Source organism: Erythrolamprus reginae, chromosome 5 (assembly GCF_031021105.1).
Source record: "Erythrolamprus reginae isolate rEryReg1 chromosome 5, rEryReg1.hap1, whole genome shotgun sequence".
In the NCBI taxonomy this organism is placed as follows: Eukaryota; Metazoa; Chordata; class Lepidosauria; order Squamata; family Dipsadidae; genus Erythrolamprus; species Erythrolamprus reginae.
In genome coordinates this window covers 97,014,768-97,303,125 of record NC_091954.1, presented here as the reverse complement: position 1 = coordinate 97,303,125, position 288,358 = coordinate 97,014,768, and the positions used below count along the sequence as shown (strand labels likewise).

The 288,358-nt window shown below is 37.5% G+C and overlaps 2 protein-coding genes across 3 annotated transcripts in view; both read left to right on the top strand.

Annotated features, from left to right (window-relative positions):
- The window catches only part of SLITRK3 (SLIT and NTRK like family member 3), a 5,404-nt gene extending 3,931 nt beyond the window's left edge, over positions 1-1,473 (top strand). Inside the window, exon 2 of the mRNA XM_070754137.1 lies at positions 1,084-1,473. Within this exon, the coding sequence (XP_070610238.1) occupies positions 1,084-1,094 (11 nt within the window). The 3' untranslated portion in view covers positions 1,095-1,473. The remainder of the gene's footprint in view (positions 1-1,083) is intronic.
- Positions 1,474-92,795: 91,322 nt separating this feature from the next.
- On the top strand, positions 92,796-235,478 carry SI (sucrase-isomaltase). 2 transcript variants are annotated; one of them, XM_070753562.1, is made up of 49 exons: positions 92,796-92,875; positions 117,845-117,889; positions 120,050-120,167; positions 124,575-124,648; positions 138,554-138,674; positions 139,896-140,005; positions 142,772-142,926; positions 144,802-144,973; positions 146,824-146,923; positions 148,129-148,241; positions 149,688-149,813; positions 155,269-155,400; positions 158,621-158,740; positions 160,479-160,592; positions 162,499-162,583; positions 163,366-163,483; positions 164,176-164,347; positions 165,482-165,598; positions 165,685-165,839; positions 167,690-167,774; positions 169,711-169,767; positions 170,517-170,641; positions 174,341-174,429; positions 178,323-178,372; positions 179,729-179,899; positions 182,843-182,992; positions 185,945-186,151; positions 186,973-187,127; positions 190,448-190,616; positions 193,099-193,195; positions 194,687-194,799; positions 194,909-195,034; positions 196,996-197,124; positions 197,802-197,909; positions 199,198-199,260; positions 202,110-202,244; positions 203,342-203,426; positions 204,074-204,212; positions 217,019-217,152; positions 219,254-219,288; positions 219,378-219,494; positions 222,801-222,949; positions 225,494-225,578; positions 225,686-225,742; positions 226,037-226,161; positions 227,638-227,726; positions 229,390-229,439; positions 232,795-232,968; positions 234,812-235,478. In XM_070753562.1, exons 3-49 carry the CDS (start codon positions 120,050-120,052, stop codon positions 234,872-234,874), a joined length of 5,433 nt encoding a protein of 1,810 aa, XP_070609663.1. In that variant the 5' UTR covers positions 92,796-92,875; positions 117,845-117,889; the 3' UTR covers positions 234,875-235,478. The 2 variants fall into 2 exon arrangements, with proteins under 2 accessions (XP_070609663.1, XP_070609664.1); XM_070753563.1 differs by lacking the exons at positions 92,796-92,875; positions 117,845-117,889 and adding an exon at positions 118,475-118,591.
- The last annotated feature ends 52,880 nt before the right edge of the window (positions 235,479-288,358 follow it).

Below are 288,358 nucleotides of genomic sequence, written 5' to 3'. Positions count from 1 at the left end.
ACACTTCTAATTAAGATTCCAACATAATAAGTGTACAGGTGGGGGGAAAATAAAACTCACTGGATACCAATCACAGATATTTCTTAGAAGAAACACACTTAATGTTCTTTCTTTTTTCTCTTCCTTGCTCTCACACACCTTCTCTCACAGACACAAATACAAATGTGCATATATTTATTCTGTACTTTCAAGTAAATATCAATTGTAAAGGTAATGTTTAATCATTGTACAGTGATGCGTCTGGTATAGCTTTCCTAATAAAACATTTTGAAAAAAAATAGATATATATTAGAAGATAAAAAAGCTTGAATTTTAAAAACTTGAGCTATACCCTGTTCATACCCTTGCTTCCCGTTAAGTCCATGTTGTTTTATTAATACCAGTACAATCTATTGTGATGTTTATAGAATATAACAAAAATAACAACCTCTGCAATTTTTCTATCAAAATGCTATTTTGGATTTTTAAAATCTGATTTTTTTCCAATCTCTTTCTTTCTCTTCCCCTACCCCTTCTTCTCCTTCTTGTTTTCCTCCATTTCAATTTGTTATGCTTTTATCGGAATGAGTTTCTTCCTACGTAATAATATGCAATAGATTTATTTAATTATTTGAAATTATTGGTACCATTATTTATGTTCCCCTGCAAGGAAAAGTCATTTCAGTTGCTTCCAAACCCCCTGAAGTTTAAATTTTTAAAATATATTGAATATATTATTTTTAGGACGGGAGGCATAAATTTCAGCATTTTTTTTTAAACTGCGTGGGCATGTTGCTTTTTCTATAACAGTTGAGAAAATTAGGCCTAGTAACTCTCTTTAAGCTACAAGCTCCCATATGTTTTAATGAAATCATAGTTTGGGCTGAGATAATGAAGTGGTTTGTTGAGTTTGCTATGGATTTTTAAAAATATATCTCTTCTCTTTTACTTTAGAATTGCTATATTGCCAAATTAACTTTGTAGAGCCTTTTTTCCCCTCCCCAAATTATTTTGGCTAGTATGAAAAGAAGCAAAAAAAAAAAAGTTTGCTTGTTTCATTTATTTCCTTTCCAAGGCATCTAGCTGGTATCTTGTTTCTTGTAGAACTGAGTTGACACTGAAAAAAATCCGAAGGAAAAGATTTCCTTGGTGGAGAAAAAAATATTATCCATCCCGTATGGCCAGTAGATGGCACCCGAGTTCCAGAAATGACACCCGGAGACCAGGAGGCTACTATTGAATGGTGCACACAGCCTATCCACATTTGGAATCCCGAATCTGCCCTTAATAGAAAATCATCACGTTGAATGTAATTGAGCAGACGTCACTAATGCCTTACATGAAGATATTAAAAAAAAATCAAACTAAAGGGAGACTGTGGAAAGTACCTCCTTTAGTATGTACCAATATGGTGGTGGTACTCTGTTTCTGACAATTTCAAGCAATGGTTTTTATATTTATATAACAGACACACAGACACACACTCATGAAGAAAGGGGAAATGTATTTAAAAATAAAATAAGTCATAAAATCAATTTATTTGTCTTACTAAAATGTTATCCAGGGAAATTAAAGTGTCTCTATTGTAAAATGCGGTGGGGTGGGATGGGATGGGGAAATATTATCTGCCTTTCATAGGTTTGATTTGTTTGTTCTAATTTAGTTAAGGGATCAGTGCATAAATTGTCATCTTGGGTGTGAAATATATGTTGCTTCAGATGGTCACTAATCAGTCGGGTTGCATTCCTTTAACAAATAACACTAAAATAAACTGCAATAGGAAACTCACTGTATCCCCTGTTCTAAAGCCAGATCAAAATCAAAGCTCTGGAAATTGAAGATTTTACTCTTGAATTTTGCCTTTATATTCACCTACCCGAGGGTAATATGAAGCGTATCCCACTTAAGGATAATAGAAATTAAATTTAGGCTTTTCCACCTAGACAGCGGGATTGAGAACAGTACAATGCTATATTTATTTACTGAATCTTATTGGCAATAATTGATCCTTGATCTACAATTAGCAAGGCCGTAACAAAAGTCCAGTTTTTGAAGTGTGATATCTTGTTGCTATTAAATCATGGGCATATTGAATCAAAGTAAACTTGTGTACAAAGCTCAAGTCATAAAATGTATAATTTAGTTAACTGTGGTTTTGGTTCATTATGCTTTAGGTCCAGGAGCATTTATGACATTGGTCCATATATGTTCTGAATTGCAGAAGCTTTCTAGAATTTACTCAGGCCTATGATCGGCTTTTCCCTCTCTTTTTTTAATTACTGGGGGTTTTCATGTATAAAGTAGATAGAGTCCCCCCTACACTACATGATGATGATGATGATTATCTTATTCCATAGTGGAGAAAAGAGCCACATAGGAAGAAATAATCTAGGGAATTTGGTTCTATAATAGAATACTGTTCAAAATCCAATAACAGGAAGTTAGATTGAGAGGGGTGGCATTCACAGGTAAAATAGATCCATACTGGATAGAATTAACTTTGGATATGATTGCAGTGCAAAAATATATCAAGATTCAGCATAATAATTGTTACAATAGTTGTGTTAAGTTTGAGATGTACAAAAGCTTTTTTTTATCTTAATGATCCCTGTCTGTGAATCCAATACATTTGAGTTCCTAAAGCATTTTCTGTTCCTCATTTGTAATATAGAGTTTCTGAAATTAGAAAATTATCAGTGCATTTTTTTTAGCATAAAAATGTCCTTGCTGTTTTGGGTTTACAGCATTATCACTTCATCAGCTCATTTGCTTTTATTTGGCTGGATGGTCAGCAATACTTTTTTATCAGAAAACAAATATACTGTACATTTATTTTATAATTAAAATTATTTTTAAAAAAATATTCCATTTTTATAGCCACCCATCTCACCCAAGATACTTTCCACAGGCAGTTATGACCCCTTTTCTTTATTGCTCCATGTATAGGTAAAGTTTGATTTTATAAAAATCTTCAAAACATGATGATTGCTCATTATGTCTTGAATTATAACATCACATGAGCATCTAGTAGAGATAAATAGTTATAAATAACATTTTTCTTTTGTTTATATTGTCCATCACAAAGGCATCTAAGCTTAAATATAGAAAACAGTTTTGAACTAAAATGCTGAAATAATATTAAGTGAAAACAAATGTGTAAGACTAATTTTTCTGCTCAAAGAAATGTTTTTGGGAGATAGAAGAACATGGAGTCTGAATTTTGTTTGTTTCCTTGCATAAATAATTTTCTTGATTATTATTACATATCCACTAAAGTCTGTCATATTCAAAGGTTCTGGAGATACAGTTGTATAATGTTGCTGTACGTAATATAACTGTTAATTGAGGTAATATTATTGGATTGAGTGGCTAATGGGCAGAACTATAGCTGTTCATTTCTCTAAAGTGGGTCATCCCATCAGTGACTGTTTTCATTCATTAATCTGAGTGATGGGTAATTAGTGGAGATGGTTTATCACCATTAGCAGTTTTATTAGATAGCAGTAGCAATAATATTAATTGAAATAATTGTGAAAAAGTGATTGCATTATATCCAAAGTATTATGAAACTGGGCTTCATTTTTTTTTTTTTGCATAGAATTCTTAGATTTCCTCATCAAGCAAATGGTTGTCAGTGTCAATGCTTATTCTAAATACCATATTATGGTTTTCTGAAAGACATTTTCCATTCCGACCTCTTAGGGATATGTGACAATCTTCACCAGTGAGCAGAAGGAGGAGGTGGTGTCTGTAGAATACATGGAGGCGGTAGAGAAATGTCAGCTGCCTAGCAACCCTGGCATATGTGCATCCTTGTCAGTCGTACAGCTATTAAAATCACAAAAGGCAAGAGACAACCTACATCCATCTCATTAAAGAATGGAATATTTGAAGGGCAAGGATGGGAAAAAGTGCCAAGAAGAATAAGTTGGTTATGATGGTAGTACCTGCAAGGATAAAGACTTACCTTCTCTTGGATGGGAGATATTTTTTTTCTGTAGGGTTTTTGAATTTTTTTGAGTCACCAGTACTGATCAGTGGTATACCTAATATTTTATATGTGAACTGTATATTTTTGTATTAGGTGCTGTTGCTGGATTTCAGTTCTTTTGGGGGGGGGGGGTTTAGGGAAGCGAATTGACAGATTTTATTCCTAGGATCGAAAAGGGGGGGGGAGGCTCACGCATGGGTTTTCATACATGAAATTATTATTTTTATTATGAACTACTGTATATCATTGATGGAGAACCTATGGCATGGGTGCCACAGGTGGCACGCGGAGCCCTATGTGCTGGCATGCGAGCTGTTGACCTAGCTCAGTTCCAATGTGCATGTGTATGCCAGCCAGATGATTTTTGGCTTGTACAGAGGCTCTGGAGGGCATTTTTGCCTTCCAGAGAGCCTCCGGGGGGATGGGACAGGGTGTTTTTACCCTCCCCCGGCTCCAGGGAAACCTTTGGAACCTGGGAAGGGTGAAACACAAGCCTACTCGGGACCACCAGAAGTTGGGAAACAGGCCATTTCTGGCCTTCAGAGGGCCACCGGGTGGCAGGGGAAGCTGTTTTCACCCTCCCCAGGCATTGAACTAGGAGTGTGGCCACTCACATATGTGCACTAGCATGTGTGCACACTCTTTCGGCACCCGAGGGAAAAGAGGTTCGCCATCACTGAACTGTATACATGCTTATATAGATAAGAGCTGCAGTGGCACATTGGTTAGAATGCATTACTAGAAGTATTTATTTATTTATTCGATTTTTATGCCACTCTTCTCTTTAGACTCAGGGCGGCTTACAACATGTTAGCAATAGCACTTTTTAACAGAGCCAGCATGTTGCCCCTCCCCCCAATCCGGGTCCTCATTTTACCCACCTCGGAAGGATGGAAGGCTGAGTCAACCTTGAGCCGGTGATGAGATTTGAACTGCTGATCTGCAGATCTACAGTCAGCCTCAGTGGCCTGCAGTTCAGCACTCTACCTGCTGTGCCACCCCGACTCTATACAGTACTCTATAAAGTACAGTTTACTTCTGCTGATTGCCAGCTGACTGCAATTTGGCAGTTCGAATCTCATCAGGCTCCAGGTTGACTGAGCCTTCCATCCTTCAAGATCAGTAAAATGAAGACCCAGACTGTTGGGGGTCCTCATTTGCTGATTCTGTAGTGCTATAGAACACTGTGAAGCGATGATATATGTCTAAGTGCTATTGCTATAAAGAGATGAATAGTTGTTATTAACTGATTAAATATGTATTTATATCCACAATAAAACACTTTCAATAAGAATTTAAAGTACTGATCAAATCCTGAGATTTTCAATGAATTGTCAGCTTGAAAGAGACAACAGGTTTCTTTTTTCTTTTCCCCCACGATGGAAGAGTTTCTCATAGATCTGCTCAGTGTTGGAAAAAGTCAGAGCTTGGTTTACTAGTTAATCTGCTAAATAAATGGTACTTTTCAGTAGCGGTAGGTGTGGATTCTCTGCATGCAAGCAATTGAAGTTGAACAAAATCTTTCCCCCCTAAGTATTAACATGTCTGCTTTGCAGCTGTAAAACAGGCATTATTAATTAATATTTCCACTGTTCAGGATCATTTTTGTAGTGGAGTATTATGGCTTGTGACAGCTGGTTGGATGTCAAACAAAAAACGGCTGAACGGTTTGCCTACTAACTGCAGTGCAATTTGAAGTCAAACTAAATACTAAACAACACCCCTATGGATTTGCTAGAAAAGTATGTTACCTTCAGAAATATAGCCAGGCATAATAAGTGCTAGCTTTAGTTGGAGGTTTTGACAGCACAAAACAACATCAAAGCTAAGCAACTATGGTTGAAAGGGATGGAAGACCTTTTACAGATTTTTAAGTTGCACAGAAGATTATTGATGCTATTGAAGGTTATTGATGCTATATAGATTAAGTGGCTTACTTAAACTTGACTTACTTAAACTTTACAGTGAATCAACAGAAAGAGATGCTGCTAAAAGAACTTGGTGCTACAGTATGTAGTCTGTAATTTGCCTCTAAAGGCAGCCTACTGTTTTTACACTGGTGGTGATTAGAATGCAGTACTGCAGGCTACTTCTGCTGACAGCTGTCTGATTGCAATTTGGCAGTTCAAATCTTACCAGGCTCAAGATTGACTCAGCCTTCCATCCTTCCAAGGTGGGCAAAACGAGGGCCCAGATTGTTGGGGTAAATATGCTGACTCTGTAAATTCCTTAGAGAGGGCTGTAAAGCACTGTGAAGTGATATATTAATCTGTCTATGTGCTACAAATGATGAAAGGATAGACCCAGTTGGAAGGAAGATTCCCCAATAGACTTCCCCAGTGTGGAAGGAAGATTCAGTTGCCTGTCTAATAAAACATGATACATGGAATAAAGGGCAATAAAATATTTTTGCACTGCCTTCATCTTCATCAACATCATCCTTAGGAGACATCTGTGCCTATTCTGAGTGCAAACTTGTCCATCCTGTTATTTTCCAAATGTGTTTTGATTTGAGCTTCTACGGTCTGCTAGTTGAATGGCTATTTATTGTCTAAGCTGCATAGGCTATTGTCTAGGCTGCATATGTATCAAACTCGATAAATTTTGTACCAGATGATAGTAATGATTGCAATTTTTGTGTGTGTACCAAAAAACCTCCAATATTTTTATGCATAGACAAAGAAGTAAATTATATTTTGAATATAGGATGAAAGTTGTGTCTTGGCCAATACAGTACAGATCGATAAGATAATTCTGAGAAAAAAATGCTTGATAGTTGGATGTGACTATGTTGATGGAGAAAAGTGTATATCTGTGATAGTGCATTTTCTCCCTGAATTTGCTCATAATGAGTTGGAAAAGGACAGGTGGCTTTCTGATATTTTACTTGATATTTTTTTCAGTACTGATTCAAATTAGCCATCTCTTTTCCAGTCAGTTTAGGATATTCCAAGCCACTGTGCGAATATTAGACATAAGATTTATCATAGCAAACAAGCTGGAGTTGTGAGTTTTATAGAAAGTCACAATGTATGTAATAAGGTTCATATTTATTCTGCTTGTCCTTTCTTTTCCAGAGTATAATGTTCTCTATGAGAATGATTAGATTCACATTGTGATAATTCAATGATTTTGCTATAATGCTATACTAACTGCAGATGAACAAGAGCCATTTGCTGTAGCAGGGCAATAATCAGGTATACAAGATTAAGTTCATATTGTAGTTAATTCCACTACTGATGTGTAACATTTGAATAAGTGTTATAACCTTGGATGATCTTTAAAGCACCAAAATTCTGTTGACGTTCAACTTTCTTATGTGCTAAGCAAAACTTTTTGTTGTTGTTGTTCTTAGTAACTGACAAATCACTGTTTGAGTAATTTTCTCAGATTTTATGTTATATGTTTTATTGAGAGAGATAATTTTTTCATACCCATAAATAGGAGATTTCACTTGAGTTCCTCTAACCTCAGTGGCCTAATTACTTTAAAAAACAAAAAAAAATAGCTTCTTACATTAAAACAGTAGGCTAAACTATATTTTCAAGATGAATGTGAAATATTGTTACTTTTGCAAAATCTTGCTATGTTATCCTTGGGACTTGTTCAAGTACTTGTTCAGATTTTAGTGTTAGACTTCGGTCAACTATGATTCAAAGAAATCTATCATAAAGAACAGAATTTCTTTGTAAATTCTTAAAGGAATGTGAGGTTCCCAAATTTGGGGATGATTTCTTTTCAATGGGAATTATAACTTGCAAAAATAAGTAGGAGCCGTGGTGGTAAAGTGGTTAGAGTGCAGTACTGCAGTCTACTTCTGATTGCCGGCTGCCAGCAGTTTGGCAGTTCAAATCTCAAGGTTGATTCAGCCTTCCATCCTTCCAAGGTTGGTAAAATGAGGACCCATATTGTTGGAGACAATACACTGACTCTATAAACCACTTAGAGAATGCTGTAAAGCACTATAAAGCAGTATATAATAAGTGCTATTGCTAATTGCACCTATGCAAATATTTTTCATGATTAATGGTGAAATTTAACAGTTAATCTTCCAAAAGATGTTCTTTCCATTTTTATTTGAAAAACTGCAAATGAGATTTACTGCTCTGGGCCAGATTATTTGATTTAACCTCTCTGAGTTTTCGGAGAAGGGTGGCATGTAAGTCCAAATAATGAATGAATGAATGAATGAATGAATGAATGAAAGAATGAATGAATGAATGAATGAATGAATGATTGTCCCAAAGGTGCTTTTTCAAAAGGCAACTGGACATTGTTTTTTTCTCGAAGCTGTTTAGCTTCTCATCCAAGCAGCTTCTTCAGTGAATGAAGCTTCTTGGATGAGAACAAAACATCTTCAAGAGAAAATAAAAGTCTAGTTGCCTTTTGAAAAACACATTGGGGGGGGGGTCATTTCAGTAACACTAAAATAATTATTATGAAGGAAGCCGTCTGAGGTCAGAAATCCAAGCAGAAAAGTAATAAGCATTATTTCAATAAATCAGCCTTCTCAGTCTGGCAGACACCAGATTAAATTTGACTTCAGTGCCTTGGGAATGTTTAGAGCAGAGGTCTTAAAACTTGACAATTTTAAAACTTGTGGACTTCAACTCCCAGAATCCTCCAGCCACCTATCCTATGCTGGCTGGAGAATGAATTTATTTTATTTTATTTTTATTTGTCAAAATGTGTACAAGATAATAAGTTCCGTATGAACATAAACAAATAAGCAGTATATAATAAGTGCTATATGCAAATATTTTTCATGATATAATGGTGAAACTTAACAGTTAATCTTCCAAAAGATGTTCTTTCCATTTCTATTTGAAAAACTGCAAATGAGATTTACTGCTCTGGCCCAGGTTATTTGATTTAACCTCTCTGAGTCTTCGGAGAAGGGCGGCAGGTAAGTCCAAATAATTAATTGATAAATAGATAGATAGATAGATAGATAGATAGATAGATAGATAGATAGATAGATAGATAGATAGATAGATAGATAGATAGATAGATAAATTTATATTTCCCTGAGTCAAACAAAATAGGAAATGAAATTCTTAGCACAGTTATCTGGAACAAAATTTAATCCAATCCCTTCAGAATTAGCAGAAGTAATCCTATTTTTGTAAGAAGTTAGCTTGAAAGCAAACATGTAGCGGTTCTCTTCTGCTGGCAGAACAAATGAAGGCTAAAATTATTTTCTCATTATGTTGGTTTATTCTTCAGAGTTACTTTTTTTTCCTGGCCTAGACTTCCAGATGTGTTAACAGATGCTACTAAAACACATTGGGAGATGCTAGGTTGGTGAAAAGCAGGCTAAGACATACAACTAATGTATTCTGATCATGTATTTCTTGCATATTTTTTTTAAGGACAATCACTGACTTGGAAAGCAGAGGGTTATTTTTGCAGCTTATAAGACATGCTTCATTAGATGAACTTTTTTACTAGAATGATGCATGATTTGCAAATGATTCAGAAATGCTTTGGACCTGGTACAAGCACAGCCCTGATCTGCTGTTCATTAAAATGTTGTGTTTTATTTTTCCAGGTTTCAGGGTTGAGGCTCAAAATTAGACGGCATATGTTTTTTTTAAAGTGGAAGCATTCTTTATTTTTATTTCACCTTTTCAAGGTTCACATAGGAGCCTGAAAAAGGGTTGGATTCTTTAATGAACAGAAAAGAACGCTTGCAAATATACTCATACAAGTCCCAAGCACTGCTTTAGTGTCAATGGTATATGTACTGCTCAAAAAAATAAAGGGAACACTCAAATAACACATCCTAGATCTGAATGAATGAACAAAGTTGAATGTGCACAGCAGCATGTGAAATTGATTGTCAATCAGTTTTGCTTCCTAAGTGGACACTTTGATTTCACAGAAGTTTGATTTACTTGTACTTATATTGTGTTCTTTAAGTGTTCTCTTTATTTTTTGAACAGTGTACTTAATAAAGCTATCTAATCAACATGTAGCTTTTTCATTTTCAGTGCATTCAGCTATCCTATAATGGTTGGAGAATGAATTTATTTTATTTTGCTTTATTTTTATTTGTCAAAATGTGTACAAGATAATAGGTTCTGTATGAACATAAACAAAAGCAAAGTAGGTATAGGTAAATGTGAACAAAGGGATAGTAGGACAGAGACGTTAGGCATGACAGTGCCCTCATGCATACCCCTTTCTGACCTCTTAGGAATGGGTGAGGTCGACTGTAGACAGTCTAAGGGTAAAGTTTTTGGGGTTTGGGGAATGTTGTGGTTAGCTCTGGCCCAGCTCCTGCCCCAAGGACTGTGGATGTGGGGGAGACATCCACATGCTGCAGGCCTGTTTTGCCCCCCCCCCCCGTGGAATCCGCTGATGAAGGCTCCTCTGACCAAGAAGACATGAGTGACAGGGAGGAGGAGAGTGTGGCAGACAGCTCAGAAGGAGATCAATTATCTAGCTCCTCCTTGGATTCGGAACAAGAGTTAATGATACAGCCACGCATGCGGAGAGCGATGCATAGGCAACAACAACTGAGAGATTATTATCAAAGAAAATGAGGCCACCTGCGGTTGGGTAGGGCTGTGGTAATTAGTGAGGCTGCTATAAATAGCAGCCTGTGGGTTTGGCCATTGTGGAGGATTATCTGATCGTGTTTCGTGACTGCTTTACTGACTTTGACCTTTTGTGTGCTGATTTTTCCCCGCTTTGAAACTAAACCAGAGCAAAGTGTGTTTCACTTTGTGAAAAAAAGGACTTTGAATTGCCTCACAGCTGCAAGCTCCTTATCACAGAACTGATAAGGGATTTGTACAAATTACCAGTTTGTTTGGAGACAAGTGCTCTTTGCTATACCAAAAGAGGGCTTGGTTTAAGTGAATTTTCATTATAAAGAACATTGTTTTGAATTTTCAAACGTGTGTGTGAAATTGTATCTGCATTTTTGGTAGGATTCTATCAGAGAGCTCGACAGAACAGGGAAGAAACCACAGTCAGGTAGTGCATTCCAGGCATTGATCACTCTGTTGCCAAAGTCATATTTTCTGCAATCGAGTTTAGAACGGTTGAACTTAAGTTTGTATCTATTGTGTGCTTGTGTATTATTGCGGTAGAAGCTGAAGTAATTATTGAGAGGTAGGACATTGTGGTAGATGATTTTATTAACTACATTTAGATCACATTGGAGGCGACATAGCCCTAGGTTATCTAAGCCCAAAATTTCAAGTCTGGTTGAATAAGGTTGCGAGCAGAGGAGTGACAGACTCTTCTTGTGAAATATTTCTGGACTCTCTCGATTGTATTAGTCCAATATGCAGTGCGTGTTCCAGACAGGTGTTCTGTATTCAAGAATTTGTCTAGTGGGTGATTTGTATGCTCTGGTTAACAGTTTAATACTGCCAGAGAAGAAGCTATGCAAAATTAGGTTAACAGCTCTTAGTGCCTTTTTGGCAAGGTTGTTAAAATGGGCTCTGGCACTTACGTCATTAGCAGAATGAATTCGGGGAGTTGAAGTCCACAAGTCTTAAAGTGGCCAAATTTGAAGAATCTAGGTACCATCCATCCATCTGCCTAACTAATATAGCTTTAAGAGCATGTGAACCCACATTTATTTCCTGTAAATATATATGTGTATGAACCAAGCTCTGTTCATCAAAGTATAGCTTTGTGACAAGGATCAGAATTTCTATTTCTGGTTTGGTTAGTCAGTTACCCTAAGAATGTATGGAAGTTGTAGCCTTTTGCCGTCACTGGTGTGCACATGCCCAGATTCCTTCCGTCCCATCCCCCCACACATGCACAACACTCCTGCACTTCTCCTACACATGTGCACAGGCCTCACTGAAGCCTGGAACGTGAAAAATTGGCCAAATGGGCAAACCAGAAGTTCAGAAAAATGGACCTCAATTTGCCTGTTGTGCTGTTTTTTTGCACTCCAGAGGATTCAGGGAAGCTTCCTGAAGCCCCAGAGTGCAAAAAACAGCCTAACGGGCAAACCAGAAGTTCGGAAAATGCCCATTGTGCTATTTTTTGCACTCCAGGGCTTCAGGAAGCTTCCCTAAATCTTCCAGAGTGCATAAACAGCACAACAGGCAAGCCAGAAGTGTGTTTTCTGAATATTTCGTTTGTCCGTTTGGTGAGTTTTTTGCACTCTGGGCTTCAGGGAAGCTTCCCTGAAGCATACAGAGGCCAAAATGACCTTTCCCAGGGCCAAATATCAGCTGGCCAGTATGCATATGCATGCTGGAACTGACATAGAAATATAGAAACATAGAAACATAGAAGACTGACGGCAGAAAAAGACCTCATGGTCCATCTAGTCTGCCCTTATACTATTTCCTGTATTTTATCTTACAATGGATATATGTTTATCCCAGGCATGTTTAAATTCAGTTACGGTGGATTTACCAACCACGTCTGCTGGAAGTTTGTTCCAAGGATCTACTACTCTTTCAGTGAAATAATATTTTCTCACGTTGCTTTTGATCTTTCCCCCAACTAACTTCAGATTGTGTCCCCTTGTTCTTGTGTTCACTTTCCTATTAAAAACACTTCTCTCCTGAACCTTATTTAACCCTTTAACATATTTAAATGTTTCGATCATGTTCCCCCTTTTCCTTCTGTCCTCCAGACTATACAGATTGAGTTCATTAAGTCTTTCCTGATACGTTTTATGCTTAAGACCTTCCACCATTCTTGTAGCCCGTCTTTGGACCCGTTCAATTTTGTCAATATCTTTTTGTAGGTGAGGTCTCCAGAACTGAACACAGTATTCCAAATGTGGTCTCACCATAGGGCAAAGTCTTGCATGCCCTCCAATATGGCTCGGCATGCCACCTGTGGTACACATGCCATAGGTTCACCATCATGGACCTATGCCAGTGACGGCAAACCATTTTTCCTCGTGCCAAAATAGTGTGTGTGCATGCTATCATGCACACACAAGTGCTCACACCCACAATTCAATGCCGGTGAGAGCAAAAACAGGTCCTCCCACCCCCTGGAGCCCCTCTGGAGGCTGGAAATGGCCTGTCTCCAAACTTCTGGTGGGCCCAATAGGCTCGTGTTTCACCATCCCAAGGCTCCAAAGGCTTCCCTGAAGGGTAACAATACCTTTCCCCAACTCCCCAGAGGCTCTCTAGAAGCCAAAAATGCTCTCTCAGAGCCTCTATGAGAGCCAAAAATCAGTTGGCAGGCACACACATGAATGTTGGAGCTGAGCTAGGGCAACAATTTACGTGCCAGCCGATATGGCTCCGCGTGGCACCTGTGGCACCAGTGACCTATGCTATTCAAGGATGCCTTCAAATTATAATGGCTGTTCTTAAGGACAATGCATAAATTATATTGAACTAAAGGCAGGAACTTATTGTCCTTGTGAAAATAGTTACGCCTATCAGCATATATTCAACACAGCAATGTTAGTTAGTTACCATGATATATATTTAAATAGACTTGTTTTTACTTAATAGAAAATAGGGGAAGCAGATATCAGCTTCCTATCATGTTTTTCCCAACATTTTACATTTTCTTAATTTTTCTAAACGAATTTAAAATGTTGAAAGAACAAATCCCATCTTACGGGAGAGAAAAAAAGCACTTTGCAAGAAATATATGACGTGATCATATATCCATTACCAAAAATGTTTTGCCCTGTGCTTTCCTCTTCATATGTCATACAAAAGGACCAAGAATCTGTGCATTCACATCAACTCTTGAATGAAGCATTTCAAGGTTTTGATCTTTGTAAACCTATGTAAATGGACCTTTTCCACAATTTTTTTGATAAATGAGTTATCATTTATTTATCATCCTTATTCACATTTTGTAATAAAGATCTCAACAAGAAAAAAAAGCATTAGGATTTTTTAAAAAAATAATTGCATGCTTTTTAAGAAAGAAGCAAAGTTAGGAAATAACATAGTGGCATACTGTGTATCTGCAGGAATACAGGAATACAGTATAGGAAATAACAAATTGGCATTCTGTACATCTGCAATAGTTTGATTCATCCATCCCTGATTATTTAATGATGTGATTGCAGATATAGGAAGAGGGTTAAACTATTTAAATTTAAAAACATTGAGAAAATTTTATTAAAATTCTGGGGCATTATGAAACTTTTGTGGGAATGTTTTAGCTGCTAAATCTGGAATGCACAATTCCCTTCCCCCCTTTTGTTTGGTTGCTTAATTACTTACTATTCAGTAGGTGTTGAACTTAAAGGTGATCTAACATGGTGATCAAACCAGATCTTTGCAGGCAAACCTTTATGCATAATATTATTCCAAAAGTTAAATCAGCCAAGATAAAGAATCAACTACACTGTATATCTGACATTGGCCTCTTATTTCCAAATTTTAACAATGTGCTCTCCATATCTTTGGAACATAGCTTGTCCCTGGGTAGATGGGCAAATTGGATTCAAGATAAAATCACTTTTGATTTTCTTATGTACTTTGAAGATCTCCAAATATAGGAAGATTTTCACTGAAGGGGTAAAAACTGAAATATCTGTAATTTGAACTCAGAGGTTTGGGTTTTTTTATTTGCTACAAATATGAGTTAATACTACTGCAATAAATAACAAAGGGTTTTGGAAGTACTTAAAGTCAAGATAGCTCAGTGAATTTCTAAAAATGAATTAATAAAGGTTATACATACAATGAGCATGTTATACATACAATGAACAGTTTAGAAGGAAGTAGTCTCTCTCTCTCTCTCTCTCTCTCTCTCTCTCTCTCTCTCTCTCTCTCTCTCTCGCTCTCTCGCTCTCTCGCTCTCTCGCTCGCTCTTTCTGGTATACCCAAGAACTGAAAGAAGGAAGAAGATAAAACTCTTCTTCACGTTCATCTCTTTTGTAAGAGCTTTCTAAAATGCACTCTTGAACTGATTATTAATGCACAGATTTTTCATGTCATTAAAAGAGGCCTTTGCCCCATGCAGATTCGGGATTCAGATTGTGTCCTGAATTAAATATCTGTTGCCACAACAACATTATCATCTCAGTATAGGTAAATGTTGGCATCTCTGCTTTTTAACAAGATCTTGTTTTGTTTTGTGCCTAAATCTTATGGAAATGTCATGTTTTTATATCTATCTTCATTAGCATTTCCTTCCCCCTGGGGAAAAAAAAATCCAATCCCCGAAAAACATATATTTAGAAAATACCCTCTATTTGTTGAATAAAAATACTCTTCTCTGTTAAGAAGAACAAATTGTGATCATAAATCCTTCCTCAAGTCAAGATAGATTCCTAATGACTTCATTGATATTTGCATGTTATTTCCATGCAGAAATCAACAATACATAAATCTCCCAGGTCTTTTTTTCCCCCTTTCAAATTCCTAAACTATCCGATACTCCTATTATTTCCCCTTGCAATCCCATCCAAGCATTAACCATCTCTGAACAAGCTTGTTTTTGTTTTCTTTTAAGATCAGACAGTCTCCTTGGTGCTGCCGCTTGTTATGACAAAGGAAGTGAAGGAAAAAATTGTTTTTCTTACACTTTGCAAGTAGGGAAGAAATTATGTTGACTATGTCATTGGGATGGAATCTATACAGGACTAAAAGACATGCTGTTAAATCAAGCACTTTTCCTTCCTGATTTTCTTTTGCTATGCAAGCAACAATTTCAACCTGGATTTATCAAGCATCTAGAAAAATGCTTATCATTTCAAGATTCATAAAGATATTTCAGTGGTGATCTTCTGGAGGAGGACTCTAAAATCATCAACTAAAGCATCCACTTTTATTCTTCATTCCAAGCTGTGATCAATTCCATGTTGGTTGGTTGTTTTTTTAAATTGTGCTTTTGTAGTTAGACTGTGGAACTGCATAGTAGAAACTGAACTGAAGAGCAGGTGCTAAAGCCTCTTTGATGGTGCTCAAACAAATGTATAGCCTTCCTAGTCTATGGCTAAAAATAATAGGGAATGGTGAAGCCAGTGTCTGTCATACCCAGCTTAAGTGGGGATACCAGAAGGCTCTCCTTCAACATGAGCCCATCGGGAGGCTGAAAATTTCATCAGAGACCCATCTTTGCACTTCGAAGTGAATAAGAAAAACAATCCTCTTAGTCAAAGCAATCTATCAGCAGATGTTTCTACCGTGATGCTTTGGTGTCCTTTCAACCTTAATCTTTTATATTCTTCCAGAATTTTCATAATGCTGATTTCATTGATGCTATTTTTCTGATTTGAATTTTGAGCCCGGTATTATTATTTTTCTGACTTACTGATGGATATTATGCCGAATGTTCTGACAAGAGTTCTCCAAAAGTTTTGTTCTTTGCTCATATTATCCAATGCGAGTTATAGTGAAATTGTTTATGGTTTACTTTGACCCAGCTGCATCTGCATCTCCAGTTTTTACAGGAGAGGTAAACTGGACCATTGTTAACAATGTAGTAAAAGAGTATGGTTTTTGGCTCTTTCCACAGCATCTGAATGCCATTTTCATTGCTATTTGCTGGACAAATGTAAAGCAAAACCATGTTGCTCTGATAATCCACAAGGTCAAATTTGGAGGTATATTGTGTCACATCCATGATTTGTGCAAATCAATGGCAAGTTTAAAGCCAGAATCAAAACTTGAAGAAGGTTAAAAGATTCACTAAGCAAAAAAGGATCTGAAAAGAATTGGTAAGATCTCTTCTGCCAAAAAAATATTTTTTCTACTTGCATACAAAGCTGTCTTCTTTTTCTTGCATTAATATGAACTTTTGCAGACATGTTCCAGAAAAATAAAGGTCATTTCCTTGTAGATGTTATTCTTTTTATAGGCTGAAAATGTGCTGAAAATAGGTAATATGTATAAAGCCAAATAAATATTTTTCAATGCTTTGAGACTGAAACTTTTAAGAACCATATCAAAAATTTTACATTTATCAACAACACATGCAATAAATTATGAAATGCCAATAAACAAACATGCCCTTCGCACAGGCAAGCAAGCTCTGGTCACTTCCCACTTGGACTATTGTAATGCCTCTTAATGTTTTCCACAACCATTATTTTTTTCATCAAGCTTTCAACTAAGGCTTCCAAGTTACCAAATGGTATTTTGCCAGGTATTAGCCACATTTCCTTGTCCGTAATCTGAGACATCGTTGCTCTATGTAATAGATAAAATAATTCTTCAAAGCAGAATAAGAAACTAGACAGAGGAGGATGGAAAATATTTTCTGAATATTTTGATCCAACATTAATTCCAATCCTGAATGAATCTCTGGATTGATTTTGCTCCATTAATATTGTGAGAAATGAATCAAGATTTGAATATTTATCTTCAATACTTCACATACATATTTTCATTTTCCTTCCCATATAGTAATTATTTAAACTTCAATCAGAGCCTTTGATGAAAACTGTACCTTCTTTACATTTCTTTTTATAGAGTTGTTTCTATGTTCATATTCCTGAAATTCCTGGCTTATTCAGCAATCAAAACTGTTTTGCTGCTATAGAAATTTATGATCCTCCAAGGAAGACACTGATGGTTTCCATATTTAGAGTTATATGATGCATCAATAATTTCCTGGAATCTATGAAATAAATAGCATGAACACAAATGATTTTAATGTTTAATGTTCAGAAAAATACATATCTGAAATATATCTGTCCATTTGCTTAAGTTAAGGTTGGCATAATACAGAACTGATTTGCCACTGCCTTCTTCCAGAATTTTTTTAATTGGCTTCCTTTCTTGGTGGTTTCATGTTCAAATACTAACCACATCCAACTTTTAGCTTTTTGACCTGAGCCAAGTTCACATGAAATCTGCCACCTATGTACCGGTAAGCAACAATATAAAAATGAGGAAAGAGTAAAAAAAATAATGCAAGAGGAACGATCCACTTAACCTTATGATTCTTGGATGTTGCAAATTGAATGCTGATGCACAGGTAGCTATCTAGAAATTTTACCATGCTATCTTCAGACTGACTTGCATTGGAAATAGTAAACCACAATATTACAAAATCTATAGTTTTATTAAAGCGAGAAACAAAACTCACACCTCTTCTAATTGGTAAATGCTTTCCTTAAAGGCACTCTCACAATTCCACAAATTGACATTTCACTTTTTTTGTAATGTGGTCTTTAAATCAGTCAGTGCAACTGAGATCTGTCAGTTTGATTGATTGATCTAACTATAGGTGCAACTTATTTTAAAAGACTTGCTTAAAATGCAATATTGATCATCCAGCAGCTTGTTTAATTAATGAGGCTTATTTTTTTTACCAGCCAACATTAAGGAATATGAACTTCATTCTATATTTTTAAAATGGAGAATATTCAAAGTCGAAATTAGTAACTAATTTGCAATCAATAAAAAGGCACTTGACCAAAAGTCCAACCACAGTTTTAATATTTTAGATACATATTCACATGGACCCGTAGACCTACAGAATGAAATTGTTGATGGACTAGTTTCATTAGTAATTAATAATAAAAAGAAAAAGAAGCATTGAAAAGTGGTGCTATGCCAATGCCTATTAGATGCAGCCTGGGTAACCCAACTGATTGCCCATAAATATAAATTGTTCTTATTAAGAACAACTGCGTCAACAATATAATAAAGTAAATACAAAATCTGGAACCATAGAAATTATCTAAATTGGGCAACAGCTGGTTACTCTTTGGCTTCTCCGCTCCAGGTAGGTTGTCTATTAGAAAAACTTCTAAATCTTCATGGACCTGGGGGAAATAGTAGAGAGCTTAAAGAAGTAGAGCAAGAAGTCATGTCTTTGTGTGAAGGAAGCTTTGGGAAGCCCAGGGGATGTGGGCCTTGGCACAATAACTGGAACAACTGCCACAGTAAACTATATTACTGTCTAAATTGAGGACTACCTGCACAGAGATGCATTAGTGTAACTGGTAGCAATTGCCTAAAAGCATCAAGATAATTCTGATGGGTTAGATCAGTGTTTTTCAACTAGTGTGCCACAGCATACTAGTGTGCCGTGAGACATGGTCAGGTGCGCTGTGGGGAAATTTAACATGAGTCCCGAAACTACAACCCGCGTGCCAGATATGGCCCGCGGAGGCCATTTATCCGGCCCGCCGCCAGCCGCCTCCATCCGAACATAAACATTCCCCTCACAATCCCTCCAGCTATCAGTGACAGGAAGAGTGGAGGCACAGGGAATGCTCACTGACCAATCACCTTTTAGGATTCATCCTGACCACTAGTGATGAACCAATAGCAGGATGTCTCTCATCCACACCCAGGAAGATCTCTGCTTGGGCTGCTGCGCACTTGTCATTGTGTGGCCGCGGTGAATAGTTGAAGCTGCTACTCCTCCCCATGGTCCCGATTTCTAATCCTAGTCAGGACTGGAGGTAAATGTTGCCACCACTAGATGAAGCCTCAGCCCCAGCTGGTTATGTCTATCCTGATGGTGTATATAGATAATTGACCTTTTTCTTTTTATAAGAGGCCCCCACAGAGGGTGATATATTATTAACTATATGTACTGTGTTAGAGTGTCATTTTGTGTCATTTTGGTTCGTGGTGTGCCCCAGGATTTTGTAAATGTAAAAAATGTGCTGTGGCTCAAAAAAGGTTGAAAATCAATGGGTTAGATTGAAGGTAGTATCAAATGTTCCTGAGATACATTTAAAAATAACCACATCCATCAGGCTAAGTATAAAAGGATACTGGAAATTGTACTTCAACAGTTACTGGAGGATCACATGCTTCCCAACCAGAAATCCCTTCCCAACCAGAAACCCCTTCCAAATATGTTTTCTAATATCCGAGAAGAAGCAAACTGTTTCCACTAGTCTGTTTTGAGAAATGTTTCCTTATTGCCCATTTATTACTTCATTCATTATGTCTTTAACCTGTGATCAGAAACAGATTTTAACCTGCAGTTGATCTGCAATTTCAGTAAGGGACTTTTAGCCATGACAGAGCACAAGGTGAAAATTTGACGGAGCAGTCGAGTCCCACTCTCTATTTTTTTAAAAAAGTTAATAGTAAATGACTGCTGGGTGGTACAGGCAAGCACAACATTTAAAAGAGAAATAAAACATTAGGGTTTTTTTTTAATGCAAACTAGCTAAGTTACAACATGCATAGGTCCCAAGGAGTCAGATAAGTCAATTGCTCTAATCAAATTGCTTCTCACTTTGTTTTTCTGCTTTCATTCTCAAAAAGTATATTTCTTAAAGTTGGAAGATCATCCCAAATCAACCTTCCAAACTAACACAAAACTCTCACAACCCTCCTACATTGTAGAAAACCAGATGGATCCAAAATGTTACTCACTCCCCTTAAAAACACTTCTACTCTAAAACATTCCAAAACTGTTTTTTAATGGATTTGAACTATCACTGATTTATTTAATCTGACTCATTAATGTTGGTAGCCAACGGTCCATTTTTCTAGCAGAAAAAATTCTGATGGGAGGAAAGCTAGTTTGGTCTGGTGGTTAAGGTACTAGATTAGGAACCAGGAAACGGTGAGTCGTAATTTAATTTAATTTAATTATTTAATTTAATTTAATTGATTGATTTATTTTATTTATTTATTTATTAGATTTGTATGCCGCCCCTCTCCGTAGACTCGGGGCGGCTCACAACACAATAAAACAGTTCATAACAAATCTAATAATTTACAATTTAAAATATTTTTAAAACCCCATTATTAAACAGACATACATACAAACATACCATACATAAATTGTATAGGCCCGGGGGAGATATCTCAGTTCCCCCATGCCTGACGGCAAAGGTGGGTTTTGAGGAGTTTATGAAAGGCAAGGAGGGTGGGGGCAGTTCTAATCTCTGGGGGGAGCTGGTTCCAGAGAGTTGGGGCCGCCACAGAAAAGGCTCTTCCCCTGGGGCCTGCCAACCAACATTGTTTAGTTGACGGGACCTGGAGAAGGCCCACTCTGTGGGACCTAATCGGTCGCTGGGATTCGTGCAGCAGAAGGCGGTCTCGGAGATATGCTGCCTAATCCCTTGGGACTCAGGGTAAATTGTAGTCCCAATTTAAACATGAAAACCAAATGTATAACTTCAGGCCAATCACTTTCTTTCAGTTCACGGGGTTGTTTTTGTGGGAGAAATAGAGATATGTTTGATATATAAATAAATGATAAAGTTGGATAAATGTAAATAAAAGATTCTTTCTACAGTTTTCCCTAACACAGTTTTCTCTTTCAGACTTCAAATCCCATAATCCTCTACTAAGCAACTTGTTAACTCGTCTAGAAATCACCAGCTTGAAAAAACTGTACCTCAGCATTTTAAAGCATACATGTCCACACACTGTAGCATCTCAAGATTCAATTAGACAAAGAAAAAACTAAACAGTATACAAATTGACTGCATTAAGCACTATTTGGATGTTTTCCTGTGAATCATTCAACATAAGTAAGACAAAAATAGTTCTAAATAATTAGTTGAAAAGGGGACTCCAGCAAATAGCCAAAACATATCCTGAAGTAAGGCGATATTTCTTTCTTTCTATTTTTTTCCTGTAAGATTTGCAGCCTAAATGGCAACATAATTACAGTAAAAATGCACAAGTCACTTAAATTAACAAAGTAATTAAAGTAGATTAATGCACTGCTATTACTTTTGTGCAAGATAAACATTTTCCCCCTCACGATTCTTTGTTTTCTGCCTTAGTTTAAAATGTTGTGCTTTTGCATTGCATTGGCATCCTTCAGTCTTGAAATACCATGGATCATGCTCTGGATTCCCCAGAGCATGAAGTCTGGGTAGGTTAGTATGGAGGTAGGTTAGTATGGAGGTAGGTTAGTAGGTTTTGCATACAAGTTCCAAATATTTTCTTTCTTTCTTTCTTTCTTTCTTTCTTTCTTTCTTTCTTTCTTTCTTTCTTTCTTTCTTTCTTTCTTTCTTTCTTTCTTTCTTTCTTTCTTTCTTTCTTTCTTTCTTTCTTTCTTTCTGCATTTGTGTGCCGCCCCTCTCCATAGACTCGGGGCGGCTAACAACAGTAATAAAAAACAGCATGTAAATCCAATACTAAAACAACTAAAAAACTCTTATTGTAAAACCAAACATACATACAAACAAGCATACCATGCATAAATTGTAAAGGCCTAGGGGGGGGGGAAATATCTCAGTTCCCCCATGCCTGATGGCAGAGGTGGGTTTTAAGGAGCTTACAAAAGGCGAAGTGGGTGGGGGCAATTCTAATCTCCGGGGGGAGTTGGTTCCAGAGGGCCGGGGCCGCCACAGAGAAGGCTCTTCCCTTGGGCCCCGCCAAATGACATTGTTTTGTTGACGGGACCCAGAAAAGGCCCACTCTGTGGGACCTAACTGGTCGCTGGGATTCAGCTCCCACACAAATATAGCTTTCTACATACAAACATATTTCATGTAGACCCACTCGTTTCTGAAACATACATGATATTATCATAATACAAAGCTTTTTATTCAGAATGAGCCAGGAATCTCCCTCCCTCCCTTTCACCCACCCACCCACCCAAAGATGCTTCTTCAAAAGGTAACTGGACTATATTTTTCCTTGAAGATGTTAAAACAAGAAGTTGTGAATGCTCCAACACTAGATGTATACAGATAACCATCTGTCTGAAGTAATGTAGGGTTTCCTGCCTAAGCAGGGGGTTGGACTAGAAGACCTCCGAGGTCCCTTCCAACTCTGTTGTTGTTATTGTTATTATGTTTCACTTCTCAGCTTCTTTCATTCTGACCAACTACCCAACCATCATCGAACTTTAGCACATCATCACTTTTGAATTAATAGTTTCCTTGGCATTCCTTCTATTCTTAGTATACTGCCTGATTATTGTCAATGAGAATACTAACCCGAGGTAACATCCTTTTGCCTTTTCCCCATATATGCATGCACAGATCATATGTTCTCTAGCTGTCTTCTTGGACATATGTACGATAGATATAGAATCAGTGACTGATTAGATGCTAGGGATATACTCTGCTCAAAAAAGTGAAGAGAATACTTAAACAACACAATATAACTCCAAGTAAATCAAAATTCTGTGAAATCAAACTGTCCACTTAGGAAGCAACACTGATTGGCAATCAATTTCACATGCTGTTGTGTACATTGACCTTTGTACAGAACAAAGTATTCAATGAAAATATTTCATTCATTCAGATCTAGGATGTGTTATTTGAGTGTTCCCTTTTTTTTTTGAGTAGTATAGTTTCAGTGATCAAATAAATATGTAGAATATCCAAAAGGGAGAGAAAAATTGTGTGTCATCTGAGCAGAGAAAGAAGAATCTGAAAAAGTATACAACTTTTAAAAATGAAGTCAGGAACAGATTGGCAAATAAAGCTAAAGAAGCAAAGCTTATCTCTGGTCATTTAAGATACTCGAAAAGGGCCAGCAAAGGACTTGTATCATGATGAAGACTATTTTACATGTCAAGATAGAGCAAATAAAAGAAATCCATACTTGAAAAGATGTTGTGGTTGGCTCTGGGCCAGCTCCTGCCCCAAGGACTGAGGGGGTGGATTTGGGTGAATCCTCCCACTGTCAAAGGCCTGTTTTACTGCCGACTGCTTCAGACAGTGAAGTATCGTCGGAAACAGGGAGTGACTGTGAAATGGGACTCTCAGAGGGGGTCATGGCAGACAGCCCATTAGGAAGCAATTCACCGTCCTCCTTATCTTCACTGGACTCTGATGAAGAAGCATTTATAGATGCATGCATGCGAAGAGCCATGAATAGAAGAGAGCATCTATGTAGGTATTACAAGAGATAATAGAGTTCACCTGTGTTTGGGTGTGGTTCAACTAATTAGGGCTGCTGTTAAATGGGAAGATTATCTGTTCGTGATAGTGGATGTGGCTTGACTCTCCAGATTCTCCAAGGACTCTGTGCTTTGATATCAAGACTCTGAACATAAATCATAGTTAAACGTGTGAGATGGACAACATCTGAAGGAGAGTAGCTGTGACTACTTCACAGCTACTTGTTAATTGCTTTGAGTTTGTTTGTTTTTTTCACTGCATTCAAGTCTGTTTGCTTTGAAAGTGAGCCCTTTGACTACCAAAAGGGGGTTTTGCTTCTATTTTTCTGTGGATAAAGAAAGTATTATTGACTTTTCACGTGTGTGTGTCTGCTTTTGCTACCTTTGCATTTAATTAGAGGCTCGTGCAGAGAGCCCGGCAGAACAAAAAGATATGGAAAGGATGTCAGATATCGAATGAAACAAACAAGAAATGTGACAAAAAGGGGAATGAAGCATTCCATAAAAATGACACTTAGAAAACTGTCAAACTACTGGGAACTGTGCTAGTTGAGAATAGGGTTCTCAAGATGAAATATAATGTAGAAGGTGGTCCAGAACTATAAATCAAGTCATAGACTGAACTCATTGGTAGCCTCACCTTGCAATCAAGAAGGAGATACATTTGATTTCATATGCATTTTTCAGGTTCGCATGTTGGCTGAGCAGGTACAAACATAGCCAGGGAAATGTTGAAACCTGTGAAACAGACCCCTTGTCTGTCAACAGGAGTGCGGATTTACCACCAGTTTATCAGATACTTAAGAGCTGAAGACTTGGCAGCACAGGAAAACAACAGCCAGTGACTGTTGTCAGATTACAGCTGTTAGGAATGCTCATATGTACTCAAAGAAACCATATGTGTGTTTGTGGGTCTGTATGAGCACACACACACACATATATGTACTATATATAAGAATCTTATATACTGTATATAGAGAAACATTTTGGTGGTTAATCAGGCTAGAAACCAAAAGACTGCATTCTTGACCTGTTTTATTTACAAAACCAGATGGAATACTTAGAAGATACAGGTGTCATGGAATGGACTTTCACTATTTATTTGTTTGTTTGTTTGTTTGTTTGTTTGTTTGTTTGTTTGTTTGTTTGTTTATTTATTTATTTATTTATTTATTTATTTATTTATTCCAATACATAATACACATTGAAGAGAATAGATATGTAGGTAATATAAATAAAGAAAAGAATAGAAGAAAAGATATAAAAGTATAGGTGAACAAATTTGAAAGGAAGAAAAGATAAATGAGATAAGGAGAGACAATTGGACAGGGGACAGAAGGCACACTGGTGCACTTATGCACGCCCCTTACTGACCTCTAAGGAACCTGGAGAGGTCAATCGTGGATAGCCTAAGGGAAAAATGTTGGGGATTAGGGGTTGACACTACTGAGTCAGGTAATGAGTTTCATGCTTCGACAACTCGGTTGCTGAAGTCATATTTTTTACAGTCACGTTTGGAGCGGTTAATATTAATTTTGAATCTGTTGCGTGCTCTTGTGTTGTTGCGATTAAAGCTGAAGTAGTCATTGACAGGCTTTGCTAATCTGAGGGGGATCTATCATAGTATTGCTATCACCTACTTCATGACAGCACAGCCATATCGCTCAAAATTAAATGATTTATTATGTTCCACAAGTAATTTCCAGACTCAGTGGACGACGCCTCAGTTGAAGATGCTTCAATGTTATTTGAAAGATTCTTGTTCTCTTATGGACTTATTTGGATGCTGAGATCTGCAGAATTTTCTGAAGATGTTCCAGATGTTCTAGTTCAGCTGTTCTACTCCATGTATTATTTTAAGCATATTTTTGTTCATTTAATCTTCTATTGAGCATGTGCATATTCTTTTGCTGAGCACACATCAAGCATAAAGTTTGAGTGCAGGACAGAAATCAAATAAATAACTAAATAAATATTGATCTTTCCCCAAGAAACCCAGCTTGGATGTGTTATGAAATGAAAGTAGGTATTTTTGAAAAATGAACTTATCACTTATATATTCCATATTAAAAATAATGAAAACTTTTTGGGAGTGGGGGAAATCCTATGCAGAGAGCTGATTCTAGTGTAGCTCTTTATATAATGTAAAATTAAACTACAGAGGATAATATAGAAAAATTTTCCACTTTTTTACCTCACTTTTTCTCATTTGCATTCAAGGGTGGCAACATCCCATTAAAAATGTATCTGCAGATCTGAATTTTTAGGGCTAATATAATAGTTACTGTGTATGAAATAAGTTCTTTAAAAATGTGGTCAGTATTTTAGCCATTATCAGACCGTTCTAAATTATGGTTTAGAAACAGGACTTTCAACTGTTTAGTCACTTTTTGGGGACAGATGAAAAGTCACTATTTTGAAACAACAGAAATACTTCACTTATTCTCAACATCATAGAAGCTATTACCCCCAGTGCTAAATAAGAGGATTGTTAACACTTCAATAATTTAATTTAATTTTAATTTAATTTAATTTATTAGATTTGTATGCCGCCCATCTCAGTGGACTCGGAGTGGCTCACAACAAAATAACACAGTATAACAAATCTAATATTAAAAAATATTTAAAGCCAACATTAAAACCATGCAACACAATAATTCCATGCATAAACTATATATGCCTGGGGGTATCTTAATCCCCCCATGCCTGGTGACATAGGTGTGTCTTTAGCAAATTACGAAAGGCAAGGAGGGTGGGGGCAGTTCTAATCTCTGGGGGGAGTTGATTCCAAAGGGCAGGGACTGCCACAGAGAAGGCTCTCCCCCTGGGGCCCACCAACTGACATTGTTTAGTTGACGAGACCCGGAGAAGGCCAACTCTGTGGGACCTAATTGGTTGCTGGGATTCATGCGGCAGAAGACAGTTCCGGAGGTATTCTGGTCCGATGCCATGTAGGACTTTATAGGTCATTACCAACACTTTGAATTGTGACCAGAAACTGATCGGGAGCCAATGCAGGCCGCAGAGTGTTGGAGAGACGTGGGCAAATCTCTACAATAGCTCTTGCGGCCACGTTTTGCATGATCTGAAGTTGGAAGGAGTGGTTCACATCTTAGAAGGCCATGATGGCGGACCTATGACATGCATGCCAGAGGTGGCACACAGAGGCCTCTCTGCTGGCACGCGCACCCTCACCCCTGGTCAGATCTTTATGTCATTTCTTTCATGAACTTCTGTTTCCCTGCAAATTATGAAGCAGAAGCTCACAAAAGAAATGATCTTACCTCTTGCCACTGTCATTGGGATGTCCTACCTCCCACCGGCCAGTTAGTTTTCAAGTCTCTGCTGTGCATATGTGCATGTCTGTGCATGTGCATGTTCATGTTCATACATTGTTGTTGTTGTTGTTGTTGTTGTTATTATTATTATTATTATTATTATTATTATTATTATTATTATTGTCAATTCCACTCAGCAAACAAGATCACTATGCTGGATTTCGTATTTCATCACCAGTCGGGCGCTTCCCAAGCATCTAGGACTGCGTGATGTAGCGGCGAATTATGTTTGCCGATCCCAGTAAATCGGCCTTTTGCAATTGACAGATGGAGATTTTGTCAATTCCAATGGTTTTCAAATGTCCGCTGAGATCCTTTGGCACTGCGCCCAGTGTGCCAAGTACCACTGGGACCAATTATTATTATTATTATTATTATTATTATTATTATTATTATTATTATTATTATTATTATTATTATTATTTAGATTTGTGTGCCGCCCCTCTCTGGGGACCCAGGGTGGCTCACAAAATACAATGCAAAAACAATACATATAATAGTTAAAAACTATACAATAAAATCCCATTAACTTAAAAAACAATTTACTCAATCACATCCACACATAACATTTAATGGTCAGAAAGGGAGGGGGCATATACTAGTTGCCCCATGCCTGGAGACATAGATGGGTCTTAATGCTCTTGTGAAAGGCGAGGAGGGTGGGGGCAGAATCTCTGGAGGGAGCTGATTCTACAGGGTCGGGCCACCACAGAGAAGGCTCTTCCCCTAGACCCCACCAGACGACATTGTCTGGTTGATGGGACCTGAAGAAGCCAACTCTGTAGGATATGATCGGCCACTGGGATTTGTGCAGCAGAAGTCGGTCCCATAATTCATGCATGTCTGCGTATGTACATGCATGGCATTGCATGTATGTGTTTGTGTACACGCAGACTTTTCAATTTGGGCATGTACATGCACAGTTAGGGCACATGGTGTCTAAAAGGTTCCCCATCACTGTTATAAGGCATCAGTCCAGAACATTTATTTATTTATTACAGCACCATTTTAGGCAGTTGTGGCTGCTTTAAGGAGTCAGCTCATTAACTTTAATGTAACTTTGATGCAAGCATAGCTTTACTAAATAACTGGCTATTGGCAATATTCAAATCATACTTCTGTGGAAGTTGACAACTGACACGATCAGCAGTTCTGTCAATGCTTTCATTGACAATAAAACCCTGAAATGATGTCAGTATAAAAGTTCCCTGCTTTTGGCCTTTTAAATATTTATCTCAATTTGATAATGCTAAATTTGCCAAGGGCTTGACGTTATTGCAATATAAATGTGTGTGAAAATACTGTTCTGTTTTCTCACTATATTGGAAAAGAAACAGCCTAAGTATATTATCATGGGATTAGATTTCATCTAAAATAAGATATCTCAATCACTATTTGATCATAAATTTGATTTGGAGCTGAACAAAGAAATAGCTAAGTGAAGTCTTTGCTTAATTTCTTTATACAAATTGCATCATGCGTCCTTTCTTTAGTTCTATGCAAAAGATTTGAACTCCAAAGAACTGGTTGGACCTTCCTCAAAATATTCTGACATTGTTCCAGCTACTGAGAACCCTATTGTGAGCTTTAAACCCCTGTTTGAATTTCACAAAGAGTCATTGTAGTTCTGAAACATTTTCAAAAAACCAATAGAACATTTCCACCAAGGTCAAAAAGAGTTTTCGAATGCATAATATTTTACATTCTTCTACTTGGCTTAAGGGATAATTCATCAATCAAAGTCTGTTGTCTCTCTTCTGCTTCCAAATTTACACAGACACAAATAAGCACACAAAACTTACCATACCCTGTTTATTCTTGCTTCCCCTTAATTATAAGTTCAAAAGTGTTTATAAATTAGCAGAAGATCTCTCTCTCTCTCTCTCTCTCTCTCTCTCTCTCTGTGTACACACCTACCGGTGTGCTGCACACACCTAATCATATTTTGTGCAAGTGCCTGCTTTCTATATGGGTAAGTGCATCCCCTCACGTGGTTTTGCTTCTACACATGCACAGGAAACCAAAAACCACCAAAAACTCGTGCGCGAGAGTGTCCCTTCATGAGATTTTGTTTCTGTGCATGCACAGGTAGCAATAAAAGACCAAAAATGCAAAAAGGAAAAAAAAGATGATATTGCACAATAGGATGCTTGGCTGCATAGGGTGCTTGGCTGCATAGCTAGAGGTATAACAAGCAGGAAGAAGGAGATTGTGATCCCGCTATATAGAGCACTGGTGAGACCATATTTGGAATACAGTGTTCAGTTCTGGAGACCTCACCTACAAAAAGATTTTGACAAAATTGAATGGGTCCAAACACAGACTACAAAAATGGTGGAAGGTCTTAAGCATAAAACGTATCAGGAAAGACTTAATGAACTCAATCTGTATAGTCTGGAGGACAGAAGGGAAAGGGGGGCATGATCAAAACATTTAAATATGTTAAAGGGTTAAATAAGGTTCAGGAGGGAAGTGTTTTTAATAGGAAAGTGAACACAAGAACAAGGGGACACAATCTGAAGTTAGTTGGGGGAAAGATCAAAAGCAACATGAGAAAATATTATTTTACTGAAAGAGTAATAGATCCTTGGAACAAACTTCTAGCAGACGTGGTTGGTAAATCCACAGTAACTGAATTTAAACATGCCTGGGATAAACATATATCCATCCTAAGATAAAATACAGGAAATAGACTAGAAAGACCAGGAGGTCTTTTTTCTGCCGTCAATCTTCTATGTTTCTATGTTCTATGTTTCTATGTATCGCCAAACATGACATCAGAGCTGTTGTATCCTGTAATGGCTACCTTGTATCTCTGTAAATAGTTTGTTCCTTGCTAAAGCGCTGTCTGAGCTGGAAATCAGGAAGTCGCTCCTGATTGGCTCAGACGCGCCCTGCTCTTGCTTTGGCGGGAACCGCAAATGTATAAAAGAAGCGGTTTCTCCCAAGCAGAGCAGACGGTACTCGCTGAAAGTCACTTACCTATGCTGAGCTGAATAAAAGTACCGTTCTAACAACCCTGCCTCTGGGTTTACTTCACTGGTGACGACGGACGAAAGAAACTACGCGTGCAACATGAACAATCTCCAAATCGGCTGGGCTCCTGAGTTCTTCGACCCAGAAAAGACTTCCTGGGACGACTACCTAGCCAGCTTCGAGATCTTCCTCGAGGCAGCAGGAATACGGGACGCCGATGCCGATCGAAGACGGGCCATTTTCCTAAATTACTGCGGTCCAGAAATCCGCGCCCTCGACCAGACTCTCACCGACCCGCTGCCGGCAAGATCCGTCACTTGGGACGTCCTACAAGACAAGCTCGCGAGCCATTTCAGGCCAACAAAAGCAGCCATGGTTTTCCGGCACCAGTTTTCTAGAATGGCTCAGCGCAAAGCGGAATCAATCAACCAATTTGCAACGCGACTTCGAATGGTGCTTGCGAAATGCAAGTTTGACAACCCGGAAGCTCGCCTCACCGATGCCTTAGTCTTTGGCATGAGAAACGCCGCGGTCAGGAACAAACTCCTCACCGAAGACGAACCGACCCTACAAACAGTGATTAAGCTAGCGCAAACCGCAGAGGTCGCCGACGCCGCTGCTAAAGAGCTGATAGATCACGAAAAGAAAGAAGTCATCGCCAAGATAGACTCCACCTTCTCCCGCGCCGAGGACCCAGATGACCGCAGCCCACCAGCTCGCAACGAGGACAGCTGTTTCCTGCTGCAAGACCAGCCGAGACAACACAGACTTCCTCACCCCGCCAACCCCTGCGCCGGCTGCCGAGGAAACCATCAGCGCCAACGTTGCCCCTTCTGGGACGCCATATGCCGCCGCTGCAACCGACGGGGCCACATTGCCGAAGCCTGCAGAGCATCAGCACCGGAGGAAACCTTCTCCACACCGCGCCACCAACGACCCCAGAATCAAACACCTCAACCGCGAGAAAACCGACCTTTCCGTTTTTCGAGCCGTAAGAACTACTCAGCCGCTAACCGCGACTACTCAAGAGGTAACACTCAATTTTCAGTGAATACCACGGCAACAGGAAATGGGGGCAAGATTGTTATTTCTTTACTTTTAAATAACAAGCCATGTTCTATGGAACTTGACACGGGGTCTAAATACACCATTAGGCCGTGGGAAAAGCTTAAATTGTATATGCCTAGCCTGTCTAAATCTGAGCTATTGCAAACCTCGTTGGTAATTAGAGATTTTCAAGGGGGGATAATCTCTGTTCTGGGCAAAGTGAATGTACCTATCGTATTTAAGAATGTTAAATATACCCTACCCATGATTGTTGTTACAGGGGCTAAACACTCTCTCCTGGGGTTGGCTTGGATGGAACCTTTGGGAATTGAAATTTCTGGTATTTGCAATGTTAACTGTGATAGCATGCCTAACTTTTTACAAGAGTTCCCTAAAGTGTTTAGCCCCACCTTGGGGTCGTATAAAGGGCCCCCTATCTCATTTTCCATCGATCCCAAGGTCCCACCTGTCCGGCTCAAACCTCGCAGGGTACCCCTTCCGCTACTCCCCAAACTTGACCTGCAGCTGGATAAGCTCATAAGCCAAGGCATTTTAGTTCCTGTGGAGCAGGGACCATGGGAAACACCCATAGTCACCCCTCTAAAACCGGATGGCTCCTTAAGAGTTTGCGCTGATTATAAATCTAGGCTAAATAAGGCCCTCCAACACCACCCTTACCCCATTCCGGTGGTACAACAACTCCTGCACTCCCTGGGGGAAGGGAAAAAGTTTGCAAAGATCGACCTCGCCCAGGCTTATCAGCAACTGCCGGTCGATGAAGCGACAGCAAACGCGCAAACGATTGTGACCCACAGGGGTGCCTTTAAATGTACCAGATTACAGTTTGGAGTAAGCATAGCCCCAGGGATATTCCAAAGCATAATGGAAAGATTGTTATCAGGGATTAAAGGGGCCATTCCCTATTTTGATGACATCTTAATTGCAGGGGAAAACCAAGAACAGCTCAACAAAAGGATTAGGGAAGTACTCCAGAGACTTCAAGACAAAGGGTTGAGAATTAAGCCTGATAAATGCGTATGGGGAACCAACAGTGTAGAATTCCTAGGTTATTAAATAGACAAGGAAGGTATCCACCCCACCACTGAGAAACTGAGAGCTATTAGAGAAGCCCCAGAGCCACAAAATAAGACTGAATTGCAAGCCTTTTTAGGCCTTCTTAATTTTTACTCCGTTTTTTTAAAACAGAAGGCAACAGCAGCAGAGCCTCTACACCGTTTGCTACAGAAAGAAACCCCTTGGACATGGGGGAGAACTGAACACGAAGCCTTTGTACAAATAAAACAATTATTGACTTCTAAAAGTGTGGTAGTCCAGTATAGTACTTCGCTACCTATCAGGCTTACGTGCGACGCCTCCCCGTACGGCGTGGGAGGAGTCTTGGCTCACGTTTTGCCTAACAAAACAGAGGCACCAATTGCTTTCTTTTCTAGAACGATGACCAATACCGAAAGGAACTATAGCCAGCTAGATAAGGAGGCTCTAGCTCTAGTGGCAGGAGTAAAAAGTTTCATAATTACCTTTTTGGGAGGAGTTTCGAATTTGTTACCGACCACAAGCCCTTATTAGGCCTTTTAGCCCCCAACAAGCCTACTCCTCCATTTATGTCCCCAAGATTAATCAGATGGGCCCTTTTCCTCTCAGGATACCAGTACGAGCTCATCCATAAAGGGGGGAAAACCATCAATCACGCAGATGGCCTCAGTAGGTGCCCCATGGCAGAGTTAGTGGAGGACCCTGCCCCTTCTGCTGATGTCTTAATGATAGAGCTCGAAGACAACCCACTAACTACTGCAAGGGAGGTGGCTGCACATACGCAGCAAGATCCAATCCTAAAACAGGTGGTTAGCTGTGTACTAAAAGGATGGCAAAATGACTCTGTGAAACCTGAATTATGTGACTTCAAAACCAAAAGACTTGAACTGTCATATATAAAAGGTTGTCTATTGTGGGGGGATAGAGTGATCGTTCCTAAAAGCCTAAGGGAAAAGGTACTTGAAATGTTACATGTGGGCCATCCTGGGATTGTCAGGATGAAAGGCCTAGCTAGAGGGCATTTATGGTGGCCAGGTTTGGATGCTGATATTGAAAATTGGGTAGCCAAATGTGACCCATGCCAAGAATCACGGCCTAACCCCCCCCCCCAAAACAACTCCAGCACAGTGGGAGCAACCTGCAGGGCCGTGGTCCCGGGTCCATATTGATTTTGCAGGGCCAGTGGGGTCACAATATTTCCTAATAGTGGTTGATGCATTTTCCAAATGGGTGGAAATCATAGCAATGAACAACATAACCACAAGTGCCACCATCAAGGTTTTGCGCAGACTGTTCGCTACCCATGGTTGCCCCGATATCCTAGTGTCTGACAATGGGCCTCAATTAACGGCCAGGCAGTTTGAATTATTTTTAGATAACCTAGGGGTCAGACATGCACTCATCTCACCTTACTCGCCCTGGGCTAATGGGTTGGCGGAACGTTATGTTCGCGTGGCCAAGGAAGCATTACGCAGGTCAGGCCCAGGAGATGTTCAACAGAATTTGGACCAGTTCTTGTTAACCCAGCACATTACCCCAAACTCTCACACGCACGTGAGTCCGGCTGAGTTACTAATGGGAAGGAAATTAAGGTCCCCATTGGATAGGTTACACCCAAGGTTTTGTACTAATGACCCAATGTATGTAAACCCGGAAAGACAAATGTATTTGGGACAAAATGTATTTGTAAAAAATTTTGATGGAGGTGTAAACTGGATGAAAGGAATTGTTGTTAAACAGACTGCTCCAAAAACATATATGGTGAAACTGGAGGATGGTCGAATGTGGAAACGGCACATTGACCACATTCGGAAACGCATGGGAAACCCCCTGGAGAAAACCGCTGACAAAGACTCTCCCATTCCAACAGACTATAACGCGCAACCCGATTTACTAGACATTCAAATGGACTTATCGGGTCAGGGAGAATCCTCCAGCGATGCCGAACCATCGTCCTCCTCCGAAGCCATCGTCGTGCCGGCCAGGCCGAATCAGCAGGCCGGAGCCCCAACTAGGCCCCAGCCGCGCCGGGGGAGCAACAGCGAGCCAACCTCCACCGCCGATAGCGAGGACGCAACTGAACTGCGCAGGTCGGAGCGAGCCTCGCGGCGACCCAACAGATTGGACGACTTCGTCACATGGCTTTCGTGATGGATGCATCCAACTAAGGAGGGAGGGGTGTTGTATCCTGTAATGGCTACCTTGTATCTCTTTAAATAGTTTGTTCCTTGCTAAAGCGCTGTCTGAGCTGGAAATCAGGAAGTCGCTCCTGATTGGCTCAGACGCGCCCTGCTCTTGCTTTGGCGGGAACTGCAAATGTATAAAAGAAGCGGTTTCTCCCAAGCAGAGCAGACGGTACTCGCTGAAAGTCACTTACCTATGCTGAGCTGAATAAAAGTACCGTTCTAACAACCCTGCCTCTGGGTTTACTTCAAGAGCTGTTGCAAGTAAATTGTGCAATCAGTGAGCCTCTGGCAGAATGGCACACCCTACCACACCAATAGGAACCCACCACTGTCACACACACACGCGCACACACACATACACTATAAATAAAGGTATTGGCCACCTATCTTACCATAGAGCAGTGATGGTGAACCTTTTTTCCCATGGGTGCCGAATGTGCATGCGTGCAGTCTATTGCACATGTGAGAGTACCTACACCCATAATGCAGTGCCTGGGGAGGGTGAAAATGACCTTTTCCTCCCCCTGGAGGCCAGAAATGGCCTGTTTCCCAACTTCTGGTGGGCCTGGTAGGCCCGTTTTTCATCCTCTCCAGGCTCTAGAGGCTTCACTGGAGACTGGAAGGGGCAAAATTGCCATTCCCTTTTCCACTGGAGGCCCTCTGTAAGTCAAAAATGCCCTCCCATAGTCTCCATGTGAGCCAAAAATCAACTGGTCGGCATGCACATGTACATTAGAGCTGAGCTAGGACAATGGCTTGTGTGCCAGCAGATATGGCTCCGCCTGCCACCTGTGGCACCCATGCCATAGGTTCACCATCACTGCCATAGAGGAACTCTGGGCACCTTACAGTTACATTTACAACGAAGACATAAAAAGTTAAAATCAGACCCTAAAACCAAGGACATATGAGGAGGGCAAGGCAGAGTTGCAGAGGGAAGGAGAGATGGGATCTGTTATATTATTCAATCAACCACTTCCATTGCACTGTTCCCCCTCTGGGGCCAACTGCTGGAATCGGGTCTTTAAGCCCTTATGAAAAGATAGGAGCCTTGAGGCCAACCTCAAATCGGGGGAGGAAATGTTCCAGAGGGCAGAAGCAGGAACAGACAAGGCGCCTTATTCTAGACCCCACCAGCCAGAATAATTGGCTGACAGCATTCCTCTTCTGCGGGCACAAGTGCTATGGGCCAATCCAATGAGGTGAGATAGAAACATAGAAACATAGAAGACTGACGGCAGAAAAAGACCTCATGGTCCATCTAGTCTGCCCTTATACTATTTTCTGTATTTTATCTTAGGATGGATATATGTTTATCCCAGGCATGTTTAAATTCAGTTACTGTGGATTTACCAACCATGTCTGCTGGAAGTTTGTTCCAAGGATCTACTACTCTTTCAGTAAAATAATATTTTCTCATGTTGCCTTTCATCTTTCCCCCAACTAACTTCAGATTGTGTCCCCTTGTTCTTGTGTTCACTTTCCTATTAAAAACACTTCCCTCCTGAACCCTATTTAACCCTTTAACATATTTAAATGTTTCGATCATGTCCCCCCTTTTCCTTCTGTCTTCCAGACTATACAGATTGAGTTCATTAAGTCTTTCCTGATACGTTTTATGCTTAAGACCTTCCACCATTCTTGTAGCCCGTCTTTGGACCCGTTCAATTTTGTCAATATCTTTTTGTAGGTGAGGTCTCCAGAACTGAACACAGTACTCCAAATGTGGTCTCACCAGCGCTCTATATAAGGGGATCACAATCTCCCACTTCCTGCTTGTTATACCTCTAGCTATGCAGCCAAGCATCCTACTTGCTTTTCCTACTGCCCGACCATACTGCTCACCCATTTTGTGACTGTCAGAAATCACTACCCCTAAATCCTTCTCTTCTGAAGTTTTTGCTAACACAGAACTGCCAATGCAATACTCAGATTGAGGATTCCTTTTCCCCAAGTGCATTATTTTACATTTGGAAACATTAAACTGCAGTTTCCATTGCTTTGACCATTTATCTAGTAAAGCTAAATCATTTACCATATTACAGACCCCTCCAGGAATATCAACCCTATTGCACACTTTAAGGTCCCTCAAGTAACCTAGTTCCATGCCATGAAGGTCTTTAAAGGCAATCATGCCTGGAATTGCATCTGGAAGCAGACTAGTTATTTATACATCTTGCTAAACAGTGGTGTTACAGGGGCCATTCTTGGGGGATCCAAAACTATCCACACTGTCACACTCCATACCAGTTGTAGCTTCCAAATGCTCTTCAAGGGTAGCCCCATGTAGAGTGCATTACAATAATCCAACCAAGAGATGACTAGGGACAGTGTCAGGATGCCAAATAACACCCACAACAAAAGAAGACTCCGAAGCATGAGTTTCCTCATTGTTCCATTTTATTTGAGATGTCATATCGGCACATCTGGGAAAACCTGTATCTGAAAGCTTCCAGGTTTTCCCCACCCAAAGGATGGTTCAAGCCCCTGCCCAGTACTCACAAATACATCACATGGTGCAATCATCACGGTACAATGCACCTTCCTAGCTGGAGATGTTTCTTATCCCCTCTAAACCATGAAAAAGAAACTGGAAATATGGAGGCTGATTGGAAACATGGTTTATAATGAAGTAGAACCACATGGTTTTGTGGTTCTGGGCAACTGACAAAATGGAATTAAGAGTTGGTGGCTTTTATACATTCTTCTGGGCTTTGTATTTGAGCTTCCTCTTCCTGTGCAATAATATGTTGATATTATTTTGATATAAATTTTGATATTCTATTGGCTGTTGTCAGATTCTTATGGGGTCATATAGGGGTTATGCAAAGGTCATAGGTGGCTCTATAGGCAAAAGAAGAACTGCAAATCCTAGATGCTTGTCTGAGCTAATTTGCTTGAAGCTTGGACTGCTCTGGGGTGATGCAATGAAGAGGCTTGTTTTCTGAAAGGGTGTTGGGCAATTCTTATTGTGGCTTAGTGGCTTTGTCCTGATTTGAATCTTGAGTGAGGGGCTAATTCAGTGATGGCAAACCTATGGCATGGGTGCCACAGGTGGCATGTGGAGCCATATCTGCTGACATGTGAGCTGTTGTCCTAGCTCAGCTCCAACGTGCATGTATGTGTCGGCCAGCTGATTTTTGGTTCACACAGGGCTCTGGGAAGGTGTTTTTGGCTTCCAGAGAGACTTCAGCGGTATGGAGGAGCTCTGGGAGGGTGAAAACAAGCCTAGTGGGCCAACCAGAAGTTGGGAAAGAGGCTGTTTCTGGCCTTCAGAGGGCCTCCAGGGGGGTGGGGGAAGCTGTTTTTGCCCTCCCCAGGCATTGAATTATGGGTGTGGGCACTCAGTATGTGCAATGGCGTGCGCACACACTCTTGGTACCCAATGAAGAAAAGGTTCACCATCACTGGGCTAATCCTACCATTCTGTCTTTGTTCAGATTTTGCTGCAGGAAGTTTCGAATTATTCTGTCTTGAATGGATTTCCAAATCTGCCTTTCTAAAAGGTGCCTCCTCAGTTTTTGCTTGGCAGTAGGGAGATTGAGGTTGCTTCCTGCTTCTAAAAAAACCCCCATGTTTTTCCATTTCTCATTTAGGGAAATATAATATTCTGCCTTTTTAATATTTCTCAAAATATTTCATTCTTCTAAGGAGGGGGGTGAGATAACGTTCTACAGGTCTGCTGTGTGAGTTCATTTTGAATTATTTTACATGCAGTCTGCAAATAATTTTTACATTTAAAAACCCATTGGTTCTTTTATTCAATGCCATTAGCTAATAATAGTAATAGAAGCTTGTGGTTGTCTTGCTACTTGATTGTATAGTATCTATAAATATATAGAGAAATGAAAGATCACATTTATGCCTTTTCGGGTCAGAGATAAAGTCTTCAAAAAATTATAAAGTTATTTATAATTTTAATCTTACAGAAATTACCCTATTGTAGATAGTTAATAAACAATGCAGCTAAACCCCTAATATACCCAGTTTCTTGCATTTGATAATGATAAGGATTTCACTAGACCTTTCACTTGAAATTACTTTTAGGTTTTTGGTTTTTTTTAAAGACGTTTTGTAGTGCTATTATAATAGTATTTTATAAAACTCAGTAATGTAATGTAGCTGCCAAATTCAACATGGCTGATCTTTTCAAAAATGGAAAGGAAAACTGATTATCGCAAACTAATGAAGCCTTAGAAGTAAATGTCTATTTTTATAGGAACCATTCTGCTGAAAAAACGTGGATGGCACTAATTCTTACCTTATAAATTTAAGTTTTGTAGATAATAAATTCCTTACTCTCATAAAGTAGGTATGACAAAAAAGATGATTCAAGTGCATTTAGTCCAACAGATAAGGAAATGGGGTCATTATTCTCACATCAGAAGAAAGACAATTACTCACCGAAGATCATCATCAGGACCATAATCTAACTTGTAAGCTTAAATGAGCATTTAATTATTCCTAGTTACAAGATAAGGCTTCCTTTTTTTCGAGTGGAAGACAATGAATTTATTCTAGCCATATTTATAGAGGAATCTAAATGGCTAGATGGCAATTTCCAATTCCTATTTAGCTCTGCTTTGTCAGCTCTTCAATTCACTGAAAACTCCACTTAACAACAGTCAGAAGTAGATAAGAACTCTTCCCAAAATGCAGTAGCCACTTTACAGCTCCTGCATTTAACCATTAAGCAAAATAAGAATGTACTTAAAGCGTCAAGGAGGATTTTTCCCCCTCTCCTAGTTATTATGCCTTTAACACGTTCACTGCCACACTATACAATTTTTGCCCTTATTGCTGTGTTTGATCTTACACTGCATTGTTGAAACACAACCACACCAGCGGTGAAATCTATTTATCTTCTGGTTCGGAAGTGTGTAATTTGCCACCATGATGCACACCTCCTTACTCTCTGCACATGCACAGAAGGCTTTGAGCATGCTCAGACAGTTAAAAAAAGAAAATGGTGGAATCCAGGTGGGTGGGCGGAGCTTTGCACTGCTGCTGTTACCAGCTCTCTGAACCACCACTGGCCACCACTAGCGGTACGCCCAAACCGGGCCAAACCGGTAACATTTTATCTCTGACACACACATAGAAAATATTTTTTTGGCACAGTGAGTAACTAACGTTTAAAGGTGTTGGCCTAAAGATGTTAACAGATATTTCATTTGTTTCCATCTCTTGGCATGAGATTTTTGCTTCCATTGAGGGGCACCAGTATTCCGCTATGCCTGGGGGATCATCTGGCCTTAATCCAGCATTGAGCTAATCTAAATTTCCTTCTATCCTTTTACCTTTCACGTCACAAGTAGCACACTCAAGGCCACACGAGTTCCAGTGACCGGTTAGGTCCCACAGAGTCGCCTTCTCCAGGTCACATCAACTAGACATTGTCACTTGGTGGGGGGGAAAGCCTTCTCTGTGAGGTCTCTGACCCTCTAGAATCAGCTCCCCCAGACTTCTGTCCTGCTCCCACCTACCTTGCCTTTGGCACGAGTCTTAAGATTCACCTGTGTTGTCAGGCTTGGGCCATTAGACTCTAGCCCCCTGGCTAATGAATGTTATGTATGGTTGCTGTCTGAGGGATATGACTGGTGGTTTTTTTTAAAATAAAGTGGGGATTATGGATTGTATAATTAGTTTTAAATTAATTGGATTTAGACCATTATACTGTATTGTTTTCTTTTTTATATGTTGTAAGCCACCCCAAGTCCTCGGAGAGGGGCAGCATATAAATCTAATAAATAAATAAATAAATAAATAAATAAATAAATAAATAAATAAATAAACAAACAAACAAACAAATAAATAAATAAATAAATAAATAAATAAATAAATAAATAAATAAATAAATAAATAAATAAATAAATAAATAAATAAATAAATAAATAAATAAATAAATAAATAAATAAATAATAAATAATAAATAATAAATAATAAATAATAAATAATAAATAATAAATAATAAATAATAAATAATAAATAATAAATAATAAATAATAAATAATAAATAATAAATAATAAATAATAAATAATAAATAATAAATAATAAATAATAAATAATAAATAATTTTACCTCATCCATGAAAATTATTTTTATTCTAGTAAGGCTTCTATATGGGTGGTCCTCAACTTACAACAGTCAATTTAGTAACCGTTCATTGTTACAGCATCCCCATGGTACCATGCTTTACATTCAGATGCTTTGACAACTGGTCCATATTTATGACGGTTGCAGTGTCGTGGTGACCTTCTGACAAGCATAGTCAATGGGGAAGCCAGATTCACTTAACCGTGTTACTAATTTAACAATTGCAGTGATACACTTAACAAATGTGGCAAGTAAAGTGGTAAAATGGGGCAAAGCTCACTTAACAAATTTAGCAACACTTAGCAAGATAAATTCTGGGATCAATTGTGGCCATAAGTCAAAAAGTAACAGTATAGCCTTTTTATTGCAGAAGCATCAGTCATTGTTTTGTAGATCATTCAGAATTGCATATCAGCATAAAACCTCAAATTACTAGAATTGCAATATTAAAATGCTGCTTCTAAAACAAATAATTAAAAAAACAAGAAACAAAAGAATTCATTTCCTATGTCAGCTTGCTATTTATATTTCAAAAATTATATGCGTAGAAATTGTGCATATTATACATATACTGCTTAACATATGCATATTTATACAATGAACACATTTTCAAATATGTCTTTTTTTTCCCAAGAACTTTTCTACAATATAATGCACACTCTGTATTTTCATACGTCCATGTCCTTGTTAACTTTCCTCATTATCTCTCTTGGTTTCCTTCTTGCAAAGCTGTAGCATAAAATGTGAAAACAGTGCAAATTCAAAGGATAACTGAAGGTCTGTTCATACATTTGTTCAAGGTTATAGAAAGAAGTAAGTTCCCTGTATATGCATTTTTCCTCAGAATGAAAGAAAATAAACCTCGTTTTGATTAAGGTATTGCCCAGAATCCCATTACCACCACTGCTATCCCTACCCGCCATTCTGCGTAAAAGAAATCATTATCAAAAGAATGTATCCAATTAATTTTTGCCTGGATTGGTTAACCATTTCACCCAAGCCATTTATAAAAAGGTTGAACAGCGTAGGGTCCTACACAGAGCCCCATGGCATTTCACACAATACTCTGTTCCAAGATGAAGTAGAACCATTAGAGTCACTGAATCTATCCAACAGTGGTACCTTCGAGTCCCTATTATATCACGTTATTAATCAGAATATCATGAGTCGGGCTGTTCTGCTGAGGCCCAGGTTTCTATGTATCTATAGAATGCGTTGGAAGCAAATAATGATTAAAGAGAGAAATATGATTAGTCTGAGATGATTGGTTTGTGACAAGCTCATGCTGTTTCCTGTTAATATTACAAATGTGCTGCTTGATTATCTATTACAGATCTTTCCTTTACAACGATCAAACTGGCAGGAAAATTATTTTTCTGGTCTTCTTTCTTCCATTCTTTTGTAGATGGGGATGGCATGTGTTCTTCAGTTTTCTGGCAACTCAGCAGACATTCAGGAGTTAGTAAAGTTCACCAAGATCTGTGACAATCTCTGACTAGTTTTACACTGGGATGTAATCCTTCTAGTAATAGAAACTTGAATTTCTCTTGTCCCAAAGTTGCTTTTCCAAAAGACATTTGGTTTTTTCCCTTGAAAATGCGTCACTTCAGAATAAGTGAAGAAGCTTCCTGAATGAGTAGTGAAATATTTTCAAAGGGAAAAAAAAATCAAGAAAGTCAAGTTGACTTTTGGAAAAGCACCTTTGGGATAATCATGACCTGGATTATTGACTATCTCCATTGACATTCAGTAATGGATTCTAATAGATTAGATTAGATTAGATTAGATTAGATTTATTGGATTTATATGCCGCCCCTCTCCGCAAACTCGGGGTGGCTCACAACAATAATAAAAAACAGTACATAATAACAAATCCAATGCCCACCAATCTAATTACAATTTAAAATTCATAAATTCACAAAATAGGTATTTTCAAAAAGACAAAACTTTTAGTACAAACAATAAACAATAAACTAACAAAAATCCAGGCTGGATTTGCTCAACATTATAAACTAACCATAACATTTGTTGGATAACATTTGGATAACTATATTGAACTATGGTGCTAGAGAAGACTACTACAAGTCTCTTGGATTGCCTAGATCGTAAGTTCTTGTGGGACCAGCGCGATTTTGCTGCTGCACCTGTGGAGGTAGTAAAATTGTGCCCGTGTTTCAGCGAGGTTTTACCTGCGGCTCCGTGCTACCATGATACCTCCACAGCTGCAGCAGCAAAATTGCGCTGGTCCTGCAAGAACCTACGAGCCACGGCGGCGAGTGAAATTTAACATTCCGGCTTGTAGCCCACCACTGAGATCAACCCTGACTGCTCTTTAGAAGGCCAGATCCTGAAGATGAAACTCAAATATTTTGGCCTCCTAATTGTTCTGTCGGGCTGTCTGGTACACTCCTCCCAAAAATTCACAGGTACAAATTTCAGACACACACACGTTTGAAAATTCAAAACAATGTTCTTTATAATGAAAATTCACTTAAACCAAGCCCTCTTTTGGTATAGCAAAGAGCACTGGTCTCCAAACAAACTGGTAATTTGTACAAGTCCCTTATCAGTTCTGTGATACTTAGCTTGCAGCTGTGAGGCAATTCACAGTCCTTCTTCTTTCACAAAGTGAAACACACTTTGCTCTGGTTTAGTTTCCAAGCAGGGAATAATCAGCACACAAAAGGTCAAAGTCAGTAAAGCAGTCATGAAACACAACAATCAGATAATCCTCCACAATGGCCAAACCCACAGGCTGCTATTTATAGCAGCCTCACTAATTATCACAGCCCCACCCAACCACAGGTGGCCTCATTTTCTTTGATAATAATCTCTCAGTTGTTGTTGCCTATGCATCGCTCTCCGCATGCGTGGCTATATCATTAACTCTTGTTCTGAATCCAAGGAGGAGCTAGATAATTGATCTCCTTCTGAGCTGCCTGCCACACTCTCCTCCCTGTCACTCATGTCTTCTTGTTCAGAGGAGCCTTCCTCAGCAGATTCCACTGGGGGCAAAACAGGCCGGCAGCATGTGGATGTCTCCCCCATATCCACAGTCCTTGGGGCAGGAGCTGGGCCAGAGCTAACCCCAACACTAATGAGAAGGAAAGACTCACTGGAGAAGAACCCAATGCTGGGAAATATTGAGGACAAAAGTAAAAGAGGATAACGGAGAATGAGGTGGCTGGATGGAGTCACTGAAGCAGTTGGTGTGAGCTTAAATAGACTCTGGGGGATGGTAGAGGACAGGAAGTTCTGGAGGAACATTGTCCATGGGGTTGGGATGACTCAGACACAACTTTGCAACTAACAACAACGTAGACTAACCATATTTTTCATACCTATGGCTGACGTTAGTATAACATATAATGTTGTACAAATGTATCTATTAGATCTTTAACAGAGCTGGTTAAGAACATTGTGTGAAAACACTCAAGTGCTTTAATTTACCATCCATAGGGACATAAGGGATAACATATTTCCTGCAAAGTAGTCTGTTTCTACACAGTTTTACTCCCTCCATTTCTCTGTTTATATTGGTAAATGGAAAACCTGAAATCCTCCCCAGCTGTACAGTTTTACACATGTAGAGTCTGAATAAGAACCATTTGCTGCATGTTGTATAATTCATTTCCCCACTTCTATTGCCATGGCAACCTCCAGTGTGGCTATATTTTGGGTAATTTTCATTCTAATATCTATAAAAAATAAAATAGATTGATGGAAAGTAAATGTCCAGAAGCCATAAATATATAAATAAACCTCAGAGACCTTCCCAGATATTAGTATTACACAGAAAATTGGTTTTCCATTAAATTCACCCTCCTTTAATTGTATCAGGAAAATACCTTCTCACTTTCTGATGAGACTGACTTTTTAGCACAGGCAGCTATCCTTTGGAATAAAGAAATTCTCCCATGTGTGAGAAAATTTCACACCTGCTCCCATTTTCATCCTTCAAGGAGGACATATTTTCTATTAGGCTCCCACTGAGGATATCTGATTTTGAAATAACATCACTGATTTTGATGGGTTGCTATTTGATGCAGAAAACTATATCCAAAAGATTAATTTACCATGACCAGAGGAACAAATAATATTCAAGTTAAACGCCGGATAGATTCTTGAAAAGGAATTAAGCATCCCAGTGATAATGTTTGTGTGCATTTTTCTACTTCTTAGCATTATTACGTAGGGATTTCCTTCACTGCCATGGAAAATATATTCTAATCAGGTATCCTTGGTTATCTGTCATTCAAAAGTTATTGTGACCAAAATATTTTGGATTAAAATACACAAATGGTTGCAAGAGATCACACAACAGGGGAATACACTCCAAGACCAGGGAAGTCTTAATACCACTCTACTACACCCTGGTCAGACCACACCTGGAGTACTGTGTTCAGTTCTGGTCACCACACTTCAAAAAAGACTTTGAAACTCAGGAGAAGGTGCAGAAAAGAGCAACCAAAATGATCAGGGGTTTAGAAACCAAGACTTACGAAGAGAGACTGCAGGAACTGGGCATGGATAGCCTAGAGAAAAGGAGGGCCAGAGCAGACATGATAGCAGTCTACAGGTATACGAGGGGTTGGCACAGAGAGAAGGGGATCACTTTATTCTCCAGGGCACTGGAGGGCCGGACAAGGAACAACGGCTGGAAGTTGACCAAGGAGAGATTCAACCTGGAAATAAGGAAGAATTTCCTGACGGTCAGAACGATCAACCAGTGGAACAACCTACCAGCGGACGTTGTGAACTCCAATACTCTGGACATTTTAAAGAGGAAATTGGACTGCCATTTGGCTGGGATGCTATAGGGTTCCTGCTTAGGCAGGGAGTTGGACTTGATGACCCACCTGGTCCCTTCCAACTCTAACAATAAATAAATAAATAAATAAATAAATAAATAAATAAATAAATAAATAAATAAATAAATAAATAAATAAATAAGTAAGTAAGTAAGTAAGTAAATAAATAAATAAATAAATAAATAAATAAATAAATAAATAAATAAATAAATAAATAAATAAATAAATAAATAAATAAATAAATAAATAAATAAATAAATAAATAAATAAATAAATAAATAAATAAATAAATAAATAAATAAATAAATAAATAAATAAATAATAAAACTTCAAATTGAATATACACTGAAACTCCTCCTTTTAAGAATATTTTTTTAAAAAAATTACCCTAAGAATATCAAATATCTGATACTTCATATTACCACGGTGGCTAGTACCACCTTTGCCCAATTCTGTAAAGACTCAGAAATTCCCCCAGAAAATACAATAATTAGAAAAATATATGAATGTGCAGAGATGGATAGATTAACGATCGATTTGCAAGAACAAAAAGATTCAGAATACTTTTAAATTTGGGACAGATGGTATCAATGGATTTGGCATAGGAAAACAAAATGAAAAAAAGAGAGCTAAAACTGAAGCACATTATGTAAATGTAGATATAGAAATGCATATGTATAAGTATAATAGTATATAGAAGAGTGCAATGTATAAGTATACAAATATTCAGCATAATAGTATAAAATATAAGTACATTATCTATTTTATTAAAATAAGATTAAGTGTAGCACAATTAAATGTATATAAGTTTACAAAATGTAATGAAGCTCAAAAGAACAATATGCAAGAATGTACCAATGCAGAACTACTTTCTGTACTTATTATGATTTTTTTTTAAATGAAAAATTAATAAACTTTATTTTTTTTTTAAAAAGGTTATTGTGAATTTTTCAAATCAAGCAGAATCCTTTAATTATTCTCATGTTAGTTGGACAAAATTTACAAGTTGGTTATGAAGTTCTGGGGGCAATATAGAAATAGAATAACAGAATTGGAAGCAATCTTGGAGGTCTTCAAGTCCAATCCCCAACTTAGGCAGGACACCCTATACCATTTCAGACAAATGTTTATCCAAACTCAAGAACATGCTTAAGAACATATGATCAAGAACATGGCAGCTAATTAGATCTAGTCATCATTGAAGGATATGGATTATTTAGATCATTTGTTTTGGCACTGAAAATGCTTTGATCAACTTGTGGGAGAATATTACCAGGAACAGCATAAGCGAATGTCATCATTTCTATGCTTCAGGACCTTTAAGAAGCTTTCAGTGTTGTCAACTAGGATATTTTGGAGAATTATCTATTCAGGCATCAGTGGTATAGTACTGTACTGTTTCTCATGAATGAAGGTGAATATATGTGTCCCAGGCATAGTTCCCTCTAAGCTGAGCAGTGAGTAATCGCTCACTTAAAAATCATCATCAACTCAGAGTTTTCCAAACCTGCCCAGAAGTCGAGAGGGAAAGAGTGAGAGGGAAGGAGAGAGAGAGGAAGAGAGGAAGAGAGGAAGAGAGAGAAACAGATAGAAAAAAGAGAGGAAGGAAAAGAGAAAGAAAAAGAATGGGAGTAAGGAAGAGAGAAAGAAAATCAAAATCTATTTTGAAACTAGCTCAACTATTTAAGTGGCATTTTGATATTGATAGAGTTGCCCTATTATGAGCTCACTGTTATAGACACACAGTACAGTATTTTATTTTGAAATTCTCTGAGGCAAAACAGGGTGGGTTTTTTGTTTGTTTGTTTGTTTGTTTATTTATTTATTTAATATTTCTGTGCCGCCCAGTCCCGAAGGGACTGCCGCTCAGACACTATACTTTTCCGCCCACCCCCAAAAAAATTTAGAGGGAACACTGGTCCCAGGCTAATGTTAAAGGATCCAATCTGAATTGGTTACCAGGATCAGAGGTTTAATCTTCCAAACTTTCAGATTCATGCTAGAACCCATCATCAGAGAATATTTGTCTATCAGAATGTGGTAGCATACATTCTCCATAGTGGATGGAACTAACCTCCAAGAATGGGAAGACACCACCACATTCTTGGAGGTTAGCTCCATCCTACAAGAAGAGGCATATGAGGTAAGTACCAACGCCCCTTCTACTGCACATTCTGGTGGAGAGAAGTTCCCTGAGGATAGGCTCCAGTATGAGTAGAAAGTTTGGAAGACTACAAACCTCCTGACCTGGTGACCAGCCCAGATTGGATCCTGTACTAGTTTTATTCACACAAGGTTAGACAACTCAAGAAGACAATGCTATGGCATTTTTGTTCTAAGATTAGGGGTTTGGGATCTGCTTAACATAGGCATAAAGCATAGATAATTCACCCAGAGATCCAAAGAAAATGCCAGATGAGACAGTAGAAACATTTTCAAATTACGTTAGAGATTGAAGGTATAGAAACAACATGTTCCTGGATGGACTGGCTATTGATGCAAGGGAGACAGCATGAAGCAAATATTCAGAGTTTATGTAAACAGAACAGAAGCATTTCTTACATCGTAGGAAGGAAAATAGATTTAAGAAATTACTCAGCATCCTGAATCCTCCAGAGGGCGACAAACAGCCCAACAGGCATACTGGAAGTTCAGAAAAAAGGATTTCCTATTTGTCCATTAGGCTGTTTTTTCGCACTATGGAGACTATAGGAAAGCCTCCTGAAGCCTGGGGATGGAGAAAAACAGCCCAATGGGTCAACCCTAAGTTCATTTCCAAACTTCTGTTTGGCCTGTTTGACCATTTTACACTGTTTCCAGGCTTCAGGAGTCCAGAGGCTTTAGTGAGGCTTGTGCACATGCATGGGGAGAGGGCAGGGTGTAGGCAAATGCGTGCACATTAGTGCACACATGAATAACCTTTTAGCATGCAAGGCCAAAAAGGTTTGCCATCACTGCACTACAGTATTTAAAAGGAAGAAAAGAAATCCCATCAGATTTAAAAGATACTATAGCCTTCTTCAATAAAATATAGTTCTGATCTTGTGAAATATGTTATCTGATCTGGTCTACATTAAGTGCTGACAGTCCAGTAATAGAATAGAATAGATTTTTTTATTGGCCAAGTGTGATTGGACACACAAGGAATTTGTCTTGGTGCATATGCTCTTAGCGTATATAAAAGAAAAAGATACATTTGCAAAGAATCATGTGGTACAACACTTAACGATTGTCATAGGGGTCAAATAAGCAATGAAGAAACAACCAAAATTAATAAAAATCTTAGGATACAAGCAACAAGTTACAGTCATACAGTCCTAAGTGGGAGGAAAAGGATGATAGGAATGATGAGAAAAAAATAGTAGAAATAGAAGTGCAGATTTAGTAAAAAGTCTGACGGTGTTGAGGGAATTATTTGTTTAGTAGAGTAATGGCGTTCAGGAAATTTTTTTTCTTGTGTCTAGTTGTCTTGGTGTGCAGTGCTCTGTAGCAACGTTTTGAGGGTAGGAGTTGAAACAGTTTGTGTCCAGGATGTGAGGGGTCAGTAAATATTTTCACTGCCCTCTTTTTGACTCGTGCAGTATACAGGTCCTCAGTGGAAGGCAGGTTGGCAGCAATTGTTTTTTCTGCAGTTCTGATTATCCTCTGAAGTCTGTGTTGGTCTTGTTGGGTTGCAGAACCAAGCCAGACAGTTATAGAGGTGCAGATGACAGATTCAATTATTCCTCTGTAGAACTGTATCAGCAGTTCCTTGGGCAGTTTAAGCTTCCTGAGCTGGCGCAGAAAGAACATTTTTGTTGTGCTTTTTTGATGATGTTTTTGATGTTAGGTGACCATTTTAGGTCTTGAGATATGATAGAACCTAAAAATTTGAAGGTCTCTACTGTTGATACTCTGTTGTCTAGTATTGTGAGAGGTGCAAAGGTGGAACGGTTTCTCCTAAAGTCTACCACCATTTCTACAGTTTTGAGTGGGTTCAGTTCTAGATTGTTCCAGTCACACTACAAGGATAGTTGTTCAACCTCTCTTCTGTATGCAGATTCATCATTGTCTCGAATGAGTCCAATCACATGTTAATTCATTTTTTGACTTTTGCCCCCATTTCTTATATGGATTTCCTCCTTTATTAAAAAAAAGTCTTCCTTCCTTAAAAAAAAATATGCTGCATAAAAAACAGGCAGAACGTTGACCATACAGTGATGCCTTAAATTTTTTTTGATCATATTTTGTTTCACTTTGTAAAAGGAACTAAACTTTTGTAGATTTTAGATCTTTGTAAAAAGAACTAAATATGAGATTTCATGATGTGAGCCACACCAAAAAGATCTAGATCGCCTTTCTACATGAACATTATTCTTGGCCCGAGTGATGAAAATATCTACCTCAGCTTCATCTGCTTAGTTAGGGAAATATTTACATGCTTTTAGCCAAAGTACCTCTCTTGTTTAGAAGCATAAATTTGCATATATATAGCAAGGTGATACAATTATCAGCATCCCCAGCAGAATATAAGAGGTCACTCATGAAAATGGAAGGTCAATATTGATGACAAGCAGAAAATGAATTTCACATTATTTTTAATCAGCAGCTTATGTTTGACATATCCAACTTTACACCATAAATTCTCCATAGATTCCTATTTAACAAATCATTGTGGTCAAAAAACAATATAAGTCTGTGATTGGAACAAAGCCAAAACAGTTTTAAATATAAGAGAACAGATTGGAAAATAGAGATCTAAGAAAATGTTTCTTATTGAAGGATCACAAAGACTGGAAAATTTCCATTGGTTTTGTGTGTGTGTGTGTGTGTGTGTGTAGCTGCACATATAGATTACAGTTTGTTGGCTATAAAAATGTATCTGCCCAGAGCCAAAAAGGGAAGCAATATGTTTTCCCCCGTATTTGGGTATACCAGAGTGATTCCACAGAAAAAAACCATATAACTCTTCCTTGATACAAGCTGAGATGAAAAAGAGCCTGTGGTCTAGAGGTTAAAACTACTGCCTTGCAAGGAAGAGTCTGCAGGCTCAAATCCCCATAAGGGTATAGCTAACTGATGAGCATAATAAGCTCGAAATAGATATATTCTAGTCTCCCTTCCTTTTCACTTATCATCAATATATTTATATTGCGCACAATTCATCCCACTGATAATGTCGACAGTCACATTCAATTAGCATATGCACTGACTGCACTTTTGTTTTTTGCAACAATAGAAAAATCTGCTAATCAGTTACTAAAGGCAAAAGTGGCAGTATGCAGCATAATTTGCAATTCTTTCAATCGGGTGAAGTACTTTTAAAACCCTAGCTCTCATGAAAATATTCCCTGTGAAAACATGAATGTGTCTATTGAGAAAATTGAAGAGTGCCTTGCTATAAAACATCTTTTCTATAATCACTGGTAATGAATTCCTCCTGTGAATCAAACTAGGGTACATTTGAAACCAGGACTATTGTTTGTATATATTCTTGTTTAGACTGTATAATTTCTTTCTTAGTTTTGTTAACTATACAAAACAGGTATTCAAACTTGCCTCTAGTGTTTAAGCGTTATTACTTTGAAATTTCTAGAATTACAGTATATTGTGTGTGTTTTTTCTTTCTTTACCAGTAATGATCAGTCACAGAAAAACTGGCACCAATGCTAGAATGGATTTTTGATTAATCATTTTTTGTTCACTCTTTTAAAGTTATCCTGAAAAGGGAACCATTGAATAACTATCACCTTCCTTCTAATGTAAAATGATTGTCTAAGGCAGGAGGTTCTTTCATTTGGCTATATAATTCTTCACTTTTTAGGCTACTGAACATAAAGGGAGTGCTGAGATTCCAACTGATTACAAGATCCATTGTTAGCTCACCACATTTCCCTCAGAATCTAATTTGCAATATTTGTCCCTGAGAACCTGAGACAATTATGTGTATAGTATATGGGCTGACAAACCTTCAGTACCACAATTAGCAAAAAGCTATTTTTCAAAAAATTCCTTGTGCCATGTATTTTGATTTCCTTTTTTTCTTAATTGAAACCCACCAAACCATGTGTGATGAGAATTCTATTGAGAATCAGGAGGCACTACATATTATATTTTATTCTATTGAGAAACATCAGATGTGGGTATCCAAATTTATTACATGGAATTTACACCATCTAAATGGGAATTTTAGTCATGGACCTTTGCACTCTACATGATTATATAAAATATAATTAAATGTTTTTCAATGTAGCTGAAAAAAATACACTGTAAAAATGGATCTACTATGACATCTGCAAGCTTAAGAGAAGGTGGTTTCTGTATATCATTCTAATAGATAGCAACATTATGGATAGCTGACATCAAACTTTCCCATATGCTGTGATAGCAATTTAAATTGAATAGGACATTTAACACTGTAATATACAGTAGAACCTCCGGTCATGATCATAATTCATTCCATAACTTTGGGCACAAACTGATTTGGTCGTGACCTGAACCTAATTTTGAAAATTTGGTGCTTACCAAAAAAATAATAATGAATTTTTTGGTCAGAATCCAATGTGGTCATGTTCATAAGTGTTCATGACCAGAGACTCTACTATATTTGGAAAATGTCAGATTGAGTAATTTGAATCAGTGAGGGATACTCGATTACAGTATTTTTGTCATAAAAATAATAGTAGAATAGCAGAATATTACCAATATGACCACTAATGACATGTGAGATTGTGGTTTTTTTCTGCATCATGTAGAGTTCAATTATTTTTTTTCTTGTATCTAAGAATATGAGCTAGGTTGAAATAGGGAACAGCGGACTGAGTTTATTGTGTCAAATGTTTTCTTTTATTACAATTTTATTTTGTTCCCCTAGAAAATTCATTGGGACCTTGCAATGTCTTTATTCTAAAGCTTAGTGTTAACAGATTGCAAGTGACCTGAGCCTTATATTCTAAAATAGATTCTGCAAATCTCTGAAAGGGTCTAACGTTCTCATGTAACTTTTAGTTTTACATTGTTATCTGCAAAGGTGAGACAATTAAAACAAGGTTAACAGGGACCCCCAAATTAACACACATTGTCTCTCATCATGATGCATTTTAGAATCAATGGTATACATGTTACTTCCTTAATGAATTTAATTAATTGTGTTAGACTTCTGTTAAATTCTTTTCATTAGCCTACCCTCTACAGTTGTAGTTTATGAATCCATGGAAATGTCTTGATTTGCTGAATGTTCTTCAAACACATTCATTAAAAATATTTTTAATCAATTCAAACTTATTGTCAGAAATGAAAAGAAATTATTGTGTTCATTTTTACCAATTTTTGGTGGGGCTTAAAATTACCAGATGGCTTTTATTTTATTACAGCTAAAATTGAATTTTGTTTGAAAGTTTATTACAATTAACGTTTCTATCCAATTCAAGATGGATCAGATGAAATCAATAAATTGCTGCTTTTATTCACTTGCTCATAATTTGCTTTCTCTCCCAGATTCAGTCACATTTTATATGCCTTTCTTACTCTTAGACTGCTGAGCTGATTTACCATGTAATGAAGATTGATGGAATTACTGATGTTTTAAAGACCTCACGCTCAGTCTTGAACTTTACAAGACTGCTCAGCCTCAGTTTTAGTTGCCTGTTTATTTTTTTCTTTTTTCTTTAAAACACTGTCCTTGTCATTGATAGGAAGACATGGCTATTTATTTCAAATTTTCATTGTTCCAATCTTAATTTCTTTATGTCTGTGTTTGGGTGCTGAATTCAAGTATAAGGGTGAAAAAGATACAGTTTTGATTTGGAAGACGAAGTGGATTGGAAAATACCAACTGCATAAGTGTTCTGTCGGGCTCTCTGGTAGACTCCTCCCAAAAATTCACAGGTACAAATTTCAGACACACACACGTTTGAAAATTCAAAACAATGTTCTTTATAATGAAAATTCACTTAAACTAAGCCCTCTTTTGGTATAGCAAAGAGCACTGGTCTCCAAAGAAACTGGTAATTTGTACAAGTCCCTTATCAGTTCTGTGATACTTAGATTGCAGCTGTGAGGCAATTCACAGTCCTTCTTTCACAAAGTGAAACACACTTTGCTCTGGTTTAGTTTCAAAGCGGGGGAAAATCAGCACACAAAAGGTCAAAGTCAGTAAAGCAGTCATGAAACACAATGATCAGATAATCCTCCACAATGGCCAAACCCACACGCTGCTATTTATAGCAGCCTCACTAATTACCATAGCCCCACCCAACCACAGGTGGTCTCATTTTCTTTGATAATAATCTCTCAGTTGTTGCTGCCTATGCATCGCTCTCCGCATCCATGGCTGTATCATTAACTCTTGTTCTGAATCCAAGGACGAGCTAGATAATTGATCTCCTTCTGAGCTGTCTGCCACACTCTCCTCCTCCCTGTCACTCATGTCTTCTTGGTCAGAGGAGCCTTCATCAGCAGATTCCACCGGGGGCAAAACAGGCCTGCAGCATGTGGATGTCTCCCCCACATCCATAGTCCTTGGGGCAGGAGCTGGGCCAGAGCTAACCACAACAATAAGTAGCACTAAAATTCAAATAAAGTTGTCATGCATCCTTCAGATTAGAATTCTTTTTTGCACTTACTTGTACACATGTCCATATAGTTTTCTTAGAAAGTGCAGAAACATGGGTTTTGAAGGTAGTTTTCAATATTCAGACTACACTAAAAGTCTTAGTTTTAATGCTAACCAATATGATGGTGTTTAATTTTCCAAACCAGCCAGGGCCAGCAATTATTGTCAACTGCTAGAGTTTCCAAAACTGCATTTCCCAATTTTCCCCAGAGAAAGCCATTTAGTTTTCAGGTGACCTTGGATTAATGATATCTTTGACTTTAGTCAAGGATGTAAGATGCATGCTATTGGTACTGGCAATGGACCAGATTACCTCCAGAACCGCCTGCTACCGCATGAATCCCAGCAACTGATAAGGTCCCACAGAGTTGGCCTTCTCTGGGTCCCGTCGACTAAACAATGTCGTTTGGCGGGCCCCAGGGGAAGAGCCTTCTCTGTGGCAGCCCCGGCCCTCTGGAACCAACTCTCCCCAGAGATTAGAACTGCCCCCACCCTCCCTGTCTTTCGTAAACTACTCAAGACTCATTTATACCACCAGGCATGGGGGAGTTGAGATAGCTCTTCCCCCTAGGCCATTACAAGTTATGCATGGTATGTTTGTGTGTATGTTTGGTTTTATAATAGGGGTTTTTAGTTGTTTTTTATTATTGGATTGTACATGTTGTGTTTATTATTGTTGTTAGCCACCCCGAGTCTACGGAGAGGGGCGACACACAAATCCAATAAATTATTATTATTATTATTATTATTATTATTATTATTATTATTATTATTACTGATTGACATACCTATAAACAAAGATATATAAGCATCACAAGCCTACCTTAATTTTGTCCTTTCTTACCCAGGAACAAAGGTGGGTTCCTATTGGTTCTAACCAGTTCTATAGAATGGGTAGTAAAACGGAAATGACATCACAGAGCTTGTTTTTGGCTTTTTTTGGGCTACTTTTTGCTGGTTTTTGCTTCTGGCATGTGTAGAAGTAAGTTTTGCATTGCACATGTGTGCACAGCCATATAGTACGGCCATGTGGTATGCAATGTGTGCGCAGTAGGTATTGGCGCAGTAGGAAGTGAATTGGTGGCAAGGTAAGTTAGAATCCACTCCTGCCCAGGGAGTATACTTTATAAAGCCCATAGGTTTTTTTTCTCTCTTTTCCTTCCTTTCTGCTTTCTTTTGTTACTTTTTTCTGACTTTTCCTCCAGCTAGCTGAATGGCAGTTGTTTGAATAATTAGCATATTCTTCTCTGTTATAAATAGCAATGAAGGGCCAAAGGCATATGTAAATTGGACTTATATGTTGAGGTTATAAGTTGGACTTAACTGATTGCTATTTTGCTTCACTACCATGCAAGCAACGATCTAATTTATACTTCAATATGATCATTAATATTATTCATAGATCTATATACTGCAAAAAGAAAAGGCTACTTAAGTCATTCTCCATTTCATTATACTGATATTCTTTGCACTATTTCTCTATAAAATATTACTATCATCTTAACAACATTTCATCTATGCATTTATAAGCAAGTAAAAACATCACAGCCAGACAGGATTAGAGAAATAAATCCAGATAAAATTGTGGTATCTTTCCAAAACTCCACAGATGCAGTTACATTAGCAATGTACTAGATTTTTTAAAAGAAGGAATATCCTTCCTAATTTCCCCACACCTTGCACTTAATCATTCCAGGATGCTGCATTAACTTTTCTGTAAATCCTAACTTCCTTGGATACTTTTGAAAAGTTGACTTATTTCTTATTTTGTAAGATTTATATTCTATATTCTACTGTGCCTTCTGCCGCATACCTCTCAGAGACTAATAAGATCTCACAAGGTTGGCTTTCTCTGGGTCCCGTTGACTAAGCAATGCAGGTTGGCAGGGCTGCAGGGAAGGGCCTTCTCTGTGGTTGCCCCCACTCTGTGATTGCCCCGGAACCACCTCCACCCCTCCAATACCCATACCGCTCCCACTCTGCTGGACTTCCAAAAGGCTGTGGAGACCTGGCTTTGCTGGCAGGCCTGGGGCCATGAATATTACACCTGTCATGGCCGAATTGTGTTTGAGTGGTATGCATGAGTGTTGATTGGACTGCTGGCTTTGTGGGTTTTACGTGGGGTTTTTATTGTTTAATGTATAATATTTGACTTCTTTTTATTATTGTACTGTGTTTTTTATATTGCTATAAACCACCCTAAATCCCATTGGGGCGGCATAGAAGTGAAATAAGTAAGAAACTAAGTAATAAGTAAGTAATAAGTAAATAAGTAAGTAAGTAAATTTCTCAGAAGCTTAAGGCAGCATATGCATGGATATAGCTTTACTTTATACCTACAGTAATGACTCCATTAGTTAGTTTGGCTAAGAATATATCTTTCCGCCTACACTAAAAGAAAAGAAAAAAAATGGGGACATTTGTGTGGATGAAGATAACTTTATAATTAAACTCCCAGTTCCAGCAAAACCTTAAGTTCTGCACCTCACTGGTAAACTATGTGGCATTAATTATGCTAGTAAATGGATAGGTTCACTTTATTAAATGAAAATGAAATGATGAAATGAGTTAAGGAAGTTCTGATTTAATTCAAAATATCATTGGACTCTGTAATAATGTAAATATGTCTCTTGATTTTCAGGTTACATGAATCAAACATTTTGGCATGTTGTATGCAAAAGGAGTAGGAGAAATTGACAAAAGTATTTAAATGAATGAATAAAGTATTTAAAGTATTTTTTGATGGTTTTTGCTTCTGGCATGTGCAGAAGTAAGTTTTGCATTGCACATGTGTGCAAAGAAAAATATTATTAATAGTCTAAATCTTAAATGAGGAAATAGTCTGATCGTAACAATGAATAGATATGAGATCACCCTCCTTCAGAACAGGAAAGCAATTGTGAAAGCAATTGTGAAGTTCATCAACTCTACTTAAGGAAGTTCGGCTAGTTGGGTGAGGCTATGGTTTTATTGGTTGGGATGCATGTCCTTACATGCCAATTGCAGGCTGTAAAAAAAGGAAGGACTTCCAGCTAAAGATAAATTAGGTTTAGGCAGGTCAACTAGAAGGTGGAATAAATTTCTTCCGTCAACTATTTAGTCCCAGTCAAATGTTTTAGAAGAAGAGATAGCTGGAAGATTACAAGCACAATGAAAGTTTAGGAAGGAGAACAAGGAAAGTGAAGTTCTCAGGAGAAGAAAGAAATGACCTATCTCCAGTAACTAAACTTCGAGGTGAGTTTCTGACTGTGGGATTATCTCCACTGCTGGACTGTCCCTCTTGCAAGACTTTTGTGAAACCATAAAATTTTTTAAAAGGTTTTATTTAGAAGGCAAGAACAAGCAATATCACCCTGCATTTGGACTTCACATATGATCTGTGCCTGCATTTTCTACCCTGCTTTCAAAGTATATTTTCTTGCTTTTGTTAACTGGAGTTAACCATTCTTTACTTTTTTTTAGAGTTTAAGCTTTGCACTTTGATTGGCTACTTTGGGAAAACCAGAACACACACACACACACACAAACACACACCACATACTATTTTTCCAGCAATAGGATCATCTGCAGATTAACATGGAAAATACTGCTCAAAACCCAGGAAGATTTTATTTATTTATTTCTGTGCATATAATGTAGAGTATGTGAGGTTTTATTTTGTCTGAATCACCTGTGAATGGATTCCTGTCCTTTACTACTACTACTACTACTACTACTACTACTACTACTACTACTACTACTATGTACATTGTACGTTGCTCTCATATGCTCTCAACGTACTATGTACGTTGAGAGCATATGCACCAAGACAAATTCCTTGTGTGTCCAATCACACTTGGCCAATAAAAATTATATTACTATTCTATTCTATTCTATTCTACTACTGTTGTTGTTGTTGTTATTAGATTTGTATGCCGCCCTTCTCCGAAAACTCGGGCTGGCTTTCCTTTCCTTTCCTTCCTCTCCTCCCATCCTCCCCTCCCCTCCCCTCCCCTCTCCTCTCCTCTCCACTCCACTCCACTCCTGCAGAAATAAGAAAATGCAACTTTATATATATATAGATTGATAGATTAGATTTATTGGATTTATATGCTGCCCCTCTCCGCAAACTCGGGGCGGCTGGTTGTTTTGCCTTTTTATTTTTGTTGCACTTTGATGCTTTAATGTTATAAGTGAATTTATTCTACTTTATATAAATGCATTTTACATACATAAAAATTTTCAGTATCACTCATCCTCAGAAAGTAAAAGCCACTGGCAATTACTTTTCTGGAACTGAAAGTTGGAAGGCACAGCAACAGAGGAATTGTCAAGAGGGAGGGTGTGGTGTCCTTCAGTCTGAACAAAATACCTTACAAACTGTTGCTATAAAGTTTCTTAGTTCACATATAATTTAAGTAAAATTGCTGTTTAATGTTCTATGATCTGAACATAGAATAGGAACAGCTTAGGGATAGACTACTGATATACCTTACATGAGAAAGTCAGTGTTCCCAACTATATATAAATATAAATTATAGCTATCTTGTAAATTTAAACAGTTCTTGAAGATATCTGAGCTCACTCCTAATAACTAATGCAAATGTAGGAAATAAGCAGGAAAGAAACTGCTTTCCAGTTTTTGTGTGCACAGAACATCAAATGTACAATTGGGTACAAATTGTAGATTTTTGCTTGGTACAATGATCTCCTGGCTCTCAAAGGAAAAAAAATCCCTTGAAACCCAAGTACATAATTTATTTTTATTACTTGTTCATCTGTTTGTTTGTTTTTCCACCCATTTCCCTTACAAGGTGACTCTGGGCAATATCTAAAGATACTTAGTGATTTGGAAAAAATCTTTATAATTTTGCTTAATTCTATGATACTAACTCTCTTGTTGTCAAACAGAAAAAGGGTCTGGGAGTAATCATTTTGAGAAGGAAAATGTTCTCATAAGAACGCACATCCTTTCATACTAAGAATATTCTTCTGGGTTGTAATGATTGTTTATTTTATTTATTTATTTATTTTATTTATTTATTCCAATACATAATGTAGGTTTCAGAGGATATAATCATAGTAAAAATATATCAATGAAAGATTAGAAAAAAAGAAATAGGAATAATATGGAAGAAATAATAGAGTTCTTAAAACATATACATGTAGTTAGTATAAATATAAGAAAAGTATTAGGACAGGGGACGGAAGGCACACTGATGTGCTTATGCACGCCCCTTACTGACCTCTTAGGAATTGGGAGAGGTCAACCATGGATAGTCTAAGGGTAAAATTTTGAGGGTTAGGGGATGACACTACAGAGTCTGGTAATGAGTTCCACGCTTCAACAACTCGATTGCTAAAGTCATATTTTAACATGCTTAGGTCATGTTTAAGGTATCATAGTTCTAAGCTTTCAAGGCCTAGGATTGTAAGTCTAGTTTCATAGGTTATTCTGTTTTGAGTGGAGGAGTGATAATTACAGAGCTTATAAAATTAGATTATGATAAACAAGTAGTTCAGATGAGATCCCAAAGATTCTGATAGTTCTACAATATTTAGATAAGTTTCTTCAGTGAAAGAAAATAGTGGTTGTCATTCATACTGGCAGAAATAAAACGTTTCATTGGCCAATCCTAAACTAAATGTAGACTGCCAGGCAGTGGTAGGTTGCTATCGATTCATGATGGGAGGCTCTACCACATGGACTATCTGAACATGCATGAAAAGTTCTGTGCATGGACAAAAGGGCTGCATGTTCAGAACATTTACAGTTCCGAACAGGTAGCTATGGTAAGTGAAACCTACTACTGCTGCCAAGTAATAATGAGTTGAATCCAGTTTCTCTATTGACTTTTTTCCTGGGATGCTGCAACTACCACAAATGCATGCCCAGTTGCCAAGTGTCCAAACCTTGCTCATATGACCATGGGGATGCTACAACAATTGTAACTGTGGAAAAGGTCATATGTTACTTTTTTTTCAGTGCCTTTGTAACTAAATGGTCATTAAGTGAATGATTGTAAATTGAGGATTACATCTATATGAATGAAAAAAAATTAATTTCACAATATGCTTCTTGGATCCCACCTATTTCTAACTAACTGGAAAAGAAGTACTGACTCACTTCCAGTCATTTATAAATAATTAGTCTGGGGTTATTTCTACACTTGAAGGAACATCCCTAGAAATATCAGTTGTGAAGGAACAGTGATGAAGGAAAGAGATAATTTTGTTTGTTTTTTAATTGTGTATCTGAAAGCATGCCAGGGACATTTGGCTCTCCACTTTGAGAAGATGCTGAATTAAGATAGTCCTTTACATGATTCAGCAGGGCTACTTTTAGTTCTTATTGTACCACCCAGCAGGTGAGTAGTATATTTGACAATGTTTTGTTATATTTCATTGCACTATAAGCTACTGAGAGTTACAATGATTCAGAGCATACATTAATTATAAAGCCTCCAATATTTAAAATGTTGGGCATACTTTTAAAAGTGCTTTACTCATCTTTTCACTTTCAATCTACAGGTAGTCTTATATTCTTTTTCCTTCCCCTGACCATGTTCTATGACATGTGTTTATTTTCTTTAATTTCTTCAGCAAACTATACTTCAGTTTACCTTATTAATTTGATAATGCTTGAGTAAAGCAATTATTATTTATATTGCCTACTTTCAGTTGTTCAGAATGCTTCAGGTACTCCATAAGCTTAATTTCCTTCAGTTGAAGAGATTTTCACTTCCTCTTTCCAATGCTAATTGCAAAGTATATGTGAGTGGGGCTGACAGTCTAGACTGTTGCTACCTGCAGTTATTTGAGCATTTATTTATAGCATTTAAAATTTAACAACTCAGTCACAAACTTACAATAGTCAAGAACTAGAATCTTTTTTTTAAAAAAAAGTTTCTTTATGCTTATATTTTTGATAAATTACCTGGGTGCCATCAAACTGCTTTCAACTGCTAATGACCACATAGACAGTTTTTCTCCAAGACGATTTATTCCTGATCTATTTTTTCATGTCTCCCAAAGGTGCTTTCATTTTTTTCTAGTCCACCTTGCAACTGATTGTCCTCTTGTTCTCTCTCCTTTTTGCTTTCCCAGCAATAAAGTTAGGTCTTTGCATAATGGTTAGATTTTCCATAAAGTTATGTCTTTGTATAATGTGTCCAGACCAGGATAATTTGAGCCTGATCATTTGTGCCTTGAGCAAGAATTCTGAGTAGATTTGTCCAATGATCCATTTGTTTTTTTGGCCTGTTCAAGATATTCTCAGGAGCAATACCCTCCATTGCTTTTTTTTTTTTTAAGGTGTTAGTACCACCTTATAATGCTTTGGCAAGATCACATTTGGAATATAATATCTAGTTTTCATCACCATAAAAAAGATGTTGACAACTATAAAGAACAACAGAGAAGAACAACAAAGATGATTTAGGGCAGTAATGGTGAATCTATGGCACAAGTGCTGCCGGTGACACATGGAGCCATGTCTACTGGCATGCGAACCATTGCCCTAGCTCAGTGCCAACATGCATGTATGTGCCAGTCGACTGATTTTTGCCTCACACAGAGGCTCTGAAAGGGCATTTTTGGCTTCCAGAGAGCCTCTGGGGGGATAGGGCAGGGCATTTTTATCATCCCCCGGCTCAGGGAAGCCTTTGGAGGTGGGGGAGGATGAAACACCAGCCTACTGGGCCCACTAGAAGTTGGGAAACAAACTGTTTCCAACATCCGGAGGGCCTCTGGGGGATGGAGGAAGCCATTTTCACCCTCCCCATATTATTATTATTATTATTATTATTATTATTATTATTATTATTATTATTATTATTTGGATTTGTATGCCGCCCCTCTCCACAGACTCGTTTAGCAACTTGAGTTTCCTTTTCCAATTGTTTAAGTGAAGACAACTTTATCTGATACTACACGTATCAGAACTAACTTGGAGCTATGAGTATAAAATGTTGGTTTGCTGGGGGGAAGAAAGCACTGGCCTTAACTCAGTGAAAGTGATAGATTTATGCAGTTTTGGAAGGATTGGTACAAGTTCAAACAAAATATAGGCTACAATTACTAGGAGAATGAATAACGTAATCAAGGATATTTCCATTTAATATTTTCAGTTATCTAGAGGACATCTACAATGTTAAGAAAATTAAACATTCCGGAAAGCTGTAATCTGAATGTCTAGCAGACATTTATTTTTTAAAAAGAAAATTGATTGAAATGCAGGCCAACACTTTACGAGCTATTGAAATATATTCTAATGCTTTTTTTATTGTAATACGACTATTGGTAGAACTAGTTTGAAATACGAAGTCTTGTTTAAGGGAATTAAAAAAAAACATCACTAATAATACAAGATATATATTATGCAGATGGAAACTTTTTTTTTAATCCATTGAAAGAAAACATTGCCAATATTTTCCTATTTTGAGATTCCCAGTCTGTATCCCCATTAGGTTCCTAAAATAACACAGGCCTGGTTAGTTGCATTTATTTGTATCAAGAAATCAGTAGGATTCTTGATTAAAATACAATGTAAGTTCTGATTTCTTAGTTTGGGATTTGTGAGAAATAAATATACCAGCTGCTCATCTTGGCTGGAATCCGCAGGGAAGCAGAATGCTTAGTAAAGTTAGGAACGGTGCCCATCTTTGACAAACACTGTCTGTTGAAGTGTTAGAGCTCCACAGCCAACTGCTCAGTTTTGTGTGAATGACAACATGGTAGCATGAACATTTAACTGCAACTAGCAACAGACAGCACTGAAAGAAATCTTTAGCATTCACACCAATAAATAAGCAGCGGGATTATACTCACTTGTATAGAGTGACTGCAAATAATCGCGTAGCTGTGAAACAATAAAAATTGCTTTGGGATATGCATTTTTAACTGATTAAAGATCTGTATTGAACACTTGAAACCATTAGAGCTCCAAAATAATCAATTACCGGGTAAAAATAAATAGGACTTATTTTAATCCCATTGTTCTACTCTCACCATTGTTCTTTGTGCCTTAATTTCAAGTAATTTTTTTGCATGCATGCTAACACCTACATACAAAACCACGAACAAAAATTTTAACCATATTTCTTTTCTGATCCCATGAAATAACTGGCCACACTTCATGCAGGTTTTACGGTTCTAACATCTGACATGGCTTACCACTAGAAGGCAGCAAAGAGATGCTGGGAGGAGGAGAAAAAACATTTGCTGTGATGAACTGGTTGTTGAAAAGACAGGATTGAACCCATGATATTTTTCCCAAAAATGCAGCTAGCCATACCCTCACTGGGACCTGAACTTGCAGCCTTTGCCCTCTTCAGACTCGTGCTTTTGTTCTTGTGCTAGGACACCCTAGCACAGTGATGGCAAACCTTTTCTTCCTCGGGTGCCGAAAATGTGTGTGTGTGTGTGTGTGTGCTATCACGCATGCGCGAGTGCCCACACCCATAATTCAATGTTGGGATGGCGAAAATGCCCCGTCCTCCCATCAGAGGCCCTCTGGAGGCCTAATACAGTCTATTTCCCAAACTCTGGTGGGCCTGGTAGGCCCGTTTTTCGCCCTCTCCAGGCTCCAGAGGCAAAAATGCCCTCCCCCATCCCCTGGAGACTCTCCGGAAGCCAAAAATGCCCTCCCAGAGCCTCCGGTTGAGCCGAAAATCAGCTGTCCGGCATGCACATGGACATTGGAGCTGAGCTAGGGTATATCTCCATGTGCTAACTGTGGCACCCGTGCCATAGGTTTGCCATCACTGCCCTAGCACAAAGCCGAAAGCACCAGTCTGAAGATGACAAGTGGGACCTCGTTGAAATGTCATCAGGAATCTCTGAAACCTACATGGGAAGAAACCCAAATTACATATTTATATGTAACCATATATATATGTGTGTGTGTTTATTATGCACATACACACACACACACATATAGATGATAGGTAGGTAGGCAGGGAGAGAGAGAGAGAGAGAGAGAGAGAGAGAGAGAGAGAGAGAGAGAGAGAGAGAGAGAGAGAGAGAGAGAGAAGTAGATAGGTGGACAGACAGACAAATAGATAATTAAATCCTCATAGAAATTTTTAATGACTCTAGACTATTCTCAATGTAGGTAAGGCCATTTCATTCCAATCAGAAAAAAAGAAAAAAAAATTACCAAAACAAAAAAATAAGAACCCAATTTACAACCCCTACCCCAACCCAAAACTCACATTTTAAAACACTGTTGTGATTCCAATGAAACTGAAAATTTTTCATTCTCTGAGGACATAATAAAGTTTCACAACTATGAAACGTCTGGCATGCCAGTATATTAGCCAATTCAAATGTTTCCCTGGGGTATTCAGTGGTGTAATTATAGTTAATGGCATATGAAGTGCAAGAATTTGTATCACCTTCTTCTACTTCTTTTTGGTAGGAGGAATTGCCATTCATTTAATTGTGTATTAAAGAATAAATATTTATTTAATCCAAACAGTGGGAATGACATGGCAATAGTACTTAGTGATTTTGTTTTTGGGTGTTCCTCCAGTTTTTCTCTTTTGGGTCTTTTGTTCCATCAGAGAAAATTATCCTCTAAGACAATGTTTTCTGCGTAACATCAAAGCGAGCAGAAGGCACCCAAAATACATGTAATCAATAAACTAAACTTCCTCTATAATGTATCTCAGTTGTAAAGATGTGCATATGTTCCTTTGTAATTAGCCAATTAATCCTATAAAGGAAAAACAGAATGCCTACCTGAATAAAAATCCATAGATACTGGCATGTTTTAAAATACCCTGTTTCCTCCAAATTAAGACATCCTCTGATAATAAGCCCAATTGAATGCATGGCAATAAGACCAAATGCTCATTTCAGGATTAAAAAAAATATATAAGACAGGGTCTTATTTTTGGGAGAAACACGGTAGTAAACATGGGTATAGTAAGTAGGATGCTATTTATTTTATTTATTTATTTATTTTATTAATCAGATTTGTATGCCGCCCCTCTCCGCAGACTCGGGGCGGCTCACAGCAATAATAATACAATATAAACAAATCTAATATTTAAGTTAATTTAAAACCCCAATTTAGAAACCAATCATACATACTAGTCTTCGGAGAGGGGCGGCATACAAATCTAATAAATTATTATTATTATTATTATTATTATTATTATTATTATTATTATTATTATTATTTTATAAGCCTAGGAGGACGGAAAGTATCAATTCCCCCATGCCTGACAACAGAGGTGGGTTTTAAGGATCTTATGAAAGGCTAGGAGGGTGGGGGCAACTCTGATATCTGGGGGGAGTTGGTTCCAAAGAGCCGGGGCCGCCACAGAGAAGGCTCTTCCCCTGGGCCCCGCCAAACGACAGTTGACGGGACCTGGAGAAGGCCAACTATGTAGGACCTAACTGGTCGCTGGGATTCGTACGGCAGAAGGCGGTCCCGGAAATATTCTGGTCCGGTGCCATGAAGGGCTTTATAGGTCATAACCAACACTTTGAATTGTGACCGGAAACTGATCGGCAACCAATGCAGACTGCGGAGTGTTGGTGTGACATGGGCGTATTTAGGAAAGCCCATGATAGCTCTCGCAGCTGCATTCTGCATGATCTGAAGTTTCCGAACACTTTTCAAAGGTAGCCCCATGTAGAGAACATTACAGTAGTTGAGCCTCGAGGTGATGAGGGCATGAGTGACTGAGCAGTGACTCCCGATCCAAATAGGGGCGCAACTGGTGCTATGCTATGCAGAGGTGGGTTCCTCCCAGTTCGGACCATAGTTCCCTCTAAGCTGAGCAGCGAGCAATCGCTCACTTAAAATCATCATCAACTCAGAATTTTCCAAACCTGCCCAGAAGCCGAGAGGGAAAGAGTGAGAGGGAAGGAGAGAGAGAGGAAGAGAGGAAGAGAGAGAAACAGATAGAAAAAAGAGAGGAAGGAAAAGAGAAAGAAAAAGAATGGGAGTAAGGAAGAGAGAAAGTAAATCAAAATCTAGTTTGAAACTAGCTCAACTATTTAAGTGGCATTTTGATATTGATAGAGTTGCCCTGTTATGAGCTCATTGTTATAGACACACAGTACAGTATTTTATTTTGAAATTCTCTGAGGCAAAACACGGTGGTTTTTGTTTGTTTGTTTGTTTGTTTGTTTATTTATTATTTCTGTGCCACCCAGTCCCGAAGGGACTGCCGCTCAGACACTATACTTTTCCGCCCACCTCCCCAAAAAATTAGAGGGAACACTGGTTCGGACCTGTTTGCCTGAACTGGTAGTGACCCACTGGTGATGTCACTGGTTTAGTTGGTGCTGGTCCATGGGTGCCACCATCTTTTTAAATTTTTTTTTAAAATTCTGCATTTAATTTTTTTTCCTCTGAGCATGTGCAGAAGCTGGGTTTTCGGCACTGTGAATGCAGTCAACATCTGGTTTTCTGGGTATTTATTTTTGTTTTCCCCTTGGATTTTTCTGCACCGAGCATGCACAAGTGTGTGAATTATGTATGCCCATGAGGTGCACCCATGCGGCTTGGGAGGAAGCGAATATGCAGTGAGGAAAGTTAAAACCCACCCATGATGCTGTGTTTTGGGATTGATAACAGCAAATAAAGCATACACTCATGGAATTCAACACAGCTGTCGTTTGACTACATATGCTCATGTTTTGGATTAATTTCTGGTGATGGGATAAATTTAAAATATACAGAAGTGAAAAGAAAGAAATTTCTGCCATTCCTTACTTACTGAAAAAGAAGTCTAGCAATTCCCCCGCCCAGAGAATCGCTACCAAAATTTTTACTACCACACTGTGGGCGTGGCTTATGCATTTTATTTCAACATCATTCAGTGCAAATTGGGTGCTCTGGGGTGGAGCTCCATTTTCACTACCCCACTGTGTTTCCCCCCCCTCCCAGTCCAGGCAGTAGTCCACCCCTGCCCCCGCCCCACCTCTAGATATTTTTAAAAGAAAATATTACATTTACAAAGAATGTGATTTTGGAGGTAGATTTCCCCTCCCCATGTAATCTTTCTCTTCCCTATGTTGGGGGATGGGAAAGAGAGAGAAAAGTTGTCTTTCCCTCAGATAAATTTATTTATTTTATTTTATTTTATTATTTTTATTTGTTTATTTTGTCCAATACACAATACATATAGAGGAGAATAGACATGAGGTAATATATATATAAAGAAAAATATAAAATAGAGGAGAAGATATATGAAAGGAAGAAAACATATATGATATATGGGATAAAGGAAAGACAATTGGACAGGGGACAAAAGGCACACTAGTGCACTTATGTCCCCTGTCCAATTGTCTTGCCCCTTACTGACCTCTTAGGAACCTGGAGAGGTCAATTGTGGATAGTCTAAGGGAGAAATGTTGGGGGTTAGGGGTTGACACTATTGAGTCTGGTAATGAGTTTCACGCTTCAACAATTCGATTGTTAAAGTCATATTTTTTACAGTAAAGTTTGTAGCTGTTAATATTAAGTTTGAATCTGTTGCGTGCTCTTGTGTTGTTGCGGTTGAAGCTGAAGTAGTCATTGACAGGTAGGACGTTGCAGCATATGATCTTGTGGGCAATACTTAAATTGTGTTTTAGGCATCGTAGTTCTAAGCTTTCTAGACCCAAGATTGTTAGTCTATTTTCGTAGGGTATTCTGTTTCGAGTGGAGAAGTGAAGAGCTCTTCTGGTGAAATATTTTTGGACGTTTTCAAGGTTGTTGATGTCCGAGATGTGGTATGGGTTCCAGACAGATGAGCTGTATTCTACAATGGGTCTGGCAAAAGTTTTGTAGGCTCTTGTGAGTAGTGTGAGATTGCCAGAGCAGAAGCTACGTAGGATCAAGTTAACAACTCTAGAAGCCTTTTTGGCGATATTGTTGCAGTGGGCTTTAGCACTTAGGTCATTTGATATTAGTTTGAACTAATAAACAAGCAAACAAAACTTTCTTCTGTTCATTACAGTCCTTTTCAATAGTCTTCCTGATCAGTAGTTTTATTTATTTCAAAGTTTTATCCAGCCATCCAAGCTGCAAAAATGTGACTTTGGGTGGGAACAAAATTCCAACAATACTCTAAACCTCAGAATTACAAAATTGCTAAAGGCAAAATAGCTGGAAGTCGTTTAGAATCCACATTCAGAGCACATCAACAGAAGGAGAAGGACTCGTTCACAACTACATAGGTAACCATTGTAGAATTGAAGATATCTGTAGCACTGTAATAACCTGAGGAAAACTTGATTGGAGAAGATTGCCCAAGGCATTTAAAGAATTGTTGCAGCAGCTTTTAAATAGCTAGCAATGGTTAACATATCAGCATGGAACAAGAGCTGATGCTCCTGCTCTAATTCCTCAGAGAGCTCAAGCAACAAAACCTATATCACTGAAATATCAGGTTTCTAGAGAAGAAAATCAGATCTTGGAAGAAGGTGAGGGCATGATGACAATGAAAAATAATAATTCTAAGCACATGTTACCTAAACTTCATGGATTTGTTTTTTTATATATTAATATATTTTAGTGCACAGTATTTTCAATAGCACGTATTGTTATGAAATGTACTTTTATAAATTATCAGTTAATAGTTAATCATTATTTGTAATTTTACTAAACAATGTCGCTTGGCGGGGCCCAGGAGAAGAGCCTTCTCTGTGGCGGCCCCGGCCCTCTGGAACCAACTCCCCCAGAGATTAGAATTGCCCCCACCCTCCTTGCCTTTCGTAAGCTGCTTAAAACTCACCTCTGGCGCCAGGCATGGAGGAATTGAGATGCTTTTTCGCCCTAGGCCTTTACAATTCTATGCATGGTATGTCTGTATGTATGTTTGGTTTTTATATTAATGGGTTTTTAATCGTTTTTAGTATTGGATTACTATTATACACTGTTTTATTGTTGCTGTTAGCTGCCCCGAGTCTCCAGAGAGGGGCGGCATACAAATCCAATTAATAATAATAATAATAATAATAATAATAATAATAATAATAATAATAATAATTGGTTTCCATAGTTGGAAGCATGGAAATATTCCTCAGAAGCCAGCTATGATGAAAGAAACAAAGAATAATGATTTTAGACAAGGAGAGCCAAGGCTTTTCTCCAAAAATGAATTTCACTTGAAGAACGATTCTACTGGTGGTGTTTCCTCTCGCCTCGCCACATGTTTCTCTTCAGTGCTGAATATATTTTCTTTCAGCATTTTTGGTTTCTCAGAACTGAAAGGAATGAGGGCCTGTACTTATTTTTCCACAAACAATTTTGTAGATGCATTTCAAAGAATAGATTTGACAAAATATGTCACCCAAAAATCACATTCAACTAGGAATGATTAAGCCCACACATCTTTAACTTGCTAAAGTTGATAAAAAACTGTTTTACAACATCCCCACTATCTACTAAGGAATTAAGAATTTAATTTAATTTAAGAAACAAAAATGGCTGTTAATTTAGCATGCTTTTCTCTTTTATTCTTTCTAATGTGAAAGCATACATGTACTAAATTAAAGTTTAGAAAAATGAAGAAATAAGACAAGTGAAAATAGAACTGTCATTTGCTATTCTGCTGATCACAAACTATCATTAATAATTGACAGTTTCTAGGGCTAGATTTCTTCTAAAGCACAGTGTTGATTCTTTTTCAGCAAGATTACTGCTTCAAAAGAATATTAGTTCCTACAACATGATCACTTCAACACTGTCAAACTATTTACTAAGTTTGCACTACTATTAATCTTCTCATCATTCCCATCACCCATCTCCTCCCAAAAATGATTATATGACTATGACTTTGTTGCTCATATCTTTACAGTTCATATTGTCTGGTTCCTCATATGATTTGATTGCATATTTGTACCTGGATTATCATTAAGTGTTGTACCTTATGATTCTTGATGAACTGCTCACAGTCACTCATGCCCTCATCACCTCGAGGCTCGACTACTGTAATGCTCTCTACATGGGGCTACCTTTGAAAAGTGATCGGAAACTTCAGATCGTGCAGAATGCAGCTGCGAGAGCAATCATGGGCTTTCCCAAAAATGCCCATATAACACCAACACTCCGCAGTCTGCATTGGTTGCCGATCAGTTTCCGGTCACAATTCAAAGTGTTGGTTATGACCTATAAAGCCCTTCATGGCACCGGACCAGATTATCTCAGGGACCGCCTTCTGCTGCATGAATCCCAGCGACCAGTTAGGTCCCACAGAGTGGGCCTTCTCCAGGTCCCGTCGACTAAACAATGTCATTTGGCGGGGCCCAGGGGAAGAGCCTTCTCTGTGGTGGCCCCGGCCCTCTGGAACCAACTCCCCCCGGAGATTAGAATTGCCCCTACTCTCCTCGCCTTTTGTAAGCTCCTTAAAACCCACTTCTGCCATCAGGCATGGGGGAACTGAGATACTCTTTCCCCCTAGGCCTTTACAATTTATGCACGGTATGTTTGCTTGTATGTATGATTAGTTTTACAATAAGGGGTTTTTTAGTTGTTTTAGTATTGGATTTACATGCTGTATTTTATTGTTGTTGTTAGCTACCCCGAGTGTACGGAGGGGGGCGGCATACAAATCCAATAGATAGATAGATAGATAGATAGATAGATAGATAGATAGATAGATAGATAGATAGATAGATAAATAAGAAAGATTCTGTGCAGTTTGGAGACCTCCCAAATCCCACTTCTGGCTGGCCCTGTCCACCTTGCCCCTTCCCTCTCAGGAGTCCCCACACGACCCATTTTGGAGGCAGATAAGTACAGGGTGCATGCGGAGGCTCGGGGAGGGTGAAAAATGGGCGTACTGTAAGTTTGGGAAGGCTGGAAACGGGCCCATTTCTGGCCTCCAGAGGGCCTCCTGAGCCTGGGGAGACTATTTGTCCTCCTAGAGGCTGAAGGAAAACCTCCAGTGCCCAGGGAGGGCAAACATACATATCTCCGGCCATGGTGCAGGAAGCTGACTATGGCACACCACCATGGCCATGCCAATCCAGCAACCAGGCAGAGAACCCCTTCCTAAAAAATTTGAAGCCCAACCCTGTCACAAACCCCTTAATGTTTATTTTGAATTTTCTACTAGTTGTACTTTTAATTTTCCAGGAAACAAAGCTAATATCAAATCTAAACAAAATACCATAATATTATGTCCTCTACCAGATTTGAAATAACTAGAGTGATATTGCACTACATTTCTGCTTTTTAAAAGAACATATAGTTCTTTATTATGTGACAGACATAAAACGCAGTGTGTAAGATTGGTGATAGATATGCGTACAAAACTGTGTAATTCTCCACATATAATTTCACATCTTCTCCTTGAATGCTCTCCCTCCTATTGTGAAATCAGTTTTTTTTAAATAAGGCACATCATGACTCTTCTATATTTTCTTACATTAAGAAAGAGCATCTGTCCACGATCATTGATTTTTCAGTTTTTTCATTCCTGACTTTGTTTATGCACTTTCCATTACAGGTTTAGAAGATCAATTGTTTCTTTAGCTGGATTTCAGTATGGCATTTTTGAACTCATTCTGTACTAGGTTTTGCCCAAATTAAATCTTATTCAGTTATTCATTTATTTTCTTGTTATACATTAAAGTAACCAGTCTTCTGCACAAGAAAGAAGTGGCCACTACTTTGAATTATTTAATGAGAGTCTTAAAACAACTACAAAGATTTGTGCAGAAGCCTAAAAATTATATATCTCAAGCTTGTTTACTGAATAGGAAAGTTGTATGGGATCACTGTATATTTTAGGACTGATTGCTTCTTTCCTTGCTGTCTGGCATGCTTTGTGCATTGGTTTAGAGTAAGGTAATATAAGGCAGATAAATGTTAGAACCAAGACAATGACTTTATATAATGTATAAATCAGGCAATCAAAATCAAGCCATAATATGATTTCCCTGTGTGGGTATTGAAAAAAACAGTATATGGATGTAGCTTAATTATAGATTATTTTTCAATTTTTCTAACTGAAGTTTATCATCTGGGTGATTATTTATATCCCCCTCCCCATGTTTTCAGAACCCTTCAGAACCCTAGGGCAATATAGCCCTAACAAGACCACTAATTAGAATATTATCAATATTATCAACTATTATCACAACTGAATATTTTATTAATATAATACCTTGCATTTTGTTGTAACTTCTCTTCAATAGAATTCCATTGGCTTATAAACAATTTATTTAACATATCTTTGCGTTTGGCAGGACCCAGGGGAAGAGCCTTCTCTGTGGCGGCTCCGACCCTCTGGAGTCAGCTCCCTTCAGAGATTAGAACTGCCCCCACCCTTCTTGCCTTTCGTAAACTCCTTAAAACCCACCTCTGCCATCAAGCGTGGGGGAACTGAAACATCTCCCCCTGCCTATGTAGTTTTTTGTGTATGATGACTGTATGTATGTTTTTATATATTGGGTTTTCTTGTTTTTTAGACTTTTTAAAATGTATTATTGTTATTTTAGATTCCAACTATTAGATTTGTTATTATATATTGTTTTTATCATTGCTCTAAGCCGCCCCAAGTCTACGGAGAGGGGCGGCATACAAATCTAAATAATAATAATAATAATAATAATAATAATAATAATAATAATAATACTAATAACCATATCCTACGATTAACCAGTTTGTTAAGTTTGGTAAGAATCTGAATTTCATAACATTGATTTTTACTTTATTTTCTTATGTACTGTTTTGCCAAATGCACATTGAAATGCACACTTTGAGAAATATAATTAAACAATGGAAACACAAAAATATCTTTTTATTCTTTTGATTATAGGTTTACAAAAGTGCTTGAGACTTTCCTTTATGTTGACTATTGTTATCAATTCACTGTACTCAATTCATTGATTTCAGGCTTGGAAAATTCATATTTTATGTGCTTTGAAAGATAAATGTGTTCAATAGGTTTGCATCCCACATGTCTGATAGGATTTCAAGATGGTACACAAATCCTCCTTTATTTTCACCTCACAATAGTCTTAGTGAAATAGATTAGATTGAAAAAACTTCTGCCCACAGTCAATCAGGGTCTTCTAAGGACATATCTGAATCTTGCTCCCAGTCTCAAATTAGCATTAAAAGCAGTTGACGTACTGCAAATAATTTTGATATGTCTCAAAATCTATTGCTTACTAAATAACTCAATTGAAAATATTTTAAAATATGCCAATATATAAATTATAAATGTTATGTTAAAATATGTCATGTAAAAGGAGCGGATATTTAAATATGGGAATCAGTTAGTGAGTTCATTAAGTTATGTATTTGCATTAAGTTAAGTAATTGCATTAAGTTATGATTTCCTTCAATGGTTTACAAGAGATGGACACAATTTGCCTCCATAGGTTTGTTTAATACAGCCAGAAGAGACTTCTGCAAACACAAGAAAACCTTTGCCCAGCCTTATTGTGTGACCCTAACTTATTCAGTAAGCTTCAGTTGTGTATGTTCACATTACATATAAACTAGAAAGAAATAAACCATATTTTGCTTTTAGTGCAAGGTGGAAACTCAAGCTATCATTTACAGTTTTTATGAAGATTAGGCTGAACTCTGACCAGCTGATAAGGACTGAATATTATTTTCCCCTGGAGATAATGCAAAGAAAATGAAGAAATTTTCATTGCTTTATAATATGTTCCCTAGTTACTTTGTGCAGGGGTCCATTTGTGATAAACATCACTCTAAATCCTTCAAAGACGTGTAGACTAAGAAAATTAATGAATTTCCTTAGGCCAGTGTGCTGTTTGAAATTCCTTCAGGATAGAGTCTTCAATCATCTCCAAGTACCAGAGATGAGTGATTGATAAGGGCCTTATCTTCCTTCTGTTTAGTCAGGGGAGGGGATCTGCTCTTTAAGGCCTCTGCTGTTGGGTGATCCCATCACTGACAGCCCCACTCCTGTAGGTCTGATTACTTTTTTCCCTTGCTGTCTGGCATGCTTTGTGTATTGGTTTAGACTAAGGTAAATAGGGTAGATAAATGTTAGTACCAAGATGCTGAGTTTATATGAGGGGTAAATTAAGCAATCAAAATCAAACCATGATATGATTTCCTTGTGTGTATATTGAAGAATATAAGGATGTCGCGCAATTACATTTTTTTCCCCGATTTCTCTAACTGAAGTTTAAAGTTTATCATATGGGTGATTATTTATATCCCCAATTGTTTTCAGAACCCTAACACAATCCAGCCCTAACAAAACCACCAATCACAATATTACCAATATTATTAGATTAGATTAGATTAGATTTATTGGATTTATATGCCGCCCCTCTCCGCAGACTCGGGGCAGCTCACAACAATGGCAAAAACAGTACATAGTGACAAATCCAATACCCACCAATCCAATTACAATTTTAAGTTAAGAAATTCATAAAACAATCCCAATATATATAAAAAACAAGCACACAATCAATCAAAAACCAAAACAACATGGGCAAGGGGGAGATGTTTCAGTTCCCCCATGCCTGACGGCAGAGATGGGTTTTAAGGAGTTTACGAAAGGCAAGGAGGGTGGGGGCAATCCTAATCTCAGGGGGGAGCTGGTTTCAGAGGGTCGGAGCCACCACAGAGAAGGCTCTTCCCCTGGGTCCCGCCACATGACATTGTTTAGTCAACGGGAAGAAGGCCGATTCTGTGGGACCTAACCGATTTGCTGGGATTCGTGTGGCAGAAGGCGGTCCCGAAGATATTCTGGTCCTGTGCCATGAAGGGCTTTATAGATCATAACCAACACTTTAACTATTATCTATTATCACAACTGAATATTTTATTAGTATGATATCTTGTGTTTTGTTGTAACTTCTCTTCAATAGAATTCCTTTGGTTAAAAAAAGTTTATTCAACATATATTTGCATAATGACCATATCCTATGGTTAATCAGTTTGTTAAGTTTTCTAAGACTCTGAATTCTTATCACATTGATTTTTACTTTTATTTCTTATGTACTGTTTTGCCAAATACATTGAAATGCACACTTTTAGAAATACAATGAAACTATTAACTGGAATCCTAATAGCATCAATTAGCGAAAATAATCACTGCTCTTATAAACCATAATGCTTGGTTTGCAATTAATTCCAACTAAGGAACAAACTGATGTTCAAGTACAGAAGCAGCTTTTGTGATTTTGTTTTATTTTATTTTGTTTTGTTTTGTTTTGATGAATTAATATAAAATAGAACGTATCATATAAGAACATTAGAAAGAATTTTTAAAAACCCCAATTATTTCATTAAAGGATAACGTTTCTCTAGGAATGTGTTCCTAATGACTTATTCATTTGTATATTTGATGGCATATATTTGTTTGATTGATTTTACACAAGACCTTGGCAATGCTAATCTACAAGCACTGGATCTGTTTATAAATATGTGTTTGATTTTCTGTTGCATTGTCAGAATCACCCATTTCATAGCCTATCTAAACAAACAGAAACTATTAGAAATGCATTGACAATGAGGAAAATTAAGAGAGGGAATATCGCTTTCTGCTTAAGCATCAATATTTTGTTAAGATTGTAAAAGGAAAATAAGTTGTTAATCCTTAATCACTAAATGGAAAATAAAGGTTTCACTTTACCTTTCTATACTTGAAGACCTTAATGTCCATCTGATTTGGATTCTTAAAAGTAAGCGGGTGAATACTATCTGGAAATGTACAATCCTGTTGTTTTAGTGATTACCTAATGAATGGAAAACCAATTCAGAATAGTTTAGGTGCAGAAAAAAAGAAGATGGCTTTACAAACCCATTTAACAAGATGAGTATGAAGCAGCAGCATTAACTGCTAATTGCTTATACAGTTTTCTTGTAGAACTTTCAGAGTGAAATTAAGGAAGTAGGATAGCATCCTTCTCATTGTACTTAATGATGAAATATCACAAAAGACTAACAAGAAAAAAATTCTATTAACTACTTAATAAAATAGATTTAAGAGGATTAATCCATTAGGAGAATAGTACAATTGATTGATTCTTTCCCAGCCATGTCATTTTTGAATATGCTTCTGATTTTTCTGAAATTGTGAGAACATTAATGATAATGAATATTAGTTTTAAATAAATAATAGATTTAAAAGAATAGTGTCAACTAGAAAAATGTTCCTACTTTTTCGTGATAAGAACAGTATTGGTCAAGTAACTTGGTAAATATTTGATGAAGCTAAAATGAAATCATCAATCATCCCCCCACCCCTCACCCCCAAAATCTTCTAAGCGAGCTGTTTTCACTCTCTAAGCATCTGTAAGGGATTACACTATAACTGTATATATGTTTTCATTTTGTCTAAATCAATCAACAAATTGGGTATAGCCCTCAATTAACACAGACTCCAAATATACAGTTTTTAAATTGCTGATTATAGAATTCAATTGACTCATGCAAGATGAATATCAATATAATGCTTAAAAAGACATATACAGTGGTACCTCATCTTACGAACGCCTCTTCTAACGAACTTTTCAAGATACGAACCCAGTGTTTAAGATTTTTTTGCCTCTTCTTCCGAACTATTTCCACCTTACGAACCCAAGCAGCTGCTGCTGGGATGAAGGGGTTTCTTTCCCCCCGCTTTTTTTGAAGAAAGAAAAGGGAGGGGCAGCTTGGAGGAGTAAAGATTTTGCATGCTTGCAACGGCACTGAAACTGTGTCTTTTGAAAAAAGAAAAGGGAGGGGCGCCCCCCTTGCCTTTCTTCCTTCCCACTCACCCTTTAGCCTAGCCTTGCTTCTTCCACCCACCCCATTTATTTATTTATTTATTTATTTATTTATTTATTTATTTATTTATTTATTTATTTATTACTTAGATTTGTATGCCGCCCCTCTCCGAAGACTCGGGGCGGCTCACAACACGTGGAAACAAATCATAAATAATCTAACAAATTTAAAATTAAAAGATTTAAAAGACCCCACATACTAACAGACATACACACAAGCATACCATATATAAATTAAACATGCCCAGGGGAAGATGTTTCAGTTCCCCCATGCCTGACGGCAAAGGTGGGTTTTAAGGAGTTTACGGAAGGCAGGAAGAGTAGGGGCAGTTCTAATCTCCGGGGGGAGTTGGTTCCAGAGGGCCGGTGCCACCACAGAGAAGGCTCTTCCCCTGGGGCCCGCCAACCGACATTGTTTAGTTGACGAGACCCGGAGAAGGCCCACTCCCTGCCCTCTGTTCGCCTCCCTTCTAAAGTTTGGGATTTTCCTGAAGGATTTGCAGCATTATTTGCTTTTACATTGTTTCATCTTACGAACTTTTCACCTTACGAACCTCCTCCTGGAACCAATTAAGTTCGTATGATGAGGTACCACTGTAATTGATTATGTTCCACCAAGTCGCTATAGACCCATAGTGACCAGATAGGTAAATTTTCTCCATCTTGACCTGTCTCTAACTTGCTGTTTCAACTCTCCAGAAAATATATTTATCATCTCTGTAACTGTCAAATCACTTTGCTTCTAGTCACCCTGTTCTCTTTTCTTCTACCTTTCTTAGCACCAGGATCTTCTCCAAAGAGCTAAGTCTTGATATGATATGTTCCAATTAGAAAAAAATTGAGCATGATAATTCACACCTCAAACGAGAACTCTGGGGTGATTTATTAGTTTGTTTTTTTGGCTGTCTAGTCAAGATTCCAAAATAAAAAGCTAATAATTAAATAAAAAGATGCATTTAGAAATATCAATACATTTGCAAAATACTGTTATAAACAAATTTCACAAATAGAACGGAGTGAAGAAATTATTTCATATACTAAAGTGAATAAGATAGTTATACTAAAATGCAGTAAGCTAGGATGTTTTCTTATAATGAAGAATTGGTGGAATGATGGCAAACAATTGTACTGGAAATTTCTGAAGATGGATCAATAAAATAAAATTTAAAAATAATGAAGAACAGGGACATATGGACAGCCCCTTTATACTGAATGCTATAAATGGGAATTTATCTAATCCTTAAATCAAGGTAGAGTTAAAAATGGATCAAAGGCATCAAAAACACAACCCTTTGTGTTTTTGTATGCTTCTCTTTGTAAACGGCACATCAAAAACTGTATCATTTACAGTTTTTACTAGCATCATGAAAACTAGGCTGAACTCTGACCTGGTGATCAGTGCTGAATCTTATTTCTCTCTGGAAATAACACGAAGAAAATGAAGAAATTTTCATCACTTTATAATATGTTCCCTAGTTACTCTGATGACTTTGTGCAGGGGTCCATTTGTGATAAACACCACTCTCATTCTTTCAAAGTCATGCAGACTAAGAAAATTAATGAATTTCCTTAGGCCAGTGTGCTGTTTGAAATTCCTTCAGGACTGAGTCTTCAATCATCCCCAAGTACCAGAGATGAGTGATTGAAAAGGGCCTTATCTTCATTCTGTTTAGTCTGGGGTCTGCTCTTTGGGCCTTCTGCTGTTGAGTAATCCTATCACTGATGGCCCCAGTCTTCATCCACCCTTGCCAGTCACTCCTTGCCTAGCCTCAGAAGTAAGGGCAATGGTGGGGGATGGAGAAGTGACTGTGGCTGATTCTCTGATTCCTCATTCTCGCTGGATATGCCTCAGTCGCTTGGGGAGATGTGCAACCTGCTCTCCGACCCAAGTCACAGCTGTGACTGATGCTGGCCTCACTATTGCATGGGCTGGCAAGATGGGGATGGGATCCAGGAAATGACAGAAAGGAAGACAGGACCACAGTGCTTAGCTGTGGCTTTAAAACATGCGCCACCTGGAGGATGCTTTTCAATTAAAGCTGTGTGTGGTTGTGTGTGCGTGTGTGTTTGTCTGTGTGTCTGTATCTCTCCCTGTTACTGTGTCTCTTTCCTTTTGGAAACCTGGCAAGTTCTCCTTGGGGTTCTTCACTACTCCCTTTCTTTATTCTTGGTAACTTTTTGGAAATCCGGGCTGGCTGAGGAATGAACCACATCTTGTTGCTAGGGGCAAGTGGGACACAGTCACATTGTTGTAATGGGCTCCAAGACAAGGAGGATACCCCATCTCCCCCATTGTGAAGCCCCTAAAGTGCACTGTATGGCAGAAGGCACTGCAAGAGTGCCTCATGGCCTGCTTGACACCTCATATCAGAATTGGGGGGGGGAGAGATGGGGAGAGAGAGACAGACAGACACAGAGAGGAGGGAGATACAGAGGGAGAGATGACAAGAGACAGACACAGAGAGGGAGAGAGGGATACGGAGAGTGAGATACACAGAAAGATAGAGAGAGGGAAGAGAGAGATGGGGAGGGAGACAGACAGTAATACACTAAGGGGTGAGAGGGGGAGGAAGAGACAGAGAGAGATACAGAGAGAGAGAGAGTGGAGAGAGGAAAGAGGAGAGAGAATGGGGTAGAGAGAGAGCGAGAGAGCAAAGGGAGGGAGGGAGAGGGGGAAGGGAGAGATGCGGGGTGGGCTGCTGCTCAGACGGGGTGTAACACAATGGGGTAGTGAAAATGGAGCTCCACCCCAGAGCATCCAATTTGCACTGAAAGATGAAAGAAAATGCAGGGCATCCTGCATAATCCTTGCCCACAATGTGGTAGTAAAATTTTTGGTAGCCCTACACTGGAGAGATGTCAAATATCGCCGGCTCGACTTACCGGCCACGGCGCTTTTGCGGAAGGGCCGGGCAGACACCGGACTCTTCATGGCGGCCGCCATTTTGTTTTCGGCCGAAATCTCGCGAGACGAGATTTCGGCCGGGAAAGCCAGGCCCACGTGGCCTGGAATGACGTGGGGACCGGGCGGGGCTTGCTGGCCCTATTTAAGGGCCGCAGGCCCTGGGCCAAGCCTGTTCGCCCGGACCCAGTCAAAGGAGCAGACACTTGGCTGTCTGCTCCTGGAGCCTTTCGGCGGCCGCGTGGAGGCGGCCGTCGCTTTGGAGGCCTCGTTGGAGGCTGGAGGTGGCCTGCTCGTCGCGGGCAGCAGGCTTCGGCCCATCCGAGGCTGGCGGTCTGCCCATCTTCCGAAGGAGCTCTTGGGCAGCAACGGGCTTGCGGAGGAGTCCCGTGTGAGGCCTCCCACCCCCACCCAGCTGAAAGGCGGCCGCGTGTTGCGGTCGCCATTTTGAGAGCCTCATCGGAGGCTCGGGGGAATGGTTTGGGGGGCTTCGGGTCCGGCGGGAAGGCCAGGCCTGGTGCTGTTTGGCTGTTGCCCCCCCTATTTCTGGGGGGGGATCGTTCTGGAAGCCCCCTTGGGGACGTGGGGGGCTTGGGCGGAGGGCTCGCGTGTGCGGCCCCTCCCGTTTCGTGGCCCCCGAAAAACAAGAAAAATAAATAAACATAAAATAAATAAAAATGGAGGACAGTTGGGCCCGTGGCGGCAGCTTCCTGCTGCTGCGCTGCCTGTTTGGGCAGAGGCCTTTTGCTGCCCTCTTGGGGCCCGGGTGGCCCCGGTTCCTTCATGTGTAAAATAAGAATCACGGGTACACAAGATTATATTAATAATAATGGGACTGATGATGGTTGCAATTATTTCACATATTTATATGGAACCATGGACATATAACGGCAAGAGAGACCCATTGGTCCCTCTGGTCTGCCCTTGTTCTGTTCTGTATTTTATCTTGGGATGGATATATGTTTATCCCAGGCATGTTTGAATTCTGTTGCTGTGGATTCATCTACCGGGCCTGCTGGAAGTTTGTTCCAAGCCTTTGCTATTTCAGTGAAATCATGGACAAACTTCAGTACAGTTATGGTCTAACTTAATTATTTAAATATTGTTGCCACTCGGTCCCAGTTTCTTGGGGTTTTTTGTTTCAGGGGGGGGGACACCTGTACCCAGGTTTGCCCCCCCCCTGGCTCCTAGTGCAGGAACACAGGCCCCTGGGGCTGCTTTTGCCAGGGCCTGGTGTGTCGGGGGCGGGGGGTTTGACCCCGCCAACCCAGGCTGTAGGGCCTTCGCCCCTTTTGACGGCTTACCCGTCGGGGCCAGGGAGATTGGACATGGGGGCCACCACAGTGTGGGACCCGTTCACTGCATGTCATGGGTTTGCTGCAGAGGGGCTTGTTTCCCCCCTTTTGTATGTACAGCCATGCGTGTGGGAAGGCGGGGCTCCCATGCTGCTTCAATGTGCCCCTGCCCCTAAAAGGGGACGGTTAGGAGGGGAGGGGGTCCAGGGTACAAACCCCACCTACTGGGGGGAAAGCTGGGCCCTGCCCAATTAATTTACAAAACAACAACAACAACAACATTGGGGTTGGTTGAGGGACGACCACCCTCGCTCGAGAGCGGCCGCTCTCTTGCTAGGTTTCTCCAAGGGATTCATGATCCCTTACATGGGTTCGAGCAAGCCTTTGGGTTCAACAACCACAGGTTGGTTGTGGGGCATGACGGCATTGTTCGGTCCGGAATAGCATAAGAGGTGGCCATGGGGAGGGGCCTTGGGCCCTTCCCGGAGCCGCCCTTCCCGAATCTTGGGGTCTCCCCATTAGGGGGGTCCCCTGCAAGGTGGGTGATGAATTTAGGTTGATTCACCACTTGTCTTTTCTTAAAAGGGAGTCAGTGAAGGATTTCGTTCCTGACGAACTTTATTTAGTCCGGCTCGCATCCTTTGATGCGGTCGTGGCCATGGTAAGGCAGTGTGGGGTTGGAGCCCTTATGGATAAATGCGACATTAAGTCAGCATCCCGGCTCTTCCCCATGCACCCGGACGGCTTCGGGCTTTTGGGCTTCCATTTCATAGGTGTTTTTATGTGGTCGGGGTTTTACCCACGGGTGGCTCCGTCTCATGCTCTCTTTTGGGCGAGCTCGAGCACCTTATTGGAGTGGGCGCTCAGGAGGCGCAGCGGTCTGGGCTCGGCGTTCACTACCTCGAGGGTTTCTTGGTGGCGGGGACTGCGCGGGCAGAGCACTGCTTTGCTCTGCTGCGGGTCTTCGAAGCCCTTTGGCTCTGTTGGGGGTGCCTTTAGCCCCTGCGGGGACCGAGGGCCCCGCCACCGGGATTACCTTCCTCGGTATTGAATTGGACTCAGAGGTGCAATCTTCTAGATTGCCCCTGGACAAGTTGACTAAAATTAGGGATAACCTGGGTACGGTTCTGGGCTGCAGGAAGGTCACCCTTTGGCAGCTCCAGAAACTAGTTGGGATACTTAATTTTGCCCGCCGGGTCGTGGTGCCGGGCAGGGTTTTTTCTAGGTGGTTATATGCTGCGATGAAGGGGCTCCGTTTGCCCCATCATCGTACCCGCTTATGTGCAGGGGTCAGGGCTGACCTCTGCGTGTGGCGGGAGTTCTTAGAAAGTTTTAAGGGGTTGTCTTTTTGGAGGCAAGAGCTTCTTTTGGAAGCTGAATTGCAGTTGTGTTCTGATGCTGCAGGGACCTGTGTTAGGTGCAGGGTTGTGTTAGGTGACCAGCGGTGCTGGTCTGCGTGGCCTCCAGAATCGAGGGCCTCTTCATTGGTTAAGGATTTGACCTTTTTTGGGAGCTCTTCCCCTTGATAGTGGCCCTAGAGCTTTGGGGTGAGCAGTTTAGGGCAAGACTGTGCATTTTGGTGCGACAGCCTTGTGGTTGTCCACGTTGTGAACGCCCTGTCCTCTAAGAGTGACAGGGTCATGCGGCTTTTCCGCCATTTTGTGCACAGGTCCTTGTCCCTGAACACATTGTTTTTGCCTAGGCATGTCCCCGGGTTAGATAACGGGGTTGCTGATGCCTTGTCCCGTGGTCAGTTGTCCCGGTTTCGGACCCTGGCCCCGTGGGCACGTGTGTCGCCAGAGGTTTTTTCCTGTCCACCTTTGGAGCCTGGGTGGGCTCCTGGGCAGTGGAGAGTAGAGGCTTGCTGGGCTACGGCACTCTCGGGAGTGTCTGGCACTCTGGGGGGCTTAGCAGCAGGCAGGTGAAGAGTTTGGGGATTGCAGGCAGTATACGGGTTACCCCTATAGCTGGCCTGCCCCAGTTGTGTACCCGGCCATATTTGTGTCCAGCTTAGGCAGTGTGGCCTTTCAGTTAGGACTATTATGGTCCAGGTTGGCCGGCTTCGCCTTTTGTCTAAGGCGGGGGCGGGGTTATTGATTTACGGTGACTTCCGCATTGTGACGGTGCCGGAAGGTTGGGCCAGGGCCTTATCGCAGGCCGTCAGGTCATTTTGTACCTTCCACCTCATTACCTCAGTTAGGTGGGTGCTAGTATGTAGGGTTTGGCCAGGCCAAGTATGGATCCCGCCATTAGGGAACGTCGTTCTCGATAGGCGCTGCCACTAGTGCGGTAACGGCGTTCTCGATACGGAGGATTCGGGGAAGTCGACCGCTGGCGGTCAACGGCCTGTTTTAGGGTACGAACGGCCTGTTGAGGGTCCGGGGTAAGATCTTAGGCCAGGTTCCCCTTTGGTCCCTTTCTATTCGACCCTGCCAGGACGCAACCGAGGGTGTTGCTTTGGGTCATGAGCACTCCGAGACCACTCAGCAACAAGGTACCGTCGGGGGTGGGGACCCTGCCGTCGTGGCGGCTGGGTCCTTGTTGTCTGGCGGGGAGACGGGGTGTGCGGTGGGACGGGCGTTTCTACCGCTATTGCTGGGAGGGCGGCATCCCATTGCTGCGCCCAGGTGGTCCTGGGAGGGCGACATCCCGTTGTTGCGCCCAGTTGGTCCTGGGAGGGCGGCATCCCATTGCTGCGCCCAGGTGGTGTCGGGGGCGGCATCCCATTGCTGCCCCCAGTTGGGCTGTGAGGGCGGCATTTCATTGCTGCGCCCAGTCGGTGGCCAGGGGCGGCATCCCATCGTTGCGCTCAGAGGTGTGCTGGGAGGGCGGCATCCCATTGCTGCGCCCAGTTGGTGCTGGGAGGACGGCATCCCATTGCTGCGCCCAGTCGGTGCCGGGGGCCGGCATCCCATTGCTGCGCCTGGATGTGTGCTGGGAGGGCGGCATTCCATTGCTGCGCCCAGTTGGTGCTGGGAGGGCGGCATCCCATTGCTGCGCCCAGTTAGTGCCGGGGGCGGCATCCCATTGCTGTGCCTGGATGTGTGCTGGGAGGGCGGCATCCCATTGCTGCGCCCAGTCGGTGCTGGGAGGGCGGCATCCCATTGCTGCGCCCAGTTAGTGCCGGGGGCGGCATCCCATTGCTGTGCCTGGATGTGTGCTGGGAGGGCGGCATCCCATTGCTGCGCCCAGTCGGTGCTGGGAGGGCGGCATCCCATTGCTGCGCCCAGTTAGTGCCGGGGGCGGCATTCCATTGCTGTGCCTGGATGTGTGCTGGGAGGGCGGCATCCCATTGCTGCGCCCAGTTGGTGCTGGGAGGGAGGCATCCCATTGCTGCGCCCAGATGGTACTGGGAGGGCTGCATCCTCTGGCGGCGCCCCGGTGGTGGGTCTTGCACCTCGGTGGCAAGGACCTGTGTGGGCCTGGGGGGTCTACTTCAGATCTGCCAGGCTCGCGTTGCCTGCGGTGGCTTCGCACTGTGTGCCCCTCCACGCAGGGGGGTGGTCGAGATCCTCACGGGGATCGCTTGGTGGGACGCCATTTCCCTTAGGGCCCTTCACCGGGTTAGGAGGGGAGTTAAGGCCCTGGGTACGGTAGTCAGAGGGTTAGGCGGGGTGGTTGTGGCCCATCCCCGCATCACCATAGATCAGCTGTGGCTTTACCTGGCTGCTGGTCTTCCTCTGTCAGATCTGAGGAACACCACTTTCTTACAGGACCTGCAGTGTCTCTGCGTGAGCTGGCGCAGTTAGAGGGGGGAGTCGGGGGGCCAAGATAGAGATCTGACCCCCGCTCCGTGGCAGGTTAGGGGCGGAAATCTGGGTGGTGGTTCAGCAACTGCGCGTTCTCCCTTGGGCATCTTTGGGGATGATTGACAGGTTCCCTCCAAGCTCATGGTGGGTGCTACCTGCGCACTTGGGGGGAACCTGTCTTTGGGTCCCACTATTGAAGTCCCAGGGTAGGGGTGAGCCGGCGGGACCCCCCTCATGCGAGTGCATGGCAGGGTCTCAGGTGAGGGAGAGGTCCCTCACCTGGACCAGCATCGACTACGCCCTTAGTTGCCCAGGAATGTTGACCTTTTACGTCATTTCCGCCCCGGAAGTGTTTGTTTGACCCTGCAGGTCCACTGTTTCCGGGTCATAGTTGAATATGTTGATTTATGCAAATTTATGCTAATTCATGCTAATTTAATTAATAAATTATGCAAATTTATTTTAATAAAAATGACCCAAGTTTAAATCCAGCTCTGGTGTCCGTGTCGTTACTCCGTCTCTTCTGCAATATCGCCGGCTCGACTTACCGGCCACGGCGCTTTTGCGGAAGGGCCGGGCAGACACCGGACTCTTCATGGCGGCCGCCATTTTGTTTTTGGCCGAAATCTCGCGAGACGAGATTTCGGCCGGGAAAGCCAGGCCCACGTGGCCTGGAATGACGTGGGGACCGGGCGGGGCTTGCTGGCCCTATTTAAGGGTCGCAGGCCCTGGGCCAAGCCTGTTCGCCCGGACCCAGTCAAAGGAGCAGACACCCACCCGCCCTTCCCTAATTTGCAGTGTGCTATTGGTGGGTCGCCCTCGGGGGCCGAATGGGAATTTTTTGCAGCCTCGCCCATTTGGCATGGCTGTTTTTTCGCCCATTCCACACTGGGGAGATGGATGTGCGGTTAGGGGGTGCTTGCATTCAATAGGTTAATTGGCTTACCTTTGGTCATTTGGGTAGGCAGGTTAGGGGCGGAAATCTGGGTGGTGGTTCAGCAACTGCGCGTTCTCCCTTGGGCATCTTTGGGGATGATTGACAGGTTCTCTCCAAGCTCATGGTGGGTGCTACCTGCGCACTTGGGGGGAACCTGTCTTTGGGTCCCGCTATTGAAGTCCCAGGGTAGGGGTGAGCCGGCGGGACCCCCCTCATGCGAGTGCATGGCAGGGTCTCAGGTGAGGGAGAGGTCCCTCACCTGGACCAGCATCGACTACGCCCTTAGTTGCCCAGGAATGTTGACCTTTTACGTCATTTCCGCCCCGGAAGTGTTTGTTTGACCCTGCAGGTCCACTGTTTCCGGGTCATAGTTGAATATGTTGATTTATGCAAATTTATGCTAATTCATGCTAATTTAATTAATAAATTATGCAAATTTATTTTAATAAAAATGACCCAAGTTTAAATCCAGCTCTGGTGTCCGTGTCGTTACTCCGTCTCTTCTGCAAAGGGGTTTATGTCTCCTGGTGTTTTTTAACAGCCAATTGACTGCCCCCAATGACTGGCTGGATAGGTGTGGGGTCATGTAACTGGGTATGAGCGAGTGATATCGAGTTGGCCATGTCCACCCAGGTTTTGTGGCTCCCAATGTTTTCTTTTCTGTTGACCATTTCCCCTTCTGCTCCAGTTGTATATTTTGCTCAGGTTTAAAGGTCACTAGTTAAACCTGGAGGTGATGGATTTACAATTTGGAATTCCAAATTAATTTCAATACTTCTAATTTTTAAAAAATAAAGTTCAATTTGGAGATTGGATCAACTCACCTTTGGCTGAAATATATGAATCAAATCTTTGCCCTGTCAAACATTTTAGGTTTTATTTTGCTTTGTTTTATGACTTGATTATGGATATAGAAGTGAGTGTTATCATATATTCTTGGCTTTTGTTCCTATACCAGGATGCTAATATAACTGTACTATTTTTGGCTACAGCTTGGAAGAAGTAATTGTGATGTTCTGTTTGTTTTTAATTTGAATTTATATTAATTTATATTTTAAAGATGTTATGAACTGTATTTTCAATTACATTGCTTTTATGCTTGTTTTTAATCACTTTGAACTTCATTTGTTAGCAGAAAAGTAAATCCAGTGAACGAAAGTAAATTTGAGACAAACATACCATTGAAATAAACAGAAAAAGATAGTAATGAATATCTTAAAATGTCCACATTTATCAAGGCATTTCAGAGGGGAAAAACTTTCCTTGAGGCATTCGGCGATCTGCAAAGTCAACTCCACTGATCATTTGCTGCACCCAAGGCTTTTTAATTTTGTTTATTGTTACAATATAGCATAATGATTAAAAACTGGTGCATAGCACAGAATCTGCTGCAAAAGCAAATAAACTTTTGACCAAATGAATATCAGTGAAATATTTTTTGCACATGATTTTAAAGACACACCGTGTCTTTATAGGATATAAAGGAGCATATAGGATATATTTCTAGATACTGTATATAGAAATCATTGATATGATTTTGGGGAAATACAGACCAAGACTTGATACATTTTAGACAACAGCAGTAACAAGAGGATTATAATGTATATTACACTGGTTAACAGCATGTTTCCAGGAGAAATTAGTGTACCCATATAACCCATCAATAATAAATAACAGCTACTATGTATTTACAGAGCTCATTATAATAACCAGGTTAATGAATTAATTATTTCATTAATTGAAGTAATGAAGTAATTACTGAAATTATTGAATTTTATATAAAATCTTTTCATGTATAAATTGTCAATCAAGTGGGAAGAAGAACACAATGGAGTACAATGGTCATGATCTCTGTTTTTTATATAATGGATTTTAGTTTACTGATTTTTAACCATTAAATTTGTATACATATTGTTTGTATTACATGTTGTGAACCGCTCCCGGTCTTCGGAGATGGGCGGCATACAAGCCTAAATAATAATAATAATAATAATAATAATAATAATAATAATAATAATAATAATAATAATAATGACTCAATCACATGCCAAATTCCAGGAAGCCTTGACCAACCAGAATAGGAATTAGGTAAGAAACAGCTAAGCTAAACAAGGTCCTGAAAGAGGTTTCCTCATTCCATGATGGTCATTCCATTTAAAAGTAATGACTGAGAAAAAAATAACCATCAGTTGGGATTTATTGAAAATGATAGGCATAGTCCTGTAAAACGTTTATTATTCCCCATAGCCTTTCAACCTAGTAAAGGCAGATGCAAACCTCATTTTCTTCTGAAAATGCTTACTGATATTGATATATTGATTGATTATAAAGCAAGACATTTTAAAACATGGATTGAAATAATTGTACAGCGTGCTATATACTATCTTTCTCTTGCAAAATCCACTGATCAGGCTAGACAGAAATAACAAATTGTTTTTACTCCATTTGCAAGTTGGGTTTTTGCAAGGGTAAAATTTTATACATCACTTCTTCATTTTAGGAATTGATTTAGGGTATGATTCTCTCTCGATGGTCTCATCTGAACATATAATAATATACTTTTGAATATAAGTTTAATTATAAAAAAGATGAAAAAATATAGAAATATATAAACTGGGAAATAGTGATAAAATAGAAGGGGAAATTATTAAAAGTAGAAATTAAAAAGAAAATAAATCTGCGAGATTATTTGAAAACAAAATGATAATGGATTGTAATTATTTTAAAACAAAAATATTAAGAATATTATATGGGTGTATTAAAGCAAATGCTCGTGACATGAGAGGGGACGGAGAAGGGGGGAAATTTTAAATGTACTAATAGATGAACACATAAAGATAAAAGATATAGATTAAAGGAATATGTATGGAATAAAAAAATATAAGATTGCAAAATAATTCAAGGTTGCTGGAATACCATCCCAGAAAAGTGAAGAAAGTACAGCAAAGAAAGGAGGAAGAGAAAAGAGGAGTATGAAGAAACAAGACAGAAAAAGAAGTAGGAGAGAGAGAAGAGGAAAAAGAGAGTTAGGAGAGAGGGCAAGAGGAGAAGAAGGGAAGAAGAGAATGAGAGAAATAAGGGAAGAAGTTGTAGAAGGAGAAAGAGGAAGGGAAGTAAGAAGAAAGCGAAAGGACTGTATGAGATAGGAAGATAGGATGGTTAAAAAAAGCAACCTTGGACTAATAAAGCAATAAGATAAATAGAAACATAGAAACATAGAAGTCTGACAGCAGAAAAAGACCTCATGGTCCATCTAGTCTGCCCTTATACTATTTTCTGTATTTTATCTTAGGATGGATATATGTTTATCCCAGGCATGTTTAAATTCAGTTACTGTGGATTTATCTACCACGTCTGCTGGAAGTTTGTTCCAAGGATCTACTACTCTTTCAGTAAAATAATATTTTCTCATGTTGCTTTTGATCTTTCCCCCAACTAACTTCAGATTGTGTCCCCTTGTTCTTGTGTTCACTTTCCTATTAAACACAAGAACAAGGGGACACAATCTGAAGTTAGTTGGGGGAAAGATCAAAAGCAACATGAGAAAATATTATTTTACTGAAAGAGTAGTAGATCCTTGGAACTTTCCAAATATAAAACATATGTGTAAAGATTTTGTAAAAGAATGAAATGAGACATGAAATGATAAATATGTAAAAATAGCTGTATGGAATAAAAATGATATTTTTTTAAAAAGAAGAGCGTCATATATGGGATGCTCTTAAATCATCTCTCTAGCAAAATTATATTGGTAACATAAGAATCCTCTTATGCAGAATAAGAAAAATATGTTGAGATAATTTGGTATAGCCAAAGATCTACTTTAGAATCCCATAGAATTGTTATCTGTTATTTAGAAGATCAAAATAAGAATTCTCTTTGATTTATGTTTCACCTTGGTCCAAGTACTATAAGAAATTGACCTGAGAGATCACAGCATATAGAAACTGACAGACAGTACTGCCGTTATAAGAAGTACGCTTACATACTGAATCAAAGTCTCACCCCAGAAAGTTAGTTTTAGCTAACATTTCAAGCAATAAATTCTTGTGCGGTCTTCTGCAGAAGAACAACTTAGTTCCAGTTGAAGAAATGTGTAGGGTGAATTGAGGAGCGCAAAGCAGGATTTTAATAAATTTTGCCTGAGTTGCTTCTAAGGACTTTATATCTTCCTAATGCAAAGTTGTTATTCATATAGCAGGAAACTCAGCATCCTAGCTCAAATAATATCACTGCTGCAGGAATGAAGTTGTAACTGTTACATCCTGCAAATCTAATTATATTATTGGAAGCCTTCTGGGCATAAGCTATAGTTTCTCAGTGTTGCTTCCAAGAGGTAGTAGATTAAAAATAAATTTCCAGATATTTAAAAACCTTAATCTGTCCAATTTGAATGACATTAATTTTCCAATTGTGGTCTCAGTTGGCACACTGCTTAGTAAATTAAACTAACTTAATTTTCAAATAATTAACTTCTCATTTTTCATGCTGCAACATATGCTAGAGTCTGGAGGCTCTGTCAAGGAAAACCTAAGTTTGGAAGAGAATGATAGTGTCATCTGCATAAATTAAAACATATATAGAATTGCTGTCTAAGAATGTATGGTGGAACTTTCGTTTTGAGAATGCCTGAATTGTGGAATGAATGTAAAAACTAAATAAGGGACAAAGACACAATCTTGCTAATCTTATTGTACAGTGAAAATCGGGGCAGAAGAATAATTTGATTTGCATATAGTACATTACTGGTGATCAATGACTTTGGCTGCTGTGTGCAATCAATAGTTTGGAAACCTTCATCTCCTATTATGAATTTGTTCTTAAAATGAGTTAAAGTTTACAATACACAAATACAAGAAACTAAAATTATCATGAAGACCTAATTTATAATTTGTAGCTGTAGGCATCAGTTCTGAATTTGGGAAATTAAAAATTAATACTAGTAAGCAATGCTTAGACCAATCAAAGAGTTATTAGTTTAGGACAACAGGCTCTAAAGAAAGGAGTATTAACTCAATGAAAAACAACTTCTAATTTTCAGTTTTATAGTGCTACCAATCAGTTATAGTAAATAGAGGCAGAAACAATTTTGGGGGCAAGTGTCTTTATGAACATAATGGACAGAATTAATTTCAGTCCCCATTTTTTTCTCCGTCTTGCATTCTTAGAGTTTAAATTTGGTAGAACTGGAAATTAATCTATTAGAAACATCTCCCAAAGAATTCAGTAGTTTGTAGATTGAACTCAGTAGTTCCAATGGTTCTTTCAGTTCTGTGATTGATGAGATTTAAATACATTTATGCAGTTGATATCTTGGATAATACTATGGTATAAATTACATAATTGGGAAGTGTGAAATACCAACCATTCACATTGTTCTCCTTTTACATAAAAACTTGTACTGTCAAAGTTATACATGATAGTGTTCTTTCATTGACCATTTTTAAAAAAACTACTTTTGCATTAAAGAATAATTCTCACATAACACAATCAGATAGGCTCATTGTCCATGCCTATCTATGAAGTCAAATTGAAAGACTTATTAGATAGATATGCTTGGGGGAGCATATCTATCTAATAAGATAGATCAAAGGGAAAGATCAAAGGCAACATGAGAAAATATTATTTTACTGAAAGAGTAGTAGATCCTTGGAACAAACTTCTAGCAGACGTGGTTGGTAAATCCACAGTAACTGAATTTAAACATGCCTGGGATAAACATATATCCATTGTAAGATAAAATACAGGAAATAGTATAAGGGCAGACTAGATGGACCATGAGGTCTTTTTCTACCATCAGTCTTCTATGTTTCTATGTTTCTATGCTTGCACAACATGCTATGCTTGGTTAGTGTTAAAGCTGGCTAGTTCTTTTGTGCATGAATATGTTGTTTGAACCATCTGCTAATTAACTGCAACTATAATATGCAAATCTATAAAATATTTTAACTGTTCAACAAATTGTATTGAACAAGAACAACTCTAGTTTCAAGTAAGGCAGATCTTTCTCCTCTTATATGATGACAATGTAATCAAAACTGTATTGTGTGGAAATAGAAGGCAGGCATTGAACGTATCCACACAATTCTTGAAATTGCCAAATAAAAGTTTTGCATTGATGAGATATTTAGTAAAAGACATTTGTTTTCTTCTTCCCTCCCATATAATTCCTGTATCCTTTCAGTTGATGTTTATTATGAACTTTTCAAAGATAACCAATTCCTATTTGTAAATGAATAGTCAATATTTGCCTGAAGCATGTAGAAAAATAGATGATAGAGTTGAAACCCAAAGGATGAAAGGCTAAATGAAAATGTCTTCTAGCACATGCAAAATTGTCTTCCATTTACATGTACAGAACCAACTCATTTCATCTGTCTGCTACAAGAAAAACAGCTTTCTTGGCTATCTACTAGCCCATAGCAAATGGAAGAAAATGTAATCAATTGCACAAGCACTTGAGAATAATCATAACAGATGAAAGATTTCAGGTTAAATAAGGGCTTCACCTTATTGATTACAAAATCAAAGCTGCAAAGCAATAGTGTTTATTCAGCTGTGCATTACCATTAACACTACGCCTTGGTCACAATATAGAGAAAAGAGAGTATATGAAATTACCAACAATTTAGAGTATTTCTTTGTCACCACCCTCAGCTAAGAAACTAAAGGGAAATTATTAATCATCTTGGAAAGGCTTCTATAACCTAGTTAGATTATTTTAAAGGATTTTACACATGCCAAGAAGTGTTTCTTTTAATTTTTAAATAATTTTTAAATAATGAAATAGCACTTAAAAAAACTCCTTAGGTTATTGGGTTTTTTTTTTTTAAAAACCTACAACTTATACAGATTCTGTTTCGAGATTCTTACTTTTTATAATCTAAGAAAATGATTCTAGCTTATTCCATATAATAAGACAGTGTGTTGCAAGGAAAAAGCAAAAGCAATAATGAAGAATTGAATTCAATCATAAATGAGGAGTGAAGTAGAATATCCCTTTTTGTGTCTTCTATTTTGGCTTAAACTGGATAAATGTTTTAGATATAAGGGTGGGGTTTTTTTAAATTATCAGTTGTGAAGCAGGTTTTGATAAACATTTGTTTCAAAGTTTGACTTGAATGGACTGTTTGACGATCTCTTCCTCATTCTTCTGAGACAATGGAAGAGGACTTGACCATTTCTCCATTTATTGCCCCTATTGAGAGGAATGGTTTAAAGACTTGTATTTACCCCCTTACTACTCCAAGTAAAACCCAAGCAGGATTAGAGAGAGAAGATTTTTGGACTATCTTTTGAAATATTGTAGGGTAGAATTTTAATTGCCAACGTTCTACACAAATAGAGATTGCACTGGACATTATGGAGGATGACCCAATTGTACTGAATTGTATTATTTAGGCCGGGGCGGCGCAGCAGGTAGAGTGCTGTACTTCAGGCCACTGAAGCTGACTGTAGATCTGAAGGTCAACGTTTCAAATCTCATCACCGGCTCAAGATTGACTCAGCCTTCCATCCTTCCAAGGTGGGTAAAATGAGGACTTAGATTGTGGGTGCAATATGCTGGCTCTGTTAAAAAGTGCTATTGCTAACATGTTGTAAGCCGCCCCGAGTCTAAGGAGAAGGGTGGCATAAAAATACAATAAATAAAATAAAATAAAAATACTGTATTTCAGTGTGGAGAGGCCATACTAACCATCCTCTTTTCCATCAGCAATGCTTCACCCTCTTGGCATCCATCACTTACATGAATAAATGGACAATTTCTTGACCCATTGGGTCATTATTACAAAGAAAACTAATACAGTACAATATGACTAGAATATAATATTAAATTTTAGCAGATCATTTATCTAAACAGGTAAATAGAATGACTAAAGAGGGGGAGATGCAGCAGGAGTAGAAATGACTTTTGACTCTCTGATAGTTTCCCCATTGACTTTGCTTGTGGAAAAACTGTCAGGGAGCATCAGAATCAAAATCAAGTGACTGTGGCAATATTACAACGGCCATGACTTTGTGAATAAAAATGGTTTGAATATTGTGGAAACTAGTGAAAACTTAGTAGATTTTAAATGTCTTGATTCAAAATTTGTTGTGACATAATGCCAGGGGTGGGCTACTGCCCGGATGGGGGCAACGCAGTGGGGTAGCAAAAATGGAGCTCCACCCCAGAGCACCCAATTTGCACTGAAAGATGACGAAAGAAAATGCAGGGAGTCCTGCATAAGCCACGCCCACAGTGTGGTAGTAAAAAAAAATTGGTAGCCCTTTACTGCATAGTGCCCTTAGGTAAACATGGGGGTACCACAGAAAACCTGACAAACACAATGGCAGTTTTAGTAATATATTAATTGCAGTTTTCATGATTTGCATAAAAAACTTTCAAAGTGCTCTAATATCTTTATTATTTGCCATTTCTAACGACACTGATTCTAGTGACTATTAGTAATATCTATCACCTTTTATTTTCTATGTGCACATCATTGAACAATTAAAATAAAATCTAGAAAACAATTTTGTATTTACTAAGTACTAATAGACAAGGGGATTCCACTGATGGATAAGAATACATAAATTAGAGGGAAAGGAAGAATTAAATAAAAATTAAAGCAAAGCAACATGTCAAATAAAAGAATTAAAGAACCAATATTATGTGAAAGAAGCAAAATTCTCTGATCGAACACTCAAAAAAAAAAAAGTGGGGAAACTTTTGTTTCCCAAATATTGTATGTATATGTTTTGTGCATGTCTTTTTTTTGTTGTTGTTGTTATATTTGAAAAAAATAAATAAATTTTACAAAAAAAAATACATAAATGGACTACACTAATTCTATGCTGTGGTTTATTTAATAATGGTTTATTGAATAAATGACAAAATTGGTTGTGGTCATAGCATATATTAAGCCAAGGGGAAAAAATCTTATTATGTGAACAAAACAAATAGCCAATTATATGGCTGTCCATCTATCCTTGAAACTCTGGGTTGCAAAGAAAGCGAAGTTATAACATTCAATAAAAGAGACAACAAACAAAAATCCCAAAATGTGATATAATCAAAGGCATCAGGGCTCAAAAAGCCCCATCAGGACTGTTTTGTTCTGAGTATTAAAGCAGGATTAAAGTGGAATGCAGCCTCCAAGAAGGATGGCTAACTTCTCAAGCAGGAATGTGAACAGCATCTGACCAGAGGCACTTCATCTGAAAATAAACAGGAGTATAATTGCTGTGTTATAAAAACAGAGGACTTTTCAATTATAGCCAGAGTCATAAATTACATGCCGTAAGATGCAAAATAATCAGATAAATGAATTTCTCAGCTTTGTTATTATGTTCACAGTTGCTTTGATGGTGCAAGTTTTATTTAGAGCAAGATGTTTTACTGTGTGAATAACATGCTCCTAATCTTAAGTTTCAAGTTTCAAGTTTAATCAGATTTGTATGCCGCCCCTCTCCGCAGACTCGGGGCGGCTCATAGCAATAGGAATACAATGTACGACAAATCCAATATTTAAATTACTTTAAAAAACACCACAAATTAAAACCAATCATACACACTAGCGTACCATGCATAAATTTTATAAGCCTAGGGGGAAGGAACATGTCAATTCCCCCATGCCTGATGACAGAGGTGGGTTTTAAGGAGCTTACGAAAGGCTAGGAGGGTGGGGGCAACTCTGATATCTGGGGGGAGTTGGTTCCAAAGGGTCGGGGCCGCCACAGAGAAGGCTCTTCCCCTGGGTCCCGCCAAACGACATTGTTTAGTTGATGGGACCCGGAGAAGGCCAACTCTGTGGGACCTAACTGGTCACTGGGATTCGTGCGGCAGAAGGCGGTCCCAGAGATATTCTGGTCCAGTGCCATGAAGGGCTTTATAGGTCATAACCAACACTTTGAATTGTGACTGGAAACTGATCGGCAACCAATGCAGACTGCGGAGTGTTGGTGTGACATGGGCAAATTTAGGAAAGCCCATGATAGCTCTCGCAGCTGCATTCTGCATGATCTGAAGTTTCTGAACACTTTTCAAAGGTAGCCCCATGTAGAGAGCATTACATGCTGTGAGCATGTAAATAATGCTCTACATGGGTAACCCCATGTAGAGAGCATGCTGTGAGCCGCCCCGAGTCTTCGGAGAGGGGCGACATACAAATCCAAGTAATAAATAAATAATAAATAAATAAATAAATTACAGTAGTCGAGCCTTGAGGTGATGAGGGCATGAGTGACTGTGAGCAGTGACTCCCGGTCCAAATAGGGCCGCAACTGGTGCACCAGGTGAACCTGGGCAAACGCCCCCCTCGCCACAGCTGAAAGATGTTTCTCTAATGTGAGCTGTGGATCGAGGAGGATGCCCAAGTTGCGAACCCTCTCTGAGGGGGTTAATGACTCCCCCCCCAGGGTGATGGATGGACAGATGGAGTTGTCCTTGGGAGGCAAAACCCACAGCCACTCCGTCTTATCCGGGTTGAGCTTGAGTCTGTTGACACCCATCCAGACCCCAACAGCCTCCAGGCACCGGCACATCACTTCCACTGCTTCGCTGACTGGACAAGGGGTGGAGATGTAAAGCTGGGTATCATCTGCATACTTATGATACCTCACCCCATGCCCTTGGATGATCTCGCCCAGCGGTTTCATGTAGATATTAAATCTTCGGAGTCTTCGGAGAGGGGCGACATAGAAGTCCAACTAATAAATAAATAAATAAATAAATAGTAGGGGGGAGAGGACCGACCTCTGAGGCACCCCACAAGGGAGTAACCTAGAGGTCGACCTCTGACCCCCCACTAACACCGACTGCGACCGACCAGAGAGGTAGGAGGAGAACCACTGAAGGACAGTGCTTCCCACTCCCAACCCCTCCAGCCGGCGCAGAAGGATACCATGGCCGATGGTATCGAAAGCCGCTGAGAGGTCAAGAAGCACCAGGACAGAGGATAAACCCCTGTCCCGGGCCCGCCAGAGATCATCCATCAGCACGACCAAAGCAGTTTCCGTGCTGTATCCGGGCCTGAATCCTGACTGCTGAGGACCTAGATAATCGGCTTCTTCCAAGGACCGCTGGAGCTGGAGTGCCACCACCTTCTCAACAACCTTCCCCATGAAGGGAAGGTTGGAGACTGGTCGATAGTTATTGAGAATGGCTGGGTCCAGGGAAGGCTTCTTGAGAAGGGGGCGCACAAGTGCCTCCTTGTAGGGATCCGGGAAGGACCCCCTCCCCAAAGAAGCGTTGATAATCTCCTGGACCCAGCTCCGTGTCACCTCCCTGCTGGCCGAAACCAGCCAGGAGGGACACGGATCCAGTAAACAGGTGGCGGAACTCACAGCTCCAATGGCCTTGTCCACTTCATCAGGTGTCACCAGATCAAACTCTTCCCAGACAGGTGGACAAGTACGTGCCCCAGTCACCTCAACTGACTCGTTGTCAGTCGACTCTGTATTCCAATTAGAGTCGAGGTCCGCTCGGATCCGAGCGATTTTATCAGCGAAAAACGTGTTAAAGTCCTTGGCACTACTCTGCAAGGGTTCCCCAACTCCCCCCTGATTAAGAAGGGAGCGGGTCACCCTAAACAGAGCGGCTGGGCGGGATTCCGCTGATGCAATCAAGGCGGAATGATACGCGCATCTTGCCGCCTTGAGCGCCACTTTGTAAGTCTTAATATGTGTTCTTACAAGTGTTCGATCGGATTCGGACTTACTCTTCCTCCATCGCTTCTCTAGATGTCTCTTCTGGCGTTTCAACTCCCGGAGCTCCTCGTTGAACCATGGAGCTCTACGGGGTCTAATGCCACGGAGAGGTCGCAACGGCGCAATTCGGTTAAGAGCCTCCGCTGCAGCCTTGTTCCAGGCCTCAGCCAGAGACTCTGCCGAACTGTGTACGAGTGAATCTGGAATAACCCCAAGCACCTTCTGAAAGCCCTCTGGATCCATCAGGTGTCTGGGGCGGAACAGCTTAATCGGTTCCGCCTCCCTGCGGGGAAGGATTGGAGCCAGGAAGTCAAGCCGCAGTAGAAAATGGTCTGACCATGACAAAGGCAACACTTCTAAGCCCCTTAGTCTCAGACCATTACTCAGTTGCTCAGAGAGGAATACCATGTCGGGTGCATGCCCCCCCTCGTGAGTCGGACCCTGTACTACTTGGGTCAGGTCCATGGCTGTCATGGTGGCCATGAACTCCTGTGCCAGTCCAGAGGTTTCACCAAGCGACGGCAGGTTAAAGTCCCCCAAGACAATAAGTCTGGGGAACCCCACCGCCAACCCGGCTACCTCCTCGAGTAGCACAGGCAGGGCTTGTGACACGCAGCTGGGAGGCAGGTACGTGAGAAACAAGCCCACCTGGACCCCTAAGTCCAACTTCACCAGGAGGGACTCGCAGCCCGCAATCTCTGGAGCAATGAGCAAGCCAAGCCATCTCAGAGAATGTGAAAGTTGGAAGGGGTGGGGGGAAGAGAAGAAAATGAAAACCCTTGACTTGCATTAGACAAGATGACTAAAATGAGGGTTTTATTACCAGAAAATGATATAATCACATATAAACTACTCTACTGGATGGAACTCACTTGATACCTAAAAGTAGGATGAAAGCATTCACAATTTCTGTGAATGCTCCAACACTGGAAGTTTTTAAGAAGAGATTGGATAACCATTTGTTTGAAATGGTATAGGGTAGTGATGGTGAACCTTTTTTTCCTCGGGTGCTGAAAGAGCATGGGCACTTGCTATCGCACATGCGCAAGTGCTCACACCCATATTTCAATGCTTGGGGAGGATGAAACAGCTTCTCCTACCCCCAGGGTGGCCCTCTGGAGGCTGGAAACAAACTTATGGTGGGCCCAGTAGGCTCGTGTTTCACCCTCCTCAGGCTCCAAAAGCTTTCCTGAAGGTAGGGGAGGGCAAAAATTACCTCCCCCTCGGAGACTCTCTGGAAACTAAAAACGCCCTCCCCAGAGTCTCTGTGCGAGCCAAAAACCGGCTGGCTGGTACACACATGCAGGTTGGAGCTGAGCTAGGGCAATAGATCATGTGCCAGCAGATATGGCTCTGCGTGTCACCTGTGGCACCCGTGCCATAGGTTCGCCATTACTGGTATAGGGCAATGATGGTGAACCTTTTTTGGTTCGCATGCCAAATGGTTGTGTGTGTGTGTGCTAACATGTGTGCATGTGTCCCCATGCATGCACAACTCTCCCATGCTGCCCTTGCATACGTGCACAATTCCTCTCCAGCCCTATGCATGCACAAAGGCCTCATGAAGTTGGGACAAAATGGGCAAACTGGAAGTTTGGAAAAATGGACTTCTGGTTTGCCTATTGTGCTGTTTTTGCACTATGCGGGCTTCAGGGAAGCTTCCTGAATCCCCTGAGTGTGAAAAACAGCACAATGGGAAAACTGGGAGTCCGTTTTTCCAAACTTATAGTTTTCCCGTTGGTAATAAAAGATAAATTGAGAACCTCCAAGATGTTAGTGAATTAAGAAAAACTTTTAAAACCAAGGAATCTCAGGTAGGGAAGTATCAAAATGACCAGGGGCAGAGAGAGGCAAACATAAGAAAGACAGATGCAAACAACAAGTAGAAGATAAAAAAGCAGAGGAGTTAATAATAACTATTAACATTATCTCTCATTCTTTCTCACAATGGTCAGTGGACAATTAACATGCACAGTGTGAAAGGAAGTAGCCTTTTTAAATTTAAATAAGGTTAAATTAACCTTATCTTTTTTTCTCCCATTGTCTTTTCAAGTCAATGTTGATTCCTTGTCATTGCCTAAAGTTTCAGAAGTACTGTAGTTTGTCATTGCTTCCTTCCTAGACCTGAGAAGGTATGATTGGTACAAAAATCAAGAGACTGGTTTTCATGCCTAAGGCAGTTTCATTGTTTCCTGGTTTTTGAACCTGTCCTTTACTACCACAATCAATGGCTCTCTTTCAGGTACCTATTTTAGAAAAATGGATGTCCTTTTGAAAGTTTCCAGTCTCCAGAAGGACACCCACAACTTCTGAAGGCAAGCCATTCCACTGGTTGATTGTCCCTACTGTTACAAATCTTAGATTATAATACTTCTTTACTTGATTAGTTTTCACTCATAGCTTCTTCCATTACCTTCTGGAGCTTTGGCCCCTAATCTTTGTGGCAGTCTTTCAAATATTAGAATATGGATATCATTTCTCTTCTAGTCCTTCTGTTCAATAGGCTAGAGCTAGACATATCTAATTCCTGCAACCAATCTTAATGTGTTTTAGCTTCCAGACCTCTAATCACTTTGTTGCTCTTCTCTGTACTCTTCAGAATCTCAACATATTTTTTATATGACCATATTTTATATGGTCACTGCCTGGAACTCATTACCTGACTCTGTTGTTTCTTTCCCCAACCCCAAAATCTTCAAACTTACATTATCTACAATTGACCTCTCCCCTTTTCTAAGAGGTCTGTAAGGGGCGTGCATAAGTGCACTTATGTGCCTAATGTCCCCGTCCTACTGTCTTATTATCCTTTCTATTACTACATTCTACTTATAGAAACATAGAAGACTGATGGCAGAAAAAGACCTCATGGTCCATCTAGTCTGCCCTTATACTATTTTATCTTACAATTGATATATGTTTATCCCAGGCATGTTTAAATTCAGTTACTGTGGTTTTACCAACCACGTCTGCTGGAAGTTTGTTCCAAGGATCTACTACTTTTTCAGTAAAATAATATTTTCTCACATTGCTTTTGATCTTTCCCCCAACTAACTTCAGATTGTGTCCCCTTGTTCTTGTGTTCACTTTCCTATTAAAAACATTTCCCTCCTGAACCTTATTTAACCCTTTAACATTTTAAATGTTTTGATCATGTCCCCCCTTTTCCTTCTCTCCTCCAGACTATACAGATTGAGTTCATTAAGTCTTTCCTGATACGTTTTATGCTTAAGACCTTCCACCATTCTTGTAGCCCGTCTTTGGACCCGTTCAATTTTGTCAATATCTTTTTGTAGGTGAGGTCTCCAGAACTGAACACAGTATTCCAAATATGGTCTCACCAGCACTCTATATAAGGGGATCACAATCTCCCTCTTCCTGCTTGTTATACCTCTAGCTGTGCAGCCAAGCATCCTACTGGGCTTTTCCTACCGCCTGACTGCACTGTTCACCCATTTTGAGACTGTCAGAAATCACTACCCCTAAATCCTTTTCTTCTGAAGTTTTTGCTAACACAGAACTGCCAATACAATACTCAGATTGAGGATTCCTTTTCCCCAAGTGCATTATGTTATGTTATGTTATGTTATGTTATGTTATGTTATGTTATGTTAATATGTATTATAATACTATTCTTTTTTGACAAACAAACAAACAAATAAATAAATATTATGACAACCAAAACTGGATGTAGTATTCCAAGAGTGGCTGCGCTAAGACTTTGTAAAGCAGCGGTCCTCAAACTATGGCCCATGGGCAGCATGCGGCCCGCTGAGGCTATTTATCCGGCCCGCGGGTGAGTGACAGGAGCACAGGTACATACTTTTATTTTAATTAAATTCTCTCCTTAATGTTCCTTCAAAAGTACAACACCAATTATATTTCTGACTTATTAATCATTATGCCAAAGTGCTTCCTTCTTTCTTTATACATTTTTCTATAAGCCAAGAAAACCTTGTATAGACAATCAGATGTTAACAAAAGAAAATTAAAAACAAAACATAAACATATATGAATTTCAGATTTCTTCCCCCCCCCCCCTCTAAATAGTATGTTCCCATTTTGTTTTTTACTTTAAAATAAGGTATGTGCAGTGTGCATAGGGATTTGTTCATAGTTTTTTTAATAGTCCGGCCCTACAACAGTTCGAGGGACAATGAACTGGCCCCCTGTGTAAAAAGTTTGGTGACCCCTGTTAAAGGGATATGATCTTGATTTTTTCCCCTCTATTAATGCAGCCTAGGATAGCATTGGCTTTTTGGGGTGCTGCTGTACACTGGTTCATGTTTAAAGGATTGTCCACCTGGACTTCAAGATCCCTTTCACAGTTTCTGACATGAAGCCAAGTAACTGTTCCAATTGCCCTCAGTTTGCAGGAATTCAAATCTGAACTTTTATACCATTTGGGATCCCATTTGAGTTTGAGGAATCTCACCTGAGATTCTGGGACTTGGACAACTCTATTTACACCTCTGTGGATAATGCACTTCTTTGATCTCTGTAGCCACTGTACTTGTTCCATAGAAGACATGGTGCTTTGAGTAGCTTTTCCCAATTCATTGATGTCTAGCTATATTTTACTTATTTCTAGAAGACTTTGTCTCAAAGATTTGGGGGCTTCTCATGATTCTTCATTAATTTAGCATTTTTGCAGAGATAGTATTAAAGGGAAAGACCTAGCTGGACACTAGTAAAGTGCTCAGGTAAAGAGGAGTAAATGAGTTGCCTGTTCTGAGTGATGCATTTAAGCCGACAAATAGACTTATAGAAAAACAAAATCAAATTGCTGTTGAAGAAATTTCATTCAAAGAGATATAAAGATAAAGATTTTTCACTCCTTTCTTGTTCTAGTCATAATGTGTCTCTTATTTTTTGTGTGTGTTGTAAAAAAAAAGGAGTAGTGGTTTATTAGTTTGTTCCCACTGATTTGGTGAATCACTTGTAATAAAGGAAGCATTGCTAGATACGGCTGAATAAACATTCGCTAGGGCAAATCCAGTTTATCTTACTTGTGCCAATAATTCTACTAAAAAGCAATTGGAAGGACCGGAGGAAAGGAAACTAAGAAGAATTGGACTGAGTTTCACTTAGCAGAAAGAAGCTATTAATAATTCCCATTAGATTGTGTAAGAAGCTGAGTTGTCGAGAAAAGTGATAGTATAAAATGGTTCCTTTTTTGTGTGTCCTACAAGTAAAAGTTCCTAAAGTGAATTTATAACTGAAGAAAAGAAGTATAAAAAGCTAATAAATAAGTACATTTTTTGCTCCTCCTAAGTCATCGGTATTTAGATGTTCATCTTTATGATAAAATAGCCTAGTGATTTTCTTATTATACATATCTTAACTCCCCAAATACATACTTTCTTTGCCAGTAGTTTAAATACCAATTTAAACTACAGAAGAAGCCTTCAATAAATGAAATAAGAGAACAATATATAATTCCTCAGTTATAGAACTGGATGTTCAACTTGTGAATTGAGGATTGTGTCCTTTTAAAAATTATTTTCAAAAAGTACAGTATCTAATTTTACTGGCTTTGTTATTTAAAAATATTAATCTAAGTTTTGTAACGCATATCTGTACATTCAGTATTTCATACTCATCCTTCATTAGTTGTCATGACAGTATGGAATCACATATTATACTATTACTCTAGTGGCTAACAGAAAATAAAAACACAATCTAGAAGAAATTAATATTAATATTAACAACATCAACATTAATAACAACCCACACACAATCAGTGACAACCCACACTCAATGTCTGCATTGGTTTGATTAATATAATTAATCAATATAAATGATGTTAGTATACTTCCACAGACTTACTTTTACTGATTTCATATTTATTTGTTTGTTTGTTTGTTTGTTTGTTTATTTGTCAAACAAGTATAGTATTATAGTACATATTAACATAACATATGTAGAACCTAGTAATAGAAAGGATAATTAGACAGTAGGACAGGGACATTAGGCACATAAGTGCACTTATACACGCCCTTTACAGACCTCTTAGAAAAGGGGAGAGGTCAATTGTAGATAATGTAAGGTTGAAGATTTTGGGGTTGGGGGAAGAAACAACAGAGTCAGGTAAATTTAAGTTTAAGTATAAGTTTAATCAGATTTGTATGCCGCCCCTCTCCGCAGACTCGGGGCGGCTTACAGCAATGACTTCTATCCCTATATCTCTTCTTCTATTCTTTCATTGATATGTTCTATTACTATATCTTCTTTTCTATTCTTTCATAGATATATTTTACTATGAGTATCTCCTCTATAACCTTCATCATGTATTTTACTATGTGTATATAGATATATACCCACTAAACCCCTCATTGTGTATTGGACTAACTAACTAACTAACTAACTAACTAACTAACTAACTAACTAACTAACTAACTAAATAAATAAATAAATAAATAAATACGAATAAACAAATAAATAAATAAATAATGAATGAATGAATGAATGAATAAATAAATAAATAAATAAATAAATAAATAAAGTTTGCTCCCTACTCTTCAGAGAGGAATCCCTCATCCTTTCTATTATGAAGGCAGTTGGTGCTGTTTTTCCTGCCTGGTGGGAAGGAAAAAATAGGGTACAAATCACTGTACCTTAATTTGACTTAAAACTGAGAAAAACATCACCACTAGAGTGCCTTCCATCTCCTGTCCTATTGCTCTCCTATATCTCCTATACCTTTCTTCTATTCCTATATCTCTTCTATTCTTTCATTGATATGTTCTATTAATATATCTTCTTTTCTATTATCTCTGAAATATATTTTACTATGAGTATCTCCTCTATAACCTTCATCGTGTATTTTACTATGTGTATATAGATATATACCCACTAAAACCCTCATTGTGTATTGGACTAAATAAGTAAGTAAGTAAGTAAGTAAGTAAGTAAGTAAGTAAGTAAGTAAGTAAGTAAGTAAGTAAGTAAGTAAGTAAGTAAGTAAGTAAGTAAGTAAACAAGCAAGCAAGCAAACACACAAACAAACAAACAAACAAACAAACAAACAAACAAATAATGAGTTCCAGGTGGTGACCACTCTATTGCTGAAATTGTATTTTCTGCAGTCAAGTTTGGAGCAATTTACATTCAGTTTATATTAGAGATAAAAATGAGAAAAATGATTTGTCAGAATCATCCAATCTGCTAGTTTGTTAGTTTTGTGTCTTCTGGTTAGTCTTGACCTATTATGCCTGGATTTGTCCCTGCAGATGTCTTGGCAATTTTGTTCATAAGTGGTTTTCCCTTTTCTCCCTGACTGACAGTGACCTGAGAGAAAGTAACTCAGGGTGTCAAATCAGCAACCCACAGGCCATGCCCGCTCGAGAACTGTGAAGGGGGAAAACATCATGATATGCTATGCACAACAATGTGATGTGGCAAGTTTGACACAAATGAAGTAACTGGTTCAAGGTCATATAATTGGCTTTGTTTCTAAGGTGGGAAAAAAATTTATGATCTCACAATGTTTAGCTTTGTGCTTTAAAAAATTCTACCAAATTTGAAAGCATTAGATGATGCAAATATTCTGGCCAAAACTCCCATCACTTTAATATTGTATAGCAAATCATCAGAACATAAAACTTGTTAGAAACAACTATGGATGTAGAAATTCAGCCAAAATCCAGAACAAATTTATAAGCTATCTTGCTATTGTTCTGTAAAATATAGTATATTTGTCCAAATTTGCAAATGTAACCCACTAAATGCAACTTTATTATAATTAATAGGAAATGGATATCCTTTCATCCTGAAATATCAACTGTTTGCAACTGTAATATCATTCAAAATCTATTTCAGATTGAATTACTGTGAAATATTATCTTGTCTATAATACTTATTTCTTGATATATTTGAACTTTTTTAATTGCCTGTTGAAGGACTATTTGGAAATTTGATCTGCTTGTGGGTTTCATTTTCCATTTCACCTCTTCTAAATTTAGGTTAACCGAATTAGATGTAAATATTGTAATTATATATGAATACCTCTATAAGACTACTTGAAAGATCCTAATACTGGCTATTCATGTCAAAATTCATAATACTGGAAAAACCTGCTCTGCATTCTTTAAATGCATTTAGAAACATTACAGAATCAGGAGTTTTAAAAAAAGAAAATGACACAAAATACAAGTAGAGAGCTTTGCCCACTACTCAATTTAACATACAATTAAGTCATTATGCATATCCAGTACAAATAGTAATCAATATACTGCCAAGCTTCTGTAAAGACAAAATGTAGCCAGTTTATGCAGGTTCTGAATCACATTTCTGCTTATGCAGATGATAAATTTTTTTGCTTTCTTCTTTTTTTCTTTTATGCTATTATCCCATATTTTACTCTCTACAGAGACTCATTATTCTCCTTACCTTCTAACACAAAGAACTAGTAATTGATTGAATTTCTCCAGGTCCTTGAACTGGTAGATGAGGCAAACCCCCCAAAGTGTAGCTGCTTGCTTTTGTGTTTGGTTTTGACAAAAGTCAACCAAACTGCATAACAATATTCCATTGGAGTTGATTTGGGAGCTAAGGAGTAGCAGTTGGAAACTTTGTTTTCTTGATCTCATTTTTTAAAAAAAAAATTGCAGAGAAGTTGAGTTTGGGAAGAATAGAAATCTTTCATTGAATGAATGAGAAAGCACAGTAGTTATCTGAAACTTTTGCCTTACACGGCATGGTCTTGCTGGTTTTTGTAAAGCAAGATGGCTGAACACTGAAGCAATGGGATCATATGGAAAAAGAAGCACACCTATTCATTGGGATTACAATGAATGTAACTCTCCTATCTTGCAATGTTCTTTATGGTAGGATTTCATAACCTAGGGCACTGAATGTGAACATTTTTTGGTTTGTGTGTCAAATGGGGAAAAATCATATCAAATCAAATGGGGAGAGATCATATGCTGCAACGTCCTGCCTGTCGGCGACTACTTCAGCTTCAACCACAACAACACAAGAGCACACAACAGATTTAAACTTAATATTAACCGCTCCAAACTTGACTGTAAAGAATATGACTTCAGTAACTGAGTTGTCGAAGCGTGGAACTCATTACTGGACTCCATAGTGTCATCCCCAAACCCCCAACACTTTACCCTTAGATTATCTACGGTTGACCTATCCAGATTCCTAAGAAGTCAGTAAGGGGCGAGTACAAGTGCACTAGAGTGCCTTCCGTCCCCTGTCCTATTGCTCTCCTATATCTCCTATATCTTTCTTCTATTCCTATATCTCTTCTTCTATTCTTTCATTGATATGTTCTATTACTATATCTGCTTTTTTATTATTTCTTAGATATATTTTACTATGAGTATCTCCTCTATAACCTTCATCATGTATTTTACTATGTGTATATAGATATATACCCACTAAAACCCTCATTGTGTATTGGGATAAATAAATGAATGAATGAATGAATGAATGAATGAATGAATGAATGAATGAATAAATAAATAAATAAATAAAGGGGGTCTCACCATTCACATGCCCACACCCATAATTCCATGCACCCCTGTACATGCGTGCATGACACTCCCCATGCTCCCGGCATGCAATGGCATGCTCATTTTTCATTCTCCCCAAGCTCCAAACTCTTTCTAGGAGCCCAGCCTTTTTTCTGACTCCTTTTTTCTGACTCCTAGTTGGCCCAGAAGGCCCAAAAAATCAGCTGGCCAGCATGCACATGTATGCTGGATCTCAGCTTGCCTGCCACCGATATGGTTCCACATATCACTTGTGGCGCGTATACCATAGGTTCACCATCACAGTCCTAGGGCCTTCCATGTTTCATTGCAGTTTATTGTTTACAAAGGGTGATCTGTGTATTCTAAAAGAGCGGTAACATTAAGTACCTAGCTGCATTTATATCCCCGTAGAGCTGAAACCATATATAATGTTCTTTCTCTATCAGAACTACTGAACAAGTTTTATTCATCCCCAAAATATATTTCCTTATTTGTGTATATACAAAGGAATCACTTTTGATTCCTGGGAACTGCCTGGCCTAGTCCCTGCAGTTTTCTTGTCAAGCTTTTGAGAAGTAGTTTGTTATTGTCTCTTTCCTAGGACTGAAAGAGAGTCACATCAAGGTGGGCCAGTTGGCTTTGTGCCTAAAGCAAAACTAAAATTCCCACTCTCCCAATTTGTTTGCCTCTAGATGTTCACTGATTCATTACTTGATTATCTTTTCCAGAATCTTCCCAGGTATAGAGGTCAGGCTGGTAGGTCTGTATATTCCTGGATCTTTGCTTATGTGGGAAGAAATTACAGTTTGTGTGTTTGTGTGTGTGTGTGTGTGTGTGTGTGTGTATTTGCCCAGTTCTAACTCTTACTGGGCAGGATACAAAAGGTAAACTTGTTTAATGTCTTGCCAAGTTATCTTGGATTCTTTCTGGTTTGTGAAGTCAATAGGGTGCTCTACTATCACTTCTGAAGTGAATCCATGACAATTTTGTCTCTTGAGGAGGGATTTTATAAATTCAGAAGTAGTCAGCAATTCACTATGAAAGGGGATATTTTCTGCTGCTATGAATAAAGACTGTAATTCACTTCCTTCTAAAGTTTTCTCATTATATCCTGTATCTTACCTACAACATTTGCTTTTTAGGGAAGGATGTTGTAGCAGTATGAAAAGACAAACTAAGAATATCTAAGAAGAGACAAATTATCTGATTTCTTAACAATAATATTTCAGTCCTTGGCATAAGGCAGAAGTGAAACTAGTTGTACTAAGATTGACCTTTGTTGTAACCTACTTGCAAGGAATTCTAGACCTCTGAGTAATCTTCAATGTCATCACAACATTGTACTTTGGTGTTTTCACATCTTCTTTAGGGACTGTACAAGAAGAAAGGCTGGTTTCTGTTTTTCCACTTATTCATGAAGTTTGATATAGATATACAGTATTATCATTGACTACTGATCTGTTTCTAGACACAATTCAAAGTGTTGGTTATGACCTATAAAGCCCTACATGGCATAGGACCAGATTATCTCCAAGACCACCTTCTACCGCGTGAATCCCAGCGACCGGTGAGGTCCCACAGAGTTGGTCTCCTTAGGGTCCCATTGGCCAAACAATGTCGGCTGGCGGGACCTAGGGGAAGAGCCTACTCTGTGGGGGGCCCAGCCCTCTGGAATCAGCTCTCCCTGGAAATTCACACTGCCTCCACCCTCCTTGCCTTTCGAAAGAATTTAAAATCTCAACTTTGCCGCCAGACCTGGGGTTACTAAATCTTCCCCCTGACCAATGAATGTTTTTAGTACGATTTTATTGAATGAATGCTAATGAAAGTTTTTAATGTTAGAATTTTTAAAGATTATTTTAAAGATTATTTTTATGAATATTAATTGGATTACTGTGCTATTGTGTCTTTGTATATGTTGTGAGCCGCCCCGAGTCGCCGGAGAGGGGTGGCATGCAAATCCAATTAAATAATAATAAAATATAAATAATTTGATAGTATCACCAATATGTTGACATAATTATATACTGGTGATGCAGACAATATTTTATCCCAGTCTGTAGGCTGTTAGGGTCTCGAAGGGAAGAAATTGGACCAACAGTGCAACTCATAACCTCATTGTTGTCTCTTGAAATGTGCTACAGAAAGAGTGGGTCTGTGATTTCAGGATCCTCCTGGGCTTGGTGCTTCTGTGGCTGGACAGGTGAAGGTCAATACCAGTAGGAACTTTTACAGTTCTGACTGATGTATTAATTTTGATTTTACAGTACTTAAAAAAGGAGGACCTAGTAACCTTGTGGTGTTGTTTGCTGTTGTGGAGGATGTTTAGGTCTTTTGTTCCTTTTTGGCTTGTTGATTGTCCCTTTTCAATGGTATGTAGATGCTATTTATAGTATTGCTTTTAAAAGAAATGCAACATCTTTCATGTTCACTGGCACTGAATGATGGAAACCTATTACACTTTTGCTGCAAACCCTCCATTAGCTGATAGTAATTTTGTAGGTGCAATGTAATCTCTCTCTCTCTCTCTCTCTTTCTCTCTATCTATTTATCTATTTTACCATCCATCTCACCACAAGAATTGATATCAACACCTCTTAAAGCTGTCAAGTTTGAAGAACGTTGATCAAGAGAGATAAGATCCCATTCTATCAGTGGCAACTTCACCACTAGAGTGATACCTTATTATTTATCATTCATTCCAATAATCTATCTGAACAAGTTGTTTCTAGACTTCCTGGCTAACATTCAGACTACGTTTTGCTGAAAATGAATGAGAGAGAGTCATATTTAAATGTCTCCTTGATTTCAGTGTCACATCTCATGAGTAATTTCATACTGAATGCTATTCCTTAATGAACAAGAATAACATTTTTTTTTAAAAAAAATAAGAAATAAAAGGAAGCAGCATCTAATAATGAAAATCTGAACTAATTTAAATAGATAAGTTAAACTGAAGTGGCTATTGCATTCAGAATTCATTTCAGCAGAGAAAATGTATATTTTCTTAACATAAATTAATATTACATCTTAATCTCAAATAAAGAATAACAGCTTGAAATATGGTACAAGTGGCCAGCTTATGGGGAAATTTGTGCATCTGTGCACCTTTCTTGTATGTGCAGCTGTTTTCTGAGATTCCTCATATATCAACTCTACTCATAGAAAGTGCTTCAAAATTGAGTTGGAAGAAGCACTTTAGACCAATTTGCTATTCATTAGTAGTTTATCTTTCCCCAGACTTCTGTTTAAGAAGAAAAGTAGCTGCTTTATGAAATATATTCATTAAAATTTAAAATGATTCTTAAAGCATCTACCCCATTCTAAAGCTCTCACAGATGCCTAAAAATGTTAGGAGTTGTTATCTACTATCAAGTAATATTGGTGTAAAGGCTGAAGTAATTCTTCTACCTGAGTTTTGGAATCTTTATAGTCCTACTGAAAACAATGTTGTCTACTGTTACGCCAGGAAAGGGAATCCAATGCTGACTTTCTCTTAAGGGGAATTTTTTCCCCTGAATGAAGAAGAAATTATTGTGTTTTTTTAATGGCCAAATAGGAGTATTGGGCGATGGCTGATTTTGTTGGCATAAGTTAAATGACCTTTTGCATAGCACTAGAACCATTATCATGACCAACTCTTTCTCAATATAAATTACAAACATTTCAGGTTGTGAACATCAGTAGATAATAGTTGAGAAACATCCTTCCTACATTACTCTAGAAAAAAAAGGAACAAAGAATATAACACAATGACAAATCAAACAGAATTTTATTCTTGCTGCACAACCATCCAATTTATGTATTGTGTAAAAATCAGCATCAATTCAAAAAGAAACCTTTAAAATCCAAGCTCCATCATTCAGGTGAGATGAATTTATGAGTCATTAAAGGGTGTCAAAACAAATATTTGATAATTAGATGACGGTGTTTTGCTGGCCTGGGGCTTTATAGAAATTTCTGCTTTTTTACTTTCTTCAATATGTAGTCTTAATAAGTAAATCTTTGTCCATTTTTAATTGGAGGATTTTCTCAGACTAAAAAGTGAACTTATTACAACTGACCTATAATTGACCAGGCTTTAACATATGTTATTACTCTTAGATTTTGTTGACTATACTTTGTTAAAGTGGCCTTAGGAGCAAGGTTTTATTACTAGCCTTGTAAAAGTAATGGGAAGCCCGATTATCTATGTAAACTCAAAGGCAGAAGGTTGAATATTGCCACAAAAATTAAAAGTGGAACAATGAGGATTTACAAAGAGGGTCCATAACTGTATTTTTAATTGGACTAATGGTCATCGTATTATTTTATGATTCTGTTACTCATTTTTGTATTGCTTTTGCTTTTATATTGGAACAGATTGATCTTCTAAAATGCTGTAAGCTTTACAATTTCCACTTTTCACTTATAAAAGAGAATACAGTTTTCACTTATAAAAGAGAATACAGAATACAGTCGTCAGGCATGGGGGAACTGAGATATGCCCTTCCCCCTAGGCCTATACAATTTATGCATGGTATGTTTGTGTGTATGTTTGGTTTTTTAAATTAGGGTTTTTAAAATTATTTTAAATATTAGATTTGTTATATGTTCTTTCACTATTGTTGTTAGCCGCCCCGAGTCTGCGGAGAGGGGCGGCATACAAATCTAATTAATAAATAAAATAAATAAATAAATTTGTAGCTCAAGCTTGAAATGTGGGGTCCTTGGTTGATCTTGATTGTTTTCTTGCAGACTTTTCATTACTCAAAGTAGATAACATTGTCAGTGATGGTAGGGAGTGGCTTTGCATCTCATCTTATATTCTAGTGCTGTGATGGTGAATCCATGGCATGTGTGCCACAGGTGGCATGCAGAGCCCTATGTGCAGGCACATCTCAGCTCCACAGTCCATAACTCTTGCCAGCCAATTGATTTTCAGATACCTGCCAGGCGTGCATGGAGGGCGGGGTGCATGTTGGACAGGTGATGCCCCCATGGCCCATTTTTGGTCCCAGGTGGTTGCAGGGACCAAAAATTAGGTGGGGGGGGATCACACATGCATGCAAAGGCATGTAGGGAGCATGGGGGGTCATTCATACATGGGGGGGAGTGCAGGGTGCACACATTGGTTCAGGGGTGGGGGTGGATGTAAGGTTGTATGCACATGCATGGGGGAGCCAGGGGCAGCAGTATGGGGTCAAATGAACATGTGCGGAGCAGGACTTGCAGGGGAGTGTCATGCACATATTGCATTGTGGGTGCAGACACGCACAAACACACTCTATCACACACATGCTCACTTTCAGCACACAACAAGAAAAAGATTAGCCATCCCTGTTCTAGTGACTTGCACTGTCAGTGTTGGTGGGAGTCATTTTGGTGGTTCTTTGGCATGCTTTTTGGCAGTTTGTTTGGGAATTCCTTGACTTTTTCTTCATTAATAATGGTGTTAAACACATTGTGGTGTTGTTTGCTGTTGTGGGGGATGTTTAGGTCTTTTGTTCCTTTTTGGCTTGTTGATTGTCCCTTTTCAATGGTATGTAGATGCTATTTATAGTATGTCTATATGTTATTGAATGGCATATTTGGCTTTTCCTACGCTGGTCACAGTTTTTCAGTTCAAACTATGATTAAGTCTGTTGTGAAACTAGGGAGTTTTCATCGTGCCTTCTGACTGCTACTTGGGGTTTGTGATTACACTCTACTCATCTCCATTTGTTTTTCTAATGTAGGGTTGTTGCAAAGATGACTTCTCTTTTTAATTCTGGGGTTGCTGGGTTTTTTTTGGTTTACTTGGGATGTTTTGGAGGATTTTAGTTGGTTTATGTGCTCTGCTGATCAGCAGACAGAAGATGTGATGAAAGCTTCTAGCAATCAACACCTAGATAAACAGAGATTAATACCAAGATTAACACAATACCACAATCAAGGAGCTTTCAAACAAGCTAACAGAAAGCAATCAAAGAACCCCTAAAGACCACCTCCACTAGCGTTGACAGGGCAAGCCTCTAGAACAGGGATCTACAACCTTGGGTCATGGTCCACTATTGGGCTGTGGTCTATTTAGAATAGAATGGCATGGAATGGAGTACGGTAGGGTAGGGTAGAATAGAATAGAATACAATAGAATAGAATACAATAGAATAGAATTGGCAAATGTGATTGGGCATACAAGGAATTTGTCTTGGTGAATATGGCCTCATTGTACATAAAAGAAAAGATAAGTTCATCAAGAATCATAAGGTACAATACTTAATGATAGTCTAGGTACAAATAAGCATGCACATACAGCTCGAATTGCACGAGCATGGGCTGACACATGTGCACTGCATGCAGTTTAACTCGTGTAAGTGAAGCTGTACAAGCATGCACTTGCATGCTGGCATGTCCCTCATAGAGCCTGATTTCCTTGTCCTCTTGTCAGGCTACTAGGCTGCCTGCAAACTTTAGGGACCACTGTTCTAGAATATAGAATGAGAGCAAACCCACTCCCAACTAGTACCAGTACTAATCATATTACCTAGTTTGGATAATGAAATGTCCTTAGGAAAATGATGAAACTCAGAGAGTACCAAAGACTCTTTGTAACAGTCTTCTGTCTTCTTCGCAACAGACTCTTCACTCAAGCAGTCCAGGTACTTGAGGGGTTGCCACAGAGAGGAGGGGGTCACACTGTTTTCCAGGACACCAGAGGGCCAGACAAGGAAAAACGGTTGGAAGCTGACCAATGAGAGATTCAACCTAGAAATAAGGTGGAACTTCCTGATGGTCAGAGTGATCAACCAGTGGAACGGCCTGCCAGCAGAAGTTGTGAACTTCCCAACTTTGGACATTTTCAAGAGGAGATTGGACTGTCATTTGGCTGGGGTGCTGTAGGATTTCCTGCTTAAGCAGGGGGTTGGACTTGATGACCTGCAAAGTCCCTTTCAACTCGAATAAATAAAAAAATAAAATAAAAAATAAAATAAAAAAAATAAAAAAAAATAAAAAATAAAAAATAAAAAATAAAAAAAAATAAAATAAAATAAAATAAAATAAAATAAAATAAAATAAAATAAAATAAAATAAAATAAAATAAAATAAAATAAAATAAAATAAAATAAAATAAAATAAAATAAAATAAAATAAAATAAAATAAAATAAAATAAAATAAAATAAAATAAAATAAAATAAAATAAAATAAAATAAAATAAAATAAAATAAAATAAAAATAAAAATAAAAATAAAAATAAAAAATAATAAAAAAATAATAAGCAATTAAGCCAGCAAGTAAGTAAGTAAGTCCAATAGTATTCAGTCTCATTAGGAGTAACAAAAGGAAATCTTTCTACTTAATCCAAGGTTCTTTATTAAGGTTCTGTTCCTGAACTTTTATCTTTCAATTAAATATAACTTAAATTATAGTAAAGTGGACAATATTCAGAGCCAGTGAAATGTAAGAGATTAAGGTTCTTGGCAGTTTGCCTTGCTGACATCAGATATGTGCGATAGATTTTTAAATGCAAACACCTAATCTCCACCTCTTGAGTTCTAGGTTGAATACACACTGGGATACACACTGGGACCAGTTTACTAGGAAAGCTGCATAAATTTCTCAAAAGTCCTATCAGGCTAACAAACCAGTCTTAAAACGTCTGGAAAACATCCAAGTGTCCTTAATATTTTGACTGCTGTGGCTTTTCTCTGTGGTAGTATGCTCAGAATGTTTTAATTTGTTGTGGGTATCATCTGTAGTGGATTTCCCCTCTAATTTATACTTACTTTTTTAAAGTAAAGAACAGAGTCTTCGGAGAGGGGCGGCATACAAATCTAATAAATTATTATTATTATTATTATTATTATTATTGTTGTTGTTGTTGTTGTTGTTATTATTATTATTATTATTATTATTATTATTATTATTATTATTATTTGTTCCCTGCCTTCCCCACTTCCATTTTGTGCTTAGAAGGGTAAAGATAACATGTAAAGGTACAAAAGCAGACACACAAAAACATTGCATAGATAAAGAAAAGGAAAAGAAAAAGAAAATTTGAAAGCCAGAATAAAATGGCAGAAAATAATGCAAAAGTAATATTTTGTTCTTTAAAGCACAATTAGACATATAGAGAATAGGCTGGATGTCTGATATACAATAACAGAGTAAATAAAATAAATCTGTCCTGGAAAATAATTCAACCTGTAGAGCAACGTTGGATTTAGATGAATTACTCTGCCTCTATAGCCATTTTCAGAGGTTTGTTGAAACATTCATATTGGCAGAAGGGTGGGGTGATTAAAATCAACCAGATGATAGACAGAATATCATCATACAAGCCATCTGTTTTGTACATGTCATGTTTGCCTATAACTCACTCCAATAGACATTGCTGCCCTGAATGGACATTCTCCTTGACGATAAGGATTATTAAGCAATGGAACAGTCTGTCGCCTGAAGCTGTAGGTCTTCCAAACCTTTTTGGGGAGATTTTTGTGTTTTTTTTTAAAAACCCCAGAGTCTTTTCACCAGAATGAGATGAAGATTCGTGTCTGGGCACGAGGACTAGAAAGTTCCTATGAACTTATGAATTTTCTCTGTCATTCAAGAACTCTATCTGAAAAGATGAGCTGATGGATAGAGGATAGCAAGTCATCTTTATTTTTAATTCATTGCATAATTAGTCAGATGTTCATACTGGGTTTGTCATTTTTGCTCACCTTTTAAGTCTTTCCCAAGGACTTGGGATAGGCAAATATAGTCGTTTGCTTGTGTTTAAAGGGATTATCTCAGGATGTAAATGCTCCCAAGTCAAGCTGTCTTTTGCAGTTGACCAGTCGTGGTTTTTTCCATGTTGATTATGTTAAAGATTATGTTAATGCACCCAAGATACCCATTAATATTGGTACTATCTTTGCTTTCTTTTGCCGTAGTCATTCTATTTGTATTTGCAGCTCTTTGTATTTTGTTATCTTCTTGATAACAAAATACAAGGCTGTCTCCAACTATTGCCATGTCCACTATCCAAAGGTTTTTGTCTTTCTTGTTCACAATAGTTAAAGCTGTCATGTGATGTAGCAGATGCCTGTCTGCTAATATTCTAGAGTCTGTGAGCACTTTAGTTTCTTTTTTTTCTATGACTTTCTATATTTTATGGTCCCACCAGTTCTTGCTTGCAGGCAAAAGGTATTTTTTGCAGATATTCCAATGCATAGTTGTTGCTACTTTGTCATGCTGTTGCTTGTTGTAAGTCTGTGTGATCTTCTTGCAGCAGATATCTAGATGGTCCACTGTTTTTTCAGCTTCTTTGCAGAGGCAGCACTTGCTGTCCATTGCTATCTTCTCAATTCTGGCTTTCTATGCATTTGTTCTTAAGGCTTGGTCTTGTGCAGCTAGAATTAGCCCCTCTTCCCAATCATCATCATCATCATCATCATAATAATAATAATAATAATAATAATAATAATAATAATAATAACAACAACAACAACAACAACAACAACAGAGTTGGAAGGAACCTTGGAGGTCTTTTGGTCCAACCCCCTGCTTAGGAAGGATACCCTACAGTACTTCAGACAGATGGTTATCCAACATCTGCTTTAAAACTTCCAGTGTTGGGGCATTTACAACTTCCAGAGGCAAGCTGTTCCATTGATCAACTGTTCTGACTGTCAGGAAATTTCTCCTTGGTTCTAAGTTACTTCTCTCCTTGTTTAGTTTCTACCCATAGCTTCTTGTTCTACCCTCAGGTGGTTTGGAGAATAGGTTGACTCCTTCTTGGTGGCAACCCCTGAGATACTGGAACGCTGCTATCATGTATCCCCTGGTCCTTTTTTTCATTAAACTAACCATGCCCAGTTCCTGAAATCATTCTTCATATGTTTTAGCCTTCAGTCCCCTAATAATCTTTCTTGCTCTTCTCTGCACTTCTCTGCATATTAACCATTGCCGAGTTATTATCTGCTTTGCCTACTATTTTATTTTTTATTGTACTGGCCATGTAAATATTTCTTGTATCTATTTTCTGCTTTTCATTTGTTCTTTGTTATAAGCCCATTTGGTCTCACCAGTACTCAGTGGTGATGCTCATAAGATGCACTCAAACTGCTGGACTAGTTTGAGTGCATCTTGAAACTCAGTTTGGCAAAAGCACCTTGTGACTAAAAGGGAGATTGGAACTTCTAGTCATTCCTTAGGCATGAAAACCAGCTGGATGATTTTGGGCCGGGCACAATCTCTCAGCCTAACCCACCTCACAAGGCTGTTGTTGTGAAGAAAAGAGGAAGGACCATTAGGCGAACTAACAGGTTAAATAATTTCTAAAAATAATAAAGGTAGGATTATAATAAATACAACAAATATATATAGGGATTGAAAAAGTAATAGCCAGCAAGTCTTATTTACATTTTCTTACCTAAGCAGCTATCTATTATAGATTATGCTCCCCGTAATCAGCAGATGATAATTCTCCAAACAGAGCTTTAAGCTGATTGGTAGGAAGTTCAGAGGGACAGCCCCACTGTAAACCACTGATTGGCTGGATTGTAAAAATATGTTCAAAGGTGCCAGAATAGAAGCTTTAGTTCCTAACACCATGGGAAATTTGTCTCTTCCCATGGTCTTAGGCAACCCCTGTGAAACAGTCATTCGACCTCCAAAGGGGTCCCGACCCCCAGGTTGAGAACCATTGCACTACATAGTAAGACATAGAGTGTTTCGTGTACCTATGTTCAGTTTGCATTGGACCTTACAGAAATAGAAAAAGAACAAAAATGTCAACCTGTAAAGGTAGGATTATAATAAATAAAACAAATATATATAGGGATTGAAAAAGTAATAGCCAGCAAGTCTTATTTACATTTTCTCATCTAAGCAGCTATTATAGATTATGCTCCCCGTAATCAGCAGATGATAATAGCAATGAAAGAAAAGCAGTGATAAAAAACACATTACCATTGCAAGCTACTTTTAACTCTGCTTTCTGAACCTTTATAAACTTCTAATGGTTTTATACTGAGTTTCATGGCAGAAATGCTGATAACAAAAGCAAAAGTCCAGGGAGAATAAGAAAATGGATTGATAGGGCAGTTTATAACACGGCAATAAGCAAAACAAAAGATCCAGAAAATCACTGATCTGTACTTGTACATGTTAAATGCTGCACGACAGACACCTAGGGTAAAAAAAAAATTATTAATTAACTAGCTACTCCCTATCTGCAGCAGTTAAAAAGAACCAAGCAATCTGCCTGCATATGCCTAACTTCAAATGATAGCCTAGTTAAAATATAATAAAGTATATTGATAGCAGTTCAGTATATAACAAGAAGCCACAAAGTTAATGTTTTCTTTCATAGAAGCATCTAGCTGTCTTACATGAAGAAAAACAAGAGCCTTTAAAGGTATGTATTTAAAAATTCATTTTGATCACTTTCTTTAGCATTCTAAGTAGTCAATGCACACTTCTGTTGGTATAATAAACAGAGAATATTAATATGTTTCTTTTTTATTTTAAACTTTGAAAACAATGTTTAGTCACCAACAGTCGTTTTGTACAGGGAATAACATTGATGCTATGCTATCTTAACATTTCATGCTTTCAGTCTCTGCTTATGAATAATTTAACCTATAGAAAATCTGCATGTTTATCAATCACAGAATTTTTAAAATCTTTATATTTATATGCATAGAAAATAAAATTCAAGGGAGGAGTGTACTAAATGAATCAAATTCTATTTTGCAATTCTTTGGCAAGGAAATATATGTTGTAATAACAAGAGAAGGAAATTCTCTCCGTATCCAATTGCATTGTGTAACTTTGCTCTCTGTTATCCTAGGGTTACTAGCTTTGAGTTGCAAAAATCTGTACAGCAGCAGAGAGAGACAGAAAATTCTACCACTTTTCTTCTAGCTGGTGGTCAATCAGAGTTTTGCAATCCTTAATACTATCTAACTGGATACTGAGATGAGTTGATGGAGAAAAAAATGTTCAGAAATTGAGGACAAAATAAATTGCAGGAAACAGAAATGAAACTCACAGGCATGTAGCCCAGGGGGGCCAAGATAAATGAAAGTATTGGGAAAACAAATGGAAGGATAAAAAGGTGAAATATTCTGCTTTGCACAAATGGAAGAGAAACCGTAATGTATAAAAAGTATTTCTTTGCTATGTTGAATTGCAAGATAAAATAAAACTCCTGCTAAAAGCTTACTCGCGTTCTTTTCTTGTTCTTGAAGTTCACATTCCTTAAAGTAAAATAATAATAATAATAATAATAATAATAATAATAATAATAATAATAATAATAATTTTTTAAAAAACTATTTTATGGAAGTGTATGCGGTTAACTTAGTTCAGGAAGCTATTTACACCTTGTTCAATACTTTACTTATGAACTTTAAACTGTTCTTCACAGTTGGTAATGGTAACATATAATTCATAACAGTAGCCAAACGTGGGAGGAGTGAGGAAGGGAAACCACAAAGCCAATATATTTATTTTATTGGTGAAATAGTTGAACATTTGGAACGTTTTAAAAACTAATTTAAACAAAGTTGAATAATTTGTCAACAACAAGAAAAGAAAAATGTAGCTCCCCTTACCTTACTAATCAAAATCCAACAAGGCAAATGGTAATCTGATTCCTTATTGATCTAAAAAATGCTGATATAAGTATGAGTGTGTTGTAATGCTACTTACAGATAAACACTGATTATGCTATGTTGTTGGTTTTTAAAAGGTTTAGCAGATGGCTGAGGAGCCTACCTCTTGGAAAGACAGTTTTTCAGATATGGGCACAATTCCTAAGATTACTAATTAATCCTTGTCCTTAAGTACTGTGTTTCAGCCAAGATAAGCAGTTGCTAACATTTATTTCTTATAAATCTCAAGCTAAATGGTCATGGTGGCTCAGTGGCTAGAATGCAGTATTGCAGGCTAATTCTGCTTTCTGCAGATTACCCACAGTTTGGCACTTCAAATTTCACTTGGCTCAAGGCTGACTCATCCTTCTATCCTGTGTTAGCAAAATGAGGACATAAAATACTTATATATTGCTATTGCTTTGCTTTTGCTAAAGTTTTTTTCCCCCAATGGTAGGTTTTATTCTAGATTCTGGTTGGTCTATGTTTCTCTGTATGTGTAAACTGTGCATGTGAATTCAGTAAGTTTTTCTTCAATGACTATTTACCAGGAAGAAAGGGACTAATAACGAGAAAAACCTACACATGTAAATGTGGCTTTGCTTTCATTGAAAGAAGAGATCTACATTTTAACACTTGAGAGAAGTTTTAGTGATTAAAAATAAACCTTTTAAAATGCTAGTTTGAAAAAGTTGAAATTCATAATAAACACAATACTTTCTTGCAATTTATGTGATAAAGAAGAACACAGGTTTAGTATTGTTAGCTATGTTTTTTATTATTTGGATCAAAATATGTATGTTTTGAAAGCAAGTGCTTAAGTTGAATTTATGATGCATTTTCTCTCTCTCTCTCTGTGTGTGTGTGTGTGTGTGTGTGTTTGTGTTTATAAATATTTACTTCTCTATTTTTTTCTCTAGATGGGAAAGAAGAAATTCACTGGATTAGAAATCTCCCTGATCACTTTCTTCCTTTTGCTACTCATCATAACCATCGCTTTGATTGTACTTCTAGCAACAGGTTATTCTGGTCTTAAAGGTAATGTTATTCACAGTTCCTTGACTTATAGCCAGAAGAATAATTCAACAGTATCAAAGAACTTTTAAAAGAATACTTAAATATCTCCCACATGATTTTCAGATAAGCATCTGAACATCTAATCATGCCTTTGAGTTAACCTTTTTGTTTCTTCTGCCTTTGATTAATTTTGAAATATGAAACCCTTGGGAATTAGAGTAGGGTGTATTGGGGTTAAACATTCAAAACAGACCTCCAGGTTATGTTTTTTTTAAAAAAAAAACAGGATTGTTATCTTACTAGAAAAACAGCACAAACCATAGTTGATGATAGAGGAACTGCATTGTAAAGCAACAGAGATAGCAATAGCATTTAGCATTTAGACTTATCACAGTGCTTTACAGCCCTCTCAGCGGTTTGCAGAGTCAGCATATATTGCCCCCAACAATCTGGGTCCTCATTTTATCCACCTCGGAAGGATGGAAGGCTGAGTCAACCTTAGATAGAGCTAGAACATGCACCCATCCCACAAGTCAGTTGCCAGCTGTTGCACAAGGTGCTTTTGAATGTGAATTTACCTTTCAAGCAGACCACAAATCCAGTATTCCAAGACTATGGGATTAGCAGTCCTCTAGAACAGTGTTTCCCAACCTTTTTTGAGCCGCGGCACATTATTCACATTTACAAAATCCTGGGGAACATTGAGCGGGGCGGGGGGGGGGGGGGGCTAAAAAAAGTTTGGACAAAAAAAATCTTTCTTCCTCCCTTTCGCTCTATTTCTCTCTCTCTCCCACTTTCTTTCTTTCTTCCTTCCTTTCTTTCCCTCTCTCTCCCATCCCTCTTTGTTTCTCCCTTCCTTCCTCTCTTTTTTGCTCTCTTTCCCTCACCCTCCTTCCCCCCTCTTTCTCTCTCTCTCTTGCTTTCTCTCTCTCTCTTGCTGTCTTTCTCTCTCTTTCTCTCCCCCCTCTCTCTCCCTCTCTCTTTCTCTCTCTCCCTCTCTTGCTATCTCTTTCTCTCTCTTGCTATCTCTCTCTTTCTTTATTTATTTATTTCTTTCTCTCTCTCTTTCTTGTACTCCATGCTGCAGCAGCGGCATTGGGCAGTAGCCGTTGGGCGGCGGCAGGGTGGTCAGCTGTGAGGCGGAGCTCCAGAAAGTTGCGAGACCAGAAGCTGAGCTTCCTTCTTCACGGTACACCTGACCATGTCTCGCGGCACACAAGTGTGCCGCGGCACACTGGTTGGGAAACACTGCTCTAGAAAAGCAATAAACACATGTTTAAAAGCACCTCAGACAGAGGCTTGCAAACCAAACGTTGCCCACTGCAACCATATATATCACCAGGTATATTTGCTCTGATAACTATTTGTTATGATCCTACTCAGGTGCACAGATCTGATGGGTAAAGTCTTTCCTCTTCACCTGTTGCCTTTCAAAACTTTGTTTCTAGTGGGTGAATAGGTGAATAGATGGGTGAATAGATGAAGGGAGTTTTAGAAAATGGTAAATGTGTGAGTCCACTCATCCATCAAACTATTGATGTTACAACAGGATTTACTGATGGATCTGTTTCCCAACAACTGATGACAGGGAAAATGAAAGGGTAGGGAAACTTCAACCCTGCATAGGAAATAAAGACTTCTTTGGTAGCTAGGACATTTGCCAAATGTAATGTAATGCTTACTTACTATTTGCATGCTTATTGTTATAATTTTCATAACAGTATAGAATGCATAAAGTTGTATTTGAGGGTTAAACAATATATCTAAAGTTTCCCCAAAATTGAAGTAAATAGCTAAATTATCGTTTGATCATAGGCATCCATTGGACATAGAGAAACATTTAAAATAAAATAATAATAAGCAATATACTGTCATTGTAGCAATTTCTAGTTTGAGTTAAATATCAGATCTAGATTTATAATTTTACTGTGATAACATTTAAAATGCTCACATCTCATTCAGTTCCTTCCTAGCCACATACAAATATACATGCATATAATAAACTATAACATTGTTTTTGTATGTGTGTGTGTGTAATGACATATTCACAAATTTTATAAGTACTTATGATTAATTATTTTGCAAAAACTGGTAATCTGGTTCACTGCATGTCTCAGACAAATTGCTTAAATGCAAGTCATTTGTTTTAACTATGCAAGGAAAGAGTTGCTATTCTCTGCAAAAGTAATGTATCATGGTAGAATAAACAGATTATGATAAAATGCTCCCTAGATGAAAGTATGTACAAAATACTCAAAGACAGAACCAAGTTATTTATTTCTATAATTGCTTTAAAATGGGTAATCAAATTATGCGGACATGTGCTTATACTAACATTAGAATATGCAGACTTCAGAATAACATTGCACATTTTAAAACATAAAAAAGAAAGATATATTAGACAATAGTAATATTCATTTATATTGTATCATTTGTTGATAACATTTATTTCAACTATTTATTTCCAAAAATGTAATCAATAAAACAATATATTAACCTACATTTTCTGTGCAATGTGTATTATGTAATTGAAAATAGCCTGTAAGGGTAAGAAGTAGAATTAGTTTAAAAATAGGCATAGTACAGTTATCAATAGAGTGTTATTGTTATTTGTTTATTGTGATAATAAGGTGATGCTATTTATTGTGATGTTATTTATTGTGATGGTACTGAGATCAAAGGCTGAGTTAATGACAGGCTGTAGTAGTAGTTGAAAAATACTTTGTACTGTAATTAAAGGTGTAGTAGTTAAAGTCAGCAGACTAGAAACAAGAAGACTGTGAATTCATACCCTGTTTCCCCAAAAATAAGTCACCCCCAAAAGTAAGACATAGGAGAGATTTCATAGAATTGCCTAATATAAGGCATCCCCCAAAAGTAAGATGTAGGAAACGTTTTGTTTCGCAGCATTCCCGAATGGAACATAAATAACACTGCTGTCCATAAATTGCATCCCAAAACACTGCATCAATCAGATTTAAAACACACCCAACACCCATCCAACATGCAGCTGTGTGTTTGGATGTGTTTTTGCTGCAGCAGGATACAGGATACAATTCATTGAAAAGAAATAAGACATCCCCTGAAAATAAGACGTAGCACATCTTTGTGAGCAAAAATTAATATAAGACGCTGTCTTATTTTGGGGGAAACACGGTATCCTGCCTTACGCACAATGACTTTGGGCCTGCAACTGTCAGCCCTGTAAATGAATCATTGGCGCTTCTGAAATTTTGCCAAGGAAACTTCAGGCACTAGTCCAGCTTGTCATCAGGATCAAAAGGCCAAATAAAAAAATAGATTGTATTTGCATGTTGATATGAGTTCAGGAGTTATTGAGGCCAGAGACAATTATAGTTGAGGCTAGAAAGAATGTTGGAGTTGCAAGTTTGTGTGACAAATTGGACTGAGAGTTGAATGTTGACTGGAATGTGAAGAATTCCATTCTGGACTATGTGGTGAACAGTGGTGGAACAGAAACAGCTGTGTACAACTGCATTGGATATTGCACTGCAGATGGTTGACTGTTAAAGAATTTCACACTAGAGTGCTCTTGCTAAAAACAGAATAATAGATGGACATGGTGTTTTATACCTGTTCAGGTTCATTTTTCATTTTTAAAAAGTGGCATGTGGCAGCTTTGCCTTTGGCATGTTGGAGGGCTTGAGCACTCAGGTTGCAAGGGTCTCCAACCTTGCTGGTCTTTTGTAGACCATGAAGACTTGACTTTTCTCCTTGGCATCAGGTCACGGTAGTGAATGAAATGGCTTTAATTCTGAATGATTCTGGGCTGGGTCTTTTGTAGAGGCTGATTTTGTATTAAATGTATGTAAACTACTGAGAGTTGAAATTTGAGAGTTGGGTTACTGTCTAAATGGCAATAAACAAATCAGCAAACAAACTCAAGCAGCATCTAGTCTGCAATCCAGAACTAACTTAACAGGGTTTTTATATATTTTATTATTAGATTTGTCCCATTGTTATACTGTTTTTTATATGCTGTTGTGAGCCGCCCCGAGTCTTCAGAGAGGAGCGGCATACAAATCTAATAAACAAACAAACAAACAAACAAACAAACAAACAATAATAATAATAATAATAATAATAATAATAATAATAATAATAAAAGTCACTCATTGTACTGGATTTAATTCAGACTTAGTACATTCTGCAGAATAAAGACATTAATAAGACATGGAGATTCATAGATAGAAAAGAAGATTTACACCCCAACCTATTTTTTTTTTAATAAAGTGCCTGAATCATGTTAAAATGAATAATTGAAATAAACTGGCATCTAGTTAGAATTGCTCAGATTGTTAACACTAACAAAAGACTTGTCTGTTGATTTGCACTGCCTATTTATTTCTTTTGTTGTTGTTGTTATTATTATTCTCTGACTGATATAATATGTTAATTTATTTCTAGCTTTTTCACCTGTTTGTCCAGTTATTCCTCTTCCTGAAAGAATAGATTGTATCCCAGATCAAGTGGCAACAAAGGTAAGTAGTATATACAAGTGAAATAATATACTAAAGCAAATGTTAATGCTAATACTACTACTAATAATAATAACAAGAACAACAACAACTTAATGATTAAGAATTATTAAATTTCCACCCATCTTAAACTGTGAGTATGGGTACTCCTCCACTTACAACAATTCATTTAATAACCCTTTGAAGATACAACTGCATTGAAAAAAGTCACTTGTGACCATTTTTTATACTTATGATTGTTGCAGCTCCCCACGGTCATGTGATCACAATTCAGATGTTTGGCAACTGTCTTACATTTATAATGATTGCAGTGTCCCAGAGCCATGTGATCACCTTTTACAAAGCTATGTCAATTAAAGTCAATGGGGAAGCCAAATTTACTTAACAACAATCTGTCCAACTGAACTACTACAGTGATCCCGTAGCAAACAAAAAAATTGGACTCAAGTTGAAGACTACCTGTATAACTGTAGACTATCCATACATAATAATTGGAATAATAATAATAATAATAATAATAATAATAATAATAATAATAATAGCAACAACAACAGCAACAACAACAACACTATCCAATAATTGGATAGCAGAATAGAAGAAAAAGAACTGGAGAAATAGAAAAAATAGGAAGACCTATCAATTGAAGTCAAATGACTCTGCTAAAAGAAAGCAAAGGTAGTATCACTAATAGTAGGTGCCCTGGGTGCAATTCTAAATACCATTTGAACACCATCATTAGTGATGAAAAGTCCATCCATCAATTGCAAAAGGCAGTTTGGAACTTGGAGCTGTATCAATAGTTTAACACCATACAAGAACAATATCTGCCTATCCAATGTCTTTGGGAATAGAATAGAATAGAATGGAATAGAATGGAATAGAATAGTCATTTATTCATTCATTCATTCATTCATTCATTCATTCATTCATTCATTCATTCATTTGACATATGGGTCTCAGTGTACATATAAGAAAAGATTTGTTTGTCAAGAATCATAGAGTACAATACTTAATGATAGTCCGGGTAAAAATAAGCAATCAAGTCATATTAAGACCCAATAAATATCAATTGTAAGAATACAAGTAACAAAGTTACAGTCTTACAGTCATTAGTGGGAGGAGAGTGGTGATGGGAAAAATGAAAAGACTTAGTAAATAGTTTGAAAGTGTTGAGTAAATTATTTGCTTAGCAGAGTGATGGCATTTGGGGAAAAAACTGTTTTTGTGTCTAGTTGTTCTGATGTACAGTGTCTATAGCATTGTTTTGAGGGTAGGAGTTTTAACAGTTTATGTCCAGGATGTGATGTGTCTGTAAATATTTTCATAGCCCTTTGACTCATGCAGTATGCAGGTCCTCAATGGAAGGCAGGTTGATAACAATTCCTTTTTCTGCACTTCCAATTATCCTCTGAAGTCTGTGTCTGTCTTGTTGGTTGCAGAACCAAACCAGTCAGTTATAGAGGTGCAGATGACAGACTCAATAATTCCTCTGTAGAACTGAGGAGCAGCATCTTGGGCAGTTTGAGCTTCCTGAGATGTCTGTGCCATTTCTATGGGTTTGAGTGTGTTCAGTTCACATTGTTCTGGTTGCACCACAAGGTTAGTTCTTCAACCTCCCATCTGTATACAGATTTATCATTGTCTCTAATGAGACCCATCACTGTTGTATCATCTGTGAACTTCAATAGTATAACAGACGGATCATTAGATATGCAGTTATTGGTATACATAGAGAAATGGAGAGAGCATGTAGCATTGAGGGGGCCCTGTGCTATTTGTATAGGTATCTAATATGATTCTGCTTTGCTTCACCTGCTACTTCCTGTTTGTTAGGCAACTTAAAAGTGTGTTCAGGTACTGCTAGCTGGTTTAATAATTAATAATAATAATTTATTGGATTTGTATGCCGCCCCTCTCCGTAGACTCGGGGCGGCTAACAACAATGATAAAAACAGCATGTGACAATCCAATAATAAAACAACTAAAAACCTTATTATAAAACCAAACATACACACAGACATACCATGCATAACTTGTAATGGCCTAGGGGGAAGGAATATCTCAATTCCCCCATGCCTAGCGGTATAAATGAGTCTTGAGTAGTTTACGAAAGACAGGGAGGGTGGGGGCAATTCTAATCTCCAGGGGGAGTTGGTTCCAGAGGGCTGGGGCCACCACAGAGAAGGCTCTTCCCCTGGGGCCCGCCAAATGACATTGTTTAGTCAACGGGACCCAGAGAAGGCCAACTCTGTGGAACCTTATCGGTCGCTGGGATTCGTGCAGCAGCAGGTGGTTCCAGAGGTAGTCTGGTCCAAAGCCATGTAGGGCTTTAAAGGTCATGACCAACACTTTGAATTGTGACCGGAAACTGATCGGCAGCCAATGCAAGTCACGGAGTGTTGAGGAAACATGGGCAAATCTTGGAAGCCCCACGATGGCTCTCGCAGCTGCAGTTTAGCTTAGTTAGAAGAGCATCTGGAATGATAATATTGAATGCTGAACTGAAGCCTAGAAAGAGGAGCCTTGTGCAAGTCTTTGGAGATTCAAGATATTGTAGAATGTAATGTAGAGCCATATTAACAGCATCATCTGTTGATCTGTTTGCTCAGTATGCAAATTGCAGGGAGTTTTCCAGTGGGACAGCAGTAGTCTTTCAAAGGTTTTCATAACTGCAGATGTCAGAGCAACTGGTCTGTAGTTGTTCAGTTCCTTGATGGTAAGCTTATTCAACATTAGGATGATAGAAGAGTGTTTGAAGCAAGAAGAAATCTCTAGCGATTTATTAAAGATTCAGGTGAAGATGGGAGTGAATTGGTCAGGACAGACTTTTATCTTATCTGGGGCTGGAGCTTTTCTTAGCTTTTGTCTGGGCTTTTCTTAGCTTTACATCTTGCACCTATTCCATTTGCACAGCAGCATGTGAAATTGATTGTCAATCATTGTTGCTTCCTAGGTGGACTGTTTGATTTCACAGAAGTTTGATTTACTTGAAGTTATATCCTGTTGTTTAATTTTTATTTTATTTATTTATTTTGTCCAATACATAATACACATTGAAGAGAAAGCTATGTAATAATAGAAGTAAAGAAAAGAATAGAAGAAAAGATATAAAAGTATAGGTGGACATATTTGAAAGGAAGAAAAGATAAATGAGATAAGGAGAGACAATTGGACAGGGGACGGAAGGCACACTGGTGCACTTGTGCACACCCCTTACTGACCTCTAAGGAACTTGGAGAGGTCAATCGTGGATAGTCTAAGGGAAAAATGTTTGGGGTTAGGGGTTGACACTACTGAGTCAGGTAATGAGTTCCACGCTTCGACAACTCGGTTGTTGAAGTCATATTTTTTACAGTCAAGTTTGGAGCGGTTAATATTAAGTTTGAATCTGTTGCGTGCTCGTGTTGTTGCGATTGAAGCTGAAATAGTCATTGACAGGTAGAACATTGCAGCATATGATCTTGTGGGCAATACTTAGATTGTGCTTTAGGCGACGTAGTTCTAAGCTTTCTAGACCTAGGATTGATCGTCTGCTTTCGTAGGGTATTCTGTTTCGAGTGGAGAAGTGAAGGGCTCTTCTGGTGAAGTATCTTTGGACATTTTCAAGGGTGTTGATGTCCGAGATGTGGTATGGGTTCCAGACAGATGAACTGTATTCAAGGATGGGTCTGGCAAAAGTCTTGTAGGCTCTTGCGAGTAGCGTGAGATTGCCAGAGCAGAAGCTGCATAGGATCAGGTTAACAATTCTAGAAGCCTTTTTGGCACTATTGTTGCAGTGGGCTTTGGCACTTAATGTTCCCTTTATTTTATTGAGCAGTGTATAAGGGGCTGTAACAAAGAAGAGGAGCAACCTGTTCTCCAAAGCACAGTGCAATATTTTCTTAGGTTTGCTTAACATAGGAGGAAAAAGAAAAAAGGCAGCAGAAAAGGCATTTTTAATAAAGGAAAATCTGCTGCCTTTTCTCTCTTTCCTCCTATGTTAAGCAAACCTAAGAAAATACTGTACTTTGCAAGCCTGCAAAATGGCCAAGAAAGGAAAATAGCATGCCATTGGTCAAGGCAGATTAAACATTTTATGAATATATTGTTCATTGGTATCATTCTAGTTAATGAAAAATATTTATTTCCCACACTGGTGAAGTTTGCGCATGTCCACATTTTTAAAGGGAATGTTTGCAAAAGGTTGGAATGGCCAATGGAATTGATCGTGCTCAATGAAAAAAGCTTGGCAGCCCTACTTATTTCTTTATTCATGCATGCAATCACTTCTAAAGGCTCAGGAAAGTTTGCAAATGTCATGTTGTTTAAACCATATTATGCATCATGATTTAGTAAGCTAACAGACTGAGTTATTTGCTGGCACACAAGTACAGCATTCAAGCAGCTTTTTATGCCTTCACCAATATGCCTACCCATTTTTTCCCCAAGTTAACAAGCATATGCAGAGGAGTTTGAAATGCAAGAGGAAATTTTTGATGAAAAAATAGAAAGAAAATAGGAAAAATATGTGTGGCAATAGAGGGGAAAAGGTAGCAGGAAAGACGTCTTTTAAAACGTCTTTTATTTTAATGGCTGGTAATTGTTTTCATTGCCAGATGTAATAAGTCCCCAAAGAAATGATAACAAGGCCTACAACATCTTTCACGGAAAGGCAGAAAAACACATGAATCTTGATCTGCCTTGATGAACTGCCAAGGACCAATTAGCAAGAAACTTGGCAAGGCCAAAGAAAAACAGAGTCCGAGCGAAAATGACACGAGTTGAACAAAGTTGCTTCCTGCAACAGACCCTTTCATGTGCTTCAGTTATATAGCGTATGTGTTCTGTCGGGCTCTCTGGTAGACTCCTCCCAAAAATTCACAGGTACAAATTTCAGACACACACACGTTTGAAAATTCAAAACAATGTTCTTTATAATGAAAATTCACTTAACCTAAGCCCTCTTTTGGTATAGCAAAGAGCACTTGTCTCCAAACAAACTGGTAATTTGTACAAGTCCCTTATCAGTTCTGTGATACTTAGCTTGCAGCTGTGAGGCAATTCACAGTCCTTCTTCTTTCACAAAGTGAAACACACTTTGCTCTAGTTTAGTTTCAAAGCAGGGAAAAATCAGCACACAAAAGGTCAAAGTCAGTAAAGCAGTCACGAAACACAACGATCAGATAATCCTCCACAATGGCCAAACCCACAGGCTGCTCTTTATAGCAGCCTCACTAATTACCACAGCCCCACCCAACCACAAGTGGCCTCGTTTTCTTTGATAATAATTTCTCAGTTGTTGTTGCCCATGCATCGCTCTCCGCATGCGTGGCTGTATCATTAACTCTTGTTCTGAATCCAAGGAGGAGCTAGATAATTGATCTCCTTCTGAGCTGTCTGCCACACTCTCCTCCTCCCTGTCACTCATGTCTTCTTGGTCAGAGGAGCCTTCATCAGCAGATTCCACAGGGGGCAAAACAGGCCTGCAGCATGTGGATGTCTCCCCCACATCCACAGTCCTTGGGGCAGGAGCTGGGCCAGAGCTAACCACAACACATATGGGAGGAGCCGATTATCTCCAAGCCTTACTCCTGAGTAGTCCTTCTCCTCTGTAACAGTTCTTGTCTCCTGGCAGCTCTGCACATGTGTGCATTGAGAACAGGCTTCCCCTGTTCCTCTATCTTGCTCATGTCAGCCTCTGGATACTCTGGAATTGGAACAGATCTCCCAAATGGCCTGGGCTGAATTCCTGCCTCTGGCACTGAGCCTTTTCAAGACTCCAGGCCTGGCCCATGGTCCTCCCCAGTCTCCTCACTGTCTGAATATACTGCCAGGTCTGCAGGCTGCTGGCAGACCACAACACTATGCTTTATATTTATGTGGTGCTTTCCTCATGTTGTTGATTGGTGTGCTGATGGCCAGGAATTAGAATAGAATGGAATGGAATAGAATAGAATAGAATAGAATATTGGCCAAGTGCAATTGGACACACAAGGAATTTGTCTTTGGTGCATATGCTCTCGGTATACATAAAAGAAAATATACATTCATCAAGAATCATTAGCTGAAATGCTTAATGATAGTATGGGTACAAATAAACAGTCAAATCATACTAGTAACCAGTCAATAAAAATTGTGAGGATACAAACAATAAAGTTACAGTCATACAGTCATTAATGGGAGTTGTTTCCTTGTGCTGTTGTTTTCTTTTTTTACAAAATAATAATCTTTAATAAATTTTATTACAAATATAAGAGAAAGAAATAATAAACAGAGTAAAAACAAGTCAATAATGTATATGGGTTGGTATTCATAACAAGTAAGGTCATAGTCCTATTGGTATTATTAAAAAGCATATAATATATAGTAGATATAAAATATATTGTTGTATTAATATTATTGACAATAAAGAAAAAAAGAAAAAAAGAAAAAGGGAAAGCGTGAAGGGAAGAAAACGATAGGAAGGATAGAAGGAAAACAGAAGAGAGTTGTTTTCTTGTGCTGTTGTTTCCTGTGCTTCCAGGTTCTTGGCACATAAGTACTTGATAAGCTGGTGGTAAAAGAGAACTCGTGTTGACTGATAAAGGATCTGTTTCTCAGGCTTCAATAATTTCCCTGACTATCTTTGTACCTGCATGGCCTAAAATCTTAGTAGCTGTGAAATTAAATATATGACCTTGTTCATTGCAATGTGAGACTACCCATCAGTTTCCTTGTATGTTCCAACTTTGAGCACAATTCTCTACCTATTATTATATACAGTACTACTTATTAAATAGTCAGAAGAGAATATTCCTCTATTGTTGTGGTTAGCTCTGGCCCTGCTCCTGCCCCAAGGACTGTGGATGTGGGGGAGACATCCACATGCTGCAGGCCTGTTTTGCCCCCCCCCCCCGGTGGAATCTGCTGATGAAGGCTCCTCTGACCAAGAAGACATGAGTGACAGGGAAGAGGAGAGTGTGGCAGACAGCTCAGAAGGAGATCAATTATCTAGCTCCTCCTTGGATTCAGAACAAGAGTTAATGATACAGCCACGCATGCGGAGAGCGATGCATAGACAACAACAACTGAGAGATTATTATCAAAGAAAATGAGGCCACCTGTGGTTGGGTGGGGCTGTGGTAATTAGTGAGGCTGCTATAAATAGTAGCCTGTGGGTTTGGCCATTGTGGAGGATTATCTGATCGTTGTGTTTCGTGACTGCTTTACTGACTTTGACTTTTTGTGTGCTGATTTTTCCCCGCTTTGAAACTAAAGCAGAGCAAAGTGTGTTTCACTTTGTGAAAGAAGGACTGTGAATTGTCTCACAGCTGCAAGCTAAGTATCACAGAACTGATAAGGGACTTGTACAAATTACCAGTTTGTTTGGAGACGAGTGCTCTTTGTTATACCAAAAGAGGGCTTGGTTGAAGTGAATGTTCATTATAAAGAACATTGTTTTGAATTTTTAAACGTGTGTGTGTGTGTGAAATTTGTACCTGTGCATTTTTGGGATGATTCTACCACAGAGCCCGACAGAACATCTATGGACCTGTAAAAGAAATGATTTAAAGTTGACTTTAGTAAACTATTGCTAAAGATAACAGCAGCTTGTCAGCTGTTGATTATTTAAGCAAAAGTTTATTTAAGCAAAAGTTTCAGAATCTTCAGTCTGTGCAGGAAAGGTAGAAACGTAGGGACTGAAGGATGGTATAACTATGGTTTCTTATAACTTTTCTCAATTTGATACTTGCCAGATATATTCAACCATAATTGTCAAAATTCCCAGGCAGTCCTACTTTAATACATTGGAAGAACCTGCGGTGGAGGAAATTAGTTTATTGTGATATTGAAATGTAGCCAGTGATACAGAACTTTGGATCAATAGACAGCATGACAAAAATCTTATTTTGAAAGTCATTACTTTCTTTTCATTACAAACCTTTAAAAGAAGACAAGAAAATAAAAGTTTAATTACCATGTCAGCTTCAACCTTATATAATTTAATACTTATACATAAATACCTGAACAGAATATTTTCACATACCAGGAAATTACCAGTTTGTACACTCGTATACATTAGAAATTCATTTCAGGCTAATTTTGTTGGGCTTCAATCCTTTCTTCTTTCAAAGTGATTAGTTTGCATAGTTACACTAGCTTGATCAATGATGATACTCATGTGGAAAGTGCCTGAAAGAAGAAGATGATAGTCCAAGCCGTTGTTTTTTAAATGGTTCTCTATATATTCAAAGTTCTTTTATTTAATCCTGTAATTTAGTCATGTAGAAGGGGAAAAGTAAGAGATGAGTAGTAGGCAGAAACTTGTGGTGCATAGTCCACATGGAAACATTGTATGAATATTTAAAAGTGCCTGCCAATCTTAACACAGAGAAACAGCCCAACGACAGTTAATTCAAAAGGTTAGGAGCGTAGGGATAAGAGGATTCTTGGGTTCCCAGTTCCCAATGATTCCATCTGTCTATCTGTTTGTCTGTACATCCATCCATCCATATCCTCATCCTCATCCTCATCCTCATCCCTATCTATCTATCTATCTATCTATCTATCTATCTATCTATCTATCTATCTATCTATCTATCTTTCTTTCTTTCTTTCTTTCTTTCTTTCTTTCTATCTATCTATCTATCTATCTATCTATCATTATCATCTTCCTACCTATCTACCTATCTATCTACCTGCTTACCTACCTACTTACCTACTTACCTACTTACCTACTTACCTACCTACTTACTTACCTACCTACCTACCTACCTACCTTTCTTTCTTTCTATCTATCTATCTATCTATCTATCTATCTATCTATCTATCTATCTATCTATCTATCTATCTATCTATATATTATTATTATCTACCTACCTACCTATCTATCATCTATCTACCTACATACATGCCTACCTACCTACCTACCTACCTATCTTCTATCTATCTATCTATCTATCTATCTATCTATCTATCTATCTATCTTTCTTTCTTTCTTTCTATCTATCTATCTATCTATCTATCATTATCATCTACCTACCTATATACCTATCTATCTACCTGCTTACCTACCTACTTACCTACTTACCTACCTACCTATCTACCTACCTACCTTTCTTTCTATCTATCTATCTATCTATCTATCTATCTATCTATCTATCTATTATTATTATTATCTACCTACCTACCTACCTACCTATCATCTATCTACCTACATACATGCCTATCTACCTACATACCTATCATATATCTATCTATCTAGCTATCTATCTATCATCTATCTATCTATCATCTTCTATATCAAGATTGAATTTCTGGAGAGGAAATATTTATAGCTCTTCTTGGTCTGTGGTGGTAGAAGCATTTGGGACTGTGACTCCTAAACTGGGGGCAGCGGTTCCAAAGATCCCAGGAAAGATATCATAGCTTTCTGTATAGAATGGTGCAGGGCTAGAAACAGCCAAGTTACTGTGCAAAGACTCCAAACTTCCAGGCCTGAGACTGAGGAAGACACATACCACCCATAGGTTGAGAAGGGATTTTTAAAATATATATAATAGTGATGATAGTTGTTATTTAATGTGGTGATTTTGAACACCAAAATATTTGTTCATCAAAATGTCAACACCTCTTCTTTTCCCTATGAAGTGCCCTTCCCTTATAAAAATGAAATGCTTTTCATAACCACTTCCTACACATTTTTTTTCTTTGAGAAATTGTATAGTGTATGTACGGGGCAGGGGGGAACCATTTGCTGCTTAGGCAACTGGCTTGATACTCCAATTCAGTCAAATGTGTCAAAAGGGAATGGGAAAGTGTATTCAGTTGCTAATTTGATTGTGTATAATGGTCCACATTTAGTCACGCCTAACTGCATGTGATTCCTCTTGGACTATATTTGACACTGAAATTCCAAGTAGAGAATACTAAAATAGTAAATCCTTATAACTCTTTATTATGCTTCTCAAGAGAAGACATGGGAAAACTTTCCTTGCAGTCAGAGGTTCACATTTCTAATTCTGAATTATGGTCCTGCAGTGTTATTGTGTTAACTATGGGAATCAAGCGAAGGGTTAGGATTGTCCGAGGTAAAATATTCTTTCTTTAAAAACGAAACAAAAATAAACATTCACAAAGTTAAAGTCTGTCTGTAGCAACGGCCTCCAAACTTGTCAATTTTAAGGCTTGTGGCTCTTCAGCTCGCAGAATTCCTCAACCAGACAATTTTAGCAAGCCTCAAAAAGCTAAACAGGATTAGGCCTTGCTAGAACTTGGATGGGAGACCAAAAGGACAAATATACAGTAGGACAGTTTGGAAATTAAAGAAAAAATCCTGAAAAAATAAAAGACAAAGCCCTGTTACACACAAAATTTAATGGACGGAGAGGGGCGGCATACAAATCCAATAAATAAATAAATAAATGAATGAATGAATGAATGAATGAATGAATAAATAAATAAAACAGTTGAATTGCACTTTAAAATGTACATTGTTATTTTCCCCTTTCTTTTAAGAACAAATATTGAGAGCATTAACAATATACAGGTTATTTTTTACAGTTTTTTATTAAATTTACACCACTCCTTTCATTTTTCTTAAAAAAACCTTTTCCTGAAATTTGAAATAGCATAATTTAATAAATATTTGCATATTGACTGTGGAAACCATTAGAATTAATAAGCATTTTTGCAACAAAGAGAATAGTTTTTAAGTTAGTCGCATTTAATAAATGTACACAGGAATTTAGCTCCAAAATATATATATATATATTTCCTTCTTATCTATAATTGTTTTGTGATAAGAAATCAACCTTTCAGTGAAGAAACTTTTACATTAGTGATTAAGAACTTTTATTAAAATTCATTGTTTTGTAATGTCTTATAAGATGAATCACGTAGATTCTGGGATAACATCCAAATGATGGTTGGTACTTGATTCTTGATTAATACATGACCCTCTTTAAAGATCAGTTATGAGAAAAGAGATAACTGAATCAAGGGAATAGAAATGAACAAGTGAATACTTCATCTTTGAATGTATTGCCAAATTCATTTTAGCAAAAACTTTTGCAGTCAATAATTTGGATGTGTGCATGTATAATTCTTGTGTGGAAGGATTGATTATATAAATGTATATAAATGTGAATGCTAGAGGGATAAGAATTGGTTCCTGTAAGTTAGATGATGAACAGAGATATTATTTGTAAAATACCATCAATGTCTTTCTATTTCTGCTTAGTGATAAATGGAACCAGACCAATTTGCTTCAAAATTAATCCAGACTCAAAGCAGTTTCTTGCCTATGAAGAATACTAAGCATGAAAGAACATGTTGTTCTGATTTAATGGGAAAACAATATAGCATTTGGAGCTTCTTTCTCTGCTAAAATACTTAATAACTAGAGTGCTACTAATTAGTTACAAGATGCTTTTTATTTCTCATTAAAAAAAATCTATATGCTGCTTTTGAAATTAATCATTTCAAGTACAGGTTTAAATTAATATTTCTACTTAATATCCCTGGGAAATTTAACATTTTGGGATAGATTCAAAAAATACTGAAAAAAAGGTGTTACTGAGGACAGCATATATGCTACAGTGGCCTTCCTTCTTAATTTGCCAGTCCTTTGGGATTTGAAAGAGTTAAAGTAAGAAATGGGTATTTATTAGTTATTTCCAGAAAAATCTGAATGAATAATTCTTGAAAAAGTCAGACACCAACTATCTCCTTGCTCAAATTTTCCTCTATAAATCAAAGTTTTATTCGACATAGTTTAATGTCTTGGTACTCCTGAAAGATAAGTTTTTCAACATTTTGACATTGGATTAGGAATTAATAAAATAAAGTGTCTGGGACATGTAAAGTTGTACTCACCATCATATAAGGGCTGTTATCTATTTATGCAACCTCTTGCAGAAAATATTTTTCACCATAAATGCATGGCTCACTGTGATCAGTAAATGCACAGAAGTCATCAATAACATTGCACATATCCATGAAAGCTAAAGTATTTATTCACAGTAAATATAATAAATTTAATAAATAAAAAATAAATTCTAATTCCATGGTATTAAAAAAAATTAAAAAAGAGAAAGAGGAAAAAATGAATAACTAAATCCAGAACAAACAGAAATAATTACAGAAAGCAAAAATAACTCTCACATAAAATCCAAGTTAGCTGCCCACACTCAGCCAGCTGGGACTTAAAAGTTCACGGAAATGCAACAGTCTTAATTTATTTATGGAATTGCAGTCTGTACTGCAAGTGGGAACTGCCTGTACTTGGTGGTGGTGGAAGCTGCAAGATGGGATTCATTACAAAAAAGGCTAGCTGTCTTATTTATTCCCTGAAAGCTTCACGAAGAAAGGGAAATTCCAACAGGCACTCTCTTTGGAACCTGGCCAGATTGGTAGATTTGCTTGTGGCAATACAGTAGTACCTCTAGATACGAGCTGCTCCACATGCGAGTATTCCAAGATACGAGCCACGATGGGAGCGAAATTTCTGTTCCAGACCCGAGCTCAAATTCAGGATACAAGCCAAGCTTCCACTAGGTGGCACAAGAATCCTTGCTTCTGGTTATCTCCATGGGGAAAAACAAAGTCTAAAGCCATTTGTTCCAGATACGACCTGATCGACATACGAGCTCCATTCTGGAACGAATTAAACTCGTATCTAGAGGTACTACTGTATATTGCCTGGTGTGTTCTAGTTCCATACCATATATGGCCCTAAAGATGATGAATGGCACTTGGAATTGGGATTGGAGACCTGCTGGCAAGCAATCGTAATATAACTGTAGTATAGTTATAATAAAGTTTTTACACCTATACCACAGTTATAATACAGTTTTATATCTGTAGTGTATATGTAGCATAGGTGTGATTCTTCATTGCTGAAGCTCACCTGCTAATAATATTGCTGCCATATTTTGTAGAAGTAAGGTATCTCCAAAGGAGCCTCACATACATTGTAGTATTTCAGATAGGTGGTGAAAAAGACATGAGTTACCTTCCTCACTGACATGAGATCAGTGTTGGATCTTGGAACTGAAGTGGCTTGAGACCAGTGTGGAACAACAGCTCTCTTTATAGAGCCAGGGTGGCATAGTGGTTAGAGTGCAGCATTGCAGGCAAATTCATCTAACTTTTAGCTGTGGTTCAACAGTTCAAATCTCACCACCAGCTCAAGGTTGACTCAGCTTTCCATCCTTCCGATGTGGATAAAATGAGGACCTGGGCTGTTGTGGGCAATATGCTGATCCTGTAAATCAGGGGTCTCCAACCTTGACCTCTTTAAGACTTGTGGACTTCAATTCCCAGAATTCCCAGAATTCTCAGCCTGGCTGAGGAATTCTGGGAGTTGAAGTCTGCAAGGTTGGAGACCCCTGCTGTAAACTACTTAAAGAGGGCTGTAAAAAAACTATGAAGTGGTTCTTAATGCTATTGCTATTCAGCAAAGGGCCAGGATGACAGCTCCCCCTTTTATAGGGAGCTGTAAGATGGCTTGACCAATCAATAGCCTCCATTTCCCCACTTGAATAATTGACATTGAAGTAACCTTATGCAGCCTCAATACTTAACAGTCAGAACATTGTAGTTCAGGTAGAGTCATCACTGGTACCGCAGCCAAAACTGGGAGAACCTTCTGCTATTTAATAGGAATTGCAAGTCCAGGAGGGCCCTCAAATCAACAGCTCAATTTTCTATTATGATGATCAAAGATTAACTAAATATAAAACAGTTCAGTACAAAATATAAATTAAAGCATAAAGAACTTATCCCAATGAAGAGTAAAGAAATTTAAATCCAAGCATTTTATTGTCCAGCTACATAGGGTATTATTTTATGCTTTGTGTCAGCGAGTTAGCAAAAAAGCATACACATTAATCTGGAGTTTATTTTGATGGTCATAATTCTGATTTACTTTCAATGCCAATAATACAGGATCTGTGCGTACTCCGTGGCTGTTGCTGGGATCCTCAGAATGAAGCACATGTACCTTGGTGCTACTTTTCAAAAAACCATGGGTACCAGGTTGAAGGAAGTGTGTCAGATACAAATCCAGGTAAGCTGAAGAAGCCTAAACTCCAGACTTATGAAATATTTATAAATACAACATACCCAGAATGTAAATAAGGCAATAAACATAAAATGCAAAGTAAAAGTATTTTCAATATATGGATAAACTTAGTGCTTAATTTATTTCTTACTAATAATCTTAAAATTTGATAGCTCATGTATCTTCTTTGTATCTGCAAAAAAAGACAGTCTGGGAAATACAAACAGCCATTCCAAAATTCTTAAACTTTCTGAGTCAGGAGGCTAAGTTAGCATGTTTGTTAATAATCTTTTGCTAGTTAATAAGAAATTGGGGTTTGTAGTTCTCTTAGTTAGGAGCTGGGGTTAAAATTGAGAAGTTGTTTTTAACTATTTTTGTCAGCCCTACTTATGAAATTAATACATATAACAAATAAATCATTTTTTGACTACTGTATTTTATTATGCATTGTTTGATTGTTTACTATGACTTTGTCTTGGTCAAAAAAATAATTGTTAATTACGCGCCAGAAAGATGACATATTAATGATTCATATGGATATGAGAATCCACATGTTGTGACAGAACAAGGAAAATATCTGAGAATGTTTCCAGGACTTAAGCAGATTTTCCTATTGTTTCATGTACAAATTCAGTGTTTTTTAGAACCCTGCAAATTAAGCAAAACTTTGGTCCAGTAGCAAATTGAAGTCAGTGAAGTTCTTTCAATCATTGTGCAATTTATCAGTGGCTAAGTGCAATGCAGAAAATTCTTACAGCATTTTTCAAGAGCATCGGCTTCCATGCAATAGAGAAGACCAAATTCAATTCTATTCAATTCAGTTTATTAGATTTGTATGCCGCCCCTCTCCGAAGACTCGGGGTGGCTCACAACCAGCATAGAGGCTAGAATTGAATGGATCATCTAAAAATATAGCATAATATATAGGAAGATATTTTTTTTTTGCTCCATAATTCATAGCTGATTTTGTCCCAGAGGTTCATCCTAATCAACTTCCTTTTTTCAATATGTTAAAAAAAGAATAAGCTGAATTGAAAAATGCTTCCCATATGTTGAACACAGATTTAATCTAAAAGTCAGAATGGACAGAATGCATTATCAATAAACAACATTTCTTATTCTCTTACTTTGCTTTATCCTGAATGAGAAGTACCTAACAGACAACATTACTATTGTTATTATCAATATTGGAAGTAACACCGTTCCTTCTTTTCCTTTCTTTTTTAGGATTTGAAGCTACTCTAATTAGACTAGCTTCTCCATCTCTGTTTGGAAATGATATTCAAAAGCTTCACCTCACTGCAGAATATCAAACAGCAAACCGATTTCATTTTAAGGTTAGAATGTTTTTTTCAAATGAAATATTTTCAATCAGAAGATTAAGGAATGCAAGTGGGTGGCAACTAAACCTAATAGGCTTAAGTTAATAATAACAGGGAATGAAAAGGTGAATGAATGACAAGCTGATGCCATAATGTATCACTAGGCTAAAGATCACTATGCATAAATTGGAGGCAAATTTTCAGTCTGTACACTGTGATTATTTATGCTAAATATGCTAGACCTGGATTGGATCCAGATGTACATTAGATCAGTGTTTTTCAACCAGTGTGCCGTGGCACACTAGTGTGCCGCGAGACATGGTCAGGTGTGCCGTGAAGCTCAGAGAGAGAAAGAAAACAAGAGAGAGAAAGCAAGAGAGAGAGAGAAAGCAAGAGAGAGAGAGAGAGAGAAAGCAAGAGAGAGAAAGAAAGAGCAAGAGAGAAAGCAAGCAAGAGAGAGAGAGAGAGAAAGAAAACAAGAGAGAAAGAAAGAGAGAGAAAGAACAAGAGAGAAAGCAAGCAAGGGAGAGAGCAAGAGAGAAAGAAAGAGAGAGAGAAAGAGGGAGGGAAAGTGGGAGAGAGAAAGACATAGAGGGAGGTAGGGAGGGAGAGAGAAAGAGCAAAAAAGAGGAAGGAAGGAAGAGAGAAAGAAAGAGGGATGGAGAGAGAGAGAAAAAAGAGAAAGACAGAGAAAGAGGGAGGGAGAAATAGAGCGAAAGGGAGAGAAGAGAGAGAGAAAAATTTTGTCCAAACTTTTTTTTAGCCGCCCCCCCTCCCCACTCAATGTGCCCCATGGTTTTGTAAATGTAAAAAATGTGCCGCGGCTCAAAAAAGGTTGAAAATCACTGCATTAGATAACAGTAAAGAGACTTAGAGAGCACCAAATCTTTGATCACATATGGTGAACATCTGGAATTTTGCAACTTAGATCTATTCTGTATCTTCAAAGATAAAAATATATTAATTTGAAAAGGTCTGTTGTCCAGTTATAGAATATTGTATATAAAGCACAACCAATCTTACAATTCATCATCTTTTAAAGTAAAATGTTCTGCAGAGGTCCAGGTTCAAATCCCAATAAGGGTATGGTACTTGATGAGAGCAAATAAGCTCGAAATAGATCTATAGTAGTCTCCCTTCCTTTTCATTATCAGCAAAAATATGTGTTATTTGTTTGTTTGTTTGTAGTGTAGTTTCTATGAAAATATATTCCAGGAAAAATTATCCAGTATTTTCATGTTGGTTCACAGCCAATGGGTAATTTCTCAGGATATTTCAGATATTCATTGAGAAACCCATCTGTCTGGTTTGCCAGTTTTAATCTATTAGTAAAAAAGCAGGTGTGAAACCTCTATAAATATTTGAATTGAATGCCTACAATGATGTAGCAATGGCAATATTACTTAGACTTACATACCACCCCCATAATGCTTTACAGTATATCTGGGTGATTTACAATGTCAACATATTGTCCACCAAAAACTGGGGCCTCGTTTTACCAACCTTGGAAGTATGGAAGGCTATGTCAATCTTGACCTCTGTCACGATCAAACTCCTGGCTGTGGGTAGAGTTTACCTGCAATACTGCACTTAAACCTCTGCACCATGGGGGTTCAGTGTAGGGTTGGGTACATATAAAATGAAGTATTTTAAACATGGTCCAGAATTATGAAAACAGTTTTAACATACTTTAAAGGTTATAAAAAGGCATTGCTTTGAATTTCTGACAACAGGATGATGAAACAACTAAAAATGGTTTTGATTTTTGAGAACAGAGAAGGCTTAGTAAATCTAGAAATTCGCAGCTGTAGAAATTTCTCTAACAAATACCGTATTTTACAGTACAGGGGACTGTAGAGATCAAAATATAAATACATTGAAGCACAGTTTTGATATCAGAACATGAAACTTAAATGGGTGGAATTACAAGCTCTCTTAATGGTCCTACACACATCGTATTTTATTTGATTAGTTACAATAGTATGCATTTTATTGGACATAGGCAACACCTCAATCTGATCAATTATGAAAATTCTATATGTTTATTGAGTAGTTGTATTGATTAATATATACAATAAAATAAATAATATGACAAATGGGAGATGAAATAATACATCCTTTATACTGATCACTTACATTTAAAAGAAGGGCCCTAGAATTTCTCAATAACTGGTATGCAGTGATGAAACTGCTGCATTGATGAAATCCACATGTTTTACTATCGGTTCTGTGGGCATGGCTTGGTGGGCATGGAAGGGAAGAATACTACAAATCTCTATTCCCTTCCCACTCCTTGGGGAAGAATATTGCAAAATCTCCATTCCAACCCCACTCTGGGGACCAGCAAAAGTTGATATTTGCCGGTTCTTTGAACTACTCAAAATTTCCACTACTGGTTCTCCAGAACCTGTTAGAACCTGTTGGATTTCACCCTTGTTCTGCTATCCACAGCTAAATGTTAATTTCCTGGGACCTAAGCTTCCATTCTTATAGCTAAACCTTTATCTATCTTATTAGTTCTTAGTGTATTATCTACACCTGGGGATTCTCAAAGCATGGTTGCTTTCTGGCATCTTAATTGGACCAAAAATATAAATGAATTAGGGCTTAATGTTGGAACCTTATTATTTTTTTATATTACAAGACTAATATAATTAATTACATTTATTAAACTAGATACAACTTATCACCAACTAAGAATATTGAAGATCAGGAAAGGTTGTGCATTCACTACATCAACATTTTATTTTAAAACTTTATGTTGCTGATTCGTTTTGACAGATTACAGATCCTGCCAACAAAAATAGATATGAAGTTCCCCATGAAAATGTTCAGCCTTTTCAGGGATCTAAAGCAACAAATTTAATGTATCGAATAGAAGTCACAGACAATCCTTTCGGAATCAGGGTGATCAGGAATAGCAATAATAAAGTTCTGTAAGTTATTTTTTTGTTCTTAGAGTTTTTTAATACGTAACCCACAGTTCATAATTGTTCAGCCACTTCCTCACCCTAAGATTAATTGTGCAGCAATTCTCAAATATTTTGATTTCAGGCTTCTTTTAGATTCTTAAAAATGGTTAAGAATCTCAAACAACTTTGGTTTGTGTGGGCTATATCTGTAAATATTTATTGTATAAACTTGAGAGGTTATTTTTATCTTTACAGACTCTCTGCAAGTCTCAGAAGTCCCCAGGCCGCACTTTGTTAAATATTGTCAATATACAATAGCAATAGCACTTAGACTTATATATCACTTCATAGAGCTTCATGGCCCTCACCAAGCATTCTACAAAGTCAGCATCAACAATCTGGCTCCTCATTTTACTGACCTTAAGTCAACCAATGGAATGGAAACTGCAGTTTAATGTTTCCAAATATAAAATAATGCACTTGGGGAAAAGCAATCCTCAATCTGAGTATTGTATTGGCAGTTCTGTGTTAGCAAAAGCTTCAGAAGAAAGGGATTTAGGGGTAGTGATTTCAGACAGTCTCAAAATGGGTGAACAGTGCAGTCAGGCGGTAGGGAAAGCAAGTAGGATGCTTGGCTGCATAGCAAGAGGTATAACAAGCAGGAAGAGGGAGATTATGATCCCGCTATATAGAGTGCTGGTGAGACCACATTTGGAATACTGTGTTCAGTTCTGGAGACCTCACCTACAAAAAGATATTGACAAAATTGAACGGGTCCAAAGACGGGCTACAAGAATGGTGGAAGGTCTTAAGCATAAAACATATCAGGAAAGACTTAATGAACTCAATCTGTATAGTCTGGAGGACAGAAGGAAAAGGGGGGACATGATTGAAACATTTAAAGGGTTTAAAAGTTAAAGGGTTAAATAAGGTCCAGGAGAGAAGTGTTTTTAATAGAAAAGTGAACACAAGAACAAGGGAACACAATCTGAAGTTAGTTGGGGGAAAGATCAAAAGCAACATGAGAAAATATTATTTGACTGAAAGAGTAGTAGATCCTTGGAACAAACTTCCAGCAGACGTGGTAGATAAATCCACAGTAACTGAATTTAAACATGCCTGGGATAAACATATATCCATCCTAAGATAAAATACAGGAAATAGTATAAGGGCAGACTAGATGGACCATGAAGTCTTTTTCTGCTGTCAGACTTCTATTATTTCTATGTCTATGTTTAACCTTGAGTCTGGTGAGCCGATTGTCAATATATTGACAATTAATTTTTAAACATTTGTTGCAAAAAATGAAGTAAACACAGTTATTTGAACTGTACTCATCTATAATAGGAAAAATCCCATAGACCATAAGATGCTTGTATGTTCAACAGCATCCCCAGAAAAAGTCTAAATCAGATGTTTTTGCCCTTTTCATACCAAATTTTCTTACCTGTTGTGGAAGTGTGTCCACTAGCATATTCATTGTCGTTACACAGTTTAGGCAAGAATCAGAAGTAATCATCCTTTTGGGAAGTTTGACTGCCATCATTTATTTATGCAATATCCTTATCACAATATTGAAAAGGGGTAATTAAAACAATACATCAGCAACAGTCAAGAAAGTGAGCAATGCCTGTTAAGGAATAAAGAGTCTTTATTAGAGACCTATTATCTATTCTTTCAAATGTTTCTGGTGTTCTGTAGTGTCCTATCTTGGTCACTATAGCTCTTACTGGTGACCCAATTTTGAGCTCTTACATCATTTGAGACAAATGCTGGTCTTTTCCTTATCTTTTCACCCCCTTCTTTAAAGAAAAGGCTTAATATGAATATAATGTGAATTGAATGCATTGAAAAAATCCAGTTTATGAAAAGCATAATACCTTTGATTCATTCAAACAGCTTCAACACCACTATAGGACCTCTCATATATGCTGACCAGTTCTTGCAGCTTTCCATTAGAGTGCCCAGCTGGAATGTTTATGGGGTAGGAGAACATGTGCACCGGCAATATCGGCATGATTTTAACTGGAAAACGTGGCCTATCTTTACACGAGATGCTTTTCCTAATGGGGTAAGTGTTCTTCTTCTGATTCTTTAGAAGGTTTGGTCTCCTGAAACTGTAAAACAAATAAGAACATAAGAGATTCCATATGAATGAAATGAAAGTGAAAGCAAAATAAATAAATCAAGAAGCCGCTCCAAGTCCTCGGAGAGGGGCGGCATACAAATCTAATTACTGTAATAATAATAATAATAATAATAATAATAATAATAATAATAATAATAATTATTATTATTATTATTATTATTATTATTATTATTATTATTAATATTATTATTATTATGACATTGCTGTGGATAAAGTGATGGCATTACTCAATATTCAGGCAAGACATAAAGGAGAACCACAAAGCACAGTTGGCTTATTAGAAATATAGGCGGTCCTCAACTTACAGCCACAAGTGAGTTCAACATTTCTTTTGGTAAACAAGATAGTTGTTAAGTGAGTTTTGCCCCATTCCATGACCTTTCTTGCTTTCTTGTTAAGTGAATCACTGCAGTTGTTAAGTTAGTGATGTGGGGCTTAAACAAAGCTGCTTTTCCATTGACTTATCATAAAAGGTCATAAAAGCTCCCTCTAAAGGTGACAAAGGGCACTGCAACTGTCATAAATACATGCTGGTTATCAAGCATGTGAATATTTTTCACACGACCATGCTAAATTGTTAAGTATGAAAAACAGTCCGTCCCCCCCGCCAGTGCATTGCAACTTTAGATGATAAATGAATAGTTGTAAATTGAGTATTACCTGTATCCCAATGAGTTCTATTACAATATTTTTTGCAATTCTTTGTTTCCCTTTCTGTAGAGAACTGGTGGTGGTAGTAGTAGCAGTCATGGTAGTAGTAGTGGTGGTGATATTGGTAAAGGAGGAGGAGGAGGAAGAGGAGGAGGAAGAGGAGGGGAGAAATGATAAGGATATATCTAGGTCCCGTTCCAGGTGTTTTTTTTAATGGACAAAGGAGACAAATATTGTGTATTTTAACTTTATTTTACTTTCTAACTTTTTCAATTTGGTATTCAAAAAGAGTTTTTCCAATAGAGCTTGTAGCACATTAAATCAGATAACTTCTCCCATCCAGAATAAGTTAGAATAATACAGCAATGTGCACAAATATGTATATATAAATTGAGAGAGCAAAGGCAGGAGCCATAGTTTGGATTAGAAACTTCATTTATTGCACACCCATTTAAAACATTGGCATATTATATTAGAAAAACATGAGAGCATCATCATAGGCATTCAATTCAAACAAAAACAAGCAAAATGAAAAAAATTGCACGTGAGTGAGTGAATTACAAGAAGAGAAGAGTTGGTAGTAGCAGCAAGAGTCTAGAACTGAATAGGCTGCACTTTAGACTAATTGTAACTTTTGGATGAACTTCGTACACAGTTTTATGTCAAGTGTCTGAATAAATTATTTATATTGTTGTAGAACCAGTAGATCCATTGTTATAGACCAAGGATGTCAAACTCATATTGTTACAGCATCTTCATATGATGTATCACAACTCTCTCCCACTTTGCAAAATTGGCCATGAATTTGACACCCCTCTTCTGGACAGTAGGATAAGAAGTAGATTAATAATAGATACTTGAAAAGGCAGAAAATACTGAATTTCATTAATTATCTTTGGTTTAAATTCAAGGACACATGCTGTATCCAAATTAAAGGCCAATATCTAATTTTGGGTAAATTAATCAGGATCATGAAACCACTGGTATTATCAAACCCCATATATTATTTAACAATATGAGAACTTGACAAAAATATTACACATGTTTAAGATATTCCATTGTGACACTTAGGAGTTCTAGTGAACTTTAGTATTTATATGTGGTTGTTGTTTCCTTCAAAGGATATGAGCAACCTATATGGTGCTCAGACTTTCTTCTTATGTCTGGAAGATAAGAGTGGACATTCATTCGGAGTGTTCCTTATGAACAGTAATGCCATGGGTAAGGAAATTATTTATGATTTTGATAAAAATTCACCTGGCTTTCTTAAATAATTTTCTACATATGTATTTATATGATATTCAGTTATTCACAACAGTTAATCAGCAAGTATGTTTTATGCTACAAACTTTTCATCCAATACCTGAATTCTGAGGCAGCTGTGTTACAATTACATTGTTCTAACTAATAATAGTAAGAATCTAATTGTGAAACAGTGTCATCCTATCTGTTCAAAATTAACTCCTTAATCTTGGTGAGGAAATGTGGTAGGTTAGCAGATATAAGATTACAGTGTTCCCTCAATTTTCGCGGGGGATGCTTTCCGAGACTGCCCGCGAAAGTTGATTTTCCATGAAGTAGAGATGCGGAAGTAAATACACTATTTTTGGCTATGAACAATATCACAAGCCTTCCCTTAACACTTTAAACCCCTAAATTACAATTTCCCATTCCCTTAGCAACCATTTAGATTATTACTCACCATGTTTATTTATTAAAGTTTATTTTAAAAATATTTATTAAAGGCGGATGAAAGTTTGGCGATGGCATATGATGTCATTGGGCGGGAAAAACCATGGTATAGGGAAAAAAACTGCAAAGTATTTTTTAATTAATATTTTTGAATAACCATGGTATAGACGTTTCACGAAGTTCGAACCTGCGAAAATCGAGGGACCACTGTACTGCTTTTCCTTCTGAAATCACACTGATAGTTCCATTGTAAGCATTCTATCAAAGCAACATAAATATGTATGGAGAATTTTGAATTGTTTCTATGTTGTTTTTTCTTTCAGATGTGTTTCTATGCAGCTCCACTGAAAACTGTCATTTCAGTTTCAGATAATGTTCTCTAAAGTAATTTTATAGATGTTAAAATTCAATTGACCTGTGTCTATGTGGTTACATTGGAATCCTCAGCCTAATTTTCATCTTTAAATCACTCAGTCTCCCTAAACACTGGTGGTTCTTCATTCAATCTTGATGAGATTCTCAAGGAACAATTAATAATAACACATATTTTGTTAGACCGTTAAAAGGATAGTGAGATTCCGATAATTCCAACAGAAATTTTGAAAAGCATGCATTAGTCCTGGGGAGATTCCTATTCATTCATATATTAAATGTACACAATAATATAGGAGTCAAAATAAAGACAATACTCTTGTGTTTAAGTCTCAATTAATTTTAAGAATTTCTCCTAACAGATTTTGCTCTTCAACCTGCTCCTGCTGTAACATACAGAACAATTGGTGGAATTTTAGATTTCTATGTCTTCTTAGGAAATACTCCAGAACAAGTAGTACAAGAATATCTATTGGTATGTTTTTATATCAGGTTTCTACTTGGTCCTTATAGAGTTGAGTTCTATATGCTGTTGTCTATACTGGCAAGAGAAGATCTACTTTTCTTGAGAAGCTATTCAAGATTAGGAGCACTATAGGTGAAAATATTTACTGTATAATCCTTTCTCCTCTGTTTCTATCCTGCAATGAGAGACAAAGAAAACCTCCAGAAAAAGAATGAAATTGTCATGACAATTTATATTAAAGGCATTATAAAACATCTTGTTGACAGTTGTAATGTCCAAATCACTTCAAATAAATCTAGAATCAGAGTTAGTAACAACACCATAGATATTCTTCCCATAGTTAGTTATTAGGACTAATATTAGATAATCGGTTGTAATAATTCTGGATATATTTTATTTATTTATTTATTTTATTCAATTTTTATGCCGCCCTTCTCCTTAGACTCAGGGCGGCTTACAACATGTTAGCAATAGCAATTTTTTTAAACAGAGCTAGGCTATTGCCCCCACAATTTGGGTCCTCATTTTACCCACCTCAGAAGGATGGAAGGCTGAGTCAACCTTGAGCCGGTGATGAGATTTGAACCGCTGACCTTCAGATCTACAAGTTAGATTCAGTGGCCTGCAGTACAACCATATATATGAGCCGGGGTGGCGCAGCAGGTAGGGTGCTGTACTGCAGGCCACTAAAGCTGACTGTAGATCTGAAGGTCAGCGGTTCAAATCTCATCACCGGCTCAAGGTTGACTCCTTCCATCCTTCCGAGGTGGGTAAAATGAGGACCCGGATTGTGGGGGCAATAGCCTAGCTCTGTTAAAAAAAAGTGCTATTGCTAAGGGCGGCATAAAAATTGAATAAATAAATAAATAAATAAATAAATAAATAAATAAATAAATAAATAAATAACCATAATAATCTGGAATTTAATCCTAAAAATACTCGATACACAAGCAGAAATGACAAAAGACACCCCTGGTTGTCATTGCTATATTAATATCTCTCTAAATTAGACCAAATCCTACATCTTATAAATTTACAACTTTTTTTGAATTATACCACAGTCTCTTAGTAGTTTATCAAAATCCTTAACTAGAAGTTTTGGAGCACTATCTGGAGAATTACTGTATTTCTGTTCTTATTGTTGTTACTGCTGTTCAATCTTATGCAAGCCCAAAGTACTACCAAACATTAATACTGATTCATGTATCCCTAGGTTCAGGCAATGGAAACACAGTAAAACAAGAATCTAAATTTCTTCTGCATTCTGGTGGCATCTTAAAGCTATATTACCTTTTTGATAGATAAATAAATCAATATAAATATGACTTGTCCAATATCATGGTAGTACATTCTTCTTTGCATACATATCAAGAAAATATTATCCCTCTCTATAAAAATACAATGCAAAAGGAAATTCTACCCTCTTAAATTTTATTTTGTATTTTAATTGTAAAGTTGATAGGACTTCCATGGATGCCTTCCTATTGGAACCTCGGCTTCCATATCTGTCGATGGAATTACACTGATCTTAATGATGTGAAAGCTGTAGTACAAAGGAATCGAGCAGCTGGAATACCTTATGTAAGTAAAAATGTATGGGTGGAGAATGAGTGGATCACTGTGTGAGAATTGAGTGGCTACCAGCTGTGGACTATGAGCCGGAGCGCTAAATTGCACTCACTGCCGCAACTCATAAGTTCTTGTGGGGCCAGTGCGATTTTGCTGCTGCACCTGTGGAAGTAGCAACATCATGCATTGAGCCGCTGGTGTGGCCGTGTTTCAGCATGCACGGAAGCAAAAAAACCTAGCCAAAACACAGGCACACCTGCAGCTATGTGCGTGATTTTGCTGCCTCCACAGTAGCAGCGGCAAAATTGTGCTGGCCCTGCAAGAACATACGAGCCGTGATGGTGAGCGCAATTTAGCGTTCTGGCTCGTAGCCCACCACTGGTTGCTACATACATCTGTTTATTTAATAAATAAGTAAATTATTGATTGGAGGGGGAAATCAGTTATTTTGAAGACAAGATACCATGCTACTGTACTCAGTAGAAAGATATAATTCTTGAAGGAATCATAATGTTGAAGGTAGCATTTGATGGCTAGTTTCTCTTGAAGCATGAACATGGGAAGCAAATCCATGCTCATTTAATGAATTTGATTTTGACCAAATTAAGGTACCTTTCTTATATATGTCTAGGACTTTTGCTATTTTTATTATGAGATCTCATTTTCTTATGATATGCACAAACACATGGTAATCTTTTGTTTGTTACTCTGATGAAAGAAGAAACTATGCATTACATGGGTTTTTTTAATGTAATTGTTCCAATTTTAATTCAGTGACAACACCATGCTTTGGAAAAAGAAGCCAGCAGAAAGACCAAGTAAAGAAGGAAGTTGTAATCTAGGGATGTGGATTAGACTTTTGGTTTAAAGGATACCTTTTTTAAAATAGAAAATAGAACCTCACAAAGAGTGGGTTGATTTACAAAGTGGATTTAATACTTTTATTTCCTGGTTTGGGGTGGCTGGGTTGTTTTTTAATTGTTTGTAACTAAAATGCAAACCTATTTTAGGACTTTTTAAAAGGATATTTTATATTTGATTTTTATATTTTTCAGTGTCAAGCAAAGGAAATCAGTAATTTGTGCAGTTGATATAGGTTTATTGCATGATAAAGCACTCTAAAAGAATCTGAACTGCTAACAGTCAAAGCAAATGATAGATAAGTATTAGACAATGGCCAGTGGAATTCAACAGGAATTGGACTTAGATTTCTTGTGGGTATGAAAGGACTCAAGACATCTCCCATCTCGCTCTGACAAGAGTGGCAAAAAATTATCCTGATTCATCCCCCAAGCGTTGGAAGTGCAAAAAAGAATTAAGCACTTATTACAACATGTGGTGGACAGGTCAGAGAGCCAGGACATATTGGGAAAAAAATTCAATGTTGGTTAAGAGAAATTATATTATTTAATGTAGAATTAAAACCTGAAATATTTCTGTTGGGCATATAGACCCAAAAATCCACAAAGACATGCAATAATTGATAATCCAATCTCAACGAGGAGACAGGATAACGAGGATTTGTTATGAACAATTGTGGAAGAATTGTGGAAGAAAGAAGCTATTCCCACCAAATGATAAACAAAATATTTGAAGCTAACTATGAGAATAAAAGGAAAGAAGATACGGACTAAATTTGGGACAAATGGTATAAGTGGTTAGATAAAAGGAATAAAAGTTAATAAAATAGGTAGTATAGAGATGATAAACTGAGAACTCGCAGAGATGGTAGAGTATGCATAGATAACAATGAGTGAGAAAAGAGTAACTTAATACAGAAGAACATTCTAACAGACAAGGGTGTAATAAATTAATTATAATACAAAATATTTAGTAATAATAAATTGAAGAGGAAATATAAAAGAACTATATGACCAAATATGAAATGTAAGTGTGCTAAACAATATGAATAACTGCATAAAATTTGATAAGAAATAATTAAGATTGGGACAGACAAGAGAGAAATAAGATATTTCTCTCTTTTTCAAATGGCGTTGTTTCTGGATTTTTTGCTTTTGTTTTTTGTTTTCCTTTTTGTCTCCTTTTGTTAACTTACTTGCTTGTTATTACTATCATTCTTATGATTATATATATTGTAAGTTATTTTTGTAAATACATAACGTATGTAGCTTTGCAGAAGAGACGGAGTAACGACACGGACACAAGAGCTGGATTTAAACTGGGTCATTTTTATTAATAATAAATTAGCATAATTTATGCAATTAAATTAGCATAACTTAACATAACTAACTATGACCCAAACAATGGACCTGCAGGGTCAAACAATTGCTTCCGGGGCGGAAAATGATGTCAGATAAACTTCCTGGGCAACTTATGGGCGTAGCTCCATGCTAGTCCAGGTGAGGGACCCCTCCCTCACCTGAGACCCTGCCATGCACTTGCATGAGGGGGGTCCCGCCGGCTAACCCCTAACAGGGGACTTAGAGGTGCGGGACCCAAAGACAGGTTCCCCCCAACTGCTCAGGTCGCTTCCACCACAAGCTTGGAGAGAACCTGTCAATCATCCCCAAAGATGCCCAAAGGAGAACACGCAGTTGCTAAACCACCACCCAGTTTTCCGCCCCTAACCTGCCTACCCAAATGACCAAAGGTAAGCCAATTAGCCTAACAGGTGCAAGCACCCCCTAACCGCACATTCATCTCCCCACTGTGGAATGGGTGAAAAAAACGGCCCGGCTAAGAGGCAAAGCCGCAAAAAATTCCCATTCGGCCCCCTAGGGCAACCCACAATAGCACACTGCAAAATAGGGAGGGCGGGCGGGTGTCTGCTTTCTGCTGACTGTCCGGGTGAAAAGGCCGAGCCCGGGCCTGCGCGCCCTTAAATAGGGCTTGCTTGGCCTGATTCTCGGCCGAAGTCTCGCCTTGCGAGACTTCGGCCGAGACCCAAAATGGCGGCTGCCAGGAGTCCGGTGTCATCCAGACACTCCTGCAAACTGCGCCAGCGGGGTAAGTCCGCCGGCGCTATTTTTAAAATAATACAATTTATTTATAAATTTAAACAAAAGAAAGGACTCAAGACTGAAATGCATTTGATCACTCAGCCTGGTTATCTTCTACATTTAGAATATTTTCGGATAGTACAATCTTTATGTTCTCCTGCTTTAACACAGTGGGAAATGTTTCCATTGTCCTTTAAAATGGACTGTTGTTTACTAGAAAAGACAATATACAATTTTGGTAGTAAGTTACCTAGTCTTTATATTACTGGTAGAATTCACACTGGCTAAAAAAATTACTGTGCTTTTCCCCCTCACATCAGCTCTTTTGAATATCAAACCAATCACTAGAAATGAAATATTTCTTCAAATATCTCCTATATCCTGATGTTTTAGTAAAGAATCACAGTTAGATAGGGTTTCAATAAAACTGTCAATTGTTTAGGCAGTACAGAGAAGACAAAATCAAGAATGTCATTTCAGAAGAATGTTTACTTGTTGAGAATCTAGTCTTTTTTTAAAAAAAGTCTTCCCTAGAGGCTGCAGAATTAAAATGAGAACAGATGCTAAATTTTGTCACACCTGTGAATATTTAACTTAGCTAATGAAAGGAACAATTTAGCATTTTAGCATTTAGATTTATACACTGTTTCACAGTGCTTTACAGCCCTCTCTAAGCAGTTTACAGTGAGTATATTGCCCCCAACAATCTAAGTCATTTTACCGAACTTGGAAGGATGGAATGCTGAGTCAACCTTGAGCCTACTGAGATTCGATCTGCCAAACTGCTGGCAGCCAGTGATCAGCAGAAGTAATAATAATAATAATAATACCAATAATAATAATAATAATAATAGTAGAAGTAGTAGTAATAGTAGTAGTAGTAGTAGTAGTAATAATAATTTATTAGATTTGTATGCCGCCCCTCTCCGAAGACTCGGGGCAGCTCACAACAACAATAAAAACAATATTATAATGGCACAAATCTAATATTAAAAAACTAAAAATTCTATTATAATTAAAAACCAAACAGCACATACATACCAAACATAAATTATAATAAGCCTGGGGGAAAGATGTCTCAAATCCCCGATGCCTGGCGGTATAGGTGGGTTTTAAGTAGTTTATGGAAGACAAGGAGGGTGGGAGCAGTTCTAATCTCCGGGGGGAGTTGATTCCAGAGGGCCAGGGCCGCCACAGAGAAGGCTCTTCCCCTGGGGCCCGCCAAACGACATTGCTTAGTCGACGGGACCCAGAAAAGGCCAACTCTGTGGGACCTTATCGGCCGCTGGGATTCGTGCAGTAGCAGGCGGTTCTGGAGGTACTCTGGTCCAATGCAATGTAGGGCTTTAAAGGTCATGACCAACACTTTGAATTGTGACCGGAAACTGATCGGCAGCCAATGCAGGCCACGGAGTGTTGTAGATACATGGGCGAATCTGGGAAGCCCCACGATGGCTCTTGCAGCAGTGTTCTGCACGATCTGGAGTAGCGTACAGTACTGCACTCTAACCACTGCACCACTGAGGCTCTATAATTCCCTTAGCTAAAACGTCATCTTTATCAGATAATACATATATATTTTCTTTCTACCATTAAAATAATGTATTGGGAGAAACCAATTTTCTTTGCAATATTAAAAGATAAATCAATGTATTTTACTTTTTTATATACAATACAGAAAAAATGAGGGAGGCTACATTGCAAGATACTATGGTAATGAAAATTGGGGATAGGGATATTGGCTTTTATAATGAGCCAGAATTGCAGTTTCAGAGAAAATATAATTTTCTGAATATAACATTATTAACAGATGCGAGAAGCTTAATGAATCTTTATGCTGAGTCACAATGAGCCATCTTATAGACAGAAAGATAATAATGTTTCATACATCCAATGGAGACTTAGATATGATATAGAATTAATATTTCCAATGATTTCGTGTTTATTACAAAACTCATCAGCACCAATTCTCTTTTCTTTATACTTTTCATGGCATTCATCATATAGACCCGTGATGCTGAATCTATGGCCCCACAGGTGTGCCACAGGTGGCATGTGGAGCTATATCTGCTGGTACATGAGCCATTGCGTAGCTCAACTCCAGTGCACATGTGGGCGCCCGCCAGCTGATTTTTGACTTGCACAGAAGCTTTGGGAGGGCATTTTTGGCTTCCAAAGGGTCTCCAGAGGGACAGGGGATGTTCTTTTTCCCTCCCCAAGTTCCAAGAAAGCTTCTGGAGCTTGGGAAGAGTGAAAAATGGGCCAAACAGAAGTCAGAAAATAGGGGTGCATGGGGTGCATTGAATGTGGGTGTGGCACGCTCACACATATGATAGCATGCACATGTACTCTTTTGGCACCCGAGGGATAAAAAGGTTTGCCATCACTGATATAGACTATGATGATCTTAGTGTTGGTGATAATGATGATTCCTCAAAGTTTTGCCTAAGTTGCAATAGTGTAAAAAAAAAAATCAACATTTCCAATGTTTGCAATTTTCTTTCCAGGATGTTCAATATACTGATATTGACTACATGGAAGATAAGAAAGATTTCACTTATGACAAGATCAATTTTGCAGGCCTCCCTGAATTTGTCCAAGACCTTCATGACCATGGACAGAAATATGTCATCATACTGGTAATTCTGATTAATTTAAACATTTCAAAGACAAGTAAAACAATTATTGAAACGGTTTTTCATCAATTGTTTGCATAAAGCAATAGCACTTAGAGTTATATACCACTTCGCAGTATTTACAGCCCTGTCCTAACAGTTTACAGAGTTAGCATATTGACCCCAACAATCTTGGTCTTCATTTTACCAATCTCAAAAGGATGGAAGGTTGAATCAACCTTCAGCCAGTGAGGCTCAAACTCCTGGCAGTGAACTAAATCAGCTTGTGATACTGCATTCCAACCACAGCACACCACAGTTCATATACATTATATTACAGTTTATTTATTATTTATTTGTTTGTTTTGTCCAATACACAATAATACACAATGAAGGTTATAGAGGATATATACAAGTAGAATAACAGAAAAGATATAAGAGATAGAAGAGACAGAAGGGATAGAAGAGATAGAAGAAATGAGATATAGGAGAGACTATAGGACAGGGGACGGTAGGCACTCTGGTGCACTTATGTACACCCCTTACTGACCTCTTAGGAACCTGGTGAGGTCAACTGTAGATAGTCTAAGGGTAAAGTGTTGGGGGTTAGGGGATGATACTACGGAGTCTGGTAGTGAGTTCCACGCTTTGACAACTTGATTGCTAAAGTCATATTTTTTACAGTCAAGTTTGGAGCGGTTAATATTAAGTTTGGATCTGTTGTGTGCTCTTGTGTTGTTGCGGTTGAAGCTGAAGTAGTCTTTGACAGGCAGGGCATTGCAGCATATAATCTTGTGGGCAATACTTAGATCATGTTTGAGGCATCGTAGGTCTAGGGTTTCAAGATCCAGGATTGTAAGTCTTGATTCGTAGGGTATTCTGTTTCGAGTGGAGGAGTTAAGGGCTCTTCTGGTGAAGTATTTTTGGACATTTTTTATGGTGTTAATGTCCGACATCATTTGATATTAGTATTCTGAGGTTTTTTACTGAGTGGGGGTTATCTGCAAGATTTTGTTTGTTTAGTTTATATTTGAAGTTCTGATTCTTTTTACCAATGTGGAGGACAGAGCATTTGCTGGTTGAGATTTGGAGCTGTCTGGTGTTAGACCAATCAGAGACAGAGCCTAGGTCTTTTTGGAGAATAGCTGTGTTATCGGTGGTGTTGAAGAGTTTTACATAGTCGGTGAAGAGAACATAGTTGCTAGAGATGTGATCACAAAGGTCATTGATGTAGAGAATGAAGAGTGTCAGTCCCAGTACACTACCTTGGGGGACACCGCTTTTAACAGGGACATTTGTAGATATGGTGCTTCCTATTTTAACCACTTGTTGTCTGTTTGACAGGAATACTGTAATCCATCTGTGTAGGGATCCTGTGATGCCATAGGCTTTGGCTTTTAGAAGTAGTTTGTCATGGACCACCGAATTGAAGGCCTTGCAGAAGTCAACACAAATTGCATCTATGGATTTTCCTTGATCAAGTTGAGTTCTCCATATGTTTTTGCAGTGGAGGAGCTGCAGGTTGCATGATAGGTTTTTTTTTAATCCAAATTGTTTGTTAGAAAGTAGATTATTAGTTTCTAGGTGGATAGTAATTGATTGATTTATAACTGATTCCATCACTTTACATGGGACGCAGCATAGTGATATTGGTCTGTAGTTATTGACAAGAGAGAGCTCTCCTTTTTTGAAGATGGGGATAACCATAGCTTTTGACAATAGTTTAGGAAGTGTGCTGGTTCTGAAGGATTTTTTGAAGATTATGTACTGTGGTTCTGCACTGAAACCACTAAACCACTAAAAAAAGCAGAAGAGAGCTTTTTTAGGAAGTATGCGCATAGACCGTCTGGTCCGACTAATAAAGAGGGTTTAAGGTCACGTAATGCTTTTTCAACTTGGTCTTCAGTAAAGTCTATAAGGGTTAGGTCATTGAGAGAGTTTGTGGTGTGATTGATGAAATTGGGGGATGAACCGTTACCATTAACAAAGACAGATCCAAAGAATGAGTTGAGGAAGTTTGCTTTGGATGAATCGTCATGGTATTTTTTGTTGTTGGGTCCTCTGAGAGGTGGGATAGGTCTAGAGTCCTTGAGTTTGTTGTTGACAAAGTTGTAGAAGGCTCGACTAGATTTGGAGCGTAGGAGGTTTTCCTCTTGTATGCTGTGGTAGTTGAGACATTCTGCTTTTATTTGGTTGAATATGCTTTTATAACAGCTTTTGAAGTTTGCTACTTGTCCTTTTTTGTTTTTGCACCAGAGATGGGTTTTTTTTTGTAATTTTCTTATTGAGATGGGGAGGTTATTTTTCTTGATTAACGTAGATGTTAATGGTACATAAAGTCTGATGGTTATTTTCATCCCAAGCAACATTTTATAATACCAACTATAAGGGCTACCCATATCATTACAATTTCTGCTTCTTCCTGAAATTTAAAGACGTTTTTGCTGCCATTACTTCTAAACCTCCCCATTTTTCTTCCTTATTTGTACTAAAATTTAACTTCCATATCCATTTAATGTTTCAGTAAAAGTAATGGGAACCTGATGAAAGAGTAGTTTATTCAGGAACAGAGGAGTCTTGTAATTGTTTATCTAGTCCCTGCAACTTCCTATAAACCTACCTTTACTTATCTATTTTTGTTATACATTGGATCATAAATCAATTTTAAATCAAAAAGCACAAGAAATGTGTGATAGAACCCTTGCCCTATTTTTTAAAAGTTAAAAAATGAACAATTCTTTGCCTGCGTGGACTCACCTGTTTTTCATTTTCACCTTTAATGATGGTCCTTTGATTGTCCCATACAATTAAATATGCCAAAATGTTGCTCACTCTGTATTATAACTAATAGTCAATGGATATTATAATTCCATTCCCAGATATATTTTTTTTGAAAAAAATGCAACAGATGGCAAAAATAAACAGAATATTAATTGTATCATAGCAGCTGCTCCACTGGTACCTAGCAATTTAGTGGCAGAAAGCAAGGCTGCAAACAAGAAACAAGGTGACCTTTACAGGACCAGAGAATGTTCAATGATGTCACTTTATAAGTCCTGCGCTACAAGGTCATGGTGAGGAAATGTAAAAGTAGAGTGACATCACTGAGAAGTAGAGTTTATCAACTTTGTCTGCTTTGTTGTCCAGCAAAATACTCCTGCTTTTTCCTGCAAGGGGTACAACCAGTTACATAATTGTGCAAAGGTTTAGAAGGTTTAACATTTTTAATTCTGTTTGTTTAAAGGATCCAGCAATTTCTGTCAATAACCTCAAAAACAATACCGCTTATGAAGCCTATCTACGTGGTGAACAGATGAAAGTCTGGATAAATGAATCAGATGGAATAAGCCCTCTTATAGGGGAAGTAAGTTGCTGTTTTTATAAATCAGTTGTGGACCACTTGAACATTAACATACAGTGTCTAAAATGTAAATAAGTGTCTAAAATGGAGAAAGAGAAAGGAGGGAAAATTGTACTTGTTGTGATTCAGTCTGAGGCTCCTCAGGGAACGGCTGGAACTCTGCCGGCTCCATGCTCAGAGGGGGAGGACAAGGAACAGGAGGAGGAGGAGGAACAGGCAGACGGGGAAGAGGAATGTCAGGACGAGGAGGAGGGAGTACAGTCTGAGACCCCCGGGGGGGGAGCTCTGCCCAGCGAGTAGCCTGGAGTCATTAGATGAGAACGCACAAGCCATCATAGATATGAGGCAGAGAAGGGCAGCACAACGAAGGGGCCAATTAGCCAGGTATTTCCATCCCTAATAGGCAACAGCTGGGTTTGGGTGTGGTTCTCCTCAGAAAGGTTGAAAAGGCAGGCCCGCCCTTCCTGTATTGTGGAGAGTTATCTTTTGGGAGTCCTGTGACCTTGCTTCGATCCTTGGCGTCTCTGATTCTGGCTTGTGGCCTCGAAGGCTGAAAACTTGGGAGAGGCGTGGGTTTTATTATCTACAGTGGTGTGTGTGCCAGCAAGAAGCCTGTTGTATTGTCTGGCCATCGTGACTTTTCTGTGAAGCTTCACAGCATTCCAGTTTGTAAGAACAGTTTTTGTTATCTGTGTTTGTTTTCAAAGATATAAAATGACTTTGCTTTTTACCAGCGTGTCTGGCTACTCTTTTTAGTTGGTGTTGACGTCTGGGGGAACCCAGACAGAACAGTACTAATCCAGAATCTTCTGCAAAAGCAAGATCTCTTTTCCACTCCACTTATTTTATTTATTCAGTACTTTGAAGAAACCCACTATATTTTTTCTCTTTGGCATGAGGTCCTTAAAAAGAGAAAGACATAACTCTTGGATAAATGTTATCCATGTTGATTGTTCTGACCATGTAGTGAACCTACTTTTATTTATCTAGTTCTGGCCTCACATAACTACTGACACAATCATCAAGTTGAGAATAAATCAAAATACTGACAATAGTTATTTTCTCAGATATATTCCAAAAAATAAAATAACTTTTTTTAAACCTATGGAAATAAGAAAACACCTGTCTGATCTTGATGAATATAAATCACAAGGATCTGATGGATTATATCCCAGATATAATGAAGGAGCTGATAGATGTTATATCAGAACCATTGTACCATATCTTTAAAAAAAACCCCGGACTGGATTGCCCCTTTGTGATCTTTCCATGATGGTGAATTGAGAAAAGATCCATGGTTTGCCAAGGATCTTCGGGAGATGAAGCACCAGAAGAGACATCTAGAGCAATACTGGAGAACCAGTAACTCTTGAAGTTGGGCAGCATAAAAATTGAATGAATGAATGATTGAATGAATGAATGTTCATTCGCTGGCTGAGGAATTCTGGGAGTTGCAGTCCAAATATCTTCAAATGGCCAAGGTTGGGAAACACTGGTCTAGATGACAGTTTCTTGAAGTAGTACTGTTACATGAAAAAGAAAATGGAATTTCAGTATCTAACATATAATTAATTGCCTTTATCTATTTTACTTTCTTCTGATACACATAAATAACAGGTTTTGGTTTTAATACAGATTATTCAGATATTTTGTTGTTTCATTTTGCTTAGAATCTTTCAAAACTATTTTTAAGGAAATATTTATATCCTTTGGTATAAATATCTTTATTTTTAACCTGCAGGTATGGCCAGGAACAACTGTCTTCCCTGATTTTTCTAGTAGTGAAGCTGTTCAGTGGTGGGCTTATGAGTGCAACAATTTTCACAAAAGGATCCATTTTGATGGACTTTGGATTGTAAGTAGTATTCAACACAGTAAAAAACCAAATATTTGGTAGTAAAAATATTTAGCAATAAGGAATGTATACGGATTTTAAAGTTTTTGTTCTTTTAATAGGCAACAATACATTCTTCCCATAGGAATATAAATATTGTATAATGTTTTGATTTTTTAATTTATTTATTAGATTTGTATGCTGTCCCGAGTCTACGGAGTGGGGTGGCATACAAATCTAATTAAATAAATAAATAAATAAATAAATGAATGAATAAATACATCAATACATGTTACTAGAGGTGGGTTCCTCCCAGTTTGTATCAGTTCTATAGAACTGGTAGCAAACCACTGTCGAAGTCATGGTGATGTCATACAACCAGTTCTGTCAGTGGTGGTCCATGGATGCTGTTTTTCTCTTTTGGGGGTTTTTTTTTGGGGGGGGTATATTTTTGGGGGCTTTTTGTGTCACCATCTTGTTTTCATCTTTTGGGGGAGGGTTGAATTTTTTGGTATTGTGCATGTTTCTCCTACTCTGTGAGGCACAGCCAAACAGCATGGGAGGAAGTGAGCTGGTAGTGAGATAAGTTGGAACCTACCCCTGCATAATACCCAAACCTAGCATATTCAGACATATTCAATTGTTGCTGAAATTCAAACAGATTGGAACCTAAAAATATTATAATATCTGAGCAAAGAATAGAAATGGAGGAAAGTATGCAATTCAATATTTATTTATCTATCTATCTATCTATCTATCTATCTATCTATCTATCTATCTATCTATCTATCTATTCAATTTTTATGCCACCCTTCTCTTTAGACTCAGGGTGGCTTACAACATGTTAGCAATAGCACTTTTTAACAGAGCCAGCATATTGCCCCCATAATCCGGGTCCTCATTTTACCCACCTCAGAAGGATGGAAGGCTGAGTCAATCTTGAGCCGGTGATGAGATTTGAACCTCTGACCTGCAGATTTAGCAGTCAGCTTTAGTAGCCTGCAGTACAGCACTCTACCTGCTGTGCCACCCCACAATAGCACAAACAATAGTAAAATATTGCTGGTAAAATCTAGTTAAAGTCTAGTTGCTAGCTCAGCTTCAAAGAATCATCCATTTTGTTTTTCTAACAACAACATAGCAGTATAGTCTTGGTCCAGGATGCTATCTTAGCATCCCAGGAAAAGCCTGAAGGTTTAGAATTTTCTTGTGGTTTATCAACCCAAACACTAATAAAATTTGATTTTTTTTCAGCCAAAGTCTGTTGTTGTGATTTATTGCTCATAGCAACAGAAGTCTCCTCTTGAAGGAGGAAAGCTGTCTCTTTCTTGTTAAAGGGTTAGAGAGCTGAATTGGACAACAACATTTGAAAAACTAGATGAATAACACCATTCAGTTCTGCTACTCACAACAGAATTTGATAAACAGACATTGAAAATTCTCTGTAACTGCTTACAGATTCAAAGGTAAACCTGTCTATGAATACTGTTGCCACCATGGGCTTTGTTAATCACAAAGCACCCATTTACTAGAAAGTGGGTCATACTTTTAGAGGAAAACATTTGTAGCTCAGGATTGAAATGAGAGGTCCTTAGTAATCTCTGAGCTTGGTTGTTTGTTTGCTTGCATACATTTCATTACCCAAACTAGGTAACATCATCAGTGATCTGATGATAATCACTTGGTTAAGTTAATGAAATATCTGCCCCCCCAAAAGCAATCAAGCTCAGATAGCATTAAGGACCTGTAGGTCATATATCTTCTCTATTAACCCTTGTGTACCTCCGCAGGGCTAAAAATTATTGTTGCAGTTAAATAAAATTTGCTTTTTAAAATTATTTTTTTTAAGTTGAACATGGGTCCTGATGAGATATGTCTGAAGACCATAACTATTAATACATGCATTTCTATTAATCTTTTGTCATAGGACATGAATGAAGTTTCCAATTTTGTCAAAGGATCAAAAACTGGTTGTGCAGCAAACAATTTAAACTACCCACCTTTTACTCCAAGTAAGTTCTCAACTGAAATAAAAATTATTTAATTTCTAGGCTAGATTTTTTCATATATCTGTGTATATAGAACCTTAGACATTTTGAAAAACAGATTCCTTTACCAATTATTAAAGAAATCCTACCTGCTAAAACATAGTGATTCTTATGGAAGAACAGAAAGAACTAATTGATAAATTGTCAGATGACTGTACAACTTGTCACCGTATCGCTAACTAAAAGAATTTTATTTGGGGATTTTAAAATTCAAGCAAATAACTTCACTTACAGCAAGGTAAAAGGTGCTGCTATAATTTATAACTTTATAAATTAAACCAAATCTAATCTGATACAGAATAACAGAAGTAGGAAGCCGTCTAGTCTAACTCTCTGCCCAAACAGGGGACTCAATACTATTGATTCAATCTAACTAGGAAATCATATTCCTTTTTATTCAGATATAATTGTGTTTCAATTATTTGTAAATAACACTTTTTCTAATACAGAGAGTTATCTGAATTAATTAGGAAGTATCTGATTTTATACGAGCTCTCATTGTCTTCATAAAACTGATTAGAGATTTGATCAAGTAATTTTCAATTAGTAAACTCAATCACTGAATATTAACCTTATTAAAACTAGTCTAATGTAGTGGATTAAAGAAAAGAGAAAAAAGTAACCTTTTAAGAATTCCACTCAACATTACAATTGTTTCTCTATTCTTCCAGAATACATTGAAATGCTCAATAGAGGTGGATTTTTTTTTTAATTTAATGGATTTTTAAAATCTCTTTGTTTTACAGAAATTCTGGATGGAGTTATGTATTCAAAGACACTTTGCATGGATGCCGTCCAAAAAGCAGGGAAACACTATGATGTTCACAGCCTCTATGGTTATTTCATGTCTATAGCTACAGATAAGTAAGAAATTATGCATCTTTTTGTCTTTAATTCATCCAAGCTAATTTGTGCCAGATTTCCTTTGTTTCCATTTGTACTGCAACATCTAGTCACAAGAATACAAATCTAGGAATGTGTATTGGGGAAAAATAATTAATTTACCATACAACAATGCCACTGATTTCTCTACTAGTGTCTCTTCTAGTGTCTCTACTAGTATCTCTACTAGTATCTACTAAGAACAAGTAGATCTTGTTCCCTTATGAAGCCTAAAATCATTCAGGAATGAAACCTACTTTTAAATTTTTTGCAATTTGGACAAAACATGCTTATTGACAAAATCCTTCTCGTGGATTAAAAGGCCATCTATTTAGTACACACAAATTATAAGGTGTGAATATGATCTGAAAGTGTGACCCATATTTTAGGCTATTCATAAGTTAATTTTGCAAGATTTTGTTGGATTTGTTGTAGGTACAAATGTTATCGTGAAACTTGTCTTTCATTTTCTCCAAATTTTTCATCCCAAATAAGTAAGTAAGTAAGTAAGTAAGTAAGTAAGTAAGTAAGTAAGTAAGTAAGTAAGTAAGTAAGTAAATAAATAAATAGGAAGGAAGGAAGGAAAGAAAGAAAGAAAGAAAGAAAGAAAGAAAGAAAGAAAGAAAGAAAGAAAGAAAGATATTCCTTAATGGTATACATTTTGTTGTTTTCAGAGCACTCAAGACTATTTTCCTGGAAAGTAGAAGCTTCCTCCTTTCCCGATCAACATTTTCTGGTTCTGGAAAATTCACAGGACATTGGCTGGGAGATAATTTTGCAACTTGGAATGATATTAAATGGTCTATCCCAGGAATATTAGAATTTGGTCTATTTGGATATCCTTTTGTAAGCAATTTTAACTGTAATAGTAGGTTTGGTCCAACTGTTAAATTTTGGCATAGTAAAATAAGATAAAGTTTTGCATATTGCATACTACATTATTTAGGCTTGGTTTGCACAATATATGATTTAGTAAACTTCAACTATATACTTTGGAATGTCTATGTCTTTTCTATTGAAGTAATCCTTTGGTAGGCTGTATGATTTGGATTAATTCTTGGTCCTCTATGAGGTTATTTACTTGCAAATATTTCATTACTTGACTATGTAGCATCATATTGATAATGTCACTTGGGCAATCAAACATTTGTAACCAAGTTCTGTCTTCACCAAGGATCTATAATTTAACCCTGAGCTACATATATTCTCTCCTGTAGTATGATCTGCAATTCCAAAACAGCACCACTTTGTAGTTTGACAATCCAAAGAATAACGATGAGACTGAAAGATGTATTCAGAAAGCAAGATTATTTTCAAAAGCAAAAGATATGGATTTAATGGTATCTCAGACTACATTGGGAAATTAATAAGACCAGTTATTATTTTCTTTCTAGTTTTAAAAGTGTCTTAGAATCAAAGTTACTGAAAGTAACACCAATGTGATATGAATTTCATTGTCTCATAAGAAAACTAAAGTAGATTCTTTCTCTCCCCTGAAACAAGGCTCATTGTTGGAAGGAACATTTATTGCATTGGCTACTATACTATTCCTTATAGCCTTAGAGCCTTCCTTATAGCCCAAAGCTTCTCTTGTTTTTGTACTTGTGCTTTAAAAAAAAATACATTGAAAAGCTGGCTGTTTCTCATAACTTAGATTGATTTTTCATAGGCCTTAATTATAGAATATATGTGCATATGTGTACATACATATATATGAATACATATGTGTACATGTATGTCAAATTCAGATATTTACATAGAATAATGGCTGATCTCTTTGATGTTCTATCCTATTTCTCTTTGATCAATCAAAACATGATTTAGATTTTTTAAAAACCTTTATCAAAGACCAGTGTAAATGAATTTATATTGGTCAACTGAGAACTTGATGAATATAGAATTTGTAGATATGATAGCATCACGTCTTATGCAGATATATCATAAGGTATGTCAATGATGTTCAATATGCTTCTGTATTAGATTGGGGCAGATATCTGTGGCTTCATTGATGATGTCTCAGAAGAACTTTGTAGACGATGGTTGCAACTTGGAGCATTTTACCCATTTTCTAGGAATCACAATGCTGCAGGACATGCTGTAAGAACCAATTTTAAAATTAGATCAAGCTTCTGATTGATTGAAGGCTTTATTTTTTCAGTAATTTTATAAATATTTATTTCTAGCCTAAAGATCCAGCATATTTTGGACACAACTCACTTTTGGTGAATTCAACAAAACACTACTTGACAATTCGCTATACTTTGTTGCCATATCTCTATACCCTGTTTTATAAAGCACATGCTCGGGGAGAGACGGTTGCAAGACCTGTTCTACATGAGTAAGTTTCTGCTTTTAAGATTTTGGGTGTTAGGAAATAACATCACACTTTGCATATTTGTATTTATATTTATATGCACAACCACATATGTTCTGTCGAGCTCTCTGGTAGACTCCTCCCAAAAATTCACAGGTACAAATTTCAGACACACACACGTTTGAAAATTCAAAACAATGTTCTTTATAATGAAAATTCACTTAAACTAAGCCCTCTTTTGGTATAGCAAAAAGCACTGGCCTCCAAACAAACTGGTAATTTGTGCAAGTCCCTTATACTTAGCTTGCAGCTGTGAGGCAATTCACAGTCCTTCTTCTTTCACAAAGTGAAACACACTTTGCTCTGGTTTAGTTTCAAAGCGGGGGAAAAATCAGCACACAAAAGGTCAAAATCAGTAAAGCAGTCACGAAACACAATGATCAGATAATCCTCCACAATGGCCAAACCCACAGGCTGCTATTTATACACTAATTACCACAGCCCCACCCAACCACAGGTGGCCTCTTTTTCTTTGATAATAATCTCTCAGTTGTTGTTGCCTATGCATCGCTCTCCGCATGCGTGGCTGTATCATTAACTCTTGTTCTGAATCCAAGGAGGAGCTAGATAATTGATCTCCTTCTGAGCTGTCTGCCACACTCTCCTCCTCCCTGTCACTCATGTCTTCTTGATCAGAGGAGCCTTCATCAGCAGATTCCACCGGGGGCAAAACAGGCCTGCAGCATGTGGATGTCTCCCCCACATCCACAGTCCTTGGGGCAGGAGCTGGGCCAGAGCTAACCGCAACACACATATATTTGTGGTATGGCTGTTAACCAGAGCAGGATTAGATATGGTGCTCCCTATTTTGACAACTTGTTGTCTGTTTGATAAGAACACAGTTATCAAGCCTTGTAGGCAGTGATGGGCTACCAAATTTTTTACTACCACACTGTGGGCGTGGCTTATGCATTTTATTTCAACATCTTTCAGTGCAAATTGGGGTGGAGCTTCATTTTCGCTATCCCACTGCGTTTCCCATCCCTGCTTTTAGGGATCCTGAGATGTCCTTAACAACCTCTTCTTCAATTTATATCTTATTAGAAACTTATAAATTTTACAAATTAGTTTTTCATCAGTACTGAATAATACCTTACCAAGATTTTTTCTGAAAGATTTTAGTGTTGCTATAATTTTATTATTAAGGTAGTAGATAGTTGCTTTTTCAGCTTCTGATACATAGGCATTCTTAATTTTTATGTCTCCTTACTTGCCTTTGCTTCCTTACAAGAAAACAAGTTCCTTTATGAGGCCTTGTACCTGGATTTAATAAAAACAAGGAAAGGCTGCAAAACATTGGTGAGATGATGATACAATGAAAACCAGGACATTTATATGCATAAAATAGAATATGCATAATCGAATGCATATGTACTGTATATGTATATGCATACACACAAACACAATTTCATATTTAAAGCAGCTTATGACCTTACAGCCATCAATAAGAAAGAGGAGCAGTATATAAGTCTGCTTATATCAATATTTATTCATTAATCCAAAATATGGTCTAAGTGAAAAAGCTAAAATTGTCTCAGCTTCATTAAGACATGGAATGTTAAAACCCTTAATAGACAATGTTTAAGAATACATTGTATATTGAATCCAAATGCATTTATTTCATCAAAGCATAACTAAATTTCTAATCCTGCTTTTTTTTATGTGGCAATGTCAGCTTGTGAGTTGCCTTAAAATCTGAAACCCTCTCTTTACTCTTATAATTGAAATTGTCTATAGTGTCTCCAATACATAAACAGTTATTTAAGATTAACCAATAAGAAAAACATAACTTTGATACTAGAATATTTCTTTAGATTCTACTCTGATGAAGCTACCTGGACTATAGACAGACAATTCTTGTGGGGACCTGGACTACTTATTACTCCAGTTTTAGATCCGGTATATTTAATTTTTATTAAGTTGCAATATATATAATGGTTTATTTTGTAGTGAGTACATGCTAACCTGCATCACAATCTCTGTTAAATTGTAAATAGAAGAATAGAAATAATAAAGTAATTTAAATAAATGAGTGAAAGAGATGAGCATGTCCTACCATATATTTTAGAGCAGTGATTTTCAACCTTTTTTGAGCTGTGACACATTTTTTACATTTACGAAACCCTGGGGCACATTGAGCGGGAGGGGGGTGTTAAAAGAAGTTTGGACCAAAAATTGTCTCTTCCTCCCTTTCGCTCTATTTATCTCTCCCTCTTTCTCTCTCTCCCTCTCCTTTCCTCTTTCTTTCTCTTCCTTCCTTCCTCTCTTTTTTGCTCTCTTTCTCCCTCCCTACCTCCCTCTATGTCTTTCTCTCTCTTGCTCTCTCTCTCTCTCTTGCTTTCTTTCTCTTGTTCTCTTTCTCTCTTGCTCTTTCTCTCTCTTGCTTTCTTTCTCTCTCTCTTGCTTTCTCTCTCTCTCTCTCTCTCTTGCTTTCTTTCTGGAACCAACTCCCCACAGACATCAGAATTGCCCCCACCCTCCTCGCCTTTCATAAACTTTTTAAAACCCACCTCTGTTGTCAGGCATGGGAGAACTGAGATATTCCCTTCCCCCTAGGCCTATACAATTTATGCATGGTATGTTTGTGTATATGTTCGGTTTTTAAAATAAGGGTCTTTTAATTATTTTAAATATTAGATTTGTTATATGTTGTTTCATTATTGTTGTTAGCCGCCCCAAGTCTACGGAGAGGGGCGGCATACAAATCTAATAAATAAATAAATACATTTCTCTCTCTGAGCTTCGCGGCACACCTGACCATGTCTCGTGGCACACTAGTGTGCTGCGGCACACTGGTTGAAAAACACTGTTTTAGAGCATAAGGCACATTTTTGCTCTCCTAAAAGAGCGTGAAAATTTGGGGATGTCTTATACACCTGGACTCTCAAAAATAGATTTCAGGGGCTGAAAAAATCCTCTGAAATTAAGGTTTCAGGGACTGGAAAAATCCTCTGAAACAGAAGTTTCTGGGGCTGGGGGAAAATTATCTGAAATGAATGTTTTCCACACTAAAAAGATACAGAAAGTTTCCCTTCATCTCAGCTTTCCACGTATGCTCAGTTTGTCTTCAGCAAATGAAGATTCGCTTAGAGGTTTTGGAAATGATGAGATATTTGGGGTAATCCACATTCCCTTTCAGGGTGCATGGCCTTGAATACTGGTACAAAGTGGTTCTCTGTTCATTGTCAAGCTGTGATTTTTCCCTCTCCCTATTTCCTATCACATACTGACAGGTTTATTGCTCATTTGTTTATTCACTCCATGCCAGTAAGTTGCCAAGCCTAAGATAGCAGACCTGTCATTTTGTATAAGCAGTTGCTTTTCAAGTAATGTTAGCTTTTCAAACTTCAAGTAGTATATTTACCCTTTGTTTAACTAAAGGAAATTTGCAAATGGTTTTAGAGAAAAACAAATATTAAGTTATTGTGTTAGAATATTTCTGTTTGATGGAATAAATCTCCTGCCTTCCTCCCTTCCTCCCTCCTTCCCTCCCTTCATCCCTTTCTTTTTCTTTTTTATTTCTTTCTTGTTTCACTTTTGCTTCAAAAACTACATCTATTTCTGCCACAAATTCACCAGCATATACTATTGAGAATCACTTTCCATTTTCCAAATCTGTCAATTTAGGACATTTTGGGTTGGAAATAGCAATTGGCATTATAATATGGAGAAAAAAATGCTTGACAAATAATTTTTCCAGAAAAAAACTCAAAGCATCAAAGAGGAAGATTATCATATTTTCTTACCACCAACCTAGGGGGAAAAAATTAATAATATCAAGGCATTTCCCTTTGATATGGATAATAAATGAAATATTTTCTTTTTAATATTTCAGGGTGTGGATAAGGTAACAGCATACATCCCTGATGCTGTGTGGTATGAATATGAGACAGTAAGTGCATGATTATTACAAATTGTCTCCCCTAAAAATATACTATTAACATTTCAAATTAACTCTGCTGCGTAGCAGTCTGTACATCATTTTTTATACACTTTCAAATTCATATGTGTCAAAGGTCTGGTGCTGCATAGAATTTTGTAGGGATAGCAAAGCATACACAAAAGGTCAAATAAAAATGCTTAGATACTTTGGATCAAAGAGAATATTTCACTTTCACTGTAGGATTCCTTTAATCAGGTTACCTTTGATGATTAAAAAAAGAAGTACATCAAACAAATTGTCTAGCCTTTCTAAGATAGTTGTGTAGGGTATGCATGTTTCGTTGAGCATTTTATGTTTTAATACTATCTTGCCAAAAAAACAAAAGCAAAATACAAGTTGCAATACAATCATTTAAGAAGCACATTAAGATTCTACGAAGCTAAAATTTGTAGATAAATTTCAAATTCCAAATTGAGTCAAGTTAAATGCTTCCAGTTTCCCCACTCCACATAAATATAACAGTTGAATTTACTCAATGCAAATGGTAGAGTTAAATTACCTGTTTTTTTAATAATTAATTTGCACTTTAACCATGTTTTTATTTTGTATAATACAAAATACATAAAAAGAGTCAGGACATTCTTCCGCTGCCAATTACAATATGTATTCTTCTTTGTTTGTAGGATTATCAACCCTAGTTTGTACTAACAATCTTATGAATATAGTAAACCTTTATTCTAGTTTCCTTATAAAAATAGGGTATAAAAGCACCTTGCAGAAAACAAGAGTGTCAAATGTACCTTCCGGGAAACAAACTTGGACTTCATCTTAGAGGAGGGTACATCTTTCCTATTCAAGAACCAGCCAACACAACTGTTTACAGGTATTTTCTGATATTAATGTATTCTTAAAATGCATCTTTTTAATTTGTTTAAAGTAGTCATGTGGATGACTAGACTACATAAGAAGGAAAAGAAAATTGATATTTCACCTCACAATAACCAATTGCAATTCAGTACAATTTAGCTATCCTCCTTCTTTTGGACATTAGTCACAATAACACAAAACAGTGGCAGGTTGTTCGTGGTTCAGCCTGGTTCTGCAAAATGGTAGCGCCAGTGGCAGGAGGCTCCACCCACCTACCCAGTGGTGTGTGCAAACCACTAGCAAAGAGTTTTAGTGGGTTTTAGAACCAACTACTAACACAAAATATATCGGATACCAGAAGAAAATATTTATTACTTATGTTTGATATAGTGGAGACCCTGATAGACCTCCAAGTACTGATGGTCCAAAATATATGATAGGAACTTCAGGATTCTTTTCAGACCATTATTAGTGAGAGGTTAAATTTTTCTTCTGTCGTCAAGGAATTTTGCCAGACTTTCCAGCTCTTGGGTAAAATATTAAAAACACAATTCCAACATGATAGCATTCTGGCATAGATTCAGTATATTGTTTCCAAACCCTGATATAATAGGTACATAACAGCAATTAATGTCGTTTGGAGGAAGACAAAATGTTCACAATACATGAGCCAATTTTACATATGGATTCAACATTACTTTTCCAAGTCTACAACATGTAAGTTTTTTGTCCAGAGGAAATTTTATTTCTTAAATTTATTTTATTTATTAAATTTGTATGCCGCCCCTCTCCGTAGACTGCAACTATGGAGCAGGGATGGGTTCCAATTTTCCCCCCTACCACTCTGTGGGCATGGCTTATTTTGTCAGTGTAGCTTGATGATCATGTGATGGTGGGTGTGGCTTCATGATCATGTGACTGGATTGGAGTGGTTTGATAATCATGTGACTGGGTGGGTATTGTTAGATGATCATGTGACTGGGTATTTTACAGATTTACAGAGTTACATATTACACACAGGAACACAAAAAGATACATTATCTACTATATATACTGTATGTGTATGTACACACACATACATATACATAAACACAGCTCTTCTAAAACTAAACATTCAACCTCACTTACTGCATTTGGAAAAACACATCCGGAGTCCAGTTTCTGCCACACATTTAACCATAACTCCTGTATATTAGAACATTACACATGCCTTCAGATGTTCTTCCCTAGCTTGCACATGACTGTTAGAGCCGGGAAATGTCATAGATTGACTAAAATGTGGTGAAACTTACTTAATAACACTGCTGCTTAGCAATTTTGGCCTCAATTGTGGTCATATGTTCTTTCTTTCTTTCTTTCTTTCTTTCTTTCTCTTCCTTCCTTCCTTCCTTCCTTCCTCCCTCCCTTCCTCCACCCTTCCTTTCCCTTCCCTTCCCTTCCCTTTCTGAGAAAAATAGTTTCCAACAAAAAGAGGAACACAGACAAACCACAAAAAACAAATCTTACTTTGAGATTCAGAGGTTTATTTCATGAGCAATTGAGAACAGGAGAAAAAGCCATCATTAAAAATACAACTTACATCAACAACTCATTTCAATGGGATCCACTATCATAACTAAATGTAGCAAGAAATAGCTATGGTCAGAGGCCCTGATTTGAGACCTGTCCTCACCTTTTATGCTCTTTTTCCTATGGTCTTCAGCAAATACATACTTTTTAATTACTTCATTTCCTTGTTCAGACAATAAACTCAGCACCCAAACTGTCTATTCAGCATATACCTGTGTGAACACATGAAAACGTCCTGTTCTCCGTTACCTTCAGTTCCCTATTTCTCACAGTTTTAACATCCTAATTCCAAATACTTTATATCTTAAAACTACATACTGTGCAAAATCACATTTCACAGCAACAGCTCAGCAGAATTACAAATAGTTCTGATGCAATTTTTCTGTCTAAAACTTTTTAGGGCCTAATATTTTTCTGAGACCTATGAACTCCATTTATCCATTTTCCACACCTCCTTTCCTTTCCTTTCCTTTCCTTACTTTACCTTACCTGACCTTATATATTGATCATCTATCATCTATTTCTATCATCTATTTCTATCATCTATCATTATTTATGTCTATACCATCATCTATATAATCATCTCTATCTCTCCCCCTATCTCTGTATCATCTATCTCCTATCTGTCTATCTGTCTGTCTGTCTGTCTGTTTGTCTATCCTATCTATCTGTCTGTCTGTCTGTCTGTCTGTCTGTCTGTCTACTTATCGACCAACCTACCTACCTACCAGTGGTGGGCTACCAAAAATTTTACTACCACACTGTGGGCGTGGCTTATGCATTTTGTTTCAACATCTTTCAGTGCAAATTGGGTGGTCTGGGGTGGAGCTCCAAATTTTGCTACCGGAACTGCATTCCTGATCGTTCCCGTGGGAGCCCATCATACCTACCCACCTACCTACCTATCTACCTATTTGACATCCTGGAACAGATTCTTTTGGTTTGGGGGGGCTTTGGGGGGATTGTTTTTGGAAAAAAAATTGGGGGGATGATTTTTCCCCAGTTTTTTTTTCTTCTGTGCATGAGCACAAGCCAAATTTCTGGCACTGTGCATGCATCACCAGCTTGTTTTCAACTTTTGGGGGGAGATTTTTTGGCTTTGCGCATGAAACATATCCACGTGGTACGGGGGAAAGTGAAGCAGCAGCAAGGTAAGTTAGAACCATCCCTGCTACAGAAAATAGAAAAAATCATGGTAGAAAGGACAGCACTAAATTTTAACAGAATAAAAATTGTTGGAAGGGGATCTTGGAGCTCTTCTATCTAACCCTTGCTCAAGAGGAAAGGCTATACCATTTTGCACACAGGGTTGTCCAATGTCTTTTAAAAACCTTCAGTGATGGCACAGACAATTTATGAAGGCAAGCCTTTAGACTGGTTAATTGTTCTCACTGTCAGGAAATTTCTCCTGAAATCTAGGTTGGTTCTTACCTTGATTAGTTTCCATCCATTGCTTATTTTCCTCTCTTCGTGTGCCCTAACAGCATTTTGCAACATATACAATTTCTAGAAGCTGAATAAAGATATAGTTCTGCAGGTACTATACTAAGGTTAGAGTTAGTTCTAGAACATTTTGTAGATGTCATATCCAGGGATCTCTGACCAATAAGAATGGATATGAAGTATCCATTTTGCCATTGTATTTTTCCTCAGAAGCATTGAAATGCATTTATTTGCATCTGTATGCTAGTCATTGATTGAAAAAGGGATTCACTGACTTTACATTTGTCTGCCAAAATGCGTGCACAGATTGTGAAATTTCAAAAGCATGTGCTATAATTGATTGCTGCTAATCACATTGACTACTGTATGGGCAATAAAATGGGATATAATTGGAAATTACAACTACATACACCTATAATTGGTTTGTGATTATGATGGCATGTCCCCCTTGGTTCCTAGTAAATAGACCTCAATTGAAACAATTTAGCTTATTTTCTGTGAGAAAGCTTAATTTAACACAATGATACTTATTTCCAATAAACATTAGTCTTTCACCCCATTATTATTCTCCTTACCCATCACAAATCCCTATATGCTCAATTATTTCATGATATCATTAGAAGAATGGAATGGATGAGAATGTAGTCTTATTATAGAAGCTCTCAATATCTGGGCCAATAAAGACAATATGTTTTTTTAACAGCCGTACAAAGCCTATGGGACTTATAATTGCTTTAGATGAGAATGGAGAAGCAACTGGAGACTTATTCTGGGACGATGGAGTGACAAGAGGTAAACTTACTAACAGAAATAGATATGTGGTGGATAGAATTAGAGAATGTTAAGATAATAGAACAATAGAAAGATAGACAGAGAAGACAGTAATACCGATAGCACTTAGTCTTATATGCCACTTCATAGCGCTTTTACAGCCCTTTGTTAGCAGTTTTACAGTCATCATATTGTCCCCAACAATTTGGGTCCTCATTTTACCCACCTCGGAAGGATGGAAGGATGAATCAACCTTGAGACTGGTGAGATGGTAGGCAGGATAAGTATCCTGTAGTACTGCACTCTAACTACTATAATCAAACGGCAGGGAGAATAAGACACCTGCTGAAAATAAGCCAGCAAGCAAATAAACTGCTGAATTACCACTAAGCACTAAGACATCTGAGAACCTTCTAAAAATTGATATCCTTTCCTTATTTCTATAAACACCATTGCTACAAATAAAGAGTTTCAGATACTAATAAAGGAAAGTATTTGTAGCTCAGTGTTGAAAAGAAATGTCCTTGGTGGCATAGTTCCCTCTAAGCTGAGCTGAGCAGTGAGCAATCGCTCACTTAAAAATCATCATCAACTCAGAGTTTTCCAAACCTGCCCAGAAGTCGAGAGGGAAAGAGTGAGAGGGAAGGAGAGAGAGAGGAAGAGAGGAAGAGAGAGAAACAGATAGAAAAAAGAGAGGAAGGATAAGAGAAAGAAAAATAATGGGAGTAAGGAAGAGAGAAAGAAAATCAAAATCTATTTTGAAACTAGCTCAACTATTTAAGTGGCATTTTGATATTGATAGAGTTGCCCTATTATGAGCTCACTGTTATAGACACACAGTACAGTATTTTATTTTGAAATTCTCTGAGGCAAAACAGGGTGGGTTTTTTGTTTGTTTGTTTGTTTGTTTGTTTATTTATTTATTTATTCATTCATTCATTCATTCATTCATTTATTTATTTATTTATTTATTTATTTATTTATTTATTTATTTATTTATTTATTTATTTATTTAATATTTCTGTGCCGCCCAGTCCCGAAGGGACTGCCGCTCAGACACTATACTTTTCCGCCCACCCCCAAAAAAATTTAGAAGGAACACTGCTTGGTGGTCTCTGAGCTTGGGTGTTTTCTGGTTTTATTTTCAGGAGAACTTGGTAGAAAGAAAGATAGGGAGACAAATAATAGAGGAAGGCAAGCAAACATTTTTTTTTCCTAATCCAAAACCAAGTATGTGAATAATCATTGAGATGCATCTTCAGTATGTTCAATTCAAAATTAACATGTTCAAGTATTTCAGCAATGGCCTGATCTTATGAAAACTATTGGAAACAAGGGGTCTTTTATGCTCTCTGAGCTTGGCTATTGTTTTGGAGAAATTTCATTACCTGAAGTAGGTAGCATCATCAATGCTGACAGAGCAAAGCAGGAGAACAGAAACTGAGAGAAAACTCCATATCTTGCTAGCACTTATGATGCTAATTTATTTATTTATAAAATTCATTTGCTGCCCATATCGTATCCAACAACTCTACAAGAAAACACCAAAGCTCAGAGACTACCAAGGACATTTCATTTCAACACTGAGTTTCAAATACTTTCCTTTATTAGTATCTGAAACTCTTTATTTGTAGCAATGGTGTTTATAGAAATAAGGAAAGGATATCAATTTTTAGAAGGTTCTCAGATGTCTTAGTGCTTAGGGGTAATTCAGCAGTTTATTTGCTTGCTGGCAATGGTTTCTTTAAAATATCAGTTATCTCTGTGTTTCTTAAATTACCTTTCTCTCTGATTTTTGTGTTGCACCATATGTAATTGTTGGTTATAAAAAAGAGAGAGAGAGAGAAAGAGAGAGAGAGAGACAGACAGATGGATGGACAGACAGACAGACGGATGGACGAACGGACGGACGGACACACAGACAGACAGAGACGGAGAAACACAATTTGGGTGATAATTACTGCAATGAATATTGAATGCCTTTAAGGTAGACTGATGATATTGTATCCCAAAGATATTGGACTCTTTTTCAAGATCTAAAATAAGCAGACGTTCATTGCATTAATTTAAAATAAAGTACTATAAAATGTTATCTTTTTATTAAATAATGTGTAGGCAGAATGATTTTACATCAAAAGTACCTGCCCTTTAGAATTTAATAGAAAACTTCCTACTTTTTTTTTGTTAAGAGCAGATAATATTTAGCAATTAGGTTTATGTCTAGAATTTTAATAGGCATATATTTTCGACTCTGTATAATAAAGCAGTTTGGGTCACATAGTTTTATATGGAAAACTATGATTTCCATATAACTATAGTTATTATGGAAAAAATGTCTTCCATTTCTAAAAGAATCAACAGACAACATCTTCAGAATAGAAAAAAAGACACTTTAGTAGTTTATTTTTCAAGTAATGTATTTGACAAATACCGACTCAGGCATGTCATTTCTTACTAGTTAATAATTTTTAAAATCTCTTCTTTCACCATGAACAGACTTTATTGTTAATTAGATCATCTGGGAGGAAGGAGATTTTTTTTCTGTGATTTACTTTAATTAAATTAAATTATCTTGAATGTGATAGGAACTCAGTGTCCATAATAGCAATTCTTTTTGAAATGGAGGCATTCGGCTAATTCGGTTTCATGACTCCAAGAGCTATAGTTTAGATAGATTGAAAATCACATTTTCCTGAACACCAATGCCTTCAATTAGGAACTATGCTAGGTAAAGCATAGATTATGTGTATTATGAGAGCTGATTATTTGTAGCTCTTTCTGATACCCTGGAACAATGTGACACCATCAAACTTATGTTGTCACATTGCTGTCATGTGACATTGCACAGTGTTTTTCCATTCATGGAGATGAGGTAGGTGTGGCCTATGCATGGACACATCCGGTCTATAGGCTGCCATTTTAATACCTAGAATCACACCAATGAATTTCAGCAACATGTCATCAAAACTGAGGTTTGATGACATGTTGCTGATTTCTAACATTGATTGCAGTATGAGTTGTCCATTGCTGACAGTTCTACACCATCTATAGAACATTTAATATCACTTTACTTTAGATTGCACTATAGCTTGGGATATACAGTGGTACCTCGACATACGAGTTTAATTCGTTCCAGACCCGAGCTCGTAAGTAGATCAACTCGTATCTCAAACGAATGTTCCCGATATGAATTAATGTAAATAATTCTAATTGGTTCCAGCCCTCAAAAAAGTCCCAAAGTTAGCCTAAATTATGGAAAAAGACATGTTTTAAATTAATAAATGTACATGCAACACGTATAAATAAACAAAGTAAATAATGAAAAGAGAAATGTACAAAATACAATAACAAAATGTATAAAACACGGTACAGTAACCTTACCTTGATGACAGATGAGTGCGGCTGTGTACTGTAGGAGCATGGCTGAGGAGGAGGGAGCGAGGGGAGGGAGGACGAGTTGGCTACGCGGAGTTAAGCTACGTAAACAAAACGTGCGAATGGCTGAGATAACCGGGAGCAAGGGCGGTAGCATCCTGAAACTCAGCTCGTATCCCGAATTTGAGCTCGGGTGTCAAACAGAAATTTCGCTCGCGTTGCTGCTCGTAACTTGGAATGTTTGCATGTGGAGCAGCTCGTATCTAGAGATACCACTGTAATTTATTTATTTTTCCACAGTTCTTTCAATTGTTCTACTGTATTATGTCTTATTGTTCCATCTGTTTGATTATGTATAGATAACTATTTAGATGAACAATAAGACTATTTATGAGCAGATCCATCAAATATCATTCAGAATTTTAATAATATATATTTATTACATGGATATTACATAACTATTTAAAATATTTTATTTGATTAATTTACTTTAATGTTTTTCTTTGTTATTTAAAGGTACATTTCTCCTTATATTTTAGATACAGTCAGAAATTCAAAGTATCTCTTATATAACTTTACTGTCACAAATGTAAGTATGTTTTCATTAGTGATGGAGATTCTCAGAAACTTCATTCAATTTTTAACTGGATAAATATGTTTAATATATATAAATTCTTAAAGAAAAGTAATGGATAGTATATGACCTGTCATGAAGAATGAATATCTGTTTAAAGAACATTTTTTTTGATATAAGTATATTCCTGCCTATGATTTATGTGGAATAGCAGAATGAAGGATATTTAAGAAATGTGTGAGTCAGAGCAAGAAGCGTAAAGAATGAATGGGTTAGTGTAATACAATATGTGGAAAAGTGACTGCATTTTTTGGTGTACAGAAATATAGTTTGCAAGAATGAAAAGTTATAGAGTGACTAGTGAATAGTGCCGGATAAATTAATATTTTATTTTATCTTATTTCCAGTTCTAATTTATTTTCCTCATAAACCCTTACTGTTTTTCTGCATCTATGAATTTACCATATTTTTCAGAGTATAAGACACACCTTTTTCCTCCCTAAAAGAGGTTGAAAATTTAAAAGAAGTGTGTCTTATACTCTGAGCGTAGCTTTTTTTAAAGCACTAGCTAGGTGCTAACAATCTTCCCAGCTCTTACCTTTTATATTCTTTCATTATTATTCTCTGCAAAGAATGTTTTCCAAGCTCTAAGTCTTTGCAAGGTTTTTTCCACTGCTTTAACTTGCTTCAAATAAGTTTATTTCCAGCCCTAACCAGGTGTTAACGATGTTCCCAGCTCTTACCGGCTTGCAAGCTCTTTCATTGTTACTCTCTGCGAAGAATGTTTTCCAAGCCCTAAGTCTTTGCAGGTTTTTTTTTTCCATTGCTCCAACTTGCTCCATATGTTTCTTTCCAGCCCTAACCAGGTGCTAGCGATGTTCCCAGCTCTCACTAGCTTACAAGCTCTTTCATTGTTGCTCTCTGTGAATAAGGTTTTTTTAAAAGCCCTAACCAGGGGATAAAATAATGCGCTAAAGCTGACCAGACTAAGGATGCTAGCCAGATGAATATCTGAAAAGCAGATTCCTTTCCCTATTTTCCTCCCCCAAAACTGTGCATCTTATACTCTGAAAAATACGGTGATTTAAACAGTTTCCTTATTTGTAATACATATGATCAACAGGTCTAGGATTGAGGAAATTTACTGAGCTTAAATGCTAGAGAAAAGTCATTTCATTATAACAATTAGATTGCATGATGTTAACACAATTTATTTTCCAAAGGATGTTGATTGTACGGTACTTACAACAAACTATCATTTATATCTTAATTATATGATTTTAGCTTTAAGAGAAATCATACAAAATCATAGGAAATTATAAATAAGATCAGTGAACAAAATTGTTGTGTAATGATTTTGCTGTCTTCCAGAAAGTCTTAACTATGGCAGTTAATCATAAAGGATACATGGATCCAAATAATCTGATATTTGAGAACATCAAGATTCTTGGCCTACCCCTTGAGCCTTCAGATGTGAAAGTAACCTCAAACAATGTGGTTGAATCATATAATTTGACTGTCAAGTATAATGCTGCAAACAAGGTAAACATTGTTAAGTGTTTTCATCAATTTCAATGAAGTTTTCCCCCCACAGATATCATTTTCTACTCAAAAATAAGCACTAAGGGTATATTTACCAGATTTATAATGTAGTCAATAACAATGTCTCAAGAATACATTCCTTTAGATATTTCAATGAGAGATATTTAGGTGAGTGTATTTTCTTTTAAAGTGCATGCGTGCATATAAGATAATATCTACACATGCATGCCTATAGATAATTACAATGGCAGTCCCAGTGTTAGCGGTGTCCATGTACAGCCAAGTAAAGATGGTTTTTTGAAGGTGCTATATCAGGGGTGTTAAACTCAAAGCCTGGCAGATAGTTAACAAAACAAACTAAAAACAAAACAAAAGGGGAAATGTTTCCTCTTTTGCATTTGAGCATGCAAGACGAGACAGGAAAAGACAAAGGAAAGACAAACAAACAAACAAACAAACAAACAAATAAATAAATAAATAAATATTTGTTTGTTGAGGGGCACAGTAACATTTTACGGTTTTGTACTGAACCCACAAGGTGCAGTGTGATAACAGTTTAGGTAAGTAGCTCAAAAGGTTGACTCAGCCTTCCATCATTCCAAGGTGGGTAAAATGAGGACCCAGATTGTGGGAGCAATAGGCTGGCTCTGTTAAAAATCCTATTGCTAACATGTTGTAAGCCGCCCTGAGTCTAAGGAGAAGGGCGGCATAAAAATTGAATAAATAAATAAATAAATAAATAAATAAATAAATAAATAAATAAATAAATAAATAAATAAATAAATAAATAAATAAATAAATAAATAAATAAATAAATAAATAAATAAATAAATAAATAAATAAATAAATAAATAAATAAATAAATGTGCTTTAATTGCAATAAAAGTTGAGTTCTAGATACTGATTAAAATGAAATAAATAAAAACATACTATTTAATTATTTTATTATTATTATTATTTATTAGATTTGCATGCCGCCCCTCTCCGTAGACTCGGGGAGGCTCACAACACAATAAAACTATTCGTAACAAATCTAATAATTTAAAAAAACATTTTAAAAACATTTCCTATTTTAAAAGTAATTAAGGATCATACTAAGGTACTAGAGAAGGAATGACAATAAAAATATCTATTAAATATGTTAAAGGGTTAAATAAGGTTCAGGAGGGAAGTGTTTTTAATAGGAAAGTGAACACAAGAACAAGGGGACACAATCTGAAGTTAGTTGGGGGAAAGATCAAAGGCAACATGAGAAAATATTATTTCACTGAAAGAGTAGTAGATCCTTGGAACAAACTTCCAGCAGACGTGGTTGATAAATCCATAGTAACTGAATTTAAACATGCCTGGGATAAACATATATCCATTGTAAGATAAAATACAGGAAATAGTATAAGGGCAGACTAGATGGACCATGAGGTCTTTTTCTGCCGTCAGTCTTCTGTTTCTATGTTTCTAAAAAAACTATTAAGTATTCAATAAATAGTGGGTAAACTTACAGACTAGATGGACCATGAGGTCTTTTTCTGCCGTCAGTCTTCTGTTTCTATGTTTCTAAAAAAACTATTAAGTATTCAATAAATAGTGGGTAAACTTACTACCCCACTGCGTGGGGGCAGCAGCCCATTAATTGACAAGCTCAGCATCTTAAGTACTAAGCCATGAGCCAAACCATATAGGTCAAATTTGACTGGCACCAAAAAAAAAAAAAACCCCCCACCCAAAAAACACTATCTTATTATTAAGAATTTTATTCTTAATAATATTTGTGACCTTTTTGTTGTTTCTGTTGTTACCTGGAACTTTCTGCTTTAACGAGTGACACAAAAAGAGACATGCAGTTCAATATGCATTCAATATTTCTCTTTATTTTGCATCTTGAACTCAGAAGAAACTTTTGAAACTAATGTAGTCAACTTTAATATTCATAACCATGTGGCTAGTAGGGATTTGGAATCAATATTCATACAGCCACTTCAAATTTGATTAAGCGGCATAACTTAATATTTTCCCAGTACTGCTGGTCTCAGCATTTTCCTTAAATAATTCTGCCTTCTCATTTGTCCTGCATACCTTGAACCCTAAGAATATGTGTGTATCACCTTTTGTCTTGCAAATTCCTTTGAATTACAGCCTGGTTCTTCAATATTTTGTTGACAAATCAGTTTCGCCATCTGATTAATATTGTCAGTTGTACATTATTTAACAAAAAAAAGGTAACAATTTCCCTCACAGTCATAGTAGTTTTGAATACTGTTTCTTTTTAATCTGCTACTTTTAGAATATGCTTTTATTCACAATTCTTTATGGCTTCTGTGCTATCAATAAAAATGCATTAATCTATTATTTATTAATGTTGTGAAAACCCTTTTTTAAAAACAAAAACAAAAACAGGATTACACATGTGGTTTACATGGGATACTTATGTGCATAGTTCCCTCTAAGCTGAGCAGTGAGCAATCGCTCACTTAAAAATCATCATCAACTCAGAGTTTTCCAAACCTGCCCAGAAGCCGAGAGGGAAAGAGTGAGAGGGAAGGAGAGAGAGAGGAAGAGAGGAAGAGAGAGAAACAGATAGAAAAAAGAGAGGAAGGAAAAAAGAAAGAAAAAGAATGGGAGTAAGCAAGAGAGAAAGAAAATCAAAATCTATTTTGAAACTAGCTCAACTATTTAAATGGCATTTTGATATTGATAAAGTTGCCCTCTTATGAGCTCACTGTTATAAACACACAGTACAGTATTTTATTTTGAAATTCTCTGAGGCAAAACAGGGTGGGTTTTTTATTTGTTTGTTTGTTTGTTTATTTATTTATTATTTCTGTGCCGCCAAGTCCCAAAGGGACTGCCGCTCAGACACTATACTTTTCCGCCCACCCCCCAAAAAAATTAGAGGTAACACTGCTTATGTGATCCATATTTTGGCTTTTATTGTGAATTCCACAGGTTGCTCACATAACTGGTCTTCGTCTTAAACTGGGGGAAGAACATACAATATCCTGGAAGCAGACTTTAAGAGAGAGTGACAAATTTGATTGTCATCCTGAAGAAAATGCAACAAAGGAAAAATGTGAAGCTCTTCGCTGCATATGGAAAGTAAGGGCGGAAAAATCAATCAATCAATTTTGTCCTTCTTAGGTGTTTTTGCTCTTTGAAGTCCTGTTTGTAGGGACCGTGTATTTCCCCAAACCCCAAAAACTTTAATCTTAGACTATCTATCTATCTATCTATCTATCTATCTATCTATCTATCTATCTATCTATCTATCTATCTATCTATCTATCTATCAATCATCTATCTATCTATCTACTATCTATCTATCTATCTATCATTTATCTATCTATCTATCTATCTATCTATCTATCTATCTATCTATCTATCTATCTATCTATCTATCTATCTATCTATCTACTATCTCCCCATTCCTAAGAGGTCTGAAAGGGGCATGCATAAGTTTTATTTATTTATTTATTTATTTATTTATTTATTTATTTATTTATATGAACATCCTAATCCAATTAGTTTTAAAACTAATTAATTTTAAAACACCAATTACATTCAAATCAATCATTGCTATTCACACAACAGACATACATACATTCATCGGCCAGGGAGCTAAGGTCTAAGGGCCCCAAGCCTGGCGAAATAGATGAGTCTTGAGACTCTTGCAGAAGGCGAGGAGGGTGGGGGCAGTGTGAATCTCTGGGGGGAAGCTGATTACAGAGGGCTGGAGCCCTCACAGAGAAGGCTCTTCCCCTAGGCCCCACCAAGTGATATTTTCTCATTGACAGGACCTGGAGAAGGCCGATTCTGTGGGACCTAATCAATCTCTGGGTTTCATGTGACAATACCTGCTACCTTGTACATGCTTAACAAATAAATAAATAAATAAAAATAAAATATTTGAATTTATTTTCCTCTTTATCTACAGCCATATATTGGAGTCATAATAGCTTTTAACTGAGCAGCTCTTTATCAATTTTTCCTAAATGTCCTGTAGAATTTTGTTGAGTACTATTTGTTGAATTGATAATTGACTGTTGACTTTTGAACAGTATAACTTGATTACCACAAAGAAGCATTTTTGAAATGCTGTAATTCAGTTCTATGATTTTAATTAGAACTGCACTTGACTATGAAAATAAAATGTGAAAATCACATTATAGTGGATTATAATGGTGAATTATTTGCACTTTTCCCCACCTAGAAATAGAAAATAGTGGAAAAATACAGGTATTTGCATGTTTATAATTAATTTGAAATAAATCTAGGAATGTTTCTATGTGACCTAAGAAATTGTAAAGTGGACAGAATTGTGGAGTCCTTGGTCCTCACTGAGGTTACAGACATTCTTACAGACATTTCATTACCAAACTAGATAACATCAGTGAACTGATGCTGTTAACTAGTTTTGTAATGAAACTTCTGCAAGAAAACCTCTAAGATCAGAAAGGACTAAGGACTTCACTGGCCAACTGAGCTACAAATATTCTCTTTTATAAACAAAATTATTTCTGGATGGATTACAACTCTTGTATCCCTCCCGTCTTTCTCTCCAGCTATGATCTGTTTTCTTTTCCAATTCAACTCAAGTTTCTATATCTAATGGCATGATGTTGCTTCCCTTGGCAACAGCAAAAGTTGTGTTGTTTACGTTCTGCAGTCCCATTATAAGTATTATAGGGCAACTAAAACAGTTCACATAGGATGAACATGTGTTTTCCTAAAATCCTTGTAAGACTTTTAATTGTGGAAATGGACAGAACAAGACATAAAACATTCATTATTCTATATATCATAAAATTAATCTCTCTCTCTCTCCAACTCATTATTATCATAAGCATTTTTTTAGATTTTGTATACAACTCAACAAAAGCTGAGTATTGCTGCAGACCTAGGTAGACAGAAATGTAGGTACTTGGTATCCCTTCCCAGCAAATTTATTTTTTAATTCCACAAAAAAAATGCATGGAATAGGACAATATTTGTTTATTATTGATGAAACTCCCTGGATTTCTCAAGCTGTTCCATAAGAAGCAAGATATTGTGAGTTGCAGGGAGAAAAAGACATTGCATAAAACCATTTTGTATTATTTTGGGTGCCCTCAAAGGGCTTTCCTCCTGCAGAGAGATGTCAATCGGCTTCAATCCCCATTTAACTCTCAGTTATTTGAATCAATAGTTCTCAAAAGTCCATAATTATATTGGATTAGACTCTTTCTAAATAACTTGCTATATTTGTTTCCCATAGTGATTCCAAGAGGTATTCTTTCAGCTGTCTTTATACCAGCTGCAGAATCATTTTAATCCGATCAAACAAGACTTGGTGGTCCTTTTAACGTTAAGCTACGATTCTATCTTGAATGTTATTTCATGTTGCATAGTAATTATGAAATTTAATGCTTCATGATTCAATTCATCAGTGGGATAGGCAATGGAAATTTTGCCATCCCAATGACAAAGAATGCATCTAAAGATAGAAATCTTAACAGTGGCCTAAAGTTTCTATTCAACTATCCAATTTTAGTGCTGACAGTGCTACAGTTGACTTTGAATTTATAATCATAGTTCAAGTTCATACTAGATCCTAGGCTGTTATTTAGTTTGCTATTCTTTATGGTCTGGGAGTTTAAATAAATGATTTTGTTCGATTGTTTTAATTCTTGTTTTTCTTATTCATAATAATAATAAAATTTATTTCATGTTTTTGTATTTATTGTTACAATATGATGTCCCTGGACCCTCTTCTCCAATCTTAGCCATTCCAAGATCCTTCCTAAGGAAAAATAGCGCAGAAATAAAATAAATGAATATATAACTATGAAACTGGTGAGACAACAGTATGTCCAATTATATGAAAATACACACACACCATTTTTTTACAATTCTATGAAGGCATTCAGTAGTAGCTGTGGGAAACCTGATTTGGAAGAGTGTTGCAAACTAATTTTAAATATTGACTTTAATAAATTAATAAATTATGGATTTCATCTCTTTCCAATTCTATTCACTCATTGAGATATTCTTTTTGATTTTTTAATAAAATAGTTTTCTTCTGTTGCTGATGTTCCACACTGCTATTATCCTCCTGACAATGGTTACACAGTTGACCAAATTGAATATACATCATCGGGTTTAACAGCCAATCTTGGTGGAAACATCAACCCTCTTAGACTTTCAGGACGGCAAATCCCTCTCATTGACAAACTTCGTTTAGAAGTAAAGTATCATGACAATAACATGCTTCAATTTAAGGTAAACATCTTTCTAAAATTTTATAATGGGTCACTTTGAAAACAGATTAATGGTTTTGTCATTATTAATAAACAGTGTGATTCTGTCTATCTGGTTAGAAGTTTGCCAAACTATCTGGTTTCAAAATATGAAACGCAACACATAGAAAAATAGCACTATTGATATATTATATCATGGTAGATACATTTTTAAATTCTTATTAGCATCTTCATCTAATCATTGTGTTCTCTGTTTTATAACATCTAAACTTTTCAGCACAAGTTCATTCCAGCCTATTTTTTCAGTATTGATTTTATTTTTATTTACTTGTGAAGAAATATCAATATCCATTTTTTCCAAGCTCTGTTCCATTAGTAATGCATTGATATGCAATTTCTTCAGTGAAGTTATATACAATTTTCTTTATAATATTCTTTTAGTTATCCAAATACAGACAGACGGACAGACAGATAGACAGATACACACATACATACACACACAAGCACACTTTGCATAGCCCAACTCTCACCACAACACAGTTGTTTTATGACTCTAGTTCGAGAGAAGTTGAAAATAAATAGAAATATAAATCTATTAATCCTTGATTCTTTACCATTTTAACTGGAGTTTATTGACCACATTTTCTTAAGGGAACTGACTCGCATTTTCTTAAGGGAACTTGATTAGAATCTCTTTCTTTGTTGAAAGATTATAAGTAAAACTTTTTTGATGTGTTAAGAAACTTTTATCATCATTAAGTGGGAGAATGTTATAAAATGAACAAGCAGTTCTTTGATATACGTTTTGTAACCAGCTTTTCCACCTAATACTTTTTTTTTCAGATTTATGATTATAGTAAAAAAAGATTTGAGGTTCCAGTGCCTCTGAATCTTCCTCAAACACCTGTAAGCACTTTGGAAAACCGTCTCTATGAAGTGTCAATTCAGAACCACCCATTTGGAATTCAAGTTCGGCGTAAAAGCACTGGTACAGTTCTGTAAGTAGAAATTAGAGAGGAAATAGTTAATTAGTGAATTAAAGCATATTGTGAAGAATGTTGTGAGTAGACTACAGCATTAAGTGTTATGGACTGCATATAAAATTGTGCATACTTAACAAGAATGATTTATCTATCAACACCATGATACCAGGGGATTTTTCTTAAATTAATATCTCCCCTCACTATTGCTCTTTCCTCAATGGGAAATCAAATAATTTCTGGTTAATTAATCAATTGATTGATTGGTTAGTTGACTAATGGGTGGAACAAACCAGCGTCTGAACCCAAAGTTGCTTTTTCAGTAGGCAACTGGACTTTTTTTATATATATATGTTTTGCTTCTCATCCAAGAAGCTGCTTCAGCTCTGACAGGATAGTGGGGAATGTAAGGATTTATATTCTTTGCAGACAGTTGGTAATCTTCATCCTTTTAGAGGGTCATTGAAGCACTTGAAGGTTCTCAGGTTCACCAAGAAATGTCTTCAAAACAAAAACAAAAACAGAAATTCCAGTTGCCTTCTGAAAAAAGCACCTTTGAGACAACCATGATCTGGATGATTGAGAATCTCTACTAGCTTCTTAACCAGACAAATTGAATTTGATTTCATTCCAATAAAAATTCCAAATTTTCTATTTTTTTCCCCATGAGTTGGTCAAACATCACTGTACTATTCTTAAAATCCCCTAGATTTTGCTTTACTCTAAACTTTTCAATAATCACCATGTGTATCAATGTCATTGTAGTTTCTTTTATGCTCATCAGGTAATGAACTAAGTTCATCACCTCTTTTACCTCTCTTGTGCCATGATCAAACATCATAGAAAAATAAGCAAGAAAGTCGCACAAGAACATCAAAACCTCTTCAGAGCGTTAAACATGTGTTGTTGTTGTTTTTTGAGAAACTACAGGAAAATGAAGGAGGACACTTGAGAGAGGGGAAAAAAATAGATGCTAACCTCCAGTGAGGAAAAAAGGAGTACTGTAGAAATTTTTTTTGGTGGAAGTCTAATTTAAAAAATACATAAAGGAAATGAAATAAAAAAGAACAAAGAGTCCATGCAGATATCTGTGTACTGTAAATGCAGTATTTAGAGGAATAAATCTCAGAATGAGCTACAAAGCAGATGAACCTGCTAAGAAAAATAAAAGGGGCTTCCCTTTGTTGTTAGTTGCGAAGACCCATCGCGATAATACAAAAATTAAAGAGAGAGAATCAATTATGAAAGAATAAAATAATGAATTCAGATTACAGGAAAGCAGATTGCAATTGTATGTTGGAAAACAGCTTCCCCACAGTCAGAAGAGTTTGATAATTAAATCAGTTCCACAGAGAATTGTGGATTGTCATTCACAGGAACTAGTGAATTAGAGGCTACATTGTGGCTGATTTATTTTCAATTCCTGAATTGAATCCTGCCCTAAGGCCAACGCTATAACTTTCCAAAATGTTAAAATACAAGTGCAAATTGTTAGTGTTGTTGATCTTTATCATGGTGTATTGGAAATGAGTGCCATTACAGTTCTATAAACTTCTAATATTTATGCATCTAGCTGTCCAGTGGTTTTAATCTATAGCTATCAGTATTTTGGCTTCTTTCATTTCTGCATTTGGGTCTCAATTATCTTTCAAGAACATGTCAGTTCCCTAGGAGAGCTATCTAAATCCAGAAATTAAAAGATAATTGTTTCAAGGTTTGAATGCTATGAAATTCTAAAATTCATCCATGAATAAGTGATATATAAAAGTGAAGTTGATAGCTCAAAAATATATAAAATGGAAAAGCTGCAATGTTTTCTTTCCCCCATTTCTCAGCATCAAATAATATTGAATATTCTTTTTGTTTTAATATCCCAAGGAAAGAACTTTGTGTTTTGATAATATTAGAGAATGTCAACAAGTATTTGGTCTCTTTGCATGAGCAATTACATTTTACTGCAAGATAGAAAAATCCCTGTTTTAGTATAGTCACACTTTTTTTTCTTTTGCTAATAGCTGATATATATTTCTACTTTATGCTGCAAATATTTGAAAACTCAACATCTTAGAAACATAGAAACATAGAAGACTGACAGCAGAAAAAGACCTCATGGTCCATTTAGTCTGCCCTTATACTATTTCCTGTATTTTATCTGAGGATGGATATATGTTTATCCCAGGCATGTTTAAATTCAGTTACTGTGGATTTACCAACCACGTCTGCTGGAAGTTTGTTCCAAGGATCTACTACTCTTTCAGTGAAATAATATTTTCTTACGTTGCTTTTGATCTTTCCCCCAACTAACTTCAGATTGTGTCCCCTTGTTCTTGTGTTCACTTTCCTATTAAAAACGCTTCCCTCCTGAACCTTATTTAACCCTTTAACATATTTAAATGTTTCGATTATGTCCCCCCTTTTCCTACTGTCCTCCAGACTATACAGATTGAGTTCATTAAGTCTTTCCTGATACGTTTTATGCTTAAGACCTTCCACCATTCTTGTAGCCCGTCTTTGGACCCGTTCAATTTTGTCAATATCTTTTTGTAGGTGAAGTCTCCAGAACTGAACAGAGTATTCCAAATGTGGTCTCAGAAGTGCTCTATATAAGGGGATCACAATCTCGCTCTTCCTGCTTGTTATGCAGGGGATCACAATCTCGCTCTTCCTGCTTGTTATGCAGCCAAGCATCCTACTTGCTTTTCCTACTGCCCGACCACACTGCTCACCCATTTTGAGACTGTCAGAAATCACTATCCCTAAATCCTTCTCTTCTGAAGTTTTTGCTAACACAGAACTGCCAACGCAATACTCAGATTGAGGATTCCTTTTCCCCAAGTGCATTACTCGACTACTGTAATGCTCTCTACATGGGGCTACCTTTGAAAAGTGTTCGGAAACTTCAGATCGTGCAGAATGCAGCTGCGAGAGCCATCATGGGCTTTCCTAAATATGCCCATGTCACACCAACACTTTGTTTTACATTGTGTTGTTGTTGCTGTGAGCTGCCCCGAGTCTGCGGAGAGGGCCGGCATACAAATCTGATTAAACTTAAACTTAAACTTAAACTTTACATTTGGAAACATTAAACTGCAGTTTGACCATTTATCTAGTAAAGCTAAATCATTTACCATATTACAGACGCCTCCAGGAATATCAACTCTATTGCACACTTTAGAGTCATCGGCAAATAGGCAAACCTTCCCTACCAAACCTTCATATTGCATTACTATTTATATTTTACTAGTATAATATAATGTAGTCTTTTTTGGTGTTTAATTATAATTTAACAATTAATCATTGTTCTCTCTGCATGCTTCCCTCCCCACCCCCCTTTATAGCTGGGATTCCCAGTTACCTGGCTTCACCTTCAGTGATATGTTCATTCAGATTTCAACTCGCCTACCTTCACAGTTTGTATATGGATTTGGGGAAACAGAGCATAAACAATTCCGGCATGAAATGAATTGGAAAACGTGGCCAATGTTTGCAAGGGATCAGCCTCCTGGAGTGAGTCTTTTTTTCTTGATAGAATTCACCTTCACTTATTGTAGATTTTAACTCAGCAAAGCACCTAAATTAATGCCTCACAGTCTTTTCAAATGAAATTTATACCTTTATTTATCATTCTTGTACATCACCGTATTTCATAATGGCTCTAGGCAGTTAGCAACATAGCAAAAGACATATTAAAAGTCTACAATAGTCAGTATTAATAACCAATTAAATTAAATTAAATTAAAATGGCTGTGCTAGTAAGTAATAATAAATGAAACCTTTCACATGTTACAAATTTTTTTGGTAGTTACCGTATTTTTTTTATTAACGTAAGATTTTCCCTTTTCCTTCCTAAAAGCGGATGGAAATGTCGGTGCATCCTGTACACTGAATACAGCCATTTTTGCTGTCCCAAAACCCTGCCCCCACATCCCATTTGCAGCAGAGGCAGAGTAACGACACGGACACAGAGAACTGGATTTAAAACTGAGTCATTTTAATTAATTAAATTTGCATAATTTATTCATTGAATTAGCATAAATTTAACTAAACCTAACAAGGACCCGCAGGGTCAAACAATTACTTACGGGGCAGAAAATGACGTCAGAAAAACTTCCGAAGCAACTTATGGGCGTAGCTCCATGCTGATCCAGGTGAAGGGTCCTGCCCTCACCTGGATCCCAGCCATGCACCTGCATGTGGGAGGTCTCGCCGTCTAACCCCTACAAGGGGATAGAAATGGGCAGGACCCAAAGACAGGTTCCCCCCAATTTCTCAGACAGAACTAAAGGCACCATGAGCCTTTGGAGAGAACCTGTCAATCATCCCCAAAGATGCCCAACAGAGAACACGCAGTTGCTAAACACCACCCAATTTCCGCCCCTAACCTGCCAAACCAAATGACCAAAGGTAAGCCAATTAGACTAATCAGGGAGCGAAGCACCCCCTAACCATCCATCCGTCACCACAGTGTGGAATAGGTGAAAAAACAGTCACAGAAAATACCGAGACCGCCAAAAATTCCTATTCGGCCCCCTAAGGGCGACCCACAGTGGCACACTGAAAGATAGAGAGGGCGGGTGGGTGTTCGCCTGCTCATTGTCGGGGCAAAAAGGAGGCCCCAAGCCTGCGCAACCTATTTTATAGGGCTGGCAGGATCTGCCCCCGACGACATCATCGGCCTGGGCCGATGACATAAAATGGCCGGGATCTCGCAAAATCTCGCGAGATCCCAGCCTTCCAAAATGGCGGCTACGCCAAGGGCCATGTCTCCCTGGCCCTGCAGCAAATCCGGGCTGGGGATGATTCACCGGCCGTGCATTTTGTGAAAAATGGGTCCATTTTTCACAAAAATGAGACGGACAGAGGGTGATGGAAGCCTGCACAGAGTTGCTGGGGGATGGCAAAAATGCCCCCATTTTTGAGAAAAATTGATCATTTTCTGCCAGTTTTTTCACAAAAATTGGATGGGCAAGGAGAGCCTGCAGAGATCTCATGGAGACTGGGAGAAGGCAAAATGCTCCCATTTTTGAGAAAAATTGACCATTTTCTGCCAGTTTTTTCACAAAAATGGGATGGGCAAAGGGTCTGGGGAGCCTGCAGAGATCTCATGGAGATTGGGGGAAGGCAAAAATGCCCCCATTTTTATGAAAAAAAGGGCAAAACAGGCCATTTTTCACAAAAATTGGAGCATTTTTGCCACCTCTCCCCCAGCACTCAGGAGCTCCCTGCAGGCTTCCCAGACCCTCTGCACACTCTGTTTTTGTGAAAAAATGGGTGAAAAGTGGTCCATTTTTTGCACAAACTGGTGTGTTTTTGCCTTCTAATTAACCCATGTAGCATGACTTGAGGAGGAATTCTGGGAGTCACTAGTCTTAAAGCTGTCAAGTTTGAAGTTTGCAAAAAGTGTACATAGTTGTAAAAAGTATGCATGTTTTTAAAAAGTATTCTGCTACACTGGTATTTTATTAAATAATATATTACTACACCATTTCGTTCAGAATACTTTTTTCCTTGTTTTCCACCTCTAACATCTAGGTGCCTCTTATACTCCAGTGTGTCTTTACTCCAAAAATATGGTATACTGCTTAGAATATAATCAATCCCAAATAAAATAAATCAAGTAAGAAAGTAAGCACAAAGCATTATATGATAAAAACATAGAGCATCATATAATCAAACTATAACTCTCAGGAAAAGTTCAACCTTCATCAATTCCTAGAAATTGGTGCATAATAGGGCAAGTTCAGTTCCTGGGGAGATTATCCCACATTACCAGACCACAACTGAGAATCAACTCAGTCACTAGCTTCAGTCACTTTAAGAATCACCAAACATTTCCCCTAGAATATATGATAGTATGGATCAAGCGAGAAGGGTAGTTCTGCATGTCTATCAATGCCAAGGTAAATACAGTAGGGCTTTATAGGTCAAAGCATTATTTGAAGTTGATGGACTTGGTTATGACATTTTTTTCTCCTCTTTATGCCTATAGTATAGATTCAACACTTATGGAGTGCAACCTTTTTATATGGGCTTGGAAGAGGATGGCAATGCTCATGGAGTCCTATTGTTGAACAGTAATGGAATGGGTAAGTTATTGTTCATTTCCTGAGTTTATTATAAAACTCATCACTTTTGTTTTTAAAGAAGAGATTGGATAGCCACTTGCCTGAAATGAGCCGTGTTGGCAAACCTAGGGCATACATGCCACAGTTGGCACGTGGAGCCACATCTGTTGGCACAGGAGCCATTGCCTTAGCTCAGCTCGTTCCTGCCAGCTTATTATTGGCTTATGTGGAGGCCCTGGAAGGGCATTTGGCCTTCGGAGGACCTTGGTGGGGGGGAAGAAAGTCATTTTTGCCCTCCCCAGACTCCAGGGAAGCTTCTGGAGCCTGGGAAGGGCAAAAATGGGCCGACTTAGCCCACCAGAAGTTGAGAAATGGGGGAGTTGGGGAGCATGGAGGGTTTCATGCATATGAACAGGGGGTGGGGCATGTGGGGGCATTGAATTATGAGTGTGGGCAAACATGTGCATGTGATAGCATGTGCTTTCTTGCTATTGGCACCCGGGGAAAAAATAGTTTTACCACTGCAGATATAGGATCTCCTGCTAGAGCAAGGGACTATAAAATCTCCAAAGTCCCTTCCAGCTATTTTCTATTTTAAATTAGTGCATATCATATTAGTTATTGATTAATTCATAGGCCAGATGAGATTCAACATGAGTTTTGCAAATCCCTACATAATGCCAGTACGAAAACATCAAATTATTATAGAATACCTCCGGGACCGCCTTCTGCCACATGAATCCCAGCGACCAGTTAGGTCCCACAGAGTTGGCCTTTTCCGGGTCCCGTCGACTAAACAATGCCATTTGGCGGGACCCAGGGGAAGAGCCTTCTCTGTGGTGGCCCAAGCCCTCTGGAACCAACTCCCCCCAGATATCAGAGTTGCCCCCACCCTCCTTGTCTTTCGTAAGCTCCTTAAAACCCACCTCTGTCATCAGGCATGGGGGAATTGAGATATTCCCTTCTCCATATGCATGGTATGTCTGTATGTATGATTGGTCTCTTAAATTGGGGTTTCTTTTTTAAAATTAACTTAAATATTAGATTTGTTTATATTGTTTTATTGCTGTTGTTAGCCGCCCCAAGTGATAAATAAATAAATAAACAAACAAACAAACAAACAAACAAACAAACAATTTTGTTTAATATTTATCTATCTGTAAGCAATTTGCTATTTCTACATATAAAAAAAATAAATCTGCCATAACAAATGTTTCTTTTTAGCATACGTTATTCCAAGTTAAACAATAGATTACTATTATTTGTGAAATAGCTTATCCAAAGCAAATAATTTGATGTGGCTGCATAGTTCCTCTTGTTGGGAAATATCTCTGTAGTTAGCAGATGAGATGCAACACATTTTCTGCGATTTCAAGGAAGAAGATTGCATGTCAGGTTGCGCATCTCAGAGGTGGAATGACAAAGAAGGGGTTTTCATTTTTATTTATTGGTTTTATATAAAAAGTATTTTCAGTACTATACAATATTTATTTCCCCTTTGTGGATTTTCAGAGGTAAAGTTCCAGCCGACTCCCGCTTTAACCTACCGTACCATTGGAGGAATTTTGGACTTTTATATGGTTTTGGGCCCAACTCCAGAACAAGTTGTTCAACAATATACCGCAGTAAGAACCCATATTACAAAAAATCTACTGGCAAATATGATAACATTCCTTATTATACCAAAACAACATTGGCATATAATCCCTAATTCTTTTTATTTGTTTTTATTAGCTCGTTGGACGTCCAGTTTTACCTCCATATTGGGGTTTGGGATTCCATTTGTGTCGATATGGATACAAAAATGATGCAGAAATATCTGAATTGTATGATAACATGAAAGCAGCTAATATCTCATATGTAAGTTAGTCACAAATGAGCAGCTTTTTTTCCACAGCTTTCTATTCCGTGCCCCTCAAAAAACGAATGTCATGAAATTCCTTGAGTTATGCAATTACTTGAAGCTATTGCATTATCGTTATGCTAAATTATGGTGGGATGAAACAAAAGTAAGGTTCTACATTTAGGCAAGAAAAACAAAATGTATATGTGGTACATTGCTCAACATTAGTAACTTTGAGAGGGATTTTGGAGTCCTAGTGGACAACCATTTAAATAAGAAGCAGCGGTGTGCAGCAGCTGCCAAAAAAGCCAACACAGTTCTAGGCTGCATTAACAGAAGGATAGAATCAAGATCACGTTAATACCACTTTATAAGGCCTTGGTAAGGCCACATGTGGAACACTGCATTCAGTTTTGGTTGCCACGATGCAAAAAAGGATGTTGAGACTCTAGAAAGAGTGCAGAGAAGAGCGACAAGGATGATTAGGGGATTAGACCAGAGCTTACAAAACCTTTGCCAGACCTATCCTCGAATACAGCTCATCTGTTTGGAACCCATATCACATCTCAGACATTAACACCCTTGAAAATGTCCAAAGATACTTCACCAGAAGAGCCCTTCACTCCTCCACTCGAAATAGAATACCCTACGAGACTAGACTTTCAATCCTGGACCTAGAAAGTTTAGAACTAAGACGCCTTAAACAAGATCTAAGTATTGCCCACAAGATCATATGCTGCAACGTCCTGCCTGTCGGCAACTACTTCAGCTTCAACCACAACAACACAAGAGCACACAACAGATTTAAACTTAATATTAACTGCTCCAAACTTGACTGTAAAAAATATGACTTCAGTAACCGAGTTGTCGAAGCGTGGAACACATTACCATAGTGTCATCCCCAAACCCCCAACACTTTACCCTTAGATTATCTACGGTTGACCTATCCAGATTCCTAAGAGGTCAGTAAGGGGCGAGTGCAAGTGCACTAGAGTGTCTTCCGTCCCCTGTCCTATTGCTCTCCTATATCTCCTATACCTTTCTTCTATTCCTATATCTCTTCTTCTATTCTTTCATTGATATGTTTTATTCCTATATTTTCTCTTCTATTCTTTCATAGATATATTTTACTATGAGTATCTCCTCTATAACCTTCATCATGTATTTTACTATGTGTATATAGATATATACCTACTAAAACCCTCATTGTGTATTGGACAAATAAATAAACAAACAAATAAATAAATAAATTAGAGGCTAAAACATATAAAGAATGGTTGCAAGAACTGGACATGGCTAATTTAATGAAAAGAATGACCAGGAGAAACATGATAGCAGTGTTCCAATATCTCAGGGGTTGTCACGAAGAAGGAGTCAATCTGTTCCCCAAAGCACCTGAGGTTAGAACAAGAAGCAATGGGTCGAAGCTGAACAAGGAGAGAAGCAACTTAGAACCAAGAAGAAATTTCCTGACAGTTAGAACAATTAATCAGTGGAACAGCTTGCCTTTTGAAGTTGTGAATGTCCCAACACTGGAAGTTTTTAAGAAGATGTTGGATAACCATCTGTCTGAAGTATTGAAGGGTTTCCTTCCTAAGCAGAGGGTTGGACTGAAAGACCTTGAAGGTCCATTCCAAATCTGGTGTTATTTTTATTATTATTAAAACCTTTTCTAGACTTACTAAAACACCTAAAAGTTCTGGATAAATATTGAAAAGTCACCAATTCAAAAGAAATTTTAAAAGAGAATTGTCAATCTGACAAAGTTGTAATATAAACTATTTCTTATGGATAATAAGAGCACTACCATCTAGGAACAAATGTGTATTGGGTTTAACAGAAGTTTGAGAAGAACTAATGTTAGTGGTGCAGCAGTCTTTTGTTCCTTGATGTGTTGTTTGTTTGAAAAGGAATAATTTTTAATGGATTTGTTATTAAAAAATACACATCATTTCAGAAAATTAACTATTTTCCTTAGGATGTACAATATGCCGATATTGACTATATGGAACGGCAGTTGGATTTCACTTTAAGTCCCAATTTTACAAATCTTCCAGCTCTGATTAATAGAATGAAAAATGATGGAATGAGATTTGTCATTATTTTGGTAAGTGATCATCACTAATTGTTCAAACTAGTTGGTTAATATAACAATACAGACACAATTATCCATCCATCTATTTTTTTCCATCATCCCAGTTATGGCATGTGTATCTCTGAATGGATTGTTTTGCTTTTTTAAAATATCTGAGTACAATACTAATTTCCTTCGGGTTTTTTCTGAAAGAATATTTCAGCCTTCTTTGATTATATAATATTTATGTATTTATGTATTATTTATTAATTTAATTTATATGCCACCCAACTCCTTGGCAATTCTGGGTGGCTTACAGTAAAAATTTAAATATAAAAAAGACAGTTTAAAAGACAATTTAAAACCCCTTAATATATCTTTTGTGGGCAATTCTAAAAGATGAATTATTTGTTCAATGGCCCCAGTCCTGCCAGAAAAGCCAGGTCTTTAAGGGTTTCCAGAAGGCCATTAGGGTGGATGCAATACAGATCTCAGGAAATAACTGCTTCCAGAGAGCCGGTGCTACCACAGAGAAGGCCAAGCAAACCGACATTGCTTAGTCAATGGGACCCAGAGAAGGCCAACCCTATGTGCCCTTTATTGGTCGCTGGGAACTGTGCAGTCAATTTTCACTATAGGATTGCCCGTGCTATATATTGTGCTTCTTAAATTTAGATGTAAATCTAAAGAACATACTGTTTTCATTTCAGGATCCAGCCATCTCAGGAAATGAAACTGATTATCCTGCTTTCACAAGAGGACTTCAGGAGGATGTTTTCATTAAGTGGCCTAATAGCAATGACACTGTGTGGGGAAAGGTAATATTTTATAAACATAATATTGTGCCTTGCATTTGTGTCAAAGAATAGCAATCTACTGTATCTATCTATCTATCTATCTATCTATCTATCTATCTATCTATCTATCTATCTATCTATCTATCTATCTATCATCTATCTATCTATCTATCTATCTACCTATTCATCCCTTCCTTCCCTCCCTTCCCTTCCTTCCTTCTCTTCCTCCCTCCTTTCCTTTTTAGAATTCAATTGATTCTGGACAGCTAATGATATAAACAACTGACAAAAATATTCCCAGTAAGATGGCATGATGTGATAAAATAGAACCAAACAAAAACCATACAACCCCCCCCCCCATAAATTCTGATTATTTTAAAAAAACAGCTAAAGAAAGATATTCCTTATTTCAGGTCTTAAGGAAATAATACATGTCCTTGAGAGTGATTTCATTTTCATATTTCAGCACAGTTCAAGCAAAACTTGACTCTAGGATGTTTTACCTATTGATTCCATACACCTTTAATCTTTGAAGGTGGATATGATGGCACCATCATAGACAAACCCATTGAACAATCTGGGTGTCCTCCTGGACCTGTAGCTGTTGCTTGGAGAGTAGACTTGGCAGACACAAATAGAAAGACCTTTGCATGATTATGCATCACTTGGACTCATTCCTGAATTGTGTGGATTCCTGAATTATCTGAAGCCACAATCACTCAATGTCTATATTTATGCCAATACCTACTACCTTGTACATGCTTGACAAAAATAAATAAATAAGTCAATACACACACACACACACACACACAGACAAACATAAATACATGCATAGATACATCCAATCAGAGGAGGTGTGTAACTTAGGGTCAGCATCAAAGCAACCTGAGAACTCCAAGAAGGAGGATACAGGTGGTTTTTTTTAATTGCTGGCCACACCAACATAATCCATATGTTCCTATTCCCATAACTAAACAGCCCCATAATCCATATGCCCAAGCTCTCTGACATACAAAGAATGAGCATTCTTGCATCATTGTTCCTTCCATCACTCAGGTTAGAACTCAATTCAGAGCAGGCACCAAGCCACTATTACTATTACTGCGCCCTAAGTAACAAGGATTCTCATGTTCCAGTTACACAATCATCTCCCCAAAAACCAAGTTGGAAGACATTTAGCTTAGAGCCACAATTGCCTATCTCCCTTGCCTTTTTAAATTTTGACAGTGGATTATTTATAAGAAAAAGTCTTCCTTTCCTTTAATTATTTCATAAAGCTAATTATTTTCAAATGTTTATTTTATTTTAGGTATGGCCATATTTTCCTGGTGTTATTATAAATTCATCACTCGGCTGGGATGATAAAGTGAAAGTAAGTGTAATTTATTCATACGCTGCATTGGTAAAAAGATCCCAAGCAAATTCTTATACTAATAAATCCTTAACCCTGGCGGTAATTTTAGTAGTAATAATAGTAGCAATTATAGCAAAAACCAATATAACTTCAGTCACATTGTAGAAAATCCACAATTGGAAGAAGCTGGATGAATGTACTTTGATCTGTAGGTTGTTGGCACAAGTATAATCTCTGAATGCCTGAATGGTCAGTTCTCTGGGTTTATTTTGAAATAGATTAAAGTTAGATTAAAAATCACAAAGCTTGTACCACATGGGGGAAACATTATTAGAAAAACACAGCAAAGCTGCTTCTCCCTGAATCTCACAGCAATAGATGCAAAGGTTAAGATTCAAAGAACTTTGAAACTCATTTATAAGCCCATTGGAATTTATACACATCCCTTCACAATCCCCCTTATAATGAGGCAAAATCTCTTGATTACGTTGCAATGTATTTAATACCAGTGTCTGGTATTAAATACCAGCTGCTAAGATGCAGCAGTGGAAAAGAACTATTGACACAGAATGCTTGACCAGTTGACCTGATTCGGAAGACTTTTCTTTCATACATACTGCATGAGAAGAGTTTCATTAAAACTCTGAGGTTTTATTAGAGAATGGAAAGCAATTCTAATGTGGAAACGTCCCAAATATCTCCGGGACTGCCTTCTGCCGCACGAATCCGAGCGACCAGTTAGGTCCCACAGAGTTGGCCTTCTCTGGGTCCCGTCGCTTAAACAATGTCGTTTGGCGGGACCCAGGAGAAGAGCCTTCTCTGTGGCGGCCCCGACCCTCTGGAACTAGCTCCCCCCAGATATCAGAGTTGCCCCCACCCTCCTTGCCTTTCGCAAGCTCCTTAAAACCCACCTCTGTCATCAGGCATGGGGAAATTGAAATTTTCCCTTCCCCCTAGGCTTATAGAATTTATACATGTTATTCTTGTATGTATGATTGGTTCTTTAAATTGGGGTTTTTTAGATTATTTTTAATATTAGATTTGTTCACATTGTCTTTTTTATTGTTGTTAGCCGCCCCGAGTCTTCAGAGTGGGGCGGCATACAAATCTAATAAATACAAATACAAATACAAAACCTCATTGGGTGTTTTATCAGTCCAACTCACGTTTAGTCATAAGTAAGCGTTGCTTATTTGTTGGGTGACTTATTGGAATTGGGTAAGTCTAGTTTAATGGGGAGGGAGCTCTAAAGGGTATCAGTGTTTCAATATCTAAGGGGCTGCCACAAAGAAGAAGGAATCAATCTATTCTCCAAAGGACCTGAAGACGTACCAGGAAGCAATGGATGGAAACTGAATCAATCAGAAAACCAAGCTAGAAATAAAGAGAAATTTGCTAAACAATTAATCAGTGGGGTTAGGGTTAGGGTTAGGCCTTCAGAAATTGTAGGTGTTCCATCTTTGGAGGTTTTTAAGTTGCAATTCATTCATTCATTCATTCATTCATTCATTCATTCATTCAATTTTTATGCCGCCCTTCTCTTTAGACTCAGGGTGGCTTACAACATGTTAGCAATAGCACTTTTTAACAGAGCCAGCATATTGCCCCCACAATCTGGGTCCTCATTTTACCCACCTCGAAGGATGGAAGGCTGAGTCAACCTTGAGCCAGTGATGAGATTTGAACCGCTGACTTTCAGATCTACAGTCAGCTTCAGTGGCCTGCAGTACAGCACTCTACCTGCTGCGCCACCCCGGCAGTTATTTGCCTGAAATAGGTATAGGGTCTCCTGGTTGAGCAGGGCTTGGACAAAAAGACTTTCAAGATTCCTTCCTGCTCTAATATTCCATGAACAGATGTTATAGATATTACAGAATATCCTAAGAAGCTATTTAAAGTTATAGATATGTTATGTGAAGAAAGCACAGAGTGTTCTTAAAATATGTAAAATGAAACGATCACATTATTTTTCTGAAATCTTATTAATGTCAGCTTATTAGTTGTGTAGAAGACACAAAATTAAATGGAATATAGATTATGTTACCTAGTTGGATAATGAAATATCTTCAAGCATATAACCACGTTGAGGGCACCAAAAACTCCAGAGGTCGACCAATATTTTTTTCTATTGAGATATAGTATAACCTTTAAAAAAGCATAACTAATATTCAAAATATTCCTGAATGTGGAGGTAATTAATCAAATGTAGGATATTGCAATATAGCAGACATAAATGTGAAGTTCTTCATTTAGAAATACAGTAATACCTCGTCTTACGAATTTAATTGGTTCCCGGGGGAGGTTCGTAAGGCGAAAAGTTTGTAAGATGAATTAATGCGTGCAAGGGAAAAAACCGCAAAAAACGCCGCCGCCCGGCTGTCACCTTTTGAAACAGCCGAAAGCTTCTCAGCGTTCTCCCAATGCCGAACCCGGAAGTTCGGCAAAAGTTCGGGTTTGGTGTTCGGCTTCAGGAGGACACCGAGAAGCCCCCCGGCTGTTTCAAAAAGCGACAGCCAGGCGGCGGGGCTTCTCGGCGGTGGTGGCGGGTTTGTAAGATGGAAAACGTTCGTAAGAAGAGGCAAAAAATTTCTGAATCCCGGGTTCGTATCTCGGATTGTTTGTATGGTGAGGGGTTCATATCACGAAGTACCACTGTAGAAGATACTCAAAAAAAAAACAGAATTAAGCATGACTGGCCATATTAATTATCAAAAACATTACAGAATACTAGTAAATTATAAACTGGATATAAATTAACAATGTGATAAGATTGCACTAAAAGCAAATGCCATGTTACCAACAGTAGTTTATGATATAATACATGGAATGGTTTTTTTTTCTCTTCATATTTTTCTATTCCTCTTCAGCTTTACAGTGCCTTCACTGCTTTCCCAGATTTTTTTCGGAAATCTACAGCTCAGTGGTGGAAAAAAGAAATTGAAGAAGTCTACAATAACCCCACTGATCAATCAAAAAGCATCAAGTTTGATGGCCTGTGGATTGTAAGTTTCTATTTTGTATAATGCTTTATCTGATAAATTTAGTAACATTCTTTTCAGTTCATGTTTTCTACATTAATCTGCATTTCCAAATATCACATTTAATTTAACAGTAAGAAAATATTGTTTTCTTATAATTATTTTCTTTTCAGTAAGAAAATATTATTTCTTACTACATCTGGGGAGCTTCGTAATTCCCACTAATTTTCTATTCTGTCAATGTTAATGCAACTCATATGGAAGGTTTTAGTTTGGGGAATGGATCTACAATATCGAAATATGATAAATAAACAAAGAAACCAATAAATAAAATGAATAATGCAGCTGAAATGCATTATGAGGAAGTTGAATTTTTTTACTGGCAGAAATGGGTAAATCTATTTAAAATCGAATCTCATCCACACCTCATTTCAATATGCTCTTCCATAAGTGTATGACATTCTATTCCATATATACATTGGTTATATATTACACACACACACACACACACACAGTTCAAATGAATGTAAAGGTTTATTGCAAACTTGTGCTCTTTACAAGAATCTGAACGGCCCCCACCCTCCTTGTCTTTTGCAAATTACTCAAGACCCACCTTTGTCGCCAGGCATGGGGGAGTTAGGATATTCCTTCCCCTAGGCCATTGCAAGTTATGTATGGTATGTTTGTGTGTATGTTTGGTTTTTATAATAAGGGTTTTTAGTTGTTTTATTAAATTGGATTGTTACATGTTGTTTTTTTATCATTGCTGTTAGCCGCCCCGAGTCTGCGGAGAGGGGCGGCATACAAATCCAATTAATAATAATAATAATAATAATAATAATAATAATAATAATAATAATAATAATAATAATAGTAATAATAATGTACTGCCTATTTGCTAATGATCAATTTCTGCCATCTTGGATATTACAGCTTACTTCATCAAACCACATCATTCATAAAATTTTACAAATAATATAAACTAGAAAGAAGTAAGATCATTTCATGCAAAACTTGGATACAATTTTCAAATGAATCATCTAGCTGTAATATTAGACATATAAAAGGTTAATGAAATTTTAAATTAATAGTCTGTGTGTCTTATTGTTTTATTATTTAAGGATATGAATGAACCTGCAAGTTTTGTCAATGGTGCAGTTACTGGTTGTAGGAACTCTGAACTAAATAATCCAATATATATGCCAGGTAATTATCATTATAATACGGTATAATATTTTTTTTTTTGAATGTTGGTGAATATTTATTTATTTTATTTTATTTATTTTGTCCAATATACAATGAGGGTTTTAGTGGGTATATCTATATACACATAGTAAAATACATGATGAAGGTTATAGAGGAGATACTCATAGTAAAATATATCTAAGAAATAATAGAAAAGAAGATATAGTAATAGAACATATCAATGAAAGAATAGGAGAAGAGATATAGGAATAGAAGAAAGGTATAGGAGATATAGGAGAGCAATAGGACAGGGGCCGGAAGGCACTCTAGTGCACTTTTACTCGCCCCTTACTGACCTCTTAGGATTCTGGATAGGTCAACCATAGATAATCTAAGGGTAAAGTGTTGGGGGTTTGGTAAAAATATTTTGGAAATAGTGCTTTTATTCTAGCTCTTCCATATTCCTTTTGCTGAGTTCTCGCACAAATTTATTATGCATGTTGAATGAATGAAACACAATATTTCATTGATATGAAGTCATGTAGGCCAAGCCATACAAATATTTTACCTAACAGTACAGAAATTTACATTTTAAAATTTCAGACATAGATTTATCTGGTTCTATTAACTTCCTTGCATTTATTTATTTTTATTATTGTTTTTATCAGACATTCTGGGAAAGCATGTGGGATTGAATGAGAAAACCATATGTATGGAAAGTGAACAAATTCTGCCTGATGGAAGCCCAGTTCGACATTATGATGTCCACAATTTATATGGGTGGTCACAAACTAAGCCTACCTATGAGTAAGTTGTCTTTCTATGAGTAGTAGCAACACTGTAATAGTCATTTAGTAGTATTTATAGTAGTTATTCCATTTAATAAGTAGAATCCTAATTTACTAGAGTTAATTTGCATCAGTGATTAAAAGTGTATACATGTTCAGTATATTATTTTTTTATTGTTTCAGTGTAGTTCTTTCAATTGCTCCATGAATATTCAAATGCTTTAACATTACAGCTAGAATTATAGAATTAATTGTATGAGAGATACCTGTAATTGAAGATTTGTTGAAAAATGATTTGAATTTTTGAGATTAAATTCATCTGTTCTTAGACCTGTTGGTATAACAGAAATTACTGTCTATGACTTGGCATATCCAAGAACATAATGCTAAGGGCAATAGGTCATAAATTTTAAATTTTTATATTTCAATCCTATTTTTACTTCATGAATTCCTCAGTTTAATAAAAGTCCAGCAGAAATAGCTTTTCCATAGACCAGAGTGGCATATTTGTCATTCCTTAATATTAGTCTGTATAATTTTATAATATAGTCTGGTATCTGGAAATCCCAGAGAGCTCTTTTCTAAATTCGTTACTCGGATCATTTATATTTGTAAGGTGGTAATTTTCTTTAGTTTCCAGTAATGTGTAAAAGTTAGGATAAGCTATAACCTACGTACAAAGTTGGCTTAAGATACTTTGCTGTCTGAGATAATAAGCTGCTTTCAATTCATGGATTGAATATTTCTTTAATATTGATGACAAAATTCTCTCTTTTATTTGAAAATAGCAGACTAGTTGGGAGGAATCAGTTATAGTTCCAACACTACAATCACAGCACATTGTAGTCACTTTTTCAAAATAATAATAATAATAATATTCTATGTGGTTTATAGATAGGTTCTAGTTATGCACAGGGGGTATTTGGTTATATTGAAATCTGTGCTTAGCTATGAAACTTGCTCTGTTTCTTTGTAATAACATTATTAAGAAAGAGAATGTCTCCCCTGCCCAATTTAGACATTGCAGAGGAAAAAAAGTTAATTTTCTAGGTACCATGAGTACCATAGAACTTCAACCTTCAATAGAAGTTAGTGCCATGGGGACATTTATCTTTCCAGTTTGACTGGCCTTTTATGCTTTGCTGTCTTCTTACTAAATCTGCAAATATGTTGGGACAGAATATTAAGAGACCTGGCTATTCACCTAGTTGTGAGTGATTATTTGTACATATTTCCTCTGTAAAATGTTATGAAGTTGCTGACCTATTTCTAAAATAAAATGACCGAGCTAATATTTTGAATACAGCTCAATATGGATGTTTATGCCCATGTCACCAAATTGTCCTGGTGCTTTCACATACAGTTTATTGAGTTTATGAGATGGATTCATTTTGAAACATAATCTGCAAAGGCCAACTTGAGACACTCCTGTGTGATGAACCAGCCATGAACTGTAATAAAAAGGGCTCTGCCATTCACTGATGACATGAAACAATTTTCAACTTCTCAATATGCCATTAAGAGTGTAGCACAAGGAATTGGAGAAGAAAATAACCTCGTGTTCCAAGCTTAGTGCGTGATGGACTGCTTTAATTAAAAAGCTGGCATTGTTTGGCTAGGATTCTATGTAGGATATGCAGAATGATTGTTTTAAATTAAGTGCTCTGTAAACTCATTCGTAAATTAATAATCTTAGCAACTCACTTTTTTAAAAAAGGCAAATGTTAAAGTGGGGCAAGAGGGTAAGATATAAAGGAAAGAAAAAAGAGAAATACTAGTGCTTTAACACTGTATTTTGTCTGTTCCCAAACATCTTTATGACACACTAATTCCTGATTAAGATTCTTTGTGTTTGAAACAATGCCCCAGATCTAAGGATAATATACTGTATCTCTGTTGTTTACCTTGCAATTCAGTGAACAGAGAATAGCCTTTCCTCCAAATTAGTCATAATGACCTTTGGATAAGTTTCCTATTGCCATGAAAAGCACACAACAGATTCAAACTTAATATTAACTGCTCCAAACTTGACTGTAAAAAATATGACTTTAACAATCGAGTTGTCGAAGCGTGGAACTCATTACCGGACTCAATAGTGTCAACCCCTAACCCCCAACATTTCTCCTTTAGACTCTCCACGATTGACCTCTCCAGGTTCCTAAGAGGCCAGTAAGGGGCGTATATAAGTGCACTGATGTGCCTATCATCCCCTGTCCAATTGTCTTTCCTTATCTCATATATCATATATATTGTCTCCTTCTCTCTCTCTCTCTCTCTCTCTCTCTCTCTCTCTCTCTCTCTCTCTCTCTCTCTCTCTATATATATATATATATATATATATATATATATCATATATATTCTCTCCTTATCTCTTATATCATATATATTCTCTCCCTCCCATCTACTTCTCTTCTTTTTACTTTCTATTGTTATATATATTACTTAATGTCTATTCTCTTCCATATGTATTGTATATTGGACAAAGAATAAATAAATAAATTAAATAAATAAATAAAAAAGAGAGGGGATGGTGGAAAGATCACAGTATTCACCTGAATGAACATTGTATCTGGTGGCATTCTAACATTTCACTGACAATCAGAATTTTTACAAAACTGCTGACGAGAAAGGAATTAATTTCAGATTTGCCTATTGCCAGCTAGATCAAATATTACTTGAAAGCCATCAGCAAACAATAATTCAGCACTAGATGTAATGATACCTTAGATAAAGCTGAAAAGGAAGGATTAAATTTTGGATTTGTGTATTTGCCCCTGCAATAATATACAGAATAAGTGACAAGTTCATCTGAATCTTATTTATTTATGAAATCTTTCCTGATTTATCTTGTCCTTCACTCCAGGATAAATCCTATTTTGAAACTGCAAAAATAATATACAAAGGTTAAATTGTCAAACTTTAAAGCAGAGCAAGAGTGAGGAAGAGTGCAGTCACTGAAAGGCCAAATGGAGCACCAACACAAAACACAACTGCCTATCAGAAGGAAGGGAAGAAATTAGTCTGATCTCTTTAGATAAAGGTTAAGTAGAGAGGTTAGTTCCTGTGCTGTCACCACTTAGCTTCTCTTGCTTTCAAAGGGAGTAATACATTTTAGAAAAGTTCAAATGGAATGGAGATGGGGTTTCACGTATTCCAACTGAAGACGTGACAATGGTTCACTTTTGTCTACACACACACACACACACACACACACACACACACACACACACACAACCTGAAGATATGTAATTTAAACCATGAGAATGTAATACGGTCGATCAAAGTATACATTAGATAGAAGTTATTCATTCATTTATTTGTTTGTTTGTTTGTTTGTCCAATACACAATGAGGGTTTTAGTGGGTATATATCTGTACTGTATACACATAGTAAAATACATGATGAAGGTTATAGAGGAGATACTCATAGTAAAATATATCTAAGAAATAATAGAACAGAAGATATAGTAATAGAACATATCAATGAAAGAATAGAAGAAGAGATATAGGAATAGAAGAAAGGTATAGGAGATATAGGAGAGCAATAGGACAGGGGACGGAAAGCACTCTAGTGCACTTGTACTCGCTCCTTACTGACCTCTTAGGAATCTGGATAGGTCAACTGTAGATAATCTAAGGGTAAAGTGTTGGGGGTTTGGGGATGACACTATGGAGTCTGGTAATGAGTTCCACGCTTCGACAACTCGGTTACTGAAGTCATATTTTTTACAGTCAAGTTTGGAGCGGTAAATATTAAGTTTAAATCTGTTGTGTGCTCTTGTGTTGTTATGGTTGAAGCTGAGGTAGTCGCCGACAGGCAGGGCATTGCAGCATATGATCTTGTGGGCAATACTTTAGAACTAAGGCGTCTTAGTTCTAAACTTTCTAGGCCCAGGATTGAAAATCTAGTCTCATAGGGTATTCTATTTCGAGTGGAGGAGTGAAGGGCTCTTATGGTGAAGTATCTTTGGACATTTTCAAGGGTGTTAATATCTGAGATGCGATATGGGTTCCAAACAGATGAGCTGTATTCGAGGATGGGTCTGGCAAAAGTTTTGTAAGCTCTGGTAAGTAGTGTGAGATTGCCAGAGCAGAAGCTACATAGGATTAGGTTTACAACTCTTGAAGCCTTTTTGGCTATATTGTTGCAGTGGGCTTTGGCACTTAAATCTGTTGTTATTAGTATACCAAGGTCTTTAACCTCGTGGGGATTATCTGTGATAATTTGATTATTCAGTTCGTATTTGGAGTTCAGATTCTTCTTCCCAATGTGTAGGACAGAGCATTTGCTAGTTGAGATTTGGAGTTGCCATGTGTTAGATCACTCAGAAACAGCGTCAAGGTCTTTTTGGAGAGTAGTTGTGTTATCGGTGGTGTTGAAGAGTTTTACATCATCGGCGAAGAGGACACAGTTGCTTGTGATGTAATCGCAAAGGTCATTGATGTAGAGAATGAAGAGCGTTGGTCCCAGTACACTACCTTGGGGAACACCGCTTTTAACTGGGAAGACGGTGGATATGGTGCTTCCTATTTTTACCACTTGTTGTCTGTTTGACAGGAATGCTGTAATCCAGCTATGGAGGGATCCTGAGATGCCATAGGATTTGAGTTTTAGGAGTAGTTTGTTCATTTGATCGTGTTGAAAATTCAGAGTTCCTCAATTTTTAAAATTACAATGCCAGCAGCATTTATCAAATGAAAGTTAAACACACACAAACACACACACACACACACAGAGAAAAAGAGAGAGAGAGAGAGAGAGAGAGAGAAACATACATGAATGTGTACATTTAAGCTAGTTATACAGCTGTCCACCCCACATATGTGACTGGATGGCATATCCAGATTAAAAACTAGGGTCAGAGACAAGGGAGAAAAAATCTTGCAAAAGTTGGATACTGCCATATGAAAGTTTCATCTCCCAAATCTCCTCAGATGACATTGGTTCGGGGAAATGACCATATCCATCATGTGACAATTAGTAGGATGGTCAGAAACAGCTCCAACAAATAACTCAGTTCTATACCACACAGACTTTGGTAGGCAATAATAACCACCTTCATACCCAGAAATATATTGGAAGTAAGTCCAATAGTATTTCATGAATGTACCATAATATATTCCTCATTACCTGCACTGTAGGTACATAACTGATATGTTCCTGATATGATCCTAATTGCGTGTACTGCTGTGACCATCCTGCACCCAACAAAATCCAAGACCTCTAGAGTAGTGGTTCTCAAACTTTCTAATGCTGCAACCTCTTAATATAGTTCCGCATGTTGTGGTGACCCCCAACCATAAGTCTAGTGCCAATTCTCCCAACAAAGCTATAAGCTGATTGGCAGGAAGGTCAGAGGGACAACCCCACTGTAAACGCCTGATTGGTCAGATTGTAAAAATATGTTCCAAGGTACCAGAATTGAAGCTTTAGTTCTTAATACCATAGGAAATTTTTCCCATGGTCTTAGACAACCCCTGTGAAATGGTTGTTTGATCCTCAAGGGGGTTCCGATCCCCAGGTTGAGAACCACTGCTGTAGAGAATTCCTGAAAGTCTGACACTCTGACAAATCGTCCATCAACAGGCATATAGACACAGAAAAGGTCTGAACTTTCTAGAAATGCAGAACATTTTACATAGGACTGCCCTTAAAGAGTATTTGGAAGCTACAACAGGCTATTTGAGGAACCCTCTCATCCCACAGGGACTGGCTTGGCCTACCTGTGCTAGCAGAAGGGGCGTGCTGCAGCCCCCCTCAACTAAGAAATTTCAGTTGACAGGATCCAGGGTGTTCTGTCGGGCTCTCTGGTAGACTCCTCCCAAAAATTCACAGGTACAAATTTCAGACACACACACATTTGAAAATTCAAAACAATGTTTTTTATAATGAAAATTCACTTAAACTAAGCCCTCTTTTGGTATAGCAAAGAGCACTTTTCTCCAAACAAACTGGTAATTTGTACAAGTCCCTTATCAGTTCTGAGATACTTAGCTTGCAGCTGTGAGGCAATTCACAGTCCTTTTTCTTTCACAAAGTGAAACACACTTTGCTCTGGTTTAGTTTCAAAGCGGGGAAAAAATCAGCACACAAAGGTCAAAGGTCAGCAAAGTAGGCACAAAACACAATGATCATATAATCCCCCACAATGGCCAAACCCACAGGCTACTATTTATAGCAGCCTCACTAATTACCACAGCCCCACCCAACCACAGGTGACCTCATTTTCTTTGATAATAATCTCCAGTTGTTGTTGCCTATGCATCGCACTCCGCATGCGTGGCTGTATCATTAACTCTTGTTCTGAATCCAAGGAGGAGCTAGATAACTGATCTCCTTCTGAGCTGTCTGCCCCACTCTCCTCCTCCCTGTCACTCATATCTTCTTGGTCAGAGGAGCCTTCATCAGCAGATTCCACCATGGCGTCTGCCTTTTGGAACATATTACCCCCCAAAGTGAGATCTGCTCCTAATCTTTTGCTTTTCCATAAGAACTGAAGACCAGGCTCTGCCAGCTTGGTTCCCAATGGGGGAGTTTTCACAGTTGATGAATTAAGAGAAAATCCCAACCCCTTCCCCGTCTTCTAACTTCAACTTTACTTTGGATTGTAATTCTTTTTTTCATTGTTTTTAGAAATATTTACCTTTTATTTTTACAAGCTTCCCAGAGTCGCTTCAAAGTGAGATGGGAAGCCATCAGAACAAACAAGCAAACAAACACACACACACAAATAAATCAAACAAACAGATATCTATACACCATTCAAAAGAGACAAATAGATATCTATGTACCCATGATGACAAACCTATGGCATGTGTGTCACAGCTGGCATGCAGAGCCATATCTCAGGGCATGCGAAGCATTGCCCTATGTTACATGTGCGCATGTGACATTCCAGATGGTGGGGGAAGCTTCAGAAAAGTCTCCTGAAGCTTGGGAAAAGTGAAAAATGGTGAAAAATGGCCCAACCAGATATTCATTTCTAAACTTACGGTAGGCCCACTGGATCTGTTTCCCCCCGGAAGTGGAGTAAAGACACTGAGACGTATTGTGGATTAAATAAGGGTCATTTTATTAAATTAGCATAAATTTAAATAAATTTGAATACGTACATTTAAATATTTAAATTCAAACTTAACTAAGAACCTGCAGAGGCCAAAACTAACGGGGCGGAAATTCCTACCAAAAACTTCCTTAGCAACATTGGGCAAAAACTCCTTGCTGAACCAGGTGAAGGTAGCCACCTTCACCTGGATCCAAGCCACGGCCCTTTGTCATGTGGGAGGAGTTCACCCTCCAATCCCCATGGGAAATTGGATCCGGTGATTCCCATGGACATCCTCTCTCCAATCCCCAAAGTTGTTCCAACCTCTAGTTCCTGGAGAGAGGCGGTCCATCACCCTTTAAAGGATGCCCAAAGGAGCATGCGCAGTTGCTTCTAATTGCCCATTTCTGCCCCTAACCTGCCAAACCCCAATGACCAAAGGGAGGCCTATGCTAACAACTAAGTGCGCCGCACCCCCTAACCAATCCAGTCCATACCATCAGTGTGGAATAGGCAAAAAAACGGCAGCCTCTAAAGGGGAGGCCATAAAAAATTCCTATTCGGCCCCGAGGCGACCTCCTTAGGACACACTGTTAATAGCGGAGGGTGGGTGGGTGTTCGCTTTCGGGAGCCAGGAAAGCAAGGAGGAGGTCCTGTTCGGATTGCCTTTAAATAGGGCGATCTAGGACCTCCTCCTGTGATTACTAGATGGCGTGCCAACTTGGCGCGCAGCCAGAAGCTGAATTTCCGGGTTCCAAGGAACCCAGAAATTCGGAGCTCAACTGAGCTGCCGGCAACATCCCCCTGCTCCGTGGGGAATTCGTGCATTTTTCGCCATCCACAGGATCTGGAGGCTTTCCTGAAGCTTGGGGAGGGCGAAAACAGTCTCATTTCTGAACTTCCCATTGAGCTGTTTAAGTTAATTTCTTAGAATGGATTTAAGCCACACTTGTTTGATCATTTCCTTATCTTCCAACTGCCTTTCATTCAGTTTCTATCAGTTCTGTGTGACTTCTACATCAAATGATACTTTCAGCTTTACCTTGCCAAATCCCATATTGCAACAGAGAATTTACACTGACCAGCTTCTCAACTCAAAGTTAGGGAAATAGCATACAGAACAAAATGTTATCTTTTTCTTTATTCAAATACCTAATTTGCAGACATTTAGAATTTAAAAATTTGAAATTTAAAAGTGAAAATTTAGAATATTTTATTATCGATCTCCACATTCCTATTAGAAACATAGAAGATTGATGGCAGAAAAAGACCTCCTGGTCCATCTAGTTTGCCCCTATACCATTTCCTGTATTTTATCTTAGGAGGCTTTCCTGAAGCTTGGAGAGGGCGAAAACAGTCTCATTTCTGAACTCATTTCTGTTTTTCACCTTTCCCAGGCTTTAGGAAGCTTCCCTAAAGCTTGGAAAGGGCGTAAAATGACCTAACGGGCCTACCAGAAGTCCAGAGGCTTTGGTGAGGTCTGTGTGCATGCACAGTGGGGGCTGGGCGGGGGGAAGGACATTGCATTATGGGTGTGGACACACATGCTCTTTTGGCACCGAGCAAAAAATAGTTCGCCATCACTGCTATATACCATTCAAAAGAGACAATCAGAAAATAAAGCACATAATGTGTGTGATTGGGGAAACCACAGGGAGGGTGGAGGACCTGTTTCCTCCCTGGAGATTCCTAGAGAGGCTCCATGGAGGCTCCATGGCCCTGTTTCCTTCCAGGAGATTCCTAGAGAAGCCCCATGGAGGCTTCTCCCTGCCTTTTCCAGTTACAGTTTCGGAGGCTCAAGTTTTTAAGTGGAAAATGGTTCTTGAAAAGAGGCGTTTCCAGATAAAACATTCTTATCTGGAAAAATTCATAAGTAGAGGCGTTCTTAGGTAGAGGTACCACTATACTTTGTACCACTGTACTTTGGCTAATAATGTTAGCCATACAAGCTAACAGTAAAAAGCCCAACCAAAGAACTAACAAGATCAATCCCACTAACACTGATAGGTCAAGCCACTTGAACAGGGGTGTCACACTCACTTTGTCACGGCAGCGTCACATGAGATATCAGGACTTTATCCCCATTCACTAAATTAAGCCTGGACAGTATGTGATGCATCCGGCCTGCGGCCTTAGAATTTGACAGCCCTACACTACAAGATGAGCCGGGGTGGCAGGTAGAGTGCTGTACTGCAGGCCACTGAAGTTGACTTGTAGATCTGATGGTCAGTGGTTCAAATCTCATCACCGGCTCAAGGTTGACTCAGCCTTCCATCCTTCTGAGGTTGGTAAAATGAGGACCCGGATTGTGGGGGCAATAGCCTAGCTCTGTTAAAAAAGTGCCATTGCTAACATGTTGTAAGCCGCCCTGAGTCTAAGGAGAAGGGTGGCATAAAAATTGAATAAATAAATAAATAAATAAATTAATTAATTAATTAATAAATATAAAGTGAGAGCAAACACCACTTCTGACTAGCACTGATAATGTCACCTTTTGGGGGTAATGAAATGTTTGGAACAAAACAAGCAAGCTCAGAGAGCACCAATGACTCCTCAAACATTATCTTGTCTGTAAAGCAGTATAATGTTATGATGTATGTATGGATGGATAAGTTCCTTTTTTTCACATTGTTTCTCACTCAGTATTGATGAAAGAGAGCATTTCCCCAAATTTCTTTCCCAGCAGAGTAGAATTTTAGAGGAATTATTATGAGTAGAATGGGATGTTATTCCACTAATTTAGTTACAAGGTGGCGGAGGGCTGTGTGTGAATATCTTTTGCTCTATAATCATCTCTCAGCAGTCTGCTTTAATTAAATCCCAAGGGATGATATAATGAAAACATTCCTCCAATTGAGCTTTTTTTTTTCAAATTGGGAAGCGTAGGCAGTTGAAGAGGATTCAGCATGATAGAAAAATGTGTTAGAGAAAACAACAACAGGAATAGCACTCTGAATTATCTGCAACAATAAAATCAGTTGAAAAACACTGCAGGAAAAGATTCTGAAAGAAAGAATGTCTCTTACTCATTCTGAGAGAAAGATAGAAATCCATAATTTTTGTAGAGGAGGAATATTCTAGAAACATTGCAAGGCCCAACTGCCTCAGTATAGATATGTCAGCCCTGTAGTATGAACTAGACTAAGGGTCAATGTCTTAAAAAGAACAGCTATAGTAACAGAATCTTGCAAACGTGTGTGTGCTACTGTCTCCATAACTTTTTAAAAAAAATAAATTTTATTGAGTTATATACATATTTAAAACACACATAAACAGATCATTGTGTTATTGGTTTGTGAGTACAATTGTAGGTTATCTGTTAAGGACGATACAACATTTAGTTCCATCCCACTCCGGTCTTGGTATATTCGGGTTTCTTCCCGTGTAGGATAAAAATTTGAATCCTACACGGGAAGAAACCCGAATATACCAAGACCGTTATATATATATATATATATATATATATATATATATATATATATATATATATATATATATATATATATGTTAAAATGTTTTCAGCTGGAATTTTTAAAATTAAGGGAGACTAGGATGGTCCCATTTCGGCCTTACAATATATATTGTACATATATACATATCTATACTTATATAGAAATAACAATAACTCAGTTAAAAAGAATTTGTCAACAAATAAATAAAGTAATATTTGTCTGTGTTTGAATTGTTATTGTGTTTTCTTTCCTTTATTTCAGCTTTACGTGCATCTATTTTTTTTCCGATTATTGACCCAGTTAAAAAGTTTTTCCATGTGTCTCTATCTTGTGATTCTTTATCGTTTCTCAATTTTTGTGTTAGTGTATCGTATTCTGCACAGTCAAGCATTTTTTTAATCATATCTCTCTCTGTTGGTGGATCTTCTTTCTTCCAGTTTTGTGCTATAGTGATCCTGCTTGCTGTTATTAAGTGTTGTATTAAATGGTATTCTTCTTTCTTGAGTCTCAAATCTATTATACCTAGTAAGAAAATCTCTGGTTTGAGTTGTAGTTTAATTTTAGTAATTTCAAATATCCAATTTCTAATTTTAATCCATATTATTTTAATTTTGGGACAAGTCTCCATCACTTTTATCAGTATGTGAATTGGGGTGGAACTGTGTGCACTGATTTCTCAAGTTAATTTCTTAAAATGGATTTAAGCCATACTTGTTTGATCATTCCCTTATCTACCAACTGCCTTTCATTCAGTTTCTATCAGTTCTGTGTGACCTCTATATCAAATGATACTTTCAACTTTGCTTTGCCAAATCCCATATTGCAACAGAGAATTTACTCTGACCAACTTCTCAACTCAAAGTTAGGAAAATAGCATATAGAAAAAAATGATATATTTTTCTTTATTCAAATACCTAATTTGCAGACATTTAGAATTTAAAAATTTGAAATTTAAAAGTGAAAATTTAGAATATTTTATTAATTCTATCTCCAGGTTCCTATTAGAAACATAGAAACATAGAAGGTTGACAGCAGAAAAAGACCTCCTGGTCCATCTAGTTTGCCCCTATACCATTTCCTGTATTTTATCTTAGGATGGATGTATGTTTATCCCAGGCTTGTTTAAATTCAGTAACTGTGGATTTACCAACCACGTCTGCTGGAAGTTTGTTCCAAGCATCTACTACTATTTCAGTAAAATAATATTTTCTTACGTTGCTTCTGATCTTTCCCCCAACCGACCTCAAATTGTGCCCCCTTGTTCTCGTGTTCACTTTTCTATTAAAACACTTCCCTCCTGAACCTTACTTAACCTTTTAACATATTTAAATGTTTTGATCATGCCCCCCTTTCCCTTCTGTCCTCCAGACTATACAGATTGAATTCATTAAGTCTTTCCTGATAAGTTTTATTTTATTTATCTATTTATTTTGTCCAATACACAATAATACACAATGAAGGTTATAGAGGATATAGTAGAGAAGAAATACGAGATATAGGAGAGACTATAGGACAGGGGACGGAAGGCACTCTAGTGCCCTTACTGACCTCTTAGGAATCTGGAGAGGTCAACTGTGGATAGTTTAAGGGTAAAATGTTGGGGGTTAAGGGATGATACTATGGAGTCCGGAATGAGTTCCATGCTTCAACAACCCGATTACTAAAGTCATATTTTTTACAGTCAAGTTTGGAGCGGTTAATGCTAAGCTTGAATCTGTTGTGTGCTCTTGTGTTGTTGTGGTTGAAGCTGAAATAGTCTTTGACAGGCAGGACATTGCAACATATGATCTTGTGGGCAATACTTATATCATGTTTAAGGCGTCGTAGTTCTAAGCTTTCAAGACCCAGGATTGTAAGTCTAGTTTCGTAGGGTATTCTGTTTCAAGTGGAGGAATGAAGGGCTCTTCTTGTGAAGTATCTTTGGACATTTTCAAGGGTGTTAATGTCTGAGATGCGATATGGGTTCCAAACAAATGAGCTGTATTCGAGGATGGGTCTGGTGAAAGTAGTGTAAGATTGCCAGAGCAGAAGCTACGTAGGATTAGATTAACAACTCTTGAGGCCTTCTTAGCGATGTTGTTGCAGTGGGCTTTGGCACTTAGATCTTTAGTTATTAGTATCCCGAGGTCCTTAATTAATTTTAATTAATTTAATTAATGAATTAATTTTCACAATTAATTAATTTCCACAATTTTTGTAGCCTGTCTTTGGACCCATTCAATTTTATCAATTAACAATTGTTGAATGTCTATATTTAAAACTACTGATGCACCTTGATGCAATGCCCTTAATAACTTACCCTAAATGTTGGTTTATTCCTGTTATCAGTGCGCTACATAGTATCACAGGCAAACGTGGCATTATCATTTCACGGTCAACATATCCATCGAGTGGCAAGTGGGCAGGCCATTGGTTAGGTGATAACGTTTCAAAATGGGACCAGCTTTACAAATCCATAATTGGTAAGTGAAAGCTAAATTGCCTACATAAACCTAATCCTAAATAATAGGTTTTATGTAAATAAATATAATTCCTACTGTGTATAAAACTTTAAGTAAAGGACCCTTAATATAAATAGTATAAAGTTACTCCTAATTATTATCTATCCATATTAGCAGTGGACTGCATACATTTTTGTAGTCCTCAGATTTATATGCCCCATTTCTGGATATGAATATTAAGAAATAAAAATCATGAAAAATACTCATCAGGAACATTTAATCTTCTCAGTTCCTAATGAATTAAACTTCAGTCTCAATACTTTGAAAACATAACAATTGCATTTTTGTCACCTTATATTTTCTTCCAGATGAGCCCAGTAGCTATGCATTGAAAGTATTGCCTGTGAAACTAAATATTTTTTCATATTCCATAACACTATTATTATGGCCATTTAGCACACAAAGTATTTTTTCTTTCCTCATTATACCATTATCTCATGTACTCTATACATGATTAATTATATTTCAATGAGTCCATTAAGGAAAACATTCAGGTTGCGCTTTTTGGAACTTGCATGTGATGTTATTATATTCTTCTACATTTATGAAATATGCACCCAAATAAATAGCAATTAGACCTAATTCCACTTCATAGTGCTTTATAGCCCTGTCTAAACAGTTTACAGTATTAGCTAGTGATGGGTTGCTTCCAATATGGTACAGTTCTATGAATCAGTAGGGGTGGCAGGGGGGCTTCCGCCCACCCATCCACCATGGGAACTTCTGCACATGCGCAGAAGCATTGTGTGCATGCGCAAGTGTGCACACAAACTGGTAACAATGGAATGTAGAACCCATCTCGGAAGGATGGAGAAATATTAGCATATTGCTCTCAATCAATCTCAGAAGGATGGAGGATTGAGTCAACCTTGAGCCAGCCAAGATCAGACTCCTGGCATTGGGTAGTGAATTAACCTACAATACTACATTCTAACCATGTAATACCACAGCTCTTAAGTACTTCTTTTTGTATTGTATCTTCATATAAACTTGTAAGTGGGCATTTAAAAAAAATATCCACTGATAAATCATTTCTCTTATAAGAAACCCCCCCCCCCCCATAAAGTAATATTAAATTAAATAATTTTTTAAAAGTGCATAATAATTCTAGCTTGAAACCTGTCACCAATTTGGGAGCAATCCTTCTAGTCTAACCATCTTCTGAATAAAAGCAGATGGATTTAAAATTTTCTATGTTTCCAGTTTCCAATTCTATATAATATGTATTACAGTTTTTTTTAAATGTAAAACATGAAATGTAACAAACTGGATGCAAAATCTGTTGCAGAATTAATTATAATCTACCAATTTATCCTCCTGATGATATAATGTTGCTCTTAGAATTAAATGTTAATTGAACATCTTGAATATATTATAAAAGTGCAATTAAAAGGTATACTATAGAAAGTTACATATATAAAATGTATACAGTGAGACAATTCTACTAAAGACAAAGTTTATTACAGGAAACTGCACTGGAAATCAAATATGTCTTGTTTTCTTTAATATCTTGCAAGAGATGGAGTGGAAACAATCAGTACTTGTAATTTTAATATGGACTGGCAGTTGTTGTTGTTGTTATTATTATTATTATTATTATTATTATTATTATTATTATTATTATTATTATTATTATTATTATTATTATCCCAACTCCCAAAGGATTCTGGGCATCTTAACAATAGAATAAAATATTAAAAATATCTTAAGCATTAAAACAATGCTTTTCTGAAAGCTAATAAGGTGGGGGCAGTCCTGATCTCCAGAGGTAACTGGTTCCAGAGATCTGGGGCAGCCACAGAGAAGGCCCTTCCTTGTGGGCCTGTCAGCCTACACTGTTTAGCTGACGGGACATGGAGGAGACCAACTCTGTGGGATCTCACCAGTTGCTGGGAGTTGTGTGACAGAAGGTGGTCTCAAAGATAACCTGGCCCAAAGCTTTTGATACATTTACCCCTCAATTAAAACCGAAACAAAATCCCTAGTGTCCTACAAAGCGGTTAATATAGTGATTATTAAAAGATAAATCATTTGCTAAAACAGCGTGCTACTTTTTTTCCAGGTATGCTGGAATTTAGCCTTTTTGGAATATCTTACGTAAGTTTAATTCAAAATAATTTCAATTGTTTCTTTATATTGTTTTTAAAAAGTGAGACTGATATTTAAATATTTTTTATTATGTACAGACTGGAGCAGATATCTGTGGCTTCAATGACAATACAACATATGAAATGTGTGCTCGTTGGATGCAGTTGGGAGCCTTTTACCCCTATTCCAGAAATCATAATGGCATTGGATTTATAGTAAGTGTGGTTTTTAGAATTGATGTTTCCTAACATGGTGAAAATTTCCTTCAGCAGAGCCTCTGGTTCATGCTTTAAAACGATATAGCTTATCAAGCCATTATTCATGTTTTGGTCTATCCCATTATCCCACCCGTGCCATAAGTTCACCATCAATGTTCTAGGCAATTACTCAGACATATACCAGTTATTTCTTTCAGTTATTTTTGCTCTGCCACATCTTCATATTTTTTCTAACATTTTCCTTTTCTCATTATTGATTTAAAATCCATCTACTGCACCCAAATCCTTTAAGTTTTACATTATTACATTCATTCCAAGAGATTTTCCCCAAATTATTAGCAAATCATTGGCAAATACCTGTAATTTAGGGCTGGTAGTATTCATTGCTCAGCACTGTAATAGTGATAATTTAATATTCTGCAAAATACCAATTGCAGAAGAATTTGTCTCTATTTTCTACTGTGAGGATCCCAAAGCCATCTGATTGGCCACTGTAAGAAATAAAATGTTAATAAGGTATATGGCCTAATCCAACAGATCGTGTTCTTATGTTGGATTCTGCTTAATTGGATATATTCAGATGGAAGTTGATTTAAATGGCTAAAGACTCATGGACACTATATGGTTCTATAAACTTTAGGTTCTGCTAGGAATGCAGTGCTGACTTAAATCTGCAAAAATAAGAAGTTATGTTCCACACATTAATGCCTTAGTTTTTATAACAAAAGGAGTAAAAAAAAAAAAGCAAATTGGAGATAAATCTCATAAATAGGCAGAGAAATTAACCGGTTTGGCCTCTGCTGGCTGCTGTATTCCAAAAGCTTTCTGCCCTCCAAAGTGGAGAACAGCAAGGTTAGAAATAAATTGTAGAAAATAGGTTAACGGAGTGAGTGGGAAAATAAATTAAGGAGCAAAGAACACTTGCATACTTAATGAGGCTAGTGAAGAATGATCTAGTTTTATTGCATATTGATAAAGAACCAGAAATTCCGGCCTGACAAATTTTAAGTATTTGCTGCTGAATTGAGGTGGAAAGAACTGTGGAGTGATAACTGCTCGTCCACCATTCAATCTGTTGCACACTTCTTTATGAGATAGACTTGGTTCTATTTAAATATTCTTTACCACTAATTTTCTGTCTGTGAATAGTAATTTTTCTAGAAAGCATATATTTTTCAGTGTAATGTAGACTGTGTTTTGCTTGTTTTTGCTGTCCCCTTATTATGAATCTATGTATTTGTGTTAGTCTGCCTATCTAGAAAGGATGGCGTGAAATCTTACGCAGGTCACTACCGGTTCACTGCCCATGCATGCGTGGTACATGCCATGTGCATGCTATGCATGTACATGCACAGTGGGCACCAGATGATGTTTAGCACACATGCATAATCCACAACAAATGCACACTTTTTAAACCATTTTTAACTACCGGTTCCAGAGAACCAGTAGAAAAATTCTTTAAAAGTTTGTTTATTTATTTTATTTATTTATTTGTCAAACAATTATAGGGTGATAATTTGTACATATAAAACATTAGATAAGTAATTATAAAAAGTAGACGATAGGACAGGGACGGTAGGCACAATGGTGTGCTTATGCATGCCCCTTACAGACTTCTTAGAAAGGAGTAGAGATCAATTGTAGATAGTCTAAGGTTAAAGGTTTTGGGGTTAGGAGTAGAAACCACAAAATCAGGTAGTGCATTCCAGGTGTTGATTACTCTGTTGCTGAAGTCGTATTTTTTGCAGTCAAGTTTGGAGCGGTTGACATTTAGTTTAAATCGATTTCGTGCTCGTGTGTTGTTGCTGTTGAAGGTGAAGTAGTCGTTAATGGGTAGGACATTTTGGTATATGATTTTATGAACTATAATTAAGTCGGAACGGAGACAACGGAGTTGTAAGTTGTCTAAACCAAGAATTTCAAGTCTAGTGGAGTAAGGTATTTTGTTGTGAGAACAGGAATGAAGGACTCTTCTTGTGAAATATTTCTGGACTCTCTCAATTGTGTTGATGTCAGCTATGCAATGTGGGTTCCATGCAGGCGAGCTGATTCTAGGATTGGTCTGACAAATGTTTTGCAAGCTCTTGTTAGCAGTTCAAAATTACCAGAGAAGAAGCTGCAAAGGATTAGGTTAACAACTATTAAAGCCTTTTTGGCAATGTTGTTGCAGTGGGCTCTAGGACTTAGGTCATTGGATATGAGTACTCCAAGGTCTTTGACAGATTGAGGGTTATCAATAAGTTCAATTCCTCTAAGTTTATATTTAGTATTATGATTCTTTTTACCAATGTGTAAGACAGAGCATTTAGTGGTGGAGATTTGAAGTTGCCAGGTTTTAGACCATTCTGCTATGTGGTCAAGGTCTTTTTGAAGGGTTGCAGCATTGTCGGTGGTATTAAATAGTTTGACACCATCTGCAAAGAGAACGCAATTACTAGTGATGCAATTACGCAATTATGCAATTAGTGATGCAAAGTTAAAAGAAAAGTTTCGAATATCAGCTGTCTGATGAGCTATCATTGGAACTTAAAAAATTTTTTTTTAAAGCATTTATCAGTTTGGGCAAAATGTCCCAAACTGGTAGCATTTCATCCCTGTCTCTTGCTCACATGGCTAGGAGAGATGGTGGAGGAAAGGAGAGTGGGACAATTGCCACTACTTAGTACTGCTCCTCTTTTTTGTCCCTTAAGGATTAAGGTGGGATCTTAAGGTGGGTTTTTTCTTTGTGTTTTTCTATTTGTTTTTATCCCTCAATCAAATATGGTACATACTCAGTGTCAACATTTATTTTTCGGGATTCTCCCTATTCCAAATTTGGTGTTTTTCTGCTCATGTTTTGAAAAGTTATCCTGAAGGTTGGAAAACAGAAACTGTCTTGAGCGCCTTTACATAATTTATTCCAGCAGCCTATTGGGTTGAAGGAACAAAAATAAACGGCTCATTTTGTAAAGAAAGTAGAAATATATTTAAAGTCCATAACAGTCAGTAAGTGGCTCAATCATACATATCCATAATTCGCAAGAGTCTAAGAAATGGTAAGAAATATGTTACAACTAGACATGCAAGATTTTGTTATTCCAAATCTAAATCAAAGTAGCTTTGACTTTCTTATGGCATTGACATTTTTGATCTGGTGTACCTAAGTTGGCATTTGACTTCCATATTCTAGAAAATATAAATATATTATTTTAATTTCCCCCCCTAATGCTTTCTATGCATGAAAGAAATAACCAGGAAATGGAGATATAGCAGCAGAGTGGCAATTTCTGAAAATCTAATGATTTTATTTATTTGAAATTTTAGAGGCAAGATCCTGTAGCCTTTGATAGAAAATTTGAAGACATATCCAGGAATGTGCTCAATACCAGATATACTTTGCTTCCGTATCTGTACACATTAATGTATGATGCCCATGCCCATGGTAGCACTGTTGTGCGACCTTTACTTCATGAGTAAGTATTGAATATTCTTGAATGCTCATTTCAAGTAGATGATCTGTGAAAAATCCTTCTGCCATCTTGAAATTGTCCTGATTCTTTTTTAATTTATACAAAGAATATATGTGTAGGAAGAATATATACAGTGATACCTCGCCTTACAAACGCATCATCATACAAACTTTTCGAGATACAAACCTGGGGTTTAAGATTTCTTTGCCTCTTCTTACAAACTATTTTCGCCTTACAAACCCACTGCCGCTGCTGGGATGGCCCACCTCCAGACTTCCATTGCCAGCAAAGCACCTGTGCTTTAATAAGCACAGTCCAAAGGTCGGGGTTCCCAGTGAGGGGAGCCTCAATGAAATCGCAGCATTGCAAAAACACAGAGGTCCGGAGGTAGGGTTTCAAGGACTTCGGTGTTTTTGCGATGCTGAGATTTCACTGATGCTCCCTTTGCTGGGAAACCCTCCGTTGCCAGGGAAGTGGTCATTTTTGCGATGCTGGGATTCCCCTGCTGGGATTCCCCTGCAGCTTTGAAAAAACACAGAAGTCTGGAGGTGGGGTTTCCCATGGAGGGGAGCCTCAGGGGAATCCCAGCAGCGCAAAAATGGGCACTTTGGCTGGCAAAAGGGGTAAATTTTGGGCTTACACACATTAATTGCTTTCCCATTGATTCCTATGGGAAATATTGTTTCGTCTTACAAACTTTTCACCTTAAGAACCTCGTCCCAGAACCAATTAAGTTTGTAAGACAAGGTATCACTGTACACTTACAATTTCTTATTCCAGCAATTACGGGAATACTCAGTATCATATCTTTCCTGTGACTGTACAAAGCATTGCAATTTATAAAGCTACCTGACTAAAGTTATTTATTTTTCTTTCAATAGAAGAAGGGGAGATGAGTTCCTTCTTTGACTTGCATTTTTCTTGGAAAAAAATTATTATACAGTTTCTGTGTTACATTATAATAAGAACAAAATACAATTAAATCACTAAATATATAAATATATACTATTCAGTGAATGCAAATTCTTATAATTTATATTATTTTAAAAAAATAAAAAAAGAAGTTTAAATGTTATTTTATTCATACCATTATCATTGTGTGACACTCAATAGGAAAATTCTCTCTGAAATGAAGAGCCATTAATAGGTGACTTTTGATTAATTAATGGTGTGTGCGCTTTCAAAGCTTAGTTTTTGTTTTCCATAAAATAATAACTGAATACAGTAGTCCCTCGCTCTATCGCGCTTCACCTGCCGCGGCTTCACTTCATCGCGGGTTTTGAAGTCAGCTTCATTTGAATGATTTTGCCATACAAACAAGCGCTAGAATCCCCCAGCGGGACTCCCAAATGATGAGCGGGGCAGGGACTGAGCTCCGGCGGAGGCCCGTCCCCTCGTTCAATCCCCCTCGCCAGCGCTAGAATCCCCCAGCGGGACTCCCAAATGATGAGCGGGGCGGGGACTGAGCTCCGGCGGAGGCCCGTCCCCTCGTTCAATCCCCCTCACCAGTGCCGAAAGGAAAAAAAAGAAAGGAACGCGACGCGGCGGGGATTTCCAGACTGGGCTCGAGGGCGGAAGAGGAAGTGCTCGAGGGCGGAAGAGAGAGAGAAAAAAAAAGAAACAGCCGGGGCAGCTCACCAGGGACTTTACAGCCGGGGCAAGGCAAAAAACACAACATTTGGCCGAACTGCTGCAAAGAACAGAGTAAGTAGTAGTGGGGGGGGAAGGTTAGCCGGCCGTTGCTCGCCTCCAGGCATCCGGAGCTGGTGGGAAGGAGGATAAATTCCCCATCGCGGATTTAACCTGTCGCGGCAAGGTCTGGAACGTAACTCCCGCGATAGGTGAGGGACTACTGTATGTCCTTTTGAAAAAAGGTTGGAAATTTAATCTCAAGAGCAACTGCATTTTTCAACATTTAGAATAGTCTGTTCAAACCAATTTTTAGCACACACCCAGGTATTTGACTTTCAAAGAAGCATAATGCTCTTATCTGCTCTAGATCAGATGTTAAATCAGAATAAACTGATCGTTTTGGACAATTTGACTTAGATGGGCAAACGTTTCTGCTTAAGTTTTAATTGAAGAAGAGGGGGGCCAAAGGGGCAGAGTCAAAACCTGAGCCAAAAATTAACGTCAGAGAAATAAATCAGAGTCCAAACCTTAGCCTTCTTCCAAGTTCCAATTTATTAACAGAGCTATGTTGGCTACGAACTGTAGGCAATCCAACACAACATTTCCTACAGTTCTCCCTCAGGTTAAGGTTCATCCTTTGTCCCCACACCCACAAGTTCATCACATGGACCACTCCAGTTCTCTCAACGTCCACAATCCTCCCCTGTACTTCTGGCTGGTGCTGAACAAAAGATGACCTTGAAACTCTGGAAATAATTTGTTGTGCTACCGTAGTATTTTTTTCCTGTCATGCAACCACTCTTCCCCAATTTCCACAGTATTATTCTACTTGTGGCAGGCCAAAGTCTCCAACTCAAAACAATGGTTTCAGTCTGACAGTCTGCTCTATATAATGATTCATTATATTGCTTTTAGATTTACAGATGATAAAGCAACATGGAGTATATATGAGCAGTTTCTCTGGGGATCTGCATTGCTCATTAGTCCTGCCTTACATGAAGTAAGTTGAGAAAGAAAAACAAAAAGTAAATATATGTGAACATATTTTTCTTAAAAAAAAACCCCATTCATATTTTATTTAATATTAATAAATCTATTTAAATTTAGAATGTTACAGAAGTGGAAGCTTATTTTCCAGATGCACGCTGGTATAATTATTATACAGTAAGTAACATCTCACTTTTTCTTCCTTTCTTATTCTTGTCTTACTCCTCTAAATTTTAGTAAAAAGTTGCCATGCTTTCTTCTAGCTGCAAACTTCAGTTGAGTTAAAAAATAAGATGGAAAAAAAGGTGGTGGTGGGGGAACTGAGCTAAATACTGAGGGGCATTTGAATCAAATACTAGTGAAAGCAACCAAAGAAACTTTATTGGAGTTATCCAATAAACGCAGAAGAGAGTGTAACTTTTGGGAAGATGGGGAGAACAACATGGAAAATATTGTCTTCTTTACAAATAGAATGAAAACATCAACACAAGGCAACAACAGAGAACATTGCCAACTCCTCTAAATCACATCAACCTTCATCTCAGAGGTGGCTATATTATCCCATGGCAGCTACCTGGTTTAAACACCAAAATCAGGTATGAGCAACGTGTCACAATATTGGTAACTTGGGCATGAATTTTGTATTGAGAAATTGTTTTTCTGTTTTTGTATAAAAACAACTCTTGTATGTATGTATATATGTATGTATGTATGTATGTATGTATGTATGTATGTATATACAGTGTTCCCTCGATTTTCGCGGGTTCGAACTTCGTGAAATGTCTATACCACGGTTTTTCAAAAATATTAATTAAAAAATACTTCGTGGTTTTTCCCCCCTATACCACGGTTTTTCCCGCCCGATGATGTCATATGTCATTACCAAACTTTCGTCTGCCTTTAAAAAACATTTTTAAAATAAACCTTAATAAATAAACATGGGGAGTAATAATCTAAATGGTTGCTAAGGGAATGGGAAACTGTAATTTAGGGTTTTAAAGTGTTAAGGGAAGGCTGGTGATACTGTTCATAGCCAAAAATAGTGTATTTACTTCCATATCTCTACTTTGCGAAAATTTGACTTTCGCGTGCGGTCTCGGAACGCATCACCTGCGAAAATCAAGGGAACACTGTAATTGTGTTATAATTGTTCACTGCCCAGAGTCACTGGGTTCAGATAGGCAGTTATAGACATAAAATATTAGAATAGGTTAGGGTAGGGTAGGGCAGGGTAGGGTAGGATAGGACAGACAGACAGACAGATAGACAGACAGCATCACCTCACTTTTGTGTGTCTTTCCCAGCCTCCTTTTTGCTGTCAGAGGCCTTCAGGAATTTCTTCAGCTTTGTATAGTTGCAGGCGGGCCTTGCACACCACGGCCTATTTCTTCTGCAGCCAGCAAGGCTTCCTTGAAGGCCTGTATAGACAATAACAGAACTCCTAATCGATCTGGAGCTCTGTTATCGGCTTCAGAGGTCTTCAGGAAAGCCTTGCTGATTTGCAGAGGAAATGGGGTGAGGTGTGGGAGGCCTGGCTTCAACTACCAGAAGGTAAGTTGTAGAGTGGCTCCACACCCCGTCCCCACTCTAGCTTAATTTTTACCCATACACCTTGCAGTGTGCAGGATCTTAATTTGGGCTTATTTTGGGGGCACATGTAAAAAAAATCAAACTAGGACTTATTTTCTGAATGGATGGATGATATTATATTTTCTCTAAGCGTGGCTAGACAACAGATTCTTATAAGTTTATGTATGGTATATTTGTGTGTATGTTTGCTTTTAATAATGGGGTTTTTAGTGTTTCTCTTAAATTATTAGATTTGTTATATATTGTTTATTATTGCTGTGAGCCGCCCCGAGTCTACAGAGAGGGGTGGCATACAAATCTAATAAATGAATGAATGAATGAATGAATGAATGAATGAATGAATAAATAAATAAATAAATAAATAAATACATTTTAAAAAAAAACCCAACATACTCTGGCTCAAGTTAGAACAATGATGAAACTAAATCAACTTTTTTTCTTTTTAATGTCCTTTTTCTTCTTGTTTTCTTCTTTCTTTTTAGTCGAAAAAATTTAATGGGACTTACAGTTGCTTTGGATGATAATGGGGTTGCTAAAGGACATCTTTATTGGGATGATGGAATAACAATTGGCAAGTATAACATTGATAGATTAATCAATAGATTTAACTGGCTTACAATATATATCACTCTCCATAGAATGCAAAGACATATCGAAGATAATACTGAATTATAACCCTGTTAGAGTGTTTAACTGTATAATGCACATTTTTTAAAAAAGAATGCATAGCTTGAAAAATTAACTTGTTGTTAAATTCTTTTGTGACTTAAATCATCTGTTTTTGGCATGGCTTTCAAAAACTCTAGAAGACAATGCCAGAATGTAGGGCCTAAATTTTTGGTCCTTAAAACAAACAAACAAACCAGTGGTGGGTTCAACTTATCCGTATACTGGTGTGCTACATGCGCTTCCTGCTGATTCAGGCACTCACACATATGTCCCTCACACACGCATGCGCATCCCCTCGTGCAATTTTTCTTCCATGCATGTGCGAGTTCTCTCGTGAGATTTTGCTTCTGCTCATGCGCTGGAAGCAAAAATGCCCCAAAAATTCAAGAAAAATGATGGCGCCATCCGATGAACCAGCAAAGATGGCTCCGGAGAAGTTGCATGCAAATTGCGCAATATGGTGGCCGCTACTGGAACGGAACTCTGGGTTGTATTGGTAGCAACCTACCACTGAAAAAAACAAACAGTTGCATTAATCTGTTGGAAGTTTACTTTTTTTCAATTTAGCTTTCTTGTAGGGGTAAATACATGGAAATTGTTCCTACCAAAATTTAATATTCCGCCACTTTTAGTAATGAATTCTGTTGTCCAACTACACTTACCACAAACTTATACAAGTATTCTACTAGAAATTCATGCTTTTGCTCACTATTTATTTGGTTACTTGTTTGTTGCTGTTAGCATGAATTTTCTTACTGAGTTCCTGCGTTTCTTGATAAAACCGATGTTCTGTATGCATTTTAACATGGATTCAGGCCTTGTTGGTGGTCTCATAATTGCCATAAAGGTCATATTTTGTGAATGCAACAAAATTTCATTTTTAATGCATGCTGATTAGAGTGCATTTAAAGTGATGATAAAATTCTGTTCTGTTCTGCTCCGTTCCATTCCATTTTTTCTAAAGGACAGATTCATCTTATTTTGTCCTTGGAATGCTTTTCGGATGACAAAGAAAATATGTCAAGCAATGCATTTTTTCATTCTATATTTTTGAATGTTTAATTTAATTTTATATTTATAGTATATACAGTAGTGCCTCTAGATACGAGCTGCTCTACATGCGAGTATTTCAAGATACGAGCCATGAGGGGAGAGACATTTCTGTTTTAGTCCCGAGCTCAAATTTGGGATACGAGCCGAGCGTCCACTAGATGGCGCAAGAATCTTTGCTTTTGGTTATCTCGGAGGGGAAAAACAACGTCTAAAGTTATTTGTTCCAGATACGAGTTGCCTCGACATACAAGCTCCCTTCTGGAACGAATTATGCTCGTATCTAGGGGTACTACTGTATATACAAAACAAAATCTATGAAAACACACACACACACACACACACACACACACACATATATATATAATTTTTTATTGGATTTTGTTATAAACTACTCAAACACTGGCTATTGAGCAGTTTAAATATTGGATGAATAAATGAATGAAATGGTGGGAAACAGCATGTCAAAAACATGGATAATACAATAATCATATATTACAATTATTTTATTACAGATGCATATGAGAAAGGACTTTACCTGTTACACACGTTTGATGTCAGGCAGGTATGTACAGTTCGTTTAGTGACTATTTGAAGGTACAATGGCACAGAAATTGATTTGATTTTCACACTTTCAGCCATTATAGTACCCTCGTGATCGTATGATGATAATTCAGATGCTGGCAACTGGTTCATATTTATGATGGCTGTAGTGTCCCGGGGGTCATGTGATCATCTTTTGCAACTTTTTGACAAGCAAAGTCAATGGGGAAGGCAGATTCACTTAATAACCTTATTATTAACTAAACAGTTGCAGTTATTCACTTAACAACTGTGACAAGAAAGGTTGTAAAATGGGGCAAAAATCACTTATCGAATATTATCTCAGTTACCAACGGAATTTTTGGGTTCAATTGTGATCAAGGACGATCTGTACAGAGAAATCAATTAGGCTTCTATATAAACCCCCCAGATGCAAAAAAAATATCATCATAATGATTTCTTTAAATCAATTACTTGGCAATAACATTTGTACATGTCTATGTATGATACGCAGAGCAAAAGACAGAAAGAAGGAAACATGAACCAAATGTGTTTGTGAAGAGATTGTGATCCCCTTATATAGAGCGCTGGTGAGACCACATTTGGAATACTGTGTTCAGTTCTGGAAACCTCACCTACAAAAAGATATTGACAAAATTGAACGGGTCCAAAGACGGGCTACAAGAATGGTAGAAGGTCTTAAGCATAAAACGTATTAGGAAAGACTTAATGAACTCAATCTGTATAGTCTGGAGGACAGAAGGAAAAGGGGGGACATGATCGAAACATTTAAATATGTTAAAGGGTTAAATAAGGTTCAGGAGGGAAGTGTTTTTAATAGGAAAGTGAACACAAGAACAAGGGGACACAATCTGAAGTTAGTTGGGGGAAAGATCAAAAGCAACGTGAGAAAATATTATTTCACTGAAAGAGTAGTAGATCCTTGGAACAAACTTACAGCAGACGTGGTTGGTAAATCCACAGTAACTGAATTTAAACATGCCTGGGATAAACATATATACATTGTAAGATAAAATACAAGAAATGGTATAAGGGCAGACTAGATGGACCATGAGGTCTTTTTCTGCTGTCAGTCTTCTGTGTTTCTAAGGGAGGGGGAGGGAGAAGGGGAGGGAGAGAGATGGAGAAAGAATAAGAAAACTACAAGTGAAACAAGTGAAACTAAATACCTTTAAACATGAATTATTCCTTTTCACCAGGGAGTGGGGGAAAGGAGATTATTGTTTTTACTTTTTGTACATTGGGGTTTTATTTTTGTAAACCACCCAGAATCATTGAGAATGAGTGGCCATATAAATTATCTTAAACAAACCAATTCTTTTAAACAAAGAAATGGAAAATACATGCTGATTCAGATCTTACCTGCTTTCGGGAGTCCCTTTTCTAGCCTGCAGGCATTGTGCGCAATAAAAATCTGTGGGTTTCAAATTTCGGTAATAGCTAGTAGCATGGCAAAATAATTTTTGTTTGTTTTTTATAGTAAATATAATTATGTCATTATATATACCCTTGAGGTAGTACTATTAGAGTAGAAAGAATAATGAAATGGTTATTTTTTGAGAATACTATTTTTTTTTCATTTAATTTGATCCATTTGTTGGCACAGAACATTACATTTAGAAAGGAATATTTTGCAATCATTTGCGATTATAATTCAGAGATAAGTGAATGACTTCATCTTTTAATAATAGTGAGAAAGATCGTTGCTTTCTGTTCTACGAAGAAATATCACAAAAACCTGTATCACTCCAAATGTGTCTTTATCAACTTTCCAATGTTCAAAGTGGGGTGGGAATGGGGATTTTCCAGTATCCTTCCCCTGCCACAACTACCAAACCATGCCCATCACGCTACACCACTACCACCAAGCCACACCCACAGAACCGATAGTAAAATAAAATGGATTTCACCACTAGTTCGAAGCCTTCCTAATCACTATTTTGTCCCTTTTTTGTTACAAAGTATATGAATCTAGTAGGTTCTTTTCTTTCAAACCACAGTTGAAACAGTTGAAGAAGGTCCAGAAGATTTGTTATTGCTACTGTGGAGCCTTCAAGCTAAATTTAGATTTTCCAATCTGATATAACTGGAAGATGAGTTTGAGGCTTTCAAGTTAAATTTAGATTCATAGCATAGTTCTGCAATGTGGTCTACATGTAAAAATTTATCTTATGTGCTCTTGAAGATTGGGCATGGGAGATGTATTTGAGAATGTTCTGTTGAGCTCTCTGGTAGAACCCTCCCGAAAATTCACAGATACAAATTTCAGACACACACACGTTTGAAAATTCAAAACAATGTTCTTTATACTGAAAATTCAAATAAACTAAGCATTCTTTTTGTATAGCAAAGAGCACTCGTCTCCAAACAAACTGGTAAGTTGTACAAGTCCCTTATCAGTTCTGTGATACTTAGCTTGCAGCTGTGAGGCAATTCACAGTCCTTCTTCTTTCACAAAGTGAAACACAATTTGCTCTGGTTTAGTTTCAAAGCGGAGAAAAATCAGCACACAAAGGTCAAAGTCAGCAAGGCAGGCAAAAAACACAACGATCAGATAATCCTCCACAATGGCCAAACCCACACACTGCTATTTATAGCAGCCTCGCTAATTACCACAGCCCCACCCAAACACAGGTGGGCTCATTTTCTTTGATAATAATCTCTCAGTTGTTGTTGCCTATGCATTGCTCTCTGCATGCATGGCTGTATCATTAACTCTTGTTCCGAATCCAAAGAGGAGCTAGATAATTGATCTCCTTCTGAGCTGTGTGCCACACTCTCCTCCTCCCTGTCACTCATGTCTTCTTGGTCAGAGGAGCCTTCATCAGCGGATTCCACCGGGAGCAAAACAGGCCTGCAGCATGTGGATGTCTCCCCCACATCCACAGTCCTTGGGGCAGGAGCTGGGGCAGAGCTAACCACAACAGAGAATGGGCTGTGTGTAGTAATAAACATGGAGACATGATTTTCTGAGCAAAGCTGTTCCGAGCTAGGAAAATAATCTCTCTGAGGTGCTTATCTTCAAAGTCAACAAGAAGACATGCATAACAGAATAGTGAAAGTGGACATAGTGTTAAACCAATTACAATAATAAGTAGGCAAAGCTTCATTTAGGTTTACGTTGATCATTAATAATCTATAAATTCTGGCTAACAACTCAAGTCATAGAGCTTTTATCCACAGATTACAAGAAACTGTTAAACAATGAGTATCCAACTTTTTGCCAATATTCCTATTGCTGCTATTTCTATTCTCATCCTGTTGTCCCAATAATAGATTATATAGTAGAACCTAATGTAGATTATGCAAAATATGAAATAACTTTATAAATAAAGATATTGGGAACTGTCTTTCAGAATATTTTGGATATCAGCATTTCCCATCAAGGATATTTTGACCCAAATAACTTAAAGTTTGGTGAAGTAAAAGTCTTAGGGGCTCAACTCAACGCCTCTCCAAATGTGATTGTACTTCAGAACAATGCAATCATTCCATCTCCTCACAAAGTAACGTATAACTCTACAAATCAGGTAAGGAAATAATAATTTTAGCGTTAAGACCGTAGTAATGTTCCTGTTCTCTTAGAGCTACAATTTTTGACCCAGTTTGACACAGAGACTATGTGGCTGCCTGTGGAAAATCACCAAGCAATATATGATGGCTTCTCCATTTTTTTGGTTTGCCATTACTTGCCTTAAGTAATATGATGTCTGTAACACTCAAGACAAGATTGATTGATTGATTGATTGATTCGACTTTTATGCCGCCCAATCCTGAAGGACTCAGAACGGCTTACAACATAATATAATAAAATACAAAAAGATACAGCAACAAAAAGAAGTCGAATATAATCTCTAAAAACTAACCCCAATAAAAATGTCAAATCTTATGCATGCATACCCTTCATAAAATAAAATTTGACCATGAAAGATGGATATAGGAAGACTAATACATATCATAAGATGAATTTCCCATGAACTTAGTTAACCCTGTTCTAAATCCAGCTGTGCCAGCCATAACTACCTAGTGCGGACACAATTCACTACTGTTGTGATGCATTTTAGTCTGCAGATACTGGCCTGAATTGATGAAGATGAAGCTATGTGGAGTAACAGAGCCATCCTTTTATCTGTATATTATGACTCAGAATTTGCAGACCTAATGAGAACAGGATGAATGTATGGCATAATCAATGAAAGGAGAGTTAATTTTTATTTATTTATTTATTTTGTCCAATACACAATGAGAGTTTTAATGGGTATATATATATATATATATATATATATATATATATATATATATATATATATATATATTTTCGTAGATTTTCACGGGTACAGGTATGATGGTCTTGGTATATTTGGGTTTCTTCCCATGTAGGATTTGGAAATTTCTGGTGACGTTTCGACGAGGTCCCACTCGTCATCTTCAGGCTGGTGTTTCTGTCCTTGTTCACCCCAGAACAAGGACAGAAACACCAGCCTGAAGATGACCTGTGGGACCTCATCAAAACGTCATCAGAAATTTCAAAATCCTATACGGGAATATACCGAATATACCAAGACCGTCATATATTGTGAAATCACATTCACCAACATCAGGCTGAAGTTTTAAGCTTCGTGTTGCTGTAAATATGGAAATATGAATGTGATTTCACCGAAACGTCGCATAGACATGCAAAATATTACACAGGGCAAAACCCGAACTCAGAACAATCTACGTACATATACCCGTGAAAATCTACGAAAACAAATATATATATATATATATATATATATATATATATATATATATATATATATGTCACATGTTTAAGCTGAATTTGAAAATTTGCAAAAACACAAAGATTGGAACTCCAGCCTGATGATGGTGAATGTGATTTCACCGAAACGTCGCATAGACATGCAAAACATTACACAGGGCAAAACCCGAACTCAGAACAATCTACATATATATATATATATATACACACACACACACACACACACACACACACACACACATAGCAAAATACATGATGAAGGTTATGTAGGAGATACTCATAGTAAAATATATGTAAGAAAGAATAGAAAAGAAGATATAGTAATAGAACATATCAATGAAAGAATAGAAGAAGAGATATAGGAATAGAAGAAAGGTAGAGGAGATATAATAAGAAAGGTAGAGGAGGTATAATCGTAGTGAGAAACAAAATGATTAGATCTGAGTGGAGATGAAATGTTTCCTATCCCAAATTTCATTGTGTTCTACTGCATTATATATACTTATACATCTTTTATATGAGAAATCAATTGTACATCATGTAAATGATTTTCTATTTATATACAGAAACATTAAACTAAGTTTATCATCTCCATTGTTTTGTTTCCAAAGGTAATGCGTGTTACAGATCTTCACCTTTTCCTGGGCCAAGCTTATTCACTGAGATGGAACTAGCATCTTTTGTCATCTCTACTTATCACAAGTTCATCATTCTTGAAGATTATTAAGGATTCAACTTGTTATGCTTCTAGAATATAACTATTCTGGAAAACAGCGATTACCATGGATTGACTCCATTACTGAGCAGATTTGACTTTACGTGTTTCAATAATCAAAGGGCAGAAGTCATTCAAGATTCATTCAAGATTCATCCTTAGTGTAAATTGTTCAACCCAATGCTAACAAGATTTTGATAAACTTCATCTCAATGTCAACTTTATTAATTACATAAATGGTTCATTGCAATCCCAGCACTTTAAAACATATGAAAATGTTTGTGAGTTTTAAATGATATTCTCACTAAAGATTCCAAGAATGGGTAATTTCTAAATAGGAAAAAAATGTTTTCTAAATGGAAAATGAATTTATGTTTTATATCTATTAATGGTGCATTATAATTGGCAATTTTTGCATTGGACATAACTTTGTATATTTGCTGTTCATAAGACCTTGTGAATGATTGCTATTGGACTGGATTATTGTAATTAGAGTAAAAGTCAATATTGGAACCAGAGTACTTTTCTTGTATTATTTTTCATTAAATATATTGTATGAGTAAGATTTGAAGATTCAATTGTGTTAACACCTTACTCCTAAAGAGATCTCTTGTCCTATCGTTTGCTCAGCTATGTTAAATTTTTTGGTCAAATATTTCATTTTGGATTAAAAAAAACCCCAAACCACTTTTAAGATTTATGGTTGCATTTGGGAGGTAAACATTAGGGAACTGATTAAAGGGTCGAGGGAATTGTCTCTTATGTCAATAGATAACTGAGGATGCTCCATGCGTATTTGAATTCAATGGAATTTAGTTCCACATAATTGAAATGCAACTCTTCACACACCTAACTGTAAGAAAATCCTGATAAGCTGAGCATAACGTTTCTTGCCTTATGAGTTAAGTCATCCCCATCATTTTACTGTTTGTGTGTGATAATATCTTTGGGTTTAGCTGATTTTGAAGGAGGAAGTTTGAATATTTATTTTAATTATGTCAAATCAAATTATGTCTATATTTTTCAACTGCAATTAAAAATAAAACTATTTTATTTGCTTTTGAAAATTACTTCTATATAGTTTTTATATATAGTTTTTATATAAAGCAAAATAAACATTAATAACTCATTAGCAAATAGAAATAAGGCTATAATATGAATTGGCATTATGTATGCACACATACGCATTTATGGGGGACACTTTGTACCAAAGCTATAATGAGAAGACCATAAGTGGTAAAGTCTTATTAGTGCATTTCTGGCACATGCAATAAAGGAACAGGAGGACGGAACATCTAAGTAAACACAGACAGAGTTTTAGAACAGTGTAAACAGTGAAAACAATTCATCATAAGGTTATTGATTTTGATTATTAAAAGTAATACAGTTACTGGCAATATTTGATATGAATTAAAGCTATGTTCCTAAAACAGAAAAAGGTTTCCTTTCTTTGAGAAACTTATTTGGCACATTAATAATAGTATTATCTGAAATGCTCTTAAGTGTTGTCCAATCCCAAGATTGGGCAAAATTGTAATCAACCACCTAAGAACTCAACACTGGGCCAGTCCCTCCTTCCCAACCCATCCCACCCCAACTCATCCCACCACAAAAAGTTAAGAAATAAAAAATAAAGTTTCTCCATTTTTAGCCAGTTATTTTCTATTTTGAAATCATGTACATTGACTCTAGTCAAAGGTCATAAATCATAAGCTGATAGTTCTACATAGCTATAGAAGTTCTTCTGTAGTTCTGTGTGGCATCCTGAGCAATGTTAGGTTGTATATTTTAAGTAATTTTGAGAGACTAAACAATTTTAACAAGATTTTTGTAATGTTCCAAATCTTTTGTGTTTCCAATTTCTGGTGATGTGTAAGTAAAACCCAGAGCTTTAGAAATGGTTTTTATACCATTTTCATACCGATAAACCATCAAGAAATTTAAATAAAATGAGGTCTTCAGAAGTTGTTTTTGAATGCCACATGAAGCAACTTTAGAATTTATGTGGTATGAATTTTTTTTTAAAAAAATAGTTTTTATTGAATTAAAAATAAATCAACATACATACATATAACATACAAAATACAAATACAGTAATACCTCGTCTTACAAACCTAATTGGTTCCGGAAGTAGGTTCGTAATGCAAAAAGTTCGTAAGACGAAACATTGTTTCCCATAGGAAACAATGTAAAAGCGATTAATCCGTGCAAAAAGAAAAAAAATAGTAAAATGGCGCTCTGCTGGGCGCCGCCGCCCAGCTGTCACCTTTTAAAACAGCCGGGGGTCTTCTTGGCATTCTCCCGAACCCGAACCTGAACTTTTCGGGTTCGGGAGGTCGCTGAGAAGTGCAAAAGAAAAGAAATAAAAAGCAAAATTGTGTTGATGCCCACTAAAGTTTGTGAGAATTATGTAAGGTGGGTCTAACCCATATCAACTCAAATTCTTTAAGAAAATGCATACTTAAGTGCCCCCAATCACACTTTAAATAGAAATAACTGAATTATAGCAATGATTTATTTTTACAAATTGAATATGCTGTATTTGAAATACATGATAAAAGATCCACATTTGTTTCAATGTATTTTATATATGAATCAGACCAGGGTTATGTTCTAATCTCACTGCTGGTTCAATTCCTCTTGCACGGCATGGTTGTGACTCGTGGGTGCGCACATGCTTTCTATGCTCGCACATTCACAGTGCCATTTTTTTAAAACAACCCCCCCCAAAAAACAAGATGGTATGTGTATGTGCAGAAGAAAAAAAACTGAATTTTTTTAAAATTAAAAACAAATTTAAAAAGATGATGACATCCATGGCTGACACTGCCCAAACCGGTTCCATGACATTATTGTGACATTATCAGTGGGTTGCTACCGGTTCGGGAAAACTGGTCCAAACCTACCTCTTAATTAGACCCAGAAGTCCAATTTATTGATCTTACTCCCATAGGTATTTTGTAAAAATCTATATATATTGTTAATAATAATAATAATAATAATAATAATAATAATAATAATTAATAATTAATAATAATTTATTAGATTTATATGCCACCCCTCTACAAATAAAAAACAAGTTAAAAACCCATTATTACTAAAAACAATCAATGCTACACAATCAAACCACACTCAAATGCTACAAGTCAGAAGGAAGGGGGGATTATCTAATGTGATCCCTTTTAAATGATAGAATTACTTCATGCTTTTGTGATTCATTCTGTATTGTTTATCCTATCCTTTGTGCTGGAAAAGGACAAATAAAATTGATTGATTGATTGACTGATCGATTGAACATTCAAAAGCAAAAAATATGCAAAACGTAAGAAAAAACAAATGAGCACACATCAAGGGAGAGAATGGAAAAGAGAATAAGTATATAATAAATTATAAAATTGAACAGTTAATTTACCAGTAAAATAAGCAAAACATATTACTCTTACTATAAAAAGACAATCATGCAAATACCCATAAACAGTTATTTCTATGTATGAGTGTTTTTGTGCATAATTTCATGAATCTTAAGCCTATTTCAGTTATTTTGATCCAAAGGTTGATCGCATTCAATCTTTCTTGAATGCAGAAAATATTTAATATATCTATAGGAATTTATAGCTATCTCACTTGAAGCAAGATATTATATTCAGAAATTGTATTTACAATATATCACTGTTGTGAGCACGAAGTTACAGAAAGCAAACAACTAAAAGGAATTAAGTCTTCAAAGTTGCAAATTTGCAGAATACTCCTTATTGCCTTTCAAATTAAATATGAGCAGATTGTTCCAAAATCAAAATAAGCCTCTTCCAGGATTTCTGTTAGCACATATAATTTTCTTAATAAAGTTAATTTCTTCCTTTAGAATCTATTTGGTATTCTTAGGAGGTTTGATTTTATTATACATAGAGACGTGCTGCTTAATATTTGTATCTCTGATATGCAATCAGAGTTACATCAACTTCTTTTCTTAAAAAAGGTATTATGAGCTAAGAAATGACAAGACTGGTCACATTAAATATCAAACAGTTATGAAAATCTTGAATTTAAGCAATGGTCCTTTAAATAAAAAATACTTTTGAAGGGCAAGCAATAGCATCTTGCAAACTATGTGGACTAGCATGGAATAGTCTCTCTCTCTCCCCCCCACCAAGGAAAAAATGTCCAAAAAAGAAATAATCCAAGTAGCTTTCAGAACAAGCTACCATGAAAATTCTATGTAATAAGAAAAGTGGTATAATGATCAATATCAAGGACGATGATGACAACTCACCCCGTGCCCTCAGATGATCTCAACCAGTGGTTTCATGTAGATATTAAACAGCAAGGGGGAGGGGACCGACCTCTGAGGAAGTCCACAAGGGAGGGACCTGGGAGTTGACCTCTTACCCCCTACTAACACCGACTGCAACAGACCGGAGAGGTAGGAGGAGAACCACCATTATCCTAATGATAACCTTAGTTTAACAGTACAGTAATACCTCGTCTTACGAAGTTAATTGGTTCCAGGATGAGGTTCGTAAGGTGAAACAATGTTTCCCATAGGAATCAATGGAAAAGCCAATAATGCATGCAAGCCGATTAGGAAAATCCAAAACATTAAGGCTTAAAAAAAAAAGCTGCCGGCAGACGAAGCTGAGGCAAACGGAGTGGGGAGAGGGACAACGAGAGGTGGCAAGAGGTGGCAGTCCCAATGAAGCAAGGCGAAAAGAGCCTCTCTTGAGCTCCATGGGTCTTTCCCTCCTGTTTTTGCCCACCCCATTCTGCTCATTTTCCCCACACCTTTCTCGTCTTTTGAGCTCCGTGAGTCTCTCCCATTTTTTCCCACCCTGTCCTGCTCATTTTCCCCACACCTTTCTCCTCTCTTGATCTCCATCGGTCCCTCCCGTTTCTTCCCACCCTGTCCTGCTCATTTTCCCCACACCTTTCTCCTCTCTTGATCTCCATGGGTTCTAATTTTGAATTTGGTTTTTCTCAGTACCTTCTTTCATAATCAAGGTAGTATACATCTCCCTCCATGTAGTTGGCTGGCTGCCCTGTCCTGAATGTGTTTAAGCAAAAGTTGATAGACAATTATGTAGGACACCACACAATTCTCATAATGAGTAAGTGGGAAGAATCAAGCATCAATGATCTCTTTCAGTTTTATAAATTTATGGATTTAGCAATACTTGAGCTATATATTCAGAAATAAAGGATATTTTTTTCATTCTCCATATCACCCCCATCATAATCTCCCTTCCATTTTATATACTAAAAGTTGAAATCAGTACTCAAAATTACTTCATTGCTAAATTAAATCCAGTCAAAGAGGTGATGACAACTACTTAACAAGCAACATGAGGATGACTCTTAAGCTGATGTATTCACATTTTTTCCCACAAGCATTTTATGAAGAGATGGCACTGATAGGAAAATTAAAGAATTGATTTGTCTTCTCTATAGGTGATATTTCTCAAAGTGCCTCCTCCTCCTTCTTCTTTTTAAACTTAAAAGGGTACTTATTATATATGACAAGTCTGGAACACTGTTTTGGCTGTTTAAATTAGACAAAAATGGGAAAAAGAGAATGTCTATTTCATTAAAGCAGGGGGAAAAAGATAATAGCTTTGCGAAATAGTGAATATTATGCATTTAAAAATAATTTTAAAAAGGCAATGTGTATGAGATTGTCAGTCAGATCCCTCCCCCCCTTTTTTCTGTTTTGCAGTGGAATTAAAATGTCAGCATAATGGCTAAGTGCCTGGCATGATAGACTATTTAATTTTTCCTTATGATGAAGTTTATAAATCTCTGAGCAAAAATGTCTCATCCAAAACAGCAGACCACTTTCTCTGTTGTTGTTTTCTTCTGTGTGTTAAATATATAAATCAATAAAAGTATACAGACACTGCATGTAGGCATCTGTATATTTATCTTGTGTGTTTATTAGTTGCTTATTAGTTTACAAACCACTGCAATCAACCAACTCTAAACTCTGTACAAAAACAGCAGGCATGGCCAGTGCAACAGCAACAAAGATAACTTACAATGATATGCTATATATAAAAATGCAGTGATTGCTTGTACAGTGGTACCTCATCTTACGAACGCCTCTTCTAACGAACTTTTCAAGATACGAACCTGATGTTTAAGATTTTTTTGCCTCTTCTTCCGAACTATTTTCACCTTACGAACCCAAGCAGCTGCTGCTGGGATGAAGGGGTTTCTTTTTCCCCCTTTTTTAAAGAAAGAAAAGGGAGGGGCTGCTTGGAGTAGGAAACATTTTGCAGAGAACGTGTTTGCAAAGGCACTGAAAGGGTGTCTTTTTAAGAAAGAAAAGGGAGGAGGGAGGGGCAGCTTGGGGGAGGAAATTTTTTGCAGAGAACAAGGTGCTTGCAAAGAAACTGAAAGGGTGTCTTTTTAAGAAAGAAAAGGGAGGAGGGAGGGGCAGCTTGGGGGAGGAAAATTTTTGCAGAGAACAAGGTGCTTGCAAAGAAACTGAAAGGGTGTCTTTTTAAGAAAGAAAAGGGAGGAGGGAGGGGCAGCTTGGGGGAGGAAAATTTTGCAGAGAACAACATGCTTGCAAAGGAACTGAAAGGGTGTCTTTTTAAGAAAGAAAAGGGAGGAGGGAGGGGCAGCTTGGGGGAGGAAATTTTTTGCAGAGAACAACGTGCTTGCAAAGGCACTGAAATGGTGTCTTTTGAAGAAAGAAAAGGGAGGGGCGCCCCCCTTGCCTTTCTTCCTTCCCACTCACCCTTTAGCCTAGCCTTGTTTCTTCCACCCACCCCCTTTAGCTGCTCCTCCCTGCCCTCTGTTCACCTCCCTTCTAAAGTTTGGGATTTTCCTGAAGGATTTGCACGCATTATTTGCTTTTACATTGATTCCTATGGGAAACATTGTTTCATCTTATGAACTTTTCACTTTACGAACCTCCTCCTGGAACCAATTAAGTTCGTATGATGAGGTACCACTGTATTGTGTAGGAAGCACTGAGGTGCTTATGTGTTGAAGGGTCTAGCATAGTAAAAAGCATCCTGCCAACAAAAGTGCATTTAGTCAAGGATATGGTTTTCCCAGTTGCAATGTATGTCTGTGAAAGTTGGACCATAAGAAAGGCTGAGCACTAAAGAATTGAAACCTTTGGACTGTGGTGCTGGAGAAGACTCCTGTGAGTCCCTTGGATTGCAAAGTAACAAGCAGGTCTATTCTAGAGGAGATCAACCATGACTGCTCTTTAAAAGGCCATATCCTGAAGATGAAACTCAAATACTTTGGCCACAAAATGAGAAGGAGGAACTCACTGGAGAAGAGCATAATTATGGGAAAGATTGAATGCAAAAGAAGAAGGTGGTGAGAGAGAATGAGGTGTCTAGAGAGAGTCACTGAAGCAGTTGGTGTATTATCCCAGACTCAGTTTAAAGAGACTGGGAGATGATAGAGGATAGAAAAGCCAGGAGGAATATTGTCCATGGGGTCGTGATGAGTCAGACACAATTTTGCAACTAACAACAACAACAACTTTTAGAAATCTGCTTTCATCCATGCTTTTTATTAAAAATCTGGATATTAATTTACTAGAGCAGAATTCTCTCTTGTGAAATTGGCAGGGAAACAAAATAGATTTTCAGCTCGTCCCTAATCAGAAGACAAACTGCTACTTTGCTTGCATCTTTCCTGTTCATAATATTATGCAGAAGGAATGTTTCCCTTGAAAATTTAGTAAGTCTTAGAAACTTGGGGTGGGGGTGGGGCACAACATTTTGACTCCAAATAAATTCTGTACAGTAAGTAATTAGTTGAGACAGAAAAGACAGCAAGAGAGATATTTCTAAAAGATTTTACTTCAGATATAAATATCAAAGAGCAATGGGCCATAATTGAGATATTATGTTATCATTAAAGGCATTTCTCAAAGAGATTATTATTAATGTCCAAACAACTGCACTGTCAGATTTCAGAGTTGAGAAGATTATTTCAAAAGACACTATAGCTTATAAAATATGACCAAGTGAGAAGGTTAGCCAGACAATTGTACTGAAAGAGATTAATCAAGAGATTTATCTAGGACTCTTAGTGGTATCCAAACTAAAGATGTCTGGAAGTGAGAAGAAGATAAAAATACTTGCAGTAAGAGATTGTAGTATATAAAAGAAAATGGAATTTAAAGGCCAATACAATCTTAAATTCTGTGATTTGGCAGACTAAATCTTTGATGATCTAAAAGAAATAATTTGATTCCTGCTGGTCTTTCTCTCTCTCTCTCTATTTAAAAAAAATATAGAAATAAAAACAGATAAAAACTGTTGTGGTTAGCTCTGGCCCAGCTCTTGCCCCAAGGACTGTGGATGTGGCGGAGACATCCACATGCTGCAGGCCTGTTTTGCCCCCGGTGGAATCTGCTGATGAAGGCTCCTCTGACCAAGAAGACATGAGTGACAGGGAGGAGGAGAGTGTGGCAGACAGCTCAGAAGGAGGTCAATTATCTAGCTCCTCCTTGGATTCAGAACAAGAGTTAATGATACAGCCACGCATGCGGAGAGCGATGCATAGGCAACAACAACTGAGAGATTATTATCAAAGAAAATGAGGCCACCTGTGGTTGGGTGGGGCTGTGGTAATTAGTGAGGCTGCTATAAATAGCAGCGTGTGGGTTTGGCCATTGTGGAGGATTATCTGATCATTGTGTTTCCTGACTGCTTTACTGACTTTGACTTTTTGTGTGCTGATTTTTCCCCGCTTTGAAACTAACCCAGAGCAAAGTGTGTTTCACTTTGTGAAAGAAGGACTGTGAATTACCTCACAGCTGCAAGCTAAGTATCACAGAACTGATAAGGGACTTGTACAAATTACCAATTTGTTTGGAGACGAGTGCTCTTTGCTATACCAAAAGAGGGCTTAGTTTAAGTGAATTTTCATTATAAAGAACATTGTTTTGAATTTTCAAACGTGTGTGTGTCTGAAATTTGTACCTGTGAATTTTTGGGAGGAGTGTACCAGAGAGCCCGACAGAACAACAACTAGATAGTCAAATCTCATTCACATATTTTCAAAATTAAAGAAGGTGCAAAATTAGCATGAGATAACTGAAAAATTTAAACAATGCTGTGCAAATATCAATATGTTTCTTCATTTCATTATGAATCTATTTAGTGATTCAGTAAAAATATATATTTTAAGTACAGACTAGTATGTTCTGTGAGACAAAAAATCAATGTCAAGTATAATAAGTGAAAGGCTACCAAAATTTTTACTATCACACTGTGGGCGTGGCTTATGCATTTTCTTTCAACATCTTTCAGTGCAAATTGGCTGCTCTGGGATGGAGCTCCAGTTTCGCTACCCCACTGTATCCCCCCCTGTCCGGGCAGTAGCCCACCCCTGAGAATAATCCTATGGCCAATGAAATGCTGACTTTGGGGAGGTAGCTAGGATCATGCCAAACAATTAAAAAATGATGTTTATTTATTTATTTATTATTACAGTTGAAAGGGACCGTCAGGACCATCAGGTTATCAAGGGGCTACCTTTGAAAAGTGTTCGGAAACTTCAGATTGTGCAGAATGCAGCTGCGAGAGCTATCATGGGCCTTCCTAAATATGCCCATGTCACACAACACTCTGAAGTCTGCATTGGTTGCTGATCGGTTTCCGCTCACAATTCAAAGTGTTGGTTATGACCTATAAAGCCCTTCATGGCATCGGACCAGAATATCTCCGGGACCATCTTCTGCTGCACGAATCCCAGCGACCAGTTAGGTCCCACAGAGTTGGCCTTTTCTGGGTCCTGTTGACTAAACAATGTCATTTGGTGGGACCCAGGAGAAGAGCCTTCTCTGTGGTGGCCCCAACTCTCTGGAACCAACTCCCCCCAGATATCAGAGTTGCCCCCACCCTCCTTGCCTTTCATAAGCTCCTTAAAACCCACCTCTGTCGTCAGGCATGCGGGAACTGAGATATTCTCTTCCCTCTAGGCTTATAAAATTTATGCATGGTATGTCTGTATGTATGATTGGTTTCTTAAATTGGGGTTTTTTACATTACTTTTAATATTAGATTTGTTCATATTGTCTTTTTACTGTTGTGAGCCGCCCCAAGTCTACGGAGAGGGGCAGCATACAAATCTAATAAATAAATAAATAAATAAATAAGTAAGTAAGTAAGTAAGTAAGTAAGTAAGTAAGTAAGTAAGTAAGTAAGTAAGTAAGTAAGTAAGTAAGTAAGTAAATAAATAAATAAACAAACAAACAAACAAACAAACAAACAAACAAACAAACAAATCCAATCCCCTGGCCGAGCAGGAAATCCTATAGCATCCCAGCCAAATGGCAATCCAATCTCCTCTTGAAAATGTCCAGAGTTGGGGAGTTCACAACCTCTGCAGACAGGCCATTCCACTGTTTGATCGCTCTGACCATCAGGTAGTTCTTCCTTATTTTTAGGTTGAATCTCTCCTTGGTCATCTCCCAGCTGTTGTTTCTCGTCTGGCCCTCTGGTGCCCTGGAAAATAGAGTGACCCCCTCCTCTCTGTGGCAACCCCTCAAATACCTGTATACTGCTATCATGTCCCTTCAGGCCCTCCTTTTCTCGAGGCTATCCATGCTCAGTTCCCACAATCTCTCTTCATAAGTCTTGGTTTCTAGTCTCTTAATAATTTTGGTTGCTCTTTTCTGCACCTGACCTGCTAAACCCAATGTTTAGCAGGCCACAATAGTTTTGATAAACCTGATACTTTTAAAGTATTTTTGAAGAGAAGAAAATCAGGAAATTAAGGCTGTCAAATGTCTGGCAAGTAAAAATTTCATTCAGTTTTTTACCCGTTGGAAGGGAGAGTCACAAATGTATTAGTTTAGTTGGTTATAGTCAGTTGACACTTAACATTACTAGAACTAGAGAAGAGGTACTTTTAATGAGTTTGAACTAATAGCACTGAAAGCAAAGCAAGATCTGATTAAAAAATGAACAGAAGTTACAGGTTGAAAGTTTTTCCCAAAACCTTTGGACCAGGCTGAATGTCCAATCCACTTCCTGCATAATGTCATATGAAGCTCATCTTCAGGTATTTTCATCCATCTGGAGTTCCAGAACGGTTGCCCTTGACTGGGTGTAAACAACTCCACTCAGCAGCATAGTAATTCTTGAGAGCAAACCTCCCTTTTTGTTCACATAGGCCTGCTATTTAATATTTACATGAAACTGCTGGGTGAGATCATCGAAGGGCATGGGGTGAGGTATCATCAATATGCCGATGATACCCAGTTATACATCTCTACCCCATGTCAAGTCAATGAAGCAGTGGAAGTGATGTGCCAGTGCCTGGAGGCTGTTGGGGCCTGGATGGGTGTCAACAAACTCAAACTCAACTCAGACAAGACGTAGTGGCTGTGGGTCTTGCCTCCCAAGGACAATTCCATCTGTCTGTTCATTACCCTGGGGGGAGAACTATTGACCCCCTCAGAGAGGGTTCACAACTTGGGCATCCTCCTCGATCCACAGCTGACATTGGAACATCATCTTTCGGCTGTGGCAAGGAGGGCGTTTGCCCAGGTCCACCTGGTGCACCAGTTGCGGGCCTATTTGTACAGGGATTCACTGCTCACAGTCGCTCATGCCCTCATCACCTCAAGGTTTGATTACTACAACGCTCTCTACATGGGGCTACCTCTGAAAAGTGTTCGAAAACTTCAGATCGTGCAGAATGCAGCTGCGAGAGCCATCGTGGAGCTTCCTAGATTCGCCCACGTTTCTGCAACACTCCGTGGCCTGCATTGGCTGCCGATCAGTTTCCAGTCACAATTCAAAGTGTTGGTTATGACCTTTAAAGCCCTGCATGGCATTGGACCAGAGTACCTCCGGAACCGCCTGCTACCGCACAAATCCCAGCAACCGATAAGGTCCCACAGAGTTGGCCTTCTCCGGGTCCCGTCGACCAAACAATGTCATTTGGCGGGCCCCAGGGGAAGAGCCTTCTTTGTGGCAGCCCTGGCCCTCTGGAATCAACTCCCCCCGGAGATTAGAACTGCCTCCACACTCCTTATCTTTTGTAAATTACTCAAGACCCATCTATACCGCCAGGCATGGGGGAGTTGAGACACTTTTCCCCCAGGCTTTTTTTTTTATATTTATGTTTGGGTATGTATATGTTGTTTGCTTTTTAAAATATGATAGGGTTTTATGTGCTTTTTAATATTAGATTTGTTTTCGCTGGGATATTGTTTTTATTATTGTTGTGAGCCGCCCCGAGTCTTCGGAGAGGGGCGGCATACAAATCTAATAAATTGAATTGAATTGAATTCATCACACCAGTTCACTTCCCAAACCCCAATTCCATGCCCCCCCTCCCTGTTACTATGGCAGCCAATAGCAAGAATGCAACAAAGCAAAAATCCATGAAAGGGAAAGCCCATGTTGGAGATCTGGCTGACACTTCTATTGTGTAGCCATTTAGCATACCTGCATCAGAAGCAGTAATGAAAAATGTTTTTTTTTTCCATCAGTTTGGATGTTTGATTAAAGTGCAATGGTAGAACGTCCACTGTACATACACCAAGTTCAATTCCCAGTACAGATTCCTTCCTAATATTACTTAAAATACACCCAGCTTGGTGAATTAAGGGCAACTGCTATTATAATATTGCTTTCTATTCTTTCTCATGTTCTTTTTTCTTCAGTAGAATCTGTTCATCTTGCCTTCCTTATAAAAGAAAGGCAACATATAAATAAAATATAGTTGACATAATTAAGGGTCTTTGAACCCTAGGTGAGATGACAGGGAGAAAACCTGGGAACATTTTATTTATTTATTTTATTTATTCATTTGTCCAATGCACAAATACATAGGAAGAAAAATAGACATGTGATAATATAAATGAGGGTGAAAGTGAACTTAGAGGAGAGGATATATGAAAGGAAGAGAGTATATAAGATAGGAGAAAGAAAGGAAAGACAATTGGACAGGGGACGAAAGGCACACTAGTGCCTTAGGAACCTGGAGAGGTCAATCGTGGAGAGTCTAAGGGAGAAGTGTTGGGGGTTAGGGGTTGACACAATTGAGTCTGGTAAAGAGTTCCACGCTTCAATAACTCTATTGTTGAAATCATATTTTTTACAGTCAAGTTTGAAGCGGTTTGTATTAAGTTTGAATCTGTTGCGTGCTCTTGTGTTATTGCGGTTGAAGCTGAAGTAGTCATTGACCGGTAGGATGTTGCAGCATATGATCTTGTGGGCAATACTCAAATCGTGTTTTAGGCGCTGTAGTTGTAGGCTATCTAGGCCCAGTATTGTTAGTCTATTTTCATAGGATATTCTGTTTCTAGTGGAGGAGTGAAGGGCTCTTCTGGTGAAATATCTTTGGACGTTTTCAAGGGTGTTGATGTCTGAGATGTGCTATGGGTTCCGGACAGATGAGCAGTAGTCTAGTATAGGTCTGGCAAAAGTTTTGTAGGCTCTTGTGAGTAGTGTGAGATTGCCTGAGCAGAAGCTGCGTAGGATCAGGTTAACAACTCTATATGCTTTTTTGGCGATGTTGTTGCAGTGAGGTAATTCGATATTAGTAGTATAGCATGATTTACATTTCTCTCACCTCATTAAAAGAGGGTGGGATGGGAAGAAAAATTCTCAGCTAATCCATATTTTTATCCTTCTAGAAAAGATCCTTATTTTCTTTAAGGTAAATACAGCATATAAGTGCTAGCATAGTTTCTAGCTCAACCACATATTGTTTCTATGTGAATGCCAGGTAGTCTAAGGATAAAGGGTAAGTGCCTTTTAAATATTAAGCAAAAGGCCAAGTGCCTCTCAAATTCTAGTGTTGGGAAGTGTCACTGAAAAACCTGTTTTGGAGATAATCATCCCTAGCTACTCATTTCAGTCATCTACACATTTGGGAGTCTCATATCCAAAGCTGAATGTTATCCTAATCACTTCCAACAGAAATAACATTAGACGATACTTCTGCCTCCATGAAATGAAATATATCATGTCTGTTTATAATCATGTGACCATAAAAGTTGACACGTTTTGTGCTGCAACTGTAGATAACTCGGTGGGCAACTGTAATGATTGAACACTGTCTATAAATACGAACTCTTCTCAAAGCCATGTAAATGTTTCTAACATATCTCACCAACCTTCAAAAGGACAGTCCAGAAGTTATCAAGAAAAGTAAGTTGTCCTTCAAAATAGTGTGGAAAAAACCTGAAGGTTTTGCTGATCATTTACAAGCTTTTAAATGGTTTCATAAATATTGCTTTTGATTGAAATTGCCAAATTCACCAGAATTGGGAATTCAACCCAAGCATAATTTGTGGAGTATGCTGATATTAATCACAAGATGTTCTAGGACAGTGATGGTGAACTTTTTTTTCCTTAGGTGCCAAAAGAGTGTGTGTGTACACTATTGTGCATGCACAACTGCCCACACCCATTCAATGCATGGGGAGTGGAAAAAACAGCTGCCCCCCACCCCCCTGGAGGGCAGAAACGGCTTGTTTCCCAACTTCTGGTGGAGACAGTAGGCTCATGTTTCCCTCTCTCCAAGCTCCAAAGGCTTTCCTGGAGCCAGGGGAGGGTAAAAGCGCCCTCCCAGATCCCTCCGGAGGCTGTCTGGAAGCCCAAAACGCCCTCCCGTAGCCTCTGTGTGAGCCAAAAATCAGCTGCCTTGCACACATATTCATGTTGGAGCTGAGCTAGGGCAACAGCTCATTTGCCCGTAGACATGGCCATCACTGTTCTAGGCTTAAACATCATTTTTTTAAAAATACTTGAGCAAAGTTGCTTGCAAAATAAAAACAAGATTATTTAGAAAAGTTTCATGTAAGAGCTATACATTTGAGGAATCTAGATGCAGAGATCACAATATTTGGGAAAGGTATACAATAATTAAATAAAGATGAGACGCCAAATGAAGAGATGGTAATTAAAAAAATATTAGACTGCGCTAAATTAAGCAAATTAACTTACGAAATGCAAAATCAACAAAATAAAAACTACTACAGAGTATGGGAAAAATTGTACAACTGGATCGAGAGAAAAAAGAGAAACTAGCGGTAAAAGACTTATGTACAGTAAATGGAATTGTAAAAAAATCAATTTGTGTTTTATGTATAAAGGGAAATGTAAATGTTTAATGTTAAATGTCTGTGTGTTGGTTTGTCAAAACTCAATTAATTTAAAATAAAAATAAAAATAAAGATGAGTAAAGTGTAGATATTAATAACATATATACAATAAACATGCTTTTTCTTACCTTTACATTTGTAGAATTATGAACTAATTTACTACTGTATATATTTGTTCTTATTTACAGATGAAATAGTCTATTTGCTGTATAAAATTCCTCCAAATTCTGCTTATCAACTGTCTGCCTGTCTGTCTACCTATCTGCCTGTTATCTATCTATGTGTGTTCATTGCTTATGAAGTTCAGAATTGACCTACAGGACATTAATCCATTTTCTTCTCTTGCCCTGTGCATTGACTGCAAAATATATCTGGCTCCTGCTGAGTGGCTATTTGAACTAAGTCCAGGTCTGCCCCTCTCACCATTAAACCATATTTGCTGACATTTGCTTCACTCAAAACTCGAGACATCTGCTATAAGCTCATGTATCAGGCACTCTAAGTACGAATGTATACATCAGAAACATCTGTGCTCCAAAGATACTGTTTCCATCACCCACCGAATTGCTTATCCCATCTTTAGCCTTTGCAGAAAGTTTTTTCTTTCCTTTCCTTTTTAACATCTAGGGTGATGGATGTAAAAAGAGGATGAGCTGCTGGTTACAGATATAGAAACATTTGTTATTTCCCCTTTTTTAATGGCATTCATCTCTTGGCAATGGAACTTTCTCAGTTTATTACATTTCACTTTGCAATACTTTATAGTAGAAGGAGAAATAGGGCTTATTTCCTTTGTTTCATGTATTTATGACAACATCATATAAGAAGATTTTCCACTGCAAACATAAAAGCACTGAAGCAAAGCTTAAGAAGGGCCTGAAAGTTCTCAAAATAGCAATGGTTCTTGTGCTGCAGATGTGCTTTAGCACAGGGGTTTCCAATCTTTTGGGCCTCAGGGACCACCAAACTCATAATTTTAAATCCCATGGACCCAGTGATGGGCTCCTATGGGAACGGTCAGGAACCCAGTTCCGGTAGCAAAATTTGGAGCTCCGCCCCAGAGCACCCAATTTGCACTGCAAGATGTTGAAACAAAATGCATAAGCCACGCCCACAGTGTAGTAGTAAAAAGTTTGGTAGCCTTTCACTGCATGGACCCCTGGGGGAGGAGGGTAGGCTTGGCTGCCTTTTGGGCCTAACTGTCTGCTTCTGTGACGCCTCTGGGTGGGAGGCTCGAGAGAAAGAGCCTTGTCCAAGCACATGCTCTGGAAATATCTTTTGTGTTCCTTCTCTCAAGAAACTTGGTCAATCTGAGTGAAGGAATACTAAGACAGACACTGCTGCGGTGTCCTTTCACGTAAAAATAACAATGTTTATTTTTACGTGAAGACCTCCCTTTGAAGGAGCTGGGGAATCCCTCCCACGAAGAGATTCCGGGGGCAGAGCCTTGACGTCACCGGCAGGTCGCTAAGGACGCCAAGGTGATCACTTCCTGGATTCCATGGAATCCAGGGAGTGATCACCTTGGCATCCTTAGCGACCTGCCGATGATGTCAAAGCTCCGAACGCCGAACACGACCCCAAACTTTGCCTGAAGTTTCAAAAAAATTTCAGGTTCGTGTTTGGCATACCGAACACTGCAAAATTCGGTACAGACCCGAATTGTGCGGGTTTGGTTTGCCCATCACTAATAATAATATTTTTTTTAAAAAAATAATCACCATCAAAGGGATGTGGGCAGCTAATGCTGGAAAAGTGAGCTTTGGAAAGCATCAGAAGAATACACAAAGAGGAAGGAGGTCTCTTTTTTTCAGAAAGAGCCACAGGGAAAGAAGAGGAAAGACCCAGGTGGGAGACAAGCCTTTGTGTGGAAAAGTTGGGGAAATATACCCTACCAGATTTCCCCCTCCTCCTGGAATCGCTGATTCTTCCTTTTCCTCCTGGCCATAGCCACCCAGCCTCTGAAGATCCAGTATTTCCATATCATCCAAAAGGCTGACTGGTGGAAGAAGAATGGAAGAGGCAATGAGGGCTTCTTAGGGTCCCCCGATGGGGGATGGCTTGAAGTAGATGAAGGTCTCATCTTGGCATATGAGAGCTGGGCTTGATCTGTCAGCTGGAGGGGAGCTGACAGATCATTGGGGTTTGGAGCGTTTGGGGCTTGGAGCAGTAAACCACATCCAGGAAGCACTGCAGCAGAGAGAAGTAGCTGAAGTCAACTCCAGCTTTGCTGCCTATTGCAGATGCTAGATCTGCCCCCTGCAAAGTAAACTCTCGTCTCTCAAGGAGCCTGGCCAAAGTTTCCTATGCCACTTCAGCAAGCACGCTTTGAGAGATGAGAGTTTGAAGGGGACTGATCTAGCAGCTGCAATGGACAGCAAAGACAGGGTTGACTCCAGCTTCTTTTCTCCACTAACAGGTGGCCAGGCTAACTGCCTGAAGGACCCCATCCTGTCCCTTGAATCAAAGTACTGAAGCACAAGTGATGCAGGAAACTTTGATTCATCTCCTTGAAAGAAATGCAAAGATTTCTCAGCGGACCACCAAAGTTTTCTCATGGACCACCAGTGTTGGTGCTTGCACTATGTTTATAATCCTATCTGTTCAAAGGTGCTACCATTTTCTCCTTTTTTATTTATTTTATTTATTTATTTTGTCCAATACACAACAATACACAATGAAGGTTACAGAGGATATAGTAGAGAAGAAATACGAGATATAGGAAAGACTATAGGACAGGGGACGGAAGGCACTCTAGTGCGCTTATGTACGCCCCTTACTGACCTCTTAGGAATCTGGAGAGGTCAACCGTCGATAGTCTAAGGGTAAAATGTTGGGGGTTAGGGGATGATACAACGGAGTCTGGTAATGAGTTCCACGCTTCAACAACCCGATTACTAAAGTCATATTTTTTACAGTCAAGTTTGGAGCGGTTAATGTTAAGGTTGAATCTGTTGTGTGCTCTTGTGTTGTTGTGGTTGAAGCTGAAGTAGTCTTCCATTCATAATTTTGTCTTGCTTCCACTGATATTGACACCATGCTTATTTCCTCCTGAATGGAAAGGGGAGTTCATGCACCTCTACTCCCCCCTCCTAACTTTAAATATATTTCAATATTACAGCAAAAAAGCTTTTACAGCTACAATTTCAGGGTTTGGTTTTCTTTGCCTCTGTACTTTCTCAGGCTAAGCAGTCATAAGCCAGACAAATTGTACTCACATTAGCTCTTGCAGGACAATCACATTTCAGAAAGAAATCACTTCTTCAGTGTGTGAGAGTGATGTGGTGAGAGGACCATTCATCAAAATTATCAGGAGTAATCTCTGGAGAGACTGGGTATACTTTCTCTTTTTGATATACTGCCACTTCCCGGCAATATTCTTTCACTTTTGCTCTCTTGAAATTTTTCTTTTTCTGAAAAGGGAATAGTTGCAAGACAAGCAATGGAGTAAAATAACAAGATTCATCTAATGACACTACAGATTTGGAATACAAAGACTTTATTATTACCATTCCACTTTCCTGTTCTATTAAGAAGAGTAAAGAAAAGACTTCCAAAACAAGGACGGTGCAAAAAGACCACTATTCAAATTGAGAGGAGGATTTATTTCCTTGTTGTGCCATTACATGTTCTCCCCACCCCTTGTTGCAAGCTTATTTCCATTCACCCTTTACCCACGGGGTAACCAAATTTTTTTTCTCTCATTTTCCACCTGGGAATCAACAAGACACATTACAGATGTCAATATTAAGCTCATCTAAAGTTCATAGGAGATTAAAATAATGGTGGTGGTGGTGGGGAAGCTGTACACATTGATATAATATGGCCAAGGAGGGAAGTGGTGGTGATAGTGGTAGGCTTGGTTCTTAAATCCAAGTTAATGACTATGTTAGTTGCATGGATTAGTTCTTCAAATCCAGCAATCTACTGTTGTGGATGCTTTGCTTTCCCTTCATCAAAATTGATATGTTTTGATGCTTCATTTTTTAAATATAATTTTAAAAGAAAGTTTATTAAATTTAAATCTTTAAAAAGGGTGGGGAAGGGTCATAGGAAAAAAGGGGAAGGGGGAAGAAAGGCATTACATAGACTGTGCATAAGTAAACTATACATAAAGTAATCTATAGCACTATATTCTAACCACAATTACATTACATAGAAACATAGAAGTCTGACGGCAGAAAAAGACCTCATGGTCCATCTAGTCTGCCCTTATACTATTTTCTGTATTTTATCTTAGGATGGATATATGTTTATCCCAGGCATGTTTAAATTCAGTTACTGTGGATTTATCTACCACGTCTGCTGGAAGTTTGTTCCAAGGATCTACTACTCTTTCTGTAAAATAATATTTTCTCACGTTGCTTTTGGTCTTTCCCCCAACTAACTTAGGATTGTGTCCCCTTGTTCTTGTGTTCACTTTCCTATTAAAAACACTTCCCTCCTGGACCTTATTTAACCCTTTAACATATTTAAATGTTTTGATCATGCCCCCCTTTTCCTTCTGTCCTCCTGTCTATACAAATTGAGTTCATTAAGTCTTTCCTGATATGTTTTATGCTTAAGACTTTCCACCATTCTTGTAGCCCGTCTTTGGAGCCGTTCAATTTTGTCAATATCTTTTTGTAGGTGAGGTTTCCAGAACTGAACACAGTATTCCAAATGTGGTCTCACCAGCACTCTATATAGCGGGATCATAATCTCCTCTTCCTGCTTGTTATACCTCTAGCTATGCAGCCAAGCATCCTACTTGCTTTCCCTACCGCCTGACTGCACTGTTTACCCATTACATTACACAACAAGAGATATAAAATACATGTACATAATGTAAAATAACGTAGTGAATCTATGAGGTACAAAAAGAAATAGAGGGGAGGAGAAAATAAGAGAAGAATGGAAGAAAGAGATGTTGATGGAGAGAGATTGGGGATAGAGTAAAGGGTGGGGGGAGTCTGCAAAGTAGCAGACATTTTCAGGATATGCGACATTGTGATATGATAAGATAGTGGGTGTATATGTTACAAAGTAAAGTGATCAAGTATAAAGTTAGGTCAATAGGTTGTATTTATTGTGTGAGGTTGTAGATCTTTGAATTTGTCGGGAATCGCTTGACAACAGCACAATGGCACAACGGCAGAATTGGAAGAAAGATGCTTCATTTTTGATTTGTCATCTCATGAAGATCCATTCATATTTATGTATAAGCCCGGTTATTGCTACTCTAAGATAAGCAGAGAAAAGCAGATATTTTGAACATGCAAATCCATTTGGACCAAGCTATAATGCTTTATCTCATCATAAATGGGGAGCCAGTAGTGATTATTTTAGCTTTGGGACTTTTGATTTTTTTCCTAAGGTTGAAATAATACGACTTTTGCTGTCAAAGAAAAACAAATCTGAAAAACTGGTAGGACAGCATTAATGTTCCAATTATGGTCATTCTCATGTTTTCTCAAACTCTGAATAAGGGAAAATTGTGCCTGTAATGTATATATGTATAATGTAATGTTTGTAGAAATGGCAAATTCCAATGTGGGTGGAAATGGCAAATCCATTTGTTTACAAAAACAACTTCCAGTATACATGGAAATCTAATATTCACCATACATTAATAACTACCATCATTAAATATGGGAATATTATACAAAACTGAAGAGTTGAAACTTTTTGTACAGAATATTTTGATGCAATGTTCTGGGTCCCCTTGGGAGTGGTAAAAGAAAATATGCTGTATAATAATAGAAATGACTTTTAAAACTAAATTCCTTATTTCTGAACCAGCAGGCTTCCTCTCTGTCAATTAATTGTTTCTGTTTTGCTTTGATTTTTCATTTGTCCAGTTCAGTGCTAATAGCTTATAATGTCAGTATCTGTAGAACTAGTTAACCTTTCAATTTTTATTGCATAAATAATAGAAAAGAGTTGAGACTGACCATCTAGCAAAAATACACTTATTCTTTTGTTAATATATATATTTACTACGAGGCTTTATTCAAGTAAATAAATAAAACATCAAACAGCAAAAGGGGTTGAAAATGAGTAGAAGGCACAACAATGGTAAAAAAAAAATATTATGCCCATCTATATGATTTTCTTTCTTTTTTGAAAAATGTTTATAATAACAAACGTGCAATGATAACAAAAAAGGTATCATCTAGTCCCAGTCAATTTAAAAATATAACAACATGACTTCAAAGTTATCTCTTAAAAGCAACACAAAAGAATTGAAGTTAACAACATGTTTAGGAATATTTCTAATACAAAGGAAAAGGATATTCACACTATCCACAACTGACACATTGACAACAAATGCAAGACAAAAGAGCTGGTCATCAAACTAAAGATGCTGAAGGGGAATAAACATAGGATACTGTCTCTTCAGTTGATGACAACTTGGAAGACAACACATCAAAGCAAGGCAATTATTCTATTAAACTCTGACTCTTATCTAGAATGCAGCATGTGATTTTGTTTGATCCCATATATAACAGTGGCATGTCTTTTCAAACAACATCTATTTAAAACATCAGTGGATTTAAAATATGCACATTTGGGATATGTTTATATCTTGTGGTTAAGTCGCTGGGTTTGTCGATCAGAGGGTTGGCAGTTCGAGACCCAAGTATCACATGATGGGGTGAGCTCATGTTCTTGCCCGACCTCCTGCCAAAATATGCAAATGTAAGTAAATAAGTAAGTGTCACTTTATAGGGAGATAACAGCACACATATGCTTCAACATATGGTCATGCCAGCCACATAACCATAGAAATATTTTCAAATAATACTGACTCCCTAGGAAATGGAGATAAGCTTATTTAGGGGGCTTAAAGGTTAGGGAAACCTTTACCTTCATTTCTTTTTTAACCTTGAAGATAACCCTTTGTTTGCTGCTGGATTATGAAAAGTTAGGAACTCAGTCCAAGTTTTCCTGTGGTCATCCTAATTGGTGCTCAGAAGAACTAATTCAGAATGAATTATTGTGAAGTGGCTGATGTATAGGCCTGTATAGAGATACACTTCAAGAGCTTTACAGTGGTTAATTCTGAAAAATGAGAGAACTTCAAACAGAAATGCATGGCCAGCAGTTTCGATTGCCAGCCGAAATTGCGCTGGAGCCGGGAGACGTGGTTTTCATGCATGCGTGTTGCCCCTGGCTCTGTCCTAGCTGACAGAATGTCGGCTTTTGGCACCGCACTCCTGGGCTGAAGGCGGACCCCGGCTTGCCTTGCGGGGACTGCCTCCTTTTGCCCTCGGCTATCCTGAAGCAAACGCACGTGTAGCTTTCGCATCCTAGGCCACGTGGAGCAGCCTGCTCGGAGCCTCGGTGGATGCACGGTTTGGCTTCTGGGTGCCGGGGCAGAGGCCAGGGCCTCAAAGAAGGCCTTTCCTCCATTATTCTTCCTCAAGTGCTAGATCAGCAGCCCCCCCCTTGGGACTCTGAGGCCTTCTACAGCCTGCAGCCCTCCCTCCAGTTAGTTATCCCAGGCCCCAGCCTTCCTTTTACGTGGTGGGGGCATCGGATCAACAGGCTCCTTTAGTCAGTCGGCCCTGGGGGCGCTGAGGCCTTTTACGGCCTTTAGCCTTCCTTCTAGTTGAAAACAAGGCTCCTTGGTTGGCACTTTAGGGCTCTGAGGCATGCAGGCCTACAGCCCTCTCTAATTAGCTCCCTGGGCATTTCTTTTACATATGAGTACTAATAATTTAATAGTGATAATAATGATGGATTATTTCAATCATATATATTGATTCTATTAGTTATATTTGACTTAAGAGGATTTAATTAATTAGTTTTACTATTTATAATGGAAAGATCAACTTAGTAATTTAATTATTATTAATCATGAACTATTCCTAATCTATTCCCGAACTTCTTGCTTATATATAAACTGGGAGTCTAATTTATTTGTCAATTACGCATTTTAATTCATGGATTATTATTATGCAATTATAATAATCTTATAGTAATAATATAATAATAAGAGGCCTGCATCTTATTTGGCTTATGATTATTATCTCAGTTAAGTGTCGTGTGCAACATAAGTCATGCAATAACAGTAATTTAGATTAATTCTGAGCGTTTTAACAAACTGGGTGGATTGAGTAACCAATTTTCCTGGTTTGGATAAAGCTCATGCATTCACCTGACTGATGTATGGAGCTTTGATTTATTTATTTTAGCGTGATTTAATTATTATTTATAATTGGAATTCTATTCCTTTTCCTTTATTACCAGTTAGGAACTATTCCCTGATCCATGTATGCGTATGGATATATTGAGAATCCAAGGCTGTTACAGTATATTCATTGAATTATTGAATAATAGTAAATTGGAGGGTATAATTAATTCTTTACTTTAAGAATCAAGGGGTAGTTAGAAGGACCCTACAAGGCACCTCAATCCAAAATATTTGGGACACAACCAAAGCTTATATTAGGGGATTAACTATTGCCTATACAGTTAGGAGGAATAGAAGTAGAACTAAACACATATGATTGGCTAAGGGAAATTACAAACAGGAAATAAATATAAAATCTGAAGCATTTCTACTAGGAATAATTGATCAGAGAATGGAGAAAAAACATCAATATATTACACTACACATTTTAACTGAAACAAGAATCAGCGTAGCACAATATTAGAAACAAAAAGATACCCTAAGTGAAAGTATAGTAATTAAGATTATGGAATGTGCAGAAATGGATATAAGGAGGACTCAGAATATTATAAGATTTGGAACTTCTTTCATTATTGGTTGGAAAGGAGGAAATAATAATAATATAGATAAATAAAATATATAAAATTGTTAATATTCAACTTGTTAATATGATACTATATCCACTGAAATTAAGTTGTAAAGAAAATATGTTACTAGGGGGAAAAGTAGAGAAATATGTAAGTTATACAAACCGTATTAGGGTAAATCGTTGATATGAATTGCCGCAAGAGAACCCTAGGGGGTATATTGTATAGTTGTTAGTGTCTTGTTTAATGTTTGTTTTGTGTTTGTGTGTGATTATTGTATTTTTCTTTTTTTAATGTACATAACTTAATAATAATAATAATAATAATAATTATATATATATATATATATATATATATATATATATATATATATATATATATATATATATATGACGGTCTTGGTATATTCGGGTTTCTTCCCGTGTAGGATTTGGAAATTTCTGGCGACGTTTCGACGAGGTCTCACTCGTCATCTTCAGGCTGGTGTTTCTGTCCTTCTCAGGCGAACACTGCGACACCTGAGCTGCATTCCTTCTATAAATACTGGTGGCTGGGTGTGGTTTGATGGCTCAGCAATTGCCTGCTGTGTAGAAACTGCCTGGTGAGTCAGTGGGGTAACAATTGGGGTCGTTGATGTAGCTGAGGTATGCTGATTAGTTAATGGTTGTAGATTAGGCGTGATATCCTGAGTAGTTGGAACTTGCAGGCTGCTTGATTGCTTTACAATGTGTGTTCTGAGTCTGGTTTCTATGGCTGGGATATGTTTGAGGGCTGGTTTCCAGATGTCTGGTAAGCGAGAGGTATCATCCCGCTTGTTCATATTTTGGGGATGTTTTTCTATCTCGATTGCTTCCATGATTATTCTTTTGCTGTAGTGTTCTGTTTTGGAAATTAATTTGGTACTGTCAAAATGAATTTCATTAATTTCCAAATATATATATATATAAGAATGGCACAAGAGAGGCGCATGCTTTCTAATGTTATAACACATTTTAAAAACTAGTTTCTGTTTGAACGTTCCAAAATGCCTTCTAGCCTCTTTGATAGATATAAATAATTATTATTTTACTATTGTTTAATATTTTTGTCTTAAGCAATTATAGTTGCTTTCTTTGCAGCTCTTGAATTCTACATTGTTTATTCTCTTACTAGAGATAAAAAGCTGCCTTTTTGTTCTCCTCATTTGGCAAGATGTCAGGGTGTGTTTTTTTAGCAAGCTTTCGTACTTTCTAATTGTTCTTTGATTGTGCTTCTTAAAAGCAGAATGCCCTCTTAGAATTTGAAACCAACTCTCTTGATCTTTGGTATACTTCCTGGATTTAGTTCTATTAAATTTGATTTTGAATAACCTATTAAGAATTCTAAAGAAAGCTGACCCTCTTGATTTGCTCTTTCATCTTCTTTATCACAAAAGTTTCCTTTTCTAAACCTTTCCTTTTTAAGAGTGAATAGAAATCTTTCTAACGTCTTTGAAAACTGCTCATACATATATAGAATTTGATGACACTATGATTGTTATTTCTGCAATAGCATCTTATTATTGCACAGTGAGGTCTAGGACTGTTTGTCTCCAATTCTTCATTCTCCTATGGTGTTTCTCCTCAGGCAATTATCTCCTCACTTATCTCCTCAGATGACAAGCCATTAATTGGATGGATGGATGGATGGGTGGATAAATAGATAGATAGATAGATGATAGACAGACAGACAGACAGATAGATTAATTAATTAATTTTCCCTGAAGTGATAAGTCACCGGCATCAACATACCACACATTACTTTATGGCTTTGCTTAACCTGAGTGAATATATAGCTATATGCAGTGAAGGGCTACCAAATTTTTTACTACCATACTGCGGGCGTGGCTTATGCAGGATGCCTTGCATTTTCTTTTAACATCTTTCAGTGAAGATTGGGTGGTCTGGGGTGGAGCTCCATTTTCTCTACCCCACTGGGTTCCCCCCCATCTGGGCAGTAGCCCAATCTTGGATATATATATATACAGTGTTCCCTCGATTTTCACGGGTTCGAACTTCGCGAAAAGTCTATACCACGGTTTTTCAAAAATTTTAATTAAAAAAATACTTTGAGTTTTTTTCCCCCTATAGCATGGTTTTTCCCATCCGATGACATCATATGTCATCGCCAAACTTTCGTCCGCCTTTAATAAATATATTTTTTAATAAACTTTAATAAATAAACATGGTGATTAATAATCTAAATGCTTGCTAAGGGAATATAAAATTGCAATTTAGGGGTTTAAAGTGTTAAGGGAAGGTTTGTGATACTGTTCATAGCCAAAAATAGTGTATTTACTTCCGCATCTCTACTTCGCGGAAATTCGACTTTCGCGGGCGGTCTCGGAACGTATCCCCCGCAAAAAGCGAGGGAACTCTGTAATATGTTTTTTTGTCATATGTTTTTTTGCTGAATTTGAAAATTAAGGGAGACTAGGATATATATATATGATATGAATATACATATGTATTTGTGTATATACATTTGTATATATACTGGTCAAAAAAATAAAGGGAACACTTAAACAACACAATATAACTCCAAGTAAATCAAACTTTTTTGAAATCAAACTGTCCATTTAGGAAGCAACATTGATTGATAATCAATTTCACATGCTGTAGTGCACATTCAACTTTGTACAGAACAAAGTATTAAATGAGAATATTTCATTCATTCAGATCTAGGATGTGTTATTTGAGTGTTCCCTTTATTTTTTTGAACAGTATACGTATACATACATACATACACATATATTTAAATATTTAATATTATCTATCTATCTATCTATCTATCTATCTATCTATCTCATATTATTTTTTAAAAGGAAGATAAAAATTAATACAAATATAAAATGAGAAAAAGGAAAGGAAAAAAAATCAAAATGAAAGCTAAAAATGCAAGAGAGGTCAGAACAACTCTATAGAAATTTGAGTGAGTTAAAAATTACTCTAATTTGCCTAAATTTGCGTTGGGTTCAGGGTTCATGCTGAATCTGGGCACAGAGTTCCTCTCTAATGTGTTTCACAGCTGAAACTGAAGGCCAGGTGACAACTGGTAGACTCAAAGTAGAGTCATTATGCTGAGTCTGTGTGACATTATGCTTGCAAATATCAAAAATAGCTGTGCTGGCATACAGCAGAAATAGCAGAAGATGACTTATTGCCGATCAGGATCTATGCTTAAGAAATCATGTGCCTGACAGGCTGTAAATTATGGCAACTAAGGTAGCCTACAAAATGGAAAATATGGAAGTCAAAAAGAAAACATGTACTATATGCAGGTAAGACATTAACAACATGATGGAGCATAAGGTTCCTGGGTACCATAATTAGCAAAATTATGCCTTTTGTCCTTTGAAAATGAAGATATTTTAATTTAAACCCTGCCTAAGATATTCCACACATATTTTATTTATGTAGCCAATTAAACTAGCATATGACCTAGAGCTCTGAACCTCAGGCACAGAAAAAGAAAAAATGAAATTTGAATGATTATGTGAACCAAAGTACAGAAAAATTGCTTCCGGCTGTGAAAATGGAGAACATTATAGAAACAATAGAAACAAAGGCAGAATGTAAAGAAATACAGCTGGATGACAGATTAAATAGTTGGAAAACCAAAGTTTTGCATGGACAATACTTGAATAACATTGAAGGAAAATGTGATGATCCCTTACATGGGCATGGCTTAAAATGGGATCTATCAAGAAAGAAATGGAAGGTTTAATACTCACTGCTCAAGGACAAGCACTGCAAACTAATTTATTTATTTTTTATTTATTAGATTTGTATGCCGCCCCTCTCCGAAGACTCGGGGCGGCTAACAACAAGGAAAAGACAATGAAAACAAATCTAATATTAAAAATAATCTAAAAAACTCCAATTTCAAGAACCAATCATACATACAAGCATACCATGTATAAATTCTATAAGCCTAGGGGGAAGTGAAATTTCAATTCCCCCATGCCTGATGACAGAGGTGGGTTTTAAGGAGCTTGCAAAAGGCAAGGAGGGGGGGCAACTCTGATATCTGGGGGGAGATGGTTCCAGAGGGTCGGGGCCGCCACAGAGAAGGCTCTTCTTCTGGGTCCCACCAAACGACATTGCTTAGTTGATGGGACCTGGAGAAGGCCAACTCTGTGGGACCTAACCGGTCGCTGGGATTCGTGCGGCCATAAAAGAGCAGATACAAAAATCCATTGATAATTCAAGCTGCCAACTTTTCAACAAGTTGAAATTGTTGCACACTTAATCTGCAAGTGAGGATTTCACTTACTGGCTGCTACCGGTACGCTCTCTGGGATCATTGTGGGCATGTGTGCCCCCGGTGGGTGCGAACATGCCCGTTGGCTTCTGTACATGTGCAGCAAGTGAAATCTTATGCGAGGATGCTCTCACATGTGAGGTTTCACCAATTTTTGGCAATTTCTTTGCTTCTGTGCATGAGCATCCTTGCATGAAATTTCACTTAGTGCACATGCGCAGAAGCAAAATTTCACATATGCATATATGTGCATGCATCAGGGGCATGGAGATGCATGCACATCTCAATTTCCACCACCCGAACCCTAATCCCAGCCATACTGGCTGCAATACATTACTGTTAATATGTGAGTGCAGCAAATTGATTCAAATTGATTACAATGTTAGACATGATCGAGTTGCTAAATTAGCCCATTGGTCACTATGTAAAAAATATGATGTGCCTGTATCCAAAAAGTCATTGGAGCATGTTGTGGTTAGCTCTGGCCCAGCTCCTGTCCCAAGGAATGTAGAGGTGGATGTGGGGGAGACATCCACATGCCGCAGGCCTGTTTTGCTCCCAGTAGAATCTGCCGACGAAGTCTCCTCTGACCAAGGATGTGAGTGACAGGGAAGAGGGGAGTTTGGCAGACAGCCCAGGAGGAGATCAATCATCTGTATCATCCCTGGATTCTGAACAAGAATTAATGACACATCCACGCATGCGTAGAGTGATGAATAGGAGACAGCAACTGAAGGATTATTACAAGAGAAAATGAGGCCACCTGTGGTTGGGTGCGGCTGCTGTAATTAGTGCTACAGATAAAAGTGCAGCCTGGTGTTTTAGCCTCATTATGAAAGAATTTATGAAATATCACGATCTGGCCATTGAAACTACATAGTTATTGGGGCATTTGGTTTCAGGTCCAAGAATTTCACAAAACACATAAAGAAATTGCAGCTTTTTGTAACAACACCAGTGAAAGTGCAAAAAACTGAGTTATTCTCAGAACATCATTTATTTTTAAGAAGATACCATCTCAACCATTAGCAGCAGTCGGTGGTATTTGTGACATTCTTTAAAATGCTCAATTGACTGAGTTTCACGTTTAATGAATAAAAGAAATAATAATAACAAGAACAACAAAACAACACAACTATTTTTCTAAAAAATGATAATGATAATTATGACAATTATTTCATGAGATGGGCAGCTTTATTAGTTAGATAAAATATCATGTCAGATTACATTACATCACCTCACATCATATATAGCTAAACATAACCAGATTACCTCAGGGACCGTCTTCTGCTGCACAAATCCCAGCGACCAGTTAGGTCCCACAGAGTGGGTCTTCTCCGGGTCCCGTCAACCAAACAATGTCGCTTGGCGGGACCCAGGAGAAGAGCCTTCTCTGTGGTGGCCCCAGCCCTCTGGAACCAATTCCCCCCCAGAGATTAGAATTGCCCCCACCCTCCTTGCCTTTCGTAAGCTACTTAAAACCCACCTCTGCCACCAGGCATGGGGGAACTGAGATACACTTCCCCCTAGGCCTTTAAAATTTTATGCATGGTATGTCTGTATGTATGATTGGTTTTTATATAATGGGTTTTTAACTGTTTTTAGTATTGGATTATTGTTATATACTGTTTTATTACTATTGTTAGCAGCCCCGAGTCAGCGGAGAGGGGCGGCATACAAATCCAATAAAAATAAATAAATAAATAAATAACAGGTAATGTAACGTGTTACAAATATGGCTGTTTTTAGAAGCTGTGCAGATGTTTGATGGGAAAATACTACTATTTACATACTATGGCCTTAAATTTATAAGCAAATTTTGACTTGAATTTAAATGCAATAGGCTGGAGTATTGTTCAGGATGATAGTCTCATACTCTTCATAAATATCCTAGGCAATAATCTGATTGCAGTTTCCAAGCTGACATGGTGAAAGGTTCTTGAAAGGTAGTTTGCATAGAGTACATTTACAATAGTCCAAACAGCATATTTGTAATCATAGCACATTCCAACATGGGAAGATTTGATGTCTGTAGAAGTAGGCATAGCTGATTATTCCTCTTTATATGCATACAATTTAGACAACCATGCGGAGAGGGGCGGCATACAAATCCAATAAATAAATAAATAAACCAAAAATCCTGGACATTCAGATTCCGGGCTGAATCCATTAATAGATACAAATTAAAATACTCAACACCTTGAGCAAAGATATCTTAAATATCCAGTTCTTCATCTGTACATATTTTTCTGAATTTGTTTTCTCCTACCCAGTCTATAAATGACATTAGATTCTGATTTAGAAGTTATAAACTGTCAGGGAAATTTATGAGTAAATTAGAAACGTGCGATAAAAAAACAGAGAAACATAATAAAAAGAACACATAAACTTAGATGGAAACAGTAGCAAAAGAAACACACAGAAAAGGCCTAGGAATTTGAAAAAAGTGGGTTATGCAGTGCTTTGTATTCCAAAAGAGAAAATTGAATTGGAGGTGTTTGAATTGTCATGTCATCCCTATGTTTTTCTGAGATTGTACTTAAGTCCAAGAAAAGAAAGAGCTACCTTAAAATATGCATGACAGATGCGCATTTACAACTATGATTTTACCATATAACATGTTACATTGGATTGCTACATGATCCTAGAAAATCTTCCTTAATATACCTAGGATTTGTTCTGCCTGACTGGGCTCAGGCAATTAGTAACAGTCCAAGGAAAAGAAATCAAACACACACGTGCTCTTCTAATCAGGGTTAACCAAAACAGTCCTTGTTGTCAGGAATAAACGATAGTGCAAGGCGTAATTCAGCCAAATACAAAACACAGGAAAAAGCAAACAAAGACAACCTGCATGGAGCAGAAACGTTTCAGGAGTCCTTTGAATTTTAGAGCAAACAGCAAGTCCCAGAGATTTCACCTCCCACGTGCCTGAAAAGGCTGGGTTGAAATCCAAAGACACGGAACAGAAACTTCAGAGCAGGAACCACAAAGTAACACAGATAAACAGCCACAGTTTGCCTTGTGCCTCTGTTCCCTTTTATACCTTTAGCCCTCATTAAGGGAACTACACCCAGCCCTCAGTATAAGAACCACACCCAGCCCAGGTGCTACTCTGATCACTGATAATAGTCCTTTAATTGAGCCCCCCTTTGAATATCTCTTCGGCTACGCATGTCTATGAATTGGTCTGCAGAGGTATCCAAGGAAGACAGACTGTCTGAGTGACTGCATGCCAAATCCCCTGGGCTGTCTGCTGAGTCCTGCGTGCTGTCTGCCAACTCCTCTGATCCAGTGGCCTCATCCTCATGGCTGTCTGCCACGTCTTCCTGGCTGTTAGCCAGGCTTTCGCACTCACTTTGTGCCTCATCTCTCCCATCTGTGGGAGCAACGGCTGGCCCAAGCCCAAACACAACAGGATTGAACAGCAATATGACTACAGTCTACGAGTCTACAGAGAGGGGCGGCAATCAAATCATCAAATCAAATCAAATCAAATCAAATCAAATCAAATCAAATCAAATCAAATCAAATCAAATCAAATCAAATCAAATCAAATCAAATCAAATCAAATCAAATCAAATCAAATCAAATCAAATCAAATCAAATCAAAAAATAATACAGCTAGAGGTGGCATCAGAAACGTTGGGTATCATCATTAAAAATGTTGTAAAACTGACTCTAGTAACCACAAATTCTGATGTTGTTGTTTTTTCCCATGGAGAGAGCATTTGGCTGGTTTCTTCAGTTCTGTGTTGGTAGATCTAAAACAAATCCACTGAGGATATACTGTCACTTTGAATTATGCTTGGAAGTAAACTGGATGGAAATATAGCTACATTACCTTTACACAGTTGCATCATGCTGCTATAGTTCACTTCAAAGCCATATGTATTTGGATTAAATGAAGTGTACAGATTTTTAAGATAGGCTCATGAAAGAAACCAACAAAAATCCTTCTAGAGAATAAGTAAAGAGAATAAAAATTAAGGCCATCAAGGTATTGGGATAAAGCTAGTTCTTCCTATTCATGTTTTGTAGAAGCTGTTCTTGACATCAAATTATTATACAGGCATATTGCTAAATAACGGGAACATTTATGCACCTCATCCTAATTTTGCTCCATTAAGATTGATTTTTGCTACCTCACTGACTTCAGAAATCGAATCCTTCCACTGACGAAATTGCTTTATCTGAGAGATCTACTCTAGGAACTGGAGCTGTCATATACTAAACGAAACTCACGGTCCATTCCACCTCATGCCACATTTGTGAAAGCCAAGGAGCAAAAAACCCCAAATCCAAACCAACAACCACACAGTCTGTCATTTTGTAGACTGTAATTTTGGTCTTAATTTTCTATTAGAAAATTACAGACCAATCTCACCATATTACATTACATGTAAACAGATTTAAACTTAATACTAACTGCTTTCATCATCATCATCATCAATAATAATAATAATAATAATAATAATAATAATAATAATAATAGTAATTACAATATTAACCGCAACAGATTTGAACTTAATATTAACTGCTCCAAACTTGATTGTAAAAAATACGACTTCAGTAACCGAGTTGTCGAAGCGTGGAACTCATTACTGGACTCCATAGTGTCATCCCCAAACCCCAAACACTTTACCCTTAGATTATCCATGTTTGACCTTTCCAGATTCCTAAAAGGTCAGTAAGGAGCGTGCATAAGTGCACTAGAGTGCCTTCCGTCCCCTGTACTATTGCTCTCCTATATCTCCTATACCTTTCTTCTATTCCTATATCTCTTCTTCTATTCTTTCATTGATATGTTCTATTACTATATCTTCTCTTCTATTTTTTCTTAGATATATTTTACTATGAGTATATCCTCTATAACCTCCATTATGTATTTTACTATGTGTATAGCCACTAAAACCCTCATTGTGTAATGGACAAAATCAATCAATCAATCAATCAATCAATCAATCAATAAAAATCATGTAATCAATTATAAACCAATCCATCAGCCTCCATTTAGAAAGAAACAACTTGCTTTCTAACAAGCAGTTTGGTTTCAGTTTGGTTATACACATGCACAAAAACTATTTTTTGATTGCTGCAGGTGGGTGCACATGGGTGCAACCAGCAGGAAAAGGATCTCGAACTGGCTGTGGACCTCACCCCATTCTTAAGAAAGGGAGTGAGGGTGAAAGAGAGCGCGTAAGCACACCAATGTGTCTACTGTCCCTGTATTATTGTCCCCATTTATCTGTATTTACCGGTACTTCCTTTGTTCATGTTTATGTTCATACCTATGCTTGTCATCTTGTAGATGTTTGATAAACAAAATAAAATAAAGAAAAGCATTTCTTCAATGGGGATTTTAATACTCTGATGAAGTCAATAGGGACTGATGAAAGCTTAGTAATTTTTAGCAGTTTGAAATAAATTTTAAACATTTCGGAGAATGTGGCTTCCTTAAGTACCATATATTCTATCCCAGAAAAAGATGGACAGATATATGCTTCCCCCATTAGGTAACTGACTGGGCATTTAGTACTTTCCCGTTCAGGTTTTAAAAGATTTCAAGTTAAAAGGTGCAAAATCATTGAGTGAAAATTAGCCAGCTGTTACTAAACAGCAGGGCATATCATCAAGAAGGACAGTGCTTTGTAAGTTGGTTGCTTCCTGCAGAATAAAGTTCTGACCTCTTTAACTTGATGGCATTAATTTAAAGTGTGGTAAGCCCCCTACTGCATTCACACCAGGGGGAGTAACCAGTCTCACATTGAAAATATTTTTCAAAATAATAGCCTTTTATCCAGTTTATGTTAGGTTTTCTGGGGAGGTGGAAAGAATAAAAAATAGTTAAGCAAAGAGTTTTGTTTAAAAGTATCTTCTTATAAGTTTCCTATCCACATTGCTTACACTGATTTGAGCATCAAAATTTTAAAAGGTTTTAAAATGCATTCAGATTTCAATTCTCCCTTTCTAACCCTCTGTCCAAACTTAATTTTATCCCAGTTTCTATATCCGGTTTTGAATTTTTTTTTACATAAAATACAGAAAAGCATGAAAAACGACATATAGTTGTATATTGACTTGGAAAGTGTAAATTACATACTTTTGCATTAAGTTGAAGAATTTTGTTCCATTTTTATGGTGAAACAAAAGTAAACATGACATTTGGCTCTTCAACTGGCACTTTTATAAAAATATGTTTATTATTCACTCCTAATTTTGTGAGTTTTCCTTTTTTTGCTCTTCAATTCATGGTATAGAAGAAAAAACATGAAGTATTTAAGCCTTTAGTTTATGTTCAGTTACATGATTTAAAAAATAATAATATTGGGGAACAGAAAGTGTACCTGACAATTTTCTGCTTTATTTATAAAATGAGCTTTCATATTCCCAACATAGAAAGATCAATGATTAACAAGACTTCCTTCCTTCCTTCCTTCCTTCCTTCCTTCCTTCCTTCCTTCCTTCCTTCCTTCCTTCCTTCCTTCCTTCCTTCTTTGCCTCGGTTCTGTCTGATTCGATGACCAGCCAGCAGTTAGATTCCAATTTACCCAGAGAATCTGTGAGTGATGGAGCTGGCTGTGATCCAAACACAATACCTTCCTTCCTTCCTTCCTTCCTTCCTTCCTTCCTTCCTTCCTTCCTTCCTTCCTTCCTTCCTCCCTCCCTCCCTTCCTAACTTCCTTCCTTCCTTCTTTGAAATGTATGCACTGTAGATCTAGATATAAGATTCATACTCTGTTGAATGGGAATAAGAATAGTATTCCATGAATCTGAAATACAACTAATTCATAACTTGTCAGCTTAAGGAGAATCTTCTTGATATTATGAAGAATTCACACTGAGAAATATTGCATTTTCTCAAAGGGAAAATGAAGCCTTATGAGTTAGAACTATTAAAACATACTTCTTTTACATGACTGAAGATGCTTTCAGTGACAAAACTGGAACTTAAAGAGATCATGGTATATCCACTTTATAGAATTTGTTTTAATGAAAAAAAAAAAGAACTCCATTTCAAAATGTCTACTTTCCTCATACCTACATTAATTGCAATGCATCAAAAAGAAATTGAATTAATAAAATTATTAAACTTCTCTATTCTCTCTCTATCTCTCTTTCCTATCTATCATCTATCTATCCATCTTTATCTATCTATCATTTATTTATCTATCTGTCCAGAATATCTCCGAGACCGCCTTCTGCCGCACGAATCCCAGCGACCGATTAGGTCTCACAGAGTGGGCCTTCTCCGGGTCCCGTCAACTAAACAATGTCGGTTGGCGGGCCCCAGGGGAAGAGCCTTCTCTGTGGCGGCCCCGACTCTCTGGAACCAACTCCCCCCAGAGATTAGAACTGCCCCTACTCTCCTTGCCTTTCGTAAGCTCCTTAAAACCCACCTTTGTCATCAGGCATGGGGGAACTGAGACATCTCCCCCAGGCATATACAATTTATGCATGGTATGTTTGTATGTATGTTTGTTTAGTAAATGGGTTTTTTTAAATCAAACCGGTTTTTTAAAAATATCTTAAATTATATTTGGATTTGTTATAAATTGTTTTATTCTGTTGTGAGCCGCCCCGAGTCTGCAGAGAGGGGCGGCATACAAATCTAAATAATAAATAAATAAATAAATAAATAAATAAATAAATAAATAAATAAATAAATAAATAAATAAATAAATAAATAAATAAATAAATAAATAAATAAATAAATAAATAAATAAATAAACAAACAAACAAACAAACAAACAAATAAATAAATAAATAAATAATAAAATACATTAACATATCAATTAATGAATAGGGCACTGGATTTAGATGGTCTCTAAGATAAATGATTCAATGAGCATTTTGGGATTGAACAAACATACATAGGATTGTTCATTGCTTCTGGCTAGTTGAAATGAGCAAACTGTCTTATGAGAGATAACCTTAGATAAAACCTAAGGGGGGGGGGACATCTACTTTCTTGCTATTTTGAAATTGTGGGATCATTCATAAGTACTAGATAGATGAAAGAACTTTAAAACTGATGCATCAAGCATTCATCAAAATATGATGACTGTAAAAATCAGCCAGACATGTCAGCTGGTATGGCAATCACCCCTTTCATTTCCTGAAGGCATAGTATAGGCTCATTCTTCAAATAATTTTCCAATCCAGCTCTCAGGTTAGAAAGAAGTGTGATGAAAAGCTCCACCTCAAAAAAATAAAATAATACATAAAAGTGTTCTGTGTTCAATGAAGGGGGGAATTTTCAAATATATGGACTCACCATTCTGTTTCACTGAACTGGATTACAATTCGGCCCCTATTCTTTTCTTAATCAACAGGAAAACCACTAGGATTCTGTTGAAAGCTTTAAAGCCAAAATACCATGCCAGGGGACTTGCTTTGTGGGCATTATAAATCTTGGACGATAAAGGCTGTTATCAGAAATGCTGACATCTTTCCATGCTTGCATTCTCTATAAATGATTATAAAAGATTAAGTAGATTTGACAGTTTTGCCCAAGGAGACAGAAAATGGATTGAAAAAGAGTCTTGAGTTTCTGGGGAAAACTGCCTGGATACTTGTAAGCATATTCTGTATTTATATTAAAACAAAGCAGATCCCTAAAAATCTGTATATAATATAGATAGCAGTTATCAGCATAGATCTGTCCATCTTCCTTACCATCATCCATACCATTATCTATCTAGCCACCCAGAGTCCTCTGGGAGTTAAGAAGCATATAAGTCCAAATAATAAACAAACAAATAAACACCTTTCTATCATATTTACTATATTTCTCTGTGTAGTTGAGACTTAATGAAGTATTTCAGTAACTAATAGTTTACTTAGTAATGATGACATAGCTTCCTGTTATAATTTAATTAGTAGATATTATAAAAACTAAGATGAGTAAATTATTTCAGTGGGGGAAGGTTGCTGTCATATTGATCACAAATAATGAATATTTTTATGGGATTCATGAGGTTGGAACAATATGCTCTAAAATGTGTCATTGGAGACTGAAAAGCAACAACACAACAGATCCTATGGATGCCAAAAAAAAAAAAACCTATTACAAAGGGAGCTCAGATAATTAGAAAATATAATTATATATTAATGCATCTTCCAAAGAGGAAAAAAAGGAAAGAACAATCACACGATCAATATTTTAGAATCTAGTTGCTGGTAGCCAAAGCCATAATAAAGGTAGACAGATAAATAATTTTAAAAAATGATCCTACTTAAATACTGGTGGGCTTTGTTTTGTTCTGTTTTGGTGCAAAATTTGTAGTTCTAGGTGCAGTATCAAAGGTATTTGCATATTAAATTGGGGAAACATACAATTCAGTAGTGTGCTGGCTTATAGGTGTCCATTCATAACTTACCCTGTTGGAATCATTAGAATAATTGCCCACCAACCCAGTGGAGTTTTGACTGGTGCATCAGTCCTAATGGGAAAGATTGATTCAGATTGTTTATGGAGCTACTGAAATATGAAGCAAGTCTACTAAATGCTAAATTATCAATAAAAGAGAATATAGCATTGAGAATATACAGTATATAGCTATTATAAGAACTACTAGTAATATCTAATTAGCTACTCTAATTAGGAACTATTAATAGTTAATATATCCCTACAAGAAAATATGTATCTATTTATGTATGCATATGCTGTGTGTGTGTATATATGTATGCACATATTAGTACTATAGATGTTACCTAGTCAAGTAGTAAAACATTGGCAAGCAAACCAGGGGTGGGTTTCAGATTCTGCAAGTGTCTGTTCATTCAGGGACCCATCAGGTGGGCAGGCGGGCATTGGGTGTTTTGCATCCACACACATGCATGCTATGAAAAAAAGCTATGGTGCCACCGAGATAACTGGTTCTAACAGTTCTATAGATCTGGTCCTAACTGGTAGGGACACATCTCTGAAGCAAACAAGCAAACTCAGAGAGCACCGAGAACTCCACAAACACCAAATTCAAAAATGGATATAGTTTCACTTTTTTATAATTATATTGAATTTGCACAGGAGAAATTGGCTCAGCCTGATTTTAGATTTATAGGGGTTTCAAACAGATCCAATAAAGCGTTCAGGAAGCCTATCACAGTCTAGATCCTGATTGTGGTAGGCTACCTGAAAAATAATTGGCTGAAGCTACAGTCCTGTACTTTGGGGCCATTGTGAATAATTGAAGCAGCAATTAGAGCCACCTGCTTGGATGAAACACACGCATCTCACATGGAATGTACGTGCGTGCGTGTTTCGGTGCTGTTTTTTGTTTCTGCGCATGCTGAAACATGTGTGCACGTGTGTCCCTGTGCGAGATTTTGCTACCTGCACAGGTGCAGGAAATTTTATTTGCATAAATGCATGTTTGTGCATAGAGCTGCAGAGCTGCACGCAATTAGGCATACCAGTAGGCATACAAATCTAATAACAACAACAACAACAACAACAACAACAATAATAATAATAATAATAATAATAATAATAATAATCCACTACTGATAACTGTGTGCCTGATTCACTTATGTACCTGGTTCAAAGGGATAATCACATACTAGACCCAATTTTGTTTTAGATGTTACCTACAATTATGGAATATCAGCACTCAGCTCTTTTCATGGACATTAGTGGCAAGCCCTAACCCTTAACATTTTTCCTTCCTAGACTATTCATGATCGATCTCTCCAGATTTCTAAGAGGTCAATAAGGGGCGTGCATAAGTGAACCAGGGTGCCTTCCATCCTCTGTCCAATTGTCTCTCCTACTATTCTTCTATTCTATTCTTCTTATACTATTCTGTTCTCTAATTGATATATTCTATTCCTAATTTTCACTTCTATTCTTTCTTTAATATATTTTACTCAAGTATAACCTTTATAACCTTCATTGTGTATTATTGTGCATTGGAATGAATGAATGAATGAATGAATGAATGAATGAATGAATGAATAAATAAATAAATAAATAAATAAATAACACTTGCAGTTCTCTGTAATGGTTTATTAAATTGAGCCAACATGGGCACCAGATAAATTATGTGTACTAATGAAGAGAAGTTGACTAAATTTAGATGCACAATGATGGCCTGAGTCACTACTTGGTTTAGAGGGCTAATGCAATGGTGGTTGCTGCTGGTTCAGATTGGTTCACTCATACTGGTGGTGGGAATTAGTATCTGCTCACAATACAGCAGCGATGAGTTGCTGTCCATGTCCTCTAACCAATTATCTGGTTACTGTGGCTGGGGAAAAGCCCTCTGTGCATGCACAGAGACTTCTGCGTATGGGCAGAGTGACATTTGTGCAGCATGACACTTCAGTCACGATGCATACCACTAGGGAAGGTAAGTGGAACCCACCCCTGGGTCAATGGGACAGCAATAGCATTGGATATGGTTATTCAAGTTTTACTTCTAGTGCATCTCGTAAAACTCTCTGAATTTCAAAATGACCCAAAGAGATGAAATGAGGAATTACAAATGAGAAATGAACACTATTAGAGGAAAACAAAGAATAACCAAAATGAAACAGGGTAAGCACCTTTATTAAGGTTTGTTGCAATAAGAAGTGCAAAACATTGTTATGTTTTGATATTATTATATTTGCAGAGAAGTGGCTGGCAGTGCTCTTTAAGCTGAGCCAGTCCCTCCGGGATAAGAAAAATCAGAAGAACATTTTTAGGACTGCTGTGAAGGCACCTGTCAGATAAAACCATTTGGGACTGTTTCAGTTGGGCTGTACTGGACAGGTCCTTTGTAATTCTTTGAGACATAGAGCCTAGTGCTTTTCTGGCAGAATTTGAATCTGCTGGCTTTGACGAAGAGGACCAGGTCTTTGGCCCTGGTCCTTCACACAATTAAGGCAACTATGCATTACATTCATGCTTTTCCTGGTTGGTCAAAGTCCCCTTGGAAGATGATGTATGCTTGGCTCTAACATCATGCCATTCCTATTCTATTTTGTGGATGAGCAGAGATAATTTGAAACAGGTGGCTTCACAATTAGCCAGGGCAGATGTGTGCTGACCATTTCTCTGCCATGAATAAAAATTCTGCAGCCTAAGAACCAACGTCTTTAGCCCTGCATACAATTTCTGGTTTTAGCCCAATTTTTTTTTTTTTGCCAAGTGCTTTAGGAAGTCCACCAAAGCAACAGGAAAGCTTTTTACTGTTGCCTGTCTGGATGCTTACTATCTGGAACTATGCTTTCTTTAAATGTAGTTGTTCCATAGCCATCACTACTAATCTCCCTTTACTGAACTTGTTTAACATGTTTTTTGTAAAGGACATCTTGCTGAAATGTACACACATTATCTGTGCTATAGCTATATTATTATGGCACTTTTTACTGTCTTGATTACAGAAAAATATTCACAATTTTTGAGGGAGGCAGTTGCAATCAGAAAGGATGTTTTTATTCCCCCCTTATTATTGCTATTACCAGCCATATGGTAAGGAGTAGATAATACTTTTAGAAAGCAGTAGGCTCTATTTATAGAAATTATAGTTGAAATTAAAATGGTTTATACACATTTCACAGAATAAAGCTCTATTTCTTCTGAAAACAACAAGGATAGAACTAATGAGCATGCAATTGTGGACATATTTTATTCTTATTTTATTTGCAATCACATTGGTCAAGTATGCAACAGAGATGGATTCCTCCTGGTTCAGACCGGATCACTGAACCAGTAGCAATCAGCTGGTGACATCACTGCCAATGCTGGTTCAATCATTTCAGCACTTTTTGTTTGGAATTTGTTGTGATTTTTTCCCCCTTTTTGGATGGTTTCTCCTCTTCTTTTTTTAAATTAATATTTTTATTGATTTTTATAATATAAAACACACACACAACATATTACATATAGCATGTGTTCAGTGATCCCACCACCAGACAATCAATCATACCCCACCACCAATTGGGGGTATTTCTTGTATAAAACATTTAAACCCAAGAGTGAAATATGTTAGCTAATAAGATAAGACAAGATAACACTTGGGCAGGATACAAAATAGGGGAAATAGAAATGAAATTAAACCTATTTGCAGACGATGCAATTATATTGACCTAGACCCCGATGGAGATGATTAAAGGTATAAGAAATATTTTACAAAAGTTTAAACAGGAATCAGGATTGTCGGGCAATATGGAAAAATCAGAGATTATGTGTTTAAATAAAGGTCTGAGAAAGCAGATAGAAATTAGGAAAGAATCAGGGTTGAAGTTAGGACTAAAGAAAATTAAATATCTGGGAATTTGGTTATTGAGAAATCTAGCGAAAATTGAGCAGGTGAATTATAGATTAATATGGAGGAAAATGTTGAAACAGATGAAGAGCTGAAAAGAGAAAAAACTAAGGAGAATCTCTAAAATTAGAGCCTTGAAAATGATGATAATTCCCAAAATGATGTATCTGTTTCAGGTACTGCCAGGGGGGCTACCAGCATCCAAGTTTATAGAGTGGGACAAAAAAACTTAATTACTGGGTTGAAGAAGATAAGAGACCAAGAATAAGAAAACAGTGGTTAATAGCAAACGAAAAAGAGGGTGGATGGGGAATTCTTTGTTTGGAGCTGTATAGGGAAGCATTTCAAATTAAAAGATTAATGGAGTTGCAATTATTTGAGAATAAATGGGTGAAACTGGAAAAACAGATAAACGGGATGAAGAATAGAGAATTAATCTTTATAAAGTGGAATAGGAGCGACTTAAATAAACTACTAGGTCCCATGAAAGGGACTATGGAAATTTGGAAAAAAGGGCAGGGGAAAATACGATTATATAAATCAAAACTGTCATCGATTTATGTAATAAATAAAGATAATGAAATAAATTTAAATAGGGGTATATAGTTGAAGGCAAGAGGGATAACTAAGATAGAACAGTTATATGAGAAGAATGGGAGGCCAAGTAGAAATCATATAGAATTGTGGTTGGGTAAGGGAAGATGGCTACAAATAAATGCAATATGTAAATATCTGAATGAAAGGGAAAATAAAGAAGCACTATTTAGGGAGGAGATAGAGTTAGAGAAAATAATAAGAGAAAAAACTGAGGATACTAAGGCTCAAGCAAGCAATATATATATAAGATGTTAGTGAAGTCAGACGGGGATGTGATCCAAGGATTGACTAAATGGTGGAAAAATGAGATACAAGTAGAGGTGCAAGAGATGGAAAATACAGTAGAGTATATAAGGAAAATCAAGAATACAAGAGTTAGGGAAATGAGAAGGAAAATATTACATAAGTGGTATTACACACCCGTTCAACTTGCACACTTTCAGCAGAACGTTAAAGGTATCTGTTGGCCTGGGTGCCAAGATAAAGGAGTGTTTATGCAAATGCTCTGGGAATGCCCAGTGGTACAGAACTTTTGGAACAAAGTGCAAGAGGATATTAATAGGATATTGAATATAAGATGGATGATTACTAAGAAAATGGCAGTATTAATAAAAAGTAGTGAGATGGGAGAATACAGAGAAATAAAACAAGCAGCGATAGAAAGCGCTCAGGCGGTAATAGTCTTGGGGTGGAAAGAAGCAACCAAATGGACAATGAAAAATTGGTATAGGTATATGGTGGACCACATTCAATTCAAGATTATGGATAAAAGGATTAATTCGATGAATGAAACTGATTTGCAACAGCTGATGAGGCGATGGGACAAGGTAAGACGATATATGGCGAGTAGGATCTGAGACCAAGCTGTAAGAAACAAGTTGAAATCACTCTATAATATGTAAAGGTTTCTCCTCTTCTGCTGCTTGAAAAAGGTCCCTCCTGCCTTTTTGACCTTATCAAACAAGCAAGGTAATCTTCTGACCTTGTAAAACAAACAAGGTGACCTTGTTCAGATTCTTCTAGAAGTTATCTATGGAAGTAGCATGAAGTAGCTGGTTAAAATAGTTGACACTAAAAACATAGGGACAGGTATATAAAAAACTGAACCACATGATATATTTCTAACAAATCTAAAACAAATCCAGCCTCTTTTTCTGCTGGCATATTCACTACAGCTTTAAACAGAGGGAACTATTAAAGCATTTCATCAAAATCAACATGGAAGAAGGAAAGGACAACAGCTTTATTTGGATGCTCTATATCCACATAATTTAATTTACTTTATTGTCATTGCACCTCGTACAATGAGGTTAAATGCCATATTTAGGACATTATAACTATAAAATAAAACATAAACACACATCCCTCACATTCTATACAATTTAATTGAAAATCCCTGTTATTGCATTAATATTGTACTATACAGTAGAATTCAGTATGGTTACTGCCTTGGGATAGAAGCTATTTTTCAACCTATCTGTCCTTATTTTTATTATCCTGTGCTATCTGCCAGATGGTAATAGTTCCAAAAAAGGGTGCCCTGGATGAGATGGATCTTTAAGAATGTTTTGACTTTCTTAAGGCAGTGGGAGCTATAAAGGTCTTCTAAAGAGAGGAGAGGGCAACCAATGATCCTCTGGGCCAGGAGTAGGCAAAGTTGGCTCTTCTATGACTTGTGTACTTCAAATCCAAGAATTCCTGAGCTAATCATATTAGCTTAGGAATTCTGGGACTTGAAGTCCACATGTCTTAGAAGACCGAACTTTGCCTATCCCTGGCCCAGGGGATCATTGGCCACCTGCTCTGGGCAATGATGTTAACTCCCTGGAGTGCTGCTCTATTTGCCACTGTGCAATTGGCAAACCACGCACAGGTTAAAATACTCTCTATGGTGCAGTGATAGAAAGCCACCAACAGATTTTCATTCAATTGTTTCCTAAGAAGTCTTAGGTAGCCTAATCTCTGTGGGGCTCAGCTTATTGTCTTCACACCATGAAAGCAACTGGTCCACCTCATCTCGATAGGCAGACTCATGCCCCCCCTCCCTGAGATGAGTTCCACCATCTTTCTTCACAGCAGAGTCCATGAAATAACTCCCCAGTTTACTCTTATCAGAAAGAAGGGTAGCATATAAATTTAATAAATAAATTTTTAATAAATAAACTCAGTTCAGTTTCAATTTTGGTTCCTAGGTTTAAAACTCAGGAAAGATAAAGAGTACTCTGGGTGTCTTCAAAATTCAGAAGCGCTTTTCTAACTTCCAATGTTCTGCACTAATTTTCTTGTGGAGAAACTTCCAAAAAGTCAGTCACTGAAATCCAGATTGAGTTCTAGGTCATACCTTGCACTACTTGTTCACTGAATTGTTGTACTGGGACAATTTGATCCTATATCTTGCTGAGCTTTAAGGTATTAGTTAAGCAATTCAGCCTGTAAATCTTTGCTAAAAACTAATTTATTTGGACCCATTAACGGTCCTGTCTTGGTCTTCTGTTCCTTAGTGATTATTCCATTTCCCATCTGAAATACTAAAAGAAACACACAGATAAACAGAAACCAGCTTGAATATTTTTCAACTGCTTTGGGCAAATGTTGAAGTAAAGATTCTATGTAACAATTACAATTGTAATTGTACAATGAAAACCGATATACACATATGTGAATGTCCTTCCCTCCCTACTAATCTAGCTGTTATTGGGCTATTCATTGATCAACGAGTCCACGGAAAGGGGCGGCATACAAATCTAATAAATAATAATAAATAAATATCATTCTTATGTAGCCTGAATAAATCAATGGAGAATTCCAAGATTCTAACATAGAATCAACTCTATGATCTGAAGTGAATGAGAAAAAAATATTTTGAGAGAAAAAAACTCTTAAAATCTTATTTCAAAGGTGAATACATACTTATTGTGCATTGAAGTATTGCTGACTGCCAAATCACCATCCCCATAACTCTGAGTTACAGAATGGAATACAATAGTGAACGATATACTAAATTATCACTATTACATAAAGCGTTTTCATAACAAAGCTTGGGAATATTATAGATGCAACATGAAATTTACTAATATATGAAAGAGGCTGAGTCCTAGGAAAAAAAACCCCCAAATATGTTACTATCAGAAAGCATAATATCTTAAAGTACATATTACATATTGCAATATTTGATGCAGGCACCACTTGTACTTTACTGAAATGGAGTTAAGAATAGACAGCGTCAAACTCTCCTTATTGTTTTCAATTTTTCACCCACAATAACTATTAGTTTTTTTGAAGGAAATGAGTAAATGTTACAATTTGTTCTCTGGGAAAATTAACTGTTTCCTGAAATATGTGGAAACTTGTATAAAATGACCAGAAAGTTGCAAATTAAATAAGAAATGAAAAATGAGCTTGGGGAAATGGATCTTTCATGATGGCGTTTCTTATTCATTTAAACAGAAGCTTGTCTCAGCTCCAGCTAAAGGTGATAAAAGATTACTAGTTTAAAGGAAAGAGAATTAGAAAGGGTTTTCAGAACCTGGCATGTTGAAATACAATTTTGTAAAAATTTGAAGGAAAGTGTAAAAAGGTGATCCTTTTAAAAACAATAGCTGATTCAGAAAACCTAAACCAACAGATGGTCTGTAGCAATGATTTTTGGAAGGAAAAAAGTCTTGAAAAAAACAGAAATACGATGGAGATTGAACTGGTATCTTGTGAAGTGCCAGCTTTGTTCCAGCCAATATTTGAACCAGCATAAGGTACAGCTAGAACTATTAAAATGCTTTATTTAACATTGATTGCATTTTACAAGGCTCTTTACAAAATATAAATGTTCTGAATCCATAATGTTTCATGCTTCCTCCCTGATTACTGAATATTTTTTTTCAATAAAAACTTTTTAAAGTGTACTGTAAATCCTTTTCATTGAACATGCAGTGAAACTTGTAACGTGATTTTCTTGGACAGCTGGACTCTAATATAAATATTCAGAAAGGTACCAGAATAATTTCACTTGGATATTTCACTTGGGAGCTGCAGTTATAGAATAGAATAGAATAGAATAGAATTTTTATTGGCCAAGTGTGATTGGACACACAAGGAATTTGTCTTGGTGCATATGCTCTCAACGTACATAAAATAAAATATACATTTGTCAAGAATCAGGTGGTACGACACTTAATGATTGTCATAGGGGTCAAATAAGCAATGAAGAAGCAATATTAATAAAAATCTTAGGATATACGCAACAAGTTACAGTCATACAGTCAACATGGGAGGAAATGGGTGATAGGAATGATGAGAAAAACTAGTAGAATAGAAGTGCAGATTTAGAAACTTCCGGGGTGGAGCCAGGCTGAAGCGACGTGCAAGTCAGAAGCTCCTGGTTTGTACTCGAGATTTCCCGTTAAAAAACCAATTAGTGGTGTTAATTCTTCTTGGTGGGAAGAGTTACAGTGAGGGGAAGCATCCAGCTATTGGGGGGTCCGCAACTCCCCCCCCTAGCGGGTGGAAAACCCCCGTGTTTTGGCGGGGAAAAAAGCCGGGGTTTTGTCCCCAGCCCGAAGGCCTGGCTTGCTAAACTGTCATCAGGAAGCAAAAAAAACTGAGCGGCGGCGGCACCAGCGGTTTGAAAAAAAAAATAAAAATCTTTTTATATATATCTACAACAACATTAATAATACCTACCCAGGAAGATTCAGAGGTGGAAAATAACGATATAGCCTCCTATAATCAAGAAGCGGCGATTGAAGAGAGTGGAGCGCGTTATTGTTTGAGGGAAAAGTAAGTCGTTGATGGTGGACGAAAGTGGTTGCAGCTGGCTGGAGAGCTTATATTGAAGGCCCGGGAGCGGAGAACGGGACGGAGAGCTTAGAAGGACCGGAGCTGTAAGGCCGGCGAGACGGGAGCGCTGCAACGAGTTGGACTGAGAACGAGAAGGGAGACTTGGAGTGTTGGGGACGCTGTGCTGCTGGATTAAGAAGACTCCTCCACAGCCATCTATCACCCCGAAGGAAACAAGCAAGAGACAAGCAAGAACGGCGAGAGGAGTTGCGTGAGTTGCAAGAGGTTTGAGAGCTGAGACAACCGCCGTTTGCGCCATTTGCCCCTCCTCCCCTCCAGCGAGTCCAGAGAATCAGCCACCATTAAAGAAACTCGGCTGGGAGGCGACAGAGAAGAGGCGGAAGAGGGTGAAGGAGGGCTAAAAGCTAAAAGCTTGTTGCTTCGGTATGGTCTGTGGGGGGGTTGTAAAATTCAAGCTGTCTGAAAGAAGGAGAAGAACAGAGAGAAGAGAAGACGTCCCTCTCTTCTGTATGCCTAGTGGGAGAATTGAAATCGTTGTCGACATCGTGCGCTGGTGAAAGTTACTGACTGAACTGCTGACGCCTAATTGAAACCAACGCTGCAAATTTGGAGCCGAGTGAAACGTGTCGTATTTATAATCACTTATGTTACTTATGTTAGCTACTTATATTAGTCACTTATTTTCTTAATACATTAGTATATTTTATTAACATTATTACTACCACTCTTACTATTATCAATATTGACCATTGTAACTGTTAGTTTTGTGTTGTTCTCTTTTCCCACTCTTTCTTTCTTTCGTTTTTTTTTTTTCTTCTTCCTTTTTGCTGATTCATTTTTGCCTGTCTTCCCTCTCTTTTTACATTTCTTTTCTTGTCTTTCCTTATGCCCACGTGCTTTCCCTAATTTAATCTCTCCCCCTCCTCCCCTCCTCCTCCTCTAACTAAGATTAAGAAATTTTATCTCTGTCTTGATTTCCCTCGGTTTAACAGTCCAAAATGATTAACTGTGATTAATTGTGATTAACTGATTATTGGCTTAGGGGTTATACCAAGAACCTTAAATTAATTGATACTTGATAGTTGATATTAAACAATACTAAGAAGGATTAATTAATAATTATTATATATAGTGTTTATAACAGTATTTATAGAACGTTGTAAGGTTTTTTAAGACTAAGCTTGAATTAACTTAAGGTAGACCTATACTATTTATAATATTTATAATATTTATATTTATAATATCTATACTATTTATTATCTTTTATTACTAAATCAATTTATACAATCTTGATTACTATTAACATTAATATTAGAGTATAGTTTTTATGAAGGATTAACTATTTATCTTAAACTGTATTTAAACCTTATTTCTATCTAAATTCTACTCATATTCTGATTGAACACTGTTGTAATTGACTAACTGCCAATAAGTGAACAATTAAGTGATAGACATAGATATAATTAATTAGAAAGTAGAAATCAGAAATTTTGCACTCTGTATTTAACCTCTTTCTACTAATAGTGGAGAATTCAGCTGTGTTAGAACGAGCCTAACTATTTCAACCTCCCAAACAAAACTATTCTTGAACTGTGACTTAAATAACATCCCTATCTTTACGACTCAATTGAACACGTGGAAAGGTCACTACTTTGGGATAATTTGGACAATCTGTCAACTATCCTCGTCTGGTTAGGGAGTATGACAACTAATTTCTCTAAATACCAAAAAAAAGCTACACCAGGAACTCCGACGATGCAAACTGTAAAACCAAACACAGAAATGGCAACCACCGACAAAACTTCTCTGCAATCAATTCAGGCTTCACTAAGTTTGATTCAAGAGTTTATGGTCCGCAGCCAAGAGGTAGCTACAGTTACCCAAGAAACCATTAGGCAAAACCACGAGGAAACAAAACAAAACTTTGAAAAGATGTCTGGAAAGATGGAAGGCCTGGAAAATCAACTCGAAGGTATACAAGAAATCATAACTATCCATGAGCAGAGGATACAAAATATTGAAACAGACACCAAAAGAATCGATGAAAGAAGAATTGAATCAGAAAGAAGATTAATTGCGGCCAATAATGAGCTCGGAAATTCAATAGCAATCCTGGAGATGGAAAAAGCAGCTTATTTTCTTCGCTTCCAAAACATTCCGGAAAATACAGACGAAGATCTATTTAACAAATTAGCCCAGCTGATTACTGACAACACACAGATCGAACTAGAGGAGGTCAAGGACCACATTGACGAAATCTACAGAATACAAACAAACTATGCCAAGAACCATAGATTACCCAGAGAGGTCCACGTAAAATTTACGAAAAAGTCCATCAGGGATGAAATATATAAATCAACAAGAAGCGGGAAAATTATGTACCAAGAAAAAGAAATTATAATACTCAAACAAATTCCGAAAAGAATAAGGGAGAAAAGAAGAGAATTCCACTTTCTTACGGCAAAACTACTGAGAAGGGGAATCCCATATCGATGGCTAATTCCGGACGGTCTTCTAGTAACATGGAATGGAAAAAAAATTAAAATAGACTCGTTCGAGAAAGCGGATTATTTTATTCAAAACAATTTAGAGCAAGACACAGAGATTCGCCAGACCATAGAGGAACTATCACAGGAGGAGAGACGGAGGGAGGATAGAGGAGAGGAAGAACAAGGTGAGGAAAGACAACAAAAAGAACAAAGGGTAACAACAAGAGCGGCGGCTAAACGTCAATAAAGGAAGAGAAGGTAACCGGAGAGGAGAGGGAGGAAAATGACGCGAAAGATACTTGAGTTGATCTCTGTAAACATCAACGGATTGAATTCTCCGATAAAAAGAAAACAGATAATGACAAAATTATTAAAACAAAATTCAGATATATCATGTCTTCAGGAAGTACATATTAGGAAGCAAGATTGTAAACTTTTAGAAAATAAAAAATTAGGTAAATTATTTACAGCCCTATCAGACTCAAAAAAGAGAGGGATTGCTTTGTACATTAAGGACTTTTACCAACCGGAAAAAATTTACTCAGATGAAGATGGCAGAATTCTAATTGTAAAAATTAAAATAGGTTATAGAGAAATAGCGATAGTGGCGATCTATGCCACAAACACAAAACAGAAACAATTCTATCAAAAACTAGCTGAACAATTAGCACAGGTACAAAAAGGGGACATCTGTATTATTGGAGACTATAATGCAGTGAGCGATCCCAAAAAAGATTTTAAATCTGTAAAGAAAAAACTAAAAGACAGGAAAATACTACCATCAGAATTCCAGGAAATAGCAAGGGAATATAGACTGGCAGATATCTGGAGAGAAAGGCACCCATCTGCACGGGAATACACCTTCTACTCATCACCGCAAAAGTCATGGTCACGAATTGATATGATTTGGGCAGACCAAAATTTTGGGAAGTTAATCTATGAAATTGAAATAGGTCCAAATATTTGGGCAGACCACCAACCAATATTGATGAAAATTAAAATACCGACCCCAGGTCAACACCGGTGGTCCATAAATCAACTGTTATTTCAAGATCAGGATTATATCAAACATATCAAACAAGAATTAAAATTATTTTTAAGAGATAATTGGAATACTGATACCACTATTCAGAATATTTGGGACACAACAAAAGCATTTATGAGAGGCATAACAATAGCTTATTTAGCAAAAAAAAAGAAACAGAAAGATAGGAAACTAAACGAACTCAAGACCAAATTAAAAACACGCAGAATTAGAAGCCCAAAAAGATCTCCAAAACGGAAAAATAAGAGAAGAGATAGATGTAATAAAGCACAATATCAATTTAATGATACAAGATGAAATTGTCACAAAACTAAGGAAGACCAATCAATATCAATTTGAAAATGCGAATAAAATAGGCAGATGGCTTGCTTATAAATTAAAAAAGCAAGAAGAAGAACGATACATACAAACATTAGAAGATAAGAACGGGGAATTACAACATACACTGGGGGAAAAAAAGAATATAGCAACTGAATATTATGCTCATTTATACCAAAAGGAAGAAACAAACCAATCCCAATTAAATAAATATCTTGAGGAAGCGGAAATACAAAAGATATCAGAATCAGATGAAATCATACTAAACAAAGAAATAACCAAACTAGAAGTGGAATACGCAATAACCAAACAAAAGAACAGTAAAACCCCAGGTACAGACGGGATACCGGCCGAATTCTACAAAGAACTAAAAGACTATTTATTAGAAATCCTAGTAATAATATTTAATGAAGTATTGGAAAAAGGCTTGCTACCAATATCCTGGACACAAGCCTTGATAAGTCTAATCCCGAAAGACCCGGAAAAAAAAAAACATATACAAAACTATCGGCCCATATCCCTCCTCAATGTTGATTATAAAATATTCATGACAATAATAGCGGAAAGATTTAAACCAATTTTAAACAAAACAATAAAGGAAGATCAAAATGGTTTTCTCCCAGGCAGATACATAAGGAATAATACAAGAATAATTCTTAACACTCTAGAATATTATGAGACACACTCCGGAAAACAATTAGCATTAATATTCTTGGACGCCCAAAAAAGCTTTCGACAATTTAAGGTGGGAGTTTATTCTTGAAGTAATTAAAAAAATGCAATTTGGCCCAAAAATAATAAACATGTTCCAATCTATATACAATACGCAATCGGCTCAAATTATATTTAATGGGGAATTAACAAGATCTTTTCAAATTGCGAAAGGTGTTAGACAAGGATGTCCTCTATCCCCACTTCTATACATCCTGGCAGTAGAAACACTTCTTAATCAAATAAGATCCAACATGGAAATTATAGGTCTTAGAACAAAAAAACACGAATTTAAAGTTCAGGCTTATGCAGATGACCTAGCATTCATCTTGGAGGATCCAATAGAAACAGGGGAACACCTGCTGAGAGAGATACAACGGTATGGAGAAGTGGCCGGCTTAAAAATCAATAAACAAAAAACTAAAATTATAACTAAAAATATGGACACTAAACAAGAACATGAATTAGAGACATTATTAGGAATCCAAACTGTTAAAAAAGTTAAATACCTGGGCATAACACTAACGAATAGATGTGGTACAATACAAAAAGATAATTACGAATCCCTCATTAAAAAAACAGAACAACAGTTAATTAGGTGGAACAAAATTCATATCTCATTATCAGGGAGGATAGCCACAATTAAAATGTCTATACTACCGAAATTTTTATATTTATTCCAGACGATCCCAATAAAATTAAACCAAAAATTTTTCAGCAAAATAAATACAACCATTTCAAAATTTATCTGGGCGGGGAAAAAACCAAGGGTGAGATTTAAAGCCTTACAAGACAGAGTAACACAAGGCGGATTTGGATTACCAAACTTCCAAGCCTATTACGAAGCATCGGTCCTTCTATGGCTTAAAGAGTGGATAACTCTCCAAGATCAAAGACTTTTGGCCTTGGAGGGCCATAACATCCTCCAAGGATGGCACAGTTTCCTATGGAGCGAAAAAGGGAAAACGCCAGTATACTTTAGATGTCACATGATCAGGGACTCCTTAATAAATGTGTGGTTAAAAACTAAAAAAGAACACTACTACAAAATTCCAAAATGGTACTCCAGTCTTGAAGCGCTCAGACACCCAAATTTATTTCAATCACCAAAAATATTGAACTACAACCACATATTAGATGAGAAAGGAGATATAAAATCCAGACAGCAACTAAGAAACCAAAATATCGATATTGACTGGTGGTCCTACGCTCAAATTTTGACGAAATGGAATAGAGACAAAAAAAAAAGAAGGGATCCAAGAAAAAGAAAGCATAATTGATAAAATACTATTAGGATATCCGAAAAAATTTATAACCAAAATGTATAATTATATAATGGGGTACTCTATGGAAACTGAATTAGTAAAAGAGAATATGATTACCTGGGCTAAAAACATAGGGCATTCCATTTACATTGAACAATGGGAACAAATGTGGAGAAACCTGAAAATTACTAAATCAATTCCATACAAAGAGAACCTACAAAAGATGTTTTATAGATGGCATCTATCACCAACGAGACTGGCCAAGATCTATCCCACCATAAAACCAAATTGTTGGAGGTGTAATAGCAAAACTGGAACATTTTTTCATTTATGGTGGACTTGCCCCCCTTATCAAAAAGCTATGGAAAAAAATCCAAACATGGATACAACAAATCACAACAGTTTCCTTAAAACTCACACCAGAAATATTCCTCTTGAGCATAATTGATTTGAAAAACAAGAAAGAAGACACGTACCTGATACACCATATAATTACAGCTACTAGAATAACAATAGCACAAAACTGGAAAAGAGATACTATACCAACTGAAAGAGAAATCATCAAAAAAATCTATGACTGTGCAGAAATGGATAGGCTTACGCAAAAACTCAAAAATAAAGAAGATTCGAAATTTTACAAAAATTGGGAAAAATTTTACAATTGGGTAAAAAGTAAGAAAAGAAATAAATGAAGAAAAGGGGAAAATATAACGAAATACTACAAAAAGTAGATATATTAAAATGCTAAAATATTAACATATAAGTGGAAAGTGTAGAAATGACTGTAGAAAAACTCTAGAATTCTGAAGGATAATATCGGACTACTAAGAATATTTTGATCAATCCAA

What these genes read in the sequence shown, in the direction of transcription:
- SI (XM_070753562.1), top strand. Translation starts at nt 120,050, where the DNA reads ATGGGAAAGAAGAAATTCACTGGATTAGAAATCTCCCTGATCACTTTC. An exon ending in CAGATCAAGTGGCAACAAAG is followed by an intron (nt 124,649 to 138,553) that starts GTAAGTAGTATA and finishes CCAATAATACAG; the next exon opens with GATCTGTGCGTACTCCGTGG. An exon ending in TGTGTCAGATACAAATCCAG is followed by an intron (nt 138,675 to 139,895) that starts GTAAGCTGAAGA and finishes TTTCTTTTTTAG; the next exon opens with GATTTGAAGCTACTCTAATT.